At 42.5% G+C, this 242662-nt stretch overlaps 6 protein-coding genes, 1 long non-coding RNA gene, 2 other non-coding genes and 1 pseudogene across 38 annotated transcripts; 8 read left to right on the top strand and 2 right to left on the bottom strand.

Annotated features, from left to right (window-relative positions):
* The first annotated feature begins 11481 nt into the window (after window positions 1–11481).
* POU6F1 (POU class 6 homeobox 1) lies at window positions 11482–31722 on the top strand. 2 transcript variants are annotated; one of them, XM_069490808.1, is made up of 11 exons: window positions 11482–11523; window positions 16692–16786; window positions 18247–18445; window positions 22456–22577; window positions 23447–23672; window positions 24199–24452; window positions 25084–25212; window positions 25816–26019; window positions 29293–29434; window positions 30009–30177; window positions 31173–31722. In XM_069490808.1, exons 2-11 carry the CDS (start codon window positions 16739–16741, stop codon window positions 31516–31518), a joined length of 1839 nt encoding a protein of 612 aa, XP_069346909.1. In that variant the 5' UTR covers window positions 11482–11523; window positions 16692–16738; the 3' UTR covers window positions 31519–31722. The 2 variants fall into 2 exon arrangements, with proteins under 2 accessions (XP_069346909.1, XP_069346908.1); XM_069490807.1 differs by lacking the exon at window positions 11482–11523 and having other exon boundaries at window positions 16574–16786.
* Window positions 31723–41567: 9845 nt separating this feature from the next.
* On the top strand, window positions 41568–96390 carry TFCP2 (transcription factor CP2). 3 transcript variants are annotated; one of them, XM_069490019.1, is made up of 16 exons: window positions 41568–41715; window positions 42188–42369; window positions 76241–76392; window positions 76947–77023; window positions 77960–78065; window positions 81701–81807; window positions 83649–83801; window positions 84677–84787; window positions 85041–85129; window positions 87412–87460; window positions 87872–87965; window positions 89371–89461; window positions 90976–91088; window positions 91523–91665; window positions 94251–94302; window positions 95059–96390. In XM_069490019.1, the coding sequence occupies exons 1-16, from the start codon at window positions 41641–41643 to the stop codon at window positions 95094–95096; spliced, it is 1632 nt and encodes a 543-aa protein (XP_069346120.1). In that variant the 5' UTR covers window positions 41568–41640; the 3' UTR covers window positions 95097–96390. The 3 variants fall into 3 exon arrangements, with proteins under 3 accessions (XP_069346120.1, XP_069346119.1, XP_069346118.1); XM_069490018.1 differs by having other exon boundaries at window positions 90976–91100; window positions 95062–96390; XM_069490017.1 differs by having other exon boundaries at window positions 90976–91100.
* Window positions 49631–49732, bottom strand: LOC138397691 (U6 spliceosomal RNA). Its single transcript, XR_011235822.1, has one exon. It is a non-coding gene; the product is annotated as a U6 spliceosomal RNA (small nuclear RNA).
* On the top strand, window positions 53029–53135 carry LOC138397698 (U6 spliceosomal RNA). Its single transcript, XR_011235829.1, has one exon. It is a non-coding gene; the product is annotated as a U6 spliceosomal RNA (small nuclear RNA).
* A 7076-nt stretch (window positions 96391–103466) lies between the features above and the next one.
* Window positions 103467–119636, top strand: CSRNP2 (cysteine and serine rich nuclear protein 2). 2 transcript variants are annotated; one of them, XM_069491404.1, is made up of 5 exons: window positions 103467–103726; window positions 108842–109078; window positions 110561–110820; window positions 114305–114601; window positions 116151–119636. In XM_069491404.1, exons 2-5 carry the CDS (start codon window positions 108928–108930, stop codon window positions 117072–117074), a joined length of 1632 nt encoding a protein of 543 aa, XP_069347505.1. In that variant the 5' UTR covers window positions 103467–103726; window positions 108842–108927; the 3' UTR covers window positions 117075–119636. The 2 variants fall into 2 exon arrangements, with proteins under 2 accessions (XP_069347505.1, XP_069347506.1); XM_069491405.1 differs by having other exon boundaries at window positions 103467–103835.
* On the top strand, window positions 109997–110062 carry LOC138397755 (U7 small nuclear RNA; annotated as a pseudogene).
* Window positions 119637–119669: 33 nt separating the features above from the next.
* Window positions 119670–129379, bottom strand: LETMD1 (LETM1 domain containing 1). Of its 17 annotated transcripts, none has more exons than XM_069491423.1 (9): window positions 129336–129379; window positions 128565–128716; window positions 126309–126424; window positions 125274–125356; window positions 123775–123961; window positions 123544–123645; window positions 123285–123437; window positions 122407–122503; window positions 119670–121502 (listed from the first exon to the last, which is right to left on the bottom strand). In XM_069491423.1, the coding sequence occupies exons 2-9, from the start codon at window positions 128569–128571 to the stop codon at window positions 121432–121434; spliced, it is 816 nt and encodes a 271-aa protein (XP_069347524.1). In that variant the 5' UTR covers window positions 128572–128716; window positions 129336–129379; the 3' UTR covers window positions 119670–121431. The 17 variants fall into 17 exon arrangements, with proteins under 17 accessions (XP_069347524.1, XP_069347507.1, XP_069347512.1 ...); XM_069491406.1 differs by having other exon boundaries at window positions 128565–128737; window positions 129229–129375; XM_069491411.1 differs by having other exon boundaries at window positions 126309–126428; window positions 129229–129375.
* Window positions 129380–129890: 511 nt separating this feature from the next.
* LOC138397565 (uncharacterized) lies at window positions 129891–135374 on the top strand. Its single transcript, XR_011235775.1, has 3 exons — window positions 129891–129929; window positions 134011–134127; window positions 135279–135374. It is a non-coding gene; the product is annotated as an uncharacterized lncRNA (long non-coding RNA).
* A 22665-nt stretch (window positions 135375–158039) lies between these two features.
* Window positions 158040–191001, top strand: LOC138396956 (natural resistance-associated macrophage protein 2-like). Its single transcript, XM_069490770.1, has 17 exons — window positions 158040–158088; window positions 165644–165715; window positions 168466–168614; window positions 169156–169281; window positions 169657–169776; window positions 172222–172328; window positions 173192–173262; window positions 173366–173433; window positions 174511–174666; window positions 175334–175492; window positions 176844–176930; window positions 177676–177795; window positions 177935–178084; window positions 178636–178709; window positions 179272–179425; window positions 181023–181076; window positions 190845–191001. The coding sequence occupies exons 1-17, from the start codon at window positions 158040–158042 to the stop codon at window positions 190902–190904; spliced, it is 1776 nt and encodes a 591-aa protein (XP_069346871.1). The 3' UTR covers window positions 190905–191001.
* Window positions 191002–198564: 7563 nt separating this feature from the next.
* On the top strand, window positions 198565–241825 carry SLC11A2 (solute carrier family 11 member 2). Of its 10 annotated transcripts, none has more exons than XR_011235732.1 (18): window positions 209226–209272; window positions 219759–219830; window positions 221555–221703; window positions 222601–222726; window positions 223107–223226; window positions 224983–225089; window positions 225623–225693; window positions 225797–225864; window positions 226963–227118; window positions 228056–228214; window positions 229910–229996; window positions 230742–230861; window positions 231001–231150; window positions 231701–231774; window positions 232337–232490; window positions 234088–234141; window positions 239877–240046; window positions 241702–241825. XR_011235732.1 is itself a non-coding variant. In XM_069490774.1 (18 exons), exons 3-18 carry the CDS (start codon window positions 219797–219799, stop codon window positions 239952–239954), a joined length of 1707 nt encoding a protein of 568 aa, XP_069346875.1. In that variant the 5' UTR covers window positions 211184–211609; window positions 214384–214442; window positions 219759–219796; the 3' UTR covers window positions 239955–240216. The 10 variants fall into 10 exon arrangements, 8 of the variants coding, with proteins under 8 accessions (XP_069346879.1, XP_069346877.1, XP_069346872.1 ...); XR_011235731.1 differs by having other exon boundaries at window positions 209226–209278; XM_069490774.1 differs by lacking the exons at window positions 209226–209272; window positions 241702–241825 and adding exons at window positions 211184–211609; window positions 214384–214442 and having other exon boundaries at window positions 239877–240216.
* The last annotated feature ends 837 nt before the right edge of the window (window positions 241826–242662 follow it).

Raw genomic sequence — 242662 nt, 5'->3', positions numbered from 1 at the left:
TAACACTTACCAAAAAACCCCAAGAGTAAGTAGTATTCTCATTTTACAAATAGGGAAACTATGGCTAACTTGCCCAGCATTACACACAACTAAGTGACCATGCCCAGATCTGAACACAGATCTGTGGGTCTGACTTGATTTCCACTTTTTCCTGTAGAAATGGAGGTGGCAGTGGGGTTGGCAGTCATGGCAGTCCACTGCCTGTCCACATGGTTGGATGTTTGTTCCTCTCTATTTTACAGAACTTTGTATTTTTTTTTTTTTTTTTTTTTTGAGACAGAGTGTCGCTTTGTTGCCCAGGCTAGAGTGAGTGCCGTGGCGTCAGCCTAGCTCACAGCAACCTCAAACTCCTGGGCTTAAGCGATCCTACTGCCTCAGCCTCCCGAGTAGTTGGGACTACAGGCATGCGCCACCATGCCCGGCTAATTTTTTTTTTCTATATATATTTTAGTTGGCCAGATAATTTCTTTCTATTTTTAGTAGAGACGAGGTCTCGCTCATTGCTCAGGCTGGTCTCGAACTCCTGACCTTGAGCGATCCACCCGCCTCGGCCTCCCAGAGTGCTAGGATTACAGGCGTGAGCCACCGCCCCCGGCCAGAACTTTGTATTTTTTAATGCTTTCAAGCCTATATTGCTTTTGTATTCCACAGAAATAATAAAGATATTTAAGAAATGAAAACAAAACCAATGGTTCATGGAAAACATTGTGAAATACCTGTATCTTGGGAATGGTGGGTTTTTACCGTCTAGAGGACTCAGGAAGACAGAATATAAAGAACATGAGATGTGAAAGGAAATTTAGGTTCCAGTCCTGGTTCTGTTCCTCATGAGCTGTTTGGCCTTGGACAAGTCACTTACCTTGTGAGTCTCAGTTTTCTCATCTTGAAAATTATTCCTACCTCACAGACTTGATGTGAGGGTCAAAGAAAAATATCACAATAAATATTTCTTAAGCTGTAGAATGCAACCTGTACCTTAATTAACATAAGCAGTAACTCTACCAAATTTGCTGAAGCCGCCCTGTTACAGGGAAGGGGACTCCTTTGGCTACTTCCTGGACACAGTCTGTGTGGAAGCAGGAGTCGGGGGACTTTATCTAAGTTAAATGAATAGAGGCTGAGTCTGCCAATTTATTTCCTACTGCAAGCTTTCTTTCGCTCTATCTACATATCTACTTGTCAGGAATAAAATTTTTTTTTCTATAACATCATTTTTTGATGGAAACTTCGAGACTTATTCAGATGGGAGGCAGGAGGGGGACAAAAGCCCACATTTCTTCACCATTTCAATCAACAACCTCATTTTCTTCTAACAGTTGAAGTGAACTTCTTATGAATAATGGATGATAGCCTGATGAATATGCACACGGCCTATTATGCCTGTGAGGTTTGGTAAATAATTTATGAGCTAAAATGTTCCTTACCTTGTTACTGTACAAAAATTATGAAAAAAAAAAAAAGAACCATATTTACCCTTTGAGCTGATAGGGTAATCTGTCAGAGACAGTGACAGCAGCCAAGCAATACAGTTTTACATTATTGCTAAAATTAAAGTAAATAGAATAAAATATACGCATTTCAGGGCAAGAGGTGGAGGTCTCTAAAAAATGGAGCAGGCACAACCACACTCCCTGTCACACGTTAAGTTATCAAAAACTCTGGCTTCTCACCTTAAGGTATCCTTGTATTGTTAACTGCATTCGGGGAACTTCTCCATGGTCCAGTCTCCTCACAGGCCTTCAATGTGATCAGCCAAGACTGACAACTGCTTCCTCGTTTTAGGAAAACTGGCCTACAAGCCTTCAGAAAAGCATTGCTGCCTTTCTTGTCCTCACGGCTGAGCGGCTTGCTTGCTGACCAGCCTAAGTCCCCTGCTATATCATCCTTCAACTCACTCCCACCTGCCCTGGCTTCATTCCCTCAGCAACAGCAGACAGAGGGTCCTTTAATCTGGTGGTTAGACAGCGGGAGGAGCAAGACTGGCTATGGAGGTAAGGAAGGAGGAAGGTGTTTGGGGAAAATATGCATGGATCCTGGTAAAACCTGGTTGCTCCATCACAAGTTTTTGAAGACCTAGGGTCAGTTCCCAAGTCAGGGAAGATGGGCCCCCAGGGATTATCTGCTTAGATTCCAGAAGCTTTCTAGGTACAGTGGGAATGAAGACTCTTCTTTTCTTTTCTTTTTTTGAGACTGCTTTCTTGGAATTTACATAATAAACACATAGGGAAGACACTAACTGGCTAATTTTTTCTATTTTTTGTAGAGATGGGGTCTCACTCTTGCTCAGGCTGATCTCTAACTCCTGAGCTCAAGCGAGCAGTCTATTTTGTTTTCTTCTGGACATTTAGCACCCCGCCCAGTGTCTGGCACACAGTAGATAATAACTATTATATTTGTTGAATAAACTAAGGCTCAGAAGGCATGAGAAGTGGGAGTGAAAGAGCATAAGAAAATGCGCTGGTCTGAGAATCCTATTGAAGAGTTTTATTTGGCACAGGAAGCAGAAGGAATCTACTGGTGAGATCTCCTTACCCACCCATGGAAATGGAAATATTTATATTGTGGATTTTGGGCTTTTTTTTTTTTTTCCTAAGACAGAGTCTCACTCTGTTGCCTGGGCTAGAGGAGTCAGCGTAGCTCACAACAACCTCAAACTCCTGGGCTCAAGCAGTCCTACTGCCTCAGCTTCCTGAGTAGCTGGGATTACAGATGTACACCACCATGCCCAGCTAATTCTTTTATTATTTGTAGAGACGTGGTCTTGGTCTTGCTCAGGGTGGTCTCAAACTCCTGACCTCAACTGATCCTCCTACGTCAGCCTCCCAGAGTGCTAGGATTACAGGCATGAACCACCATGCCCAGCCTGTGGGTTTTCTTTAAATTACAAAAGTAATATGTATTTATTGCAAAAAGACTGCCAATACCAAGTATTGGTGAGGATATAGAATGACAGCTAGAACTCTCATACAACATTACTGATACCAGAGCTCTCATATGTTATTGGTAAGGATATAAGTTGGTTCAAACACTTTGGAAAACTACTTAACAGCATCTATAAAAGCTAAACGTATACCCCAAACCGAGCAATTCCACTCCTCAGTATTTATCCAGGAGAAATAAGTACATATGTTATGTTCACCAAAAGATTTGTACAAGAATGTTCATAGCAGCTTTAGTCATAAGAGTCAAAAACAGGAAACAATCCAAATGGCCATTAATAGCAGAATGGATAAATTGTGGTATAATTATGTAATAAAATACTATAGGGCAGTAAAAAACAATACTGCTGTACTCAACAACATGGATGAATCTCAAAAACATATGTTGAGTGACAGGAACCAAACACAAAAGAATATATACTGTCTGATTCCATTTACATGAAGCTCAAGAACCAGTAAAACTAACCTATGGATGTCTATGGCCATATCACCCTGAACACGCCTGATCTCAGAAGCTAAGCACGGTAGGGCCTGGTTAGTTCTTCAGTGGGAGACCACTCGGGCTGTAAAAACAAACAAACAAAAACTAATCTATGGTGACAGAAATCAGAATAATGGTTACTTTGAGAGTTTATGGACTGCCAAGGAGCACAAGGGAATCTCCTTGGGTGTCAGAAGGTCTCTATATCTTGTTTTAGGTCATGATTACATGGATATATATGTAAAATTTGTCAAGGTATGAACTTAAGATTTGTGTACTTTACTGTGTGCATGTTTTATCCCAATAAAAAATTAAAGAAACAAAAAGTAATATGTTCATCAAATATTTAAGCAACACAGAAGTATATACAACATAAGTTAAAGGTTTCCTAAAGAAAACTGTGGTTCACAATTTGATGTAAGTCTTCCTGAGCTCCTCTGATCACATCTATATTTCTTTCTTCAAAATATCCCTAATATCCATCATCCAAAGCCTTTGGTCTAGCTACGTGTAGCACCAAACTAAGTTGCATAGAAAGTTTCTGCCTTCATGTGACAAAGTTCAACAGCAATACTGAGCCCTTTCTCCTCATAAAGAGCAGTGGGAAATACAAAAATGAGCAAGTCACAACTGGTACTCTCAAAGAATTTACAGTCCAGGGGGAAGAAACCACAGGGATTACAGACCAAACAAAAACCCCATGAGCTATAATACCATGCCATGTGGTAGAGTTTCACAGGGCTATTAAAATGGCTTCAAACTATTGTACAGGTAATGACACCTTACAATGGTATAAAGCCTACCGTTTTCAAAGTTTTTTTTACATACAGGCTCACAGTTAAACTTAACAACCCTGTAAAGTAGTCATTATAAATATTACACTCATTTTATAAGTAATGAGGAAGTTAAGTGACTTGCCTGGACTGCTAGTGGAAGAGTTGGGACTAAAACCTAAGTATTCTTACTCCAAATCCATTGGTTACTCATAAAACTGCCACTAGCAGTAACTCTTCACTTGCAGATGGAATCAGCAAATTGATACAACCCCAGCTCTGCTGGCCAGGCCTCCGAAAAGCTTCTGTGAGCAGGGCCTCGGGAAGAGTGTGTAGTGAAGGTCTGGAGCCACGTGGTGCTGCTCCCGTCCTCCGCCCTCCCCTGCAGTGTCCTTCCACCAGGAGGGCTTAAGGAACAGTCTAGGGGAGGGCGAGGGCTCCACTTCCATTTTCCTCACATTGCTCTAACTCATCTACTTCTGGCCATCATAAGACCACAGAACGTGTGTTGGGAGGGGAACAGCCTAGGCTGACAGCAGGCTGCCTCAATGTTAGGATCCACATTCAATGGGTTTACAGAGCCTCCCTCTCCCTACTTCTTCTCTCATCATCCCCACTCATCGCTTTGGTCCCTCAATTCTCCCATTTGTCCACTACTACTCCAATCTGCTTTCCCTCAGCCCCCAAATCTGCCTTTTCTTATCCTTTTTCTACCTTCAAAATCTGCTAGGCAAACAAACCCTCCCCACTGCCACCAACACAGGACGTTGTTTTTTCTCTATTTCCACTGAACTTTGTCTTTCTTTTCATATTTCCTTGTGTACTTGGACAAGAAGACCGGGAAGCTGCCTTTAGACGACTCAGCCCACAACCGGTACAGGGGTGAGGGTAGGGGGTGGAGGGACCGGGGTCCCGGCGCTGGTTTGGGGCTAGGGCACAGCTGCTCCAGAGGCTCGACGCCGGCTGAGTGATGTCTGAGTTCCTTCTCCTTTCTGGGGCTGGAGAACAGACATGAACTTGACTTTCAACGTTGAGGGCAGTTGACTACCTAGAGAGGAAAGGAGGCGGCGAGGAGTCACCGCTGTCAGCTCCTCAACCCTTCGCTGAAGGGAATGTGGCACCGGGTCCCCAATCCGGACTCCCGAGCTCCCGCTCCCACTCTCGCACCTTCCAAAAATTAAACGACCTCGAGCGGCACCTTGGGGGGTGCTGAGTAACCAGCCTCACCGACCCTCCATCCTTGTCCCGGGAGAGCGCCTCTGGGGCCTCCCAGCTTGGCCAGGACCTGAGGGTCCCCTCCCCACCCCCATCCCTCGCTCCGGGCTCCCCGATCCCCTCCCTTCCCTGACCGCCCGCCCAGCCCGCCGCCCCCGGCGGCTGGCGCGGGCGGTGCAGCATGCGGCAAAGCTCTTTGCATAAATTATGCTCATGACGCAGCAGCTAAAAAAATCCAAGTAGCAGAAGGAGGGAAAAAAGGGGGGAGGGAAAAGGGGGGGTCGTAGAAGGGGGAAAAGAAAAATATATACCTGACCGCCCCCCCAAGCCTCCCCTTCCCGCTTTCCTGCCGTCCCCCTCCGCCCAGCGCAGCCCGCGGAGCCCCCTTCGGCTTTACTCAGCCCAGGCTGGGGGCCCGGGGGCGGCAGCGGGTCCCGACCGGCTCCCGGGCCGAGCCGAGCCCAGCCAAGCCGCACTGGCTTCTTTGTCTGCGGGCGGCGGCCGCCCTGGCCCCGGCCCCAGCCCCCTGGCCCGGGCTGTGAGATGAATCTCTAATCGGTGGCCGCCGGGCACCCGGGGCGAAGGCGGCTCGGGCTCGGGCTCCGGTAAGTAGCGGGGTCCGGGGCGGGGAGGGGTTTGCACGGAGGGGGAGGGGGCCGGGCAGGGGAGGTTTCGGGTTTGGTTAATATGCAATGCCCGTAATTAGCATAATTTATATATTTATGATAAAGAGAAAAAAAGCCGCGGGGCCGGGGCGGCGGGATGCCGGGCCGGGCCGGCGGGGAGCTCCGGGAGTGGGACACCGCGCGGGTGCCCGCCTGGGGCCGGAGACTCGGGGCCGCGCCCTCGCCCGCCAGCCCGCGGGCCGGCCTGGACCCGGAGGGGAGGGGGCGGCCGCCAGGTGGACCCGGTGGGGAACCTGGCCCTGGCCCCTCCCCGTTTCTGCCCCTGGAGCCTGTGTTGGGTACGGACCATAGAGGACGCTCGGTACACCGACCCGGTGGCGACCAGGAGCGGGTTCTTGCCCCGCAGGAGAGCCCGGACGCCTGGGTTCCCAGCGGTTAGGGCCAACTGAGGCGGCCAGGGCGACCAGTCACAATTCTCTGGAGCGAACATACTCCGGGAGGACCGGTGGGACTCGGGGTTAGGGTCCCGGGCGTTGCTGGAAGGGTGGGGCGGTGGTAGGAGGGTCACCGTCGAGCAGAGCAGGAGCACTTCATAAATATTTAATAACAATATTATTATTAATACATAGTCATAATAATGGGCCTGATATGTTTCCTAGGCATTCTCACCTGGCAAGGCCAAGGGAGCCCCAGGGTGCCTTCTAATCTCCACGTTAGCGTTAGAATCCCTCACTCAGCCTGATTGGAAGCCTAAAACCTTCACAGAATAGCCCCTGCTGCTGGGCAGGGGGAAATAAAAAAGGTTCGGGAAGCCTTCCTGGGCCAAAGAAAAGAGGCTCTTTCAGCCTCATCTGCTCCTCCTGATTCCTTGTTCCAAAAGTAGAGGGCCGGTCTTCAATTGTTCATATGCATACATCCCACCTCCCCTTGGTAAGCTAAGGCCGCCGACATGGACGGGCAGAAGCCTTCTGAGAAATAATTCCATATATTGCATTTTGATTGAAGTCATGGTGCTCGGGGTGATGCTTCTGTGACCTGATACTTTTTTGCTTATCTGCTCTAGGACTTCATTCATTCCTTCATTGGTTCAATGAAAATGCCCACTAACAGCCATGCTCTGAACAATTCAGATAAAGCTCCTGTCATGGAGTTTTTATTCTGGGGGTGGGCCAGCAGATGATAAACATGAAACAAACAAGATAATGCCGTAGAGTGATTTTTGTGTGTGTGCTCACCTGTGTATATGTTCATGTGTGTGCGTGAGAGAGAGAGAGAGAGAGAGAGATGAACTATTTCTTCTGTTTTGTTCCTGGAGGTACTACCTGGCAATTAAGAAAAATGAGTCAGGGCCGGGCGTGGTGGCTCACGCCTGTATCCCTAGCACTCTGGGAGGCCGAGGCGGGCGAATCATTTGAGCTCAGGAGTTCGAGACCAGCCTGAGCAAGAGTGAGACCCTGTCTCTACTAAAAATAGAAAGAAATTAGCTGGACAGCTAAAAATATATAGAAAAAATTAGCCGGGCATGGTGGCACATGCCTGTAGTCCCAGCTACTCGGGAGGCTGAAGCAGGAGGATCGCTTGAGCTCAGGAGTTTGAGGTTGCTGTGAGCTAGGCTGACGCCACAGCACTCTAGTCTGGGCAACAAAGTGAGACTCTGTCTCAGGAAAAAAAAAAAAGTGAGTCAGAAGAAATTTGCTCTGCTAAGGGTTCTCTGCATTATGAAGGAAACTGGGATAAGCTTATATTCCCCTTCCCAAGATCTACTCACTATGAAATTATGACAGTAATTTTTTACATTTCTATAATGCTTTATAATTTAAAACATATTTATATATATATATATATATATATTTTTTTTTTTGAGGCAGGATCTCACTCTTATCATCCAGGCTGGAGTGCAGTGGCACGATCATTGCTCACTGTAACCTCAAATTCCTGGCCTCAGTGATCCTCCTGCCTCAGCCTCCCAAGTAGCTAGGACTACAGGTGTGTGTCACCACACCCAGCTAATTTTTAAATTTTTTTGTAGAGGCAGTGTCTCACTATGTTGCCCAAGCTGGCCTTGAACTCTTGGCTTCAAGTGATCCTCCTACCTTGGCCTCCCAAAGTGCTGGGATTACAGGCATTAGCCACTGTGTCCAGCGTAAAACTTTTTTATATGCATGCTTTATTTGAGTTAAAAATAATACCAATAATAATAATATCAAACACTTATATAGCATTTGCTGCATGCTAGGCCATGTCCCAAGTGCCTTGTGCAAATGTTATCAATTTAATCCTCACAATAACCCATGAGATGGGTACTATAATTTAGTTCCATTTTGCAGATAAAGAAATTGAGGCTTAGAGGGATTACCTGTGGTAGAAGCAGTATTCAACCTGGGTCTTCTGCCTTTAAACCTCATGCTCTTTCTGTGTCAAAATGAGGGTCAGTGAGGCCAAAGAGGGAGTGGGACCCAAAAGAAACTGGCCAAGAGAGGAAGGCTGGGGAATGAGGAGCTGAGCCAGCACTCTGGGAAGGGGTAAGTGCGGTCTGGGTCCTCCAGAACTCAATACGGTGTCTTTGGAATCATTTTTAAGTAGCTCCAGTACTGGGAATGAGGGCAAAACATTTGAAATAGGATATGTGTTTTGAGGGAGAAAGTAAGAAATATGAGGAGGCAAAGTGCTGTGGCTGGGATATGACCTACTATCTTAATGGATGTTTTCAGCCCATATTCATTAACCCCCTGTGGTATACCAGGTAGTATGCTAGGTACTAGGGATGTGATGACAAGCAGATTAAGATCCCTGCCTTCTTGGAGCTTACAGTTTAGTGGAAACATCTATTTTTCACATGTCATGTGCTCCCTCTCTTCACCCTTACTGGCATGAATCAAGTTTGGGGCACAAGGGAATAGGGGACAGGAGAAGAAACTAACTCTAAATCTCTGTCCTTAGTAAACAAGTCTTTACTGTTCTACTATATATGTCTAAGATTATAAGTGGTAGGTTGGGAAAGGGGAAATAAATTGTTCCCTCCTCCCCTGTCTTTTTGCCACCTCATCACTCCTTTTCCTTTCTTCTGGAAAGGAAGTGTGCCTTGCTGGTCTTGTGACAGCTTGGCAAGCCATTTATCTCTGCCCGTGAGTTCGGGGTCTAGGGGTGGGGTTGGGTTTGGAACAGAACTGAGAGCCGCTATTTTCCAGTGTGTCCTGAGCCTTGGGGGCCAGAACAGTCCCCATCAGCCTTCCTCCCATTTCCTGAGAGGAGGCTCTGTGTGGTGTCAGGAGGACAGGGGTCTAGGGCAGGTGGACAGGGCCTTAAAGTTTGAATCTGCCACTAACTCTCCTGTGCCCTTGGTCAAGTCACCTGACCTCTTTCTACCTCTGTTTACCTATAGATAAAAGTGAAGAGGATTGTGATAAGGGCACAATGCTAAGCATTTCACTTACATTATCTCCTATCATCATTATAACAACCCCATAGGGCTTGCCAATTTAATCACCATTTTAAAGACAAGGAAATTAGGCTGGGTGAGGTGGCTCATGCCTGTAAACCCAGCACTCTGGGAGGCTGAGGCAAGAGGATCACTTGAGGCCAGGAGTTCAAGATCAGCCTAAGCAACAGCAAGACCCCAGTCTCTACAAAAAAATTTATAACTTAGCCGGGCATGGTGGCATGTGCCTGTAGTCCCAGCTATTCAGGAGGCTGAGGTGGGAGGATTACTTGAACCCAGGAGTTTGAGTTTGCAGTGAGCTATGATCATGCCACTGCACTCTACCGGGGGAATAGAGCAAGACTCTGGCTCCAAAAAAAAAAAGGAAATTAGGTTCAGAGAGGTTAAATCAATTGCTTAAGATTGTACAGCTGTACAGCTATTCTATGAGCAAGCTAATATTTTAATTTGGATTTTCCTTGGAAGCCTTTAAGCTTATCGCTCTTTGATACTCAACTTTCTCTCGTCTATAAAATGGGGATAATAATAGCTAAGTCATTGTTATTGGTGTTTTGTACAATAATTTCAAAGCACACTCTCTTATTATTAGGATTTATCCATGAGAAAACAGAGAAGTACTCAGCGTCTACTAGTACAGTGACCTGCAGACAGACACATAGTTGGTCAAGCTTTAGTATTTGTTTACCTAACCACTGAGCTCTATGGCCTCATGGGACTGGTGTCAGAACTGAATCATAATAGTTAACATGTACTGGACTCTTATGCAATTTACTACAATACTATCTCCATTTAAAATATGGTAACTGAGGCATACAGAAGGTAGGCCCTTCCTTGCCCAAGGTCTCACAGCTAAGAAATGGTGAGACTGAGAGATGAACCTAGGTTCTCACCTCTACACTAAATTGAAATACATACTGAGATAGTGTATATATATATAAAATTATACTATCTACCACTTTTGGAGCACTTACTATGTGCCAGGCATCAATCTAAACTTTTTTTTTTTTTTTTGAGACAGAGTCTCAATCTGTTGCCCAGGCTAGAGTGCCGTGGTGTCAGCCTTGCTCACAGCAACCTCAACTCCTGGGCTCAAGCAGTCCTTCTGCCTCAGCCTCCCGAGTAGCTGGGATTACAGGTGTGAGCCACCACACCTGGGCCCGATCTAAACTTTTTATATGTATTAATTCATTCAATCCTCACAATAGCCCTATGAAGTAGGTTCTATTATTTTTTCCTTTTTACAGATGAGGAAACTGAGGCACAGAAGTAAAATCATTTGTCCACAGTCCCGCAGCTAGTAAATATCAAAGCTGAGATTATGAACCCCACAGTTTGTCTCCGGAGTGTGCTCTGAACCTCAGCACTACGGTGTAAAAGGCCTGAGTCCCAGTAAACTGTCAATGATCATTATTCTTCAGCAGGTAGGATGGGAAACTTGTGTCATGGGGCCGGAAGTGGAAAGAGGTAGGAGGACATGCAGAAAATCCATCAGCGAATCACAACTTGGAAGAGGGATGGCCTGCTTGGAGCCTGGCCAGTTAAGAACAGGGCAGATAATACTTGCGTGCAGGAGGGGCGTGGTGCTTCTCCACACCACGTGCTGAAGCTGACTGCGGTGCTAGTGGCAACAGGGAGGAGATTCTGGGCATATTGGAAGGTAGAGCCACCGGGTTTGCTGAAGGAGCATATGTGGGGGAAAAGGGGAAAAGAAGACAAGGATGACAGCAAGACCTGAACATCTGTGGAAGGATGGGGAAGGCTGCCTACAGGTAGAACAGGTTTGGGGTTTGGGAACAGGAGTTCGGTTTTGAACATGTTGAGTATGAGATGAGATATGAGCACTTAGTAGGATGTTGGATATAAGTCTCTAAATTTCCCAGATGAAGTCCAAGTTGGAGATTTAAATTTGGTCGTTGTCAGACTAGGTGAGACCACCTAGGGAGGGAGTGAAGAACGGATTGGCTGCACCCTACAGCTCAGCCCCAGCGACCTATCTAGACCAATCTCCTGCCCTCTCCTTGTGGTCATTCTAAGTGGCAGCTCTGCGGAGGTAAGTGGGTGCACAATTTAAATGTAATAGCCGTGTAGAGCTGGAGATGCTGATGTCAACAAACGACCCAGCCAGAGAGAATTATAATGCTAAAAATTTGAAAGTTGATTTCCCATAACAAGTGTGACTTTCTTACAGTTGAATAGAAGTAAACTAAGTTCAGTTTAACCAGCCATTCCTTGGAGTCTGCTAACTTTACACAGAGAACCTTCCACCTTTAAAAACGACTGTCTAATAAGAAGGTATTTTACACCTTGAAAACCTCAACCATGTCGAGGGTTAAGGGAGTGATTAAAACCACAGAAATGAGGCTGAGTTAAAAGTTGGAATCCCATAAAACAAGTTCCATTTTCCTACACGGGACAAGATTCTTCTTACATCAAACTTCATGTCTGAAACACATGCCTCCCTGGGAACTAGGACCACATAAAACAGCATTAGGTGCCCTTCCTGCAGATCCTCTACCACCTTCTATTCATCCACCTTTTTTTTTTTTTTTTTTTTTTTGAGACAGAGTCTCACTCTGTTGCCCGGGCTAGAGTGCCGTGGCGTCAGCCTAGCTCACGGCAACCTCAAACTCCTGGGCTCAAGCGATCCTTCTGCCTCAGCCTCCCGAGTAGCTGGGACTACAGGCATGTGCCACCATGCCCAGCTAATTTTTTCCTTCTATATATATTTTTAGTTGTTTGGCTAATTTCTTTCTATTTTTAGTAGAGATGGGGTCTTGCTCTTGCTCAGGCTCGTCTCCAACTCCTGAGCTCAAACAATCCTCCCGCCTCGGCCTCCCAGAGTGCTAGGATTACAGGCGTGAACCACCGCGCCTGGCCTATTCATCCACCTTAAACATACTCTATCATAGTTACCTTTTTATTTCCTTGGTCCCCCAAATTGGATTGTAACCTTGACAAAGGTGGGACATGTGTTTTTTCTCCATTGAATTTCCAATGTCCAGTACACAGTAACCACTGATATATGTATTGAAAAACAGGCCAGGTGCGGTGGCTCATGCCTGTAATCCTAGCACTCTGGAAGGCTGCGGCGGGAGGAACCCTCGAGGTCAGTTCAAGACAAGCCTGAGCAAGAGCGAGACCTCATCTCTACTAAATATAGAAAGAAATTAGCTGGACAACTAAAAAATATATAGAAAAAATTAGCCGGGCATGGTGGCGCATTCCTGTAGTCCCAGCTACTCGGGAGGCTGAGGCAGGAGGATTGCTTGAGCCCAGGAGTTTGAGGTTGCTGTGAGTGAGGCTGATCCCATGGCACTCTAGCTCAGGCAACAGAGTGAGACTCTGTCTCAAAAAAAAAAAAAGAAAAAAGAAAAACAAGGGACAAGGCATTTCAAGATTTCTTCTAATAGGATTACAGGCTACTCTAGGGAGTTCTAATTTCTTTGGCATTTCCCAGTGCTCCTCCTGGGTGGCTTGAAATGTTGCCCTAAACCCAAAGCCATTCCAGAAAAGAATGACAGGTAGAATCAAGTCCTCTAGCTTGTTCTTCCCCACTGAAAGTCCTGGATGGCCCTGGACCTCTCTGGATTCTCAGGTTGTGGCAAGTGCCTCAGCACCCACAGTTCATTCACCCCAAGGATGCCTGGGTTTTTAGATGTCAGCACAGGAAAGCAAGGGATAAGTGAACCATCTGATAGCCAACCAGGGTGCCTTGCCAGGTCTGATTCAGGTGTTTTTCAAACTCAACTCACCGGAGAAAGAAGGCAAAGGAGGAGGCTCTGGGTGGCCTCTGGCTCCCACCCCAGCTTCAACCAGAGCGGCTCTGCTGTGATCTGTTTATGTATTGGGATTCTGCTGCTGGGGTGGGGACATGGGCCTCTTCTCTTGAAACAGACAGCTGATTGTCTCTCCTGCCTGGGCGTCAGGCTGTGGACACTGCATGGCGTCATGGGCTCAGAGGAGGCCATCCAGATGTGCTGTTTATCCCAGTCATTGGGGAGGTGGTCAAAAAGCAAACTGAAGATGGCTGTCTAGTCACTGAAACCAAGCCACAGCCTGATTGGAAAGGCTTGAAAAAATGTGGAACTTTCCTGGCAAGGGGAGGGGAGCAGGTCCAGGGGAAAGTGCACAGATACCAAGCAAGGGGAACTCACAGGGCACAGCTCAGAGTGAAAATGCTGAGCATCAACATGTTAGAGAGGTGCATATATCACATACATGTCCCTGATAAGAGTCATCTAAAGGTAAGACAGAAAGACAAGGGAGATCTGGGGTCTCGGACAAGGGAGTTGTTTGCTTCTGCTCTGTCTGGATTTTTGGTGGGCTGAAGTCTGGTTGGTGGGTTGGAGAGGGCCTATGTGTGGCCAGAGGCTCTGAGCCAGGACTGATCTTGCCCTTGAAACAAAGGACCAGACACTGAGGACCCAGGTCCTCATAGCTCATGGAATCTCAAGGGTGGAAAGGATACCAGAATCCCCCAAGCCTTGTCACTGTTTGAATCCCCTAAGAACACAGTCACAAAGTGGGCACCTGCCTCTGCTCAGCCACTCCCCGTGAGTGGCCATGGTGCGCAGCAAGAAACCAGAGGCCACAATAAGGCTATGAGCAGGCTTTAAGCCCCTCTTGAGCAGATGCCTCCTTGCCATACAATGACTGGCTACTGCTGTCTCTCACCTAATGGCCACCTTTGGAATTGGAATTCTTTTCGCCATGAAATGTATGTATTAAGCAATAATGGACCCAGATTGCACACCTTTCCTTTCAATTTTGTCTCTTCCTCGTATTTGAATTTGCAAATGACTTGCTAATTGGCTTATATATGTAACAACTTTCATGGCTCATCTTAATTCCAGAAGTGGCGGTAAATTGCCAAGTTCTCTGCAAAATTTATGGAAGACTCCCATGTACAAAATCAGGGAGGGGGAGGTAACACCCAGGAATGAGGCTAGAGCTCCAGTGGGGCAGGCAGTCGCTCACCAGTTCTTCCGGCAAATTCCTCTGCCACCCCCTATACTACCTGAAAAGAGAAGGCTCACTTATTTTTTTTTTTCAAATTGCTAGGTATATGGAATTGCTTGCCCTCTCCTTAAACCCCACTCTAGAGGGTTAGGGAAGGAACAGGAGGGAAGGGCCCACTTGTTTCTCCTTGTCTGGTTGATCAAGGAACACTCCCTCAAGGCGTGAAGATGCTAAAACCCCAGGGGGATCCAGCAATTCCACTCCTAGGTATATACCTAAAAGAATTGGAAGCAGATGTTCAAATAAATTATACACAATATTCATAGATGCACTATTCACAATAGCCAAAAGGTAGAGCAACCCAAATATCCATCAACTGAGTGGATGAGAACAAAATGTAGTATACCCATACAATAGAATATTATTCAGTCATAAAAGGATGGAATTCTGATACATGCTACAACGTGAATGAACCTTGAAAACATTATAAGTAAAAGAAGCCAGACACAGAAGGCCACATATTGTAGGATTCCATTTTTATGAAATATTCAGAATAGAGAAGTCCATAAAGAAAGCAGATTAGTGGTTGCCAGGGCTGGGAAGTCGTGGTGGAAGGTGAGTGACTACTAGTTGATATAGTGTTTCCCTTTGGGTTGACGAAAACATTCTGGAACTAAATAGCAGTGATGGTTGTGAATATACTAAATTCCACTGAATGAATGGTGCACTTTAAGATGGCTAAAATGGTGAATTTTACATTAGATGACTTTGTCTTAGTCTGCTTGGGCTGCTAGAACAAAACCATAAACTGGGTGGCTTATAAACAACAGAGATTTATTTCTCGAAGAACTGGAGGCTGGGAAGATCAAGGTGTTGGTGTCTTGTGAGGGCCCACTGCTTCATAGAGCCTTCTTACTGTGTCCTCATAGTGGAAGGGATGAGGGTATCTCTTAGGCCTCTTTCATAAGAGCACTAATCCCATTTCTAACCACCTCTTGGAGGCCCCCCTCTTAATACCATCACCTTGGGAGTTAGAATTTCAACATATGAATTTGGGAGGGGGCAGGGCTGGGAAACACAAGCATTCAGACCATAGCAGAATTTTACCTCAATAAAAAACAACAGTAATCCCAACACTATGAGTGGTTGAGGTAGGAGAATCACTTGAGGCCAGGAGTTGGAGGCTGCAGTGAGCTATGATCACACCACTGCACTCCAACCTGGGAGACAGAGCAAGACCCTGTCTCTAAAAAACAAACAAACAAAAACAACAGTAAACTCAGAGAGGGGAAAAGGAAGGGAAAGGTGGCTCCAGAACACCTCTTGGAGCTCCGTTTCCTCATCTGTAACATGGTGATACTAATGCCCTCCATTCTGCATCCCCCAGAGGTGGCAGGAGTAATACTTCAATTAGTGTTACATAAAATGCTTAGCACACAGCACGCAATAAATGCTAATTGCCTTCTTTCCTATAAAAGTGTCTAAACCTATTTGCCCCCTTTATTCCTTTTATTTCTTACAACTGTGATTTGTGGCTCCAGCCAGGCAACCTGTCTTCACGTGGGCTTTGCCCAGTCCTTCTCACTGCACGTGGCAGGCTGTCCCACCATCTGGGATGTCCTGTCCCCTGTGTTACAGATCACTATGACCCTTCGGTCACTGCCACAGAATCACCTGAGAGCTGATTCCCTGGGGTCTACACATTGAATCAGACTCTCTAAGGGTAGTTTGGGAAGGGGCCTGGGGACCTGCATTTTTAATAAATACTCCAGCCGATGATCATGCATATTAAAGTTTGAGACCACTGTTTTAATTTATGTCTTTACCATTTCTTCTAGGAAGTCTGCCCAGATTTCTCCCCCGAGAAGCACTCTGATACTCAGCGTGCTCCTTACCTGTGTCTAAGGTTCTGAGCGTCCAAGGGTCAGATTCACCTTGGTTTCTCCTGGGTGTGCACTCTCCCACTGGACTGGGGAACACCCAGGAACAGATGCCCAGCCCTCTCATTCATCTTGTCACCCTAAGCACAGATGGCCCTGGTTCCTCCTAGTGTTTGTAGTAGGTTCTACTGGGATGCTGTAGAAAGTGAGACACTTTAGTTTCAAAGTTCTTAGAATCCTGCTCTCTTTAATTCTGCAGATACTTCGGAGAACCTAGGTTCTCTGTCCTACCATTTCTATTTCTGACTTTCCTAGATGGTATGGAAATTGCATTACTGTGTCGCATCAGCCTTTGCTTTTCCAATCCCATCTTACCCAGGATGCACTAGGTGTGGGCGGGCCCCCAGCACACCCTGACAAGTGACCATGGATCCTGGAGCCGGGCCAGAGTCTTCTCTGACTGTCAATGAGCAGGTATCATCTGGGGCGGGAAGAGGTGGGTGGGTGGGGGTGAGGCACTGAGAGTGTGGGCAAGGGAGGAAGACTCCACAGAGCCCCTCAGTGTCTCTTACCAAGGTTCATGATCATGTCACTGACCCAGAGGTAGTTGCCAGCTAGGATTTCTTAGGGGCTGAGTTTGGAGATTTTAAGCTGTGACTTTAAAAAGTGGAATTAAAATGTACAAACACGTATAAGTTTACATGGGGAAAGGTTTGGACATCAGGTAATTTACTGTTTAGTTTTTCTTCTTGCATATATGTATATATATATATATATATATATATTCTAATTTTTCAACAGTGACTATTTATTACTTATGTCACTTTTAAAAGGAGAAAAGAGATTAACATCTCTTAAAATGTAATCGGAATGAAATCCCTCATAGGTCAAGTTTGAGTCAGTGAGGAAACTGCTTTTGGGGATTTATTTCACTTCGATTCTCCTGAAGGGTCACATTGTCACTTTTTCCAGCACAGTCTCTGGCTGGATCCAATTTTCAGGCCTAAGGAATGTGTTGTGAAAGTGGCGTTGGGCACAGGCCAAGTGCAGGGGAGGCCTGACACCAAGCTTCTTGATGAACAGAGTTTGTGTCTGATTCTTGAGCTGCCCAGTGGGCTGCATTTCCAGGCTGGGGGCACAGAGCGAAGTGCAGGGTGCATGGCCAGGGGAAGAAAACCACGTGTCCTGAGGCTTGGGGACCACCTGCATCACTTGTGCGTGGAGGATCCTCTGGAGGACTGGGCATGCCCACGGCAGATGGCACGACTGGAGCCGCAGGCCCAGACACACAGCTGCAGCCCAGGAGTGGGGCGGTGTGGAGAGGGAGAGGCCACATCTTCAGGGCTCTTCAGCCTTGTTTCAGGAAGTTAGCTTGCAGGGAAATCCTGAGCCTTTTCCCCGGAGTTTTGGAAATAAAATTACTCAGCATTGTGGAGCATTCATTTTCCACCCCTTTATCTTTGGGGAACTTCCAGATGGTTTCAAGGGAAGTGAAAAGGGATTTGCTTCATGGCCCAACTTAAGCTGTGGCTACTGTGTTAGGAGCCCTCGTAGTCGCACTCCAACATCCTAGCCACCAAGGGGACATGCTTGCAAGGTTGTGGTACGGGCCACCTACCACTCCCGGAACTGAGTCCACGAGAGGGAGCAAAGAGAATTGTCTCCCATGTGGTTTGGCTCTGTGGGACTTTTTCCAGCAGTGTCAAGCCCTTCTCCCTGTCACTAGGGGCTGCTTTCTTCTAGCAGCAGTTTCCCTGCAGTCAGGGAGCTGCAGCCTGCCCAGGTTCTGGGATCCTCACAGAGCACACAGCCCTCTGGACAGGAGGTCTGCATCCTGAGGTGCCCTCTCCTCTCTACCCCAGCATGCCCAGAGCTTCTGCCCCAGGGCTGTGCCGGCCCCTCCCCGCAGCAGCATCCCCGTGCTCCGCTTGCAGGTCATCGTGATGTCAGGCCATGAGACCATCCGAGTGCTGGAAGTTGGAGTGGATGCCCAGCTCCCCGCTGAGGAGGTGGGCAAAGGACTGGAGGGTGTGGCCGCCACCGAGGGCTCCCAGAGTGGAGGCCCTGCTGAAGCCAGCGAAGCCGCCGGTGAAGCTGGGCCAGACAACCCAGACTCCTCTGCAGAGGCAACTGGTACGAGGCCATTGCTCCCACCTGGTATTGCTCCACCAGAGTTCCTTCTGTGATCCCCCGGGGAGCCAGCATGTGTCCCTGGGGCCCAGGTGGCCTTAGGGTCTTGTCTTCCTGTCCCCTTGGACAGCTTCTGGCCATAGCCTGCGCTTCTAGTCAGCTGCCAGGGCTGCTCTGCACTCCTTATTCCTGGAACTTTAGTTCTAGTTTTAGTCACTTCCAGACCTAAACTGGGAAGGGTCAGGGGGAGGTGGACGGGGATTGGCAGGGCTCAGTTCAGGGGGTTGAATCAACCTCAGAAGGCTCCTAGATCTAAACCAGACCCTCAGGCCCAGTGCAGAGAGGACTGGACCCTCAGGGTCCTGCCAGCCTTTCTAACTCAGTCCTTTTTGTAGTATAGCTAGGAGGTCCCAGGGGCTGAGGATGGGAGGGCATTTTACCTACTTCAGATTAAGGATGCAGATTATTTAGGATTTTGCAGAATTTCTGCTTCCTCCCCCCCAGCCGATTTATAGGTGCTACCCTTCTCCAAAGATGACCATAGGGCATGAACTTGATTCTCCTGCTGGTAGCACTGAGATAGCCAGGGCTATTCTAGAGCCTGAGGTGTGGTACGACTCACTGCTGTCTGGCTACAGGGCACCCTTCCCTTGACCTTCCTGGGAAGCGCTGGGCCTCCTTTGCTGGTGCCCCAGAACACGGCAGTTCATCTCCTCTGGCCTTCTGCTGTACGTCACCCCTTCCCTAGGCTGGAGATCTGGGCTGGTGGGGGTGGGCCAGGAGGAGAAGCCAAGAAGAGAGCAAATGAGAATGGACAAACTTTCGAGAAACAGCAACTCCTTAACAAGAAAGCCGCATGACTTCACATACTTGCTGTACCTGCAAATCAGTATGCAGATTCTTTGGGACCCTAATAACCCGAGTTACTGTTTTCCCTTTTGAATAAGGGAATGACAAGAGACATGACCATTTTTCCCTAGCCTGGAAATGCTCTGCTTCCATGTTGAGGCCAGGATGGGTCATCACCTGTTCCCAAGGGGCAGCGCCCTGGAGGGCAGGCAGGGAAGACAAGGACTCTACTATGTCCCTGCCACCCTTTCCATTCAGCATAGCCATTACGGAATGGATGGAGGCCCGTTTCAGAACATTTGGAAGGTTTCTCAGGTTTATTTGCAGTGCCCCAACTTCCCTTTTCACCCTTTTATCCATCTTCCATATCATTTCCTCTGATGCCTCAATTCTGCTCCTTTTCAAACCTGCTCTCAGTAATGGATCCTGAATCAATTATTTACACCTTTGCATGAGTGTTGATGGTGGTGTGCATCTTCTTCCAGAGGTTTGTGTACTTAAGCCTTTCATGAAAGCCTTCCTCTCTGTAAAGGAATTTTAGTCATTGTCAAGCAGGTAAGGGAGGTATTTGATGGTGCTACCTAAGAAGCTGCCGGATTAGATTGATGGAACCTTTCTAGATGTGCAGGATTAAGAAGAGTTTCCTCTTATTAAAACAAAACAAGACTAAGTAACAGGAAACTTTCTCAGGATGAAAAAAGAATCTAGTGGTTTGTGTCACTCTAAATTACTATCCCGTCTTTGTCACAGACATATATTTTTATAGTTGTGGCCAAAGGGTAGACTATGTAGTATGATACCACCATATTATTTCATATGCCCATTTCCATTATTGACATAGATTCACACACCTGCTTCTGGTTTGGGCCATTGTAAAAACTGTCTGATTTTTCATTCTCATAAACAGTGCTGCTTTGAATGTCTTTGTATTGGTCCTTTAAAATATTTTTCATATTTTATTTATTTATTAATAGAGAGGGGATCTTGCTGTGTTGCCCAGTCTGGTCTTGAACTCCTGGGCTCAAACTGTCCTCCCACCTCAGCCCCTCAAGTAGCTGGGATTACAGGCTCACCCCACCACACCCAGTTTAGAAAACACTTTTTTGTGGTGTAGTGTACTAAAATTCCTTTTGAAGAGAAATTAATTATTAACATAGGAGGAAGTCATCACATGGAAAAATACAAAATCTTGCTATCAATGAGAAGAAAAGTAATTGACTTTAAGGTATCACGTGGCTGTTAAGCCAGAAAATAAATAAACAGTGACAAATTGGGTGTTGCTGTGGAGAAATAGGTACATTGTTGAAGGTTGGGTGAATTGGTTTCGCTTCTCTGTACACTCTAGCAGGAAGCAACAGAAGCTCTAAGTGTTTGTAAACCCTTGGACCCCATGGTCCTACTTTGGAAATATGCCCTAATAAAATGAATATTTTATTTCTTCAGATGCTAAGCTTTTATCATTTCTGTTTGGCACATTCCCATTTTCTCACTTTCCTTTTATGATTCATTACATTTTGTCCAAAAGGATATTTTTTAAATGTTCATATTTTCAGATTATCCTTAACCTGTGATTTTTTTTTCAGTAGTTAGAAAAGTATCTTTCCTCCACAGAGGAGATAAACCTTCCATTTCATTTCCCTTTGCTATTTTACAAGGCCTTTGTTGCTGCATGCTTGTCTCTTTAATCCTTCAACTACCTGGGTTTTATTATTATATGCTGTGAACAGTATAGTTCTGGGTTAGTTCGATGCCTTTCCAGATTAAAACACAGGCTAGTACTGCAGGGTTAGGTAGAACCCTGAAGGTTATTTGATTCATTGGTTCCCACTGTGTGCTGAATCATGACAGAGCTTTAAAGAAAAAAAGAGAGAGAGGAGAGGTATCTCACTGCCACTCCTGGACATTCTGGTTCAGCAGGCCTAGAATAGGGCCAAGAAACAAATGCCCAGCGGTATTAAGAAGCCACTGATCTGGTCCAATATCCATCACCCACTATCTAGACTCCTTTTAATGTCTCACCATATATTAAACAATAATCCTCCTCCTCACTGTCGTGTGGATGTGAAGAGGTTTCCTGGTGGGAGCACCCCAGTACCTGAGGCAAAAAGGTAGCAAGAAGAGGCAAAAAGCTCCAGTTCATGGGAAGTTTCTTTCTTTCTTTCTTTTTATTTATTTTATTTTATTTTGTTTTATTTTTTGAGACAGAGTCTCACTCTGTTGCCCAGGCTAGAGTGCCGTGGTGTCAGCCTAGCTCACAGCAACCTCAAACTCCTGGGTGCAAGCAATCCTCCTGCCTCAGCCTCCCGAATAGCTGGGACCACAGGCATGTGTCACCATGCCCGGCTAATTTTTTCCTCTATATACTTTTAGTTGTCCAGATAATTTCCTTTCTATTTTTAGTAGAGACAGGGTCTCGCTCTTGCTCAGGCTGGTCTCGAACTCCTGACCTCGAGCGATCCTCCCGCCTCGGCCTCCCAGAGTGCTAGGATTACAGGTGTGAGCCACCGCGCCCAGCCCATGGGAAGTTTCTTTAGAAACTCACAGAAGCTGCTCATCCTGACTTTAGCCCTCAGGGAATGGCAGAGCAAAGCTGGCTGGCCTGGAGAGCCCCGTGATCCTGCAATGTGGCAAAGACATGTCCAGGGACTACTGCTTCCAGGACTTTGCCCTTCAGGAACCCCTGCTCCTTCCCCAAGCCAACACCTACGTCCAAAAAGTAGCCTGAAGGTGGGGTGAACAATAATTCAGTTGCTGGATAAGCCAAGGACAGCTGCTGCCATCAATTCTAGCTCCTTCCCTCCCTGACAGGTGTGCTTTAGGCCCCTTGACTGATTATGTGACAGGTCCCATAGAGCCAGGAAATGAAGGGCTAATAGGCAACTGTGCAGCCTGCAGATTCTTCATCTAGATGTGGGAAGAGGGTGGCTTACCTTCCAGATCTGGCACAGGGCTCCCCAGCCTCCTATTCTCACTACCAGTAGCTCCTGGCAAGCTTCGAAGCTGCCTCATGGCCAGGGAAGGAAGTTGGTTTTGGGTTATGCAGAAGCACAATGTGGGGCTGAGAGTTACCAATTCAGGCTGCAGACATGGCGTTCTGCTCTGATCACCCCTCCACTCACATCTGGCTCATTCCTTGTCCTTCTTTCTCTCAATGCCACCTGAAGTGAAGTCACTCCCGGGGATCCCTCCAAGCCCTGCCCCGGCCATTGCCACCTTCAGCCAAGCCCCGAGCCAGCCTCAGGCATCGCAGACCCTGACACCACTGGCTGTGCAAGCTGCCCCCCAGGTAAGGGCCACCCTGGGAGCTGGACAGAGGGCAGTGGGTAGGAGCGAGTCATGGGACAGCCAGCATGGGGTGGCCATGGGATCTTGGAACTTCATGAGGCAGAACAGGGAAGGGGCTGTGGCTTGAGGGAAGGAATCTCCTACTAGGCACCCCCCAGCCTCACCCCTGCCCAGACCAGGCCCATCTGGAAGAGAAGATCTGTGTTTGCCAGGTCATCTCCTGGAGTCCAGCAAGGACTGTAGAAATTCCATTAACTCTTTCATGCTGCCAGAGTTTCTGTTTAATGACTGAATCCCCTTGTCAGTTCCTCCAGGGGAATGCCTGGAAGAGTTAATGAGTTATTCACAGAGCCCTCATTTAGAGCCAGGGAGCAGCCCCCCAGTGCCGTGAGGAGCTGCCTCCAGGATGCTGCAGGCATGCAGAGCTCCCTGTGACCTTTCCTGCACGCACTGACCTCTAAGTCGAGTCAAGGGTCTTACCAGAGCTTCTTGGAGGCCTCTGTGGGCCTTGACCACTTGGTTCCACCAGCCTCTTCTCCCTGTTCCCTGGCCACGAAGTGCTGGTCCTGTGGGCAAGGGCCCAGGGAAGGCCTGGGAGGCAGCAGACTGGTGGGAGAGGCCTGGTACCCTTTCCCACGCCGTGGGCAGGGCGACTCCTCTGAAAGCAGGATAGTTGGTTGGTCCAGGCACCCCCCTCAGGTTTGGGCCTCCTGCTAGGACTTGGCTCCTCCCCCCTCATGTGGCCTTTTCCCTATTGCCCTCAGAATGCTTTGTTTGTGCTCAACTGGGTCTGAGAGACCCAGTGTTTGCGCTGTCAATGTTGATTTTTTACTTTTTCTTTTCTTTTTGAAATCTTGTTTGCTTTTGCAGGTCTTGACTCAGGAAAACTTAGCCACAGTTCTGACAGGAGTTATGGTTCCAGCAGGGGCAGTTACTCAACCTCTTCTTATCCCCATCAGTATTGCAGGTCAAGTGGCTGGTCAGCAGGGGCTGGCCGTGTGGACAATTCCTACAGCAACCGTGGCTGCCCTCCCAGGACTGACCGCTGCTTCTCCTACGGGGGGAATTTTCAAGCCACCTTTAGCCGGTCTCCAAGGTAACGGCAACTCTTCCCAGGACTGCACCACCAGGCCCCCCACCACCCTACACTACCACCCCTGCACGTTGCCATGTTGGACTCAGAACCCGCGGCCCACCCAGGGTGACAGCCCTGGAGTCTGGATCTGGTGTCTTGGGCATCCAGCCACAGAGCCACTGCACCACCGTGGGACTCTAGGCCATGACACCATGCTGGCCCAGCAGGCCTTTCTTACTTCAGCCAACTGTCTGAGACTGCCCCTCTCCCCCAGCGCCAGAACTCACCCCATGACCAGCCTCCTGAGAAGGACTGCAAGAAGATTCAACATCTGGTTCTTGAACCTCCACATCTCCTGGCCCAAGGGAGGGGGGATGAGAGCTGTTGGCACGTGCCAGCCCTTCGAGGATCAAGGGAATCGTGGCTGCCTGCTCCCCTTGCCCACTGCCCCAACCCCTCTCAATCTTGTGCCAGATCCCTTGGGCTTGGAGCTGCTCTGGGCTGTGGCTAGGCATTTGAGCAGCTCTGTCTCTGCCTTGCTCCATAGCAGCTGCCGTGCTGAACACCGCTCTCCCGGCACCCGTACAAGCTGCCCCACCAGTACAGGCCTCCTCGCCGGCCCAATCCCGGCCCCCAGGCCAGCCCCAGACGCTGTTCCAGACCCAGCCGCTGCTGCAGACCACACCTGCCATCCTACCGCAGCCCACCGCTGCCACCGCTGCTGCTCCCACCCCCAAGCCAGTGGACACCCCCCCACAGATCACCGTCCAGCCTGCAGGCTTCGCGTTTAGCCCAGGAATCGTAAGCTGCCGCCCTCACCCAGGGCTGACCAGGGATGGACTGAGTTGGGCCAAGGGTGGAACTGACCTGTCCCAAAGTGGAGGACCAGCCCCCCGAATACAGCCCTTTTCCAACATATCAGCAGAGATGGACTCTCTGAGGCTTTCTCCTTGCAGCTGCCAGCCCGTCTATCCCAGATAAAAGCAGACAACCCCTGCCAAGAGGGCCGGGAAAATTCTCCAGAACCTGAACCGCTGGACCAGGCCTGGAGGGTGGGATGATGTCTGGGGATTGCAAGCTTGTGGTCACTAAGGTGCAGCCAGAGGCTTACAGCTCTACGCTGGTGTCCATCCAGTGTAGCTCCTGGCTTGGCAGTGGGAGCTGTTAGATGTGACTAGGATCACATCAGCCTCTCCATTCTGGCCCTTCTACCCTTCCAGGCCTGGCCTGAAAGATTAACCTGAATTATTGTCCATGACCGCGGCCCCACCCTTCCCTGCTGACCCCTGCATCCCTGGAAACTATTCAGCCGCTGGTCATGGGCCTGCAGCCCACATTCACATCTGCCCACCCCAGTGCCCTCAGCCCTCTTCCCTCCGCCTGGGGCTCCTCTTGCCCTGCCCTCTGAGCAAGGCTCTTCCTCCACCCACAGATCGGTGCTGCTTCCCTCGGGGGACAGACCCAGATCCTGGGCTCCCTCACCACAACTCCGGTCATTACCAACGCCATTCCCAGCATGCCGGGGCTCAGCAGCCAGATCCTCACCAATGCTCAGGGACAGGCAAGTGGTCATAGGCAGGGCTGAGGGGCGGGGACTGTGGAGAAGCTGGCAGGGGGTGGCCAGGACTTGGGCTAAGGGTCAGAGAAACTCAGTTCGTATCCCCTGGGCTGCTCTCTGCCGAGGCTGGGGCCAGGCAGGGGCATAGCCACCCCCTGCCCTAGGGGCACTCACTCTAGTTGGGGGGTTTCGTTTATAGAGCACCCACTTTGTGGCCAGGCTTTGTGCTCAGTGCTTTCTCATACATTATCTCACTTTGTTTTGAGTACAAATCTATTGGATGGAGATTTTATTCCCATTTTCTAGGACAGAAGGCTGAGGTTTAGAGAAATTAAGCCACACAGCTGAAATGTGGCAAGCAAGGATTTGCATCTGGGTCTCTCTGAATCCACATCCACACCTATTCGTGTTCCACCACAGCTCTGAGGATGGAATAAAGGAAGTAGCCCCTAGCCTGCGAATCCTTCACTTTATTGATGAGGAAACTGAGGCCAGAGGGGGTTAAGTGGTTTGTTAGTCTCTCCCCCTGACAGTGTGAGGATTTGGGTTCGGGGTGGAGCTGGATGCTACTCTCACACCTGGGGTCGCTGCCTTATTTCCTGCCAGGTTATTGGAACACTTCCGTGGGTAGTGAACTCAGCTAGCGTGGCGGCCCCAGCACCAGCCCAAAGCCTGCAGGTCCAGGCTGTGACCCCCCAACTGTTGTTGAACGCCCAGGGCCAGGTGATTGCGACCCTGGCCAGCAGCCCCCTGCCTCCGCCCGTGGCTGTCCGGAAGCCAAGCACGCCTGAGTCCCCCGCTAAGAGTGAGGTACCAGGGTTGGGAGAGGGAGTGGGGGGGACAGTCAACACTGTCTGGTATGGGTGGCTTCCCTCCAGACTGCTGGGCAGGACAACATCTTATGAAACTCCTAGGAGAGCAGGATACCTCTCCTCAGTAATGAGGTGAGGCCCCAGAGTAGAAGGCCCATGTGAGTCCACACATGTTCTGCCCAGGGAAACAGCACCCCTGCCAAGCCCCTACCCACACACACCAAAAACAGTATATGTGCCCTCAGAGGCCAGTGCCATTCTAAGATGGTGGCAGGAGGAGGTGGTCTAGACTAGGCCTGGATCAGCTCTAGGGTGAACAAACTGCCAGAAAAGCCCTGGAAGGTTAGTTTTGCACCCCTTCCCTCTTCACCCCTTCAGCCTTCTACTCCTCTACTCTGCACAGTGGCTTTGATTAGTCATTTATTTGTTTATTCTAGGAGTATTTTTTGAGTGCGTACTATATTCCAAGTGCTGAAGACACAAAGATGAATAAGACGCCCTTCCTAACCTTAGGCAGCTCAGTGTTGGAAATTAGAAGTCAGCAAGATAAAGACTATGATAGCTGGGCCGGGCACGGTGGCTCACACCTGTAATCCTAGCATTCTGGGAGGCGAGACAGGAGGATTGCTTGAGGTCAGGAGTTTGAGACCAGCCTGAGTGAGAGTGAGACCCCATCTCTACTAAAAGTAGAAAAAATTGGCTGGGTGTGGTGGTGCATGCCTGTGGTCCCAGCTACTCAGGAAGCTGAGGCAGGAGGATTGCTTGAGCCCAGAAGTTTGAGGTTGCTATGAGTTAAGCTGATACCATGGCACTTGCCCGGGTGACAGAGTGAGACTCTGTCTCAAAAAAACAAACAAACAAAAAAAAAACAACAACTATGATAGGGGCATGAATAAGGTGCTTTGGGACCCCAGAGAAGGCAACTCTTGATAAACTTGGGGGATTAGGCAAAGGTTCACAGATAAGGGACATTGAACTAACATAAAGGGATGAAGGTAGGCGTGGTGTCTAGTATGAAGCTATTCAAGAGGCTGAAGCAGGAGGCTCTTGTGAGTTGAGGATTTCGAGGCTGTAGTAATTGTGTCTGTGAAGAATCACTGCACTCCAGGCTTGTCTCTAGGGAAAAAAGGCAGCCAGCGGGGTTGGGGGAGGACGAATTGGATGTGAGCGTGTTCTAACTTTAGGGAACTGCCACCCAGTATCCAAGTATCACATACTTTTTGCAAGAGCAGTGGTTCTCAAACTCAGAATCGCCTGCAGGGCTTGTTGGAACAAAGATTCCTGGGTCTCACCTCAGAGTTTCTTATTCAGTAGGTTTGGAGTTGGGCCCAAGAATTTGCATTTCTAAGTTCCCAGGTGGTATAGAGGCTAGTGGTTCTCAAACGTAGTATGCTGCTTCCAAGCATTGAAAAGAACCTCTTGGCTTTATCTGTAAAATAGGAATTATAAGAGTACCAACTTCAGAAGGTTATGGATGCTAAAGGACATACTACACATAGGCAATTAACACTCTAACACAGGAAGTACTTGGAAAACGGTAGTTCTTATTATTACAATTGTTAGGTGGTAGGGAGCTGCTGCAGGGTTTTTTGCAAGAAAATGGCTGATCAGATGTGCATTTTTAAAAAATCCCCCTGTTATTCAGGTGGGACCAAGAACTGGGCTATGGTTTGAATCCTTGTCACCTGTTACGAGGCAGTTTAAACAGTTCTAGCAAGAGACAAGGAGCTCCGAACTAAGCCCTGGGGATGAAGAAGGAATGAACTTGAGGGCTACCAGAGGGTGAAATCCAGGGAACAGGACCATCTTGGAGAAACTTGCACTTCTTAGAAAGCTTTTTTTTTAAAAAAATCATACCAAAAATACTGATTTCATATAATATACCTTCCCTTGATTAAAAATGATTTTTTTTTTTTTTTTTTTTTTTTTTTTGAGACAGAGTCTCACTCTGTTGCCCAGGCTAGAGTGAGTGCCGTGGCGTCAGCCTAGCTCACAGCAACCTCAAACTCCTGAGCTCAAGCGATCCTCCTGTCAGCCTCCCGAGTAGCTGGGACTACAAGCATGCGCCACCATGCCCGGCTAATTTTTTCTATATATATTTTTAGCTGTCCATATAATTTCTTTCTATTTTTAGTAGAGATGGGGTCTCGCTCTTGCTCAGGCTGGACTCGAACTCCTGAGCTCAAACGATCCGCCCACCTCGGCCTCCCAGAGTGCTAGGATTACAGGCGTGAGCCACCGCGCCCGGCCTAAAAATGATTTTTATAAAAATTCCAACATTTTGTGTCATGTAAAAAGTAAAAATCCCTTCTAATTCCACCTCCAGAGATGACTTCTGTTGATAGCTTGCTTTATATGCCTTAAGATTTTTTTTTCTGGAAATTCATATGTATTAATATTTTTTAAAGGGATTATTCCACTAAAACTTGTTTCATCTAACTTTTCTCACTTAATGCAATGACTCAGACCTCAGAGAACCTAACAGATATACCTTATTCTTTTCTTTTTTGTTTTTGGAGACAGGATCTCACTCTGTTGCCTGGGCTAGAGTGTGGTGGCGTCAGCCTAGCTCACTGTAACCTCAAACTTCTGGGCTCAAGTGATCCTCCTGCCTCAGCCTCCCAAGTAGCTGGGACTACAGGCACACACCACCATGCCCAGCTAATTTTTTCTATTTTTTTGTACAGAAGGGGTCTTATTGTGTTACTCAGGCTGGTCTCAAACTCCTAGCCTCAAGCAATCCTCCTGCCTCGACCTCCCAAAGTGCTGGATTACAGGCGTGAGCCACCATGCCTGGCTACCTTTTTCTTCTTAGTGTCTGCACAACATCTCATTTTAGGGAGGTCCCAGAGGTCACCTAACATTTCTCTGTTAATGGACGTTTGGGGACTGGGAGCCTCTAGAATCAGGTTTAGGCTTCTTTGAGAGCAGAGATTTGAGAGCCGTTATCCCAAGGGTGGGCACTTGCTGGGGCTTTGACCAATCAGGCCAAACTTTTCTGAGCTTCTCACCTGCGTGAATCACAGGTGGCTGTGAGACTCCAGTTTGGTGGGGCATGTTGCTGTGCTTATTTAGAATGGTTTGGTCATTATTGTTGGGTAGGTGTTACTAAGCAGCTTCTAGATCTGCTTTTTGATAGAGGACAAGTGGGGGTGTCCTGGGAAGGTGAGGATTTCATGCCCATTTGTGCCCTGCCTCTGGTCCACCTAGGGATTCTGACCCCCTGAGCCTGGCAGGGGGCAGCAAAGGCTTGTTGTCTCTCTTCTCACAGATGCAGCCCATCCAGCCCACATCAGCTGTGCCCCAGCCTGCTGTGGTCATTGCCAGCCCAGCTCCAGCAGCCAAGCCATCTGCCTCTGCTCCCATCCCAATCACCTGCTCAGAGACCCCCACTGTCAGCCAGTTGGTGTCCAGTAAGTGGTTCCTGGAGGAGCATGGAGAAGAAGGGAAGGCATTTATTTGGGTACCCCAACCTTTTCAGATGCTGCTTTCCTAAATTAACTTCCTGGGGCCCAAAGGGGGAGGGCAGAGGCCCAATGCAAGAGGTTGGCTTTCTTATTCCCATTCCTGTTGAGCTGGATTCTGGGCATGATGATGGTGGAGGCTGCTTAGTTGGCTGTTTGGCTGCTTCTCTAAGAGGCCAAGCCATTGGCTGTCTCTGCTGTGGTCTCTCACCTAGTATTTGAGGAATGTGGATGGCCAACAGGTGTGTTTGGGGCCAGGCATAGGGAGGATGGGGGAGAGTCAGCAGTTAGAACTGGAAGAACTTGAAAATAGACCATCACTCCCGGAGAGCCTGGTTCAGGCCTCTTTCCCCCAAGCCTTGCTTGTCTTGGGGACAGAGGTGATGAGGGTCTTAAGGGTGCACAAGCCTTTTACCAGATGTCCCCACCCCCCCACTACTGCACCAGTCCAGACCAGTGAACCAGATAAGCAGTGATGACTCCTATCTTACACACTCATCCCTGGTCCCTCCCTCTGGCCTAGAGCCACATACTCCAAGTCTGGATGAGGATGGGATCAACTTAGAAGAGATCCGGGAGTTTGCCAAGAACTTTAAGATCCGGCGGCTCTCCCTGGGCCTTACACAGACCCAGGTGGGTCAGGCTCTGACTGCGACAGAAGGTCCAGCCTACAGCCAGTCAGCCATCTGCCGGTGAGTAAGGCTGCCCTGGACAGGATCAGGGCCTGCTTGGGTGTCTGGTGCCATTGGGCACTCATGGGGACCCACTTTCCGTGTTTCCCCTTGCTCTTCCTTCTTCCAAATAAGGAAGATTGTCTTAAGAGTAGACACGTATGGCTGGGGTAGCCAAAGACTGACCCAGTTTTTCTGGGGCCCTGTGAAGTTTATCCTCCAATGCTAAGCATTTATATGGTCTTCTTTGGAGAATCTGAGACCTTAATCCATTTAGGAATCCTATCAGGAAAGGAGTACAGCTTATAAAATTAAACAGAGTAGGAACTTCAGTTCTGTCTTGGCCCTCAACTATAACCTGCCCCACCCCATCAGGCTCCCATCGCCCCTTCTTATAAGACATGACTATAAAGTAATATAGCTGATTTTTCTGTGTGCAGCTGACAAACTGGTTTTGGTGCCGGTACCAAAGGAGAGGGTAGCAGAAAGTTTCAAACAAGGATAAGTGCATGGCTCAGGGATGGCTAAAAAGTTTCATCTGCCTGCCAACTCCATTGTTTAGACCCAGAGTGACTGTTAGAGCGCCTACAATGCTATGTTGAGAATTCTGTTGCTACATCCAGGCCCAGCCAGAAAGAGTAGCCCAACTTGTTAGTGGTCTGCTATGGGAGTGCAATTGCACTCATGACATCTGGATGTCATCTCACGATGACTACTCAAAGGCCTTCACTCATTTAGGTGAAAGTTCTGTATGGTTGTTCATAAGGTAGTTGCACTATTATCATTGCACTACTGATTGAGCTAAGGTCATAGAATGGTTTCCCTGTGAGGACCTGGGACAATGGAGAGTGAGGAGTCTGGCCAGCCTTGGTGGAGGTGGTGCAGGGGGTCCTGGGTCGGTGTCACCAGCCTCAAGGGGAGCAGCCTTTGAGGATAGTGCTTACACCCGAGTGCGGGGTATGCTGAAGAGACCGAGGCACTCTCATTGTCTCTTCCGGGACATTGGTTGCCTGCAGGTTTGAGAAGCTGGACATCACACCCAAGAGTGCCCAGAAGCTGAAGCCAGTGCTGGAGAAGTGGTTGAATGAGGCCGAACTCCGGAACCAGGAAGGCCAGCAGAACCTGATGGAGTTTGTGGGAGGTGAGCCCTCCAAGAAACGCAAACGCCGCACCTCCTTCACCCCACAGGCTATAGAGGCTCTCAATGCCTACTTTGAGAAGAACCCACTGCCCACGGGCCAGGAGATCACTGAGATTGCTAAGGAGCTCAACTATGACCGCGAGGTTGTGCGGGTCTGGTTCTGCAATCGGCGCCAGACACTTAAGAACACCAGCAAGCTGAATGTCTTTCAGATCCCTTAGGGCTCAGCCCCCAGCCCTGTGTTCCAGCACTTTGTACTTTTCCCTTGGCTCCCGGCTGCAGCCACTGCCATGACAACACGTGCAGCCGTGCTCGCCCTAGGTCATGAGACTCCGCTGTGTGCATGTGCGTCAATGCCTCCCTCTTCTCCCACACATATCTCACGTCATGGGGAGGCCTGAGGAGCCCACGTGAGAGCTCCAGGCTCTGGGCTGGCCATGCTGAAGAAGGATTTGTGATATCACTTAGAGAAGCACTTTGCTAACATGGTTTCTGAAGGGTGAATTCTGGCTGGGAACCAGAAAGTCCCCGGCTTTGGGGCAGGGCTGTAGCAGCTCCTAAGGCCATTAGCTCTTGCTTTTGATGGCATTCCCTTTCCGCCCCTCTTCTCCTTTGTTCCTCTGTGTTAGTGTGGCAGGTATGACACTTTATCCAGTGGAGCCACAGTCTCCTGCTGCCCCTCCCCCACACTTTGCCTGCAGGCACAGGGTCCCCCTGAAAGGACCCAGGAGATAAAATTCAGAAAAGTGCTGTGCTGCTTAGAAGGTCAGACTCAATGTCTGCCTTGACCTCAAGGTCAGAAGGGTCCCATAGCCCTGGGGCCAGACGTGTAGTCTTCTCTCCCACCTCTCCCTGGTTCCTTTGAGGGAACAGTTGCACTAAAACAGAACCTGTTCTTTTGTAATCCACGTTGGAAGGAAGCAACAGTGAACTCTACCTGTCCTGTACTTGTCCTGGGTGTGCTGCAGGTTGGGAATTTAAAAAATAAGGCCATTTTCCCTGATTTTAATCTAATCTGTGTCCATAGCCATCCCTCTCACAAAAAGAGTGTGGGTTAAGGGAATTTGCAGCCTGGAAAATCCCACTACAAGCAGGCAGCTCTGGAGAAAAATAAGGAATGCTGACTTGTCCCCAGAACCCCCCCCCAACCCAGTACTGGGGCCTTCTCAAAAGAAGCAAATTAAACAATAAACCAGACAGCAGGGCCCTGGGGGAAAGGACAACATCCTTGAGAGAGCTGATGAGACCGGGAAGGTCTCCTGTGGAAGCTGACTTAACTCTAATTTTCTTTGTAACTTTAAGCCTTGGATACTGGAGGAGAAATCTCATTTTTTCCAGAGTCTTAGGACTATGTATGTGTGTAAGCAATCCCCTCAGTGCTTCTCTGAGTCAACAATATCCCCAGATTAGGATGGGTTTTGCCTTTGGAAGGGGTCGTTCTAGTACATTGGGGGTTGGAATCTCATCCAAGCTGCTAAGTGAGTTTCCAGCCTCACTGTGGCTGGATAGCCCCTAAAATTCAGTATGTGACTCCAGGAGGTCAGGAGAAAACTCAAGAGATTTGTTTAGATGGTCCTGGACTTGCTGTGTAGACTATCCCTAAAGGGGTCAAGCACCCCTCTCTTCACTACTTTTACCTTTCCTGAGCCTGGTCTCTAGCAGTCGCCCTCCACTGCGCCTCAGGTGACTCACCCTGAGGGAATGACTGCCAGGCGAGGGCACGTCCCCACCTCTAGCCCAGCTTCCCCTGGTGGGCTGTGTTTCCTTTCCCACTTACTACTGGTCACTTCCAGGCCTCACAATGCCAGTGTGGCCACCCTCTTGGTAGCCCTGCCAGTGAGCAGAGGAGAGTTGAGTGCTGAACTGTCACACACACGCACACACACACACACACACACACGTGCACATACAGACGTGCACATACACATACACACATGCCCTGCCAGAGCGTGGTGGAGGGAGGGAGCAGGTGAGCAGCTTGCCTGACCCAGCCTCCCAGGAGAGCCTATGTTTCCAATGGGAAGGCTCTATGCTCTAGTTCGGGGTTATCAACTTGCCTGAATAAGATGACAAACTCACGTGGGAGGGGTGTTGTAAACAAGTTTTCAGTAAGAATAGTTGAAGTACTAGAGTTTGTAAAGGATTCAGTGACTTCCCTTCAATAAATTAGAGAGATGCAGATTTTCATGCTCAAACACTTGCTTTCACATATGCTTTCTTTTTTGGGAGAGACAAGTGGATCACAGCTGCTACCCGGGAATAGCATATAATCCAGGGTGTGTCCATGGTGGTGGAGATGCCGGAGGACACTGTCTATCCTGTGTCATGGCAGGAAAAAAAACCATGAACCACTGGCCTAAATTAGGCCTGGCCATGCTTTCTTGGCCCCTCCCTTATCTAAATCTGTCTTCCCAAGGCTGAGCTAGAATTAAACCATTTTCTCCTCTGCTGGAAAGATGGATTGGTCATTCAGAGGAACAACATCAGGGGCAGAATGTTTGCAGGCTGAATTCCCCAGCAGGGTGTCCCTGAAGCATACCCAAAGCAGAGCTCACCAGCCTATGACCTTTGCCCTTGCTCCCCCAAACCCCTGCGAAGCAGCTGGGGCCTGGGCCACTCACCTATGAGGTGGATTTCTTTTTTGGTTTTTGGTAGCATCAGGCTCTGAAGAGAGTTGATACAAATTTTGTTTTGAAAGCATCTTTCTGGACTTAAACCAAGAGCTCGGTGGGTCCTTTGCCATGGAAAGATAGAAGAATGGACAGAAATGGTTTAACTGTGTATAGTTTTGTTTTAAATGAAAGACCAAAACTTTCTGTGGCCTGGTGAATCCCCTGGGGCCTTTGACCCTGCACTAACCATGGCATTTTATCCAGGTGGAGTCCAGGGCATGAATGTGGCCAAATGGACTAAGGAACACACTTGAGTTTGTAATTTGAGACCCTGACATGTTTGTGTTCTTGGAAATCTCATCACCTTCCTGTACCTAGATTTCCTTCCTGCCTCGTAGGCCAGGCTCTAACTGAGGTTCTATCTCCACAGCAAAGCCTACTGAGGGCTGGAGGGAGAGATGGGGAGGGGAGAGGAGAATGGGGGAGAAGCACTTGATGTAGTCGTGTGGAATAAACAGTATTTTTTCTTTTGTACTGGTCTTCTTGTTTCTTGTTCACTTCTCAGGGTGGAGATATAAGGGAACCAGTGTCAGAGGCCAGGGAAGTGGCAGGGAGTGGCTTTTGCTGTCAGCTTGCAACCTGGAAAATTCCAAGGCAAGAGGGCAAGGGTTAGTGCCTTGGGTTCCCACTTCAAAAGACCCTGCTTGGGCCCTCCCACCATGACCTTCCCGGGGGACACAGGGTCTGCAGGGCCAAGGGGTATGTCCTTCCTCCTTGTAGACCACCCTTCTCAACTCCTAGGACCTCAGAATTCTCTGCTGTGCCTACTTCTTAGACCCATATTCTCTGAGTCCTAAGGACAGACAGACTGTGCTGTTGTTGCACACACTTGTAGGTCCAAGAGGTAGCTGCCTTAGTCTGTTCTGGTTGCTATAACAGAGTACCTTAGACTGGGCAGCTTCTAAACAACAGAAATTTATTGCTCACAGTTATAGAGACTGAGAAGTCCAAGATCAAGATGCCAGCAGATTTGGTGTCTGGTAAGGGCCCTCTTCCTCATATACGGGCATCTTTTCATTGTAATCTCACGTGACGGAAGGCAAAAAATCTCCCTTGGACGTTTTTTATAAAGGCACTAACCCCATTTGACTTAATCACTTCCCCAAAGGCCCCACCTCTTAATACAGCTGGCCCTCTGTAGCCACAGGTTCTGCATCTGTGGATTCAACCAACTGTAGGTTGAAAATACAGTTTTTAAAAAAATACAAAGATAATAAATAATATAAACAGAAAAGACCAATATGATACAACAACTACACAGTATTTACATTGTTTTAGGTAATGTAAGTAATCTAGAGATGATTTAAAGTCTACAGGAGAATGTGTAGATTATATGAAAATACTATGCCATTTTATATAAGGGACTTGAGCATCTATGGATTTTGGTATCCTGGGGGGTCCTGGAACCAATTCCCTGTAGATACCGAGGGATGACTGTACTGTCACATTGGGGATTAAATTTCAACAAATGAATTTTGGGGGCACAAAAACATTTGGACCAGCAGTGGCCAAGGGCAGCTGTTTGTTGGAGAGTTGGGTGACAGAGCTTGGGTATGTAGGCTGGAGCGTCCACATATGTACATGGGGCCCTTTGCAGTGAGAGATGGGGAGTGGGAAGAGAAGGCAGCCAATAGGCAGAGGGCTTGGGCTGGGGCACATTCTAGCATGGAACTTCAGGAGTCCTAGCAGTCTAACTTCAAACCTGGCCTTCCAGGTCATTATGAAAGTATACTTATCAAGATGGGAGGCTAGACCATTGTTAGTTTGAGTTATACCTTATAAAAATGTGGCTCTATGGTAAGTGGGTCTTCATTTGTATTCTTCCCCAGACCTGCCACCTGAGCTTAGAGCGGGGAGCACATCAGTCATGAGGCTTGTCTACCTCCTAGGAGTAGGGCTCATGCCATTTCCCTTATAGGTCTTCCTCCCCCGACACCTACCTGATATTGATGAGGTCTGGGCTACATAATCTAAACTGGTGAAAGTAAGGCATCACCTTTGATTCTACCCAGCCAGCATTCCTGAGCCGGGCACTGTGCTGGTGTCTGGACCATGCCCCATCACCCCACCCCCACTCAGGGGGATAATGAATGTCTAAGATTCTGATACAAAGCTTAGGAATCACAGGAACTTTACAGTATCCTGAAATAATGGAGCGAAAAATCAAATAGAAGCCAGCACATCCCCCTGCATAGATCTCACAACCCTAATATTACCTATAATCACCGGGCTGTGACTCCTCAGTCCACAGGCCAGGGGCTTGCAATAGGTACTTGATAAATGTCAGATGGATGATTGAACGCATTCCCTACCCTCTCCTTCAAGGAAATAATGACAGCTGAGTCACTGACTTTAGACTCCTGGGAGACAGTAAGGACGGGATTCTGCTTAGCTATGCAGGGTTGGTCTGTGGAATGTGGGAGTGATGGAATCTGGGCTGCAACTGGCCCTGACCAGGGAGAGAGAGCTCCCAGCAGCTCCCAGCAGCAAAGTCAGTGGGAGCTGATAGCTCTGGCTCTGACCAGTTGAGAGTGGTTCCTGGCAGTTGGCCCAGGAATGCTTTAGAGGATAGGTTTGTGGACAGATTGTATTTTTTATTCCCATGCCTGGGAAGTTCATTGCACTATGGACGGCTGTGAAGGGGGAACTGATCTTTCATGGACTGGAGAAGATGCAGGCTGATTTCTGGACTAGAGGCGAGAGAAGAGAAAAATCACAGGTTGCTTGCAACTATGTGGCTATGAAAACTGATTTACTTTCTTTCCAACTGCAGGGTCCTTCAGAGAGCCAAACTGGGCCTTGCAGCCTCCTTGGGTGGGCTGCAGGGATATGTGAAGAGGTCCAGTCCTCAAAAATGCCTGCCTGGATAATGGCTTATTCCTGTAAAAATGCTCAGTAATTGACCGAGGAACATTGACCAGCAACATTAACTGAGTTGAGTAATTGAGTGAAAAGGGAAGCTTAGGGGATGGATGGGTGCTGACCCAGGGAGCTTGAGTCCCCAAGCTTCTGAAAGAATTGCTATGTCTTATGTAAGATAGGTGGCAGGGTGCCCTTTTTGTCAATAATAACAATAGCTAACCTTTACTGATCTCTAGTCGGAGTGCTAGGCACTCTTCTAAGCACTTAACATGCACTATCTCAGGTAATTCCTACAGTAATTCTATAAAGTAAGAACTGTCGGCCGGGCACGGTGGCTCACGCCTGTAATCCTAGCACTCTGGGAGGCCGAGTTGGGCGGATCGTTTGAGCTCAGGAGTTCGAGACCAGCCTGAGCAAGAGCGAGACCCCACCTCTACTAAAAATAGAAAGAAATTATATGGACAGCTAAAAATATATATAGAAAAAATTAGCCGGGCATGGTGGCGCATGCCTGTAGTTCCAGCTACTCGGGAGGCTGAGACAGGAGGATCGCTTGAGCTCAGGAGTTTGAGGTTGCTGTGAGCTAGGCTGACGCCATGGCACTCACTCTAGCCTGGGCAACAGAGTGAGACTCTGTCTCAAAAAAAAAAAAAAAAAAGAACTGTCATTATAATCATTTTGCGGATAGGGAATTGAGGCACAGGAAAAATGAGGACTCTACTCAGGGTTGCTTTGTGAGCAGCAGAACCAAAATTAGAACCCAGGTGGGCTGTCTCTAAAGCTTTTGTGCTTAGCCTTACCCCATATAGGATCTCAGAGGTGGGTGGAATCTGGGGTTGCTATCTGTCCTGATCTTTCCAGTAGGGTTTCCACATGTTTTCACCTACCAGGGTAGACCCTGCTATGTCCCATCTAAACAGTGGTCCAGTTTCAGGACCTAATCTAGGGAAATGAACGCTTCACAATGAGCCTTAACTTTATCCAACAAGACAGAACACTGAATTTGGAGTTCTGTGCCACAGCTGCTTTGATTAATTGGTTTTATTTATTATGTCTAGTAGGAGCTATGATTTTTATTGTGGGATAAATTTACAGATGCAAAAATCTGGTCTATGATGAGTGGTGCTGGATTTCGTCTTTTCTTAGAGGCAGGGTCCCCAGGACTGCCCCTGGAATCCCTGTTTCCAATCCTGACACCGCAATTTCACTTTTAGTTACATTGGGGAAGGGAGAGGAAGGGAAAAGTCCACTCCTCCAGTCACAGAATTCCATGGGTAAATAGTCCGTAAAGTCTTTCCTGAGGGGAAACTGGGCTCAAGGGCATAATTCCCCAGGCTGACCTGCATTCCACTTCGGGGCACCAAGGCTTAGGAGTTGCCTCTCATTCATTGTTTATTTTAGAATTAATAAATGGTAAGGAAGACCTTTGTGAAATATTCATTTTGGTTTGGAATTTAAACTTAGGCTTAAGTATTTCCAAGAAGTACACGTCTGTCTTTTTCTAAGTATTTTGGCTCCATGATATTCCTGGATACGGCACAATTATCTCTTCCAAACATCTGACTACTTTTTAAAAAAAATCCATTCCCTTTGAACTATTCTTCGGTGGATGAGAAAACATGCTTTGTCCAATATGCCTTCATGGGCATAATTTTCTGAAAATTCAATATTCTCACTTCCACAAGTTTCAAAACTCATCTCTGAAAGGAAGTATAGGTAAGAAGCAGATTCCTCTTAGTTTGTAACCATCCACAGAGACAGTGTAGCATCATGCCCAGACTGCGGGGTCAGTCAGACATCACCATTCTCAAGCTGGGTGGCCTTGGACAAGCCATTTCTTTTTTCTAAGCCTCAGTTTCCTTACTTATGAAATGAACCTAGTAACCTTCTTTACAGGGGTGAATGAAGGTGAAATGAGATAATAAACCTAAAGCACTTAGTCTTTAGGGGTTGGCACTTAGGAAGGGCTCAGTAAATATGAGCCTATCCTTATTAATAGCTATTATTTGCTCTGGATGTGTACAGTTCCTAGGACTGTACCAACAGCAGGGAGGCATCACTGTAGGCAAAGCCCAGCAACCACAATCAGGGAGCTGGACTGTGGTTCCTGCTTCAGCTGCTAATTTAGGTAACATTTGTTATATATTCAAGAATAAAATTTTTGGTAAGTTATAAAGTATAATGATGGAGCAATCACTCAAGTATGTACTACTCAACTTATGTAAACTATCATAACTATTGAAGTTACTTTCGAGTTTCTCCCCTAGCCCTTCCCCCTGCCTTTCCTTAGATGAGACCACTACTTAGAATTGTGTTTATTATTTCATACTTTTTTAAAGGCGTATATGTACAGTTGACCCTTGAACAACGTGGCGATTGAGGTGCTGCTGACCCTCTGTGTGGTTGAAAATCCATAAATAACTTTTTTTTGGAGACAGTCTTGCTCTGTTGCCCAGGCTAGAGTGCCATGGCATCAGCCTAGCTCACAGCAACCTCAAACTCCTGGGCTCAAGGGATCCTCCTGCCTCAGCTTCCCAAGTAGCTAGGACTACAGGCGCAAGCCACCACACCCAGCTAATTTTTCTTTTCTTCTATTTTTAGTAGAGACAGGGTCTCGCTCTTGCTCAGGCTGGTCTCAAACTCCTGACCTTGAGCGATCCACCCACCTCGGCCTCCCAGAGTGCTAGGATTACAGGCGTGAGCCACCACGCCCAGCCAGTTTTCTTCTTTTTTGCTACTACATATGGTGCAAGTCTCCAGGTATGTGCAAGAGTTTCTATAGAACATATAAGTAGAAAGGAGTTGCAGAAGCACAGGATAATTTTCAGGATAATTTCTAAAAAGGTCTGCTTGATCTTGACCATTCTATCCTTCCTGAGTCTCAGATTCCTCATATTAAGAAACAAAACAAAGCTGGGTGCAGTGGGACATGCCTGTAATCCCAGCTACTCAGGAGGCTGAGGCAGGAGGATCACTTGAGCACAGGAGTTTGAGATCGGCCTGGGCAACATAGTGAAACCTCATTTCAAAAGAAAACAATCAAACAAAACAAAAATTTTTTTGAACATTAAATGAGACAATATATATGTAAGTGCTACTATGACATACCATACAATGTAAATTAACATTATTAAAATAGGATGATAATATTGACCCAATCTTAACTGAGAAGCAGAAGTGCACTAGTTAGTGGGAGACTGGAGTTAACATTTATTGAATCACTACTATTTTTGTTTGCATTTTGGCACCTCATTTAATCTTCACAATTTTAGGAGGAGGTATTGTTTTCACAAGTTTATGGATTAAAATACTAAGGCTCAGAGATGTAAAGTTACTTGCCCAAGCTTCTACAGCTAGTGATGGGTCTGTTGTTCAAACAAAGCATGGTTCTACCTAATAGGTGCTTTAAAATACCCTGGATATAATGCTGTACAAAGAATCTCCAAATGATATCTCTTTTTTAGTCTCTGAGCTCAGGACACATTCCTTCACTTATAGACACACATTTTGAGATAAAACTGGCTCTTACCAAGGTAAGAAAACAGGTTTAAGCCAAGAGCTCTCAGAGAGACACCTATAGCTGAAACTGGGGCAGGCTATCAACTTCAGGTCAACTTCTTTCCTTTCTCTTTCTTCATTCTCTTATTCCTCTTTCTTTCCTTTTTACATTCAATAAAGTATCTTTTTAAAAGTTCTACTGATTGCAGAACTATATCAGGAGATATATAGAACAGAAGCTTGAAAAAGACCTATTTCCTATTCTTTAGATCAGTCTAGTGAGCGAAGTAGACACATACAAAAGCATAATTCAAGGCACATTTAAAAAAATTCAGTAATGGATTACAACAGTGAACCAATACTTTTACATATAGGCAATGTCCTGCAGTGAAAAATGCCAGGCTTTGGAATCAGCTCTGAAGTTGGCATGCCAAGTTAGCTCTGGCCAATTTAAGCCCTTAGCTTTGTCTCCTTAGTGGCAAAATGAGGGTCATTATACTTACCTCTAGAATTATAATTCTAATTACAAGATTGTTTTGACGACTACTGATAATACAATAAAGCTCCTAGCAGTAGTTGATACTTAACACGATGGCCATTATTACTTAATCCTTAGAGGAAGGTAGAGGAGGTATGATTAAGCAATAATTCTTAAGTCACCAAACTAGTAAAGAAGTGAAAATGCCAGGTCAAATTGATTTTCAGATCTTTTAAATTCCAACACCTTCCTCCCCCAACAACCTTTTAAAAACCACACTTTTACCTACTTCATGCTTTCCTGTTGAAACGCACTAGGGAGAATGCGGAAGATAAGATGAATATCGAGGGAAGTGGGACTTAAGCAGGGTCTTGACCCCTCTGCAGAGGTGAGTTTAAGGAGACAGGAAGATGAGCAGGAGCAAACGTGCACACGTAGGGAGCGTTCGGAAAACCGCCCAAGAGTCCACCCGGGTGGGGAGAGTTCGGTAAGGCTACAAGGAGAGCTCCTTCTACGCCCTATAGCGCTGACTAGGTACACACCAGGTGCCAAACCTCAGATAGCCACACTGAGACATTTAAACCGTGACGCACGCCAGGTTCTGTCTGCGATCGCCCTGCCTATCTCCGGGGGCGGGGAGCCGTGGCTGACCTAGCCTATCATCGCTGCCGAGGCCGACGAAGTCTCTTCCTCATTGGCGACCGCCAAGGTGACGTCATGTTTGTCGGGCCGGCGAAGGAAGAGGGCGCCATGATTGGTTGGCGCTGGGGCGGCGGGCGGTGGAAGAGCCTGGCGAGTCTGGGTTTCAAGCCTATGCTGGACTTTCTCTTTCCATGTTTCCAGGCCTTGAGGGGCTACAGAGGGCGGGGAGTCGGCTCAGCGGAAACTTGGATTTGATTCTGAGAGTGGTGGGGTTGAAAAGGGGTGACCGGAAGTGATTTAGGGACTGACCGGAAGCGAGGCCTGGAGGGGAAAGACAGAGCGGGTCCCGGGAGGGAGGGGGCTTCCAGCAGAAGGGGGCGGGGGAAAAGGTGCTAAAGCAGCGTGGTAGCGCCCGGCCGGCGTCCTGCCGCTGCCGCTGGTTGTCTGGAAAGCAGCGAACAATCACCACTAGCTAAAGGGATAGCCCAAGGAAGGAGTGGGAGTGCGGGAGTCCAGAGCTGCCTCTGGAAAGTCTGGAATAGTTGAGCAAAAGGGGCCTCACGTTCTTGAGAGCAGGATAGGAGGGATTTTTGGAAGCCGGGACAGCCAACAGCGAGGAACCAAGTGTACGGGAGATTAGTTGTGCGGGCAGTGCTGATCGGGCTTGGGGGTGGCTAGTGGGCACTGCGTGAGAGATCTTGGTTTGGAGTTTTCTACTGTCTTGCCCCTGTTGGGTAGAATCACGCTCCGCGCCTTTGTACAAGAAACGGCGTCTCCTGGGGCAAGGAAGGAGCCAGGATGGCCTGGGCTCTGAAGCTGCCTCTGGCAGATGAAGTGATTGAATCCGGGCTGGTGCAGGACTTTGATGCTAGCCTGTCCGGGATCGGCCAGGAACTGGGTGCTGGTGCCTATAGCATGAGGTGAGTGAGATTTTCCCCAGACCCTACACCTTCTTAGTAACAAAGGCAGAATAGAGAGTAAGAAAAGGGTGGGGGAGAGAAGGTGCATAGAGTTTGGAAAGCTGTCTGCGGTTGGGAAAAGGGACTTGTTCTTTTGTTGCTTTGAGTACTGAATGTTGTGGAAGAAACGGAAAAAGAGATTATAGGCAATGTGAAGTCTGTGCAGGACCGGTGGAAGAAGGAAGAGTGGACCTTGATTAGCAACCAGATGAATATTGAGAGGCTTTGTGCCAAGGTGCACTGCTGTATCTTCACTGGCCTGCCTTAAGGCTTTACTTAATTCTAGGGTTTCTGACTTTTAAAACATAAGCCTTGAAAGTGGCAAAGAGAACTTTTAGATACTTCCAGATCTTCAGGTATTAAGCTAATTGGGTTTTTTGTTTGTTTTTTTGAGGCAAAGTCTTACTCTGTTGCTTTAAGTAGAGTGCTGTGGTGTCAGCAAGCTCACAGCAACCTCAAACTCCTGGGCTCAAGCGATTCTCCTGCCTCAGCCTCCAGAGTAGCTGGGACTACCAGCGCGCCACCATGCCCCGGCTAATTTTTCTATTTTTAATAGAGATGGGGTCTCGCTTGCTCAGGCTGGTCTCAAACTCCTGAGCTCAAGTGATCCTCCTGCCTCAGCCTCCCACAGTGCTGGGATTACAGGCGTGAACCACCATGCCCAGCCTCAAGCTAATTGTTGATAACAGAGTAAAAATTTCCTTTGAATGCTGCATTACTGCCTACATAACTTATTTGTATGCATTGGCTACCCATTCCCCAAGTATAGTTTGTTTCATTTATAGATATGCAAGAATCATGTGTGGAAACATCTGCATTTTAGAATTAGATGGGACTATAATTGGGTTTCCTAATGCATTATAAGGCTTACTCTAAGTGAGTCAAGAGACTAGAATTTAACACTTTCATTAGGTTTATGAATTTATAGGGGAAAGATCCTGTTTATGGGGAAAGTGGACAAAGTTTTCAACCTGCTAGTGAGATCCTTTAAAAGTTACGTAAAGTTCCTTTCTTACTGCAGGAAAATGATGAGTTAGAACTTAATACTTCAGCATCTTCAGGAGTCTTTGCTTACAGTTAGAATAATAAAGGCTATCCTTATGTAAATATTTTAGTGATTTTCAGGGAAATTTGAATTCTACCATGGAATGTTCTTAGTCATGAGAAATTGAAATTTAACTGTAGTTTTGCCTGCCCTTGTTTACTTAAGTTTGACCATAAATATAGAAATTAATTTGGTCTGAGAGTAACTGCCCTGACCCTGAGCTTTCACATTAGTATCTGACATATTTGATAATTTTTTTTCTTTTTTTTTTTTTGAGACAGGGTCTTGCTCTGTATCCCAGGCTAGAGTGCAGTGGCCTCATCATAGCTCATTGCAACCTCAAACTCCTGGGCTCAAGTGATCCTCCTGCCTCAGCCTCCTAAGTAGCTGGGACTACTGGCATGGGCTACCATGCTTGGCTGATTTTTTCTATTTTTTTGTAGAGATGAGGTCTTGCTCTTGCTCATGCTAGTCTTGAATTCCTGGCCTGGAGCATGCTGCCACTTCAGCTTCCCAAAGTGTTAGGATTACAGGCGTGAGCCACCTCATCTGGCCAATATTTGATAATTTTTATGCTGTTGTTTGTGTAAAGATTACCACAGCAAAAAGTTTGATTCTGTTTAGGTTACCAGAGTTTAGGATGGAAATAATTAAATGTAACTGTACTTGTTATAAAAATAGTTAATATCATCAGCAAATATTTGTTCATCTACTATGTGTACTACTATATGGTCTTTATACCATATGACCTTACATTTAAATGCTTTCCAAATCATACCCTGTGTGGTCTTCACAGATATTAGAATGGCTTGTATACTTACACATTTAGAATTTTTTTTCCAACATCAAATCCACAACAGTTTTCAAACATCACTTTGTTTTCTTGAGAGCACAGGGTGCCAAAATTTTAAATACTTCTTCCTTTGCTTTTTTTTAACCTTCCTCTTTTTCATGTATTATGTACTTTTCACTATTCTTTTGACTCTTAGACACATTTAATCTTTTGCTTTAATTTGTGTCAATTAGATATTGGTTCTCAAACTTTAGTATTCATAAGAGTCATCTGGAGTGCTTATTAAAAATACAGTTTACAAGGTCCCATCTCCAGTGATTATCTGGGGCACAGACCAGAAATGAGATTTTTAAAACAAGTTCCCCTACATGATTTTGATGCAGGTAATCCAGGGACTACATTTGGAGAAACACTACATAGAGGAGTTTGTATACATAAAGACAATGATTCTTTGCTCTTCCTGTTTCTCCTTTTAATAAGAGCTTGTGATCTTTTCATACCACTCTCCACCAATAATCTTTGCCAACTGTTTCTAAGAGTCTATGGTGGCTGGGTGAGGTTGGGTCATGTCTGTAATCCTAGCACTTTGGGAGGCCAAGATGCGAGGATTGCTTGAGGCCAGGAGTTCCGAGACCAGCCTGAATAAGAGCAAGACCCTCCCTCTACAAAAAATAGAAAAATTAGCCAGACATGGTGGTGTGGGCCTGTAGTCCCAGCTACTCAGGAGGCTGAGGCAGGAGGATTGCTTGAGCCCAGGAGTTGGAGGTTGCAGTGAGCTATTATGACCCCACTGCACTAGAGAGTCCAGGTGACAGAGCAAGGCCCTGCCTCAAAAAAAAAAATAAATAAATAAAATCGATGGATCAGTCTCTCTTCTTACACCTTTATTAGGGAAAATGTTCTCTTTGACAAGCAATTTGTTTTGTAGAATATTTTCCCTAACCTATTTGTTTTACCCTAGTTCACTTGTTTTCTGCTGCATCTTATAATGGTTTCATCTCCAGATCTGTTGCTTTATATTTTAAAAGATTCATCTTCATTGGACTTGTTTAATGTTCTTTTCATAAGTGGACCTCTAATATTATCCTTACTTTTTTCTTGTATTTTTATACATGGCACAAACTTTATAGTAAAAGTAAAGGATCTGAAGCCAAGATGACTGTTATTTTATTTATTTATTTTTTTGAGCATCAGGGTGCAGATGGGTGGAGGCTGAAAAAGGCGTCCACCCAAGATGACCTTTAAAAAAAAAAAAAGAAAAGTAAATTCCTTGAGAACATTAGGATGAGTGAAAGAAGCCAGTCACAAAAGACGACCAAACATACGATTCCACTTCTATGACATGTCCACTATAGGCAAACCTATAGAAAAAGAAAATAGATGAGCGGTTGTTGACTAGAGCTGTGGGGGAGAAAGGAATGGGAAGTGACTGCTAATGGGTATGGGGTTTCTTTTTTTTGGAGACAGAGTCTCACTCTGTTGCCCGGGCTAGAGTGCAGTGGTGTCAGCCTAGCTCACAGCAACCTCAAACTCCTGGGCTCAGTGGGACTACAGGCATGTGCCACCACACCCAGCTAATTTTTTCTATTTTTAGTAGAGATGGGATCTCTCTCTTGCTCAGGCTGGTCTCGAACTCCTGAGCTCAAACAATCCTCCTGCCTCGGCCTCCCAGGGTGCTAGGATTACAGGCATGAGCTACCGCACCTGGCCTGGGGTTTCTTTTTGGAGTGATGAAAATGTTTGTGGCAAAGGTTGCACAATTCTTACTATAGTAAAGACAATTAAATTGTACAGTTTGTTTATTTATTTATTTATTTTTTGAGACAGAGTCTTGCTCTGTTGCCCTGGCTAGAGTGCTGTGGTGTCAGCCTAGCTCACAGCAACCTCAAACAATCCTCCTACCTCAGCCTTCTGAGTAGCTAGCTGGGACTACCGGTACGCCGGCCACCATGCCAGGCTTTTTTTTTTTTTTTTTTTAATTTCTAGTTGCTTGGCTAATTTCTTTCTATTCTTAGGAGAGACAGGGTCTTATTTTTGCTGAGGCTGGTGTGGAACTCCTGACCTCAAGTGATCCTCTAGCCTCAGCCTCCAAGGGTGCTAGGATTACAGGCATGAGCTACCATGCCCAGCCCTGAATTGTACAGTTTAAATGGGTGAATTGTATGGTATGGGAATTGTATCTTAATAGAGTTATAGAAAAAAACGAGTAAAAGAAATTAAATTTTGTGTTTAAAAGGCTTTTCTCCCTTTCTCTTATTTCATTTTTTTAAAAGTTGAGGTTGAATTCACATAACATAAACTTAACCATTTTAAAGTGAACAATTCACTGGCATTTAGTATGATGTCAGTGTTGTGACACCCCTATCTAGTTTCAAAATGTTTTCATCACTCCAAAAGAAAACCCTATTAAGCAGTTGCTTCCCATTCCGTCTTTCCCTAGTAAACAACAGTCTTCATTCTGTCTCTGTGGATTTACCTTATAAAAATGGAATCATATAGTATGTGATCTTTCATGTCTGGCTTCTTTCACTTAACATGTTTTCCGGGTTCAGTCACATTGTAGCATATTTCACTGCTTCAGTATTTCATTCTTTTTTATGGCTGACTAATACAGCTTTTTGTATGTATATACCACAATTTGTTTATTCACCCATTGATGGACTTTTGGGTTGTTTCCACCTTTTGGCTATTATGAATAATGCTTGTATAACATTATGTTTATAAAGTAAATGACCACAAAATATTTGTAAACATTCATGGACAAGTTTCTATGTAGGCATATATTTTCATTTCTCTTGGGTATGTACTTAGGATTGGCATTGCTGGGCCATGTGTTAATTCTGTGTTTATAGCCAGGTGCAGTGGCTCACATCTGTAATCCTAGCCCTTTGGGAGGCCAAGTCAGGAGGATTGCTTGAGGCCAGGAGTTGGGGAACAGCCTGGGCAACATAGTGAGACTCCTGTCTCTACAAAAAATAAGAAAAATTAGCTGGGCATGTTGGTCAATGCCTATAGTCACAACTACCTGGGAGGCTGAGGCAGGAGGTCTGACTGCTTGAGCTCAGGAGTTTGAGATTGCAGTGAGCTATGATACTGCCACTGCACCCCAGCCTGGGCAACAGAGCAAGACCTTGTCTCCAAAATAAATAAATTAAAAAGAATCAATCAATCAATCTATTTGTGTTTACCTTTTTGAAGAACCACCAAACTGTTTTATGTGGCAACTGAACCATTTTTACCCACAGCATTGTACAGGGTTACTATTTCTCCACATTTTCACCAATGCTTGTTATTCTCCATTTAAAAAAAATTTTTGTACAGACATCCTAGTGCTATGAATTAGTATTTCATTGTGGTTTTGATTTGCATTTCCTTAATGACCAATGATATTGAACATCTTTTAATGTGCTTGTTAGCCATTGGTATACATTCTTTGCAGAAATATCTATTCAAGTCCTTTGCCGAGTTTTTAATTGGGTTGTTGTCATTTTGCTGTTGAGTTTTAAGAGTTCTTTATATATTCTGGATAATAAACCTTTACCAGATACAGGTACACCTCATTTTATTGCACTTCACTTTATTGCACCTCACAGATACTGTGTTTTTATAAATTGAAAGTTTTTGGCAACCTTGTGTCCAGCAAGTGTATGGGTGCCATTTCTCCAACAGCATGTGTTCACTTCCTCTCTCTGTGTCCCATTTTGGTAATTCTCACAATATTTCAAAGCTTTTTTGTTATTATGAAAATCTGTTATGGTGATCTGTGGTCAGTGATCTTTGATGTTACTATTTTAATTTTGGCACCAAGAACTGTACCTATATGACAGCAAACTTAATTGATAAATGTTGTGTGTCTTCTAACTGCTCCACTAACCTGGCCATTCCCTCATCTCTTTCCTTCTCCTTGGGCCTCCTGATTCCCTAAGACACAGCAATATTGAAATTAGGCAATTAGTAACCCTATAACAGCCTCAGAGTGTTAAAATGAAAAGAAGAGGCACATGTTTCTCACTTTAAATAAAAAAATAGACATGATTAAGCTCAGTGAGGAAGGCACGTTGACAGCCCAGACAGGCCAAGAGTTAGGTCTGTTATGCCAGTTAACCTAGCTGTGAATGCAAAGGAAAAGTTCTTGAAGGAAATTAACAGTGCTACTCCAGTGAACATATGAATGATAAGAAAGTGAAATATCCTTATTACTGATATTGAAAAATCTTAGTGGTCTGGATAGAAGATCAAACCAGCCACAAGATTCCCTTAAGCCAAAGCCTAATCCAAAGCAAGACTCTAACTCTCTTCAATTCTGTAAAGGCCAGGAGAGGTAAGGAAGATGCAGAAGAAAAGGTTGAAGCTAGCAGAGGTTGGTTTAGGAGGCTTAAGGAAAAAAGCCGTCTTCATAACGTCAAAGTGCAAGGTGAAGCAGCAGGTGCTGATGTATTATTAGAAGCTGCAGCAGGTTATCCAGAAGGTCTAGCTAAGATCATTGATGAAGGTGGCTGCACTAAACAACAGATATTCAATGTAGATGAAACAGTGAAATAGTCTTCTATTAGAAGAAGATGGCATTTAGGACTTTCAGAGGTAGAGAGGAGAAGTCAATGCCTGGTTTCAAAGCTTCAAAGGACAGGCTGACTGTTGTTAGGGGCCAATGAAGCTGGTGACTTTAAGTTGAAGCCACTGCTGATTTACCATTCAGAAAATCCTAGGGCCTCTAAGCATTATGCTATATCTACTCTGCATGTGCTCTTATCAATGGCTTTGTTAAAAACATCTGTTTTTAGCATGGTTTACTGAATATTTTAAGCACACTATTGAGACCTACTGTTCAGAAAAAAAGATACCTTTCAAAATATTACTTTACTGCTCATTGACAATGCACTTGCTTACCCAAGAGCTTAGATGGAGATGTTCAAGGAGATTAATATTGTTTTCATGCCTAACACAACATCCATTCTGCAGCCCATGAATCAACGAGTAATTTTGACTTAAGTCTTATTATTAAAGAAATACATTGTTTAAGACTATAGCTGCCATAGATAGTGATTCCTCTGGTGGATCTGGGCAACATAAACTGAAAACCTTCTGGAAAGGATTCACCATTAACATTAGTGATTCACGGGAGGAGGTTACATTATCAACATTAACAAGCGTTTGGAAGAAGTGGATTCCAACCTTCATGGATGACTTTGTGGAGTTCAAGACTCTGTGGAAGAAGTAACTGCAGACATGGTGGAAATAACAAGAAATAACAAGAAAACCAGAATTAGAAGTGAAGCCTGAAAATGTGACTGAATTGCTGCAATCTTGTGATAAAACTTGAATGATGAGGAGTTGCTTCTTATAGATGAGCAAAGAAAGTGGTTTATTTTTTTAAATATATTTAAAAAAATGTGGAATGCTTCATGAATTTTGGTGTCATCCTTGGCAGGGGCCATGCTAATCTTCTCTGAATCATTCCAATTTTAGTATATGTGCTGCCAAAGCAAGCCCAGAAAGTGGTTTCTTGAGGTGGAATCTCCTGGTGAAGGTGCTGTGAACATTGCTGAAATGATGACAATGGATTTGGAATATTACACAAACTTAGTTGCTAAAGCAGCAGCAGGGTTTAAGAGGATTGACTCCTGTTTTTAAAGACGTTCTGCTATGTGTAAAATGCAGCATCACATGCTACAAAGAAACCTTTCTTAGGAGGAAAAGTTGATCAATGTAGTAAACTTCATTGTTGTCTTATTTTAAGAAATTGCCACACCCAACCCAGCCTTCAGCAACCACCACCCTGATCAGTCAGCAGCCATCAACATTGAGGTGAAACCCTCCACCAGCAAAGAGATGATGACTTGCTGAAGGCTCAGATGATTGTCAGCAAGTTTTAGTAATAAAATATTTTTTAATTAAGGTATGTACTTTTTTTAAAAGACAGAATGCTACTGTATACTTAATAGGCTACAGTGTAGTATAACATAACTTTTATATACATTGGGAAACTAAGAAATTTGCCTTATTAGAATATTCACTTTATTGAGGTAGTTTAGAGCTGAACCTGTGAGGTATGCCTGTATGTGGTTTATAAATATTTTTTTCCCAGCCAGGCACGGTAGCTCATGCCTGTAATCCAGTACTTTGGGAGGCCACATTAGGATTGCTTGAGGTCGGGAGTTTGAGACTATCCTGAGCAAGAATGGGACCCTACTGAAACAGTCTCTACTAATAATAGAAAAATTAGCTGGTGTAGTGCTATGCCTGTAGTATAAGCTACTCAGGAGGCTGAGGCAGGAGGATCACTTGAGCCTGGAAGTTTGAAGTTGCAGTGAGCTATGATGAGGCCACTGCACTCTAGCCAGGGCAAAAGAGTGAGACTCTGTCTAAAAAAAAAAAAAATTCTCCCTTGCTATAGGTTGTCTTTTCACATTTTTGATAATGTCCTTTGATGCACAAAGTGTTTAATTTTGATGAGGTCTATTTTATTTGTTCTTTTCTTTTGTTGCTCATGCTTTTAGTTTCAACTTCATGAATCTATTGCTGAGCCAGGTGAAGTTGCATGGGCTGTTGTCCCAGCTACTTGGGAGACTCAGGTCTCAGGTAGGAGGATCACTTGAGCCCAGGAGTTCCAGGCTGTAGTTTGCTATGATCCTGCACTGGGCTACATAGCGAAACTCTGTCTCTATTTAAAAAAAAAAAAAAGAAAGACTCTATTGCCAACCTGGGGTTCATGAAAATTTACCCTTGTGGTTTCTAATTTTAAGAATTTTATAGCTTTAGCTATTTAAGTTATTAATCCATTTTGAGTCAAGTTTTATATTTGGAATGAGGTAGGGGTCCAGCTTCATTTTTTTGCATGTGGGTATCCAGTTGTTCCAGATACCATTTGCTGAAGAGACTATTTCCTCATTGAATGTTCTTGTCATTCAGTCAATTGGTCATAGATGTAAAGATTTATGGTTTATTTCCAGACTCTCAGTTCTGTTTTTTTTTTTTTTTTTTTGAGACAGGGTTTTGCCCTGTCATCTGGTCTAGAGTGCAGTGTCGTCATCATAGTTCACTGCAACCTCAATCTCTTAGCCTCAACCAATCCTCCTGCCTCAGCCTCCCGTGTAGCTGGGACTATACGTGTGTGCCACCATGCCTAGCTAATTTTTCTATTTTTTGTGAGGGGGTTCTTACTCTTGTTCAGGCTGGTCTCTAACTCCTAACCCCAAGCGATCCTTCCACCTTGGCCTCCCGGAGTGTTAGGATTACAGGCGTGAGCCACCTCACTCAGCCCTATTCTGTTTGTTGATATGTCTATCCTTATGCCAATCTCATGCTGGTTTGATTACTGTAGCTTTATGATAAAGTTTTTTTTTTTTTTTTTTTTGTTGAGACAGAGTCTCACTTTGTTGCCCAGGCTAGAGTGAGTGCCGTGGCGTCAGCTTAGCTCACAGCAACCTCAGACTCCTGGGCTTAAGCGATCCTACTGCCTCAGCCTCCCAAGTAGCTGGGACTACAGGCATGCGCCACTATGCCCGGCTAATTTTTTCTATATAGATTTTTAGTTGTCCATATAATGTCTTTCTATTTTTAGTAGAGACGGGGTCTCGCTCAGGCTGGTCTCGAACTCCTGACCTTGAGCAATCCACCCGCCTCGGCCTCCCAGAGTGCTAGGATTACAGGCGTGAGCCACCGCGCCCGGCCTATGATAAAGTTTTGAAGTTGGGAAGTGTGAGTCCTCTCACTTTTTTTTTTTTGTTTTCAGTATTGTTTTGGCTATCTGGGGCCCCTATAGTTCCATATGAATTTGCGGGTTAGCTCTTCTATTTCTGTAAAAAAAGGCCATTGAAATTTTGATAGGGATTGTATTGAATCTATAAATAACTTCAGGGAGATTACCACCTTAACAATATTGCTTGTCAATCCATGAACAAGGATGTCTTTCCATTTATTTAGGTCATCTTTAATTTTCAGTAATATTTTGTAGTTTTCAGTGTACAAGTCTTGCATAGTATTCTTTTATAATCCTTTCATTTCTGTAAAATCAGTAGTAATATCCCCAGTTTCATTTGTGATTTTATTTATTTGTGTCTTCTCTCTTTTTTTCCTAGTCTTCCTCGCTAAGAGTTTCTCAATTTTGTTGATCTTTTTAAAAAATAGACTTTTGGTTTTGTTGATTCTCTCTACTTTTTAAAAATTCATTATTTCGTTTATCTCTGCTCTAATCATTATTATTCCTCCCTTCTGCCAGCGTTGGGTCTGATTTGTGTTTGTTTTTCTAGTTCCTTAAAGTGTGAAGTTAGATTATTGGTTAGAGGCCAATTGTGGTGGCTCACACCTATAATTCCAGCACTTTGGGAGACCAAGGCAGGAGGATTGCTTGAGGCTACGAGTTTGAGACCATCCTGCGCAACATAGCGAGACCCTGTCTCTACAAAAAATTATTAATAAAATATTATCCTGGCATGGTGGTATGTTCCTGTGGTCCAGCTACTCTAGTGGCTGAGGCAGGAGAATCGCTTGACCCCAGTAGTTCAAGGCTGTGGTGAGCTATGACTATGCCACTGCAGTCCAGCCTGGGTGATAGAGTTAGACCCTGTCTCTTATTTAAAAAAAAAAAAAAAAAAGGATTATTGATTTGAGATCTTTTTTATGTAGGCATTTACCGGCCTAAATTTCCCTTGACTATTGCTTTCACTGCATCCCATAAGTTTTGGTATGTGTGTTTTCATTTTAATTTGTCTCAAAAGTACTTTCTAATCTCCTTAGTGATTTCATCTTTTCACCCATTCGGTGTTTAAGAGTGTGTTGTTTAGTGCTCACTGCAGCAGCATATATATTAAAATCGGAACAATACAGAGAAGATTAGCATGGCCCTTGAGCAAGGATGGCATCCAAATTCGTCAAGTGTTCTATATTTTTACAATTTCAGTTAGGAGGAATAAGTTCAAGAGATCTATTGTACATCATGGTGACTATAGTTAATAAAAATATACTGTTTACTTGAAAATTGCTAAGAGAGTAGAGTAGCTTTTATGTGTTTTCACCACAAAAAAAGTGGTAAATATATGAGGTAATACATATGTTAATCAGCTTGATGTAGTCATTGGTACACCTGATGGTATCCCAATAGTCTCCTGAGCTCTGTTCTTTTTCTTTTCTTCTTCTCCTTTTTTTTTTTTCTGAAGGCAGGATCTAGCTCTGTCTCCCAGGCTGGAATGCAGTGGTATTATCATAGCTGTTACCAGAGCCTCGAACTCGTGGGCTCAAGCCATTCTGCCACCTCAGCCTCCCAAGTAGCTGGCACTATAGATGCACAGCACCGTGCCTGGCTAATTTTTTTTTCTTTATTTGTAGAGATGGAGTCTCATTGCCTTGCCCAGGCTGGTCTTGAACTCCTGGCATCAAGTGATCCTCCCACCTCAACCTCCCAAAGTGCGGGATTACAGGCATGAGCCACTGTTTTTGGCATTTTTCTTCATTCATTTTTCTTTCTGCTCGTCAGCTTAAGTAATTTCAGTTGTCCTATTGTTGTGTTTAGTGATTCTTCTGCCTGCTCAAGTTTGCTGTTGAACCCTATAGTGAAATTTTTATATTTCACTACTTTTTTGTCCAGAATTTCTTTTTTGTTCCTTTATGTAGTTTTATCTTTTTATTGATATTCTTTACTTGTTTATACATTGTTCTCTTGATTTCCTTTAGTTTTTGTTCATGGTTTCTTTCAGCTCTTTGAACATATTTAAGACAGTTAATTTAAAATCTTTGGTAAGTTCATTTTTGGGGCTTACTCTGGGTTGGTTTTGGTCAATTTCTTTCTTTTTTTTTTTTTTCCTATGAATGGGCCATACTTTCCTGTTTCTTTGGTTGCTCTGCAAATTTTTACTGAGAAACAGACATTTTGTGTATTGTAATGTGGTAACTCTGGAAATCAGATTCCACTCCCTCCACAGGGATTGCTGTTGTTACTTGATGAAAGTCACAGTAGTCTATTTGTTCAGTGACTTTTCCAAACTGTTTTTGCAAAGAGTATTGTCCTGGTTGTGTGTGATCACTGTGATCTCTGTTCTTTTATCTGTGTGGTCTTTCAATGAATTGACAGATTTCTTAAGATGCTTATATTCAATAGGAAAAGAAATTTTAAAAAAAGTATTCTATCTCTTTAAATCTACTTGTCCAATGCTGCTGGGGAAATTATTTCCGCTGTGTGGGTTGAAACAATGCCAGCCTCTGTGGCAGCTCCTCGGCAATCAAAAGTAGTGATCAAAACATATAACCTTGGCCAGGTGCGGTAGCTCAAGCCTGTAATCCTAGCACTTTGGGAATACAAGGCAGGAGGACTACTTGAGGCCAGGAGTTCAAGACCAACTTGAGCAACATGGTAAGACCCCCATCTCTACAAAAAAATAGAAAAATTAGCCAAGCATGGTGGTGTGTACCTGTAGTCCTAGCTACTTTGGAGACTGAGGCAGGAGGATCGCTTGAACCCAGGAGTTTGAGGTTGCCAGTGAGCTATGACAATGCCACTGGACTCTAGGCTGGGCAAGAGAGTGAGACCCTATTTCAGAAAACTAAACAAACAAAAACCCCGACATAACTTCAGTTTTTGGAGGACAAGGCCCCTATTGCCTACCTGACCACCATAAAGCTACAACAGGAACTCAGGTCACCATCCCCACAGCTGCCTCTCACAGGGTTGTGCTGTGCCGAATGCTAAAATTCACCAACCTTTTTCTTCATCAAGCACTCCTTTGGATGTTGCAAGTGTTTGATTAGACCCCAGCATTCTAAATAATTGTTTCAGAGCAGTTCTTGCCATCTCAATAGTTGTTTTGGTGAAGGGACCAATTCCTGGAGCTTCCTACTCCATCATCTTCCTGTAACTTCTGTCCCTAATTTTCAACAGCCTTTTAATTGACCCAACTCTGCTTCTCACTCAGCACAAGTATGCGTGTGCACACACATACCACCCATCCAGTCTGTTCTCTACATAGAAAGCTTTGTAAGTGTGTGTTTTGTTCATTTAAAAAATAATTCCAGAGAGGATTCTGGGAAGTTGGTGAAGTAGGAAGCACCAAAAATCTATCTTCCCACCTAGACAGAATTGTACTGGCAGAATCTGTCTGATGCAGCTATTTTGGAACTCTGGAGTTTATTGAAATCTTATAACTGCCAGGGGAATTATTTCCAGGATAGGATGGTAAATTTTGGTTAATTTCATTCAATTTCAGCTGTTAGCACAATAACAGCTGTCCATCTCGCACCCCTCAGCCCCATGGCAGGCAGTTGTGCATATGTTCCTGGAGCAACTTGCACATAGTTTATGGGACCCAGGGTGGGCAAAAAAGGTCCTGTCTTCCAAATATTGGAAATCTGCTCTGATCACATGGCTGCTTTTTATCACAAAGTTGCAAGGAGGCAATGGCCATTGTTGTTGCACCTCTCCCCTTTGTTGCAAGCCCCGCCCCACTACCACTGATGGGACATCTAGGATATTTAAAGGGTTAGGACCTTACTTCCCTCCTCTCCTTCATTTCCCACCTCCCCCCCATTTGAGAGCCAGATATTGATGACTAGGACAATCGAAAGCAACCAAATATATGATGGAAATTAAGAAGTCATTGTGCATGCCCAGGGAAGTAGGAAGGCTCAGAAAAGACCTGAGAAGATGTTAAGTTTATACTTCAGGCTGATCCTTGACACAGAGACACCTACAGCAGTCAAACCTCAAAAACAAAAACAGCAAACCCTTGGTTTTCAGGAGAATCTAATTTCCAGATTTACCACATTATAGGATTCAAATATCTAGTTTTCAACAAAATAATCACCAGGCATACAAAGAAACAGGAAAGTATAGCCCATTCAGAGGAAAAAAATAAACCTACAGAAGCTATCCCTGAAAATGACCTGATGATGGATCTACTAGACCTGCGGTCCCCAACCCCCAGGCTGTGGACTGGTACTGGTCAGTGTTAGGGACCAGGCCACAAAGCTCTGCTCCCCTGCCACCGTATTTGTGGAAAAATTGTCTTCCATGAAACTTAGGAACCTGGGGGCCGCACAGCAGGAAGTGAGCTGAGGGTGAGTGTCTGTATTTATAGCCACTCCCCATTGTTTGCATCACTGCCTGAGCTCTAGCCCCCCAACGCCCTTCCATGGAAAAATTGTCTTCCATAAAACCAGTCCCTGATGCCAAAAAGGTTGGGGACTGCTGCACTAGACAATGGTTTTAGAATAACTGTCTTAGTATGCCCTGAGAATTAAAGGAAGACATGGAGAAAGTCAGAAAAAGTATGTATAATAAAATGGAAATATGAATTAAGAGATAGAAAACCTAAAGAGAAACCAAAAAGAAATTGTGGAGCTGAAAAGGACAATAACTGATGAAAAATTTAGTATAGTGATTCAGAGGCAGGTTTGAGCAGGCAGAAGAAAGAATCAGCAAACTTGAAGATAGGACAATGTTAATTATTGAGTCTGAGGAATATGAAGAAAAAAATATTGAATGAAAGTGAACGGAGTTAAAGGGACCCGTGGAACACCATCTAGTGAGTACATTGTGGGAGTCCTAGGAAAAGAGAAAGAGAAGTGGGCAGAGAGAATATTTGGAGAAATAATGGCCAAAAACTTTGCAAATTTGATGAAAGACATGAATATAAATATCCAAGAAGTGAACTAACTATAAGAAGGATGAACTCAAAGAGATCTACACTGAGACACATCATAATTAAACTGTTAAAAGACAGAGACACAGAGAATTTTGGAAGCAGAAAGAGAAAGTCAACTCATCAGATATAAGGAATCCTCGAAAAGGTTTTCAGCAGATTTCTTAATCAGAAACTGGAGAGCAGAAGGCAGTGTGTTGACATATTCAAGGTGCTAAAAGGAAAAAACAAACAGACAAACAAAAACCCCCTGCCAGCCAAGAATCCTATATCTGGCAAAAATGTCTTTCAAAAGTGAGGGAGATGTACAGCAAGGTGACTATAGTTAATGACAATATATTGTATTCCTGAAAAATGTAACTAGAGCAGATGTTAAAAATGATAACTGTGTGATGTAATCCACTTGTTAATTGGCTAGATTTAACTATTCCACAATGTATATATACTTCAGTACAGTATGTTGTATATGGCTAAAGCATATAATGTTATCTGTCAATCTAAAAGTACATATATACGATTAAAAATTGAAAGAGAAATTAAGACAAAAACTGAGGGAGTTTGTTACCCCTAGACTTGGCCTGCAAGAAATGCTAAAGGGAATCTTGTAGCTAGACAGTATCTTAAAGCTATATGAAGAAATAACGATCTCAGTAAATGTTACTATATGGGTAATTATGAAAGCTAGTATTATTGGTGTTTGATTCAACTTTTTGTTTTGTTTTGTTTTGTTTTAGAGAATGTTGCTCTATCACCAGGCTGGAGTGTAGTGGCACCATCATAGCTCACTACAGCCTTGAGCTACTGAGCATTCTTCCTGCCTTAGTCTCCCCAGTGGCTGGGACTATAGGCATCCACTACTATGCCCAGCTAATTTTTCTTATTTCTTGTAGAGATGGGGTCTTACTATGTTGCCCAGGCTGTTCTCGAACTCCTAGCCTCAAGCAGTCCTCCTGTATTGGCCTTCATGTTGGGATTATAGGTGTGAGCTACCACACCTGGCCTGCTTTTTGTTTTCTACATGATTTGAGACTAGCATATTTAAATAAAACACAATTATTAGTCTAAAAGCTAGTATGATTGTAACTTTGGTTTGTAATCCACACTTTGCCATATGATTTAAAAGACTAATGCATGAAAATTAATAGTTTATGTTTTTGGATACACATTATATAAAGATATAATTTTATGACATCAGCAACTGAAAGGGGTGGCATGAAGCTGTTAAAGGAGCAGAGTTTCGGTATGTTATTGAAGTGAAGCTGGTATGAATTCAAATTAGTGTTAAAAATTTAGGATGTTAATTTTAATTCCCCATGGTAATCACAAAGAAAATAGCCAAAAAATATATACAAAAGGAAATGAATACAAAATTTCAGTACAAAATCAATGAAGTACAAAAGAAAACAGGCATGCAGGAAATGAGGGACAAAAAGCTATAAGGCATGTATTAATAGAAAACAAATAGCAAAGTAACAGAAATCCTTCCTTGTCAGTAATCACTTTAAATGTAAAATGAGTTAAACTCTCCAATCAAAAGACAGAAAGGATTTTTTTTTTAAATGTCCAACTGTATACTTTACACAAGAGACTCATTTCAACCCAAAGACATAAATAGGTTGAAAGTGAAAGGATGGAAAAGGATATTCCATGCAAATAGTAACTAGAAGAAATCAGAAGTATCTATACTAATATCAGACAAAATAGACTTTAAATCAAAAAACTTTACAAGCAACAAAAAAGGAACTTATATATAGTCAGGCACCACATAATGACATTTTGGTCAATAATGGACTGCATATACAACAGTGGTTATATAAGATTATAATTGAGCTGGAAAATTTCTTTTACCTAGTGATGTCTTGATGGTCCTGACTCTGTGTAGGCCTAGGCTAACGTGTTTTAGTTTTTAACAAAAGCCTTTAAAAAGTTAAAAAAATTGGCCAGGCGCGGTGGCTCATGCCTGTAATCCTAGCACTCTGGGAGGCCGAGGTGGGCGGATCGTTTGAGCTCAGGAGTTCGAGACCAGCCTGAGCAAGAGCAAGACCCCATCTCTACTAAAAATAGAAAGAAATGATATGGACAGCTAAAAATATAGAAAAAATTAGCCGGGCATGGTGGTGCATGCCTGTAGTCCCAGCTACTCGGGAGGCTGAGACAGGAGGATCGCTTGAGCTCAGGAGTTTGAGGTTGCTGTGAGCTAGGCTGATGCCACGGCACTCACTCTAGCCTGGGCAACAAAGTGAGACTCTGTCTCAAAAAAAAAAAGTTAAAAAAATTAAAAATAGAAAACTTATAGAATAAGGATATAAAGAAAAAATATTTTTGTACAGCTGTACAATGTGTTTGTGTTTTAAGCTGTTATTATAAGAGTCAAAAAGTTAAGGCCGGGCGCGGTGGCTCACGCCTGTAATCCTAGCACTCTGGGAGGCCGAGGCGGGTGGATCGCTCGAGGTCAGGAGTTCGAGACCAGCCTGAGCAAGAGTGAGACCCCCGTATCTACTAAAATTAGAAAGAAATTATATGGACAACTAAAATATATATATACAAAAAATTAGCCGGGCATGGTGGCGCATGCCTGTAGTCCCAGCTACTCGGGAGGCTGAGGCAGTAGGATCGCTTAAGCCCAGGAGTTTGAGGTTGCTGTGAGCTAGACTGACGCCACGGCACTCACTCTAGCCTGGGCAACAGAGTGAGACTCTGTCTCAAAAAAAAAAAAAAAAAAGAAAGAAAAAAAAAAAGAGTCAAAAAGTTAAAAAAATTTAAGTTAATAAAATAAAAAAGTGACAATAAGCTCAGGATAATTTATTATTAAAGAAAGAGAATGATGTTAAAATTCAGTGTTGTCTAAATTAGCAACGTTTATAAAGTCTAAAGTAGTATATAGCAATGCCTAGGCCTTTACATTCATTCTTCACTCAACTGGGTCACCCAGAGCTTTTGTACCATATTTTTAGTGTACCTTTTCTATGTTTAGCTATGTTTAGATACACATGCTTACCACTGTGTTACAGTTGCCTACGGTATTTAGCATAGTAACATGCTGTACAGGTCTGTAGCATGACAACAATATGCTATACCCTTTTCTTTTCTTTTCTTTTTTTTTTTTTTTTTTGAGACAGAGTTTCACTTTGTTGCCTGGGTAGAGTGAGTGCCGTGGCATCAGCCTAGCTCACAGCAACCTCAGACTCCTGGACTCAAGCGATTCTACTGCCTCAGCCTCCCAAGTAGCTGGGATTATAGGCACACCCCACCACATTTTGCTAATTTTCCTTTTTTTCTTTTTTTTTTTTTTTGAGACAGAGTCTCACTCTGTTGCCCGGGCTAGAGTGAGTGCCGTGGCGTCAGTCTAGCTCACAGCAACCTCAGACTCCTGGGCTTAAGCGATCCTCTTGCCTCAGCCTCCCGAGTAGCTGGGACTACAGGCATGCACCACCATGCCCGGCTAATTTTTTATATATATATATTTTAGTTGTCCATATAATTTCTTTCTATTTTTAGTAGAGACGGGGTCTCACTCTTGCTCAGGCTGGTCTCGAACTCCTGACCTCGAGCGATCCACCCGCCTCGGCCTCCCAGAGTGCTAGGATTACAGGCGTGAGCCACCGCGCCCGGCCTAAATTTTTCTATTTTTAGTAGAGACAGGCTCTGGCTCTTGCTCAGGCTGGTCTCAAACTCCTGATGTCAAACAATCCCCCACCACCACCCCGCCCCAGCCTCCCAGAGTGCTAGGATTACAGGTGTGAGCCACTGCACCTGGCCTAAAATATATTTTAAATACTCATATTATGTCAGTTTTATATGTAGCCAATATCTTCTACCAGTTTGTGGCTTATCATTTCACTTTCTTTATAAGATTATTTATTAGATTTTATTAAAATTAGCTTTACGATTAATACACTAATGCAAAGGTAAAATTTAGTTTTCTCTTTTGAACAAGATTTGCATATGCTATTAATAGAAATAACAAAAGATTTTTGTTCACCTTTCAAATAAACTGCAAAAGAAAAAAGGGAAAAGGGAGGGAGGAGAGAGAGATTGAGTTTGCCTCTTTATTAGCTTGTCTTTCAGTTTGTCTATATTAGTTCTTATGATTGGGAAACTGAATCTCCTCTCTTTTAAAGAGTAAGGTTTTTGCTTTTTAAAATCTTTGAATTATCAATTTGGCTAAATGAATGACCATAATTTTATAGTAACCTGTGATCCTGTTTTATGACAAGTATTTTATGACAGCAAGTATTTTAAGCTTTTGATATTTGACAAACTTTCCAAAATCAAAATTCTAAATCTCATCTTTTTGACCTCAAACTAGCTTTTTAAATATTAGGGCCACTGAAAGTCTAAGAAAAACATATTGGATTATGTGGTATGTTAAAAGCATACTGGAAGCATTATGAAATATGAAATATTTAACTTCTTTGGGCTATATTTATATAAACATGTTATTAATATATGTTCCAATATAGTATGAAATTCCTAAAATTCTGATATGTCTTAGTGTATGTTATCAGTAAATAATTATGGTTATTATGTTAAATTGTATGCTACAAAAATAACCAACTTTCTTTGTCAATTGTCTCTTTACCCATGGCTATTCTAAGACTTTTGTCATCCATAGACAATTATTTTACTTTGATTCTTTTCACAAAGTGGTTTTTTAACTGGCTACAGCCCAAAGTTTGATTCTTCAAGGAAAGTCATGGAAAGGACTGATGGGTTCTCTTAAATACAGGTTTCTGATAACTTTGGAGATTATATACCACTGGACTAAAACGAAACAAACTTCTAGGACTTTAATTAAAAAGCCAGAGCCAGGTGTGGTGGCTCATGCCTATAATCCTAACACTCTGGGAGGCTGAGGCGGGAGGATCACTTGAGGTTAGGAGTTGGAGACCAGCCTGAGCAAGAGTGAGACCCCATCTCTATTTACAAAAAAAAAAAATTAAAAATTAAAATATATTATAAATTTTTTAAAAAGCTGATGCATCCATGAGTATTGCTAATTTAACCTCAAACAGAACAGAAATTAATTACATGGGACTAACTAATTTTGTATGACTTTTTTTTGAAACATTGCTGATTCTTTTTGTGTTTTGTTCCCTTGAAATCAAGAAAACTTTTTTACTTCTTTTGAGCTATTTATAGCTTACAACAAAGTATATATTTGTAAGCAAAATTGGAAGCATTTATTTTTCTCTCTCCTTGATTTCTCCAGAATTTGAAAACTATTTGTGAGTAATTAATTTGTGGCAATATAGTTATTTGCCTAAGTTCAGTAGGAATCTGTTTTCTTCTATAACAGGACACAGTGAAAAACACTGGTTATTTTACCAAGGCTTTGACTGGAATAGCTTATTTTCAGAGGTGCTCAGACTGCGTTAAGGAATTAAAGTTGACTTTATAAGGCCTATAAAAAGCCCTTTGGAAAAATTGGCCAGGTACCCCATCAGTAACATTTACTGATCTGTGGTAGTAAAGAATGTCACTTTCTGACAGGTCCTGGAACCCCAAGTTACTTTGGGACCTCGAGAAAAGAGGAATTTACCCAATTCATATAGGTATCTAAAGGCACAGATAAATCCTTGGCTTCAGTTGAGAGGCTTTCAAATCTCACTTGAGATTCCTATGAAACAGTTCCAACAAACCCAGTTTTAAAAAAGAAAGCCTATATGGCCAACAATTATTCTTACTGTACTTCATTGCAAATAATCAAGCCAAATATAATGAGACCAAACTTCATATTTGCAAGTAAATTGGTCTTACTATGATTTGCCTTTAATAAAAATGGGAAACTGGACAGAGAAAAAATGGTTCAGAAAAAAGAAACTATAGTCCACTTGTTGTTACATTTTAGCCTTGTCCACTATTTGAGTTTTTGTTATTTGCCTACAATTTGGATTGAATCCTGAATTCTTTCCTGGCTACAAGTCTCCAGATAATGTTTTCAAATTTTTCTGACGTGGACTCCATGAAATTGCCACTATCTAGACCCTCCTAACATACCTTGGGACATACAAACTCCAGGCCAAAAAAAAAAAAAATTCTGTCAGATTGCCACTGCCTATAACTGAAGATGCTTTGAGTTTAACTTCTAGAAGCTTCAGCTGGATGCTCTCTAAACTAAGGAAACTACTCTATGAATTGTTCCAAATATTAACTCTTGTTTTTCTTCTTCAAAAACTCATCTGCAATGCCAGCAGCTCCTGGAATGAGACACAGCTGTTTAACTATACTGATCTAGTCACAGGACTAAGAGACTGACCAAAAAGATAGAGGATGATATATTTCAATTTGCTCCAGTTTGTTTTTTTCCCATTGCTTAGTCCATAGATAACAGCTTGGCTTTTAATATGTAAAACCTTTTAATTTCAAAGTGAGCACTGAAAGAAATTAGAAGTATTTTACCCCGAAATATATTTCTTTGACATATTTTGGAATGGCTGCCACAGAAGTAACACTGCAAAGCTGTCTTTTGTGTGTGTGGTTGGGGGCAAATTTACATCTGTAGAGAGTCTCCATTAATGCAGTCAGGTCTGTCCATACCTGAGCTAGAAAAGATTAACTGAGAGTCTCTACTCCCTCCTGCATAGCCTTAAGGGAGGGTTGCCTGGAAGATACCAGGACATCTGGTAGCAAAGTTTGTTGTGAATACTAGTCTCTAACTACAGAGTAGTACCAACAGAGACATGTAAAAATCTGTCTGCAACTCTAGGACTGATCACAGAAGAAACTGCAAAGAACCGTAAGGCTCAACAAAGATTCTTCAACTCTATAGCCTAGGTTGTCCTATATAATCGGGTAGTGCTAGATTTCCTGTTGGCTAAACAAGGGGGAGTCTGTGCAGTGTTAAGCACTACGTGCTATATCTATATAAATACCTCAGGAAAATGGAAACCCAAGTAGAAAAAGTTTCCCAAGTTTTGTGGCTACAACAGGGCTCTACTAGTGACCCCATGCCTGATTATTCACTTGGATTCCCCAGGGCTTTAGATCAGTTCTGCAGGAACTCCTGAAGCTAGGATTCTCACTCCTTATCCTAAGGCTCATTATCTATTTAGCACACTTAAGTACTGTACTAAGACTATAAATGAAAGTACTAATATTGTCATGCAAACCTTGGGTCTGCAACCATGTACCCATGAATACTTGAAGACCAACTACAAAACAGTTTCATTCCTCTTATCTTGGGCTCAACCCCAACCATGCCTCTTGTCAGCAGGAAGAAGTCAGATCAGTAGTCTACTCTTTTTCATCTCAATAGCCCACGCCTAGGAATGAGGTGGGATGAAGCCCAGGCGGGGAATGAAACTGCCCTTTGTAAAATTAAGGGCCACAAGATAGGAACTGTGGTAGGGGAAATAGATATATAACCAGCCATTATTCCCGAGCTTGGTTTCCTATAATTGCTTACTACTCAGGAATCATATAGCTGATGGTCATAAAGATTCTTAGCTTTCTTCACTGCTCCCATAGATAGCATCACCCTTGTGAAACCTAAGGCTCGTTTTTTGAGATATCTTCTAGGCCCTGCATTCTGATGGAACAACTGACCCACCCAGACCAGTGGGCTATACCAAGGAACTGACTCAACTGGTCTTGTGACCCCTACCCAGGAACTTAGCACAAAAAGACAATTTTTACACCCCTATGATTCCACCTGAACCCAGCCAATCAGCAGACCCAATTGTCTAGCCCTTTGCCTGCCAAACTATCTTTAAAAACCATTTCTCCCAAATTCTCAGGGAAATGGATTTGAGAACTTCCTCCCGTCTACTAACGTGGCACTTGTGACGTTAAACTCTCTCTGCAGTAACCCCTGCTGTCTCAGTGTATTGGCTTCTTACTGAGCAGTGGGGCCGTGAACGTGGTGAAGCTGTAACAGTGTCTGTGCCTGTCTTTCAGTACAGGGAGGAAGGGGGACTAGAGAGATTGTCCTGCTTTGAAGCCAGGCATGGTAAGGGGGACAGGATGAGCAAGACAGAAGCATCCCAAAAAGATAGGTAGTAAGTGATGCTTGCCAGCGAAGAAGGAAGCATAACTGCAAGGGGAAAAAAGCACTAGATGGTAGACATTTTGAATCTGAAAAGAAGCTTTGAGGCTCAGCACTATAAAGGGCCAGGTGGATTCCCTTAGTCACAAGAAAACAAAACCAAAAAACTCCATTGGTGTTTTCTCAGTTATGTCATACTGTGATGGCAGACATTAGATCTTTGAATACTGACTGAAATGGGAGTTCTACTTTTTATATCAAAATTGTCAGATTCCCTTGAAGATATAACCCAGGAATATTGTTGCAAATTGGCATTTTTCACCTAAATGGGAAGAGTCAGTGATTCCAGAAATTTAATAGAAGAGCCTAGTATTAATGATGCCACAGGTGATGTTTTCAATTAGCAGCATTTTAATGAGATTTGTAGGGTGGTTAAGAGCTAATCCTGTAATATATGGAAAAAAACTCAGAAAGCAGGCCTATATCTGGCAAATCTCCTGAGGTTTGGCTTTGCTGATTCAGATTTCTTTGACTAAACTTTTAATATCCTACAAGCACTCTGGAAGTAAATTTGTTTCTGACTTTCTTCAGATACTTTTCAGTTTCCAAAATAAGTGAGGCTAGCAAGTAGATTTGAAATTAGAAGTTTTAAGTGACTTTCTAAGCTAAAGGAAAATAAAAGCACATTGCTTATAGATATAAGTGTTAACTGACAAGTAATTTAGCAGAGTAGAAATGTAGGACTCAAAGACTTAGGAGAAAAAAGAGAAATCAGCTTAATTTTGGGGTAAACTTTGAGATGTACATAATAAATGTATATCTGGTATGTCATAACTGATCTAAACTGATCTCATAATTGTGCTGCAGAAATAGAATGATTTATACTCAAGAAGCACTTCCTAAAGTGCTTAAAGAACATTAAGCCAGTTTTGAGATTTGGGAAAAAGTTCCAGAAACAGTATTCCCAAAGAAAGACTGTCAGATGACCAGTGTCTCTATCAGGGACGGCATAAAATCCAGATAATGATGTAGTTTTATCTACTGCTCACTTGTGTTTTGTGTCATACACAACTGTCCGTGTTCCTGGGTTGAAGTTGGAGGGGAGTAGTTAAGCTATTCAGGACAGTTGTATAAAACACCTTCTAGAAACAGCAGGCCCTGTTGAGTTGCATCATTTTTACTATATGTTTTTAAATAAGTCACTTATGTGTCCTTTGGTATTAATACTGTAAAGACAATGAACTAGAGAAGAGGAAGAAAACGATAGGTGTTTGCAGAATAATTTAGTATGATTTATTACTGTGACAATGATGTTATGCTCTGTAAAGGGACCTTACCTTTAATTTGTTTATTGCTATATCCCTGCCATCTAAAATAGGGCCAAGAACATAGTAGGAGCTCAAAGACTATTTAGTGAATTAAATGAAAAGATTTTGAAGGGATTTACTGATTCAATGTCAAGCTGATTGTTTTTACCCCAGTAGTGTGATGGATATGCATAGACCTCAACAAAATCCCTCACCCTTTGTGATAATGTTTCAAGATGGCCTGTTGACGATCTCTGTAAAATCAGGCCTTGGTATAAAAAGGTGGTCATCCTAGATGACATAGAGATCAAACCCATTACCTTGACTTACTAATACACAGCACTAAGTAATTAAGCTCACCAGCCTCTCCCCTCCCCCAATTTGGATTTAATTGACATGGGAGATGGCCTGGAAAGGTTTCTAAAAACTCTCCAGGTGATTCCAATGCACAGCTAAGATTGAGGGCCGCTGGTATTTAGATGCCTATCATACACACCTGACTTTGAATTCGGTAATGAATATTCAACTACAGTGGAAGATGATTGGAAAACTTTTATTTCCAAATACTTTGAGACTTAAAAAGCAAGATCTAGGCTGTAGTTTTTAAGACGATCTTCAGTACAAATATGTTGTATAATAGATTTAACAGTAGTCTTTCTTGCTTTGCAATGGTGAATTATGTGATATATAGGAGAGGGCCAAAAGGGACGCAATAAGTTGGAAGAGTCACTTTTCCAGAGTACTATGTGTGTGAGTGTCTGTATTTGTTTAATTATCTATTTAAGTGGATAATATCCCTGTTCTTAAGTAGCTGAATTACAGTATGATCTGAAAGACTTTCTTTTATTATGTTAGTTTTTTGAATACTGTTAAAGGGACTATAAATAAACTTTATTTACGTTAGTACAAAGTTTTAAAGGATGTGACAGACCAGAGCAGTGGTTTTCAAACTGCAAGTTATAGTCACCATTTAAAAACTGAAGTCAAGTAGAAGATACCAAAATTAGTAAGCATTGTTTTGTGAAACTTGTTTCAGTTCTATAGATACAAACACATGTATGTATATATTGGGTATTAATACAAAACGGCTTACTTAAATGTGAATGGTATTCAAAGAGATTTGAAAGTCACAAGACTAAAGCATGTGAGAAGACAGAAGAAAAGAGGTTTTTGTCTTATCATTCCCTTAATGGAGCCAGATGGTTAAGCACATTCATTTTCTCCCCTTTTCTCTGTCTTTTATGCATTTTTTGTTTGTGTGTTTTTTACCCAGTTGCTTATTTTGGGGATCTGGTCATATTGTTCAAATTCTTTGATATTATTTCTTTATCTAAAGAGTGAAAATAAGTATACTTTGTTGGTAATGTAGTTCAAGATTTTATAGCATTAACTTGTTTTATTCTTTATTTCTTTAGAGATGGGTTCTCACTCTGTCACCCTGACTGAAGTGCAGTGGTGCCATCATAGCTCACTGCAGCCTCAAACTCCAGGTCTTAAGCCATCCTCCTACTTCAGCCTCCCAGGTAGCTAGGACTACAGTCACCTGGCTAGTTTTTAAATTTTTTTGTAGAGGTGGGGTCTTGCTATATTGCCCAGGCTGGTCTCAAACTCCTGGGCTCAAGCAATCCTCCCACCTTGGCCTCCTTAAAGTTCTGAGTTTACAGGTGTGAGCCACCTGGCCAGGCTGACTTGTTTGAAAAGATGATATATTTTTTTATTTTTTTTATTGAGACAGAGTCTCACTTTGTTGCCCGGGCTACAGTGCCATGACTGCCATGCTGTGTGCCTAGCTCACAGCAACCTCAAACTCCCGGGCTCAAGCAATCCTTCTGCCTCAGCCTCCCGAGTAGCTGGGACTACAGGCATGTGCCACCATGCCCGGCTAATTTTTTTATATATGTATGTTTTCAGTTGTCCAGATCATTTCTTTCTATTTTTAGTAGAGACAAGGGTCTCGCTCTTGCTCAGGCTGGTCTCAAACTCCTGACCTTGAGCGATCCTCCCGCCTCGGCCTTCCAGAGTGCTAGGATTACAGGTGTGAGCCACCGTGCCCGGCCTCATACTGTATTCTTTAATGGTTTTGTGCTTTGTTGTTGTTTTTTTTTTCTTTAAATGTCACCCAATGACTTTTGGAATTTACCTTTTTGTTTTTTCTCTGTGTGTGTGTGTGTTTGTGTTTTTAAGTAGAGTTGTTCTAAGTAAGATTGACTTATCTTCCTTTGCATATTCACCACTATTAAGTTTTTTAGACCGAACTTCTAATACTTGAATAGGCTCAAAACATTTAGTCCTTTTATTATTTGGAAGGCATTTTAAGGAGGTCAGTTCATCCAATCCTGAGTCAACTCATCTTTGTAAAGAAATAATTGAATCTTTTTACAGAGTAGACCTAACAAGACTTCTTTGCTTTGAACAAATATCCTCTTACCCTTTAGTTACTCCTCATAGAGCATGACTTTAGGTTACTTCACTTATTCTTGTCTCTCTCCTTAGATTTTTAAAGTCTTCTCAAATTTCCATAGTCAGAACTAAGTACAGTATTCAAATATAATCTGCTTTGCATAGAAAAGAATGACATTTCCTTCATTTAGACTTTGTTTTTAATGAAAACTGATATCAGTGATTTTGGCAGCCATATCACAATGTCTCATTGAAATAGATTTTTTTGAAAGCCTTAGTCATTTCTCACTATACTGAGCCATTTTATTGTTAATTTTTAGTTCCAAGATGTGACTTTATATTTATCCTTATTAAATCTTATCTTTAGGTTTAGCCTCCTGTTCCAGCCACACAGAATTACTTAAAAAAAGTTGATTCTACTGTACAGGGTATTTGCATTCCCAGCCCAGGTTCCTGTCATTTGCACATTTGATCATCTTCCTTTTCCTCCTTTTCCATGTCCTCATCCAAGTTATTTATAAAAAATGTTTCAGAAGGCAGGTTGCTTTAGGGCCCTGTGGCATACCACTAAACCTTCTTTTGGATTTTTCTACACTCTTTAGGTAGAGTTGTATAGTTATCTGTGAAGCCACTTAACTTACAAAATTCATATGTTTCACCTTGCAAAAGGATGTCAAGAGACTTTATTTTATGCATTGTTAAAATCCAGGCACCATATGCGAATAGCATTTGCTGGCCAAACCATATTATAAAAAAGGAAAATGGAGTTTGTTTATGGCTTCTAGTGATCTCTGATGCTGGTTTATATTCATGAACGATGTTTTTAGTAACCTGTTCTACAGTCTTGCTTGGACTTCATGTCACATCACTCTGGTGTAAGGTATGAAGAATATACTCTCCCCTCATTTGGAAAATTCCTACTATAGATATAAAAAGCTAACGTGATATTTGACATTATTGGAATCATGAAGTTTGTCTGAGTTTACAAAGTATCACTTAGGTCTCATCTGCAGATTTTTAAAATGTTAATATTATTCATTTTTATTTATTTATTTTAGAGACAGAGACACGATCACAGCTCACTGCAACCTCGAAGTCCTGGGCTCAAGTGATGCTCCCACCTCAGCTTCCCAAGTAGCTGGGACTACCAGCACACGCCACCATGCCCACCTAATTTTTGAATTTTTTGTAGAGACAGGGTCTCACTTTGCTGCCCAGGCTGGTCTTGAACTCCTGGCTTCAAGTGATCTTCTTGCCTTGGCCTTCCAGAGTGCTGGAATTACAGGCATGAGCCACTGCACCTGGCCTTATCTGCAGATTCTTTACTTCTCCTGGTATATAGTTCATCTAGGAGATTTTCATTCATTTAGGCATTTAGACTCCTTATTTATTTTGGTCATTAATCTACTTTTCCTAATATTTGTTCTCTATAGATGATTTTTCTTTACAGAAAAGATAGAAGAAAAACAGGAATTGAGATGTTCTGTCTCTGCTTTGTGTTAAGTAATATGCCATTTACATCAAAGAGTGGGCCTGTGCCTTCCTTACCATTTTTGTAAGTCTCAGCACATTCTGGGCTTCAGCTCAAGCTTCCTTCTTGGTGGCACATGAGTGCCATTTTTTTAAAATAGTTTCCTCCTTTTTATATATATTGTGCATGTCTGTCTGATTCTGAGTTGATGAGTGAACTTTCTAGCTAGTCTCTTTAGATATTACCCCCCTCTCTCAGATAATGTGAGATTGCCAGAATTTCATTTTTGAGAACCTCAATAGTATCATATTCCCTTTTAGCACCTCAGAGCATGGGCTTGGGTCCCATCTCCCTTACTGTTTGAATCCTGTTCTCTAAGAGTCTAGGAGCCACATCTAGCTGTGCTCCATGTTCTTCTTCCTGCTTATTTGGCTTGGTTGCTTTCTTTTAAGGCTCCTACCACTTCTCCTTTTCTGATCAATTTCTTCTTGTTCAGATTAGGCTCCAAACTATAATTCTATTCATTTCTTCTACGTTCTGGGTGATAGAATAATTAGCAAGGCAAATTTTAAAAATCATATATGCTGCTTTGTAATTGAATGAGATTTTTCAGTAGTAGAAATCTTCAATCACATGTGACAGAAGATAAGGTAATTTTTGCCTTTACTTGGTAGTCAGGACATCTTACGGACCTCATGTTAAAACTTGTAGGGCCATCTCTCCTTGCCAGGTCTCCTCCCTGATCTGACCTTACATCATCCTTCCCACAAATCCCAGAAAATCAGTCTACTTTCTTCTCAGCCTTAAACCTAACCTTACCTTCTCTCCTCCCCTCCCCTCCCCTCCCCTCCCCTCCCCTCTCATCTCCTCTTCTCTCCTCTCCCTCTTCTCTTCTTTTTTCAGACAGAGTTTCACTGTGTTGCCCTGGGTAGAGTATAGTGGTAATCATCATAGCTCATAGCTCACTGCAACCTCCAACTCCTGGGCTCAAGCGATCCTCTTGCCTCAGCCTCCCAAGTAGCTGAGACCACAGGCGTGTGCCACTGTGCCTGGCCTTAAAGTTTTTACAGCCAATTATTTACTGGTTATTTTTTCTTTTGAAGCTGATCTCAGAGTAGGGCATAGTCTCTTCAATTCTTGCCCTTTCAAGCTGTAGCTAACATAAGGATATGAGCATGCTTTGTTTCAAATGTTTTATTTTCATCATTTAGTGGAGACTAAATGAGGGTTACAAATAGGGAAGTTGAAATTCACTACATCTTATTGTCCAAGTAAGATGGCCATCTACTGCCGGTCTTACTCAAGGCAAAATGTACCAAACCTCACCCTCTCCCTTTTCTAGGCTCTTTCTAGAAGACAGCATCTCAAACAGCTGGTAGGCCTGAAGGAAGAAGTTAAGCCATAGTCATGAATTAGTAGAGACCATTCAGGGGCTGCCTTATCTCGAGAGCAATTTATACTTCAGGGGACTGTGAAGCAGCTCTTCCTGGAAACATAGTTACATATAGGAAAGATTGTTCCTGATACTGCTTCTGTTCCTCCCTTACTTCCACTCAGATGCTTTCTGCTATTCCTCTACTCTCATTGTGGATTTTCACTTAGGGCTGCACATTTTTAACATATACTCAACTTATCCTTTTAACAGGTATGATTTCTACACCTTTATATTTGATCAGAGATATGGTAAGATGTCAAGAGTTCCAAAATGATCACAATGTACATAGCACTGAATATTCTGGGGAATGCAAACAAACTGTCAAAGAACAAAATTACAAGAAATGGAGTTTAAAGGTCCTAGTTGGCTTGATTTGTGATTCTAGAATCTGGCAACACTTCATTCCATAAAATAGAATTAAATGTTCTAAAGAGCTGAGCAGAAGAATTTGGCTTTATAGACAGAGCTGCAGAAAGTAGAAACAAAGAACAAAGAGTGTATTACTTTTCAAAGTTACTTTTTCATGTAAAGTGGGGACAGGGAGACAGAACAATAAAAAAATAACAGGGTTAACATCAGGTTACTTCAGGTTACTTTTTGTGGTAAGGAATAAAGTACAGGAAACTTCGTTATAGTGCTGATAGAAAATTTAAACTGGCGTGTTTGGAAAGTTGTCTATTACCTCTCTCCTGATTTCTTGGAAAGTCAGATAACTTGGTTTGGTGATGTGGAATTTTAACATGGGTGACTCCATTTTGATTTTTAGTCTGGTTTGTTGGAGCCTAGCACAGGAGCTTAGTTCAAAACACTGAACTTACATAATTTTTATTTAACAAAAGTATAAATCATATCAATACATATTTACTAAGCACGTAAAAGAGAAGTCTTCCCTTCAAATAGCTTATGTTTCATTGAAATGAATTAAATACATGAAGCACTCAGAGAATATAGTCAAATGCTAAATTATACGTTGGCAGCAACTATAATACTTAAGAGTCTACCCAGAATGGGTTTGGGTTTTTCTAATCTATACTCAGCTCACCTCTGAGAAAAGAGCAGACTTTTGTATTTTCAAAATTGTTTCTTGCTGAATATGTTTGTTTTTGGTTGGTTATAAGCAGGAGCCTAGAATGGTATTTACCAGTAATCTTACCCTTTATGTCTACGAATGTGGGACTTATTAGTACTCTTTTGCTCCCGCAGCAGGGTAAAAGAAATGCAATGTAGCAAGAACATGAATAATTCAAATATATTTAGGATTTATATATCTTAAAATCTCTGATGAGGAAATACAATCTTGTGTATTTGGTTTGGCTGTACTGTTTCAAGTTAATTTTAGGGATAACTTTTAGAATCAGTTTTAGAACTCCAGCCCCAAATGACAGTCCTTTGCTTAGTCATGGGGGGTTAGGTGTAATGCCACATGATGCTGAGAAGACTAGGAACTGTTACTACTTATTAACCTTGCTTGGCAATGACATTTGAGAAGAAAAAAAAAAAACAAAACACCCTGCATTCATAAATGTTGACCTGTTGCTATGTTGCAAAATCCTATTTGCCTTGTTTCCTGGTAATCTTCACTAATCTTTCAAGGAATCATCAGATGTGATGTATTTGAGAATGATGTGGCAGTAAAGTCTCCCAAAGGCTAGCAGTATGTTTCTTAAGTTTTGTGATGTTTTGCATCATTTTCTGTACTATTTGTTGTGGGAGCAGTGTTAGCTTCTGATTTTAAGAAATGGAAGAACTGAGACTAAGTAGTTTTTTTGAAAACTCCATACAGTTTTAAATAGTCTCCAGGGAACAATAGTATGTTTCACTTGACAAACTAATATGGACAGGAAGACAGATTACCTACCATTTCCACTCTTCACCCATATGAGCAAAGCACACACATCTCTAACCCTAAGGAAGAGGAAAGTGCCCTCTGTGTTCTGGCCTTTGAAATATTTTTTTTTTTAGCAACTAGAAACCTGTTTCATAAAAACTCTTTAGGCTAATGGATTCAACTAATAACATATATTCTTGCTATTTAGACATTAGCAAAAAAAATTTGTATTACATCTCCATGCATCAGGTCAATAATCAAAATATTTGCTGTTTGTTTTGTTTTCCAAGAAGAATTTATAATGCTGTCTGTAAGATTCACATAAGTGTAGTCCAGTGTAAAGTGTAGTCAACTTTTGTTTTTTTGTTTTTTTTTAGAGACAGCTCTCCTTATATTCCCTAGGTTAGGTGTTTTTTGTTTTGTTTTGTTTTGTTTTTATAATCTGGCAACAAATTGTAAATGATCTAAGGTTGGTTTTGGACTCCTGGCCTCGAGGGATCCTCCCACCTTGGCCTCCCAGAACACTGGGATTACAGGTGTGAGCCCCTATGCCCAGCCACTATTTTTTTGTTTGTTTTTGAGACAGCATCTCACTCTGCTGCCCAGGCTGGAAGTACAGTGGCACAATCATAGCTCACTGCAGCCTCCAACTCCCGGGCTCAGGTGATCCTCCTGCCTCAGCCTCCTAAGTAGCTAGGATTATAGCCAAGTGCCCACAACACTCAGCTCATTTTTTAAAATTTTTTTGTAGAGATGGAGTCTCACTATGTTGCCCAGGTGTGAGCCACCACACCTGGCTGAATTTTATCAATTATGTTCTTGTCTGACTGTAATGACCCTATAATCTAATGTATTGGAGAAAATGTGTGTATACTGCTGAGGGATATAGGTGCATATAAGGGATTGCTTTTTTATCTGTCAATAGTAAAAAATTGATTTTGGTCTCTTTATTTTACAAGTATAATATTTAAATTATAGGTAAAAGTTTGAGTGTATTCCATTTTAAATGTGGGGAATGTTGACAAAAATCACTAGATCCCTAACGTTTAACCTTTTGGAGGAATCATAATTGTTTATTTTATTTCATGTACCCTGTTCCCTTTCTTTTGTACCCAGAAGTACTCTGTGCCTATACATATTTTTTCCTTTTTTTTAAAAAAAGGTTTCATTATAGATAATTTGAAATAAATGGTATAGTATGATGAACCCCCTTCTACCCATCACACTGTTTGAAAAGTCATCAATATGCTACTACTTTTTTAGCATTTATACCTCCATCTATTATTCCCCATCCTCTACTCAATAGTTTTGTTTTTTTTTTTGTAAAATTAATATACATTGAGATGCACAAACTTAAGCTGTATAGTTACAACCATGTTAACACTCACCTATCATAGTATAGAACAGTTTTATCTCCCCAGAAATTTCCCTTCCCGGCCAGGCAACCACTGTTCTCTTTAGCTTTGCCTGTTTTAGAATCTCATATAAATGGAATCATACATTATGCATTCTTTGTGTCTAGCTTCCCCCCCCCCCCAGGATTATATCTGTGAGATTCATCCATGTTGTTGTATTCCTTTGTTTTGCTGAGTAGTAGTCCATTGTATGAATATACCACATGATATACCATCCATTTTCTTAACCATGAATATTTGGGTTCTCTCCAGTTTTTGCTTTTATGCTATGAACATTCATATACAAGTCTCTGGGTAGATTTATGTTTTCATTTCTCTTGGATAAATACCTGTAAGTGGAATTTCTGAGTCAAAGGACAGATGCATGTTTAATTTTCTAAGAAACTGCCAAACCTTTTTCAAAAATGGTTATAGTATTTTACAGGCCTGCTGTTAAAGTATGAGTGTGGTTGCTGCACATCCTTGCCAACTTTTGGGTTGTCAGTTCTTTTTAATTTTAGCTGTTCTAGTGAGTACCTATACATATTCTGTAAAGGAAATTAAAATAAATTTTATTTTGATAATTTTATGGCAAGTCTTGAGATAATTGGAAATACTCTGTAATTTGGTACATGTCTTAAGATCCTTTCAAGATTTGAGTGCTGATCAGGATAGTATCTTTAAGGCCCAGGATATCCTCACCTACTAATCTATAGCCAGAGTTTATGAGGGAAAATTAATACTAATCCTTTATATCCATTTTAGCACCTTATGGTCTCCAAAGTATTTCCCCGTGCATTTGTTCTTGACAGCAGATGTGTTTCCCATTTTATAGATGAACGAATGAAGACTCAAGGGAGCTTGCATAAGATTTCCTAAGGTTTCAGGGACTGAAATTTACGACTTCTGACCTAGTTTGTCCTGTATTCTTCCATTAGCACTTCAGAGTGACTTATGTAGAATTCATTGGATGTGTGTGTTTGGCTTGCAAGTTTAGATAAGTTGATTAATATAAGAAGCTTTTTCTTGGAGGAAGTAGCTGTAGGAACATCTCAATATTAGTTGTATTCCACAGAATGTAAGACAATCTTGAAATATATACTGGTCATTGATTTGTTCTTTTCATATGACTTCTGAAGGAATTCTAGAAGTTGTTTTAGGCCTTATGGTAGATCAGCTGATGTGGTTATAAAGTTACTGTAGTTGGTACCTTAAATGTATTACTGAGTGTCCTAGAATTAATTTTGGAACTTTGTTTATAATTTTCCGAGTTCTTTTAGAAACCCCTGTCTATTATTCTTGGAAACATTCTCTTTGTACACTTAGATGGCTTTAGCTGTAAATATCTGTCATCACCCTCACTGTTGTGGTCAGGGGGATATCATAGCAGGTAATCTGAACCGAATGATTGGGATGAAACTCCACTAAAGTGAGTAATATTTATGGTTTTCCAAAGCAAATTTTAGTTAAATTTTTCAACAATAAATCTGCTTTTGCACCATTGTCAGATATTAATGTAAGTAATTTGTGTATTTTATTTTAGTGATGTCCTCGCATTGCCCATTTTTAAGCAAGAAGAGTCAAGTTTGCCTCCTGATAATGAGAATAAAATCCTACCTTTCCAATATGTGCTTTGTGCTGCCACCTCTCCAGCAGTGAAACTCCATGATGAAACTCTAACATATCTCAATCAAGGTTAGATGCTACCTCATTCATTAGTATTATTACAGACCTGCTGGATTCATATTTATACTTACATGTAAAAAGTTAGATCTTTCTAGTGTGACCTGTCAAACTAAAAGTCTTACTTCAGAGATTTGAGATCTGGTATCATATATATATTACTGGCTTCTTTTGCTCACCTGCCCATTTTTAGTTCCCAAGTCCTTCTTTCTAATCCATGTTCCCTGGATTATCCCCATTGGTTATTGTCTGAGAACTATTACCCTACCCAGCTCTATTATTTACCAGTTGTGTGGCCTTTGACAAGGGGCTTAAACTCTTTTAAGTTTCAATTTTCTTATCTGTAAAAATGGGATTGATAATACCTTAGAAAATTGTATCAGTTAAATGAGATAATATATGAAAGTACTTAGCACAGTGCCTAGTTCTAGTAAAGGCTTACAGTTGTTACTAATACTAATAATGTTATTATACTCTTGTGTATTCAACCAAGTGAATTTTACTCTTTCTGAATCTAGCAAAGTTAATTTGTGATAAATATAATATGCAGTTACTTTTTCTTCTAGGACAGTCTTATGAAATTCGAATGCTAGACAATAGGAAACTTGGAGAACTTCCAGAAATTAATGGGAAATTGGTGAAGGTAAAAGAAAATGAGTAAATCATTCTTCTACACAATATTTTTTTACTGATTTTTTTTTTTTTTAACTAATATTCTTTTGCTTCCACAAAGGGCTAATGCTTGATGGTATCTTTTATGTGCCACAATTTGTTGACAGAGTGGTAAATAGATGTGTTATTTCTCTGGAGTCAGAGTAAGCCCCCCATTCATGTGAATTTTTCAGAACTGCAGAAACAAAAGGCTTACCACTCCCTGTCCAGGGTAATCCCTTGGCTCAGTGCAGTTCTTTTGGATGGAGTAAAGTAACCTCCTTGAGATTGTCAGAGATCCTTCAGTGTCTCTTTGGTTGCTTGGTCTTGTAGCAAGGAGAACAGAAGCTACTGTTGATGAATAGCAGTTCTCTTAGTCTAGATTGACAGTAAGGATTTTGAGGATTAACAGCATGATTGGGACAGAGCACTTTTGTCAACAACTATAAAAGGTGGTCGAGGGATTAACAGGCAACTCTACAAAGTAAGAGTAACAAAAAGAAAGTTGATGGAAATGGACTCTACCTTCAGTGTTTACAAGTTGTATGGTGAGTTAGCAAGCAGGGGACTTGGCGAGTTTTTCACATACATCTGAAGAACCGAGCCTGATATTACATAATATAACAGTAGAGGCATGTAGAAATGCTTCAGATAGGAGTCCTTTCTGTCTAGTTACCATTAGGACTGATGTTTAAGCCAAATTTTAAATATGGTACCAGTTAACGATAATGATTATATCTGAGAAATTATAAAATTTATCCTGAAATAGTGCTTGTTATGGTATGGATTTTAGGGCGAAACAGGTCTTAAGAAAAACAATTTTAGATTGTGTCTAGAAACTAACTGGCAGTGACTCCTGCTAGTTTTCCTTTGTCAGCACTGATTTTCAAGAAACCTGTTATCATCTGATTTTGTTATATCCTTTTAGAGTATATTTCGTGTAGTGTTCCATGACAGAAGGCTACAATACACTGAACATCAACAGCTGGAGGGCTGGAGGTGGAACCGACCTGGAGATAGAATTCTTGACATAGGTGAGTTAAGAGAATCTATGGCCTTGGAAATGGCTTTGTGGACTAAGAGTCGGTTTTCTTTACTTGACATTTATCTTGATTCAAATGTTTCAGAGGCTCGAGTAGTATGAACCTTGGACTAAGCATAAATGATTAGTTGTATAATGATATCAAAATTGAAGTTGGAAGTGTAAGCACTTCAGTTCCATAGCAGTTGCTTCCATTACTTATGGGTGATTTTGTTTTGTTTTGTTTTTTAACTTGTAAATATCCATAATATAAAAGGTATCATTTTAACCATTTTTAAGTATGCAGTTCAGTAGCATTAAGTACTTTCACACTGTTTTGTAACCATCACCACCATCCATCTCTAGAACTTTTTCCATCTTGTAAAACTGAAACTCTGTACCTATTAAATAACTCCCCATTACCCCTTCTTCCCAGCTCCTGATAACCACTATTTTCCTTTCTGTCTCTATGAATTGGACTACTCTGGGTACTTCACATAAATGAAATCAGACAGTATGTGGCCTTTTGTGACTGGCTTTTTTCACTTAGCATAATGTTTTCAAGGTTCATCCACGTTGTAGCATACATCAGAATTTCCTTCCTGTTTAGGGCTGAATAATACTCCATTGTATATATATGTACCGCATTTTGCTTTTTTTATTTTTATTTTTTTTGAGACAGAATCTCGCTCTGTTGCCTGGGCTAGAGTGCCGTGGTGTCAGCCTAGCTCACGGCAACCTCAAACTCCTGGGCTTAAGCAATCCTTCTGCCTCAGCCTCCCAAGTAGCTGGGACTACAGACATGTGCCACCATGCCCGGCTAATTTTTTTTCTATATATATTTTTAGCTGTCCAAATCATTTCTTTCTATTTTTAGTAGAGATGGGGTCTTGTTCTTGCTCAGGCGGGTCTCGTTCTTGCTCAGGCTGGTCTCGAAGTCCTGACCTCAAGTGATCCTCCCGCCTCGGCCTCCCAGAGTGCTAGGATTACAGGCATGAGCCACCACACCCGGGCCTATATCTACCACATTTTGTTTATCCATCCATCTCTTGATAGACATTTGGGTTGACTTCACCTTTTGACTATTGTGAATAATGCTGCTATGAACAGGGATGTACAAATATTTGTTTGAGTCTCTGCTTTCAGTTCTTTTGAATATATACCCCAAAATGGAACTGATGGATCATATGATAATTCTATTTTTAATTTTTTTGAGGAAACACTATATTGTTTTCCACAGTGACTACACATTTTACATTTCTACCAGCAGTGCTCCAAGGTTCCAGTTTCTCTATATCCTTACCAACATTTGTTGCTTTCTGGTTTTTTTTTGATAATAGCCATCCTAATGGGTGTGAAGTGGTATCTCATTGTGCTTTTGATTTTTATTTCCCTGGTGATTAGTGATGTTGAGCATATTTTCATATGCTTATTGGCTATTTGTATATTTTCTTTGGAGAAATGTCTATTCAAATCTTTTGCCCATTTTTAAATTGGGTTGTTTGGTTTTTAGTTGTTAAGTTGTAGGAATTCTTTATATATTCTGGAATATTAACCCCACATTAGATATATCTATGCAAATATTTTCTTCTATTCTGTGGGTTGCCTTTTCATTATGTTGATAATGTCCTGTGGTGCACAAAAGTTTTAAATTTTGAGGTAGTCCAATTTACCTATATTTTAATTGCCTGTATTTTGGGGGCCATATCCAAGAAATCATTGCCAAATCCAATGTCATGAAGCTTTTTCCATATGTTTTCTTCTAACAGTTTTATAGTTTTAGGTCTTACATTCAGGTCATGGATCCATTTTGAGTTAATTTTTGTATATGGTGCAAAGTAAGGATCCAACTTCATTCATTTGCATGAGAATATCCAGTTTTCCCAGCACCATTTGTTGAAAAGATTGTTCTTTCCTCCATTGAATGGTCTTGGCACCCTTGTCAAAATTCATGCGACCATATATTTGAAGACTTATTTATGGGCTCTCTATTCTATTCCATTTGTTTATGTGGCTATCCTTATGCTTGTTTTGATAAGTGTAGCTTTGTAGTAAGTTTTGAAATCAGGAAGCATGAGGTCTCCAACTTTGTTTTTGTTTTTTTTTTTTCCAAGATTGTTTTGGCTATTAGGGATCTGATACTTTGTTTGAGTAGTATGTAAAAGGGGCCAGGTTTTTTTCCCCAATATGCTGAAAGTTCCTGTATCTTATTAGTGCTTGAAAACAAGATTAGTGGTATGTTCTACCTAAAGTGGGAGTTCTGGAATTGGAATCTATGTCTCTTGTTTTGCAGTTTAGTTTTTTCCTACTGCTTTGCTACGCAGAGTAGCATTTGTCTTTCCTAAATCATAGTGTATAAGGGAAGGATCTTCACAAACACACAGTCACTTTTCCTGAACATACTTTTAATCCTGGCATCTGTACCTTTGATCTCTAATTGGTTAATATCTTCTATTGGTAAACATAGTTATTAAACAAATTTAAGTACTACTGTTACAATTTTACCTTAAAAACACTGGTTCTCATGCAGTTTTCCTGGTATCTGTATAATAAATTGACCTTAGGATGAATTCAACACAACTAATACTGTGTAGTGGGACCCACTTGATGCTTTCTTGTTTGAATCATTGATACCAAAATAATAGTATAGTTATATAGCACAGTTATAATAATAAATAATATGACCTCGCTTTGTCTCCCCAGTTTGAGTATTAATAGAAGTCAGGGAGTAGTATTTGAGTGTCTACCGTGTGGAATGAAAAGCAAATTTCTCCTAAAACCCATTAATTTTTGCTTCCCTCTTAAGTAAAGATTTGTCACTCTGTTATAGGATTATTTGATGTAGGATTATTGATGTAAGTCGGCATTAATCTTTGTGTTAAATTTTTCCCACTTCTATCCATGATATAATGCTTTCTACCTTTATACAGACACTCTGCTTCACCCTTCTATAGCAGTCCTCTTTTTATTTTTATTTTTATTTTTTTGAGACAGGGTCTCACTTTGTTGCCTGGGCTGGAGTGCAGTGTCATCATCACTCACTGCAACCTCCAACTCCTGGGCTTAAGCGATCCTCCTGCCTCAGCCTCCTGAGTAGCTGGGATTATAGGCACAGGCTACCATGCCTAGCTAATTTTTCTAGTTTTTGTAGAGACTGAGTCTTGCTATTGCCCATGGTGGTCTTGAACTCTTGGCTTCAGGCAGTCCTCCTGCCTCAGCCTCCCAAAGTGCTCAGATTACAGGCATGAGCCACCACACTCAGCATATAGCAATCCTCTTAATGTGCTTCTAGTGGTAATACTAATCTTAAGACTGTAGGTGAAATAGATTATAAATTACAATTTTCATGACAGTAGAGCTAGTATGTAGACTTAATCCATCTTAAGTAGAATTTTGGGAAATTAAAAGGAAACTGCTTTTAAATTGCCTTATTTATAAAACTTTAAAGAGGAAAAAAGGTATTCAGAATGAAAGTTTTTAAGTCAATTTCAACTGTAAGCAAACCTTTTTCATTGGTAAAAAAGAAATTTAGGGTGTGATACACAAAAATCTTTGTAACTAGGGACAAGTAATATAAGAATTAGTGCTTTCTTATCTAAAACCAAGTAGCTCTCAGAATTGTTCAATGATTACCATTTTATTTCTCAGATATCCCAATGTCTGTGGGTATAATTGATCCTAGGGCTAATCCAACCCAACTAAATACAGTGGAGTTCCTGTGGGACCCTGCAAAGAGAACATCTGTGTTTATTCAGGTAAGGTATTGCAGATGGGGTTCCAGTTATGAAGAAGCATGTCTTACTGCCAGTTTGTTTCTTAAAGGATAAAACATATTAAATTTGAAATCCCAGCCTGACTGTCCAGTCCAGATCCCTCAACACGTGCCTTAGAGCTACAGTCCCCAACCTCCAGAACCCAGACCCATGCCGGTCAGTGGCCTGTTGGGGGCCAGGCCCTGGGGTGGGAGGTGGGCGATGGGCAGGCGAGTGAGTGAGGCTTCAACTGTGTTTGCAGCTGCTCCCCATGGCTTGAATCACTGCGTGGGCTCCACCTCCTGTCAGATTAGTGTGGCACTGGGTTTTCATAGGAGTGCAAATGCTACCGTGGACTGCACATGGCAGGGGATCTAGGTTTGTGGACTCCTTGTGAGAGTCTGGTGCCTGGTGCTATTGGGTAGACCTGGGTCAGTGGTGCTGATGCTGGGGAGTGGCTGGCTGCAAGTACAGATTGTCATTGGTAGAGAGGTTTGACTACACAATGAATATGGTGTGCCTGGGTCATCTTGGCACTATAAGCCCTCAATCCCCCAACCCCCTTCCTTGGAAGGACTGTCTTCCACGAAGCCAGTCCCTGGTGCCAAAAAGGTTGGGGAGCACTGCCTTAGAGCATTGAGGAGTTTCTGTATTGCTCTTCTAATTACCTCAATTCATTTTATGTCTCCCCAAAATGCTTGCTAATGGCTGCATAATATACCATCCTTTCGGTGTACCATAACTTACCTAACAATTATTTGCATTTACATTGTCCTAATTTTTTACTATTATCCATAATGTTATTTTGATCATCTTTATACCTTTTCTTTTTTGGAGACAGGGTCTCACTCTTTTGCCCTGGGTAGAGTGCAGTAGCGTCATCATAGCTCACCGCAACCTCCAATTCCTGGGCTCAAGCAATCCTCCTGCCTCAGCCTCCCAAGTAGCTGGGACTACAGGTGCACACCACCATGCACCTGGCTAACTTTTCTACATTTTGTAGAGTTGAGATCTCACTCTTGCTCAGACTGTTCTCAAACTCCTGAGCTCAAGCAATCCTCCTGCCCCAGCCTCCTAAAGTGCTAGGATTATAGGCGTGAGGCACCAAGCCCCACCTTTACTTAAAATTTGACTTGCATATCTGATTATATTCTTTCAGTAGATTCTTTGAAAGTCCCTGTTTGTATTAATGATAGCTAATAGGTTATTGAGTAGTTAACATGAGATAGTCACTGTGTTAAATAAACACTTTGTATACATGATTTTAAGACTTTCTGCAATAATCTTTGGAGTAGGAATAGTCTTTGAGGCTTAGAGAGGTTAAGTAACTTACCCAAGCTAGTAAATGGTTAGTCAGACAAGGTTCCACTATTAAGATTCACCAGTCTGGCATTACGCAGTAGCCAAGAAACCATTTTCTCCCCTATTGCTGTGAGCTTTCATATTTACTATTTTCCCCGTGTGGATGGTGCCTCCTCTTTCCGAAGTATTCCTTAAATTCGAGCAAACTTTTACTAACAAAAATCATTTCTCTTTTATGTTAACTCTGTATTCTCTGAAGCAGTTAATGAATTTAATTACAGTAGCTTTTGATAGCATTTTGTTAGATCTATACATTTACTTTATATTTGTAAATCATTTAAGTTTTTCTCATTTCATCCATTAGACTGTAAATTCTTCAGGATCAAAAAGAGGGAAAGTGGTTTTGTAGGTGTTCATAATGCCTGTTAAATGTTTTGTTGTTAGTAGTTCCTCAGAAAATACTGCTGACTGGTTTGGCATGTGTCTTTGTGAAGATCCTTCCCTTCAGCAGCGGTGAAGCCTTGATGTTGTATTCTTTTCAGGTGCACTGTATTAGCACAGAGTTCACCATGAGGAAACATGGTGGAGAAAAGGGGGTGCCATTCCGAGTACAGATTGATACCTTCAAGGAGAACGAGAACGGGGAATATACCGAACATTTGCACTCGGCCAGCTGCCAGATCAAAGTTTTCAAGGTATTCTTGGCAATGTGCTGGCTCTTGGATTCTTTTTCTTTCTCTTCTTTTTTGAATTTATTTATTTATTTTTTATTTATTTTTATTGTTTTTTTTTATGAAGGGTGGGGAGGGAGGATGGGGTTGAATTTCCTTTTTTTTTTTTTTTTTTTGAGACAGAGTCTCACTCAGTCAGCCTACGTGGAGTGCAGTGGTGTCATCGTAGCTCACTGCAACCTCAAACTCCTGGGCTCAAGCAATCCTCCTGCCTTTTTGAAAGAATCTTTTTGAAATCTCTTAATACCTGTTAAAGTTAAAAGCTCTTGTAAAGCTCACGAAAATTATGGAAAGTTGACTATTTTGGTAACAATCATAACTAATGTTTCCTTATTTTGGTCTTTATTTTTATCACATGGGTAAATATTATTATGTTCTCTTTGCAAGGGGTTCAGTAATACAAAAGTAAAATCCTTGTTACCAATCTTACCCTGACTCCCCAACCTCTCCCCTGATGGAACCACTGTTGTGATTTGGTATATGTCCTAGTCCTCTTCTATGCTTTTATACCACATGTATATAGGTATACACATATTTCTTTTCCTTAAAACATAAATGGGGTTATACTGTATTAATTGTTTTGAAGCTTGATTTTTTCAGGTAACTATGTGCTTTAGAGATCTTTCCATGTCAGTAGCTATAGATCTGTTTTATTCTTTTTCAACTCCATCAAACATTTAAATTTCCTATTTTCAAATTTAGGCAGAGTGATGCATCTTGCCTTTATATCATGGCACATACATCTTTGTTTCATATGTGGCTATTTAAGTTTTTAGAAGCAATATTGTCGGGTCAAAGGATGAATACCTGATTTTAAAACAAAATATTTCTCATTTCAGCCCAAAGGTGCAGACAGAAAGCAAAAAACAGATAGGGAAAAAATGGAAAAACGAACACCTCATGAAAAGGAGAAATATCAACCTTCCTATGAGACAACCATACTCACAGAGGTAAAGGATTTCTTTTGGTGACAATTTCATTTTCTAACTTTTACTCTTAAAAGAAAAATCTATCACCTCCTGGATTTGATCCAGCATGATCAAAATTCACTTTTCCTGAGCATACTCTCTATTGCTTACTGGGTCCTCTGAAGAATGAAGATTTACTAATTAAGATGTGCTATTCAAGTATAATAACACTATGTTATTGGAACACTTGGGTCAAGTGTGCTTTTTCATTATCTAAGCTATCCTTTGATTTTAGTGTTCTCCATGGCCCGAGATCACATACGTCAATAATTCCCCATCACCTGGCTTCAACAGTTCCCATAGCAGTTTTTCCCTTGGGGAAGGGTAAGTCTGAGAAATAAAATTGTCATGTATTTGTCCCAGATGTGTATTTTTTCATTAACCTTTCCATAAACAATGTCTTTTTAAATCGGTAAGTACTTCTATTTGGTCAGTTTTTGATGGATTTATATATGAACTGAGGTTTGGATTATCTTCAAAAAAGACTGAAAGAGTTTTATATGGCCTTTTCTCCTTCCCTGCCCCTCTCCTCCTCCTCCATGTCTCTCTCCTCTTCTTCTTTTTCCCCCCATTAGAAAATAGCATTTATGGTCACTTTTTAGTGATTCAGGGACTGATCATCTGGGCTTTTTGCTTCTCCCTGTTACTGCTCATCTTGTGGTTATTTCACTTCCTAATCATACTTACATCAGAGTGGTCATTGGGAATTGGAAACACAGTTGTCCAAACACTAAAATCTGTTTTGTTATTTGTTGTTTGTTATTTGTCCCTAACACCTAATTATTATGAATCTTTGATAATTAGGGAAAGAAGGTTGAAGATAATTTTCTACATTATCTATGGGATGCATTTAATCTTGTCTTATTGTTTTTTTTTTTACAATCAGAGTTAATTGAAAGTTGGTATAGATGCCTACTCCAGTTTAAAAAAGTAACTGTATTATAGTTCTGACTTTTAACATGTATTCCACATAACCATATTAAAACTTGAAATAGGCTACCAAATGTGCAAGCATATTGTTTGGATGCAGTATTTGTTTTTGGATTTATTTTGGCTCTGTGTTCAACCTACTTCTTACAGGATTTAATTAAGGTAGCTTAAATATTCAAAACATAACAATTAAGAATAAAAATAGGTATCAGTTGTAGAAGGACTACATATAACTAGGGTCATGAGATAAGTTAATTACTAAGTTTGAATATCAAATTTGAATTTTGCAGCTGAGGTTAAAAAAAGAAAAAACTTTTTTGAAAGAAAAAATCTAACATCCACGTGGATGATGCATTCTACTTGTAGGTAATTTTTAATATTATATAGGGCTTAAAGGTTGTGTTTTAAAACTTTTTCTTTTCTCTTTGTCATGTACTTCATATTAGACTCAACTTTTTCTCCCATAAAAAAAGTAAACATTAGACTGGGTGCAGTGCCTCATGCCTATAATCCCAGCACTTTGGAAGGGTGAGGCAGAAGGATCACTTGAGGCCAGGAGTTCGTGACTAGTCTGGGCAATATAGCAAGATCCTGTCTCTACACAAAAAATTAAAAAATTAGCCAGGTGTGGTGATCTGCACTTGTAGTCCCAGCTACTCAAGGGGCTGAGGGAGGAGAATTGCTTGAGGCCAGGAGTTCAAGCCTACAGGGAGCTATGATCACAGCATTGCACTCCAACCTGGGTGACAGAGTGAGACCCTGTTTCTGAATAAATAAATAGATAGATAGAAGTAAGCATTAGGGAAGAGGGTCAATCCATAAATAAAGTGTAAAGAAAAACTAAGGGTTTGGAGATAGCCCTTGGATCACAAATTAGATAGCAATAATTTTTGAAACTGCTGTAAAAATAATTAAGTGGTTTTGATTAGGTGTGTGATCATATTGCCTTGCATAAATTTTTTTCCAATATTTTTCCTGTGTATGTATGTGTGCATATTTATGTATTTAATGTAGTAATATATTGATATGCTTTTATATCCTGATTATTTCATATTAATAAATTTCTTATTAAATATTCTTTATGCCATAATTTATCTCATCAGTCCCAATTTATTGAAATTTTTATTTCTTTTCAGTTTCCTCAATAATAAAAAATGTTGCAAATGACATAGTTTCTCCCACTCCCCCATAAAGTCTTTAGGTGAAATTAACAGATAATTGAAGTATGGGATCAAAGAATAGAAATGTTTTATGAGACAGCACAGATTTATTTATTTATTTATGGAGACAGGGTCTTGCTCTGTCACCTGGGCTAGAGTGTAGTAGCGTCATCATAGCTCACTGCAACCACCAATTCCTGGGCACAGGCAGTCCTGCTGGCTCAGCCTCCTGAGTAGCTGGGACTACAGGGGTGCCACCATGCCTTGCTAATTTTTGTATTTTTTGTAGAGATGGGATCTCAATATGTTGCTCAGGCTGGTCTCAAACTTCCAGCCTCAAGTGATCCTCCTGCCTTGACCTTCCAATGTGCTGGGATTAGAGGCATGAAGCCGCTGCACCTGGCACACAGATCCTTTTAAACCTCTAGGTTAAAACTTATTATGAAGGTGAAGAATGAGATAATGAACCCTAATATGTGTCATGGATTCATCCTTTCATTTTAAATGTTTCTTTAGAAATGGTTCACCAAACCACCAGCCAGAGCCACCCCCTCCAGTCACAGATGTAAGTCTGAAGTTGAATGTTAATTATTTGCAATGTCTTGTAATGCTTTGATGACTATGCAATTCAATAGAAATGCCCAACTTTTAGGGAGTATTATTCATTCATTCATTAAATAAATATTTATTAAATTTTCACTATGACCTAGATACATACTATGCTAGAAACTAGAGATGTGAAACAAGTAATGCAGGACCCTTACATTTGAGGAGATTACAGTCTAGCAGGGAAGTTAAGAATGGAACTCCATGAGCTTCTTGCATGGTTATAGGAGGAGAAGATTGATATAGTATAAACAACTTATAAACAAACTAGACCTGAGTATGGGGATGTGGATGTGTTTGGCTGTGTGTTACCTAATGGGGTAACAGATGAATCTGTTTAGTTACCAAGAAACTGCTCTCTCCCTTTCAGAACCTCTTGCCAACAACCACACCTCAGGAAGCTCAGCAGTGGTTGCATCGAAACCGTTTTTCTACATTCACAAGGCTTTTCACAAACTTCTCAGGTTAAATTTGCTTTTCTTTTTGTTCTCCCCAGCATGGGATATTCCTTTATATTCAAGACCCTCCTGGTATCCATATGAGATATGTGTTTGTGTGAGTGAGAGAGAGAAGGGAGAGAGAGAGAGATCTTACTGCATTTTTCTGATGAAATAAATTTCATAGAACCCTTTATTTTAGACTTTCTCACCAGCTGCAACCATGCTGTGAAATACTTAAAAAGAAATTCCTCTTAGTTTAAGCTCACTTTAATTTTTTTTTTTACTAACTATGCAAGCTTGGAATCACTTTAATTTTAAAATGCTTACTCCATACAATACTTTTGAAAATGTATATTCCATACTATTTTATCAAGGGACATATTCAGGCAGTCTGAAAATTCCCCCTAATATTGCTGTATTGTATTTTACTTACACAATCCACATTTATTTAGCATCTTCTGTATACCAGCTATGGTAGGAATACACAAATGGATGAGGCATACTTACTAATCAAAGAGCATATTCATCATCTAATGTTCAAAACAAGAAAACAACAGCCAATGAAATCAAAATAAAACCCTGAAAAACATAGTGCTCTGACAGTGAGACATTCAGGAGAGGGTCTGGTGTTAGAGAATATATGTGATACATGAGGTGAATCTTGAGGGATAAGGAGGAATCTGTTGGTCAGAGAGTAAAAGATTTGTGTTTTTGTTTTTTTTTTTCAATTGAGATGGAGAGCTGGGCTCGATGGCTCATGCCTGTAATCCTAGCACTCTGGGAGGCCAAGGAGGGAGGATTGCTTGAGGTCAAGAGTTCGAGACCAGCCTGAGCAAGAGTGAGACCCTCTCTCTACAAAAACTAGAAAAAATTAGCTGGCTGTGGTGGCACATACCTATAGTCCCAGCTACTTGGGAGGCTGAAGCAGGAGGATGGCTTGAGCCCAGGAGTTTGAGGTTGCAGTGAGCTGTGATTAAGCCACTGTACTCTAGCTGGGGTGACAGAATGAGACCCTGTCTCAAGGAAAAAAAAGAAAAATTGAGATGGAGTCTCTCTATATTGCCCAGCCTGGCCTCAGACTCCTGGTCTCTCAAGGTATCGTCCTGCCTCAGCCTCCCAAGTTCTGGGACTATAGGCGTGGACCACTGCACCTGGCTAGTGAAAGGATATTTAAGACAGGAAGACCAACTTGCTAATTAGGCATCATCAATATGATGAAAACATAGGATTAAGTGGAGAAGTTAATTGAGAGGGAACTGAGATCCGAGAGGAGGCAGAGGCCAGGTCATGAAGGGCCTTATATACAATGCAAAAGATTACAGATTATAACACACTGGTAATGAGGTGTCCTTGTAATAGAGCCCATTTTAGTAGTCATTAACAAAGAGAATCTTTGCCTTTATCATCCATTTTCTTATATTTATTCCAGGGGCAGATTTATTGAAATTAACTAGAGATGATGTGATCCAAATCTGTGGCCCTGCAGATGGAATCAGACTTTTTAATGCATTAAAAGGCCGGTATGTAATTAGTGTTAAAATACCAATAAGGTTGGATTCCAAATGGATTTGGATTCAGGGATTCTTCATAGTACTATGCACAGCTAAATACCTTCCTGTCAAAACATTTTTTAAAAATGTACCAAATAAAGATGAAAAATATCCTTTCTTACATTTGATCCAAGGAATTCCTTATGATATCCCATTTTTCATTTCCAGGTAATAATTTTTATCCAGTATTTATTCATTGTCCTTATCATGAGCCAGGCATTATTACAGGCTCTGAAGCTATCTATATTGGTGAGCAAATATAAGGTACCCATTGTTAGGGAGTTCACTTTCTAATAGGGAGACAGATAGAGATATAAACAGTAGTATTTTGGTGATAAGTGCTTTGAAGGAAAACAAAACAACTAAGCAAAAAACAAGGTTGTGGGGTGTAGAGTGCCCAGAACATGATCAGGAAAGACCCCTTTGAGGAGGAGATATTAAAGATGAGTTATGAGAAGGATGAAGCTGTGGAATCATATGAGGGAAGATTATTCTAGGCAGAAGGAACAATAGGTGTAAAGGCCCGAGCTGGTTTTAACTGGGGAAGAGGTCATCATTCAGTTTGGGTAGGAATTACTTAAGTGTCTGCTTGCAAATGTTACAATACAGAGTAATAAGTAGTCCCATTTTGGGACTTATAATTTTAAATAGTAGTAGTATTGATGGAAAAAACATGCAGGTCATTGGCAACAAAACTAAATCAGTGACTAAAAAATAAAACAGATTGTGAAGTATTTGTGTTTGTGTATATCACAAAGGATAATGAATCAGATTGGCTGCGATCTTGGAAAATTTGAAGGAAAGAAATGACTTGAGAAAAAAGAATGGATCTTTCATTTTTAAGTGTATTATCTAAAGAGTGCTTAGAAATAGGAAGGAATGAGATGATCAGATCAAGAGGTAATTCAATACCTTTGTCTAAGAAGTAAGAACAGAAAGAGGGCTTAGGCTACTTAGGAGAAGGTAAATGAGGGAAATAAGATTCTCCAGTTTACTATATTGCCATTTTTAAGTAAAAAGTGTATCTTGAAACTGACCATAAAACAGTGGCTCATACATTTTGAATATTTCTGACCTTTACACCAAAGGTCCCAAACTCAAATGACTACAGAGGCCACATAGGTAATGTAAATGAGTGACAGTCAAGTCTGGGGTATAGTGAAGAATGCATGTACCCTGTAAGGAGAATAGCTCATTGTTTTCACTTGAAAATGAGGGCCTCAGATTGCTTGATCTGATTTTCAAGAAAAGCCAAAAGTTCAGAGTTTATGTGATGCCTCCTGTTGGAACTAGTTCAGCCTAAGGGTAAAAAGAAAAAAAAAAAACCCAACCACCACTGAGAAACTAATAAAACATAGCAATTGGCCCACAAGCTGCCAGTTTTCAACCCGTGCTCTATACTATTACTGTAGAAACACATGTTCTCCCTTAAAATGTGCTTCCCATAGAAAATGTAAGACTAACAGTTGTTTTCTCCCCCTTAGGATGGTGCGTCCAAGGTTAACCATTTATGTTTGTCAGGAATCGTTGCAGTTGAGGGAGCAGCAGCAACAGCAGCAGCAACAGCAACAGAAGCATGAGGATGGAGACTCAAATGGTACTTTCTTTGGTAGGTCATTCTGGACAGACCAGGACGGATATGAAGAAAGGTGAAGAGATAACTTACAGGCATGTGTGATGGGAATTTCTCAAACAGCAGATTCAGCATTTGCTAGAAGCAATGATAATTACTAACATTTATTGACCTCCTAATATATGCCAAGTGCTATTCTCAACGCTTTTTACATGCTATAATTTTTACAGCTAATATCTCCAGTTTGCAGAAGATTTTATTATCTCCAATATTCACATGAGGAAATGAGGCCTAGGGATATTGAATAACTTGCCCTAGATCTAGCAAGTGGCTAAGCCAGGATTTGAACACAGGCAGTCTGATTTCTGAGTCCTTCAGAAAAGTGTGCATTCCTAGTGATCAGATTACCTGTAAGAACAAACTTTGTACTGACTGCTGTTGCTCTCTCCCTTTTGCAGTGTACCATGCCATCTATCTAGAAGAACTGACAGCCATTGAATTGACAGAAAAAATTGCTCAGCTTTTCAGCATTTCCCCTTGCCAAATCAGCCAGATTTACAAGCAGGGGCCAACAGGAATCCATGTGCTCATCAGTGATGAGGTAGATTTTTTTTCAGTACAGTTGAATTATCACATGACAGTTTGTCAGGACATGTATTAATAACAGGAGCAAGAGCAGTTCTACTGGGACAGAGTGCTCTGTTTTCTAGATCAGAGGGTTTCACACTTTTTTGCTTGCTTACCTCCTAAAATAATTCTTAAAAATTTTGTATCCCCTTGCACATTTTTAGGTTGGCTTAAAATTTTTTGTTATAAGTTTAAACAGTTGTAAAAGATGTCATTTGTGGGCTACATATGACATTTTAAAATGAAATGGTTACATCACTATTCTAATTGCATTCTATGTAACCTAAATACAAGAGTGATTTAATATCACCATCATCCCATTTAAAAAAATACATGACTGTGCTTTTCTTTAACAGAATGTTTAGGTAGGACTCAGTGGCTTGTGCCTGTAAACCTAGCACTTTGGGAATGTGAGGCAGGAGGATCACTTGAGGCCAGGATTTTAAGACCAGCATGAGCAATATAGCAAGACCTTGTCTCTACAACAAAAAAATATATATTAGCTAGTCGTGGTTGCGTGTACCTGTAGTCCCAGCTTCTTGGGAGCTTGAGGCCGGAGGATTGCTTGAGCCCTTGAGTTTGAGGTTGCTGTGAGCTATGATGATGCCACTGCACTCTAGCCTAAGCAACAGAGCAAGACACTGTCTCAAAAAAAAAAAAAGAAGTGCATCTGCTAATGAGGTTCCATTTCCCACCCTTATACTTCCACATTATTTCATCTGTAGATGATTACTACCTATTTATTGCTAGAATGACGTAGAGTTCAGGATCAATTCCCCCTTAGAATCTGGGGAGGGGGAAATGCTGTGGAATCTAATGCATATAAATGTATAGATAGGAATGGATGAAATTTTGTTGTAACAACATCACTAAATTATTATTTTTTTATTTATTTATTTTTTTGAGACAGAGTCTCACTCTGTTGCCCAGGCTAAAGTGCCACGGCATCAGCCTAGCTCACAGCAACCTCAAACTCCTGGGCTCAAGCAATCCTCCTGCCTCAGCCTCCCGAGTAGCTGAGACTACAGGCATGCACCACCATGCCCAGCTAATTTTTTTCTATATATATTTTTGTTGTCCATATAATTTCTTTTTTTTTTTTATTTTTTTTTTATTTTTTTTTTGAGACAGAGTCTCACTTTGTTGCCCAGGCTAGAGTGAGTGCCGTGGCGTCAGCCTAGCTCACAGCAACCTCAAACTCCTGGGCTCAAGCGATCCTCCTGCCTCAGCCTCCCGAGTAGCTGGGACTACAGGCATGTGCCACTATGCCCGGCTAATTTTTCTATATATATATTTTTAGTTGTCCATATAATTTCTTTCTATTTTTAGTAGAGACGGGGTCTCGCTCTTGCTCAGGCTGGTCTCGAACTCCTGACCTTGAGCGATCCACCCGCCTCGGCCTCCCAGAGTGCTAGGATTACAGGCGTGAGCCACCGCGCCCGGCCCACTAAATTATTTTGAACTTCTGAATTATGTACCAAAAATTACATAATGATATTATCAAAAATTATTTGGGGCGGGGCACAGTGAGTGGCTCACGCCTGTAATGCTAGCACTCTGGGAGGCCGAGGCAGAAGAATCAGAAGGATGGCTTGAGGTCAGGAGTTTGAGACCAGCCTGAACAAGAGGGAGACCCCATCTGTACTAAAAAAATAGAAAAAATTAGATGGGTGTGGTGACGAGCACCTATAGTCCCAGCTACTGGGGAGGCTGAGGCAGGCGAATCGCTTGAACCCAGGAGTTTGAGGTTGCTGTGAGCTAGGCTGACACCACGGTACTCTAGCCCGAGCAACAGATTGAGACTCTATTTAAAAAAAAAAAAATTATTTTGAATCATCTATCATTTGACAGTGATTAGGTCACTCTATAATTCTGATGAAAGGAAGAATTAGAAATCAATTAGAAATCATGTGATTCATAATAGGGTTTGTTACTCAGTCATTTGAATTCACTTTTGCAGTTCCACTTTGGTACCCTGAGGCTTTTCTTTAATAGCCCGTAGCAGGGCACCTTAGTAGGATTCTGGGAGAGTGAAAGTCATGCCTTTATTTTGTAAAATGGGGGAGTGGGGGTTTGAGGAGGGAAGTGGTGTGGAAGAACTCAAGAGGTTTTAGGAAAGAATTCATATGGAAGTTGAAGGCCTGGAAGTCAGTTCTCTCATGTGAGCCTATCAGTATCTGTGTAGGCCTTGGAACGTCTTGCCCCGGGGAAATGCATGCTCCACTTTTAAGGCAATTGTTCTAGACTGCTTGGTTTTTTTAAGATTTAAAAACCAAACTGGGGAGAAAAAAGAAGAAAAAAACAAACAGGCTTGTGAAGCAGGCTTTTGAAAGTTAGGAGGAAAAAACTCATATGATTCTATAAATATTCGTGAAATACTCTATTTGGACCTGTAAAGTCTCACATCGAAACCCCTTTGGGTGTGGGGTAGTCGTAGAAACACAGAAATAGAAAGGGATTATTTTAACTTAAATATAATGTAATAAAAAGCCACATAGTCAAAATGAATGCAGCAAACCAAAGTTTTTAATAATCTACAAATTTTCTTGTTTTTTTCAGATGATACAGAACTTTCAGGAAGAAGCCTGTTTTATTCTGGACACAATGAAAGGTAATAAGATAGTAAGACAAACACCTTTCTCTAAGCAGTTTAAAAGCTTTACTTTACTACTATTAAGTAAAGTACATGCTTTACTTCTTTGAGGAGAGATAAGGAAAGTATCAGCCATATTTGAAATAGAGAAAGTAACATCAGAGATTGTTCCTTTGTATGAGTTGGTTTCTTGCTTTTTCTTTTTTTTTTTTGGAGACAGAGTCTCGCTCTGTTGCCAGGTCTAGAGTGCCGTGATGTCAAGCTCACAGCAACCTCAAATTCCTGGGCTTAAGCAATCCCTCTGCCTTAGCCTCCCGAGTGGCTGGGACTATAGGCGTGCACCACCATGCCTGGCTAATTTTTTTCTATATATATAATTTTAGCTGTCCAAATCATTTCTTTCTATTTTTAGTAGAGTCGGGGTCTCGCTCTTGCTCAGGCTGGTCTCGAACACCTGACCTCAAGCGATCCTCCCGCCTCGGCCTCCCAGAGTGCTAGGATTACAGGCGTGAGCTACCATGCCCGGCCTCTTGCCATTCTTAGAGTAGACAGAGTATACCTGATTACTCTCCACCATTCTCTTCCATCTTTCATTGACAGATGAGGAGATCAAGGCATATTGTTTTTTATAGTGCCTATTTATTACAAATATTCTGTGCTAATTAATAAGTACGCTCCTCTTTTTCCTTGTCACAAGAACCTTATCATACTTCTTTTCTCCTACTGTGTTTTAGAGGTGACTAAAGATTTCTCTCTCTCTCTTTTTTTTAACAGCAGAAACCAATGATAGCTATCATATCATACTGAAGTAGGAGTGGGGCATTCCATGCTCAGTGGCTGCTACTTCCTTCACCTCTTGAAAATGGCCCTCTTGAAGGGGTTTGTGAACGGAAATTGGAAGGTCTGCAAGGAACCTGACCCATCTGACTGTGTGTTGGGGGGGAGTCCAGGCCATGGAGGCAGAATCCCAGCCTTCCGTGTTAGCCCTTGCTCTTGTGGCACACACAGATTACTGCCCAACGTGCAGTTCTGCAGCTATTTCTTAGTTAAAATTTCTGAACCCTGTTGTTGAATATCAATAGAAACTCCACATCATTTAGGGTGTATGTAGGGCATAATAATGATGGGAATTGTGTGATATTTAACAGAAAGATGTTAAATTTTGTGATATGGAGCCATGTAAATTTTTTTCTAATATAAAAATGAGCATCTATATTCATAAGACTAGGTTCTCAATCTCTTTGTACTGGTCTCAATGTACTGGCATCTCTGATTTTTGCCATAATTGGTCTCTGAAACTTTATCAATGAGGAGAAATACAGAGATAGAATTTGTCTTTTGGTTCCCCTGTGATACTACAACTAATGGTAATTTTAGCTAACATTTATTGAGCCAGGCAGTGTGATAAACTCTTTAAATGATTATTTTGTTTAATTCTCTTATTAACCCTGTATGCAGTAGGTGCTATAGTGATCCCTCACTGAAGATGAGGAAATGGAGACACACGGTGGCTGGCTGGGTAACAGGCAGCCAGCAGATAGTCAAGCTGAAATCCAAACCCAGGCAATCTGGCCCTTATTAGTCAGTATCCAGTACACCCAATGCCACCCTTGATAGCCTGTGCTCACCATTGTTTATTACTGAGGCCCTCTGGGTGAACAGGACATAACACTGAGTGTGAACTGCGGAATTAACCACTGAAAGAGACAAACCACACTTAAATAATGATGGACAAATCAAGACCTACAAAAAATGAAAACATAGATGTTCTTTAAGTGTCATCAGTTATTGGAATCACAGAATTTGAGGTGGTAAAAAATTTGGGATTACCTGTAACTCCCAAAATTCACTGTTCTTGAATGACATTGTCAAACTATTTATTAATGAGTTAGTCCGGTCCCTGCTTTCTGTTTCCCTGCTCTGCATCTTCTCTTGGTAAAGGAAGTTCTTTTACTCATGCAGTGTTTTTTTTATATAAGCTTTATAAGAAATGCATTCCTGTCCCATTCACACTCCTACCATATGTTTTTATTCTTACTTAAGAGTGATTGTGTGTGTGTGTGTGTCTGTGTGTGTGTGTGTGTGTGTGTATGTAAGTGTGTAGCATCATGGGTCTTCTTTTTTCACCTGTACAGTTTTACCCAGAAACACCTTTTCAGATTATATTGAGGTGAACCAAGATTATGTTCAAAGATTCTGTACTGGACTTGAATTTGTGTTTGTGTAGTGTGTGTGTGGGTATGTGTGTGTGTATGTTTAAAGCGTTTGATAAAGTTTAAATGTTTTTTATACAGAGATTTTTGTTCATTAAAATTAGCCTGCATCATGGTCTTATTTCTCTTGGTTTGAAACAAATTGAAAACAGAAAATTAAGTCAATGACTTGTTTAAAACTGATGTGGGTAACCTGACATATTAGGCCAAAATGCTTTTTTATTGAATGATTACCAGATGTCCCCATTTGGAGGAGACATTTGTAGTTGTATTATATTCCTAGGACTGGTTGTCAGCTTTAGTGAAGTCACTTCTCAGCAGGCTGCTATTGGTTTTGTTTTTTTTTTGTTTTTTTTTTTGAGACAGAGTCTCACTCTGTTGCCCAGGCTAGAGTGAGTGCCGTGGCGTCAGCCTAGCTCACAGCAACCTCAAACTCCTGAGCTCAAGGGATCCTGCTGTCTCAGCCTCCCGAGTAGTTGGGACTACAGGCATGCACCACCATGCCCAGCTAATTTTTTCTATATATATTTTTAGCTGTCCATATAATTTCTTTCTATTTTTTAGTAGAGATGGGGTCTCGCTCTTGCTCAGGCTGGTCTCGAACTCCTGAGCTCAAACGATCCGCCCACCTCGGCCTCCCAGAGTGCTAGGATTACAGGCGTGAGCCACCGCGCCCGGCCTGCTATTGGTTTTTATTTTTTTTTTTCTCTAGTGTGTTTGGATGTTGGGATGGGACGGTTGTAGTAGGTGACTTTTAAGATTTCTTCCAAATCTGTGAATTTATGACTCTTGCTTACTGTAAATTATGCATAGAATATTATTAATATAGTCACTATAAATTATATTACTAATTTTTACTTGAAGTCACGTTGTTTTTTTAGAGTAGCCTTCAAATTTAAGGAAATGAATTTATATAACCCTGTAATTATAGGTCCTTAAATTTACTAGAAAATCTTTTAGGCTTTCTTTAGCTCCAAAAAGAAAAAAAATTATTGTACCAGTGCTATATAATTGGTAAGAATTGGTATAGTGTCTGGGCACTATGGCTCACGCCTGTAATCCTAGCACTCTGGGAGGCCAAGGTGGGAGGATCGCTTGAGGTCAGGAGTTCGAGACCAGCCTGAGCAAGAGCGAGACCCCATCTCTACTGAAAATAGAAAAAATTAGCCAGGCATAGTGGCACATGCCTATAATCCCAGCTGCTTGGGAGGCTGAAGCAGGAGGATTGCTTAAGCCCAGGAGTTTAAGGTTGCTGTGAGCTATGATGACACCACTGTACTCTAGCCAGAGCAACAGAATGAGACTCTTGTCTCAAAAAAAAGAAAAAAAAAAGAATTGGTATAGTGATAAGGCATTGTAATTGTTCAATTTGCTTTAAAAAATTACATGCTTACTATTGATCCTTTCAATTAATAGCTTTTTCAGTATGAAAGTAATATACAAAATGATAAATTCAAATAATAAAGAAGGGTACTATATAACCTTTGCCCCTTACCTCTTAGTCCTACTCTATAGAGGTAATCATTGCAAAAAATTCTTCTACCCATCACATATACACACACACACATTCTCACACACAAATACTCAGATGGGCTCATGTTATACTAATGATCCACAATTTGATGTTTGTATTTAACATATCTTAAACATCTTTCTCTAGTAGTAGAATTTGTAGTTCTATATCATTCTTCTTAAAAATTGGCCGTTCTCTATTGATGCCATTTAGGTTAAATACATTTGAACATGCATCTTGATGAGTTTTTTGTACATATCTCTAAGATATATTCCTAAAAGAAAAAGTTTTATGTTTTTAACAATATGACAGTTTATCTTAAAATTAAAATAGATGGTTTAATATTTCCATATGAGAAGCAGAATGGTTAGATTTTAGGCCCTTTCAAGAAGTAGAATAGCATCCTATCTGACTTACCATTGAGTACTGTTCCCTTGAAGTATGTAAGTTCAATGTACAAAAATCTGTTATAAAGACTTGGTAGTTAAGAGGAGTTATTGAGAAATAAAAGGAGGAGGGTCATTGCAGAATTCTAAGGATTACTAGTCACTACATGAACTGTGGCTATTAAGTAATAAGATTGTTTGTCCAATATTATGGCCCAGTAAGAATGTTTGCTCATGTAAATGATTATTTAAGAAGTCATTGGCTGGAAAATGATTACAATACAACAAATAGAAAATAACCTAAGATCTGAGAAAGCGAGGTCCACATTAAGGGGCAGACATTCTGATTTCTGGAAGTCAGGCACTGTCAGGCACTGGGTGTGTTATGAGGGCAGAGCATGATGTCACCACTGAGCTGGAGGTACATGGGGCAGCTTGGCAAGTGAAGAAGACCTGGGATAATGGAACTAACCATTTCTAATTTATGCACAGTAGAGGAGTGTTCTCAAAACCCTTTGTATCCCCAAGTATTCTGAGAAAGTCTTTTGTGTAGGGTTGCTGCAGAGATTTGGACCGCCTTGCAAACCACCATGGAGGATTGAACAGAACTTCAGCATTTAGTCTTAAAAGTAACACAAATTTAGAGTACAAATATTTGAAGCGGGACTGAGTTTCTCCCTCTTCGTTGTAGCTTTTCTCTCTGACCAGACTTAATAATTCCAGACAGTTTGAGACTGGAGAGCCATAGTTGAAGAACCATTTTATCATGTTACTGAATCATTGGTCTGCTTCCTTGGCCACATATGATTCCTCTACAGGAATTTGATCTTTTATGGTCCCTACTGGTCTGTTATGAGGACTCCAATCTCAACAGGAATGGCACAAATGTCTCACCTAGCTGCATCATTTATATACTATTTCATTGAGAGCAAGCCTACATCATTCTTTTGCTTCTCCTATAAATGCTCTGTTTTCTTAGTTGTGGATTAAGGCTTTCTCTACTAGAATGTTTACTTTTAGTTTGTGATTAAATTTTTGTTTCATTATACCAACTCCAAAATAGAATGAGCTGGGAAAGATGCCATATGCGACATGGGAGTAATGCCACCAGCACCTGTTTTATTCTGCATACTTTATTTCTCCTTGCTTCTTTTAATGACCTTATATTTCACCTTCAACCTTGAACTTTCATCTATTTCCACTTCCTTTTTCTTTCTACATCTTTCCTCTTCATTTCCATATTCCTCTGTGTTGTTCCTTATGAACTTAGGTCTAAGATAAAATCTACAGTGTTATCTTGGAAATTTCAAGTAAGCCTACCATTTGCATTTTCAAAGTCAGAGATTAAAAAGTTGCATATGAATTAAAGTTTTCAATTGGATTAATGTCAATTATAAGGGAGCTTGCTATTTAAAAATAATATTATTTATTGTCTTATACTATTTTGTACTGTATGTGACCTTTTGGGACCTGAGTTATAAGTGGTTTACCTATTATGTGAATCTATGTTTTCATATATTAGATTTGCTTAAGATGATGTACACATTCCTCATTTTAATCACTGCAGATTTCTTCTTTTCTTCTTGCGTTTTCATTTAAGGATTTAGTTAATATCCTCCTCTAGACATCTTTATAACCTTGCTTCAGACTTTCATTCACCTACTTGAGCTTAAGCTTGCCCTCTCTAAATTCACAACCCTGCACTCTACTCTCAAAACTTGCTGTTACTTTGCTTTTATAAATGGGGTGTGTGTATGTGTGTATTATGCACATATTTAAGTAACTTTGTGTATATCCTTTTTGAAACTTTCCTTGATGCCATTTATACAGCTTTTTTGCTGTTTGTGCTTTCAAATTGCTGTGGTATTCTCTTTTTCCCAGATATACACATATTGATATCTTTCTCTTAGTATGGAATTATTTACAAAGAGGTGCCTGTCTCTCTAGATCTGGAATATAATGTAAATTAGTGAAGTAATATACAACTTTGGGCTAAATCTATGGGTTCCTTTCCAGAAAAACAAATACAATGCCTTAGATTTTTATCTTAACTCTTTCTCTAAGAAGTTCATCACATAATATCCTCTGCCCTATTATTTTCATCTCTCTGGGGAGTATATTCTTATTTATCTTTTGGTGGTAAAGGGTAGTTGATACAATGTATATATTTTGGTGCCTGGTAGGCCTGTTTTCAAATCCCACATCTTGCTCTTCTGGATGTGACCCTGGACAAAATCTCACAAGCCTTAATTTTATCATCTTAAAAAGGAGATAACACTTAATTGATAAGGTTGTTGGAGAGATTAAAAGGGATTATGAGCATAATACACAGTTTTATTTTGTATTGAATACTGTACACCTATTCAGTTATTCAGTAAACTAAAGACACTACTGATTATAAGATCCCTTCCACAAGCAGACCTAACTGTAATACTGACATAGAAACACTGCCTAGGACTGACCTATGGTTTTCATCTGTGGCTGCCATTTGCAGTGCCCGCTCTAGGTCTTATGTCTTTTCTTCCTATTCTTCTTTGACTTTTTTGCCCCTAAAACAGACCACCTGTCTGTGATTTTTGCATTCTGAGCTGGTCCATGCATATGTTGCAGCATGGTCTGGAACAAAGCAGTGACATTTAGAATTGGACATCCAATGTTATTATTAACATAATAATATGTAGTTTTATAGTCTTTGTAGTTTTTGTTATATTGCACTTCAGCTTCCTGAACAGCTGCCAACTGACCTCTGCCTTCCATAGGCCCTGCTTAGGCTAGAAGCAGAATTACAGTTGTTATGGGTAAACTGGCACCATTATAGTATTTTACCTAGTGATTGTATATCATAACAATGAAATATGGTGAATAAGTGACTTTATGATGAGTCGTTGTGATGTTTGTTAAAGGTCTAGATGATCTTTTAACTGATCAAGAGCTTATATTGCCAAATTGAATTTTGCTATCTTCTTAAAGGATGTGCCAACCTTGGTTTGGCTATCTTCTAACATGGTGGCATGAACCAACAAAGCTCTGGCATTGGGGCTGATGGCACCCTGACAAATTTCCATGATTTCTGAAACTCTGGACTTGTAGACATAAGGGACATTTTTTCAGCTTGCTCAACATGGCCATTAGGCTGGTTTTTTGTTACTCAGCCTACTGATTCTATAGAGTGGTCTAAGACAGCCTTCTCTTCCTTTTTGTCTTCTCTATGTCCAGGAAGAACAGAATGATGAACAGACCTTTTGCACAACTGAATAGAAAATTTGTGATTAAAAATTGCTAACATTTACTTGGCACTGACTATATTGTAAACATTTTACAACATATTAGCTATTTAATCTTCACAAAACCCTGAGATACATATTGTTATCCCCATTTTGCAGATGAGGAAGCTAAGGCAGAAGTTACAGCTGAATAGAAAATTTATGATTAAAAATTGCTAACATTTACTTGGTACTGACTATATTGTAAACATTTTACAACATATTAGCTATTTAATCTTCACAAAACCCTGAGATACATATTGTTATCCCCATTTTGCAGATGAGGAAGCTCAGGCAGAAAAGTTATGTACCTTGCCAGGGTCACACCACTAATGAGTGGAGAAATTGGGGTTTATGTTCAGGCAGTCTGGCTCCAGGATCCATGCTCTTGGTCATGTTGTTATATTGCCTCTAAATTTCAGCAGATAGGGAAGCGATCACTGCATGGTACCCTGAGGATTGCTTTTTGTGATCTGCTGCTTTTTCATTTCGCAGTGTTGTTTCCTAGCCTTTTGGAGTCTCTAATATCACCTAGGGGAGAGAACTGGAATTTTTGGCATTTTTTCCAAGCCATCCAACCTCTCTTAATTCTAAAGCTGAGATGGTTTGGTAGCCAGTAGATCTGGCTTCATGGTTTCTTGGGGGCAGTGAAAAATGCACCAGGATTTGGAACCAGCCTAACCTGAGTTTAAATCTAGCTATCCATCCAGTTATCCAATAAATACCTACCGTGCTCCTAAATGTCAAAGTCTGGTGACTTTGTATTGTGTGCTGAGGATACAGTAATCAAAACAATTCCTTGCTCTCACAGAATTTAGTCAAGTTAGAGAAGACAGGAAAACAAATATGTCAAATGGTGTTGCTAAGAAGAAATATACAGCAAGGGGGCTGGACACAATGGCTCACGCCTATAATCCTAGTACTCTGGGAGGCTGAGGCAGGAGAATCACTTGAGCCCAGGAGTTCAAGATTAGCCTGAGCAAGAGCGAGACCCCGTCTCTACTAAAAAAAGAAAAAAATATATATATATATATATACATATATATAAAGAAATTATATGGACAACTAAAATATATATAGAAAAAATTAGCCGGGCATGGTGTCGCATGCCTGTAGTCCCAGCTACTTGGGAGACTGGGGCAGGAGGATCGCTTGAGCCCAGGAGTTTGAGGTTGCTGTGAGCTAGGCTGACACCACGGCACTCACTCTAGCCTGGGCAACAAAGTGAGACTCTGTCTCAACAAAAAAAAAAAAAAAAAAAAAAAGAATGGGTTGCAAAGTTTCAAAGATCAAGATCATGGTAAAAAAAAAAAATTTTTTTGAAAGAAACCACCCAATCAGTCCATCGTATAAGTAGATCACTCAAGATATTTCTTGTATTTTCTTCTTTATAACTTGGACAGGCTGCAACAAGTCATATATATAGCTGAAGACTTAAGACCCCATGAGCAAGGAGAAGGGGGACCATATTCCTTACACGTGGGAGTGTGGTCCTGGCGAAAGGAAAAGGGGGGCTTTAGAAGAGAATTCGTTCAGTCATTGAAGATCATAGCTGAGGGTCTCCTTTCTTCCTTTTCAAAAGACTGCAGCGGCACCAAACTCGCTTTCCCAGGGTCCGCTAGAGCAGAGCCACCGCCTCCAAAGCCTGTTTGCCTGCGGGCTTCGGCTTTGCGGCAATCACCGCCTCCAACTCCCGGCATGCCGTTGGGCGTGGGGCCGGCACGTAGACTCCATTTCCCAGCTTGCCCCAGGGCTCGGCCAGGACGTGCCGGCGCCTATAAGAGCCGGAGCGCTGCGGCCGGAGCCTATTGTTAGCCGGAGCCGGGGCGGTTCTGGGCGTCTGCTGCCGGGGCCGCCCGAGTTGCCAGAGCCGCCCGCCCCACGCCGCCTGCCGGCCGTCCTGCCCACCCACCCTGCCTCCCCGCCCTGCCGCCCTGGGAGCTCCCCGACCGTCGCCGCGGGGCCCGGGACTCGCTCAATCCTCCCTCCTTCCTACCCGGGCTAGGGCGGCGGCGGCAGCGGGGGCGGCAGAGACCATCACGGGAGGAGGCAGCTGCGGCGGGGCCGGTAATGTGCCTGGGGGTGCGGGGCGGAGGGTGCCGCCTCATCCTTTCTCGGGTCGGCCCTCGGGCTGCTGTGGAGGAGTGGTCAAGCCCAGAACCGTGCAGACGGAGGGGTCAGAAATGAGGGAGGCTCGGACGCCAGCGGTCGGGGGGCGGGGAGCTAGAGTGCCGCTGGGAAGGGACGGAGTCGGGAAGAGGCGTGGGAGCGAGGGGCGCCGAGGACACGGGCCTGGACTGCTGGGGCAGCTCGGGGGACACTGATGGGCGGCTTGGAAGCCAGCAGGATTGCGGATGAGGGTTGAGTTCGGAATGGAGTGGATAATGATGTAGGATGGAGGAAAGTGAAGGAAGGGGAGGGGGAACAGAGGAAAATGTGGGAGGAGTGGTTGGGAATTTGTGAGTAGCGGGCAGGAAGGGATGAGGAAGGCTGGGTAGGGGCTGCAGATGATTAGAATGAGCGGGAAGGTTAGCAGGAATCTGAGAGAAATGGGCCGAAAGCCGAAGGATTCAGCAGGGGTGTTCGTTAAAGGGAACTGGTGACTTGACATGTCCCTTAAGCGCCGGTTCCAGATGTCTCCCATTTTTCTGGCGTTGTGTGGGAAAATGAAAGCATCACTTGCCCTGGTTGCTAGCTTGATCTTTTCACAGGCCTAAACACGCAGCCGACTACCACCCGTCCCTTTTAGTGCTGTTTTCTTGCTTCATCCTTTTAAAAGGGTTTTAGAGTGGCAATATGATACACAAACCGTTCTTCAATATGAAATGTTAGAAGTTATTCCCAAAAGACAGCACTGTCCCCTTGTCCTGCAGTTTTCAAGGTAAATCCATAGTTGATTCAGATTTTTCCTTTTCTTTACCGGCTTTTTATCTTGCAAATTTCCAAAGCCAGGATGTTGCTGTGTGCCAGAGTTATAAATGACTGGATATCCTTGAGAGTTAATGCAGCATCATGTTCCAGTTCTCCCACAAAGATCTTGTGTCCTCCATCCGATGGTAGTTTAGCCTTAAAAAACCAAATTCTAACCTTGTGTTAGTGAATGGGTAAAAACTGGGGAGTAGGGGTGAGTGGAGGGTTTTCTTTAAATACCTCCCTTAAACTGGAGGGTGTTCTTTTACATGCTTGATAAGTTCATGATCCTAGTGATCACAAGGACATATGCATCTATGAAATTCATAGTATTTGAGAATCAACCACAGTATCTTGTAAAAGGGGAAACAGGGCAGGTCATCTTATTCAGGTTTATCATAACACTCAGCAGCAAGCCTTTCTTCCTCTAACCCAGCTACAGATGGGAGCCCTGCCGATCTTACTAGAGGTTTTGGCCCCTTGACCTTTAAGCAGAAGGTTAGGTTCCTAGGTTCCCGTTGAGTGGAGAAGCTTTCTCCTGTGAGATGTACCTTGTCTTATTATTTTGGACTCATTTTAACAAGAGGCTTACATTACCTAAACTTTGCAAATACATTCTTCCACAAAATTATTCCTGGGCAGGCCCTCTTGCTAGTCTCACATAGGCTGGCTTTTTAAAATGTGTTTGTTTTGGTGGTTAGGGGAATCCTTACAGGCCTTAAAAAACTTAAATCTAGTACTAAAATACACACATGCTGGTAGATCTGTTTTATTTGGTGCTAGCCTCATGTCTTTTATATGCTCTGGATCTGAACTATTTCATATACCTTTGGGAAATGTTCAGCTAGAACCACTTGAGAAAAGAACATAAGGCATGTAGCCAGAAAGTCTCAGTTGAACTTTCATTTCACTGGCATTTAAAAGCTTTTATAGAGGGTTGCATTATTTTCTCCAAAACCATTTGTTGTTTGAGTTGGTCATTTTGACAGTTAACTGTCAGTTTTGACCTATGTTTCCAGGCTTACCTTGATTACTTACTTCTGTATGGGTAAGTGCTTGGAGTATAACATATAAGTGTATCTCCTGAACAGAGGCACTGATCGTCTACAATGAATAGTTGAGAGAGGTAGGAATGACTGATTTCTGGTTGTGGTTTGGAAGGAGATTAATTTGATAAATTGAAAACTATGGAACCTATTCTAGTTACTATTGCAAAGAAAGATTTCTTCAGGACACTATGGAAGTGGATGGGAGGTTTGTTCTTGATGCCTAGTGAACATCTTTATCTAAAAGTCAAGTTCACAGCAGAGAGTCGGACAGGGAGAGCTGGGTTGAAATTTAAACTTATATTCATTATCAGGACATAACAAATGGATTTAAAAAAAAAAAACAATGGAGTTGATGTCAAAGAAAGTGTTGCTAACAGATGCTGGATAGGGTGAAGAGAGCTAGAGCAGTGGAGTCTCCTTGAGGATTTTCCTGAGTGCCATCCCAGTTAATGGAATACTTAGATCATAGGTCAACATGCATGTTAGTTACACCTATAGTCATAGATTCTGATTACTCTCAGACAGCTTAAGGAAAATAGTTTTCCCCTAAGTGTCACATCTTTTTTCTTTTTTCTCCTTACCTACCTCCTGTCATTGCCCAGAAACCACTATTCTAGAAGTCAAAGTGGGGCAGACGCAGAATAAAAGAAGAAGGGAACCAGCAACCAGCAATCCCTACTGCACCCAAGTGCACAAAAAGTAACCTAAAGAGAAGCCCTACTCCTGAGGGCAACTGGGTTAAGACGATGGAGAGTTTTAGTAACAAAGATGATTTTGGACCATACCCAAGCTTATTGGGGCTTAAAGAGAAATATTCAAAGGAAACCCACACTAACCCAAACTAACCCAAACCCAGAAGGAAAGGGACACTTGAGGAAAGCACGGGAGTGCACGTTTAATTCCAGTCATAAATCTCTGACGCTTCCAGACCAAGGAAAAAGCCACTCATCTAGTAACAGCACTAACTGGAGGTCCGTTCAAACTCAAGTGGGATTTAAGCCCTTTCTGAGAAAGCAGATTTTCAGCTCAATCTGATTTTTCTTGTGGTTGATAAGGTGTTTAATGAGGAGGAAAAATTAAATTCAGTGGTCAACATTAATCTGTGTCTTTTTTTTCATCCTACACATATAAGTTCTCAATTACGAGGGGTTCCCCCCACCCACAGTAGAATGGAATGGGAAATTTATTGATAGGTACCTTTAACACATTGCCAGCCTAGAAAAAAAAATTTTTTTTCCTTGGAGCCATGGTGTTTTATTGAAAAAATAGAATAAAAACTTCAAAAGCAAAATGATTCTAATTGAATGAAAAATTTGTTATTTTTTTATGTTTTCTGTGCATGAGTTATATGCAACTGAAAGATAGTTCAAGCAGCTCCCAAGGCAAAGAGATGTTACATATGAGTATGTTACATATGTTACAAAGAGATGAGTTACATATGCTTTACAAGGCCCTGGGCTCAAAACTAGCATGAGTTAAATACAACTCACATGGCAGTTAATATGTTAAACCTAGCTAAAATCTTAACCCATAAAAAGCCCATGGCTCTGTTCATTCTTACACTGTCCTAAGAATATGCCCTCTGATGGTAAGATCATTAGCCTAAAGAACAGAACTGATACTTTGGGCTTATTTTTAAATTTAATTACAATTCTTACCAAGTACTTGATTATTTTTTTTCCTCCCTGGCCAAATTTATTTTAGGAATGTGCTTGTCTGCGACCTGTGATGGTTGAGGTTTCTTAGGTACATCTTGTGACTTGAATGCAGAATTTGATGAGGTCTGGATAGATTAAGAAATATAAAGTTCTTATTCAGTCTGGTTGACTTTGTAGAGCTGATCTAAGAGCAGGCAAATCGCTTCCAGGAGACACAGTCCAGAAAAACAGCTCTGTAGCAGGCATCTCTTGACACCACAGTATATTCTGGGTAGCTGCTCTGCAGTAATGCAGCCCTGTCGTTCTGGGCAGTGTTGTTATTCCTGCTGCATAATTAGCAACTAGTGAGATCATAGTCTGGGGAGATTCTGGCATTACTGAGGCAGAGCAAGGGAGACTTCTCTCCTCATCACACATGGCTCTGGCTCTGACAGCATTTCTGCTGAGCAGATTCATGCCCTTCTGGAACTTAAGTCCCAAGACAGAGAAGGAAAAAGATTTATACCTGGGAAGTGGACTGTCCCATACGCCTCGGTTTTGTGAAGGCGTGTTGAAAACACTGTTTGCTGTATTGATGTAACCAGAGTAGATTGTCACTTCTTTTGCTATTTTCCCCTTGCTGATTTCTTTACAGAGAGCAAAAGATTGTAAAGATAGGTTTTCCTTGAATGGGATGATGATAAACCGGATGAGCTGTATTTCATGGAGTGTATGAAATTGGGAAGGATTCTGGGTTTTGAAGCCAATGCAGATTCTTTAGTACCAAATTTGACCTTTTTAGGAGTCTGGTGAAATACTTTATTCTTGTGAAGATGTAGATAAAGGGTTTTCCTGACTGTGATGTCCTTCAAAATTGAGAGCCTGGAGCTGTATTTCCCAAAGTGTGTTCCAAGAATTATTTGCCCCCTAAGATACTTTGGAACAAACAGTGGGTTCCATAATCAGGTTTGTAGAAACACTACGTTCTATGTTTTCTCCCAGCCTTCACCATCCTCATCAGTATTATATATTAAGAGCCTCTAGTAGGTTTTGCCATAAGCAGTTTTCTAAACTCTTTTGACATAGCAGTCCTATGTCCATGTGAAAGCTATAAATGTCCTTGGAATTAATGTATTTAAGATACACACTTTGGGAAATGTCAGGCTATATTAACACTAGGAAAAATAACTGGGTCTAGTCTTGGTTTAGGCATAGCCTAATTCTGCTTTGGATCCCCAGTCCCTCCCACTAGTCCCTTTGAGAGCTCTCCCATGTGATCATAACAGCTACTGTTATCTCTGGGTTAATGAAGCTTAGAGCCCAGCTGGATTGGAACCAAAGGCCTTCCCTCCACTGGGAAAGGTGCTGTTGCTACCCATCTCATTATTCTAAGAGTGACAGACTGGAGGGGCTGAAGGGAAACAAAAGTAGGAGAATGTTAGCTCAGTAGACAAATGACTTAATGAGAAACCAGACATCAGTGCTAGGTCAGGTGCTTGCTTTCTTCAGTTAGGGAGCTGTGTGTATAGACTTGGGAGGGGTCTGGCTTCAGACAGGAATGCTGATTCCTCTTTTCCCCTGGGCAGAATCCTAATGCACCTGGCTAGCCGGCGGTGAGCAGGGGCTTTGGGGCCAACGTGGTGGGCTCCCCAAGGAAACCCCTTTGAAACCAATGGATGCTTTCACGGGCTCGGGTCTCAAGAGGAAGTTTGATGATGTGGATGTGGGCTCTTCAGTTTCCAACTCAGATGATGAGATCTCCAGCAGTGACAGTGCTGACAGCTGCGACAGCCTCAATCCTCCTACAACTGCCAGCTTCACACGTGAGTGAGCTGCTCCCTCCCTGCCTGCACCCACATTCCCCAACCATGAGAGCCCATGACAGCTCTTGAGAGAGCTTCTATCTAGCTTGGGGATTTGCCCTTAATCATAATCTTTCTTTGCTCTTTGGAGGACCTTGTTGCTCTATCATGAACTGAAGTCTGATTTATTCTAGCTGATTTTACTTGTGTTGTGGTTTTTGGGTCCCCAGAATGGGGCTGAATTAGACTGAAGAAGGAGAAGTCCAGGACTCTACCCTTCCGTCACCAGAGTCCCACACAGTTCCAGGAAATTGTAGCAAGAGCAGGACATAAATGCTTACTGCCTAGACAACTGGGCAACTCCAGACTTACTTTTTTAATTTTTTTATTTTTTTGAGACAGTCTTGCTCTTTTGCCCAGGCTTCATCCTAGTTCACTGTAGCCTCAAACTCCTGGGCTCAAGTGATCCTCCTGCCTCAGCCTCCAAGAGTAGCTGGGACTACAGGTGTGTGCCACCATGCCTAGCTAAATTTTCTACTTTTTTGTAGAGATGGGGTCTCACTCTTGGTCAGGCTGGTCTCAAACTCCTGGCCTCAGATAGTCCTCCTGCCATGGTCTCCCAAAGTGCTAGGATTACAGGTGTGAGCCACTGTGCCCAGCCCAGATTTTTAAATTAAGGCTCAATTTAGTTCTTGGAAAGAACATCTGATACTATAGATCAGGGGTTGCCCATGGGCCAAATCTGGCCCACTGCCTGTTTTTACAAATAAAGTTTTATTGGAACATGGTGATACACCCATTGTCTATGATTACTTTCATGCTACAGTGGCAGAGTTGAGTTGTTACAACAAAGACCTCATAGCCCTTAAAGACTAAAGTATTTACTGAATGGCTCTTTACAGAAAAAGTTTGCCATCCCCTGCTATAGATCAAAATGTTCAGTGTTATAGCTCTTTTAGTATTTGTCTAGCAGGTTTTCCAGTTTTCACCAGAGAAAACACCCTCTCCCCCACAAAAGGAAAAAAAAAGTGTTCTATATCTGCATTGTCCGATGGTAGCCATTAGCTATATGTGGCTATTGAGCACTTGAAATGTGGCCAGTGTTACTGAAGAGCTGAATTTTTAATTTTATTTAGTTTTAACTAACTAGTTTTATTTAGTTTTAAATTGCCACATGTGGCTAGTAGCTACTGTATTAGACAGTAAAACTATAGATTGTTATATCCTGAAAAGATTACCTAGAGGTCTTCTTCACAGCTGGTGTCTCAAAATAGATTTTGTGGTCATCAGTTTAGGTGAAGTCAGTCTGGAGGCAGTGGTATGAACCAGCTGAGGTTCAAGGTCCCTTCCAACTGTGCATTTATGATTTGAAAATATAGAAAGTTCTCCAGGTACGGGGAGCACATTTTGGAGAAGAATTGAAAGCTTAGTGGATGAGAAAGAGCCAAGTCCCCAAACAGGCTGCCTCTGGGTTAATAACACCTGTCTGTGCTCCCTTCTCAGCCACATCCATCCTGAAGCGGCAGAAGCAGCTGCGGAGGAAGAATGTACGCTTTGATCAGGTGACTGTATATTACTTTGCCCGGCGCCAAGGTTTCACCAGTGTGCCCAGCCAGGGTGGTAGCTCTCTGGGCATGGCCCAGCGCCATAACTCCGTACGCAGCTACACACTCTGTGAGTTTGCTCAAGAGCAGGAGGTGAACCATCGAGAGATTCTTCGGGAGCACCTGAAGGAAGAGAAACTCCATGCCAAGAAAATGAAGGTGCCTAACGGTTCTGGGTTTGGAGCTTTCATATGCTAAGATAAAGTAGGAAACCATCTAGATTCATTGACCTTTGATTTGGCTGTTGTTCTGGGCATGGAGAGATTCCAAATCTTTCTAATGAAAAGTCTCAGATTTGGAATCAAATCTGCCTGAGATTCCTTTCTTTTCATCTGGCAGGGGAGTCTAGCAGGTACAGCAAAATGGCTTTCCTAGAATCCCCCCGTCCATGCCCTACCCCAACCCAATTTTGTTTTTTAAAGTTTAAAATGTGAATATCTGAAGGCATTCAGGTCTGCCACCCCTGGAACTCAAGGAAGCACAGTTAATTTTCTGTTCCTTGTCAAATGATTGTCCCTTGCCCTGATACATAGAATGAGTTTGGGATCTTTCATATTCTCTGAAAGGATCCTGCTGTTTGTATAACCTTAATCACCCTTAGGTGATACTCTTCTAGGTGCAAACTACAGCATTATCAATAGTTATTTAGACTTGTATAACACGGTGCCTGTCATCTCATACAGCACCAGCTCTTCAAGTTTAGGAGAAAGGGGCTGGGAGAGGACCTGACTCAGATGGCTCTTTATAGCCACCCAGTTGCTATCAGCACTTTTTTTTTTTTTTTTTGAGACAGAGTCTCGCTCTGTTCCCCGGGCTAGAGTGAGTGCCGTGGTGTCAGCCTAGTTCACAGCAACCTCAAACTCCTGGGCTCAAGCGATCCTCCTGCCTCAGCCTCCCGAGTAGCTGGGACTATAGGCATGTGCCACCATGCCCGGCTAATTTTTTCTATGTATATTTTTAGTTGGCCAGATAATTTCTTGTTATTTTTAGTAGAGACAGGGTCTCACTCTTGTTCAGGCTGGTCTCGAACTCCTGACCTTGAGCGATCCTCCCACCTCGGCCTCCCAGAGTGCTAGGATTACAGGCGTGAGCCACCACGCCCTGCCTATCAGCACTTTTTGACACTCCAAAGTCCTCAAAAATTTTCCCCAGAATTCCTAGATCCAAATTTGCTTTAACACTGCTTCAAGCCTGGCCAGGTTTCTTCTGGGCCCAAAACATGCTGACCCATATTAAAACAGGTGGCTGCATTATTTCCAGGGCTGTGGGTGACCCACACCAGAATGTGGTAGAGTTGAAGAACTGGCGGCAGAGGGTGTAGGCTGACCAGATCTCATTCCTTTCTCTCCTTGAGAGCTCTATGTCTACTTCCCTCAGCCTGCTCCTAAAGCCCTACACCTGTTTCCTCACTCGACTGACATTCAGGCATCCTTTCTTCTGTCTTGAGGAATTCCATCACTGACCATATCATCTTCCAGCTGCTATCGCAACAGCTGGACAAATAAACACTTCTCATCAATTGCAATGAAGGCATTCTTCCCTTTCCCTAGAAGAAAACGCCTCTCTCCTAAATCTGGTAGAGGAATATTGTCCTGTTCTATGCCCTTCCCTTGTAGGAATTCTAGGGACAAAGCCAGGCAAACCCAAGACTGAGATATTTATTATTTCTATTATTAGCAAGGATTCCTATTTCTTAGCAAGATATTTAGTGAGCACCAGCAGTGGTGGCATCTAATACATCTTTGTACATCAAGAGGAAACCCTTGCTTTACCTTCCCTAGTTTACTCTTTTCTCAGAAATTTTTCCTATCTTTAGCATTCCATAACCGGGTGTGGTGGCGCATGCCTGTAGTTCCAGCTACTAAGGACTGAGGCAGGAGGATCGCTTGAGCCCAGGAGTTTGAGGTTGCAGTGAGCTATGACGCCACTGCACTCTAGCTGGGCGACAGAGCAAGACCCTGTCTCAAAATATATATATGTGTGTGTGTGTGTGTGCGCGCGTGTGTGTGTATATTTTTTTCCCATATCTTTCATATGTCATCTACTGTTTGTTTTCCTTTTAGATTGTTGTTCTAGTAGCTATTTGGTGCTTTGCAGCTTTAGTTACCTATAATTTAAGAAATACTTTTATTATTATTATTTGTATTTTGGCCTTTTATCCATTTGGAATTCAGTATCATTGGGAATCTTTTTTTTCCCCAAAGAATATCCAGTTGTCCCAGTACCATTTAATGACTAGAAGACTCTTTCCTTACTGATTTGAAATGCCATTTCTATTATGATGTATTAAATTCTCATACCTGCATGAGTTTCTTTCTATTGCATTTCTAACCTCTTTCCTTTTAGAGGACAGCAGGAGGGAGGGTGCTTAGGAGGAGGCCAACCCCGGTGACATAGACAGGAGTAATCTTAAGGTCTACAGAAAGGCCCCTTGTGGTCGGCCTGCCTGGTACACAAATAATAGACTAGGGAACCCCCAACAAGTCCCACTTCTCTCTTCCCTGCTCTGCTACCGCCCCCCAAAACAAATCAACAAACTGAAAAACCAGGTGTGCAGTTTATTACCCAGGTCTGTTGCATCACATCTCTCCCAGGAGTTGTTCCTTTCCCAGCACTACTGAGGCCGTCTGATGAAATAAACCAAAGGCTCCAGTCACTTGGCTTTCCTCCTGCTAGCAGCTTCCAGAGCCCCAGGGATTATGAGGCCTCATTTTCTTTACCTGAATTCTCTAGTGAGTTTTCAGAACTCATTCAGCCATAGATTGTCTTCAGTCTGTCCTTCCAGTGAGATTCTCTTCTTCCCATCTCAGCCCAGAGAACCCAGATTTCTGCCTGTAGATAGTACACTCAGTATTATTTATACCACCCTACCTCTCATACAGCTTTTCTTTGAAGTCAAATAAAAAAGGATTAGAAAGGAGAAAGAATACATTTCTTCTAAGCCCTGGCCCAAAGCGAGGGCATTCTTTGATAGCTGTTCATAATTTGCTTTTTTCTCCTCCCAATAAAATGAAGCTCTTTGGTGCATGCACAGGTAATTGTTCACACTATGGGGATTCAGGTTCACTGGTGAAGACTTGGTAGCCTTGTACTATACTTTAATGTACCCTTTTTCCCTAAGGTAGTTTGAGGTTCTATGAGGCACAAGTTGAAGGGCGTTTTTCAAGGTTATCTATATATTGAAGGAACAACCAGCCATTCATATACCTTTTCCCCCCTGTGCTAGAAGGCAAGTGAGCCTAACTTAAAGGAGACATGTATGGGAATGGAGGGTATGTTTGTGGGAATAGATTATCATCTAGGAGGGAGGATGAGATGGATTTTTGAGACACTTGGACCCAGAAAGGTGATGTCCTTTGTGTTGACAGGGTGATGCTACATAAAATCTATCTTCCCACTTGATTTATTGCCTTGACCTGTGCTATCCATGTGGTAACCGCTAGTTACATGTAGCTATTTAAACTTAATTAAAATTAAATAAAATTTAAAATTCAGTTTTTCAGTTGCCACATTTCTGGTGCTCAGTAGCCACATGTTCGTCCCATCTTTGCAGAAAGGCCAATGGACAGTGCTGCTCTAGGTGATCACTGGGAGGTTGGTGTTGTTAGTGCTCAAGAGACTAACCTTTCCTGTCACTTGGCAGCTGACCAAGAATGGGACGGTGGAGTCTGTGGAGGCTGATGGCCTGACACTGGATGACGTTTCAGATGAAGATATTGATGTGGAAAACGTGGAAGTGGATGATTACTTCTTCCTGCAGCCGCTGCCCACCAAACGGCGACGGGCCCTGCTCAGGGCTTCTGGGGTCCACCGCATCGACGCTGAGGAGAAGCAAGAACTTCGAGCCATCCGCCTGTCGCGGGAAGAGTGTGGTTGTGACTGTCGACTGTATTGTGACCCAGAAGCGTGTGCCTGTAGCCAGGCTGGGATTAAATGCCAGGTCGGTCCAAGTTGGCTGGAGATGGTATGTCTACACCAGGGCTGGGGGTGTGTTGTGGGTGCCAGTGAATGTGGAGGCTGCTGGATCCCCCATGGCTGTGAACACTTCCCAGTTCCACAACCCTCCTCCACCAACAAAGAAAACCAGCATGACAGGATTCTTAGGCTGTGGAGACACCTATTATCTTTTTTGTTTCGCACCTCAGAGGTGACAAGCAGCAGCTGCCAGCAAAGGGAAGAGCAGGAGTTAGTGTGTTTAACATTTAATAACTGTTCCTTAAATACTGACTTACTCCTTGACACAAAAGGAAGCAGGGAAATGAGGTGGCCCTATGGATTCTATCTGCAGACACTATTCACAGTACCTCGACTCTAATTTTGTAAGAATCAAAATAGTTTTCAGAGCCTATAATTCAGGATCAGACTTGGCCTGGCAGAGCTTAAATCCAATTTCCTGAAAAACAGAAAGTATTATCCCCTCCTTGGCCTTCTGACAAGGGACAGTTTAGAAGACATGTTTCAATTGAAAACAGCAATACCATCGCAAAGAATGACATTTTTCTGGAACCTATATACTGAGCACGTGGATGCTGAGTCCTGGTGGTTGGATTTTTCCTAACCAACCTTTTCTTACTTTTATCTAGGTAGCAAATAGCTATAGCAGATCTGGCCAAGTATTGCTCTACAGACTGAAGTCCCATAAGGAATCATTCTGTTACACATAGACTGAGAACATTCCTAAGAATTGGTAGACCTGGAGTGGAGATTTCTATAAGTTGATATCATAAAAAGACACTGTGTATTTGTACATGTTTATTTTTAATTTTTATTTTTTGGTATGTGTGTGTGTTTTTTTCTGTTTGGAATACGAAAGAGAGAGAAAGAGGTAGAAAGCATCTCCTTTCCAGATATCCCTGGTCTGTAAGTTAATTATCTTGGTAACTGCTTCAGAACTAAACCGCTCAACCCTCAGGGAAAAGCAAGAGGCAGTGAAAAGCTGCCCATTACTTGTTTGCATCTGCATTCTAGGCACCTGTGCTTAGTTTCCCCAGAATGTATTGCTTTGGACTAGCAAGACCTTCCACTCACGCTCCCATGCCTGTCATTGCAGAAGGCCATAGGCTTGGGGCCCCGCCTTTTGTTGTCTCAGTAAACCAGGTAAGTTCCGGAAAAGTCTCTGAGGCACATAAATTTCTTCTGTGAGAACTGTCAGCATTCAGAGAGGTATTTCCTGGACCTTTTAACCAGGACCGTTTGGTGTGATTTTTGTCTAATTTTTATTTAGAAGAGGAAACAAAGCCCTAGAGAGAAATGACTCTCTTGAGGTCACACCACTAATTAATGGCTGAGCTGGAACTGAAATGCAAGTGGTCTGATAACTACCATCGGGTGCTCTGTGAGCTCACACCGCATGCTGTTTTTAATTGGTTGCTTTTCTTCTTGTAAGACCTCAAATCCCACTGCCTGTGTTTGCCAGCTAATGTCTTCTAATTCCATTGTTAGATCTGTTGGTCTCATCTTGCCTCAACCTCCTTGTCCCCCTCCTTCAGGTGGATCGCATGTCCTTTCCCTGTGGCTGCTCCCGGGATGGCTGCGGGAACATGGCTGGGCGCATCGAGTTTAATCCGATCCGGGTCCGGACTCATTACCTCCACACCATCATGAAGCTGGAGCTGGAGAGCAAGCGGCAGGTGAGCCGCCCGGCAGCCCCAGACGAGGAACCCTCACCCATGGCCAGCTGCAGCCTGACAGGAGCGCAGGGCTCCGAGACGCAGGACTTCCAGGAGTTCATTGCTGAGAACGAGACCGCAGTGATGCACCTGCAGAGTGCAGAGGAACTGGAGCGGCTCAAGGCAGAGGAAGACTCCAGTGGCTCTAGCGCCAGCCTAGACTCAAGCATCGAGAGCCTGGGTGTGTGTATCCTGGAGGAGCCCCTTGCTGTTCCCGAAGAGCTGTGCCCAGGCCTTACAGCCCCCATTCTCATCCAGGCTCAGCTGCCCCCAGGCTCCTCCGTCCTGTGTTTTGCCGAGAACTCAGACCACCCAGCTGCCTCCACGGTGAACAACCCATCCTACTTGAACAGTGGGCCCGTGGTCTATTACCAGGTGGAGCAGAGGCCAGTCTTGGGAGTGAAAGGAGAGCCTGGGACGGAAGAAGGCCCAGCCTCTTTCCCCAAGGAGAAGGATCTGAGCGTCTTCTCTCTCCCTGTTACCTCACTGATGGCTTGTAGCCCCACAGACCCAGCTGCCCTCTGTAAATCAGAGATGGGGAAAACGTCCACTCTGGAAGCGCTATTGCCTGAAGATTGTAACCCCGAGGAGCCCGAGAATGAAGACTTCCACCCCTCTTGGTCCCCCTCAAACCTCCCATTCCGCATGGACAGTGGAGAGGGCTGTGGGGTGGAGGAGACCTCACAGCAGAGTGAGGATCGGCCCCCTGAAGATCCTTCCCTAGAACTCCCGCTGGCGGTGTGATGTGGGGGTGGAGATTCCACCTCTTCCCGTTCTCTATTTATTCCCTTATTTTATCTAACGTCATTTGGAAACAAAACTGTAGAAGCAGCTGCTGCTCCCATGTTATTTTATTGAGGTCTTTGGGGAATGGGTGGGAAAGGAGTGTTTGTACAAGTATTTTTTAAAAGGGAAACAGTACCAAGGAGACCAGCCCCGGCTTGATGCGGGGATAGAGTCTTGGGGCAGAGGAGGCTGCATGCGTAGTCCTGAATACTGAGCTTTCTGGGCCATTGGAACAAAGACCTAGGATCTCACAGGAGAAGCTGGGTAATTCAAGCAGCTATTCTTCATGTAGGGACCAGAACGTGAGAATTTAAACAGCATGGCAAAGCCCCTTCTCCTTTCCTGAGCTCCAGGTGGGGTACACACTCACCTTTCTCGGTGGTTACTCTAATATCCCATTTTGGTGTATCATAATACTACAATTGGAAATGTCACCTGGTCGAATCTAGAGGAAGGGGTGGAAGGGTCTCTGCTTCTGTACAAGACCTCCAGGATTTATAAAAATTTAACCTGCCTTTTTCTGACCCCCCTGTTTGGTAAATAAGTTACTATTTGACATGTTAGGTGTTCTCTGACCTGTTCCCCACACTGGGGATTCCTGGTCTGTAACTTGAATTGTTTCTTTCACATATTCTTAGGTACTAGAGTTAAACTTGTCTATTTGTCTTTTTTCCCCTCCATTCTTTTTCCTTTGGAGAAAAAGAGCTAGATTGTCTGGGGATATGGTATAAAGAGCCTGAGTCTTCCGTACGTGTCTGACGCTAGCTCTGTCAGGCAGCTCTAGGCTGGGGCTCACCCATCCCGTGGGAGGGCTATGTGGAACATTAACTGTGTCCAAAGGAGGCAGCAGGAACAGGCTGCTGTCTGCAAAGATGACTTTATTTGTGCCATGCTTGCTTTTTCACCCAGGTGTTTCTCCCTCTTTGGGAGATCTGAGCTTTAATGGAATGTAGGATATGGCAAGCTAAGGTCACCAACTAGTTTCTGTACTTTTTTTCTGTATCTACCCTTGTCCTTCCTGGATATTCAGGGCTAGAGAGTTTTTACAAGTCAGTGTAAGTTCAACCCCAAGAATTGCAAATGTCTGTTGGGCCCCTCCATCTTGATGATATAAAAGAACTGGACATTAAATTCTTAAGTTTCCAAAGGATTCAAGTTCTGATTATAACCTCTAATGTCTATAGAATGGAACTCAAGCTGAGTTAAATTCAGTTCTTACCTCTGTCAGGGGAGATACGGTTCCTGGTCCTTATATGTCCAGCTTATTTTCCAAGATCTGCTCCATTCAACACCACTGATTTTTTTTTTAACTAGCAAAGTTATCTCTGCCTCTGTTAAAATGGAGGCAGCGAGGAACAAAACACTATTCTCCAGCACCCTTTATGCCACGCTTCACTTCTGGTATGGCTTATTAACCAGAAAAGAAACAAGTGAAAAACTCTTTTGTATGTGGGAAGATGACTGTTTGTACTTATCTTGCTCATAAAGCCTTTTCTTATGGGCTATGAAGGCCCTGGTGTCTTAAAGCAACCTTCACGTATGTCACAGCATTTTACCTATAAAATCGCTAAACTTAAACTCTGAGCCTGAAAGGCCTTGTGCTTAATACAGATACATTTTTTTTAGTCCATTCTGCCTTTCCTATTCATTCCTATTTTTGCTTGTTTTTTTGTTTGGAGGAAAGTTCTTAAGTACATAGGTCCTTATCTCTCCCTATCCCCTAGCCTGATAAAACAGTTGAGAGTCTTAAGTACCTGAGATGTAGACATTATCCAGAACTCAGCTACACTCCCCTACCTTAGACTGGTACCCTCAAATACCAGACTGAAGCTTAATTGGGAATTTGGCTTTGTGGAGAAAAGAATGTTTGAAAGTTTGTGTCAGAAGGGGAGGATGAGCTCGATATATTCCCTCCAAAGGAAGGCTCTAGCTTAATCTAAGAAGTAGATTCCAGCTGCTCAGTAAGGGACACACTAGCCTTTGGGATCAAACCAGGAATATCAATCTGTAATTATTAAACTCATTGCCATGAGATATTTGATATTCTCAAAAACTGTAATTTCTTAATCTAAGTCCATCCCTTCATTAACTCTACAATTCTGACTCACCAATCCTAAATTGTTGAATGCTAAATATTAACATTTAGCATTAACTGCCTTGTCAAGCAAAGGGCCTCTCTACAACCTAGTCCATCTCATTTCTGGTGCTACCTGAGTTGGACAGAATTCTAGCTCATGGTTGCTAGGAAAGCTAGGCCTCTGATCATAAAAGCAGATAACTTCAGTTCCACTCAGTCTAGGCCTAGATAAAAGGAATGACTCTTATTACTGCAATTCTTATTTTCCAACACTCTTTCTCACATACTGTACACAAGTAGTATTTTCAATGTGAATCCAAAGCTTGTCTGGTTCTCTGAAAACAATTTTTTTTTTTTTTTTGCCCTTTAGGTTCTTTACATTGTGATAATGCTGTATTTAAAGAGAATATTTAAATGTAATATTAAAGAAATATTCAAAAGAATGGTGTTTTATTCTTTATCTTGGCAGGCTACAATTCAGTTACTTACTAGAAAAGGGATGCTTGTCCAGCTTTGTATATAAAACTTAATTAGGTCAGTTAGGAATTAATGTTAACAATAGGAACATTTTGTGATGGAAAAGTAGAATATTCTCTTTGGAGCACCAAGAGCTAGACTTGCTTCATCTGCCCTTATGTTCCTCTTCAGCTGAAGCAGGCCTTGCTCCTATCCTGTTGGAGCTTTGCCCACTCTGTAGCCTCTACTTTTGGGTCCCATTTTCTCATTCCTTTAACTTTTATTTAATTTTTTTTTTTTTGAGACCGGTTCTCACTCTGTCTCTTGGGCTGAAGTGCAGTGGCATCATCATAGCTCACTGCAACCTCAAATTCCTGGGCTCAAGCAATCCTCCTCTTCCTGCCTCAGCCTCCTGAGTAGCTGGGGGCTACAGGCGTGCACCACCATGCCCAGCTAGTTTTTCTATTTTTAGTGGAGACAGGGTCTCGCTCTTGCCCAGGCTGGTCTTGAACTCCTGACCTCAAGCGATCCTCTCACCTTGGCCTCCCAAAGTGCTGGGATTATAGGCATAAGTCCCATGTCCAGCCTCTATTAATTTTATATATGAGACATTTTCCCTACAGTTACCACCATAAAATGTCCAGTAAGAAGATCAAATTAGTTCCTTCAAAACTTCCATCCCATCAGAAGGTTCTATTCCAAATAATTAAATCCCCATTAGTTAGGTTATATCAGTCTTGTAAAAGGAGATTTAGTAAAATGATTAGATTATGCATAAGTAATTTCTGTCAATTGGTTTCAGGCAGTCTTTACTTGGGTTTAAAAACAGTGCTTCATGCATTTACAATAAATTATTACAGAACTACAGGTCACTGATGCACACACAAAAGCTAAACCCAACTTACTAACGTGATGCAGACCTCTCCTGGTCTCCCCAGGCTGGGCAGTAATTAGTACCTCATGGGTTTGATCCATTGCCCAAAGAAGGCAGCCACTGTCAGTTACACAGTTGGATCACTGCAACACAGTGGAGGTAGCAAAGAGTTTTAAGATCCACAGAGGCCGTACTACAGCCCAGAAATTAAGACAATGGAGGGTGAAGGCCATAAACACTGGAGAAGGGATCAACAAGCACTTGTACTTCCTTTTATCTTTTCCATTAAAATGTCCCCATGAGTTACGCATTAAAAAAAAAAAAAGTCAAAGTGTTCAATGGATTTGAAAAGGAAAGGGAGAGGTTAGCCCATGTCAGTGAGAACAACAGTAAAAAATATCTGTATTTTTGGTCATACCAGAAGGGACCGAGGGGAGCACTGAAGTACATGCACGGATGCAAGTGCTCCAGTCTAAGTGCTGTTCTCACCGGCCACAACTTCTTTAACAAAACAACACAGATACAAAGAGTATGGCAAGGATGAGTCCTAGGCCAAATGAGGATTCCCATCTGGGGCAAAAGCTGACTTCCTAGGACCTGAACTTAACACATCACAATGGAAGCTCAGTACAGAGGCTGCTGCCAGCTCCGGCTCCAGCTAACTGTGAGGGAGACGAGATGACACCGCCCCTGCGCCATCCCTGGAAAGACAGGTGGTTTCAGTTCTAGCGGTGAGGGGGAATGTCTGTAGATCCCACGTGGGTACCATTCTGTGACGCCCATGGCACCTGCTCCTCTGCCTCCCACACACTTAACAGTGCACACAGACTCTTTGTGACAAGTGCAGTCTGGTCCCACACTGCTATATTATGTGACTGCAGGACAACGCCATCCACTTCATGGTTCACTCAGCGCCTTGTCCCAAGGTAGTTGGTGGAAAGCAGGACCACGTTGTGCAGCAAGAGGGACAGCTCAGCTTCTGAAAACACCATCAGTGTTAGTGGTTTAGCTAGGGAACAAATCACCTTCTAACTGCCTTGGTGTATAGGGCTTGAAACTGGAGGCAGGAAGCCAAGTGCAGGGAGGGTGGCATTGAGACCCTATTGTTCTCAAAGTTCCCCTGCTTCATTTCAGCCCAAGCATGCATGCTTTCCTCTCCTTCTACTATATATTCACATCAACTTGTCCTCTAGTCCTTGATTCTCATGTGAAAGCAGTAGAAAATTTAGTCATTGTCAGCTTGGGATTCTCCTGGTAGAAGCTGGTGCTCTAGGATGATTAGTAGGTCTACCCTCATATCCGAAGGCCTACAAAACATCAAGACCTAGCCAAAGGTTCTAAACAGGAGGCCCAAGGGCCCAACACCCACCTGCAGACACTTTCTGTTTAGCCAGTGGAGTGTTTTTGTTTAGAATTTGAATGCCTTTAGACCAGTGCTTCTCAGCTGGGACAATTCTGCCCCTCTCCTCTCACCCCCTCAATCCTCGGACATTTGGCAATATCTGGAGACATTTTTGGTTTTCACAACTGGGAGTGAAGGGGTGCTACTGATATCTAGTGGGTAGAGGCCAGGGATATTGCTAAATATCCTATAAAGCCCAGGATAGGACTCCACAAGAAAGTGCCATGGTTTAGAAAATCTGCTTCTGTCTAGCATGCACTCACTCTTGTGTTCCCACAATCCCCACTACTCCCTCTTATCTTACATCTACTTCCTTACCTGCCGATGTGTGCAGCAGGCATGTGAGTTTGTGCCCTTTCAATTAGACATACATGCTAGATAAGGGTCTCACAGTATTCAACAATTAACTCCAAAATAATCTCAGAATAAAATATAGAAGTAACTTGGATTTTAGTGGCATAACCACAGAAATTCGTCTTACCTTTCAAGGTGCAGGAAATCTGTAGCCATTCTCCCAGCCAAGTTCGACACCTGTCTTCAGCAATATGGGTAGAATTCAGGCCACGAAGATAACAAGCCTATACCACTCAGAAGAGAAATGGTCCTTAATAACTATAGAGTATGCCAAGGAAGTGGAAATCCACAAATAATCCTAAATCTTGTTTAAATAAGTTACAACTTCATCCCCACCTGAAACCTCTCCCCATGGCAATGTGAACTGGTGGTGGACAAGATGACAAGCCAAGAGGCCTATATAACCTAAAACAGGAAGTCTAAAGAGCAGTGTCCTTGGTTTGGTTTTTTTTTTTTTGAGACAGAGTCTCACTCTGTTGCCCGGGCTAGAGTGCCGTGGCGTCAGCCTAGCTCACAGCAACCTCAAACTCCTGGGCTCAAGCAATCCTCCTGCCTCAGCCTCCCAAGTACCTGGGACTACAGGCATGCACCACCATGCCCGGCTAATTTTTTCTATATATATTTTTAGCTGTCCATATAATTTCTTTCTATTTTTAGTAGAGATGGGGTCTCGCTCTTGCTCAGGCTGGTCTCGAACTCCTGAGCTCAAACGATCCACCTGCCTCGGCTTCCCAGAGTGCTAGGATTACAGGTGTGAGCCACCGCGCCCGGCCTGTCCTTGGTTTTTGAAGCACCACAAGAAAAGAAATGTAAACCAAAATTACTGTGGGCAATTCCCCCTAGTTAAGTTCACTAAGAAAAAAAGACATAGAAACAAGGTGAGAGAATAAAGAGCTTGGGTTCTGATATAATGAGTAAAGCAAGGAGCCCCTGTAAGTTTCCAGCCCATTGTGGGCTCAAAAGCCCACCAAGAGTTGAGGGTTGATGCTGTAATCAAGCTCTTACCGATTTTACTTCTTGAGCAGTTAGCTGAGCAACCCCCAGCTTTGCCAAAGCCCTGTCCAGTTGGTAAATCACAGTGGTACGAGCTTTCAAACGATGTCTCAACAAGGGAGGAGGCAGATAGGGTGTAAGAAGCATGGCCCGGCTCAAGGCTTTCTGTGATGCAACCACATAGGGGGAGAAAGGCAAACAGTATTACCTCATGCAAAGATCTGAAACTCAAGGGGAGGCTGTGGAAAAGAGAAGGCCTCAGTGTGCTCACCATGTGCAAAGCCTGGAGTTGGTTCATGCCCAGAGGATGGTTACAGAAACACTTCCTTAGAGCCAAGATATCATGTATTGCTGGGTGGATACCGCGCTGTATCTTGGCAGAGGTAAGAGATTGGTAGATGTTAGGAAAGGTCCTTTCTAGCCCTTTTACCTAGTTTTAGTGTGCACTGGCTCTAACAAGATTCCTAGTTTGTATAATAGAAAGGACTAATAGGAGAAATACCTTGGTGCACATTTCTGACAGATGCCACTGGAGTCCTGCATCAGATATGAGAGGGATGACCCTTTCTAAATAACTAATGATTTCTGAATGGGACTGCTTTCGGAGGGCATGGTAGATATCTAAGAAATCAATTTGTTGTTTTGGGGTCCAGAAATGCTGGATCAATAGTTGCCTGGGAAACAGGTACCTGAAAGGAGAAAGAATTGTAAGGTCACTTGCTGAAACTGGCACCTTTCAAAGTGAGCTAAGAAAGAACTTAGCAGACGTGAATACTAGAAAGAAGGGATGGAGACTGCTTTTCTACCTCAATGTTCTTTTTCTTAAGTGAGTCTCAAACCAAGGTGTAAAGGTACACTGAAGCACAATTTCAAGTAACATTACTGAAATGTGACGTGAAAGGAAGAAGTAGAATAGCCTGGTAAGCAGCAATAAATAATAAAATGACTCCTTTTGAACTAAAGCATGTGAAAGAACCTGTTTTGGACAGTTGCGGACAGAACTGGACACTATATGTGATGCTGACAATCTAACAGCAGTACAGTCCTTACGTGAACACAGTATGTAAAAGAGTCGATTTGTTTTTTAATTCATTTATCCACATGTGTGGTGGTTTTAAAACATGGCCACAAATTTTCTGGCACTCCTCTTATGGAGAGGTGAGGTCTATATCCTCCCTTTTTTTTCAATCTGGGTAATTGATTCAACTATAGAACAGAACAGAAGTGAGTCTTTGTGACCTCCAACACAAGGTTGTAAAAGGTCATATTCTTATTCACTGGAACACTCACTCTTGAGCCCTGAGCTCCCATTACCCCGAGGCCACCATGCTGAACAGGCCACACCTAGGCACTCTGGTTAACAGCAGTTCCAGTCTTTCAGCCTTCCCTGCCAAGGCACCAGACATAAGAGTAACCATGGACCCTCTCAGCAGATAAGTATCACTGAGGGACTTCTGATAACACTATATGGAAGAGAAAAACCAATAACCCACCTGAGCCCTGCCCAAATTCTTAACTCACAAAATCATGAAAATGGTGGTGATTGTTTTATGCTATTAAGCTTCAAGGTTGTTTGTTATACAGCAATAGATAACTGGAATGACACGCAAAGTCAGTTTAGAAATGTCATCTTTGGATATGAAATAATAAAGACATGTTATCAGAATATGAAATGCATTTTGGGAGGAAGAAAAAAATTTGTCCCAAATTGCTATGACTCTCAGGGAGTTGCTACCTCTAGGAATGATGGAGAAGGTCCTTATCTTCACCCAGGGCAACTAAGAGACATGGAGAGTCTAGGCCACCTACACCTACAGCTGTGATGTGTCCCAGTAACCGAAGTTTTATTGAGTGGCTTTTATCAACCTTGGGATAATGAGACCGGAGCAGGAGTTTGATAACCTCTGCCTAGCTTCTCAAATGAAATGTTCTGCTTAATTTTTAATTAAAAAAAAATCTATATATCTTCAAAATGTTGGAGAAATGGAAGTCTGTACTCACATTAGCAAGAAGACCAGGTAGTTGGCAAAGGGTGGAATGGAAATGATACCTAGGAAAAGACACTTGGTGACGTCTTGGCGGAACTAAGCAGAAATAAACACAGATGCAGTTTTAAGTCAAGTAAGTTCTTAATACAATTGGACAATCCCTCCACCCCACTGTGCAATTAACTTTTGTTACAGCCCAGAAAAAGGACCAAGTTTACTTTTATCTACTTCAAGATGGTAAGTTTGTTGAGGACAGAACCTCTGATTTGGTGGTGGGGGTTGGGGGGTATTCATTTATTGATTGATTGACTGAGATGGGGTCTTGCTCTATTGCCCAGGCTGGAGGGCAGTGGTACAATCATAGCTTATTTCAGCTTCAAACTCCTGGACTCAAGCAATATTCCTGCCTCAGACTCCCAAGTAGCTGGGATTATGGGTGCATGCCGCCATGCCCAGCTAATTTTTCTATTTTTTTGTAGAGATGGGGGTCTCACTATGTTGCCCAGGCTGGTCTCAAACTCCTGGCCTCAAGCAATCCTCCCATTTCCCAAAGCACTGGAATTACAGACATGAGCCACCAAAAGGAGCTGATTTGTTCACTTTTGTATCCCAAATAATGTCTAGTATAGGGCCTGACATTATACCAAATGCTTCAGCGAATTCTTCCTGATCTGTACAATGGGTCCTAGATACTTACTCTCAACTTCAAAAGTAAAGTCACCACAACTACTACTTTCCTGCTGCTCTTTGGATCTTTATAGGTTTCTACATGTTCAAAAACTAATTGGATTTTGGTGTTTATAACTTTTTTTCCAGAAAGTGCCAGAAACTCTATGGAGCTCTGCTCTGGAGGGCTACCACTCTGAATGAACCCAATTCTTACAAATAATCTGATGCCCTCATTCAGGTCACTACTTTGCTCTCACAGCAAAGGGCAAAAGCTTCATCAGTGGCAAACAAGAAAGGGAAAGAAAAAACCTTGAGATCTTGGTTAAAAGTAATTACCTCACTATGAACTTCTGGATATCTGCCTCCCCCCAGCCCATACCTGTCTCAAATGCTCCATCTCCCGGTATGAAAGTTGATGAAACTTTATATTGTGCTTCCACATATTTGTCTTTATTCTTCTAGCCTTTTTGGCATCAGCCCAAAACATCTGCAATCCTGCCTCATTAAAGTAGAGGACAGAGTGTGATGTTATCCCAATTTGAATCTTACCACAGCTTGCTACTCCATGTTCACATGCACACACTCTTGCCCCTCCCGAACACCACTTGATATGAAAGCTCTAAACTAGGTCATTTGAAACTCTTATGAGGCCACACCAAATCTTTTTTCTTTTTTTTTTTCCCATGAACTATTTGTAGCTAGACAATTCTCTTTTCTCATCTCTCCCCTCCTCCCACCCACCTGACTCAACACATCACTTCTGTTACAGCCTAAGTTAGGCTTCTGTGATCTGCTGTGGAATAGTCTCCCTTTTCTATTTCATTATTCATCTTTTTTTTTTTTTTTTTTTTTGAGACAGTCTCGCTCTATTGCCTGGGCTAGAGTGCTGTGGCGTCAAGCTCACAGCAACCTCAAACTCCTGGGCTTAAGCAATCCTCCTGCATCAGCCTCCCGAGTAGCTGGGACTATAGGCATGCACTACCATGCCCAGCTAATTTTCTTCTATATGTATTTTTAGCTGTCCAGATCATTTCTTTCTATTTTTAGTAGAGACGGGGTCTTGCTCTTGCTCAGGCTGGTCTCGAACTACTGACCTCAAGTGATCCTCCCGCCTCGGCCTCCCAGAGTGCTACGATTATAGGCGCGAGCCACCACGCCTGGCCTGCCTTTTTTTTTTTTTTTTTTAAGACACAGAATCTTTCTATGCTGTCCAGGCTGGTCTCACACTCCTGGCCTCAAGGGATCCTCCTGCCTCAGCCTCTGGAGTAGCTGGGATCACAGGTATGAGCCACCACGCCCAGCTACTCCTTTTTAAAAATCAAGCTCCCTAACCTCACAAAGTCTTGCTCAATTAACCCTATGTATTCCCCAGCCAGACGTTAATTTCTTTCTTTTCTGGAACACTTTTTAAGTGTAAGTGAACATATTTCTATTATTGCATTTGTAATATTCATTCTATAAAAAATTATTAGATTTATCTAAGATTATAGTTTTTAAAAATGCTTTCATATTTATGAATGAAAAGGTATGATATCTAGATTGGCTTCAAAATAATATAGGCGAAGGCAAGTATATTAATGAAATTAGATTGGTAGCCATTAGTTGGTAATTGTTGAAATGAGGTCGAGTACATGGAAGCTTATTATACTATTCTATTTTTATATATAAAAATTTCCATAATAAAAGGTTTAAAAATAAACAAACCAAAATGCCTTCTGAACCTTTTCTCATTTTATCCTAGTTATAAAACTGGGGGCAAACAAAGAAACCATTCTTGTCTCCACATTATGGATGAGGGTAATTAATTTTTTCAAGTCCATGAAGCTAGTAATAATTATGATAATATTCAGAGTTGACAAAGTGGTAGTGTTACTATATTGTTATGATAAAAGCGTAGAATATAATAATATTAATAGCTAATACTTATTGGGCACTTACTAAGGATCAGGCCCTATTGTAAGTACTTTACATGTATTGATTTATTTAATCTTCACAACCATATGGTCAACAGGTAGGTTCTAATATTCACATTTTACAGATGAGAAAAACCAAGGAACAGAAGTTAAGTAACTAGTCCAATTACACAGTCAGCAAGTGAGAAACTGGGATTTGAATCAGGCAATCCAGCTCCAGAGTGGACACTTGACATAATACTTATTATCTCCTATAAACTAACAGACCTCCGATTTGAACCAAAACATTCAGAAACCAAGTATACATAATGCTATTTCTGGTACAACATACTACCTAAGATAGATTTGTGACAAGCATTAGACCATATTTTCTTAAGGAACAAGTCGACTGATAAATCACAGGGCAGGTCTGTACAGCCATAGATACCTGCCCTTGTGCAGGAAAAAATTTTCTATGATAGCCAGGTTAAGAAAAGTGCGAGAATATACATATATTTTCTTCCCTCTCCCATGCTGTCAAAGTTGTTTCTCATAACATCTTTCTAGAAACACCCTCAAGAAGTGCTAATTTAAGAATTAGTTTAATGTTCAAACATTTATGAAACTGAAGATATCCCTGCTCGAATCCCCATAGCAAAACCCACAAATGATCTTACTTATTCTAACCCTCTGACCTTGCCCAAGAGCTGACTCGGGGATTTCTATTTTAGTTTTGTTTTTACCTTTCATGAAGATTGTGTACAGGACATAGAAGCGGGGAAAATGACGGCCCAAGAAACGATGGTATTTCCCATTAATCACTTTTGTCGTGGTCACCACATAAGAGATCAAGCTCTTCACATCTGCTTTTGGAGAAAGGTGAAGCTTTGAAGACCTATAAAGAAGATCAAAGAGACTATCTGGGAACCAGTCCTGGAATGTGTGCTAAAACTTGAAACTTCCAAATACCAAGGAAGATCTTGGAGTCAAGGAGAGATAAGCAATCAGACTAAGGAAGACAGATCAGGCAGAGGCCAGGCAGAAGGGAAGTCGGAGAGGTGTACAAGTCTGGAGAGAGTGCAAGGCCTATGGGACAATTTGAAGTGCAGGCTAAGGCCAGAGAGAGGTGAGATCAAGATAGTAGCGGTAAAACCAGAACCAAAATAGGGAGACTGAAAGATGAGCTCAAGACACGTGAGGAGATCAGACAACATAGGGCACTGGGAGTCGAGAGAGTCAGGAAGCTAGGTCACTAGCTGGGACTGGAGTGGGAATCCTGAGCAGAAAAATAAAAATCCCGGGTCTAAGGCGTGGAACCCTGAGCATTAAGAGACAGCATGCAGGCAAGGTTGTGCCACTAGAAGGGCCTGGACGTCAGAAATGCTTTTCTCTCTCCAGGTCCCTCACCGAGGGGCCCCCCAAGCCAGCACAGAGCGACCCAGTTGCAGCCTCCGAGTGACAAAAGATCCAGGGGTGACTGCCGAACCCCACAGAGCAGCCCGAGCCCAGCACACCCTGGAGAGCGCCATCTTCCCAGCAGGAGGGGTGGCGGGAAGGAGGGGCGGGAGAAGAGGTCGTCTTCAGGTCAAAGTGCACTGTACGCCGCGTTCGCTCGAGGACGCATGCGCCTTCCCTGAGCGCTGATTGGTAGCAATAGCCCGCCTGGCTCGCGCACAAACCAGGCGGGGGAAGTACTCAAAGGCTAAGTGCAGAAAGAGGACCAGGATTGGACACAGCAGTACTTCCTGTTTTAAGGCGCCGGAAACGAGCTCTAACTGAGGGAGCGAGGGTTTGTGCGGGTGATAGGGGTTTGTGATCCTGAGGACGCCCTCTCCTTGAAGAGCCTAGTGACCCTTCACGATTCCCTAGGGGCTCAGGGGTTCCCAGCGCCGCATTTGCCCTCAGCCTTTACCCGGCGCGTCGGGACTTTGACCAGTAGGTGCCCTGTGTCAATCTGACGTGCCTCAGGCCATGGCGCCTCCTGGGGACCCGGAGGACCGCGGCGCTCTCTAAGGGTGGCGGCCCGAGTAGGCCAGGAACTGTCCACTTTCCAGTCACAGGCTGGCGGTGAAGGTTGGAGGCCTGGGAACGGCCCCTGTGCGGACTAAGTACGCTTTTTCGTTTTATTATTTTTTATTATTTTGGCGTTTCCCGAACTAGATTTGTGGGAAAGTGCCTTCTGTTATGCGCCTACTAAAGACCAAGCTTGGTCCAAACTTAAATGTTACTTTTTTGAGGGGCTTTCTCTGACCGCCCTGTCTATAAAATGGTACTGACAAAAAGGTCACAGTTTCCCAGAGTATCTCTTGTTTTTTTTATAGCACGTATCACTTGTTTATATATTGTTTATATATTTTCTTCCTTGTTTAGGCTGGCTCCCTGACCTAAACTGAGGGCAAGCATTTGCTTTGTTCACTGCTGTACCCATAACACTAGGTGCCATACCTAGCACATAGTAGGTGCTCAGTAAACTTTTCTAAATAAATTAATGCTTGAGACCGGGAAGGATTCCCAGAAGTGGCACTTAACTGCCTCCAAGAGTTAACAGTCCTCTTGGGTACATACTCATATTTAACATCGATGGAGGGTGATAGAGCATCCCATTTGGGAATAATGGATCTAGGTTCAAATCTTAAAACTGCCATTTCTTTTAGTGTATGTGACCTTGGATATGTCACTTTAGCTCCGAATTTATTTCCTCTATAGTAGTACCTATCTTAGAATTCTGTGAGGATCCAAGGAGAAAATAGTTGTGAAAACTCCCATACCTGTGTAATGTGTTATGGGGTACAGAACTTTATATTAGCATAGGCTGTTTGTGATTGTACCACTCGTGTAGTCAGAAGAAATGTTCTAAAAGTATCATCCTGGAGTGTTTGGATTTCCACAAGTGTTGAGCAGATAGTGTGGGCAGGATAGAAAGTTGACTAAGACATGTTTTTCATCTTCAGGTAGTTTCTAAGACATCTCAACTAGTATGTCTCTCAAGAATATCCAGCTCTAAAATTCTACCAACCTGGGCAAACGAACAAGACCCTGACTCTACAAAAAAATTTTTAAAACTTAGCCAGGTGGCCGGGCGCGGTGGCTCACGCCTGTAATCCTTGCACTCTGGGAGGCCGAGGCGGGAGGATTGCTTGAGGTCAGGAGTTCAAGACCAGCCTGAGCAAGAGCGAGACCCCGTCTCTACTAAAAATAAAAAGAAATTATCTGGCCAACTAAAAATATTATAGAAAAAATTAGCTGGGCATGGTGGTGCATGCCTGTAGTCCCAGCTACTCGAGAGGCTGAGGCAGTAGGATCACTTAGGCACAGGAGTCTGAGGTTGCTGTGAGCTAGGCTTAACGCCACGGCACTCTAGCCTGGGCAACAGAGCGAGACTCTGTCTAAAAAAAAAAAAACAACTTTAGCCAGGTGCATTGGCACATGCCTATAGTCTCAGCTATTAAGGAGGCTGAGGCAGGAGGATCTGAGCCAGGAGTTAAAGGCTGCAGTAAGCTATGATGGCACCACTGCACTCCAGCCTCAATAACAGGGTGAGACCCTGTCTCTCAGTAAATAGATAAAATAAAATAAAATTCTAGAATATTCCTGGAAAGGAGGGGACAGAATCAGAGACAGTTTTGCGGAGAAAATGGGAAGGAACTATGCCTGGGAGGATGGAGTGGAGGGAAGGCATTTTGTATAGTAAAGGAATTTGGCAGGAACACAGGAATTCATTCATTCCTAAGTATTTGTTTAGTGCCTCTCCTTCCATGCCCTCTCCCTGTAACACACACACACACACACACACACACAGACACGAAGTCTTGTTGGTTCTACCTTCTAAGTATTTCTTCAATCAGTCAGCTTCTTTCTATCTTCTCTACCACTATCCTGGCCTAAACTACAAGCATTCTTTTCTCCCTCTCTTATTTTTTTTTTTTTTTGAGACAGAATCTCACTGTTGCCCAGGCTAGAGTGCCGTGGCATCAGCCTAGCTCACAGCAACCTCAAACTTCTGCGCTCAAGCAATCCTCCTGCCTCAGCCTCACGAGTAGCTGGCACTACAGGCATGCGCCACCATGCCCAGCTAATTTTTTTATATATATATATTTTTAGATGTCCATATAATTTCTTTCTATTTTTAGTAGAGACGGGGGGGGGGTGGGGAGAGTCTCACTCTTGCTCAGGCTGGTCTCGATCTCCTGAACTCAAACGATCCACCCGCCTCGGCCTCCCAGAGTGCTAGGATTACAGGCGTGAGCCACTGCGCCCCGCCTCTCCCTCTCTTTATTTTTATTTTTTTGTTGTTTTGGTTTTTTGAGACAGGGTCTTGGTTTGTCACCCTCGGTAGAGTGCTGTGGCATCGTCATAGCTCACTGCAACCTCAAGCTCCTGGGCTTAAGAGATCCTCCTATCTTAGCCTCCTGAGTAGCTGAGACTACAGGCACACACCACCATGCCCAACTATTTTTTTAATTTTTTCTATCGATGGGGTCTTGATATTGCTCAGGCTGGACTCAAACTTCTGACCTCAAGCAATCCTCCCACCTCAGCTTCCCAAAGTGCTAGGATTATAGGCGTGAGCCGCCTCGCCCAGCCTCCCTCCCTTTAAACATCCCCTTTATAGCAGTCCACTTTTAACTCTGTGAGAGAGTGTGTGTGTGTGTGTGTGTGTGTGTGTAAACATAGAAATAGTATACAGGTATTTTTTTTTTTAAGATGCAGGGTCTGGATATATTGCCCACGTTGGCCTCAAACTCCTTGTCTCAAGCAATCCTCAACTTCCCAAGTAGCTGGGACTACAGGGTTATGTCATTACACCTGCCTAGTATATGGTATTTTTAAAATTTTATTAATTTATTTTATTATTTTTATAGATTTATACGGTATATGTGCAGATTTATTACATGGATATATTGCATAGTGGTAAAGTTTGGGCTTTTTGTGTAACCCTCACCAAATTAGTATACATAGTACCCATTAGGTAATTTCTCATCCCACACCTCTCTCCTACTGTCCCATCCTGCCTTCCGAGTCTCCAATGTCTATTATTCCACTCCCTGTTCCATGTGTACTCATTATTTAGCTCCCACTTGAAAGTGATAACATACAATATTTGACTTTCTGTTTCTGAGTTATTAATATTTTACATAAGATAATGGCCTCTAGTTCCATCCATGTTGCTACAAAAGACATGATTTTATTCTTTTTTTTTTTTTTTTTTTTGAAGACAGGATCTCTCTCTCTCTCTCTCCCTCTGTTGCCCAGGCTGGAGCGCAATGGTGCAGTCACACTTACCAAGCCTCAAACTCCTTAGCTCAAGTGAGCCTCCCGAGTAGGTAGAACTACAGGCACTCACCACCACACCTGGCTAATTTTTTTATTTTTTATAGAGATGGGGTCTCATTTTGTTGCTCAGGCTGGCTTTGAACTATCCTCAAGAGATCCTCCCACCTCAGCCTCCCAAAGTGCTGGGATTACAAGCATGAACCACTGTACCCAGCCAATTTCATTGCTTTTTGTGGCTGAGTAGTAGTCCACGGTATCAATACCACATTTTCTCTATTCAGTCATCAGTTAATGGACACTTAGGTTGATTCCATATCCTTGCTATTGTGAATAGTGCTGTGATAAACATGTGAATGCAGGTATCGTTTTGATAGAATGATTTCTGTCCTTTGGGTAGATACCCAGTAGTGGGATTGCTGGATTGAACTAGTTCTTTGAGAAATCTCCATGCTTTCTCCTTTCTCCTCTGAGAAATCTCCATGCCGGGCTCAGTGGCTCACGCCTGTAATCCTAGCACTCTGGGAGGCTGACATGGGATGATCGCTTGAGGTCAGGAGTTTGAGACCAGCCTGAGCAAGAGTGAGACCCCATCTCAACTAAAAATAAAAAAATTAGCCAGGCATGGTGGTGCACGCCTGTAGTCCCAGCTACTCTGGAGGCTGAGGCAGGAAGATCACTTGAGCCCAGGAGTCTGAGGTTGCTGTGAGCTAGGCTGATGCCACTGCACTCTAGCCCAGGTGACAGAGTGAGACTCAGTCTCAAAAAACAAAAACTATTAAAAATTAATTGAGGTAGAGTCAGATTGGTCTCTTATGCATTTAGGTATTAAAAAGATTTAATTTCAGCATATTACAGATGAGTTGTTAGTGTATTTTGTTCATTCTTATTAATTTCTCCTCAAATCTTTTAATTCAGACAATGCTTCTGGAGACCATGGGGACTGTAACTCCTCTCTTCCACAGTCCACTGAGCACTCAGAGGAGCACTTTTGTCGCCTACTTTAATGAGCAGATCGCCATTCCTGAGGAGGAGGTGAGTAACGGATCCTTAGACTTGTTTACTCCTTTACTCAAAAATTCCGTTTGAGTAAACATTTACCATTCACTCTACCTCCTGGCATCTAGCAGTGCCCAGCCCATGGGGGAGGGGGATACTCTTTCTAAGAATTTTTACTCATACCTCTATGTCAATTCATCAGTTTACATTATATATGTAGCTCTTCTTTTTTGTTTGACTTTGCCATCACTTTGAAAAAGGTGGGAGTTTGGGAGAAAAAGACAAAACAAAAAGGTGGGGAACACTATTGTTTGGGAAAAGCCTATGAATGAAAGATCTGCTGGATGACTATAACCCAGTAACTTGAGGTCTAATTTTGGCAGACAATCTCTTGTAGTCAAAATGAATAGAAACTGTTAAGGAAAATGAAGGCCTTGAAAATAGTTGCCAGGTGGCACTAGAGAGCATTTTTTGATCAGGAAAATATGAATTCTGTGTTTCCTTTTTTTAATGGTGTCTCTTGTCCTGTTTGGGTAGTGGTTGGGCACAGAGCTACTGATATTGTTACTCTGGTTTTAGAATGAGAGGCTGATGACAGCTGGGCCCGGTGGCTCACGCCTGTAATCCTAGCTTTCTGGAAGGCTAAGGTGGGAGGATTGCTGCAGCTCAGGGATTCGACACCAGCCTGAGCACAATGAGACCCCATCTCTAGAGATAAGAAACAGCAACAAAAAAAAGACAAAAAAATATATACAAAACCTCAAAATGCAGTCAGGCATTATGGCACACGCCTATAGTCCCAGCTACCCGGGAGCCTGAGGCAAAGAATCACTCACAGCCCAGGACCTGGACCTTGGGGTGACTACAGTCACTGCACTCTACCCAGGGACCCCGAGTGGCCCTCTGTCTCAACAACAGCAACAACAACAAAAAAAAAAAACAGGAAGAATGAGAGGCTGATGGAAAGAGCAGGTAAGGGACTGGCTCTGACTTGGACAGAGAAGTGGCCAGCTTATTGACAAAAAGTACATTGGATTGAAGTGAAACTTGGGCACACACGACATCCAGTATCTTAAATCCTTTGTTCTTGTAAAACTGATATTGTTGCTTCATATGTGAGAACAGATAAATTAGATCATCAGTTTGGAAGTGACATTTAGTTTAATCTCTTTTCCTTTTTTGTTCAGTACTCCTGTTTTAGCTTTCATAAACTCTGGGCTTTCACGGGACCGGGCTTTCTTATGAGCATCGCTTTCCTGGATCCGGGTAACATTGAAGCCGATTTGCAGTCTGGAGCAGTGGCTGGATTTCAGGTGAACAATTAGTCCTACCCCTGTCCTTATAAACACACAATATACCCTCACATCCGTGTTGGATAGCAGCCTCAGGGGCTACATGCAGATGCTTCATTGGCTGTGACACTTAGGTGTAAAGTACTCCCCATCCGGTCTTTTATTTTATCCACATAGTTTCCTTGATCAAAAAAGAAATTGCAAATGGGAGAAACAGGCTCCAAAAAGTAGAAAGTGACCTAGCAGATCATGTGCAAAACCTGATATAGAACTCAGAGCATTTGATTCCTGACCTCGGCTTCTCCCTCAATTTTAGTGTTTCCTATTCACGTGGCCAAACAAACAAAAAATCCCAGGTGTCTAATGAGTGTAATGGGTAGATTTTGTTCTTCTTAGTTGCTCTGGGTCCTGCTGTTGGCCACCATCGTGGGGCTGCTGTTCCAGGGGCTCGCAATTAGACTGGGAGTGGTCACTGGGCTGCATCTTGCTCAAGTGTGTCACCGTCAGTATCCCAAGGTGAGTAATGTACTGTCCTGTCTGTCTCTCACCCATATCATAGCAATCTGTGTCTGGCATATGTGCTGGCCCCACTATATACTGAGACAGTGGAGGGCTGGGGGCTTGTCACCCTGAAGAATGGGAGACCCAAGGGAAATTCTGTAATCCCTCTTGCTGCCAAGCCATGCTTTTTCCCTTCTTTAAAATCAAACTTGAGGCTGGGCGAGGTGGCTCACGCCTGTAATCCTAGCACTCTGGGAGGCCGAAACGGGAGAATTTCTCCAGGTCAGAAGTTCGAGACCAGCCTGAGCAAGAGCGAGACCCCATCTCTACTAAAAATAGAAAGAAATGATCTGGACAGCTAAAAATATATAGAGAAAAATATTAGCCGGGCATGATGGTGCATGCCTGTAGTCCCAGCTACTCGGGAGGCTGAGGCAGGAGGATTGCTTGAGCCCAGGAGTTGGAGGTTGCTGTGAGCTAGTCTGATGCCACGGCACTCTAGCCCGGGCAACAGAGCGAGACTCCGTTTCAAAAAAAAAAAAAATCAAACTTGAGATTCACTTTTTCCCCAGAACATTTCCTAAGAATAATTCTGTTTGAGTAAACATTTACCATTCACTCTACCTCCTGGCATCTAGCAGTGCCCAGCCCGTGGGGGAGGGGCGTACTCAGTCCAAGCACTTTATTCATACCTCTATGTTGCTTCATCAGTTTACATTATATATGTATCTCTTTTTTATTTGGCTTTGCCATCACTTTGGAAAAGGTAAATTTTTTCCTTTTCTCACAAAGTATATGTGGCAGGATCTTTGGATTTGCTAATAATTATTTTTCAGTTTATCCTCACAGTGGGGATTACACTATCCTCTGTAACTTGCTTCTGGACATTATGGGACTTTTTTACTGTCGCCTAAGACAGGAATGAGCCCTACATCTGGAAGACATTTTTAACTGAGCTTCATCTTTAGATACGATACTGATCTGCCTCTTGCTTGTCTTCAATATTTAATCTCCTTTCCTGGCTGTGAGCAGAAATTACCTTTATATGCTTTTCAAAAAACCTTGGTAATTTATTATTTCCTTTAGGTTCTCTTTCTTCATGCATGTTAATAGTTGTTTTGTTGTGACAAAATATTTTTTGGACAGTAGGTATCTGGGGTTGTTTTTTCTGGCTTCAGTGAGCCAGCATAACTAAATCTGTCTTTCAGCTGGATGGTTTGGCCTGATTAGTTTCCTGCTTTGTTATATGTCACCCATTTCCAAGCATTTCACCCTGAGTCCTGTTGCATATCTGTTCTTTCTCACTTGCTTGCGTACTATGATTACATTAAAAATGAGCCCAACCTTTTCATGTTTGTTTTGTCTCCTCAGAAGGAGGAGGAGACATCTATGGTCATCTATGGTCAGGATAGATGTTTTCTCCTGCAATCAGTTCCTAGTCTTTCTTGATCCCTATTTTAGCATCCTTATTCTCCCCCCAAACTTTGAGGATTGTTTTTATGTAGGACATTAAGTAGAAATTAATGAATGGAAGTCTCATTCATTTCTTGAGTGAAAAGGCAAGATCAGTTGCCACCCAGACCTTGGTTCATAGATTCTGCCATGTGGAAGCCACTTTCCTTCTCCAGCTGGCAGCCACAGTGCAGTGATGGGCTGAGTAGAGCTAAGTTCTGCTACTTCATCTCTAGTCTGGAGACTTATAAAGGACTATTTATGGGTAAATGCTGAAATATGAATTCCAGAATATGGGGGAGGTTCCTAGAAATGATAATCAGAACCATGTCTTGCTGGGTACAGTGACTCACACCTGTAATCCCAGTGCTTTGGAAGCCCGAGTGGGAGGATTGCTTGAGGCCAGGATTTTGAGACCAGCCAGAAGTTGGTTTTTTTGTTTTTTTTTTTTTTTGACAGAGTCTCACTCTGTTGCCCGGGCTAGAGTGCCATGGTGTCAGCCTAGCTCACAGCAACCTCAAACTCCTGGGCTCAAGCAATTCTTCTGCCTCAGCCTCCCAAGTAGCTGGGACTACAGGCATGCGCCACCATGCCTGGCTAATTTTTATATATATATGTTTGTGTGTGTATTTAGTTGTATAGCTAATTTCTTTCTATTTTTTTCAGTAGAGACGGGGTCTTGATCTTGCTCCCGCTGGTCTCAAACTCCTGAGCTCAAATGATCCTCCCGCCTTGGCCTCCCAGAGTGCTAGGATTACAGGCATGAGCCACCGCACCCAGCTGGCAGTCCTGATTTTAATAAACTTCGTGTTAGTATAGAGCTCTGCTGATAATATTTACTCTTGAGCACATATGTTGTAAAACCTTGACTTTCCTCCTCCAGGAGGGCGATGATAGAAAAAGATGGCAGCATTTATGAACTGACATTCTCATGAGATTTTGGGGGTGGGGAGAAAAGACTCAAAGGAGGAAGAAGAGCCATCTGTTTTATTCCTAAAAGCCACGTCTCACAGGAATTCATCATGTTGTTCTGATGCACCACTCTGCCTCCTGCCCAGGATGACTTGTCAGGCAGTCTCAGGAGCTGTGGAGCTAATCATTGCAAAGCCTGCGCTCGCTCTCTCTCAGCAAGTCAGTAGGTGTCACTGTGGTTGCAGTGTTCTGTGTGTCAGCAAGGTTGAACTGGGCTACCTCTCTACAGCTGTTTCCTCAGAGGGAAAAACTTTGAGACCAGATGGTGGAGCTCTGGAGTCAGAGGACATGGGTGTCTTCAGCCTGAAACTGGTGTCCTTTAGCCACTTGGGACATTTTTACATGTGAAGCCTGAGACTGTGTGGTTATCTGAAATCAATCACATTTGTCTGCTGGAGATAAATAATCAAAAGTCTTCTGTAGCCATTGACGTGGTGAGAACAGTAATGGGAATAGCATTGAAGGACTTCTCATTTTCGGAGCTTTCCTTCTGGAGTCCTGGCTGATTGATGTTCTCTGTTCATCTGAGCCCCCAAAGGCATTATTACTGATATTTTGCACCTAGTGAAAAGTGCAGACTGGATGGACTGTCTTTTACAAAGCATTAAGGGTACACTAGTGTGTTTTATTTACTGACTAGACATTTTTCCTAGCCTCTCACATAATAGAGTACAGAATCATGAATGACAATTCCCCTAACTGTTCCTCCTCATATCTGCCCCCTCCCCCACCACCATCATTCTCCAAACTGGTTGTAAAGGTATTGTGTGAAGATAATCAGGGACTGACATCTTAAGGCATCCCTGATTGTCATGGAGGAATGGACCTTTGACCTTTGAATTTTGGCATTTGCATCTGGACAGGTGAGGGTATTTTTAGGTACTGCACAGCACAGAGGAGTAACCCCTGTTCCATCTGAGGAGATTCTCTGGAATTCCCTTTTGGGATGGGAGCCTCCCTGGAGGCCTCGACCATTTGGGAGATAGGACCTTCAGGCTCCTCTGTCCATTTAGGGAATTTCAGGAGAAATCCCATTTAGGTTGGAAGCCTTAACCATTCATTTGGGAGAACAGGACCTCCGACTGTTTGTCTTTGGCACTCCCTAGGCTTATTTGTTGGAACTACAGTGCATTTGGTGTGTGAGTGTGTTTGTGTGTGTGACTATGGAAATAAGAATTAAAGCCCTAAATGTAAAAGTTGTACACTGGGAATTCTCTGTCTCTGCCGTTTGGGCTTTTACTCCGTTTGGACCTAGGACAGATCGATGGCAGTAATGGTTGGTTAGAGATGAGATTCTTGAAAACTTCTCTCCAGTCTCCTGTAGAAATTAGTTAGGAAGTATTGTATTTGTTTTGAGTTTCATTTTGTCTATTGTGGTGTTCCCGGGCTTGTATTTGAAACCTTTTAAATTTCTCTTTGTATTGAGTGTTTATCCATATTAGTATGTTACATATAAAGGTACTGTCTATGAGAAAGTTTAAAGAGATGCCAGGTTTTCTAGGACTCCAGTTGGTCTCCACATATTATGTTCTGTTCTCATGCACATGTTTAAACTGATGGGCAAATTACATCAAGAAAATTTCAGAGCTCAAATGGTCAATCTGCCACTTTAGAGTTTAGAGTTAAAATGCGAAGTTTGTTAACCTGTTTTTTGTCCGCTGAAGCTGCAGTTGCTAAGTTACAGGTGTTGATATGAAGCTGACTGAACCAAGTTATCACTAATTCAAGGCCAATCAGGAACAGCCAGTTACTCGTTTCAAACTGAAGGAAAAAAGAGGTTAAAAATGCCGTTTTAATAAAAAAACCCAAATTGTCAGGAAAGCTGCTTTACCCAAAATTTTAGTCCATAGTTTTCATTACATTACCTTTCAAGGCAACTAAAGTTTGTGTGAACAAGTCCCAACATTGTCAAAAACAATTTGATTCAACCATGTTTTAGAAACTGGTCTGAATGTAGCTATGAGCCTATAAAGAAAAAACGGCATATTTGGATAATACTGCCTGGCCCCAGCACTCTCTCGGGTCTGGGGAGATGTGGCCCCTTAATGGCTCCCTGAGCTACAGTACTACTCTCCAATTAAATTCGTTTTGTCAACACGTTGGGAAATTGGATAAAATCCCTATGTACAGTCAGTCTTTTATGCTTCTGTATCAAAACAAGGCAGAACAAATTAAATATAAGATTCTAATACTGAGGACAAAAGCTTTCAAAAAGGTCAGGAAACAAAATGCCAGATCTAAAATCCCCATCTTGGCCGGACATGGTAGCTCACACCTGTAATCCTAGCACTGTGAGAGGACGAGGCAGGAGGATTGCTTGAGGTCAGAAGTTCGAGACCAGCCTGAGCAAGAGCGAGAACCGCCCCCCCTCCCCGTCTCTATAAAAATAGAAAGAAATGATCTGGACAGCTAAAAATATATATAGAAAAAAATTAGCCAGGTGTAGTGGCACATGCCTGTAGTCCCACCTACCCGGGAGGCTGAGGCAGAAGGATTGCTTAAGCTCAGGAGTTTGAGGTTGCTGTGAGCTTGACGCCATGGCACTCTAGCTCGGGCAACAGAGCGAGACTCTGTCTCAAGAATAAATAAATAATACCAGCAGAAGAAAATGCCCACGATGAAGAAGACCTTTGGTCAGCTGTAGCAGCAGCTCCAGCTATGCCTGTGCCGGCTCAGGCTCAAGCTGTGGCTGAAGCGCCGGCAGCAGTGTTGGCTCCGGCTGCAACTTCAATTGCTTTCCGAGATCCCTCTCCTAACCCTGCTGCCCCCCCTCCCCCCATGGCTGTGGACCCCTTTCTTCACCCCTGCTGGCTCCTCCAGCCATCTATCCTTCACTTTCTTCCTTCTCTGAGAATAGTCAGGGGAAGCCTGGGGACATGGTCTCTCCTTCACATACCCAGCAGGGTACACAATTGTTCGGGGTCCTCCCTCCTCCTCAGCAGGACAATTTCCTTTAAGACAGATCCGTATAGGAGGAGTAAATGAAGATAAACAACCAGCTGGATTAATATGGGTTTATAGCCCATTTACCACCTCTGCTCTGTGTAATTAGAAACAGAATAACTCTGTGCACAGGGACGATCCAATGCTTATAACTAATCTGTTTGAATCTATTTTCACCACACATCACCCCACATGGACAGATGTCCCGAGACTGCTTACCATACTGTTGACATCTGAGGAGTGTTGCATTATCCTGGAAAAGGCTCTGGAAGAAGCTGCCCAAGTACATACAGAAGACCCAGATAACCAGGTGAGAGTGTGAGCTAATCTGGCCATCCGTAGGCATGACCCCAACTGGGACTCAAACAACAGAAATGAAAGTAAGATTCAACAATTTCAAGACTGCATCCTGGTTGGGCTTGGAAAAGGAGTCTCCAAAATTAAAAGCCTTAACAAGGTTCAGGAAATAACACAGGAAACATGAAAATCCATTAGCCTTCCTATAAAGGATTGTGAAAGCATATCGAAAATATACTAATATAGATCCAGAAAGTTCTAATGAATCAATGTTAATGAACCATGACCTTTGTTGGCCAGAGCATGCCTGATATCCAACAGAAGTTACGGAAGTTAGAGTGGGTTCTTTCTTTGCCCATATCTCATTTCGTTGAGTGGCTTATAAAGTCTTTGTAAACTGTGAGCAGAAAAAAGAAAGATACATGAAATGAAACAACAAACTAAACCTTTGGCAACAATTCTGACAGAAAACACTAGCGGGTCCCCTCAACTGGAACCACTACCCCACAGAGGAAAAGGATTAAAAGGAAAAATTCCCTTAAAAAAGGACCAGTGTGCCTACTGCAAGGAGATGGGTCATTCATTGGAGGAAGGATTGGTCCTCCTAAGTTACCACAAACGAGTAATGGGGAACCTACTGTACAATCAATGGTGCTGAATGTAGAAGATATGAAATGATGGATCCCTAGGGCTCCCCAGAAGTCTCGGGAATTATAGCCAGTGATGAGTATCTCCTACCAGGAGCCCAGGGTAACCTTAAAAGTGAGAGAAAAACTTACTGAGTTCCTAATTGATACCGGTGCAACCTACTCAGTTTTAAACTTTAAATTAAGCTTACTAAAGACTCAATGCTGGTAACTGAGTTATCTGGAAAACCCTCCCAAAAATATTTTTTCCAAACACTGGATTATTATGGGGAATTCTTTCCTCACACGCAGCTTTCTGTACATGCCTGAGTACCCTTTCCCATTGCTGGGTAGGAACCTTCTCTCCAAATTGCTGGCTCAAATAATGTTTGAGAATAAACAAGTGCATATTGCAGTTCCCCCAGAACATGCCTGTGCCTTGCAGCAGCTCTCCTCGCTCCCTTGGCTGTCCCTCAAGCGCTGCCCCCTAAAGTTTTCAATCAAGTAAACCCTGAAGTATGGGTTACCGGACAACCTGGAAGGGCACACGTGGACCCTGTTGACATTAAGATTAAACCAGGGTTTAACTCCTTAGCTCCAGTGAGCCTCCCGAGTAGGTAGAACTACAGGCACTCACCCACCACACCTGGTTAATTTTTTTTATTTTTTATAGAAACGGGGTCTCATTATGTTGCTCAGGCTGGCTTTGAACTGTCCTCAAGAGATCCTCCCTCCTCAGCCTCCCAAAGTGCTGGGATTACAAGCATGAACCACTACACCCAGCCAATTTCATTGCTTTTTGTGGCTGAGTAGTAGTCCACGGTATAAATACCACATTTTCTCTATTCAGTCATCAGTTAATGGACACTTAGGTTGATTCCATATCCTTGCCATGTGAATAGTGCTGTGATAAACCTGTGAATGCAGGTATCGTTTTGATAGAATGATTTCTGTCCTTTGGGTAGATACCCAGTAGTGGGATTGCTGGATTGAACTAATTCTTTGAGAAATCTCCATGCTCTTTCCATAGAGGTTATAAATAATTTATATTCCCACCTGCAGTGTATAACCATTTCCTTTTATCTGCATCCTCACCCATATTCATTTTTTGACTTTGTAGTAATGGCCATTCTGACTGTTGTAAGATGGTATCTCATTGTGGTTTTCTTTGCATTTGTGATGATCAGTGATGTTCAGCATTTAAAAATTCATTGAATTGGGCCGGGCGCGATGGGCTCATGCCTGTAATCCTAGCACTCTGGGAGGCCGAGGCAGGTGGATTGTTTGAGCTCAGGAGTTCGAGACCAGCCTGAGCAAGAGCGAGACTGTCTCTACTAAAAAAAATAGAAAGAAATTATATGGACAGCTAAAAATATATATAGAAAAATTATCCAGGCATGGTGGCGCATGCCTGTAGACCCAGCTACTCGGGAGGCTGATGCAGGAGGATTGCTTGAGCCCAGGAGTTTGAGGTTGCTGTGAGCTAGGCTGACACCACGACACTCTAGCCCAGGCAACAGAGTGAGACTCTGTCTCAAAAAAAAAAAAAAAAAAATTTATTGAATTGGTTTCATGTGGCACTTATTTTTCTGCATCTTGTTTTGTTTCCCTTAACTTTACTTTCAAAATTCATTCATACAGATCATGTCCATTAATTACAGCTGCTGTGTGGTGTTCCATCACATGAATACACTCAGATTGGTTTATTCATATGTCACCGATAGACATTTACCTTGTTTTCAATGTGTCATTATTACAAACACAGTATGTAGACAAAATCCTGGAACATGTCTCCTTGTGGTAACATATGAGAGTTTCTCTTAAAGAATGCTCAGTGTTTTCAGAGGTTTTTGTTTTGTTTTTTATTTTTTGAAACAGGATCTCACTCTGTTGCCTGGGCTGCTAGAATGCAGTGGTGTTACCAAAACTCACTGCAACCTTAAACTGCTGGGCTCAAGCACTGTTCCTGCCTCAGCCTCCAAAGTTGTTGGGACTACAGGCGCATGTCACCATGCCTGGCTAATTAAAAAAAATTTTTTTTGTAGAGACAGGGGTCTTCCTATGTTGCTGAGGCTCAGAGCTTTTTTTTTAAACCACTATGGATACATATTTTGTATTAAGATCCAGTTCATTTATGAAATAAAAGTTTAACAAAATAATACCTGCCCTAGCTATATGCACTCTATTTCTTACTCCATTGTATTCTATTCTATTTCATTTTTGTAAAATGCTGGACATGACCCACTAAATTGATTTCATGACCCAAACAATACTGACCCCGGGCATAATGGCTCATGCCTGTGATCCTAGCACTCCAGGAGGCCAAGGTGGGAGGATTGTTTGAGCTCAGGAGATCGAGACCAGCCTGAGCAAGACTGAGACCCCCACCTCTACTAAAAACAGAAAAAAAACTAGCCAGGCAACTAAAAATAGAAAAAAATCAATGAGGCATTGTGGCACATGCCTGTAGTCCCAGCAACTTGGAAAGCTGAGACAGAAGGATTGCTTGAGCCCAGGAGTTTGAGGTTGCCGTGAGCTAGGTTGACTCCACGGCACTCTAGCCTGGGTGAAAGAGCAACACTGTCTCCAAAAAAAAAAAAAAATGCTCTAAGGCTGCAGTCTCCAACCCCCAGGGCCGCCAACTGGTATTGGTCCCTGACTTGTTAGGAACCAGGCCGCACAGTAGGAGGTGAGTTCCAGGTGAGTGGGCAAAGCTTCATCTGTATTTACAGTAGCCCCCATCACTTGCAATCCTCCGCCACTGCACCGGGGTCTGTGGAAATATTATTTTCCATGAAACTAGTCTCTGTTGACAAAAAGGTTTGGGACTGCTACTCTAAGGTATATATCTAGAAGTATACTTTGCAGATCAAAGGGTAGGCACATTTTAAACTTAAGTAGATATTGTCAAGTTGCTCTCCAAAGTGGTTGTGCCAATTTTGCAGAGTACGAGTTCTAGTTTCTGAACTTCATCACCAAAACTTAAAATGGTGAGACTTTCAGTATTCGTGGCATTTTTAGAGATAGTGTTTTGCTCTGTGACCCAGGCTAGAGTGCAGGGGTGCCATCATAGCTCACTGCAGGCTCGGACTCCTGGGCTGAAGAGATCCTCTCACCTCAATAGGACTACAATGCATGTACTACTACATCCAACTAATTTTTTTAGTTTTATTTTTGTAGAGTCGGGGTCTTGCTATGTTGCCCAGGCTGGTCTTGAACTCTTGACCTCAAGTGATCCTCCTGCCTCGGCCTCCCAAAGTGCTGGGATTACAGGTGTGAGCCACCATACCTGGCCAGACTTTTAGATTATTGATAGTCTAATCATACGAAATAAATCTCATTGTCAGTTTAATTTGCATTTTCCTGATTACTAGAGAGGTAGAGTGGGTTTTATTATTTAGATATTTAATATTTAGATATTATCATTGGTCATTTGGATTTCTTTTGGGAACTATTTATACCTTTTGTCCATTTTTCTGTTGGCTTGTTTATCTTCTTTATTATTATCAGTTTGTAGCAGTCCTTCACAAATACTAGATACCAATCTTTTCCAGATATACATGTGGCAGATACCTTCTCCCTAGCTCCCTGTCACTTGTATTTTAACCTTGTTAAAGATGTGTTTTACATCTCTAATCATCAGGGAAATGCAAATCAAAACCACAATGAGATATCACTTAACTCCAGTGAGAATGGCCTTTATCAAAAAGTCCCAAAACAATATATGTTGGCGTGGATGCGGAGAGACAGGAACACTCATACACTGCTGGTGGGACTGCAAACTAGTGCAACCCCTGTGGAAAGCAATATTGAGATACCTTAAACAGATTCAAGTATACCTACCATTCAATCCAGCAATCCCATTATTGGGCAACTACCCAAAAGAACAAAAGTCATTCTATAAAAAAGACACCTGCACCCGAATGTTTATAGCAGCACAATTCACATTGCAAAGATGTGGAAACAACCCAAATGCCCATCAATTCATGGGTGGATTACAAAAATGTGGTATATGTATACCATGGAGTACTACTCAGCTATAAGAAATAACGGTGATATGGAGTCCCTTTTGTTCTCCTGGAGAGAGTTGGAACCCATTCTATTAAGTGAAGTATCCCAAGAATGGAAAAATAAGCACCACATGTACTCACCAGCAAATTGGTTTCCCTGATCATCACCTAAGTGCACATTTGGGAATAACACCAATTGGGTATCGGACAGAGGTGGAGGGTGGGGGGAGGGGATGGGTGCATACCTACATGATGAGTGCGATGCGCACTGTCTGGGGAATGGACACGCTTGAAGCCCTGACTCAGGGGGATGGAGGAGGCATGGACAATATATATAACCTGAACTTTTGTACCCCCATAATAAGCTGAAATAAAAAAAAGAAAAAGATGTGTTTTAGACAGGAGTTTTTAATATTGATTAGAGTCAACTTTATCAACATTGTGCATTATGACTTCTCCTTTTTCATAATTTGGTTTTTAAAATTCTATCTTAAGGTCATAAAGATACTATATTTTTTTAAAGCTAATTTTGAAGTTGGTTGTTTTGTTTTCTTTTTACAACTCAAGGTCTTTAATTCACCTATTTATTTTTGCCCACTCCTTTTCTGTCTTCGGAGATTTCTGGGGCTATGTGATTCTTCACCATCTTTGGCACTCTAAGCATCTTACCTCCTCCCTCAGAGTCTTTCTCCTGGAAGAAGACAAGGGGAATATGAATGAGGCCTCAGGCTTAGTAGATTACCTCCTTGAAGGCCTGTAAGGAAGAAGCAAGTGGCAAAGGGCATCATCAGGAGGAATCTCTGCAAAAGATGATGCCCTAGGGTGGTTCTTCATCCTCATACCGGGGATCCTGGAGGAAGAGTTGTTTGTGGGGAGAAAAAAAAGAATGTCTCAGAAGGTTGGCTCTGAAAGGAACAAGGTACAGACTTCTGATAGAACTTTTATGTCCTGTGTTTAAAGCCCTTCCACTCTACTTTCTCATTTTACCTATCTTCCCTACCTGAAAACCCTGGGCACTTTTTCTGTGTTGCACCAGAAGATTGTGAAACTGAAACATAGGATTACACAAAAGTTGTCATGAATCTAAGATTAGAACCCAGGTCTCCTGACCATTAAACTGAAAAGTTTCAGGACAGTCTGCCTGAAACCAGTTTTTTTGGATTTTTTTTTTTGAGACAGAGTCTCGTTCTGTTGCCCTGGCTAGAGCACCGTGGTGTCAGCCTAGCTCACAGCAACCTCAAACTCCTGGGCTCAAGCAATCCTTCTGCCTCAGCCTCCTGACTAACTGGGACTACAGGCATGTGCCACCATGCCCAGCTAATTTTTTCTATATATTTTTAGTTGTCTGGCTAAATTCTTTCTATTTTTAGTAGAGATGGGATCTTGCTCTTGCTCAGGCTGGTCTCGAACTCCTGACCTTGAGCAATCCTCCCACCTCATCCTCCAAGAGTGCTAGGATTACAGGCATGAGCCACTGTGCCCGTCCCTGAAACCAGTTTTTGGGAGACAAATTTAAAAGGAGGTTAGCACCTCCAGAGGAGATATATTCCAAAGTTATAAGAAGTAGCCTTTGATTCTCGTAATTACAGTCATGAAAAAGAATTTATCAGTACCTGTTTGTAATGGGCAATTAAGGTAGACAGTGAATTAATTCTGAATGTATTGTTCATGAACATGGTTTCAGAATTTATAGTGTATAAAAATTAATAAAACAGATAAGCAAAGGACTTATCATGTGACAATAAAAAGGTAGACCAATCCAGACAGTAGACAGTAATTACTGTAAACAGTAAAGAATTCACATCAAACAGAAGTCAGGGTAATTCCGGGATAAGGGCATCATTAGGTGAAGAGCAGTGCCTAGGAGGGATTGATTATAGGGGGTTCCAAGGTCAGGGAAAGTTGGGGATCAGTCAGGGAGGGCGGGCCTCTTGCCTTCTGACTTCTCCCACCCTCTTCCACCCTCCACACATGTGCCCCACCCCAGGTTTTTCCTCTTGCCATCAACATAACCCTTGCTAAGGCCTGAGATCAGAGGAATTTTTACTTTGTGCTAGTCAGCAGGAACCACCCTCAGGAGCCACTTTGTGCTGCCTGGCACGTCCACAGCAATTAGAGCAAAAGGACAGAGTAAGGAAACTCTTTGAGGAAAGTTCTCCTCACCCAGCTTTGCAGGGTCACCTGGGAGCACTACCATCAGTGTTGATGTTCACTGGGGAGGTGGGGGGGCACCGTTCCACTAGCACCACTGCCTGAGCTTCCCCTGCATTCAGTTCCTATTGGAGACAGGAAGCCCTTGCGTTGAAGTACTGTCAATTTAGGTACATTTGCGCCTTCAGCAGGACTCCTAAGCGTCTTACCAAGCTCAATCAATGTTAGGAAGCTCCCAGTGATTTTATAGTTTGATATCATTCTCAGAAAAATTGTTTTAATGTACCTAAAAATAAAGGGTTCACATGCTTACGTACAAATGCTGATATTTATGCTAATGAATGTACATGTATTGTTTCAGGGAAGTTATTGGCCCTGTCTCAGAGTCTTGGTACTTGCCGTTCCCTCTGCCTGAGTTCTTCCCCAGATATTCATATAACTTGCTCTTTACTTCAGTCAGATTTATGCTTCAAAGTCCCAAACCGAGGTCTTCCCTAACCATCCCTTCTGAAATAGTCCTTATCTCCCACCTCTGGCTCTTGTTGCTCCATTTCCTGCTTTTTATTAAATAAATTTATTTTTTAATGGAAGTTATCACTCCCTGATGTATACTTACTGACCAGTTATTATCTATGTCCCTCACAGAATGTAAGTTTTTACAGAGTAGGAACTTTGTTACGTCTTGATCATTGCTATATCCCAGTGCCTAGAGTAGTGGCTGGCACATAGTAGAGCCTCTATAGTGGATTTGTTAAATGAATGAAAGTAAATGGAACAAACGGATGTGTTCGTGTGTCCTTATGCCAGTGGTGTATAATGACATTAAACAGAAGAGACTAACAGCAAGATGAGTAGTGTCCTAGACTACAGCAGTCTTTCTGTACTACCCCTTTCCAGTATTAGAAACTCAGTCATTCTGAATTTCTGACCCTACCCGTTGAGAAGACCCCCCACCAAGCTGTTTTTCAGTCGAGGTGACTCATATAGGCCTGACCCCACACCCTACCTCCAAGGATCAGCTTGTGTCCCAGGCACCCATAGCCACTGTTTTTGGTTTGGGACTTGGCTTATGACCCTAGGTAGTAAATAGCCCTCCCTGGGACTTTTGCTGAAGGATAGGAAAAGAGATAATCTTCCCGTGCTATCTGCATGGATCAAGTCAGCCCAGCGCAGATGGTGGCCATTGTATCATGCAGGGAGACCTGCCTGAATAAAACCCCACCGGTTCTAAAGCAGAGACCAAAGAGGAAGACAGAGTTAGAAAGAGACAGTGGCCTGGTGGTAGTATCTGGGTCCCCAGATTCAGCCCTGCCCAAGGCTAGCTGTATGATTGGTTTTCCCAGTTATATGAGTGACCCAGTTCTTTTTGAGCACAACCAGTCTGAATCAGGTTTCTATCCCTGGCAATCAAAAAAACAAAATAAGACAAAAATCGTGCCTAGTACAATTTAGCTGTATAATTTATACTACATCAATTTTCATTTGTTTACTTAATAACATGCAGACTTAGACCTAAAACTTACAAACATTTTTATAGGTTATATACATATTACTTAATTTTAACACAATTATGTGCGGTGAGGTATATATTATTCTTTTAGTTGATTAAACTGAAGCTCAGAGAAATCAAGCAATTTATCCAACATCCCATAGCTAATAAATGGCAAAGCAAGAACTCTAATGTAGGTCTTTTGGCTCTGAATTCCAAGCCTATTCTGCAGCTCCCCAGCTGCTTTCTCAAGTATTTGTTCAGTTTCTTCATGAGTGTATTTTCTATTTCTCTTAATAGACGAGAAGGTCACTTAAACAGAGGTCATCGGTGTTTGCCTTGAGTCTCTCTTTTAGTTTCTAAGGCAGCTTCCTGGAATGAGTGGAGCTCAAAGGAGGGAGTTGGCTTTCACTGGTGATAAGGTTATAGAGTTTGTGAGACCTGCTTTCTCTTGTTAAGGAGCTCGTCATCAGCTGACTGAAATAATGCAGGTGTATTACTGTGCTGTTTTTCCACTTTTTTTTTGACTGTGACTTACAATAAGAAATATATTTTACAGCAGCTCAGTATACATACACACACACACAAAATTTTTTTTCTTTTTAGGTGTGGGGCAGACAGGATCTTGCTCTGTCACCTGTGTTAGAGTGCAGTGGCATCATCATAGCTAACTGCAACCTCAAACTCCTGGGCTCAAGCAATTCTCCTGACCTGGCCTCCTGGCATGCTAGGATAACAGGCATGAACCACCATGCCTGCCCCACCCCCACGTTATTAAAACAATGCTTCACAAAACAATACCTACATTTGTGTCTGTGGCATTCTCTGGTATTTTCTATTCTATTTTTTAAAAATTCTGGTTGTGACCCTCACAATAGATTTCATATGTGTTGGGACCCAGTTTGAAAAGCACTGTTGCCTAGCACTCTGGGAGGCTGAGGCGGGAGGATGGCTCAAGGTCAGGAGTTCGAGACCAGCCTGAGCAAGAACGAGACCCTGTCTCTACTAAAAAATAGAAAGAAATTATCTGGACAACTAAAAATATATAGAAAAAATCAGCCGGGCATGGTGGCACATGCCTGTAGTCCCAGCTACTCGGGAGGCTGAGGCAGAAGGATTGCTTAAGCCCAGGAGTTTGAGGTTGCTGTGAGCTAGGCTGACGCCAGAGCACTGTAGCCTGGGCAAAAGAGCAAGACTCTGTCTCAAAAAAAAAAAGAAAGAAAAGCACTGTTACAGGTCACGTATGTGTAGAGTCTAAGCTAAAGTTTAATCACACAAATATTAATATTTAAGCACTTACGATGTGCTAAGTATAATGCCAGGTACAGTGAATGATATAAAAATAACGTATAGCTGTCTTCATGAAGCATAAAATTGAGTGGCAGAAATTAGAGAATAAGCTCAAGTAATTAATAAAAGGAAAATTGTGAAACAAAAAAGCACAAAGGTACAAGAGCATAAGAGGTTACTGCTGTGAGAATGAGGAAAGGCTCTGAGGAGCAAATTGCATTTGAATTAGTTCTTGAAAAATGAAGATTTGAGTACTCGAAGTGTGGGTAGGGTTACCAGCAGGAGCCAAGGCATAGGGTCCAGAAAGCCGAGTGTGTTGAGGAAACAATATGGAATTCAGCAGGAAGGAGGGGTTTGCATAGTAGAGAGGTGGAAGGTGTGGTGCAAAGAAGGCTGGAACCATGGTGTGGGGAACCTTGAATGTCAGATGAAAACTTTATTCTGTATTTACATATGCTAAGGTGTGTAAAACAGCTTCTACATTCGCATAAGGAAGGTACTCAATGAAGAGAAGCCTACTTCCCCTTCCTTCTCCTTTACTGTGGAAGCAATAGGGAGCCACTGAAAGTTTCTAAGTAGGGAAGAGGAGTGATCAGATTGATCAGAAGGAAGCTGCAGTTGTTAAGAGTGATGGAGGAAGCAGGAAGGTGGCTGCGGAAACAGAAGGGAACAATTTGTGTAGCATTATTTGATGTGGAGGAGGATGAAAAGTCCATGGTGATTTACAGGTTTGAAGGCCCAAGACTGGGAACATGGGGAAATTATAAGAACCTGCTGGTTTGGGAAGAGAGGAGGGTTGTCTGGACTACACCAATGTTGACTTTCCAGCTGGACGTCCAGGGAGAAAGTCCAACAGGAGCTGTAACTGGGGAGAAAGGCTACAGAGAGTGGCATTTGGGAGTCTTCATCAAAAAGGTGAAATGGTGCCGTGGCTGTGAAGGGAGGTTGCCATCCATGGGGTCCTCCCTGAGGATACAATCGTGAACAGCAGAAAGTGCTGGCCCTCAAGGAGGGATATAGACCAATAACCAGCAAGAGCAATTCAGTGGGATGGTGCTATGGGAAGGGAAGAGCACAGCACAGCGTGTTACAGGACTACATAGAAGATGTTCCTCACCCAGACATTGGGGTCATGGAAGGATTTTTGGAGGAAAGAACATCTAAAGTGAGACCACAGTGGTGAGCAGGCATTAGCCAGGTGAAGGATGGGCAGAGCAAGAATGTTCCAGCATAGCCACAACATATAAAATGACAGGGAGGCAAGAGAGACACTGGTGCATTTGGGGAGTTAAAAACATATCACTGTGAGGCTGGTATTATAACCATTTCAGAGGAAAAAATGAAACACAAGGATTTAATAACTTATCTGTTATGGTTTCCCGGATGGCCAGAGCTGGAATTCAGGTCTATTTTCCCCTTAGAGATTGTTCTCTTCATTACTCCATCCTGTCCCATGAACGTCTGTAGTGCTCAATGAGTTCCTGTATTATTACATTGAAATTGCAGAGAGATTGTGTAATATTATAAGAGGACTAAGTCTTGAACCTAAGGAATACCTGCATTTACAGAGTAGGAGGAAGAAAAGTAGCAGATGAAGGATGCAGAAAAAGGGCAGTTCAAAGAGAAGTACCCAGAGAGCATAGTATGATGGAAGCCAAAGAAAGAACTATAAGAGGATCAGCATAACAGGGCAAATATGGAGAAAGTGGAAGAGTTGTTTGGACTGTAGATGGCTAACAATGATCTCTTTTAGCCAATAAGAAAGTAAGTTCCAGAGTAGATTACAAAGGATAGAGAAATAAATGAGTGGTTGAAAGGGTGAATGACCCAAAGGACATATTTCACACACAGGCTATGTGGCAGCAACATGGCTGGTTTATTCACCCGGGTGTGAGTGGACTGAGTCCAAAAAGAGAGTCAGCACAGAAGGGGGTTTTGTGAGGGTTTTGTAAATGGGGATAGCCAACCACCTCCCACCTGCCCTGTTCAGTTCTTTGTTTCTGGGCCAAACTCTGGATCAGTATCATTGTTGTGGTCAGGCAGGTGAAGAATTGCTTCCTGCTATGTGCAGTTCACATATGGCACAGGACAGTGGGCAGAACAACTGTTTGTAGTAAATTCTTCAAACAACAAAACTCCTACAACCCCTTTGCCCCAGTCACATCCAGCCTTCTGCTGTGGCGTCCTTATCAGGAGAGCTAGGGAGGGATAGCCTTGTCTCTATCAGGGAGGAAGGGGTAAGGAATGCTGGCTGCAGCTGTCTGTTAGATCTACTAGGCAGAGATAAGTGTCTGCCTCTATTAGGGAGGGAGGGGGAAGGAATGCTGGCTGCAGCTGTCTGTTAGATCTACTAGGCAGAGATAAACATCTGCCTCTATTAGGGAGGGAGGGGGAAGGAATGCTGGTTGCAGGTGTCTGTGAGATCTACAAAGTCTGGGGACTCCCCAGACTCCTAGGGCTATTGTTTTACAAGCCTAAATTTTGCATTAACCACTTTCTGTCGTATACATATTTTTTGGGTTCCCACCTGGAGCAAGCCTAGTGAGGTAGGTAGAGTGAGTGCAGATCACATTTTTAGAAACTGTCATTTTGGGTTACTAGAACAAGTAAGAAGCCAAGCCAATGCTGAGACAGAGGCAGGAAGTTTACTGGGTAGTGATCTTGGGATCAACACTGAGGGAAGAGAAGGAGGCAAGGCTGGGCAGAAGTTGAGCTGCGATGCAGAAGGAAGGCCCAGCCAACCTTCAGAGATGTCCCGGGTTGGGCTAGGAGGGATGAGTTTTTACACCCCCACATAGATCGGTCAATGGATGAGGGCTGCCTGGGGAGGGGACATCACCTGACAGCTGAGGGCTGTCTGGCAGCAGCACTCTCAATCCCAATGGCTGGGGTAATAAGCCTTTCATTCTGAAAGGGGTCCTGGGATGAGCGTTCCAGCATTCCCCACAGGACAGTTTACAGGACTGGCAGAGTCAAGAGAGGAATATTTTAAGGATAGACAAGACTCAACTTTCAAAACAGGTACATAAATATAAACAGAAATATCCTAATTATTATTTGTTGCCCAACAGCCATAACATATAACAAAAGGAATAATACATTTATGAGACATCTCCTATATGTCTGGCCTTTGCTATTAGCACCAAGCGTACAAAGATAAGAATTGCCCTACTGAGAAGGTCAAAATTTAGTGGGAGAAGAAAGCACAAAAACAACAATCACTGCAAGGGACTGTGCTTATGTTATCTGTGTTTGCATCTGTAGCACCCAGCCCATGCTAGGTACATAGTGGGTTCTCAATACAGTCATGCTTCTCAGTCAATGGACTGAATATATGCCGCTGGTGGCTTCCTATTTAAATAAAAGGCACACATGTATATTAACGTCTACACAGAAATGGGCTGGCTGTTGCGACAATGTGGAATTTTAGTGGGTCTCCATTGATAAGATTTTATGAAATAGATAGAGCTAGATTGGAGTGGAAGTGAATTGTTTTAGGTGTCCAAGATGGAGGCAGTATGGTGTAGGAGTTGAGTGCTGGCTCCTGGGTCTAGCACATTTGTGTTCAAAGCTTGACTTTGCCCCTAACTAGCTATTTGTCCTTAGGCAAATTACTGACCCTCTTAAACCTCAAATTCTAATTTGCAAAATGAAGATAATAATCATTCCTGCCTCGTGAGTTTATTGTGAGGATTAATCCATGTTTGTGGAATGTGAAATGCTGTGTTTGGTACATAAGAAGAATTCAGTTAACATCAGTTCCTCTGAGAAGTGGGCACTCAGAAGACAAAAGTGGCGGGTGTGTGTGTTGGGGGAAACAGGTGACTAAAGGAAACAGTGGGGCTATGGTAGAGTCTAATTGTAAAATCCATTCTTATTTTTAGATTTCCTAAGCTCAAATAGGCCTTTCCCTGCAAGACCTCAGTCAGGGGTGATTTTACAGGTGCTTCTATTTTTCCCTGAAGGGGGACCAGCTGCCCCTGCCCCCTACAATGTGCAGAGATAGCTTTGCCTTAGGCAACTCATCTGATGTAGAACAAGGACAGGAGAGAGGTCAGGTTGTAGTGATAAGATTTTCCTGCTTGAGAGAAGCCTGAAGCAAAGAGATCTTCATCGTGAGTCCTGGGCAGAAGATCCCTAGTTCCTTTATCTGACTCAATAATTGTTCTGTATAGGACCCAGCGGTGTTTGCTGGAAGCCTACCTTGCCTAATTTGAATTGACTACTGCTCTTCTTTCTATTCTAAGGTGTTATGTTTTTATGGTACTAAGCAGATTTTCCTTAAAACTACTAGAAAACTGCCTGCCACCTGAAAGCCACAACTGCTTTCTACTCTCCTGTATCTCACCCCACTCCAGTGCCTTGTCTTTTCAGGTTTGCCTTCTAAATCATTTCCCTGAGGCAAATTTTCCCCATTCTTTCAGTTCCCGTCCTCCTAGAATGAGAAATTCTGGGCTTGCCCTGGATTTCTTTCTTGCAGTCTCAGGAAAATACATGTGCACTGTCAGTTGTAGCATTAATTGGTTTCACCTCCTGTCTCAGTGGAGCAGAGTCCTAGTGCACTTGTACCCCTGGTACAAGTGCTTGAACCAGCTTCACTCCATGGGGAGCTGTGAAGGGAAGTCTTACTCTGCCCCTTTTATCCATTGGCACTCACAGGCCCACTTCCTGCTCCTGCTCCTGCCAAATGGGACAGAAACTAAGTCTTATAATAAAAGTTTTTGAACTCAATAAATTGTTAATTAATATCTAGGAATGTCACGGTTCATTGCAGAGCTGAACTTTGAAGGGTTGCCCCAGTTTTCAGTCTTCCTGGCTTGGAGGAATCGCAAGCCTTGGCCTGAACGGAGAGTAATGACAGATACTCAGCAAGTATGCGTGAAGAATTGATCATAAGGGAAGTTTAAGGGTGCAAAGCGAAAGTACATTTCCTAAGGTGAACTGAGTCTGTCTCCGCAAGTGGAGAAGACCCTAATTAACTCTAGAATTCCTCCTTTTATGTTAGTAGTTGATGCTAAAGGTTAACTATAATTACTTAAGACTGTATGCCATGGGCTTTGTGGACTGAATTTTTCCAGATGTCGACACAAGATTATGTTCCAGTCATTCCTTTCTCACATATGTGTGATGGGGAAAATCTCTGTTTAAGGTGTTTTTCTATTTTCTGATTGGGGGTCAGTGTTCCATCGTCTAATCACCCTACACTTTAAGACTGAAATAACTGTTTCCCCTGGTTATTTTTCTGTAACTATTTCCTGCTTATTGGTTTCTTATAGCTGTTTCTTCCCTCTTATTTTTCTGCCCCTATCATTCCATTACCTCTGACCTGTTTCTCTGTCCCTCATGTTAGTGTGGAAAGGCTAGTAGGTGCTCACGGTGAGGGTGTCAGTGAGAGAATTCATAGGATTGATCTTTAATTGTTACTGGGGAAATGGTGGGATTAGGTATTTTTCCGTTATTTTTGCAAGGCCGCCCCTTTCACCTAACAGGAGTGGCAGATATATATGCTTCCCTTTTCATGGGAGGTCAAAGATGAAATTTGATTATGCTTTGGAAGGTGTGGTTTGCCTCTCAAAATTCTTTTTTTTATATATGAAGTAGTAGGGTATCGGGGGTTTGCGACATCCCCAATAAAGATAGGGTCCCCTGGCAGAATGTGTTGCAAGAGATGAAAGAAACAGAGACACAGACATAGAAATAGTATTTAAAAGAGCGGGGAAATCAGGGGACCATCAGCACTCTGGTGCCAAGGTGGCCGTGACTGAAACCCAGCACTTGGTTTTTTTCTCTTTACCATGCTGCAAAATACAATGATTTCATGTGAAAAAATCATGGGATACAATGATCAAAGGTCTCAGGGATTCCCCCCAAAATCACAAAGTGTCCTAGCTAATTTCCTTCTCCTTTCTAGAAGGGAAAATCACATAATTCTTCAGTAGGGACAACCCTTTTGATCAAGGTAAACTAATTTTATCCCAAGCTCAAGCTATGTACATGGATATCAATCTTCTAACTTCAGTAGCTGTGACCCATTTGATCAAGGAACAAAGAAACTACATGCTTTCTACTGGGAGACTGATTTTACATTAACTGAGGCATTGTGGAGAGAAAGGAAGAGAAGGAACTTTGCCCAGTGTTCTAACAATGGAAGCCTTAAGGCCCTCCTCCCAGGCTGACATATGGCAATCTACCTCTACAGCCATGAGAAGTTTTCATGTGAGGCTGCTCCACGGCTTTTCATGCATGAGACCCCTTAGACTCTGAGTTTGGGGCATGCTTTTCTGTACTCCCAGATCGCTGATATATGCCCCCCAACTAGGCAGTTAAGATATGCCCTTCGTTCAGGCTTCTTCTCAGGCAATTCCTTCACCTCCTTTCCTCTCACAGCCTCAGACATAGCATCCCTAAATCCCAGTGGTCTTAATCCCATCAGTAGGGGATTGTTAGAAGGGCTGGTCTATTTCCTTTTTTTTTGTTGTTGTTGCTGTTGTTGAGAGAGTTTCACTCTGTCTCCCTGGGTATAGTGCAGTGGCTTCACTGTAGCTAACCGCAACCTCCAACTGTTGGGCTCAAGAGATCCTCCTGCCTCAGCCTCCTGAGTAGCTAGGACTATAGACGCATGCCGCAGCGTCCCCCTGTGTTTTTTTTCCTGTCTCTTTTTAGTAGAGATGGGGTTCTCCCTCTTGCTCAGGGTAGTGTTGAACTCCTGAGCTCAAGCAATTCTCCTGCCTTGGCCTCCCAGAGTGCTAGGATTATAGGCCTGAGCCACTGCCTCGGGCCGCCTCTTTAAATTCCTTGCTAGTCTTTACTAGCACTGTGCTGCTTAGGGCAGCCAAAGTGCCTGCCCTTATTTAAGAGATGCAGGTGCACCTGTCTTCATTTATAAAGGAGCTGGCACTGGGAAAAATCAAACCAGTTCTGCACCATGGGGAAGAAGCATCTTAAGACGGAGGCAGCTCCACAGTGTGAGCTAAGTAAGTAGCCAGCAGGTATGCAACAGCCCAGGGAAGCTGCCCAGCTGAGCACACCTGGAAGGGTCCCAAGAACTGCTCCAGCCATTTTATTTTTTAATTTTAGCAGAAGTTTCCAAAGGAAAGATTCTGGTCTGGAGGGACTTTGTCAAGCCTTTCTTTCTTTTTCTTTTCTTTTTTTTTTTTTTTTTTGAGATAGAGTCTCACTTTGTTGCCCCTGCTAGGGTGCCATGGCATCAGCCTGGCTCACAGCAACCTCAAACTCCTGGGCTCAAGCAATCATTCTAGCTCAGCCTCCTGAGTAGCTGGGACTACAGGCATGTGCCACCATGCCCGGCTAATTTTTTCTAGATATTTTTAGCTGTCCAGATAATTTCTTTCTATTTTTAGTAGAGACGGGGGTCTGGCTCTTGCTCAGGCTGGTCTCCAACTCCTGACCTCGAGCGATCCTCCCTCCTCGGCCTCCCAGAGTGCTAGGATTACAGGCGTGAGCCACCGTGCCCGGCCTATCAAGCCTTCTGAGGCTACACAGATGCGTTGTAGAGAGAACTAATTTGTGCATTTTCTTTTCTCTCCAGGAGAAATTCTGTATGGAAACTAACCTGCTCCAGGAAGCAGATGATGCTTGGCCCAGTTTTGTTTTTGTATTTGGTTTGATTCTGGTCTCCGAGCTTTTTACTTTGTACTTTATTTGTACACTTCTCTTTGTAGTTCACCCTCCTTTCCTCATGTCTTGGACTCTCTTACTAATTAGTAAAATTTTCTCCTAGCAGTGTTTTACTTGAAGAAAGAAACTTGGTTATCATTAATGCTGTAAACGGTGGTGGTGGTGTCTAAGAATTTTTTGGTAGCTTTAAATGACATTGTAGAAAATGAGGGTGACTTGTCAGACCATTTATTCTCCCCACTTCATCAGTTTGACAGTCATCTTCAAAGCAAAAGTCTCGGGCTGGTTGAGAGGTTGAGGCTGGGGATGGGAGTGGGATTGCTTTTAGCTAGATAGGGATCAAGTCTCAGGAGAAGCGAGGCTGCTAAGTGGAATGGAGGAAAACAATTTACAACTAGGGGCCGGGCGCGGTGGCTCACGCCTGTAATCCTAGCACTCTGGGAGGCCGAGGCGGGTGGATCGCTCGAGATCAGGAGTTCGAGACCAGCCTGAGCAAGAGTGAGACCCTGTCTCTACTAAAAATAGAAAGAAATTATATGGACAACTAAAATATATATATACAAAAAAATTAGCCGGGCATGGTGGCTCATGCCTGTAGTCCCAGCTACTCGGGAGGCTGAGGCAGTAGGATCGCTTAAGCCCAGGAGTTTGAGGTTGCTGTGAGCTAGGCTGACGCCACGGCACTCACTCTACCCGGGCAACAGAGTGAGACTCTGTCTCAAAAAAAAAAAAAAACAACTAGGGCTGTCGTCCAGCTGTAGGACAGTTAAGGCGGTCGAACTGGCTACACTAGCTAATGTTTCGCGGTTCCTCCCAGGTGTGGGGTGCTCTTGGTGGGGCAGCAGATTATGATGTGGCTCTGGGGGCGACAGGAAATAGTCCTGCCAGGTGGCTATACTTTACAGGGAGGAGCTGTACCTTGTAGAGTCCAGTCTCCAGAAGAAAAGGGCTTGTGAGTACCTGACCTGAGGACTCCACGAACTATGGCAGGATTTTTATCTGTCCCCACGCTACCCGCGGGTGGGAGCTGCAAAAATCCCTGTTCTGTGTGGGTGGGACCAGTGCAAGCAGTAGCCCTCGGGGATGCAGCCTAGGCACAGACACCTGCCCCCGCTTGACCTTTGTGTGGGCGGAGCCTCGTGTCGGTCGGCTGGCCAATCGCATAGCGGCGGCGGGGAATCCAGCCAATAGGACTGTGCGGCTGCTGACCTGTCGGCCAATCGCAGGGAGGGCAGAGGGTTGGCCAGTTTGGCCCTGGCTCCTGAGATTTGTAGCTGCCGGCCCGGGGCCATAGGGCGCCAGGAGGGTGGGGGCTCCATGGCTACCTTGGGGCAGGCTCCTGGCCTGGCGTGGGGCTTAAAGGCGAGGTGTGGTCAGCGAGAGCCTAAGGCACGCGGCGCACGGGGCGCTGGGTCCAGGGGACGGATGAAGCCAGATTATTTGAAGGAAGCCTGAGAGGAGGGCGCCGGAGTGCCGGGTGTGAGGAGAGAACTTCGGTGGTCACTGGGGCCTCACCCCTTCCCCGCTGCGGCCTAGGACAAATGGCCCAACTGGCGCGCTGGACATGATGGCGCGTCGGGACCCACGATCCAGGGTGGGCTGACTTGCTTCAACAGCACTGAAGAGGCCGACGGGCACAGGGCAAGGTCTCTAGCTGCCGCCTTATCACTGGAGCCCTGGGGCCCCGGCTGCTCCCTGGGGCCTCTCGCCCCGACTTAAACCAAAACACTCCTTTAGTCCTGCGGACGCGCATGGATCGGAGCGCCTTCCTTGTGAAGGGCCTCTACAGGCGGCTAGGTAGTGTGTGTAGATTGGTTTTAGGGCTGTTTGTGCAGCTCTCAGGGCCCCTCTGGATTCCAGGGTTCAGGAGAAGGGTATTTCTGGAGGGGCATATTACACATAAGTGGCCTGGATGCCTCTCCAGCTGTTAGGAGTGATATGTCCTTTTTAAAGCCTTTGCTTTTGATATTATGCCTTTGTATTCTTTTTTCCTTTTAGCTTCCTCCAAATTCCCGACCTTATATATCAGACTGTTTCAAAGAGCTTCATTAGGGGAGAAGTTGAGGAACTTGGTCTTGAGTTTCCTGTGTGTAAAATGACGATATTCTCATGTTGTCCATGCTTTCAAAGGGGTCTTATGAAGTTAAAGGCATGTGACATCTCTCTGAAGTGGAAAGCGAAAGCAAAAATTATATGGAAGGAGAGCTCCCAGGCGAGATAGGCTTCTGGAAACTTTTGCTGGCACAATTTTAGTGAATGTTGGTGAAGATAGGAGAAAGCTGTGTTTCCCTTGACTTCTGTGGAGTCTGAAGCATGACCACTTTGCATCACTTCTTGGCTGTGTCAACCTTTGAGCGAGTTACTTACAAGTTACCCTTTGTTCTTTCGTTCCACATACTTAAAATGGGGATTGATAATATCAATCTTATAGGATTGTTGGTCAGTATTAGTTAAGACACATAAAGTTTTTAGAACAGTTCCTGGTATGTAGGAGTTTTTGTTATTACATGTGCCTTCTTTCCCCTTAAAGTTTCTAACCTAAAGAATTCTGACCTTATTATTTATTCTTTGCTCAGAATCCCATGACCTGTTGCCAGTGAACTCTTTGGCCTGTGCTTGCTTTCTTTTCTTTCTTTTTTTTTTTTTTGAGACAGAGTCTCACTCTGTTACCCTGGCTAAAGTGCCGTGGTGTCAGCCTAGCTCACAGCGACCTCAAACTCCTGGGCTCAAGCAATCCTCCTGCCTCAACCTCCCGAGTAGCTGGGACTACAGGCATATGCCACCATGCCCGGCTAATTTTTTCTATATATATATTTTAGTTGTCCATATAATTTCTTTCTATTTTCAGTAGAGACGGGATCTCGCTCTTGCTCAGGCTGGTCTCGAACTATTGAGCTGAAACAATCCACTCATCTAGGCCTCCCAGAGTGCTAGGATTATAGGCATGAGCCACTGCACCCGGCCAGGCTTGTGCTTTCCATCCACATCATTACCTTTGATCTGAGGGTATGGTGTAATTTACATGTGACTAGAGGCTTTTTCTGTTGGGTGTTTGTTTTATTAAATAAGGTTGGAAATTATCATTTTACTAAGTCATTTACTGTGATAACCGTGTTGGCTAAATGAAACCTGAGAACTTTGGCTCTTTATTTTTTTCACTGGACTATATTTCATTCACAGTCTTGCTTGTCTTGGGCAGTTTCTTTTGGACCCAATCCCAAAAGGCCATGATTGCAGCATACTTGGTTTCTCATGTTTCCAGAAAGGCTGTGGGACTCAGGAGGGGAATTTCTGGGTAGCCTGGCAGCATTTCTTGTTAAGGAATGGGGAAGGTTCATATAAAGCTAATCTTACTTTACTGTTAGGAAATCAGCAGTGGTCCTTGGATTCCTCTACAGCACTACTAAGCAGCTTTGGTTCAGTTTTGACTCACTCAAGTTTAGAGAATGGAATCTACAAAGTAAGATCTTTTCTGTTTGACTTTCAGTGCTAAGAGTTTGGGTGGGTGCTGTTGAATCAAAGACATCTTTTTTCTCTGCCTCCTCACCATGCAGGTAAATACAAATGTCTGCTGACAGATTTATGCCGTTTCTATGGGCTTAAAACCCCCTTTCATATTCTCTTGGTGCTATCTGGGAGACCCCAGTGGAAGACTGTTTTGTCTTCTAATTCTCCCCTTCAAGGAAACTGCTATGTGTACACTTAGCATTATTAAGAACTAATCACAAATGAGAAACATTGAGTTTATGAAAAAGAACACTGCTTACTGCAGCAGCTTGCTGGCCAGATTTGGCTGAAGTGCAGATGGTGTAAGTTTAGTTATTTAGCTTTGGAATAAGACAGTTTAATGCTGCTTTAGGGTTAAAGTTTACTGTTGGCTTGGTAAGAATGATGAATAGTGTTTTGAAATCTTTCTATTTGTGTTTGAATAAGGAGACAAGGGAATGACACTCAAAGGGTTGAATGTGTTTGGGGCAAAAAGGGAAGGCTGCTGCCCTAATATTGTCATCATTATGTCTGGGTCTCTGTGATTTGAATAAAATATTTTGGAAAAGAAGCCAGGGGCATTTGAATGAGCAGAGTATAAGGAGTTAGAAGACGTAGACCATGGCCAGGCAGAGTGGCTCTCACTTGTAGTCCCAGCTACTTGTGTGGGAGGATCACTAGAGGTCAGGAGTTTCCCCTGTCTTCAAAACAAAAAATATTAATTGGCCTCCGGAAACACAAAGAAGAGCTCTCCAGGTATCACAGGGAATATTCTGGATAAAGTGAATCAACATATATGTATTATAAAGTATATTTTAATGAAATCAGAATGGAATATAAAACAATTGGCCAGGAATGATAAAAATATATTTATTATGTAACTTCTCTTTCACTTTCAATTTAAGGTCAGAGAAAGTTATATTTTCTAGTGTAAGGACCAAAGTTTCCGCTAAAGACATAGGTAGGGAAATTAGTGTTCTCAGTCTTGTTCTTGTACTGTTGCTGGCAGGTCATTTTGTGTGGGGTTTTTGTTTGTTTGTGTTTCATCTCTAATAATCTGGTGTCTGTTAAAACTAGGTAACAAAAGGAGAAGGCTACAAGTGAATTATTAAAAGTTTAGTAGGTTCTAAAGACCAGGAAGAGGCTTGTACGAGGATGGAGAATCATAGTATCTTGTAGTATGTGTTATTTGTCTCCATATAATCTTTCTTTGCTTTGAAAAAAGAAACTGAGGAAAATATGTATTTAAAATTAAAGTCAGTCTACATTTGGGGGCCAATATCTGTCATTAGAATAAATGGGTTTCATATAATCTAATAATAATCATTCTTCATGTTGCCAGAAAAAAGCTTCTTTGGGGGGCAGGGGGCAGAGTGTCTCTCTATTGCCTGGCTGAAGTGTCATGGCATCAGCATGGCTCACAGCAGTCTCGAACTCCTGACCTAAAGTGATCCTCTTACCTCGGCTTCCCAGAGTGCTAGGATTACAGGCATGAGCCACCACGCCTGCCCTTAATGAAAGGTTTAATGCATAGCCAAAATAATCTGATTAGCTGAGATGATCTTTTTCTTTGTAGAAAGGTATATTTAACATTCCACACTGAAATGTATTTGTCATGGGGTCTCACTTCTGAGTTAGGTACAGGACAATAAAGGAGCCAGTTAATCTCTAGCGAAGATCAGTGATTAGAAGAGGGGAAGTTCTGGTCTCTGGTCTCACCTAGTCATTTACAGAAAAAGAACAATGAGGAAGAGAGTTAACGTATAAGCAAAATTGCAAACATGCTATGTAACTCAGTTTCCCAGGCTTAACTTACCCCTTTGCATCATAAATTTAGAGGGTCCTGAAATTTTATTTTCTCTTAGGGTCCCAGATCTGATTTATGGTTTCTAATTTATTGTAGGTTAAGATAACCTGGCATATTAGAATTATATGTAAGACAAAAGTAAGAAGGCCTTGGGGAGTGCAAAGGGGCTGTGCTATGATTGCAATCCAAGGGAGTGCTAGTACTCTGAGTGGTCAGACATACACATCCCATTGAGTGAGGTGCTATCAGCGCTGGCTGAAAGAGGGGTTGGGTTTAGCCAGTGTTATTGGGGTCTGGTGTTTGGCCATCTGGTGGCTTAAAACGTGACAGGAGAGGCTTGGCTGGTTGTCCATTGTAATATAATATTTGACATTAGTGACTCTAGAGAGGAAAGATAGTGTTTTCCAAATTAGGAGGTGGTGGTATATTATATACGTTACAAGACAGGTGTAAACCTAAAAACCCCTTTCAGATCTGAATTCTGTAATTCTATAAGGTAGGTATAAAATATGTTGGTATAGAGAGATTTACCGAAAAAAGAAAGTAGAGGGTTGATCAGATAGGAGCAACATAAGGGACAAGAGTGGAAAAAAGACTAGATTTAAGCAGGGAAAGGTGGTTAAGAGAGGCTTCATCACTTTTTCAGTAAGATAGTTATTGGGATTTAATAGGGGGAGAAAATCAATAAATACTACCTGGTCCTTCCCCTTCTAAATTTGGAATGAACTGGTAAGTAGTTTCCATAATAAGTAGATAGAAATGTTAAAAATTGGCCTTATTGGTGAGGCTGACTGGAGAATATGCCATAAATCTGTGGCCAAATGGGCTTGCTAATATGTCCCCCTCCCCCCAATTAAATTTAGCAGACGCTGGACATCTGAGAACCCCACCCTCACCCTGACGCCCTGCAAGTTACTTGTTGTAGGACCTAGAGAAGTGCTGGCATCCCACAGACCTAATCCTGCTGGTGCTTTGGCTCCCCTTGAGATCCCAGGAGGGGCTGGGTCATGGGTGATTAGTTTCTTTTCCTGCTTGTCAGAGGGTTGGAGAATGAGGACTGGAACATTGTAAATGAAGTCTTTCCTTAGGAAAATTTGAGGCTGCGAAGTAGTGGCCCTCCATTACCAGTATGCTGGTATGGTGCTTTTCCCCACCCTTTCCAAAAGGTTGGTCCATGGGCTTAAATTCTTAGAGCAAAGATAGTTATAGATCTCTGTCCTTAAAATCTTATAAAATTTGGGGAAAACAGTCTGGTTTCAGACATTTGGGGTAATCTGGAGGCAAAGGCAGAGATTGGGTAATTGCCTAGCAGCCTCTCTGTGGACGCTTACCAAAAAGTATTTGCCTGTCCCACTATAATACCTTGCTTCAATTTGGGTTTGAAGTCTTGCCAGCAAAAATGTGACTAAGACTTTTCTGTTTTTGTTAAATATCTCTTAATAATGTTCTGAAAACTAATTATTTTCAAGGTTATCTAATTCAGTAGAAGAATTATTCTTTTCACATAGTAAGGGTTCAGTCATACAGAGTAACAAAATGCTGGTTCTGAACTTGTTAGTGTGTTCTTGCTAATTCTCCCTCCCTTTTCTCCTTTCCAGAATCCTATTCGAAGAACTCGGACACTCAGGTATCCAACATGGTGTTGGGTCCTGAACAGAAGATGTCAGATGGTAATTTACAGCTTTGTGTTGTTTAATTTTTATTTGGAATTAGGCTTATGTCAGAACCAGAAATGTACAGTATTTTGCCTCTCGTCATCTATTCCAATAACTGTATTCAGCAGTCACCGTCTTGTGACTTAGAGTATAAATGAGAATGGATTTGTAACCACAGAGACCTGCCTTCATACCTTATTTCCAATTGTGAGTTGAGCTAAGATTAGCTACAAGTTTGGTTTCTATAGAAGTAATCTTGCAAAGGCAGTAGTATTCCCAGACCTGGCATGATAACCTCTGGAGTGCTTTGGCTGCTGGTGGCACTTCCTGGTGTTTCAGGTGTGTGTGGAACAGTAGAATACCAGAAGGGTGCCTTATACTGCATTTGACTGGAGCTTCTTGAGGGTTTTGACTATGTCTTCCTAAATCTGAGCTTCCCCTTAGGAATTTCTGTTCCTATTCTGTAAATTTCCTCATCAATTCAGGGCCACTTAATTAAGGTGATGTGGGTCTGTTCCCTATAGAAAGAAAGCCCTTGCTTTTCTAATGGGAGGTTATAAGAATTTATTAGAAATACAGAGATTAGGCCGGGCGTGGTGGCTCACGCCTGTAATCCTAGCACTCTGGGAGGCTGAGGCAGGAGGATTGCTCGAGGTCAGGAGTCTGAGATCAACCTAAGGAAGAGCAAGGCCCCGTCTCTACTAAAAATAGAAAAAAATTATCTCGACAACTATAAATATATATAGAAAAAATTAGCCAAGCACGGTGGCTCATGCCTGTAGTCTGAGCTACTTGGAAGGCTGAGGCAGAAGGATTGCTTGAGCCCAGGAGTTTGAGGTTGCTGTGAGCTATGCTGACGCCACAACACTCTAGTCCGAGCAACAGATCGAAACTCTGTCTCAAAAAAAACAATACAGAGATTAGAACATTGTGATGCAAAATAGCCATTTGATGGCTGCAGGAAACTGGGCTTTATATATTTCTGGTGGATTATCCCTTTTCTCCCAGACCTTCCCCCTCCCTGCATTTAAGATTAGCTACAAATGCAGAACTTGGGGAAACAATGATGTCAGTCTGAGATGAGCCCCGGTATCACAAGGGTGCTGGCAGCCCGTGACCAGCAGCCACTTCACTGCAAGGCGCAGTCAGGGTGCAAAGGGTTCCTGCTTGGTGGTTTCCCTGCAGCTTTAAATTAGCCTGAACTGTGGCAGGATTTTGCAACTTGCACATTTTTTGAGAAGCCTGACGGAGGTATAGTGTCCAAGGATGATTCTTTGAGTACATCCCACCAAATAATGGGGGTGGGGTGTGCATTCCACCGGACAGACCTAGTTCTTTTCTTTTAAAAGTTAGGATTTTGGGTTACCAGTGGGGCTGGTGTGGGAATGTCATATTTTGAGCCCTAGATATCAGTGTTTTTAGAGGAAAATGGAATGGTTCTAAAAATTACCAAGTAAGAATACAAGTGAGGAAGTAGAAAAACCAATGTGAAATTAGTTTTAAAACTGATCTAGGCCGGGCGCGGTGGCTCACGCCTGTAATCCTAGCACTCTGGGAGGCCGAGGTGGGCGGATCGTTTGAGCTCAGGAGTTCGAGACCAGCCTGAGCAAGAGCGAGACCCCATCTCTACTAAAAATAGAAAGAAATTATATGGACAGCTAAAAAATATATATATAGAAAAAATTAGCCGGGCATGGTGGCGCATGCCTGTAGTCCCAGCTACTCGGGAGGCTGAGACAGGAGGATCGCTTGAGCCCAGGAGTTTGAGGTTGCTGTGAGCTAGGCTGACGCCACAGCACTCACTCTAGCCTGGGCAACAGAGTGAGACTCTGTCTCAAAAAAAAAAAAAAAAAAAAAAAACCTGATCTAGAGCTGAGTGACTGGAGGAGAGGGGTGAGAGGGAACTTTATTCGTGTAGGCTTTTTGTAATTCTTGACACGTGAATGCATTACCAAAAAGTATATTTAAAAATATAGATAAGACTGGGTACAGTGGCTCATGACTGTAATGCTAGGAGGCAAGGTGGGAGGATCGCATGAGGTCAGAAGTTTGAGACCAGCCTGAGCAACATAGCGAGACCCTGTCTCTACAAAAACAATTTTTTTAAATGAGCTGGACATAGCAGCGAGCATCTGTAGTCCTGGCTACTTTGGATGCTGAGGCAGGAGGATCACTTGAGTCCAGGAGTCTTAGGTTGCAGTGAGCTACAATGATGCCACTGCACTCTAGCCTGGGTAACAGAGCGAGACCCTGTCTCAATAAAGAAAAAGGGCCGGGCGTGTTGGCTCACGCCTGTAATCCTAGCACTCTGGGAGGCTGAGAGAGGTGGATCTTTAGAGCTCAGGAGTTCGAGACCAGCCTGAGCAAGAGCAAGACCCCCGTCTCTACTAAAAATAGAAAAATTATATGGACAACTAAAAATATATATATATAAAGTTAGCTGGGCATGGTGGCGCATGCCTGTAGTCCCAGCTAGTCGGGAGGCTGAGGCAGAAGGATCGCTTGAGCCCAGGATTTTGAGGTTGCTGTGAGCTAGGCTGATGCCACGGCACTCTAGCCTGGGCAACAGAGTGAGACTCTGTGTCAAAAAAACAAAAAAGAAAAAGAAAAATGATAAAAATAAACTATTAAAAATAAATTGAGTTAAAGTCAGATTGATCTCTTATGCATTTAGGTATTAAAAATTTAATTCCAGTATTTTGAGGATGAGTTGTTAGTGTATTTTGTTCATTCTTATTAATTTCTTCTCAAATATTTTAATTCAGGCAATGCTTCTGGAGACCATAGGGACACTGCCAGTCTTGGTGCCTTCAACCCTGCCTACAGTAACTCCTCTCTTCCACAGTCTACCGAGCACTCAGAGGAGCCCTTTGACACCTACTTTAATGAGAAGATCGCCATTCCTGAGGAGGAGGTTGGTAAAGAGTCCTTAGCAGTGAATGCTATTATTTGGGAAAGCCTATGAATGAAAGATCTGCCGGATGACTGAAACTCCATAACCTCAGGTCTAATTTTGGTAGACATTGTCCTGTAATCAAAATAAATCGAAACTGTTAAGGAAAATGAAGGCCTTGAAAATAGTTGCCAGGTGGCACTAATGAGCATTTTTTGATCAGGAAAATATGAATTTTGTGTTTCTTTTTTATGATGGTGGGTCTGTCCTGTTTGGGAAGTGGTTGGTTACAGAGCTACTGATATTGTTACTCTGGTTTTAGAATGAGAGGCTGATGGAAAGAGCAGGTAAGGGACTGGCTCTGACTTGGACAGAGAAGTGGCCAGCTTATTGACAAAAAGTACATTGGATTGAAGTGAAACTTGGGCACACATGTCATCCAGTATCTTAAATCCTTTGTTCTTGTAAAACTGATATTGTTGCTTCATATGTGAGAACAGATAAATTAGATCATTAGTTTCAAAGTGATATTTAGTTTAATCTCTTTTCCTTTTTTGTTCAGTACTCCTGTTTTAGCTTTCATAAACTCTGGGCTTTCACGGGACCGGGCTTTCTTATGAGCATCGCTTTCCTGGATCCGGGTAACATTGAAGCCGATTTGCAGTCTGGAGCAGTGGCTGGATTTCAGGTGAACAATTAGTCCTACCCCTGTCCTTATAAACACACAATATACCCTCACATCCGTGTTGGATAGCAGCCTCAGGGGCTACATGCAGATGCTTCATTGGCTGTGACACTTAGGTGTAAAGTACTCCCCATCCGGTCTTTTATTTTATCCACATAGTTTCCTTGATCAAAGGAGAAACTGCAAATGGGAGAAACAGGCTCAGAAAAGCAGAAGGTGACCTAGCAGATCATGTGCAAAACCTGATGTAGAACTCAGAGCATTTGATTCCTGACGTGGGCTTTTCCCTCATTTATAGTGTTTCCTATTCATGTGGTCAAACAGACAAAGAAACCCAGGTGTCTAATGAGTGTAATGGGGGGATTTTGTTCTTCTTAGTTGCTCTGGGTCCTGCTGTTGGCCACCATCGTGGGGCTGCTGCTCCAGGGGCTCGCAATTAGACTGGGAGTGGTCACTGGGCTGCATCTTGCTCAAGTGTGTCACCGTCAGTATCCCAAGGTGAGCAATGTACTATTCTGTCTGTCTCTCACCCATATCATAGGAATCTGTGTCTGGCATATGTGCTGGCCCCACTATATACTGAGACAGTGGAGGGCTGGGGGCTTGTCACCCTGAAGAATGAGAGATCCAAGGGAAATTCTATAATTTTTCTTACTACCAAGCCATGTTTTTTCCCTTGTTTAAAATCAAACTTGAGGCTGGGCGCGGTGGCTCACGCCTGTAATCCTAGCACTCTGGGAGGCCGAGGTGGGCGGATCGTTTGAGCTCAGGAGTTCGAGACCAGCCTGAGCAAGAGGGAGACCCCATCTCTACTAACAATAGAAAGAAATTATATGGACAGCTAAAAATATATATAGAAAAAATTAGCCGGGCATAGTGGCGCATGCCTGTAGTCCCAGCTACTCGGGAGGCTGAGACAGGAGGATCGCTTGAGCCCAGGAGTTTGAGGTTGCTGTGAGCTAGGCTGACGCCACGGCACTCACTCTAGCCTGGGCAACAGAGTGAGACTCTGTCTCAGAAAAAAAAAAAAAATAAAAAATAAAATCAAACTTGAGATTCACTTTTTCCCCAGAACGTTTCCTTAGAAAAATTCTGTTTGAGTAAACGTTTCCATTCACTCTACCTCCTGGCATCTAGCAGTGCCCAGCCCGTGGGGGACTGGGGTACTCTGTCCAACCACTTTATTCATACCTCTATGTCGCTTCATCAGTTTACATTATATATGTATCTCTTCTTTTTTGTTTGACTTTGCCATCACTTTGAAAAAGGTAAATTTTTTTCCTTTTCTTACAAAGTATATACAAAGTATAAGGATCTTTGGATTTGCTAATAATTATTTTTCAATTTATCCTCACAGTGGGGATTATACTATCCTCTGTAACTTGCTTCTGGACATTATGGGACTTTTTTACTGTCGCCTAAGACAGGAATGAGCCCTACATCTGGAAGACATTTTTAACTGACCTTCGTCTTTAGATAAGATACTGATCTGCCTCTTTTTTTATTTTTTATTTTTCTTTTTGAGACAGAGTCTCACTTTGTTGCCCAGGCTAGAGTGAGTACTGTGGCGGCAGCCTAGCTCACAGCAATCTCAAACTCCTGAGCTCAAGTGATCCTCCTGCCTCAGCCTCCTGAGTAGCTGGTACTACAGGCATGTACCACCATGCCTGGCTAATATTTTCTATATATTTTTAGTTGTCCAGCTAATTTCTTTCTATTTTTAGTAGAGACATGGTCTTGCTCTTGCTCAGGCTGGTCTCAAACTGCTGACCTCAAGCCATCTTCCCGCCTTGGCCTCCCAGAGTGCTAGGATTATAGGCATGAGCCACCGCGCCTGGCCTGATCTTCCTCTTGTTTGTCCTCAATATTTAATCTCCTTTCCTGGCTGTGAGTGAAAGGTATCTTTATCTGCTTTTCAAAAAAAAAAAAACCTTGATAATTTATAATTTCCTTTAGTTTCTCTTTCTGCATGCATGCTAATAGTTGTTTTGTTGTGACAAGATATTTTTTGGACAGTAGGTATCTGGGGGTGTTTTTTCTGGCTTCAGTGAGCCAGCATAACTAAATCTGTCTTTCAGCTTGATGGTTTGGCCTGATTAGTTACCTACTTTGTTATATGTCACCCATTTCCAACAATTTCATCCTGAGTCCTTTTGCATATCTGTTCTTTCTCACTTGCTTGCGTACTGTTATTACATTAAAAATGAGCCCAACCTTTTCATGTTTGATTTGTGTCCTCAGCTATGCTCAGTGTAGATTTTTTCTCTTGCAGTCAGTTCCTAGTCTCTCTTGATCCCTATTTTAGCATCCTTATTCTCTCCCAAAACTTTGAGGATTGTTTTTAGGCAGGAAACTAAGTAGAAATTAATGAATGGAAGTCCCATTCATTTCTTGAGTGGAAAGGAAAGAGAAAAAGGTAAGATCAGATCAAGATCTATGACCTGATGCATAGATTCTGCCACATGGAAGCCCACTTTCCATCTCCAGTTGGGAACCACAGTGCAGTGATGGGCTGAGTAGAGCCAAGGTCTGGTACCTCATCTCTAGTCTGGAGACTTACAATGGACTGCTTATGGGTCAATGTTAAAATATGAATTCCAGAATATGGGGGAGTTTCTGAGAAAGGATTAGCACAGTGACTCAACCTGTAAGCCCCGAGCTTTGGGAGGCCGAGGGGGAGGATTGCTTTGGGCCAGGAGTTTTAGACCAGGCTGGGCAACATAGGAAGACCCCATCTCTACAAAAAAATTTAAAAATTAGCAGGTTGTGGTGGTGCTTGCCTGTAGTCCTAGCTATTTCAGAGGCTGCAGTAGGAGGATGGCTTGAACCCAGGAGTTTGAGGCTGCAGTGAGCACAGTCTGTGTGCCATTGTACTCCACCCTGGGCAACAGACTGAGACCTTGTGTCTAAAAGAACCATGTCTTTCTACTGTTTGGTGTTTAGGTCCCACGAATCATCCTATGGCTGATGGTGGAGTTGGCTATTATTGGCTCAGATATGCAAGAAGTCATTGGCTCAGCCATTGCCATCAATCTTCTGTCTTTAGGAAGGTAAGAGGATTTTCCTCTAGAAAGTAATCCATGTTTCAAAGCAAAGGTGAAAACAAAAACCCAATTTGTTTTTTTTTTTTTTTGAGACAGAGTCTCGCTTTGTTGCCCGGGCTGGAGTGAGTGCCATGGCGTCAGCCTAGCTCACAGCAACCTCAAACTCCTGGGCTTAAGTGATCCTACTGCCTCAGCCTCCCAGGTAGCTGGGACTACAGGCATGGGCCACCATGCCCGGCTAATTTTTTCTCTATATATTTTAATTGGCCAGATAATTTCTTTCTATTTATAGTAGAGACGGGGGTCTCCCTCTTGCTCAGGCTGGTCTTAAACTCCTGACCTTGAGCGATCCACCCACCTTGGCCTTCCAGAGCGCTAGGATTACAGGCGTGAGCCACCACGCCCGGCCTCCAATTTGTTTTTAATTTTCAAAATTCAACTCAATTATTATTTCTTCTGTGGAAGCTTTCTGGAGCTACCTTCGTCTCCCTCAGAACACGTAGGCTCTACATCTTTCATTCCCCTGGTGTGTTATACATAACTCTCTTATAGAGTGTGCAGTATTTTGTATAATAATTGTTTGTTTGTTATTGTTTCCTGTTAGTTAGTGAGCTCCTTGAGGGTAACACCCATACTTTTCAGCTTTGTATCCTAAATATCTGACATAGTAGACTCTCAAAGTTTGAATGAATGTAATCAAGTTGGTGCTGTTATCTTAAACTACCCAAGGTCTGGCTTTCTACCACTGTCCCTTCTCCCCTAAGTCCTGGCTTTTCAAAGTCTTCTGTATCTAGAGAGCTGGTGGGAAGAAAGTGCTTTTCAGTGTTTCCTTTCTTTTCATTGCTGTCCATTTCTTGTCTCTGACCTAGGGTTCCTCTGTGGGGTGGAGTCCTCATCACCATTGCAGATACCTTTAGCTTTCTCTGTTTGGACAAATATGGTAAGGAGAGTGGGAATGGCGGGGTCAAAGGAGCTGCTTTATCTCATGTGGCTGATGGGGCAGTCTGCCTTCTGTGAGCTGACTGCTGCATTGTCTCCTTTAGGCTTGCGGAAGCTAGAAGCATTTTTTGGCTTTCTCATCACTGTTATGGCCCTCACATTTGGATATGAGGCAAGTGTTACAGGTTATTCATTAGTTTTATAACATGTGGGTTTTTAATTTTTTTTAGTCTTTTATTACAAAAGACAATACTAGTGCTAGGATGATTTAATTGTATGACATATATCAATAAAAAGTCAGTTCCGTCCTGGGCCAATTTTGAAGGAACATGATTTATAACAAAGGTTAGTGTGCAGAAAGGCCTGTAGGTATTACTAAGTTAAAAATGACTAGACTTCCTAGGGCTTTCCAGACTAGACTTCCTAGTCCCACGTTCGCCATCCTGACAATAGAACAGCTTGGAGAGGTTTAGGGAAGGAGTTGTAGGATGTTTCTTGGCTGTTACTTAGAGGAGTTCTGTTTTTGCTCATTCTGGTTTATATTAATTGCAGCTTGAACTTTCCCTGTATTAAAAGAGTTGAACTATAGGGGATATACTGGATATTTCATGGTTTGTATCCCAACCCAGGAACCCCTAAGAATCAGTACCATTATTTGCAGTATTAGCACTTTCTATGTCCAGTTGTTATAACTGATTTCTGCTTATTGGCCTGGATGAGCTTTTAAAAAAATCTAATCTATGAGTAGATTATGCATCTCGTCCAAAGGCTTCCAAGAGAAATGCTAAGCCAGGGAAAAGTATGTATGAGAAGTATTTATGATTGAGACTGAGTACACACTAGTGGAAACATCAAGTGATTTTTTTAGATGAACATAGGTGAACAGAAGCAGGATAAGTAGAGATAAGCGAGAATTGTTTCTGTGTCTTGGGTCTGTCTCACAGGAATTGCTGTGAAGCTAATAACAGTAATCTCCTTAGCCATTTCATTTCTTTTGAATATCAATTACATTCTATACACATCTGTTTTGTGTATCTAAAATATGATGTAAAATATCTCAATACTCCAGTCCTAGATTCTTTGACACCCAGTAGGAAGTCCCTTATGTTGCTTGGTTCTTTGATGATTCTGTATTCCTCATTATCGTAGGTAGTTGCAGAAGAAGACGTTGCTGCGTGTTACCTAGTACTATGTTACTCCCCCAGTTTCATGTCCAGGGAAGGCTAATGGTTATTCTGTTGGCACGTAGTATGTTACAGTGAAACCCAGCCAGAGCCAGGTACTGAAGGGCATGTTCGTGCCATCCTGTTCAGGCTGTCACACCCCACAGATCGGGCAGGCTGTGGGCATCGTGGGAGCTGTCATCATGCCACACAACGTGTACCTGCATTCTGCCTTAGTCAAGGTGAGCAAGGCCCTTATGTCAGTGTCCCCCTATATAGTTAATAGAATGTTTTTGTTTAACTTCAAGGGACACAAAGTTAGTTTATAACTATTAGAGCTCTGAAGAAGCAAGTTATTTTCCAAACCTGGACATTTATAACCTCTACATGCTTGGACTTGGACTCAGTTTTTATCCCCAAATTGACCAGACATTATTGGCCCCACAGAGAAGGTGGGACTAAAGTTCTTAAAAGGTCTGAAGGCGCACCGAGCCTCTTGTGTTTAAATTTCAAAAGCACGAGTGGCCTTGTGGAGGTCAGGAGTATAAGAGTCCAACCAGTCTTACGTAATAATTTGCTGGGAGATTTCAGAAGCCTTTAAAATTAGGATCATACACCCGTAGGACTAAAATAAGGTGTTTGTAGGTCAGTGGTCCTTCCAGCCACAATAACTGAGAACTCTGTAGTCACTTAGTCACTGTTCTCTATTTGGGGGTGTGCAATGCCATCAAAGAGCATGAAGTTCTTAATTACTCCGTGAACTAGGATGTAGGTGAGTGTTGGATCTCTCACATTTCATCTGGTGAATTATTTACCCTCCGAATCTCTCAGTTGACTCCAACTCCTGAAATGCTACAAGGAAATTTGCTCCAACAGGTCAAAAAATAACTACTGCTGTTATCTCTCTAGTCTAGACAGGTAAACCGGAATGATAAACAGGAAGTTCGAGAAGCCAATAAGTACTTTTTCATTGAATCCTGCATTGCTGTCTTTATTTCCTTCATCATCAATGTCTTTGTTATGTCAGTCTTTGCTGAAGCATTTTTTGAGAAAACCAACGAGCAGGTGGTGAGTAACCAGGGTCATGGGTGGTAGTGAATGTGAGGGTAAAGTGGAGACTGGAACATGGTAGGAAAATGCAATGACACGGAGCCGGGGGGAAATAGATCTCTAGCCTCCCTGCTGTCCTCTAAAGTCACTGTGTACCAGTCAGACTGTTCAATCTTGGAGCTGATCAAATCTAGGCCCATCTTTCTCAGCTTTTGATAGGGAGGAGTCAACAAATAGAAAACAGAAACTGGGAGTAAGACAGATTTTGGTGTTTTTTTTGTTTGTTTGTTTTTTTTTAATAGAGGCAGAGCTTGCTCTGTCGTCTAGGATGGAGTGCAGTGGCATCATCATAGCTCACTGTAACCTCAAACTTCTGGGCTGAAGCGATCCTCCTTCCTTAGCCACCCAAGTAGTTGGGACCATAGACATGTGCCACCCTACCCAGCTAATTTTTTTAAGTTATTTTTTGTAGAGAAAGGGTCTTGCTCTGTTGCCTGGGCTGGTCTGAAACTCCTGGCCTCAAGCAGTCCTCCTCCCTTACCCTCCCAAAGTGCTGGGATTGCAGGCAAGAGCCATTACACCTGGGCTATTTTGTCGTTTTGATTTCTGTATCCTCTTTTTTTTTTAAGAGGGGGGAAGTGAGGTTCAGTTTCCTTTTTTTTTTTTTTTTTTTTTTGAGACTGAGTCTCACTCTGTCACCCTGGGTAGAGTGCAGTGGCATCATCGTAGTCACTGCAACTTCAAACTCCTGGGATCAAGTGATCCTCTTGCCTCAGTCTCCAGAGTAGCTGGGACTACAGGTGCATGCCATGACACCCAGGTAATTTTTCTATTTTCAATAGAGACAGGGTCTTACTCTTGGCTAGGGCTGTTTTCAAACTCCTGAACTCAAGCAGACCCTCCTGCTTCATCCTCCCAGAGTGCTAGAATTGCATGCATGAGCCACTATCCTCTGTATCATCTTGATTTCTAATTGCCTATGTAGTTTTGATCACCATTTGTCTCTCATCCAAAGGACCTCTGACTCCTGTCTGCTTTGACTAAGGGCTCTCTACCTGGGTGTTCTCTCATGTTTGAAGCCTTCTTAGGAGCCTTTCCTCATGTCCTCATTTACAATGCCCCAGCATTTATGTATTACCATGCAGATTCTTAACTCAGAAAAGATTTTTGATGACCTAGGGATGTAGAAAGATTATGGAGGAAGACTCCAAGTTATATTGCTGACAGTCTCTGTCCCCATCACAGCCTGTATCCAGCATTTTCCCTGCAGCCTACCTCTCATGGGTGACTGGGTATGATCTGTAGGAGAGCTCTTATCTGGTCCTGGCTTCTAAAACTAAAGTTGCTCTTGAACTGCTTTGGGTTCTAGGTTGAAGTCTGTCAAAATAGCAGCAGTCCCCATGCTGGCGTCTTTCCTAACGATAACTCAACACTGGCTGTAAACATCTACAAAGGGGTAAACATGTTCAGATTTGTGATCTTTGCTTCTGAATCAATATTCCTCTCCTATTATCTGTTTTTATCTGTGAGTTTGCTTCAGATCTGAGAATATCTCCCCTGGGGTGTCATTTATTTCTGAAGTCAAGATGCCGGACAAGCATTTTGGATTACATGGGAGGGAATAGAGGATCAGTTGAAAAGATGAATGGTACACCAGCATTTCTGAAACTCATGCTGATAGCATAGTGTTCCACAGGATGTTAATTGGGGTGCCTAAAGAAGTGTTCTTAGTAAAGTGTTCGTTACTGGGCTCTCTCATTCCCTTTATGCTGCTTATATTGTGATCCTCCAAGAGTAGAATATGTAGTACACCGGATTTCCTAGATTTCTTTGAACTTTCCCTGCCCTCCTATTACCATTTTCCAGCATAATGTGTTAAGGAATATAATTTGGGAAGCGTGGTGTGGTGTAGACCACTTTTTTTTGTAATACTTAAAACAGAGGAAATGAAGGCTTCAGAAGCTTGGGAAAGAGAAAGGGACTAGGCTGAGGAATAAGGCGCATCTAGTAAAGTTTAGATTGAAAGCCTTTAGAATGAGGTCAGCACTTGAGCCGAGCTTCTGGGACAGGGCCAGGCACAGCCCTTGGTGTAGGTGGTGCATAGCAAAGAAGAGGGAGAAATGCCACAGAGAAATGCTGTTTTGAGACTTGTCTAAATAGATTATTGACATAAACATATCTTTCTTCCTTGTCTCTCCCAGGGTATCGTGCTGGGATGTTACTTTGGGCCTGCTGCACTGTACATCTGGGCAGTGGGCATCCTAGCTGCAGGACAGAGCTCCACCATGACAGGAACCTACTCTGGCCAGTTTGTCATGGAGGTACGTGTGGTATGGACTAGAGAGACACAGCCCTTTCTGTCACTTCTTAATCCCATGATTCTGAGGTCTATCCTGAACCTCCCTAACCTTTCTCTGTTCTTTGTTACAGACATTAATCCTGCTCTGTATTTTCTTCCAGGGATTCCTGAACCTAAAATGGTCACGCTTTGCCCGAGTGATTCTGACCCGCTCTATTGCCATCATTCCCACCCTGCTTGTTGCTGTCTTCCAAGATGTAGAGCATCTAACAGGGATGAATGATTTCCTGAACGTTCTGCAGAGCTTACAGGTGAGGAGGGAGCTGGGGCAACTCACATCCCATTTAGTCAGGCAGCATTATTTACTGCCCTTGGGTACTAAGCCTAGTGCTGGGTGCTGGGGGGAAATTGAGAGGAAGAAAGAGGCATGGTCTGCAGTAAATGTATGTGAAATTCCTGGCATCCAAAAAGCTTTTAGAAATGGATTGTTTTTTTTTTTTTTTAGGCCTGTTGAGTGGGAATTATGAGCTTTACTGACGTGTAGAACACAAAATTACAGTTCCTTAATCCAAGCTACCATTAAATGAACATATAGGACACTGTACTAGGTCTCGTAGAGGTTAAGAAGACAAGTCACATACAAATAGTGTAAAGACACAAAGACACTTGGGATCTTAATTGATGCTAGGTGTATGACAGCTGTCCAGATTCAACAAAATGCTTCAGCATGTCGGAATGATTATCATTCCTCATGGAGAAGATGAGGCAGGGTTCATGTTTCCCTTTCATTAGCCACGCGGTTCTCTAGGGTGATATGAGGACCCCTAGTAGCCCCATCTGATCTTATTTCTTTGTTTTCCAGCTTCCCTTTGCTCTTATACCCATCCTCACGTTTACAAGCTTGCGGCCAGTAATGAGTGACTTTGCCAATGGAATGTGAGTATTCTCCTCTTAGTTCCCCAGAGGGGATAGTGATATGTGGGAAAAGGTGTCTTCATCCAAGAGGCCAGTGAGAAATGATTCATATAGGGGAGCTATATGCTTTGAGAGGCGATTGCTGGCTGCTTACTCTTTGGCTTAGACAATGGAGACTGTGAATGTAGCAAGGAGAAAGCACATTTTTCATCTCAGGGCATGAAAGCTTCAACTGCAGCCACTGAAGTTTGAGGTACCTTAATTCTTTGTTAAATTATTTTAATGAGAAAGGCATAAGCTAGTACCTTTTATATATATTCCTTTAAAGGATATATGAGTATTGTTGCATTTCTAGGGACATAAATGTTAGGGTTTATTTGGTGGTATTTTTTCTCCTCTTTCTCCCTATCATGGTCTAACTTTGGCCCGTTTGACCTAATCTGGAACATAATAAAAACCACTTTTCACTTCATTTTTAAATGCCTGTACCTCCTTTCCTGTTTACCCCACAAGATGCAGTTTCCTTTTCTGTGTATGGCTGGGTTGGACTAATCCATCAGTGACTGTGCTCATTCCTTTACAGAGGTTGGAGGATTGCAGGTGGGATCCTGGTCCTTATCATCTGTTCCATCAACATGTATTTTGTAGTGATTTATGTCCAGGACCTAGGTCATGTGGCATTATACGTGGTGGCTGCTGTGGTCAGTGTGGCTTATCTGAGCTTTGTGTTCTACTTGGTAAGTCCAGGCTGGAGGTGGTAGGGGCACAGGTACCAGGGATGGTAGAGGTGAGACTGACTGACATTGAGAAGTGAACAGATCCAAAAGAGCACATAGCAATCTGCCTGCAGGTCATTGAGTCAATTTATATCGAATGGTCAAATGAGCTCTTTATGAAACAATATTTCTAACCATAAAACTCACTTTGGTTCCTAAGATCTGTCAATTTTTGATTTCTGTTACTTCTATATGGTTTCCATTCTTAATAATTCCTAACAGCAGAGTGTAGTATGTTTGAGGAAGTACAAGGAGGGTAGCAGTACAGAGGGTGGAGAGTGGTACAAGATGGAGTTGGAGAATGGGCTGTGCAGTGTGATTTTAGCTTTGGGGTGGGACACATGTGGGCGCACAGCCCAGCTGCACTCTACCACTTACTAGCTGACCAAGGAGAGAGAGTCTCTCGTTGGATATTCTAGAGTCCTTTTTACAAACCATGGTTATAAAACCATAGCTATACGGAAAAGGTATGTAAAATTTATACACACATTATCAAAAAAATTTACGTCTAAATTATGTCAAAATAGTAATAGTAATTGTCTTAGGAAGGTGAGATTGTGGATATATTCTCTGTTTTCCAAATCTTCTTTAACTTTGCTTACTTTAACGAAAAACAGCCAAAGCAACAACAACAGCAAGTCCTCCTCTCTGCCCTATACAGGTTTCTGTGAAAACTAGAGCGGTTAGGGATAAGGAACAGCAGAGTTTATGCCGTTTCTACTACAGAGAATGGCTACAGATGGAGGGTGGAAAGCTGCTGTGATATGTAGAAGACTTGCCTGGGCCCCATGCCAATATGCCACACGCTAGGGACTTGACTGAGAAAAATCACTTTAGTAAATATTGAAAAATACTTTGGATTGATGTGTCCCTTCTCTTCCTCTTCCCAGTAAACCTTGTGCACACAAAGATTGTACTGACTCTATGATCTAGGGACTGACTTCAAGGAAAAACAAGGAACTGATTGGGTCCTTGACAGGATTGTTTTCTAAAATTCACTGCAGAAGTCAGGGGAATCCTTTCATAACGCAAATTGGATATGAAAGTGCCAAGTTGACCTTAGTCATCCTGAGACTAGTGAGATTGTTGAAGACCCAATTTTAGACGTGAGGGCTGATTGTAGACCAGTTTGCTGCTGTTTAGCTCCAAAACAGGAACTTCACAAACTTCACAGAGCAGCTCAGGAGACTATGCCAGTTGGATTAATCTGTCATTCATTCTCCCCATTATAAGGAAGGGTAGGACTGGAGAAAAGTGGTCTTCAGGGAACGCCCAGCTGAATAAAAGAAACCACAAGCACAAAGCAGTAGGACAGAGAGAACACAGTATTGATAATAGTGTGGAGAAACTATGTGGAGGAAGACAGATTTCAGCATTGTTTGAAGGAGGAGTGGGGTTGGGACAATGACTTGTGCAACCTGTGGTGGTAGAAGAAGGGCAAAGCTGGATATTCAAGGAAGAGAACAGGTTTGCATTTGAGCAGCTGTATGAGCAGTCATGGTGGGTAAGAGGGCTCTTCAAAGAGCCTGGTGAATGATGACCATATTTTATCTTTCAGGGTTGGCAATGCTTGATTGCACTGGGCATGTCCTTCCTGGACTGTGGGCACACGGTAAGCATCTCTAAAGTCCTGCTGACCGAAGAAGCCACCGGTGGCTATGCTAAGTAAACACTGGATTAGTCTGTCTGTCTTCTGCAGGTAGCCATCAGAGCCAGTGTGTTTCTATGGTTTACTGTGTGAACATAGCTAAAAGTATGTGCTGATGCACAGACTGTATTTAGGACTCAAGTGTTGGTCGGGGGAGACCTACTTTCATATGTGTATGAAAGATGCAATTGTTTTTCTTTTCTTGACCTCCTCACCTGGGAACTGGATTAGGTAGGATTCTTGAAAAGCTGACGTTTGCTACTATCATTCTAACACTAAACTCTTAAGTAGCTGCCTAAGGGCTATCTAGCTTGTTTTATCCTTTTGAGAGATAATCATCTGTGCGTGATTCTTGACCAGGCCATATATTTGAAAAATTTTCAGAAAGTGCAAAACATTTTTCGTAATACAAACAAGAGAATGAGTATACAAGTTTTGTTTACCAAAATAGAGTGCATTTTCAAAGGCAGATTAATTCTTGTTATGCACACCCTTTCAGTTATTGTAATTATACAACAATCTCAACTAGGGTCATCCAGATGAAACACAGAATTAAGAGACAGGCTTAGGATTCTTTTCACTTATTTCCACTATAAGTTTCTCAATGGAAGTTAAAACAGGTGAGAAAACAAAGAAGGTGAAACATGGACAACTAGCAAAACTCCCCTGTTAGGTGGTAGTTACTAATCACCTTTTGAAGATCTTCCTCAGAGATTGAAAGCTTATCAGCGTTTTCTTGGGAGTCCTGATTTTAATAAACTTCGTGTTAGTATAGAGCTCTGCTGATGATATTTAGCCTTGAGCACACATAGTTGTAAAACCTTGACTTTCCTCCTCCAGGAGGGCGATGATAGAAAAAGATGGCAGCATTTATGAACTGACATTCTCATGAGATTTTGGGGGTGGGGAGAAAAGACTCAAAGGAGGAAGAAGAGCCATCTGTTTTATTCCTAAAAGCCACGTCTCACAGGAATTCATCATGTTGTTCTGATGCACCACTCTGCCTCCTGCCCAAGATGACTTGTCAGGCAGTCTCAGGAGCTGTGGAGCTAATCATTGCAAAGCCTGCGCTCGCTCTCTCTCAGCAAGTCAGTAGGTGTCACTGTGGTTGCAGTGTTCTGTGTGTCAGCAAGGTTGAACTGGGCTACCTCTCTACAGCTGTTTCCTCAGAGGGAAAAACTTTGAGACCAGATGGTGGAGCTCTGGAGTCAGAGGACATGGGTGTCTTCAGCCTGAAACTGGTGTCCTTTAGCCACTTGGGACATTTTTACATGTGAAGCCTGAGACTGTGTGGTTATCTGAAATCAATCACATTTGTCTGCTGGAGATAAATAATCAAAAGTCTTCTGTAGCCATTGACGTGGTGAGAACAGTAATGGGAATAGCATTGAAGGACTTCTCATTTTCGGAGCTTTCCTTCTGGAGTCCTGGCTGATTGATGTTCTCTGTTCATCTGAGCCCCCAAAGGCATTATTACTGATATTTTGCACCTAGTGAAAAGTGCAGACTGGATGGACTGTCTTTTACAAAGCATTAAGGGTACACTAGTGTGTTTTATTTACTGACTAGACATTTTTCCTAGCCTCTCACATAATAGAGTACAGAATCATGAATGACAATTCCCCTAACTGTTCCTCCTCATATCTGCCCCTCTCCTCCTACCACCATCATTCTCCAAACTGGTTGTAAAGGTGTTGTGTGAAGATAATCAGGGACTGACATCTTAAGGCATCCCTGATTGTCATGGAGGAATGGACCTTTGACCTTTGAATTTTGGCATTTGCATCTGGACAGGTGAGGGTATTTTTAGGTACTGCACAGCACAGAGGAGTAACCCCTGTTCCATCTGAGGAGATTCTCTGGAATTCCCTTTTGGGTTGGGAGCCTCCCTGGAGGCCTTGACCATTTGGGAGATAGGACCTTCAGGCTCCTCTGTCCATTTGGGTTGGAAGCCTTAACCATTCATTTGGGAGAACAGGACCTCTGACTGTTTGTCTTTGGCACTCCCTAGTCTTATTTGTTGGAACTACAGTGCATTTGGTGTTTGAGTGTGTTTGTGTGTGTGACTATGGAAATAAGAATTAAAGCCCTAAATGTAAAAGTTGTACACTGGGAATTCTCTGTCTCTGCTGTTTGGGCTTTTACGCCGTTTGGACCTAGGACAGATGGTTGGCAGTAATGGTTGGTTAGAGATGAGATTCTTGAAAACTTCTCTCCAGTCTGCCTCTGTAGATATTATTTTGAAAGTATTCTATTTGTTTTCAGTTTTATTTTGTCTAGTGTGGTGTTCCCGGGCTTGTATTTGAAACCTTTTAAATTTCTCTTTGTATTGAGTGTTTATCTATATTAGTATGTTACATATAAAGGTACTGTCTATGAGAAAGTTTAAAGAGATGCCAGGTTTTCTAGGACTCTAGGTGCTCTCCACATACTATGTTCTGTTCTCATGCACATTTTTAAACTGATGGGCACCTGAGCAAGAGTGATACCCTGTCTGTACTAAAAATAGAAAGAAATTAGGCAAACAACTAAAATATATGCAAAAAAAATTAGCCAGACATTGTGGCTGGTACACATGCCTGTAGTCCCAACTATTCGGGAGGCTGAGGCAGAAGGATCACTTGAGCCCAGGAGTTTGAGGTTGTTGTGAGCTAGGCTGATGCCACGGCACTCTAGCCCAGGCAACGGAGTGAGACTCTGTCTCAAAAAAAAAAAAACAAAACTGATGGGCAGATTACATCAGGAAAATTACAGAGCTCAGATGGTCAATCTGCCACGTTAGCATTAAAATGCAAAGTTTGTCTTTTGCCTGCTGAAGCTGCAGTTGCTAAGTTACAGGGGTTGATATGAAGCTGACTGAACTAAGTTATCACTAATTCAAGGCCAACTAGGAACACCAGTTACTCATTTGAAACTGAAGGGGAAAAAAAGGTTAAAGATGCTTTTTTAAAAAAGAAAACCCAAATTGTCAGGAAAGCTGCTTTACCCAAAATTTTACTCCATAGTTTTTATTACATTACCTATCAAGGGAACTAAAGTTTGACCATGTGAACAAGTCTCAATTTTGTCAAAAACAATTTGATTCAACCAGGTTTTACAAACTGATCTGAATATGGCTATGAGCCTATAAAGAAAAAACGGCATATTTGGATAATACTGCCTGGCCCCAGCACTCTCTCAGGTCTGGGGAGATGTGGCCCCTTAATGGCTCCCTGAGCTACAGTACTACTCTCCAATTAAATTCGTTTTGTCAACATGTTGGGAAATTGGATAAAATCCCTAAGTACAGTCAGTCTTTTATGCTTCTGTATCAAAACAAGTGAGATCAAATTAAACATAAGATTCTAATACCGAGGACAAAAACTTTCAAGATCAGGAAACAAAATGCCAGATCTAAAATCCCCATCTTGGGCGAACGCGGTGGCTCACATCTGTAATCCTAGCACTGTGAGAGGCCAAGGCAGGAGGATTGCTTGAGGTCAGAAGTTCGAGACCAGCCTGAGCAAGAGTGAGACCCGGCCCCCCCACCCCATCTCTACTAAAAATAGAAAGAGATGATCTGGGCAGCTAAAAATATCTATATAGAAAAAATTAGCCGGGCATGATGGCACATGCCTGTAGTCCCAGCTACTCGGGAGGCTGAGGCAGAAGGATTGCTTGAGCCCAGGAGTTTGAGGTTGCTGTGAGCTTGATGCCATGGCACTCTAGCCCGGGCAACAGAGCGAGACTCTGTCTCAAGAATAAATAAATAATACCAGCAGAAGAAAATGCCCACGATGAAGAAGACCTTTGGTCAGCTGTAGCAGCAGCTCCAGCTATGCCTGTGCCGGCTCAGGCTCAAGCTGTGGCTGAAGCGCCGGCAGCAGTGTTGGCTCCGGCTGCAACTTCAATTGCTTTCCGAGATCTCTCTCCTAACCCTGCTGCCCCCCCTCCCCCCATGGCTGTGGACCCCTTTCTTCACCCCTGCTGGCTCCTCCAGCCATCTATCCTTCACTTTCTTACTTCTCTGAGAATAGTCAGGGGAAGCCTGGGGACATGGTCTCTCCTTCATATACCCAGCAGGGTACACAATTGTTCGGGGTCCTCCCTCCTCCTCAGCAGGACAATTTCCTTTAAGACAGGTCCGTATAGGAGGAGTAAATGAAGATAAACAACCAGCTGGATTAATATGGGTTTATAGCCCATTTACCACCTCTGCTCTGTGTAATTAGAAACAGAATAACTCTGTGCACAGGGACGATCCAATGCTTATAACTAATCTGTTTGAATCTATTTTCACCACACATCACCCCACATGGACAGATGTCCAGAGACTGCTTAACAGACTGTTAACTTCTGAGGAGTGTCGCATTATCCTGGAAAAGGCCCTAGAAGAAGCTGCCCAAGTACATACAGAAGACCCAGATAACCAGGTGAGAGCTTGAGCTAATCTGGCCATTCCTATGCGTGACCCCACTGGGACTCAAACAGCAGAAATCAAGGTAAGATTCAACATTTTTGAGACTGCATCCTTGTTGGGCTTAGAAAAGGAGTGTCCAAAATTAAAAGCCTGAACAGGCTGGGTGTGGTGGCTCACGCCTGTAATCCTAGCAGTCTGGGAGGCCAAGGTGGGTGGATTGTTTGAGTTCAGGAGTTCGAGACCAGCCTGAGCAAGAGTGAGACCCCCATCTCTACTAAAAGTAGAAAAAAATTATCTGGACAACTAAAAATATATATAGAAATAATTAGCCAAGCATGGTGGTGCGTGACTGCAGTCCCAGCTACTCGGGAGGCTGAGGCAGTAGGATCACTTGAGCCCAGGGGTTTGAGGTTGCTGTGAGCTAGGCTGATGCCACGGCACTCTAGCCTGGGTAACAGAGTAAGACTCTGTCTCCAAAAAAAAAAAAAAAAAAAGACCCAATGCTGGTGACTGGGTTATCTGGAAAACCCTCCCAAAAATATTTTCTCCAAACACTGGATTATTTTTGGGAATTCTTTCCTCACACACAGCTTTCTGTACGTGCCTGAGTACCCTCTCCCATTGCTGGGTAGAAACCTTCTCTCCAAATTGCTGGCTCAAATAATGTTTGAGAATAAACAAGTGCATATTGCAGTTCCCCCAGAAAATGCCTATGCCTTGCAGCAGCTCTCCTCGCTCCCTTGGCTGTCCCTCAAGCGCTGCCCGCTGAAGTCTTCAATCAAGTAAACCCTGAAGTATGGGTTACCGGACAACCTGGAAGGGCACACGTGGACCCTGTTCACATCAAGATTAAACCAGGAATCTCTCCCCATCAACTCAAATAGTATCCATTAAAGCTTCAAGCTAGGAAGGCCCTTCAACCTCTTGTTATGGCCTTTTTAAAATACAGACTTCTTCAGCCTTGTAGCTCTCCGTATAACACTCCCACTTTGCCAGTTCAAAAACCTGAACTCAGAAATATCATTTTGTTCAGGATCTCAGAACAATAAATCAAATAGTGAAAGACATTTATACTATGGTATCTAATCCTTATACCCTTCTCAACACTCATCTGGCAATTTCGCTTGACTTTCAATGATAGACTTAAAGGATGCTTTCTTTTATATTCCCCTTGGTCCTGAATCACAAAAAGTCTTTGCTTTCGAAAGGGAGGACTAGGCCGGGCGTGGTGGCTCACGCCTGTAATCCTAGCACTCTGGGAGGCCGAGGCGGGTGGATCGCTCGAGGTCAGGAGTTCGAGACTAGCCTGAGCAAGAGCGAGACCCCGTCTCTACTAAAAATAGAAAGAAATTATATGGACAACTAAAAATATATATAGAAAAAATGAGCCGGGCATGGTGGCGCATGCCTGTAGTCCCAGCTACTCGGGAGGCTGAGGCAGAAGGATTGCTTGAGCCCAGGAGTTTGAGGTTGCTGTGAGCTAGGCTGACGCCATGGCACTCACTCTAGCCCGGGCAACAGAGCAAGACTCTGTCTCAAAAAAAAAAAAAAAAAAAAAAAAAGAAAGGGAGGACTTGAGGACAAAAACCAAATGTCAGTACTGTTGGATTATCTTCCCCCAGGGATTTAAAAATTCTCCAACTATCTGTGGAGAAATTCTAGGTAGACATTTAAGAGAAATAATTTTAGAAAAGGGAGTAATTTTGCAGTATATAGGTGATATTCGGCTTCACTCTCACTTTTAATTAAAATCAAGACAGCATACTGGAACTGTATTGAATTTCTTACCTGACAAAGGATATAAAACATCCCAGAAAAAGGCCCAAATCTCACTGCCCATTGTCAAGTACTTGGGATTTAAGTTGTCTCAAGGGTCTCAAAATCTCCCAGACTGGAGGGAGGCTGTAAAAGGAGTAGCAGTCGCCACTCACAAGCAACTGGGAGGATTCCCTGCAATGGCAGGATTTTGTTGGCTTTGGATTCCTAGCTTTGGTTTAATAACCAAACCTCTCTATAAAACCTTAAAAAGAGAGGGAAAGGAGCCCCTTACTTGAACAGGAAAGTGTCAAAAGTTTTTTTAACTATTAAAGAAAAACTGATGACTGCCCCTGTTCTGGGCCTCCCGAATTTGTGCAAGCCTTTTGATTAGTTCATCCAAGAAAGACAGGGAATTAGACTGGGGGTATTAATCCAAACTTTGGGAACTCACAAGTGTCCCATGGGTTGTTTGTCTAAACAATTAAATATACTAGCAAAAGGATAGCCCACTTGCCTGAGAACAGTTGCTGCTACTTACAATATTTTACAAGAAGCTGAGAAATTTACGCTTGGACAGCCGGTAATGGTTCATACTGCATGTTATGTGTTACCCCTACTAGAACAAAAGGGGAGGCTATAGGTTAACAGCTGGCCAATTAGGCAACTATCAAGCTACTCTGTTAGATAATCCTAATGTAACTTTAAAGACAGTGTCCACCTGAATCCCACCACCTTGCTGCCTACAGACTCTCACTTCCCAGTTCATGATTGCATTCAAATCATTGACCAAGTATATTCTAGCCTCCCGGATTTGACTGATCAGCCTTTGTCGTCAGACCCAAATGAAGAATTCTTCACAGATAGGAGAGCTTCATGGAAAATGGATAACGCAAAGCCAAGTATGCTGTAGTTACCAACCAACAGGATGTATTAAAGCTTACCCCAACAAGACTGAACGGGCATCAGAAAGGAAAGGAAATTATTCCTAGGTTTGAACTTCCATCAACTCTCCAAAATGATAATGGAACAGCTTTTATTGCCAAAATCACTCAAAAACTATCAAATATCAAAAATTTTATAAATTGATTGGAAATTACATTCATCATGGAGACCCGAGTCTTCTGGGAAAGCTGATGGAAAAAGACTCTCCAAGATTTGTGAAGAGACCAATTTAACTTGGAACAAAGTGTTATCTCTTGCCCTGTTAAGACTTCAGGTGGCCCCCAGAAGTAAATTTGCAGTTAGGCCCTTTAAATTTTTATATGGGAAACCATTCCTAAGAGCTTCCAGCCACGGCTCAACCGATGATTCAAGGAGATGGAGGCTCGTTCATATGTAAAACAACTTTGTAATATGGTAACTACTATTTCTGAATTTCCTTCCAACAGGCTCCAGTTTCCAACAAAAGTGCCCCTTCATTCCATAAAACCAGGAGACAAAGTATTACTAAAAACCTGAAGAAACCAATATCCTGAGGATTGACTACAGCCACAGTGAATCAGCCTATCTGAGGTGTTCCTGACAACTCACTTATCAGTCAAACACTCAGGAGTTAAGCCGTGGATTCATTACACTCAAATAAAAGAGGCACTCCTATCAGAGACCCCATGCCTCCAGTGTTCACCACCTTCTGAGGGACTGGAAAAACAGTGGGCTTGTAAACCCTTAGAGGACCTAAAGTCACTCTTCCACAAAAAAATAAGTAACATGAAATTATATACTCTATACATCTTATTTGTTCCTTGGAAATTTTTGCTTGCCTGGTAAAACACTTCTTTAGTAAAAATTTCCCAAGCTATTGCCTCCTCCGCTAACCTATCTAACTGTTGGGTTTATCATCCAAAACCTCATTCAGTGCAAGACCATGTTAAGCCTATTCTTGTCCCTGTATACAGTTTCACTAATGTACTCTCCTGTACATTGAACTTACAGAAGCCTGCCTCCTGGATTGCTTACAGAGTACAGCTAATAACTCCTTACTCAGAGGTTCCATGTTTCTTTCTTACCCAGCCCCTTATCAGATGTTAAGGAAACCCATACTCAAATAAGTGTACTTTCTACTGAGTACTGGGTCTCTCTAAATTGACCACCGATTGTAAAAAGTTGACTACTACAGTCTTTTCTACACCACCCTCTTTAGATTATCTCATTAAGAAATGTTCCAATCCCTCAGACAAGGACCATGAGACCCTTGTTTTTACCATAGTACATCAGCAAAAGCTATATTCTCAAAACTGTAGAAAACTAGCAACGTGTCAGCTCCTAGAGGGACAAAATCAACTCCCTTACACAGACCCTTGGTTTAAAAATTTACCCTAATTCTGCCTAACAATAGTTCTGTAAGCCTTCAAACAGGAGCAGGTACTATTTGTGCACCACTTGGATGTATTTTTGTCTATGGAAACAAGAAAGAAACTCCTTGGACTGATGATTGCTTAAACAGCTAGTCAATAGAGGACACTTGTTTATTAAGAGTCCTCACAACACCCTTTTCAGTCCATAACAGATCTGAAATTGCTCATTGGACCAGCCCCCTAAAATTGTTTTCACGAGTAACCAGGGGAATCTTAAATGGAGATTCCATTTGGGAGGCCCCAAGACAATACTCCCAGGAGGAATCACAGATGGAGATAATTACTTCCTGGGGTCTACCCTACTGCCCTGGTGGGCAGTAGCAGCTCACCAACTTGTGCTTCACAACCTATTTATAACCTTAAAAAATGATTGTTAAGGAAACTGCATTAGCAATAGCTACTCAACAAAACCTTTAAACTCTTCAGCTCCAGTGGTTCTTGATAATGGCAATGCTCTTGACTATATTTTAACAGAACAAGGAGGTATTTGTGTTATAGCTAATTCTTCATGTTGGGCTTATATTAATACTCCACAGAAGTAAAAACACATGTTAATAAAATTAGACAACAAACTTCGTGATTACAACAGGTTAATAAACATGATGTAGGAATAGGAGATTGGTTCTCAGAACTGTTCTCTAAGATTACTCAGAATACTCCCTCCATTCTTTCAAAGATCTTAAAATTTAGCCTTTCCCTCCTACTACTAACTTTCTTAATTTATCTCATTAGAAGTATATTCATTAAATATGGATTAAAATGTTGTTATAAAACCACAAACAAAAATAATCAAGTGATGGTACTAGAAACTTTCACTCATGAGCACTTTCAGCAACAGGCTCAAAATTTTCATTCCTCATAGCCTAACAACACCCTACTTCAGCAAGGAGCAGCTAAATAAATCAATGCCCCGATTCCCTAAGATTGAGGAAGAAGCCAAGAAAAGGGAGGAAGTTTTAACCGGTTCTGTAAGCAAGAAAATGTTTTCTCAATAATGTTTTTAGTTCCCTCTATTTCAAATGAGTTTTCAGTGTTCACATTATGGCTGCAGCTGGCGGCTCTAAGTGGCCTTGACAGCAAGATTTATCTCAGCCCTGGTAACTTAGCAGCTACAGTCTCAAATTAGATGGAAAATAGAGAACTCTTCAGTAAAATTTGCAGACCAGAAATTTGTTAACTTTCTGTTGCAATGATGCATTCTCTTTTGAGTTTCTTTCCCAGGAACGGGGGAACCTCCTACAAAGCTTCAGACCACCTGTGTGTCAGGGAAAGACAAGATAAGCGATACCACACACCACAGACTGTGCCCAAAGACCCACTGAGCCTGTGCACAAGGCTGAAACAATGATCAATATTAACCCCTAGCTCATTATAATACTAACATCTCTGCCCTGGGAAGGACATATCTGGCATGTTTTGATCATGTGATGTATGTACTAACATGATTTCCCACTGCGCTTGTGTGCCCTGTGTTCCACCCCATACACACAATGATACTCACACTCCTCGTGGGTTATTCATTTTGCCTGCAGAAAAACCCGTTGACCCTGCTGGTCAGGAAGGCAGATTTGAGGCGATTCTTAACCTCCCCCTCTCTGTTGATATGTCCACGGAAAATAAATCCTTTTCTCAACAATCCTCGCTGTCTCAGTAATTGGCTTTCTGTGTGGCAGGCAACAGCGAACCCCCCTTGTGGGTTCCTAAACAGGTGTCCAAGATGGAGGCAGTATGGTGTGGGAGTTGAGTGCTGGCTCCTGGGTCTAACACATTTGTGTTCAAAGCCTGGCTTTGCCCCTAACTAGCTATGTGTCCTTAGGCAAATTACTGACCCTCTTAAACCTCAAATTCTAATTTGCAAAATGAAGATAATAATCATTCCTGCCTCATGAGTTTATTGTGAGGATTAATCCATGTTTGTGGAATGTGAAATGCTGTGTTTGGTACATAAGAAGAATTCAGTTAACATCAGTTCCTCTGAGAAGTGGGCACTCAGAAGACAAAAGTGGAGTGTGTGTGTTGGGGGAAACAGGTGACTAAAGGAAACAGTGGGGCTATGGTAGAGTCTAATTGTAAAATCCATTCTTATTTTTAGATTTCCTAAGCTCAAATAGGCCTTTCCCTGCAAGACCTCAGTCAGGGGTGATTTTACAGGTGCTTCTATTTTTCCCTGAAGGGGGACCAACTGCCCCCGCCCCCTACAATGTGCAGAGACAGCTTTGCCTTAGGCAACTCATCTGATGTAGAACAAGGACAGGAGAGAGGTCAGGTTGTAGTGATAGGATTTTCCTGCTTGAGAGAAGCCTGAAGCAAAGAGATCTTCATCGTGAGTCCTGGGCAGAAGATCCCTAGTTCCTTCCTCTGACTCAGTGATTGTTCTGTATAGGACCAGAGCCGCTTGCTGAAAGCCTACCTTGCCTAATTTGAATTCTTTCTATTCTAAGGTGTTATGTTTTTATGGTACTAAGCAGATTTTCCTTAAAACCACTAGAAAACTGCCTGCTACCTTGAAAGCCACAACTGCTTTCTACTCTCCTGTATCTCACCCCACTCCAGTGCCTTGTCTTTTCAGGTTTGCCTTCTAAATCATTTCCCTGAGGCAAATTTTCCCTATTCTTTCAATTCCCCTCCTCCCAGAATGAGAAATTCTGGACTTGCCCTGGTTTTCTTTCTTGCTGTCTCAGGGTTTTTTCCTATCTTTTTCTTTTTCATCAGGCACCGAGACCTGAGTTTGCCTGGCTCTGTTGTCTGCCTGTGGTCCACTCATTGACCAGGCTGATGCCAGCAGTTCCTTCAGATCCCAAGGGATAGACAGGGCGGCATTTTCACTCACACTCTGAGACTCCTCATAATTGCATCAGTGCTGCACGTACCTATGTGGAAAATACATGTGGACTGTCAGGTGTGGCGTTAATTGGTTTCACCTCCTGTCTCAGAGGAGCAGAGTCCTAGTGCACTTGTACCCCTGGTACCAGACCCTGAACCAGCTTCACTCCATGGGGAGCTGTGAAGGGAAGTCTTACTCTGCCCCTTTCATCCACTGGCACTCCCAGGCCCACCACCAGCTCCTGTTCCTGCCAAATGGGACAGAAATGAAATCTTGCAATAAAAGTTTTTGAACTCAACAAATTGTTAATTAATATCTAGGAGTGTCGCGGTTCAGTCCAGGGCTGGACTTTGAAGTGTTGCCCCAGTTCTTGGTCTCCTGGCTTGGAAGAATACAAGCCTTGGCCTGAACGAAGGAGAGAGATGACAGACACTCATCAAGTATGCGTGAAGAATTGATCATAAGGGAAGTTTAAGGGTGCAAAAGGAAAATACCTTTCCTACGGGGAAATGGGTCTGTCTCCGCAAGTGGAGAAGACCCTAATTAACTCTAGAATTCCTCCTTTTATGTTAGTAGTTTATGCTGAAGGTTAGTTATAATTACTTATGACTGACTATATGTCACGGGCTTTGGGGACTGAATTTTTCCAGGTGTGGACATAACTTAAGGTTATGTTCCAGTCATTCTTTTCTCATATACGATGTGATGATGTGATACGATGTGATGGGGAAAGTCTCTGTTTAAGGTGTTTTTGTCTTTTCTGATTGGTGGTCAGTGTTCCATTGTCTAATCACCCTACTCTTTAAGACTGAAATAACTGTTTCCCTTGGTTATTTTTCTGTAACTTTTTCCTGCTTATTGTTTTCCTATAGCTGTTTCTTCCCTCTAATTTTTCTGCCCCTATCATTCCATTACCTCTGACCTGTTTCTCTGTCCCTCATGTTAGTGTGGAAAGGCCAGTGCTCACAGTGAGGGTGTCAGTGAGAGAACTCATAGGATTGATCTTTAATTGTTACTGGGGAAATGGTGGGATTAGGTATTTTCCTGTTATTTTTGCAAGGCCGCCCCTTTCACCTAACAGGAGTGGCAGATATATATGCTTCCCTTTTCATGGGAGGTCAAAGATGAAATTTGATTATGCTTTGGAGGGTGTGGTTTGCCTCTCAAAATTCTTTTTTTTGTTTTTATATGAAGGGGTAGGAGGTTGTGAGAAGGAGGGTCAGTTTCCTTGTTTTTTGTGTGTGTGTGTGTATCGTTGAGAGTCTCACTCTGTTACCCTGGGTAGAGTGCAGTGATGTTACTGTACCTCATGGCAACCTCCAACTCCTGGGCTCAAGAGATCCTTCTGCCTCACCCTCCTGAGTAGAGAGTAGCTGGGACTACACGTGGCGCCGCAACACCCAGCTGGGTTTTTTAAAAATTTCTTTTGGTAGGCCAGGCACAGTGGCTCACGCCTGTAATCCTAGCACTTGGGAGGCCGAGGCGGCTAGACCGTTTGAGCTCAGGAGTTTGAGACAAGCCTGAGCAAGAGCGAGACCCCCATCTCTACTAAAAAAAAAAAATAGAAAGAAATTAGCTGGACAACTAAAAATATATAGAAAAAATTAGCCGGGCATGGTAGCACATGCCTGTAGTCCCAGCTACTTGGGAAGCTGAGGCAGGAGGATTGCTTGAGCCCAGGAGTTTGAGGTTGCTGTGAGCTAGGCTGATGCCACGGCACTCTAGCCAGGGGGACAGAGCAGTACTCTGCCTCAGAAAAAAAAAAAAAATTTCTTTCTGGTAGAGACAGGGTCTCACGCTTGCTCAGGTTAGCCTCAAACTCTTGAGCTTAAGTGATCCTCCCGCCTTGGACTCCTAGAGTGCTAGGATTACAGGCGTGAGCCACCGTGCCCAGCCATGAAAAAGTTTTAATAACCAATGGTTAATACAGTTTTCTGACACTCTGTCAGATCTCTGAGCAAGATTAAATCTTATTCCAAAAAGACTTAATTCCATTTGTTTTTTCTTATGTGCTAAAAATGTTGTAAAAGGAAAGTAAGAATATTATAATATTCGTGTATGTATCTACCACCCAAAATTAATATATACTATCATAAGTATTTTTTCCTTCCAAGTAGCATTCTCTTTCTTTTCTCCCTCCCTTTATTTTCAGTATTAGTTTTTGTTATTGTTTTGTTTTTTTGAGACAGCGTCTTGCTCTCTTTTCCAGACTAGAGTGCTGCGGCATCATCATAGCTCACCTTGACCCCAAGCCCCTGGACTCAAGAGATCCTCCTGGCTTAGCCTCCCCAGTAGCTGGGATTACAGACATGTACCACCATGCCCAGTTAAATTTTTAATTTTTTGTAGATGGGGGCTTCCATTGCCCAAAGTGGTCTCAAACTCCTGACCTTAAGCAATCTTCCCCCCTGGGCCTCACAAAGTGCTAGGATTACAGGCATGAGCCACCTTGTCCAGCCTCTCTCCCTTTAAACAGCCCCTGTATAGAAGTCCACTTTTAACTCTATGAGAGTGTGTATGTGTGTCTATGTGTGTATACATACAAATAATATATGGTTTGTTTGTTTTTTTTAAGATACAGGGTCTGAATATGTTGCCCAGGCTGGCGTCAAACTCTTGGGCTCAAGCAATTATCCCACCTCAACTTCCCAAGTAGCTACAAGTTCATGCCATTACACCTGGTAATGATATTTTTTAATGCTTTAAATTTTATTTATTTATTTTATTTTTATAGATTTATACGGTACATGTGCAGATTTGTTACATGGATATATTTCATTGTGGTAAAGTCTGGGCTTTTTGTGTAACCCTCACCAAATTAGTGTACATAGTACCCATTACGTAATCCCACACCTCTCTCCTACCGTCCCATCCTCCCTTCCGAGTCTCCAATGTCCATTATTCCACTCCCTGTTCCATGTGTACTCATTATTTAGCTCCCCCTCATAAGTGATAACATGCGGTATTTGACTTTCTGTTTTTGAGTTATTAATATTTTACATAAGATAATGGCCTCCAGTTCCATCCATGTTGCTGCAAAAGACATGATTTTATTCTTTTTTTTTTTTTTTTTTTTTTTTTGAAGACAGGATCTCTCTCTCTCTCTCTCCCTCTGTTGCCCAGGCTGGAGCGCAATGGTGCAGTCACACTTACCAAGCCTCGAACTCCTTAGCTCAAGTGAGCCTCCCGAGTAGGTAGAACTACAGGCACTCACCACCACACCTGGCTAATTTTTTTATTTTTTATAGAGATGGGGTCTCATTATGTTGCTCAGGCTGGCTTTGAACTGTCCTCAAGAGATCCTCCCCCCTCAGCCTCCCCAAAGTGCTGGGATTACAAGCATGAACCACTGTACCCAGCCAATTTCATTGCTTTTTGTGGCTGAGTAGCAGTCCACGGTATCAATACCACATTTTCTCTATTCAGTCATCAGTTAATGGACACTTAGGTTGATTCCATATCCTTGCTATTATGAATAGTGCTGTGATAAACCTGGGAATGCAGGTATCGTTTTGACAGAATGATTTCTGTCCTTTGGGTAGATACCCAGTAGTGGGATTGCTGGATTGAACTAGTTCTTTGAGAAATCTCCATGCTCTTTCTGTAGAGGTTATAAATAATTTACATTCCCACCAGCAGTGTATAACCATTTCCTTTTCTCTGCATCCTCACCAACATCTATTGTTTTTTGGCTTTTTGGTAATGACCATTCTGAGTGGTGTAAGGTGGTATCTGATTATGGTTTTCATTTGCATTTCTGTGATGATTAGTGATGTTAAGCATTTAAAAATTTATTTAATTGGTTTCGTGTGGCACTTATTTTTCTGCATTTTGTTTTCTTTCCCTTAACTTTATTTTCAAAATTCATTCATACAGATCATGTTCATTAATTACAGCCACTGTGTGGTATTCCATCACATGAATACACCCCTATTTGTTTATTCATGTGCCACTGATAGGCATCTACATCGTTTTCGATGTTTCATTATTGCAAACACACTATTGTGGAGAAAATCCTGGAACATGTCTCCTTGTGGTAACATATGAGAGTTTCTCTTAAACAATGTTCAGGGTTTTCAGAGATTTTTGTTTTGTTTTGTTTTTTATTTTTTGAAACAGGATCTCTGTTGCCTGGATTACTAGAGTGCACTGGTGTTATCAAAACTCACTGCAACTTTAAACTGCTGGGTTCAAGCACTGTTCCTGCCTCAGCCTCCCAAGTAGTTGAGACTATAGGCATGCCACCATGCCTGGCTAATTAAAAAAAAAATTTTTTTTTGTAGAGACGGGGTTTTGCTATGTTGCTGAGGCTCAGAGCTTTTTTTTCAAACCACTGTGGATACATATTTTATATTAAGACCCAGTTCATGTATGAAATAAAAGTTTATTTTAATACCTGCCCTTGCTATAGACACTCTATTTCCTGCCCTATTGCATTCTATTCTATTTCATTTTTGTAAAATGCTGGGCATGACCCACTAAATTGATTTCATGACCCACAAATGGATTGAAAAACAATACTCTAAGAGTGCAGTCCCCAACCCTGGAGCTGCCAATTGGTACTGGTCTGTGGCCTGTTAGGAACTGGGCTGTACAGCAAGAGGTGAGCAGCAGGTGAGTGAGCAAACGTTCATCTGTATTTACAGCAGCTCCCCATCACTCACCATCCCCCCTCCACTGCCCCAGGGTCTGTGGAAATATTGTCTTCCACAAAACCGGTCTCTGTTGTCAAAAAAGTTGGAGACTGCTGCTCTAAAGTATATATCCGGAAGTAGACTTTCCAGGCCAAAGGGTAGGTGCATTTTTTTTTTTTTTTTTTAAAAAGAGTCTCACTCTGTTGCCCGGGCTAGAGTGCCGTGGCATCAGCCTAACTCACAGCAACCTCAAACTCCTGGGCTCAAGCGATCCTACTGCCTCAGCCTCCTGGGTAGCTGGGACTACAGGCATGTGCCACCATGCCCAGCTAATTTTTTCTATATATTTTTCGTTGTCCAGCTAATTTCTTTCTATTGTTTTAGGAGAGATGGGGTCTTGCTCTTGCTCAGGCTGGTCTTGAACTCCTGAGCTCAAATGATCCGCCCCCCTCAGGGTAGGTGCATTTTTAACTTGAGAGATATTCTCAAGTTCCTTTCCAAAGTGGTTGTGCCAGTTTTGCAAGGTATGAGTCCTAGTTTCTATACTTCGTCACCAAGACTTAAAATGGTGAAACTTTTAGTATTTCTGGTGTTTTTCGAGACAAGAGTCTTGCTCTGTCACCAAGGCTTGAGTGCAGTGATACCATCATAATAGGTCAGTGCAGCCTCAAACTGCTGGGCTCATGGGATCCTCTTACCTCAACAGGACTATAATGCATGCACCACCACATCCAGCTAAATTTTTTATTTTTATTTTTGTAGAGTCGGGAGCCACCATACCTGGCCAGACTTTTAGATTATTGATAGTCTAATACATGGGAAATAAATCTCATTGTCAGTTTAATTTGCATTTTCCTGATTACTAGAGAGGTGGAGTGGATTTTATTATTTAGATTTTTAATATACAGATATTATCATTGGTCATTTGGATTTCTTTTGGGAACTATTTATACCTTTTGTCCATTTTTCTGTTGGCTTGTTTATCTTCTTTATTACTATCCGTTTGTAGCAGTCCTTCACAAATACAGATACCAATCTTTTCCAGATACACATGTGGCAGATACCTTCTCCCTAGCTCCCTGTCACTTGTATTTTAACCTTGTTAAAGATGTGTTTTAGACAGGAGTTTTTAATATTGATTAGAGTCAACTTTATCAAAATTGTACATTATGACTTCTACTTTTTCATAATTTCATTTTTAAAATTCTATCTTAAGATCATAAAGGTACCATATTGTTTTAAAGCTAATTTTGAAGCTGGTTGTTTTGTTTTCTTTTTACAACTCAAGGTCTTTAATTCACCTATTTATTTTTGCCCACTCCTTTTCTGTCTTCAGAGATTTTCTGGGGCTCACTATGTGATTCTTCATCATCTCTGGCACTCTAAGCATCTTACCTCCTCCCTCAGAGTCTTTCTCCTGGAAGAAGACAAGGGGAATATGAATGAGGCCTCAGGCTTAGTAGATTACCTCCTTGAAGGCCTGTAAGGAAGAAGCAAGTGGCAAAGGTGAGGTAAAGGGCATCATCAGGAGGAATCTCTGCAAAAGATGATGCCCTAGGGTGGTTCTTCATCCTCATACCCGGGATCCTGGAGGAAGAGTTGTTTGTGGAGAGAAAAAAAAGAATGTCTCAGAAGGTTGGCTCTGAAAGGAACAAGGTACAGACTCCTTGTGCTATGTTTAAAGCCCTTCCACTCCACTTTCTCATTTTACCTATCTTCCCTACCTGAAAACCCTGGGCACTTTTTCTGTGTTGCACCAGAAGATTGTGAAACTGAAGCATAGGGTTACACAGAAGTTGTCATATATCTAGGATTAGAACCCAGGTCTCCTGAAACCGGTTTTTGTGAGACAAATTTTAAAAGGAGGTTAGCACCTCCAGAGGAGATATATTCCAAAGTTACACAAGAAGTAGCCTTTGATTCTAATAATTGCAGTCATGAAAAAGCATTTATCAGTACCTGTTTGTAATGGGCAATTAAGGTAGACAGTGAATTAATTCTGAATGTATTGTTCATGAACATGGTTTCAGAATTTATAGTGTATAAAAATTAATAAAACAGATAAGCAAAGGACTTATCATGTGACAATAAAAAGGTAGACCAATCCAGACAGTAGACAGTAATTACTGTAAACAGTAAAGAATTCACATCAAACAGAAATCAGGGTAATTCCGGGATAAGGGCATCATTAGGTGAAGAGCAGTGCCTAGGAGGGATTGATTATAGGGGGTTCCAAGGTCAGGGAAAGTTGGGGATCAGTCAGGGAGGGCGGGCCTCTTGCCTTCTGACTTCTCCCACCCACTTCCACCCTCCACACATGTGCCCCACCCCAGGTTTTTCCTCTTGCCATCAACATAACCCTTGCTAAGGCCTGAGATCAGAGGAATTTTTACTTTGTGCTAGTCAGCAGGAACCACCCTCAGGAGCCACTTTGTGCTGCCTGGCACGTCCACAGCAATTAGAGCAAAAGGACAGAGTAAGGAAACTCTTTGAGGAAAGTTCTCCTCACCCAGCTTTGCAGGGTCACCTGGGAGCACTACCATCAGTGTTGATGTTCACTGGGGAGGTGGGGGGGCACCGTTCCACTAGCACCACTGCCTGAGCTTCCCCTGCATTCAGTTCCTATTGGAGACAGGAAGCCCTTGCGTTGAAGTACTGTCAATTTAGGTACATTTGCGCCTTCAGCAGGACTCCTAAGCGTCTTACCAAGCTCAATCAATGTTAGGAAGCTCCCAGTGATTTTATAGTTTGATATCATTCTCAGAAAAATTGTTTTAATGTACCCAAAAATAAAGGGTTCACATGCTTACGTACAAATGCTGATATTTATGCTAATGAATGTACATGTATTGTTTCAGGGAAGTTATTGGCCCTGTCTCAGAGTCTTGGTACTTGCCATTCCCTCTGCCTGAGTTCTTCCCCAGATATTCATATAACTTGCTCTTTACTTCAGTCAGATTTATGCTTCAAAGTCCCAAACCAAGGTCTTCCCTAACCATCCCTTCTGAAATAGTCCTTATCTCCCACCTCTGGCTCTTGTTGCTCCATTTCCTGCTTTTTATTAAATAAATTTATTTTTTAATGGAAGTTATCACTCCCTGATGTATACTTACTGACCAGTTATTATCTATGTCCCTCACAGAATGTAAGTTTTTACAGAGTAGGAACTTTGTTACGTCTTGATCATTGCTATATCCCAGTGCCTAGAATAGTGGCTGGCACATAGTAGAGCCTCTATAGTGGATTTGTTAAATGAATGAAAGTAAATGGAACAAACGTATGTGTTCGTGTGTCCTTATGCCAGTGGTGTATAATGACATTAAACAGAAGAGACTAACAGCAAGATGAGTAGTGTCCTAGACTACAGCAGTCTTTCTGTACTACCCCTTTCCAGTATTAGAAACTCAGTCATTCTGAATTTCTGACCCTACCCGTTGAGAAGACCCCCCACCAAGCTGTTTTTCAGTCGAGGTGACTCATATAGGCCTGACCCCACACCCTACCTCCAAGGATCAGCTTGTGTCCCAGGCACCCATAGCCACTGTTTTTGGTTTGGGACTTGGCTTATGACCCTAGGTAGTAAATAGCCCTCCCTGGGACTTTTGCTGAAGGATAGGAAAAGAGATAATCTTCCCGTGCTATCTGCATGGATCAAGTCAGCCCAGCGCAGATGGTGGCTTTTGTGGTATCGTGCAGGGAGACCTGCCTGAATAAAACCCCACTGGTTCTAAAGCAGAGACCAAAGAGGAAGACAGAATTAGAAAGAGACAGTGGCCTAGTGGTAGTATCTGGGTCCCCAGATTCAGCCCTGCCCAAGGCTAGCTGTATGATTAGTTTTCCCAGTTATGTGAGTGATCCAGTTCTTTTTGAACACAACCAGTTTGAATCAGTTTTCTATCCCTGGCAATCAAAAAAACGAGACAAAAATTATGCCTAGTACACATTTAGCTGTACTACATCAATTTTCATTTGTACTACATCAATTTTCATCTGTTTACTTAATAACATGTAGACTTTGACCTAACTTACAAACATTTTTATAGTTCACAAAATAATCTTGTTATATACATATTACTTAATTTTAACACAATTATGTGAGGTGAGGTATATATTATTCTTTTAGTTGGTTAAACTGAAGCTCAGAGAAATCAAGCAATTTATCCAACATCCCACAGCTAATAAATGGCAAAGCAAGAACTCTAATGTAGGTCTTTTGGCTCTGAATTCCAAGCCTATTCTGCAGCTCCCCAGCTGCTTTCTCAAGTATTTGTTCAGTTTCTTCATGAGTGTGTTTTCTGTTTCTCTTAATAGAAGAGAAGGTCACTTAAACAGAGGTCATCGGTGTTTGCCTTGAGTCTCTCTTTTAGTTTCTAAGGCAGCTTCCTGGAATGAGTGGAGCTCAAAGGAGGGAGTTGGCTTTCACTGGTGATAAGGTTATAGAGTTTGCGAGACCTGCTTTCTCTTGTTAAGGAGCTGTCATCAGCTGACTGAAATAATGCAGGTGTATTACTGTGCTGTTTTTCCACTTTTTTTGACTGTGACTCACAGTAAGAAATATGTTTTACAGCAACCCAGTATACATACACACATACAATTTTTTTTTCTTTTTTTTGGGTTCATACAGGATCTTGCTCTGTCACCTGAGTTAGAGTGCAGTGGCATCATCATAGCTCACTGCAACGTCAGACTCCTCAGCTCAGGCAATCCTTTTGCCTTGGCCTCCCAGCGTGCTAGGATCACAGGCATGAGCCACCATGCCTTCCCCCCGCCCCACCCCATTATGTCTGTGGCATTCTCTGGTATTTTCTATTGTATTTTTTAAAAATTCTGGTTGTGACCCTCACAATTAATTTTATATGGGTTGAAACCCAGTTTGAAAAACACTGTTACAGGTCATATATATGTAGAGTCAAATCTAAGCTAAAGTTTAATCACACAAGTATTAATATTTGAGCGCTTATGATGTGCCAAGTATATTGCGAAGTATATTGTCTTCTAGCATCACCCTTCATATCTCCTCTACATATCAGGTCTTCAGCTGTGTTCTAGGAACACCACATCATATACTATCAAGTTGTAAGTCTGTGCTAAGGATATAAGACAATGACCGACAGGGAAAAAATTTTTTTAATTATGAACTCAATCTATTTGGTGTATTTCAAAGGTGCAATACTTCGTTTATCAGTGAAAGAAGTTAGAAATTAACTCCCCAAAAAATCAGCAAATGGCTAACAAATTTCCTTGAAAGTCACAGTCACATATATAGTGCATCCTAGAAAAGAGGAGGGGCAAGACAGGTTCCACCCACTCTCATGAGTTTCATCAAATACTGGATCTACTCATGTGTGGAGAGACAAGGCAACTTTCAAAAAGGAGTATGTTATTAAATGGGGCATATACTATACTACTTCCTAAGAGCACCAGATGAGGAACCTGTTTTCTAAACTAGATCTAGGAAGTGGAATGTGGAATCAATCCATCCTCCTCCCCTTAAGGGCTATCCACTGGTTAATGAATTTAAAAAACAAGACTAAAAAACAAACCCCACACACACTCTCCCCAAAAACAGAGGAAAAAAACCAAAACACTAAGATGTCCCAGATTACTCTCCAGAGTGGAACCAGGGGAGCAGCTTCAACAATTCGAATTAGTCTGTTACAGAGTCATCACAAGCATATCTTGCTTTAAAAAACAAAAAACAAACATCAAAACAAAAACTACTAATCACTTTTCTGACAATACACAGTTACTCAAAATTAACTAGTATTGGGGGGGGGAAAGGGGGAGCCATGCCTATGGGCCTCATCTCACGTGAGTGCATGTGGGTAAGTGCAGGGCATTGTCATTATTGCAAAAATGAATTTTAATTTTTAATCTTTAGTTTGATTTAAACATTGCTTTTAGTATGATGCCGACACCAGCTGTGCAGAAAGGGCTCTGGAGAGATGTTCATAGCAGCACACACCTGCGGCTCTTCCTCGGTTCTGGAGGCTCCAAGGCAGCCAATATTGCTTCGTCAAATACATTCTTTAGGACTTTCTGGGCCGGGCGCGGTGGCTCACGCCTGTAATCCTAGCACTCTGGGAGGCTGAGGCGGGTGGATCATTTGAGCTCAGGAGTTCGAGACCAGCCTGAGCAAGAGCAAGACCCTGTCTCTACTCAAAATAGAAAGAAATTATATGGACAACCAAAAACATACAGAAAAAATTCGCTGGGCATGGTAGCGCATGCCTGTAGTCCCAGCTACTTGGGAGGCTGAGGCAGGAAGATCTCTTGAGCCCAGAAGTTTGAGGTTGCTGTGAGCTAGGCTGATGCCACGGCACTCTAGCCTGGGCAACAGAGTGAGACCCTGTCTCAAAAAAAAAAAAAATTTGGGGTCCCGAAAAGCAAGGAAGGAGTAGTCTTTGGACAGTGGTGAGTTATTTCAGGCACCCATTTTTCTTTCACATTTTCAAATGAGGATGGAGATACCATTGAAAAACAGACTAGAAGTACATCACTAGAAATACAGTGAATGATATAAAAAAAATATATAGCTATCTTCATGAAGCACAAAATTGAGTGGCAGAAATTAGAGAATAAGCTCAAGTAATTAATAAAAGGAAAATTGTAAAACAAAAAAGCACAAAGGTACAAGAGCATAAGAGGTTACTGCTGTGAGAATGAGGAAAGGCTCTGAGGAGCAAATTGCATTTGAATTAGTTCTTGAAAAATGAAGATTTGAGTACTCGAAGTGTGGGTAGGGTTACCAGCAGGAGCCAAGGCATAGGGTCCAGAAAGCCGAGTGTGTTGAGGAAACAGAATATGGAATTCAACAGGAAGGAGGGGTTTGCATAGTAGAGAGGTGGAAGGTGTGGTGCAAAGAAGGCTGGAACCATGGTGTGGGGAACCTTGAATGTCAGATGAAAACTTTATTCTGTATTTACATATGCTAAGGTGTGTAAAACAGCTTCTACATTCGCATAAGGTAGGTACTCAATGAAGAGAAGCCTACTTCCCCTTCCTTCTCCTTTACTGTGGAAGCAATAGGGAGCCACTGAAAGTTTCTAAGTAGGGAAGAGGAGTGATCAGATTGATCAGAAGGAAGCTGCAGTTGTTAAGAGTGGTGGAGGAAGCAGGAAGGTGGCTGCGGAAACAGAAGGGAACAATTTGTGTAGCATTATTTGATGTGGAGGAGGATGAAAAGTCCATGGTGATTTACAGGTTTGAAGGCCCAAGACTGGGAACATGGGGAAATTATAAGAACCTGCTGGTTTGGGAAGAGAGGAGGGTTGTCTGGACTACACCAATGTTGACTTTCCAGCTGGACGTCCAGGGAGAAAGTCCAACAGGAGCTGTAACTGGGGAGAAAGGCTACAGAGAGTGGCATTTGGGAGTCTTCATCAAAAAGGTGAAATGGTGCCGTGGCTGTGAAGGGAGGTTGCCATCCATGGGGTCCTCCCTGAGGATACAATCGTGAACAGCAGAAAGTGCTGGCCCTCAAGGAGGGATATAGACCAATAACCAGCAAGAGCAATTCAGTGGGATGGTGCTATGGGAAGGGAAGAGCACAGCACAGCGTGTTACAGGACTACATAGAAGATGTTCCTCACCCAGACATTGGGGTCATGGAAGGATTTTTGGAGGAAAGAACATCTAAAGTGAGACCACAGTGGTGAGCAGGCATTAGCCAGGTGAAGGATGGGCAGGGCAAGAATGTTCCAGCATAGCCACAACATGTAAAATGACAGGGAGGCAAGAGAGACACTGGTGCATTTGGGGAGTTAAAAACATATCACTGTGAGGCTGGTATTATAACCATTTCAGAGGAAAAAGTGAAACACAAGGATTTAATAACTTATCTGTTATGGTTTCCCGGATGGCTAGAGCTGGAATTCAGGTCTATTTTCCCCTTAGAGATTGTTCTCTTCATTACTCCATCCTGTCCCATGAATGTCTCTAATGCTCAGTGGGTACACGTGTTATTACATTGAAATTGCAGAGAGATTGTGTAATATTATAAGAGGACTAAGGCTTGAACCTAAGGAATACCTGCATTTACAGAGTAGGAGGAAGAAAAGTAGCAGATGAAGGATGCAGAAAAAGAGCGGTTCAAAGAGAAGTACCCAGAGAGCATAGTATGATGGAAGCCAAAGAAAGAACTGTAAGAGGATCAGCATAACAGGGCAAATATGGAGAAAGTGGCAGAGTTGTTTGGACTGTAGATGGCTAACAATGATCTCTTTTAGCCAATAAGAAAGTAATTTTCAGAGTAGATCAGAAAGGACAGAGAAATAATGAATGGTAAGGAGGTAGAGTGAGTGCAGATCACGTTTTTAGAAACTGTCATTTTGGGTTACTAGAACAAGTAAGAAGCCAAGCCAATGCTGAGACAGAGGCAGGAAGTTTACTGGGTAGTGATCTTGGGATCAACACTGAGGGAAGAGAAGGAGGCAAGGCTGGGCAGAAGTTGAGCTGCGATGCAGAAGGAAGGCCCAGCCAACCTTCAGAGATGTCCCGGGTTGGGCTAGGAGGGATGAGTTTTTACACCCCCACATAGATCGGTCAATGGATGAGGGCTGCCTGGGGAGGGGACATCACCTGACAGCTGAGGGCTGTCTGGCAGCAGCACTCTCAATCCCAATGGCTGGGGTAATAAGCCTTTCATTCTGAAAGGGGTCCTGGGATGAGCGTTCCAGCATTCCCCACAGGACAGTTTACCGGACTGGCAGAGTCAAGAGAGGAATATTTTAAGGATAGACAAGACTCAACTTTCAAAACAGGTACATAAATATAAACAGAAATATCCTAATTATTATTTATTGCCCAACAGCCATAACATATAACAAAAGGAATAATACATTTATGAGATCTCTCCTATATGTCTGGCCTTTGCTATTAGCACCAAGCGTACAAAGATAAGAATTGCCCTACTGAGAAGGTCAAAATTTAGTGGGAGAAGAAAGCACAAAACAACAATCACTGCAAGGGACTGTGCTTATGTTATCTGTGTTTGTATCTGTAGCACCCAGCCCATGCTAGGTACATAGTAGGTTCTCAATACAGTCATGCTTCTCAGTCAGTGGACTGAATATATGCCGCTGGTGGCTTCCTATTTAAATAAAAGGCGCACATGTATATTAATGTCTATACAGAAATGGGCTGGCTGTTGCGACAATGTGGAATTTTAGTGGGTCTCCATTGATAAGATTTTATGAAAGAGATAGAGCTAGATTGGAGTGGAAGTGAATTGTTTTAGGTGTCCAAGATGGAGGCAGTATGGTGTGGGAGTTGAGTGCTGGCTCCTGGGTCTAGCACATTTGTGTTCAAAGCCTGGCTTTGCCCCTAAGTAGCTGTTTGTCCTTAGGCAAATTACTGACCCTCTTAAACCTCAAATTCTAATTTGCAAAATGAAGATAATAATCATTCCTGCCTCGTGAGTTTATTGTGAGGATTAATCCATGTTTGTGGAATGTGAAATGCTGTGTTTGGTACATAAGAAGAATTCAGTTAACATCAGTTCCTCTGAGAAGTGGGCACTCAGAAGACAAAAGTGGCGGGTGTGTGTGTTGGGGGAAACAGGTGACTAAAGGAAACAGTGGGGCTATGGTAGAGTCTAATTGTAAAATCCATTCTTATTTTTAGATTTCCTAAGCTCAAATTAGGCCTTTTCCCTGCAAGACCCCAGTCAGGGGTGATTTTACAGGCGCCTCTATTTTTCCCTGAAGGGGGACCATGTGCCTCCCCCAACCCCAATCTGCAGAGACAGCTTTGCCTTAGGCAGTTTATCTGATGTAGAAGAAGGACAGGAGAGAGGTCAGGTTGTAGAGATAAGATTTTCCTACTGGAGAGAAGCCTGAAGCAAAGAGATCTTCATCGTGAGTCCTGGGCAGAAGATCCCTAGTTCCTTCCTCTGACTCAGTGATTGTTCTGTATAGGACCAGAGCCGCTTGCTGAAAGCCTACCTTGCCTAATTTGAATTCTTTCTATTCTAAGGTGTTATGTTTTTATGGTACTAAGCAGATTTTCCTTAAAACCACTAGAAAACTGCCTGCTACCTTGAAAGCCACAACTGCTTTCTACTCTCCTGTATCTCACCCCACTCCAGTGCCTTGTCTTTTCAGGTTTGCCTTCTAAATCATTTCCCTGAGGCAAATTTTCCCTATTCTTTCAATTCCCCTCCTCCCAGAATGAGAAATTCTGGACTTGCCCTGGTTTTCTTTCTTGCTGTCTCAGGGTTTTTTCCTATCTTTTTCTTTTTCATCAGGCACCGAGACCTGAGTTTGCCTGGCTCTGTTGTCTGCCTGTGGTCCACTCATTGACCAGGCTGATGCCAGCAGTTCCTTCAGATCCCAAGGGATAAACAGGGCGGCATTTTCACTCACATTCTGAGACTCCTCATAATTGCATCAGTGCTGCACGTACCTATGTGGAAAATACATGTGGACTGTCAGGTGTGGCGCTAATTGGTTTCACCTCCTGTCTCAGAGGAGCAGAGTCCTAGTGCACTTGTACCCCTGGTACCAGACCCTGAACCAGCTTCACTCCATGGGGAGCTGTGAAGGGAAGTCTTACTCTGCCCCTTTCATCCACTGGCACTCCCAGGCCCACCACCAGCTCCTGTTCCTGCCAAATGGGACAGAAATGAAATCTTGCAATAAAAGTTTTTGAACGCAACAAATTGTTAATCAATATCTAGGAGTGGCAGATACAGATGCTTCCCTTTTCATGGCAGGTCAAAGATGAAATTTGATTATGCTTTGGTGGGTGTGGTTTGCCTCTTGAAATTCAATTGCCACTCTTTACCAATGCTGTGAAGCTTAGTGCAGCCTAAAGTCCCTGCCCTTATTTATGCGAGGGAGGTGCACCTGTCTTCATTTATAAAGGAGCTGGCATCCGGAAAAATCAAACCAGTTCTGCACCATGGGGAAGAAGCATCTTAAGACGGAGGCAGCTCCACAGTGTGAGCTAAGTAAGTAGCCAGCAGGTATGCAACAGCCCAGGGAAGCTGCCCAGCTGAGCACACCTGGAAGGGTCACAAGAACTCCAGCCATTTTATTTTTAGCAGAAACTTTGTCAAGCCTTTCTGAAACTCCACAGATGCGTTGTAGAGAGATTCTCAGAACTAATTTGTGCATTTTCTTTTCTCTCCAGGAGAAATTCTGTATGGAAACTAACCTGCTCCAGGAAGTAGATGATGCTGGGCCCAGTTTTGTTTTTGTATTTGGTTTGATTCTGGTCTCCGAGCTTGTTTTTACTTTGCACTTTATTGGTATATTTCTCTTTATAGTTCACCTTCCTTTCCTCATATCTTGGACTCTCTTACTAATTAATAAAATATTCTAGCAGTTTTTTACTGAAGAAAGAAGCTCGGTTATCTTTAATGCTGTAAACGGTGGTGGTAGTATGTCTAAGAATTTTTTGGTAGCTTTAAATGGCATTGTAGAAAATGAGGGTGACTTGTCAGACCATTTATTCTCCCCACTTCACCAGTTTGACAGTCAACTTCAAAACGAAAGTCTCGGGCTGGTTGTGAGGTTGAGGCTGGGGATGGGGTGGGATTGCTTTTAGCTAGATAGGGATCAAGTCTCAGGAGAAGGGAGGCTAAGTGGGAATGGAGGAAAACAATGTACAACCGGGGCTTGGGAGTAGCACAGCTGAGGCGGTCGAACTGGCTACACTAGCTAGCCAGTTCCTCCCAGGTGTGGGGTGCTTTTGGTGGGGCAGCAGATACTATGATGTGGCTCTGGGGGCGAGAGGAAATAGTCCTGCCAGGTGGCTATACTTCATAGGGTGGAGCTGTACCTGGTAGAGTTCGGCCTCCAGAAGAAAAGAGCTTGATTGTCAGTACCTGACGTGAGGCCGCGGCGAACTACGGCCGAGTCTTCTCTGCCCTCAGGCCGCCGCCTGGTGGGAGCTTCCAAATCCTTGCGCCCTGTGGGTGGGACTAGGGCAAGGAGCGGCCCTGTGGGATGCAGCTCCGGCCCAGACGCTAGGGACCCGCCCCCACCCCGACCTTTATGTGGGCGGAACCTCGTGTTCGGTCGGTTGGCCAATCGTACGGCGGCGGCAGGGAATCTAGCCAGTAGGAATGTGCGGCTGCCGTCCTGTCGGCCAATCGCAGGGAGGGCAGGGGGTTGGCCAGCTTGGCTCAGGCTTTGCTGTTATGGAGCCGCGGGCGCAGGGGCAGCGTGTCAGGTGGTTGCGGACTTGTTAAGGTGAGGGGCAGGCAAGGTCACGGGTCACGGCACTCACTGTTTCCCGGCAGGCGGGGAGGGGCGCAGGGTGGCTTGATGGCTGGCCTGGGAGGAGCTGCGGGGCTGGTGTGGGGCACCGGCGTTCGGTGCGGGGCTTCAAGGCGAGGTGTGGGCAGCGAGGGCCTGAGGCACGGGGCGCTGGGTCCAGGGGACGGATGAAGCCAGATTATTTGAAGGAAGCCTGAGAGGAGGGCGCCGGAGTGCCGGGTGTGAGGAGCGAACTTCGGTGGTCACTGGGGCCTCACCCCTTCCCCGCTGCGGCCTAGGACAAATGGCCCAACTGGCGCGCTGGACATGATGGCGCGTCGGGACCCACGATCCAGGGTGGGCTGACTTGCTTCAACAGCACTGAAGAGGCCGACGGGCACAGGGCAAGGTCTCTAGCTGCCGCCTTATCACTGGAGCCCTGGGGCCCCGGCTGCTCCCTGAGGCCTCTCGCCCCGACTTAAACCAAAACACTCCTTTAGTCCTGCGGACGCGCATGGATCGGAGCGCCTTCCTTGTGAAGGGCCTCTACAGGCGGCTAGGTAGTGTGTGTAGATTGGTTTTAGGGCTGTTTGTGCAGCTCTCAGGGCCCCTCTGGATTCCAGGGTTCAGGAGAAGGGTATTTCTGGAGGGGCATATTACACATAAGTAGCCTGGATGCCTCTCCAGCTGTTAGGAGTGATATGTCCTTTTTAAAGCCTTTGCTTTTGATATTATGCCTTTGTATTCTTTTTTCCTTTTAGCTTCCTCCAAATTCCCGACCTTATATATCAGACTGTTTCAAAGAGCTTCATTAGGGGAGAAGTTGAGGAACTTGGTCTTGAGTTTCCTGTGTGTAAAATGACGATATTCTCATGTTGTCCATGCTTTCAAAGGGGTCTTATGAAGTTAAAGGCATGTGACATCTCTCTGAAGTGGAAAGCGAAAGCAAAAATTATATGGAAGGAGAGCTCCTAGGGGAGATAGGCTTCTGGAAACTTTTGCTGGCACAATTTTAGTGAATGTTGGTGAAGATAGGAGAAAGCTGTGTTTCCTTTGACTTCTGTGGAGTCTGAAGCATGACCACTTTGCATCACTTCTTGGCTGTGTCAACCTTTGAGCGAGTTACTTCCAAGTTACCCTTTGTTCTTTCGTTCCACGTACTTAAAATGGGGATTGATAATATCAATCTTATAGGATTGTTGGTCAGTATTAGTTAAGACACATAAAGTTTTTAGAACAGTTCCTGGTATGTAGGAGTTTTTGTTATTACATGTGCCTTCTTTCCCCTTAAAGTTTCTAACCTAAAGAATTCTGACCTTATTATTTATTCTTTGCTCAGAATCCCATGACCTGTTGCCAGTGAACTCTTAGGCCTGTGCTTGCTTTCTTTCCTTTCTTTTTTTTTTTTTTTTTTTTTTTTTTGAGAGTCTCACTCTGTTGCCCTGGCTAGAGTGCCGTGGTGTCGGCCTAGCTCACAGCGACCTCAAACTCCTGGGCTCAAGCAATCCTTCTGCCTCAACCTCCCGAGTAGCTGGGACTACAGGCATATGCCACCATGCCCGGCTAATTTTTTCTATATATATATTTTAGTTGTCCATATAATTTCTTTCTATTTTTAGTAGAGACGGTGTCTTGCTCTTGCTCAGGCTGGTCTCGAACTATTGAGCTGAAACAATCCACTCACCTCGGCCTCCCAGAGTGCTAGGATTATAGGCGTGAGCCACTGCACCTGGCCAGGCTTGTGCTTTCCATCCACATCATTACCTTTGATCTGAGGGTATGGTGTAATTTACATGTGACTAGAGGCTTTTTCTGCTTGGTGTTTGTTTTATTAAATAAGGTTGGAAATTATCATTTTACTAAGTCATTTACTGTGATAACCCTGTTGGCTAAATGAAACCTGAGAACTTTGGCTCTTTATTTTTTTCACTGGACTATATTTCATTCACAGTCTTGCTTGTCCTGGGCAGTTTCTTTTGGACCCAATCCCAAAAGGCCATGATTGCAGCATACTTGGTTTCTCATGTTTCCAGAAAGGCTGTGGGACTCAGGAGGGGAATTTCTGGGTAGCCTGGCAGCATTTCTTGTTAAGGAATGGGGAAGGTTCGTATAAAGCTAATCTTACTTTACTGTTAGGAAATCAGCAGTGGTCCTTGGATTCCTCTACAGCGCTACTAAGCAGCTTTGGTTCAGTTTTGACTCACTCAAGTTTAGAGAATGGAATCTACAAAGTAAGATCTTTTCTGTTTGACTTTCAGTGCTAAGAGTTTGGGTGGGTGCTGTTGAATCAAAGACATCTTTTTTCTCTGCCTCCTCACCATGCAGGTAAATACAAATGTCTGCTGACAGATTTATGCCGTTTCTATGGGCTTAAAACCCCCTTTCATATTCTCTTGGTGCTATCTGGGAGACCCCAGTGGAAGACTGTTTTGTCTTCTAATTCTCCCCTTCAAGGAAACTGCTATGTGTACACTTAGCATTATTAAGAACTAATCACAATGAGAAACATTGAGTTAATGAAAAAGAACACTGCTTACTGCAGCAGCTTGCTGGCCAGATTTGGCTGAAGTGCAGATGGTATAAGTTTAGTTATTTAGTTTTAGAATAAGACAGTTTAATCCCTCTTTAGGGTTAAAAGTTGGATGTTGGCTTGGTGAGAATGAAGGACAGTGGTTTGAAATCTATTTGTGCTTGAGTAGGGAATGACACCTTTAAAGGGTTGAGTGTGTTCGCAGCAGAAAGAGAAGGCTGCTGCCCTAATATTGTCATCATTATCATCTCTCTGAGTCTCTGTGATTTGAATAAGATATTTTGGAAAAGAAGGCAGGGGCATTTGAGCAGAGTATAAGGAGTTAGAAGACGTAGAGCACGGCCAGGCAGAGTGGCTCTCACTTGTAGTCCCAGCTACTTGTGTGGGAGGATCATTTGAGGTAAGGAATTTCCCCCATCTTCAAAACAAAAAATATTAATTGGCCTCTGGAAACACAAAGAAGAGCTCTCCCGGGTATCATAGGGAATATTCTGGATAAAGTCATTCAACATATATGTATTAGCACTCTGGGAGGCCGAGGTGGGCGGATCGTTTGAGCTCAGGAGTTCGAGACCAGCCTGAGCAAGAGCGAGACCCCATCTCTACTAAAAATAGAAAGAAATTATATGGACAGCTAAAAATATATATAGAAAAAATTAGCCGGGCATGGTGGTGTATGCCTGTAGTCCCAGCTACTCGGGAGGCTGAGACAGGAGGATCGCTTGAGCTCAGGAGTTTGAGGTTGCTGTGAGCTAGGCTGACGCCACGGCACTCACTCTAGCCTGGGCAACAAAGTGAGACTCTGTCTCAAAAAAAAAAAAAAACATATATGTATTGTAAAGTATATTTTAATGAAATCAGAATGGAATATAAAACAATTGGCCAGGAATGACAAAAATATATTTATTGCATAACTCCTCTTCGTTTTCAATTTAAGGTCAGAGTAATTTATATTTTCTAGTGTAAGGACCAAAGTTTCCACTAAAGACATAGGTAGGGAAATTAGTGTTCTCAGTCTTGTTCTTGTACTGTTGCTGGCAGGTCATTTTGTGTGGGGTTTTTGTTTGTTCTGGTCTCAATCTCTAATAATCTGGTGTCTGTTAAAACTAGGTAACAAGGACCGGGCGCGGTGGCTCACGCCTATAATCCTAGCACTCTGGGAGGCCGAGGTGGGTGGATCGCTTAAGGTCAGGAGTTCGAGACCAGCCTGAGCCAGAGCAAGACCCCGTCTCTACTAAAAAAATAGAAAGAAATTATCTGGCCAACTAAAACATATATAGAAAAAATTAGCCAGGCATGGTGGCACATGGCCTGTAGTCCCAGCTACTCGGGAGACTGAGGCGGTAGGATCCCTTAAGCCCAGGAGTTTGAGGTTGCTGTGAGCTAGGCTGACGCCACGGCACTCACCCTAGCCTGGGCAACAAAGCGAGACTCTGTCTCAAAAAACAAAACAAAACAAAAAAAAAACAAAAAACAACTAGGTAACAAAAGGAGAAGGCTACAAGTTAATTCAAATTTTAACAGGTTCTAAAGAGCAGAAGGAGGCTTGTACGAGGGTGGAGAATCTCGTAGTATGTGTTATCTGTCTATGTATAATCTTTCTTTGCTTTAAGAAAAGAAACTGAGGAAAATAGGTACTTAAAGTACTCTACATGTGGGGGCCAATGTCATTAGAATAAATGAGTGAATATAATTGAATGATAATCATGCTTCATATTTGCCAGAGGAAAGCTTTTTATTAAGCAAGTATGTGGGCAAAACATATTTTCTGAGTCCAGAAGTACCTATAGACTGGACTAATTGGGGATTTTCTTTTTCTTTCTTTTTTTTTGGTGGGGGGACAGGGTCAGTCTCTGTTGCCTAGGCTGGAGGGCAGTGGCTTCATTATAGCTCAAGGTATCCTTGAACTCCCAGGCTCAAGTGATCTTCCTGCCTCAGCTTCCTGAGTAGCTGGGAATACAGGTGCATGCCACCTTGCCCAGCCACTTTTTCTATTTTTTGTAGAGACGGGGTCTTGCTCTTTCTTAAGCCGGCATGGATTTTCTCATTCTAGGATAGAGTGGTCTTTGAAATTGTTGACAGAGTTTGGGATTGTGTTCCAGGATAGCAGTGTCAGGCCAAAAAGCCAGGTTGGACCCCCATAGGGAAGTGCACTGCTGTAAGCTTCTGGTTAGGAGGAATTTCAGAGGACGCTCACTCCATGAGAGCTGGGGGGTACAAAGACCCAAGCTATAGTCATTAGAAGGAAGACGTTAGTGACCCTGACATGTGAGTAGTCAGGAAGGTTTGAAAGCTGATTAAGCCTTGAGAGCCCTGAGCAGACAAAGTCAAGAGTTCTGTTTAATGGATACCAGACCCTTCTAATTCAAAAGTCTACGGTTGATGAATGATATTGTTGTTTAAAAGATCAGTACTTCTTTACAGCCCGGGTCATATTTCTCCCAACTGTTATCATTTTTTGACACCCTGGCAGCTGGTTTCATTATCAGCTGTAAGCTGTACTGTTCCTCCGGACAGCTCTCTCCTCTTCTTGCTCCTTAATATTTTTTTCTTTTTTGTTTATCTTTAGATGGTCTCAATGCTAAGTTTTTCTTTCAACTACAAAACAGACTCAAAAGTCCAGCTCAGGTGAGAAACAGCAAATTTGGTGTTGAGTTGAAATTGTGGTTCTCTGGTAGGCTAAGTAGGATGTATCCAATTTTGGGACCATTACTATGGCTTGCAAAGTTGGTAAAACAAGGAAGAGGCTAAGCTAGTATGGTTGTCCCTTGGTATCTGTGGGAGTTTGGTTCCAGGACCATCCCCCCCATGGATACCAAAATCCTGGGATGCTCAAGTCCCTTATATAAAATGGCATAGTATTAGTATATAGCCTATGCACATCCTCCTGTATACTTCAAATCATCTCTAGATTACTTACAATACTTAGTGTAATGTAAATGCTATGTAAATGATTGTTGTTCTGTATTGTTTAGGGAATAACAGGAAAAAAGGATCTGTGCGTGTTCAGTACAGAGACAACAATCTGTTTTCTTCCCAAATATTTTCAGTACGTGGTTGTTTGAATTCACAGATGCAGAACCCACAGATGTGGAGGGCTGACTGTATGTCAATGGCCATTGTGCTCGGGTCAGAGGGCAGGGGTGGGTAAAAGGGGATGGGAGGTGGGTGAAGGGGAGTGGGGGACTCCCCTGATTCATGTTAAGCCCATTGTATAATGACAGCACTGTTTGTACTTTGTGAACTGGGAGTGTTTGTGTGGTTTCGGTTGAAGACATTCTAATATTACCCACTTGCGTAGAGAAGATTAGAGTTTCGAGGCCGTTTTCATAAGCTGACACTTAATACAGGCACTTTTCATTTTATTTTTTCTATCATGAAGAAAGATAATCAGAGTCTTCAACCTGATTTTTTTCCTATTTATTTTATATCAAATTCATTTTAACAAGAGAAAAATAGGATAAACTTATCCTAATTTAAAAAGTAATTTCAAAATTCACATCCTCAAGAATAACTTGGAAATTCACATGGCTTTTCTAAGCTGTTTCTTTCACCTTACCCCCAATGGGAGCAGATTGAGTTTTGGGACTAATTGGATGGATATCCTTGATAGAAAGACTCAGAAAATGATGGTTCTTCCTGATCTAGAATGGAAACAGAGAGAAAATAGTAATGTCTGATTTAAAAAAAAAGTGGTAACTTTCTTTATTAAAATACATAGGGTTCAGAAAATAATTCGCTGTGTATGAACCACTTGAGTATTTCAGAAAGTTTTCTTGACTCCTAGTCATCCAGATGACAGGAGCTCACCGTCATGAAGAAGGTCTGGTACAACACAAGTGTTAGATTAATAGGACAATAATGGTTTGGTAGGACTATCAAGTACTTTAGCCTTGAAGTAGACCTTTAGGGAAAAGAGAATTTTAGAAGGATCTGGAAATCTTTACATTTTTTTCAGGACAAATGGAATTTAAAAGAAAATTCACATTTCCTTGTTATTCTCTAATAAACACTTGGGTATCACTTTTTAAAGCCTTGATCTGTGTACCTGGCAGTTTCTACTTGGTCACCAGTTTGTCTCTGGCACTGAACAATGTCTGAGGAAAGCATCAAGAGAAAGAGGTGGCTTTGCCGTTTAGCTTTAACCATTCCTGCTGATATTTATTTAATCTGTTACTTCCATGCAAACACTTTTCCGGTTGCCTCTATGAACATTCTTTTCCTATTTAATGCTGTCATTTATTTTATCAAGATAGGGGAGGTGAGGAACAAAATGGGGAAAGAGAGGACTGTTCAAAAACATTTCTTTCTAAAGCCTACAATTAATTTTAGGAAGAGCTTTTTATCTGTGAAACCAATGAAATGATTTTGAGTACCTTTGCTCTCTATAGGGGAATTTTATAAGAAAACAGATTATTTCAAACTCAAACTTTTTCTTTAACCATAGGGAGAAAAAAAATTAAAGTTGTATATGTTTTAATATCCACTATTTCAAACTTTCTTTGGGGCAATTTTTAAAATAGCTTTGGATTATCTAAATTGTCCTACCAGAGTTCTTGTAAATGCTAAGAGAACACTGAATTATTGTTAATCTGTATAGGTATAGATGTTAGGATTTATTGTAGCTACTATGTATTTTGGGGGTAATTTAATTACCATGTAATTTCAAACTTGCAGAAAAGTTGCAAGAATAGTACCAGGGAATAGATGATTTCAAGACAATGTGGTAAGAATAATGACAGTGGTAAGTAGTGGGTGCCTTAGGGGAACATGGAAACGTGGAGGAGGGCCACTTAACCCAAATTACGGAGTCAGGAAATGCTCCCCTGAGAAGGGGCTTCTAATTCTTTGCTTTCAGGTGAAATTGCCAAATCATAATTTTTGGCTATTTGGGCACTAAGACAAACTAGTAGTAAGTTAAGCTTAAGGCAATAAATGCCTGCTAACTAGACAGCTGCAGATCTCTGATTATCCATTGCGGAAGCATTATCAGAGTTCAGCTGACCATCCCTAAAGTTTTCCTGGAGAAGCTGAGTGAATCCATGTGACCTTTCAATTTTTTAAAAAGCAAACAATACATGTACATGGTAAAACTTTTATAAGTGCAAAAGGGATATAGTGTATATTCGGTGAGAGGTTTTCCTTTCACATGACCTTGTTTGTGCTCCCCCACTCCTTCCTTTTCTTAGGGACAGCCATTATTACCAGTTTTTGGTGTGTCCTTTGGAGACAGTCTGTACTTGTCTATGTTCAATCTCTCTCTCTGGGAGAGTTTCTTATCAATACATATAGATCTGCATGGCTGTATGGTATTCTGTCCAATGAACATGTACAGTTTATTCAACCAGTCCCCTACCAGAGGTTATTTCTAGTCTTTTGATACTACAAACAATGCTGTGAGAAATATCCTAATACACATTTTCTTGTGTGAGAGTTTTTTTTTTTTTTAAGGATACATTCTTAGAATTGCTGCATCAAAAGATATTAGACTTTTCAAATTTTAGACAGAAAATAACATTAGCATTTTTATCTTGTAAAACAGTCTTACAGTTTTTGATAATGAATGGGATAAAATAGTTGTATTACATTTAATCATGAATGCCATTTTTTTGTTGTTGATTACCGTTTGATAGGAGGAAACTTACGGGGTTTAAGAGAAGGTGACACTTTATGGTTGGGGGTGAGCTAGAATATCAAAGCAGTATCATAATTATCAAAATGTTGCTGGGTTGTTTCTGGTTATTTGTGTCCTAACTCTGGATCTTTTGCTTACTGTAATTAAATGACTGAAACAACGTGGTGGTACAGTCCTAGAGAGCAAAACTGTCTTAATATTAACTTACTGCTTCCATATGGGTCATAAATTTTCATGGCAACTTGATACTGTGCACCACATCAAGCATAACTGACTCTTTCTATTCCCTGCCCTAGTTACATTCTGTAGGCACTACAAACAATGGAGCTTATAGTGTGTTGATCAAAAAATTTGATGAGAAGGTTGGAATCTCGAATTCACTTTCTTTCTTGGAATAATTCATTTTTGAGATTTCAGAAAGAAGACCGAAGTTTACATTGTATTTGATTGGCTCTGTGTGTACTTGATATAGGAATGATCACTTAGGGTACCACAAATATTTAAAATTTTATCATGCAATAGTTTTGTCTAAAATGATTTGCACCCTACAGGCTCGGGGAAAAGTACACTACTACCTTAATTGTTAGCTTTTAAAATACAACTTCAAAAAAGCCTATTTTGAACCGAAATCTTCCTCAATTGTATTACATACTTCTGTGCCTTCTTAAATAGGATATCCCACCATCATTACCAAAGCAATCCAATTCAATTAGTTCATGATGATCAGGGCCACAAATGAGAATTGAGTTATTGTGAAAATAATGTTCTCAGAACTGATTGAAGTAAGGAAGGGCTCTTTGCCTCACACCAAATAGCCCAAGACTATTTAATTAATTAGCTTCTTGAGTTCTTCTGATTCCTCACTGTGCCAAGTTTCTCTTCCTGTAAGAGCTATGGTGCCGTCAACCTAAAATAATCAAAGGGTCAGAATGTAGTTAGAGTATATTCAAGTGCAGAGTTTGAGGATGGGCTGTTCTGGAAGCACAGATCCAAAAGAATGGAAATCAGTGTTCCAAAGTATAGAATTTTGGGATCACTTACATAGACAAAGATAGGGAAGTTTATTATAATACTTGACATTAGTGACTCCAGAGAGGAAAGATTGTGTTTTCCAAATTAGGAGGTGGTGGTATATTATATACGTCACAATACAGATATAAACCTAAAAACCCCTTTCAGATCTGAATTGTGTAATTCAAAAGATAGGTATATAATATATTGGTAGATAAAGAGATTTACCCAAAAAAGGAAGTAGGGGGTTGATCAGATAGGAGCAACATAAGGGACAAGAGTGGAAAAAAGACTAGATTTAAGCAGGGAAAGGTGGTTAAGAGAGGCTTCATCACTTTTTCAGGAGGATAGTTATTCGGATTTAATGGGAGGGGGGATGAATAAATACTACCTTGTCCTTCCCCTTCTAAATTTGGAAAGAACTGGTAAGTAGTTTCCATAAGAAGTAGATAGAAATGTTAAAAATTGGCCTTATTGGTAAGGCTGACTGGAGAATATGCCATGAATCTGTGGCCAAATGGGCTTGCTAATATGTCCCCCTCCCCCCAATTAAATTTAGCAGACGTTGGACATCTGAGAACCCCACCCTCACCCTGACCCCCTGCAAGTTACTTGTTGTAGGACCTAGAGAAGTGCTGGCATCCCACAGACCTAATCCTCGTGGTGCTTTGGCTCCCCTTGAGATCCCAGGAGGGGCTGGGTCATGCATGGGTGATTAGTTTCTTTTCCTGCTTGTCAGAGGGTTGGAGAATGAGGACTGGAACATTGTAAATGAAGTCTTTCCTTAGGAAAATTTGAGGCTGCGAAGTAGTGGCACTCCATTACCAGTATGCTGGTATGGTGCTTTTCCCCACCCTTTCCAAAAGGTTGGTCCATGGGCTTAAATTCTTAGAGCAAAGACAGTTATAGATCTCTGTCCTTAAAATCTTGTAAAATTTGAGGAAAACAGTCTGGTTTCAGACATTTGGGGTAATCTGAAGGCAAAGGCAGAGATTGGGTAGTTGCCTAGCAGCCTCTCTGTGGACGCTTACCAAAAAGTATTTGCCTGTCCCACTATAATACCTTGCTTCAATTTGGGTTTGAAGTCTTGCCAATAAAAATGTGACTAAGACTTTTCTGTTTTTGTTAAATATCTCTTAATCATATTCTGAAAACTAATTATTTTCAAGGTTATCTAATTCAGTAGAAGAATTATTCTTTTCACATAGTAAGGGTTCAGTCATACAGAGTAACAAAATGCTGGTTCTGAACTTGTTAGTATGTTCTTGCTAATTCTCCCTCCCTTTTCTCCTTTCCAGAATCCTATTCGAAGAACTCGGACACTCAGGTATCCAACATGGTGTTGGGTCCTGAACAGAAGATGTCAGATGGTAATTTGCAGCTTTGTGTTGTCTAATTTTTATTTGGAATTAGGCTTATGTCAGAACCAGAAATGTACAGTATTTTGCCTCTCGTCATCTATTCCAATAACTGTATTCAGCAGTCACCGTCTTGTGACTTAGAGTATAAACGAGAATGGATATGTAACCACAGAGACCTGCCTTCATACCTTCTTTCCAATTGTGAGTTGAGCTAAGATTAGCTACAAGTTTGGTTTCTATAGAAGTAATCTTGCAAAGGCAGTAGTATTCCCAGACCTGGCATGATAACCTCTGGAGTGCTTTGGCTGCTGGTGGCACTTCCTGGTGGTTCAGGTGTGTGTGGAGCAGTAAAATATCAGGCGGATGCCTTATACCTGCATTTGACTGGAGCTTCTTGAGGGTTTTGACTATGTCTTCCTAAATCTGAGCTTCCCCTTAGGAATTTCTGTTCCTATTCTGTAAATTTCCTCATCAATTCAGGGCCACTTAATTAAGGTGATGTGGGTCTGTTCCCTATAGAAAGAAAGCCCTTGCTTTTCTAACGGGAGGCTATAAGGATTTATTAGAAATACAGAGATTAGGACATTGTGATGCAAAATAGCCATTTGATGGCTGCAGGAAACTGGGCTTTATATATTTCTGGTGGATTATCCCTTTTCTCCCAGACCTTCCCCCTCCCTGCATTTAAGATTAGCTACAAATGCAGAACTTGGGGAAACACTGATGTCAGTCTGAGATGAGCCCCGGTATCACAAGGGTGCTGGCAGCCCGTGACCAGCAGCCACTTCACTGCAAGGCGCAGTCAGGGTGCAAAGGGTTCCTGCTTGGTGGTTTCCCTGCAGCTTCAGATTAGCCTGAACTGTGGCAGGATTTTGCAACTTCCACATTTTTTGAGAAGCCTGACGGGGGTATAATGTCCAAGGATGATTCTTTGAGTACATCCCACCAAATAATGGGGGTGGGGTGTGCATTCCACTGGATGGACCTAGTTCTTTTCTTTTAAAAGTTAGGATTTTGGGTTACCAGTGGGGCTGGTGTGGGAATGTTATATTTTGAGCCCTAGATATCATTGTTTTTAGAGGAAAATGGAATGGTTCTAAAAATTACCAAGTAAGAATACAAATGAGGAAGTAGGAAAACCAATGTGAAATTAGTGTTAAAACTGATCTAGAGCTGAGTGAATGGAGGAGAGGGGTGAGAGGGAACTTTATTCGTGTAGGCTTTTTTGTAATTCTTGACATGTGAATGCATTACCAAAAAATATATTTAAAAATATAGATAAGACTGGGTCCAGTGGCTCATGACTGTAATGCTAGGAGGCCAGGTGGGAGGATCGCTTGAGGCCAGAAGTTTGAGACCAGCCTGAGCAACATAGCGAGACTCTGTCTCTACAAAAAAAATTTATTTTTAATTAGCTGGTCATGGTGGTGCATGCCTATAGTCTCAGCCACTTGGAAGGCTGGGGCAGGAGGATTACTTGAACCCAGGAGTTTGAGGTTGCAGTGAGCTATCATGATGCCACTACACTCTAGCCTGGGAGACAAAGCGAGACCCTGTCTCAAAAAAGAGAAACAAAACAACAAAAGATAAAAATAAACTATTAAAAATAAATTGAGTTAGAGTCAGATTGGTCTCTTATGCATTTAGGTATTAAAAAGATTTAATTTCAGTATATTAAGGATGAGTTGTTAGTATGTCATTCTTATTAATTTCTTCTCAAATGTTTTATTCAGAGAATGCTTCTGGAGACCATGGGGACACTGCCAGTCTTGGAGCCTTCAACCCTGCCTACAGTAACTCCTCTCTTCCACAGTCTACCGAGCACTCAGAGGAGCCCTTTGACACCTACTTTAATGAGAAGATTGCCATTCCTGAGGAGGAGGTTAGTAAAGAGTCCTTAGCAGTGAATGCTATTGTTTGGGAAAGCCTATAAGTGAAAGATCTGCTGGATGACTGAAACTCCATAACCTCAGGTCTAATTTTGGCAGACATTGTCCTGTAATCAAATTAAATCGAAACTGTTAAGGAAAATGAAGGCCTTGAAAATAGTTGCCAGGTGGCAGTAGTGAGCATTTTTTGATCAGGAAAATATGAATTTTGTGTTTCTTTTTTTTTGTGTGTGTGTAGATATATATATATTTATTTATTTCAGGAAATTATGGGGGCGCAAACATTTGGTTACACGTTATGACTCTGCCACATCCCAACCATGATTTGAGATGTGCCCTTTCCCCCCGCTACAATGCCCACCGCATCCATTAGTTGTGAGTTTACCCACCTCCAACCCTCCTACCCCCAAAGAATATTACTACTGTGTGAGCACCTTAGTGTTAATCAGTCAGTGCCAGTTTGATGGCGAGTACATGTGGTGCCTATTCTTCCATTCGTGTGATACCTCACTTCGGAGGATGGGCTCAAGCTCTATCCAGGAAAATATAAGAGGTGCTGTGTTTTAGTTTCTTTTTTTTTTAATGGTGCCTCTTGTCCCGTTTGGGTAGTGGTTGGGCACAGAGCTACTGATATTGTTACTCTGGTTTTAGAATGAGAGGCTGATGGAAAGAGCAGGTAAGGGACTGGCTCTGACTTGGACAGAAAAGTGGCCAGCTTATTGATAAAAGGTACATAGGACTGAAGTGAACTTGGGCACACACAGCATCCAATATGCTAAATCCTTTGTTCTTGTGAAGCTGATATTGTTGCTTCATATGTGATAACATATAAGTTAGATCGTCAGTTTCGAAGTGATATTTAGTTTAATCTCTTTTCCTTTTTTGTTCAGTACTCTTGTTTTAGCTTTCGTAAACTCTGGGCTTTCACGGGACCAGGCTTTCTTATGAGCATCGCTTACCTGGATCCAGGAAACATTGAATCCGATTTGCAGTCTGGAGCAGTGGCTGGATTTAAGGTAAACATCTAGTCCTACCGCTGTCCTTATAAACATACAATATACCCTCACATCCGTGTTGGATAGCAGCCTCAGGGGCTACATGCAGATGCTTCATTGGCTGTGACACTGAGGTGTAAAGTACTCCCCATATGGTCTTTTATTTTATTTTATCCACATAGTTTCCTTGAACAAAGGAGAAACTGCAAGTGGGAGAAACTGAGGCTCAGAAAGGTACAAGGTGACCTAGGAGGTCATGTGCAAAACCTGATATAGAACTCAGACCATTTGATTCCTGACCTGGGCTTTTCCGTCAATATAATGTTTCCTATTCACGTGGCCAAACAAACCAAAACCCCAGGTGTCTAATAAGTGTAATGGGGGGATTTTGTTCTTCTTAGTTGCTCTGGGTCCTGCTGTTGGCCACCATTGTGGGGCTGCTGCTCCAGCGACTTGCGGCTAGACTGGGAGTGGTCACTGGGCTGCATCTTGCTGAAGTGTGTCACCGTCAGTATCCCAAGGTGAGCAACGTACTGTCCTGTCTGTCTCTCACCCATATCATAGGAATCTGTGTCTGGCCTATGTGCTGGCCCCACTATATACTGAGACAGTGGAGGACTGGGGGCTTGTCGCCCTGAAGAATGGGAGACCCAAGGGAAATTCTATAATTCTTACTACCGAGCAATGTGTTTTCCCTTGTTTAAAATCAAACTTGAGATTCACTTTTTCCCCAGAACGTTTACGTAGAAAAATTGTGTTCGAGTAAATGTTTCCATTCACTCTACCTCCTGGGCATCTAGCAGTGCCCAGCCCGTGGGGGAGGGGGGTACTCTGTCCAAGCACTTTATTCATACCTCTATGTTGCTTCATCAGTTTACATTATGTATGTATCTCTTCTTTTTTGTTTGACTTTGCCATCACTTTGAAAAAGGTAAATTTTTTTCCTTTTCTCACAAAGTATATGTGGCAGGATGTTTGGATTTGGTAATAATTATTTTTCGATTTATCCTCACCGTGGGGATTACACTATCCTCTGTAACTTGCTTCTGGACATTATGGGACTTTTTTACTGTCACCTAAGACAGGAATGAGCCCTACATCTGGAAGACATTTTTAACTGACCTTCGTCTTTAGATAAGATACTGATCTGCCTCTTGTTTGTCCTCAATATTTAATCTCCTTTTCTGGCTATGAGCAAAAGATATCTTTATCTGCTTTTCAAAAAAACTTTGGTAATTTGTAATTTCCACTAGCTTCTCTTTCTTCATGCATGTTAATAATTGTTTTGTTGTGACAAGATATTTTTTGGACAGTAGGTATCTGGGGGTGTTTTTTCTGGCTTCAGTGAGCCAGCATAATCTGTCTTTCATCTGGATTGTTTGGCCTTATTAGTTTCCTACTTTGTTATATGCCACCCATTTCCAACCATTTCACCCTGAGTCCTTTTGCATATCTGTTCTTTCTCACTTGCTTGTGTATTATTATTACATTAAAAATGACCCCAGCCTTTTCATGTTTGTTTTGTCTTCTCAGCTATGGTCAGCATAGATGTTTTGTCCTGCAGTCAGTTCCTAGTCTTTCTTGATCCCTATTTTAGCCTCCTTCTTCTCCCCCAAATCTTTGAGGATTGTTTTTAGGCAGGAAACTAAGTAGAAATTGATGAATGGAAGTCCCATTCATTTCTTGAGTGGAAAGGAAAGAGGAAAAGGTAAGATCAGTTGGCACCCTGACCTTGGTTCACAGACTCTGCCGTGTGGAAGCCACTTTCCTTCTCCAGCTGGGAGCCACAGTGCAGTGATGGGCTGAGTAGAGGCAAGTTCTGATACTTCATCTCTAGTCTAGAGACTTATAAAGGACAATTTATGGGTCAATGCTAAAATATCAATTCCATCATAACAGGGTATGTTCCTGGAAATGATTGATCAGAGCCATGTCTTGCCGGGCTCAGTGACTCACACCTGTAATGCCAGTGCTATGGGAGGCCCAGAAGGATGATTGCTGGAGGCCCCGAGTTTGAGACCAGCTTGGCCAACATAGCAAGACCCTGTCTCTACATGAAAAATTTTAAAAATTAGCAGGTTGTGGTGGTGCTTGCCTGTACTCCTAGCTATTTGGGAGGCTGAGGTAATAGGATGGCTTGAGCCCAGAGTTTGCGGATGCAGTGAGCTATAATTATTCCACTGTACTCCAGCCTAGGCAATAGACTGATACAGACTGAGACCTTGTGTCTGAAAAAAAATAAAAAAAAACCATGTCTTTCTACTGTTTGGTGTTTAGGTCCCACGAATCATCCTGTGGCTGATGGTGGAGTTGGCTATTATTGGCTCAGATATGCAAGAAGTCATTGGCTCAGCCATTGCCATCAATCTTCTGTCTTTAGGAAGGTAAGGGGGTTTTCCTCTAGAAAGTAATCCGTGTTTCAGTGGGTTTCAAAGCAAAGCTGAAAACAAAAACCCAACTCATTTTTAATTTTCAAGATTCAACTCAATTGTTATTTCTTCTGTGGAAGCTTTCTGGAGCTACCTTCATCTCTCTCAGAACATGTAGGCTCTACATCTTTCATTCCCCTGGTGTGTTATACATACCTCTCTTATAGAGTGTGCGGTACTTTATATTATAATTATTTATTTGTTTCTTAGTGTATCCCATTAGATAGTGAACTCCTTGAGGGTAACACCTATACTTTTCAGCTTTGTATCCTAAATATCTGACATAGTAGACAATCAAAGTTTGAATGAATGTAATCAAGTTGGTGCTGTTATCTTAAACTACCCAAGGTCTGGCTTTCTACCACTGTCCCTTCTCCCCTAAGTCCTGGCTTTTCAAAGTCTTCTGTATCTAGAGAGCTGGTAGGAAGAAAGTGTTTTTCAGTGTTTCCTTTCTTTTCATTGCTGTCCATTTCTTGTCTCTGACCTAGGGTTCCTCTGTGGGGTGGAGTCCTCATCACCATTGCAGATACCTTTGTGTTTCTCTTTTTGGACAAATATGGTAAGGAGAGTGGGAATGGTGGGGTCAAAGGAGCTGCTTTATCTCATGTGGCTGATGGGGAAGTCTGCCTTCTGTGAGCTGACTGCTGCATTGTCTCCTTTAGGCTTGCGGAAGCTAGAAGCATTTTTTGGCTTTCTCATCACTGTTATGGCCCTCACATTTGGATATGAGGCAAGTGTTATAGGCTATATTCATTAGCTTTATAAGATGTGATGGGTATTTTTTTTTTTTAGCCATTCATTATAAAAGACAGTAATTATGCCAGGATGGTTTAATTGTATCACATTTATCAACAAAAAGCCAATTCAATCCTGGGCCAATTTTGTGGAAATATGATTTATACCAAAGATTAGTGTGCAGAAAGGCCTGTAGGTATTACTAAGTTAAAAATGACTAGACTTCCTAGGGCTTTCCAGACTAGACTTCCTAGTCCCACGTTGGCCATCTTAACAATAGAACAACTTGGAGAGGTTTAGGGAAGGAGTTGCAGGGTGCTTCTTGGCTATTACCTAGAGGAATTCTGTTTTTGCTCATCCTGATTTATATTAATTGGAGCTTGAACTTTCCCTGTGTAAAAAGAGTTAATGAACTATAGGGGATATACTGGATATCTCATGGTTTGTATCCCAACCCAGGAACCCCTAAGAATCAGTACCATTATTTGCAGTATTAGCACTTTCTATGTCCAGTTGTTATAACTGATTTCTGCTTATCGGCCTGGATGAACTTTTAAAAACATCTAATCTATGAGTAGATTATGCATCTCGTCCAAAGGCTTCCAAGAGAAATGCTAAGCCAGGGAAAAGTATGTATGAGAAGTATTTATGATTGAGACTGAGTACACACTAGTGGAAACATCAAGTGATTTTTAGATGAACATAGGTGAACAGAAGCAGGATAAGTAGAGATAAGCGAGAATTGTTTCTGTGTCTTGGGTCTGTCTCACAGGAATTGCTGTGAAGCTAATAGCAGTAATCTCCTTAGCCATTTCATTTCTTTTGAATATCAATTACATTCTATACGCATCTATTTTGTGTATCTAAAATATGATATAAAATATCTCAATACTCCAGTCCTAGATTCTTTGATACCCGGTAGGAAGTCCCTTATGTTGTTTGGTTCTTTGATGATTCTGTATTCCTCATTATCGTAGGTAGTTGCAGAAGAAGAGGAGGTAAGGCATAAAGGATGCTGAGTGTTCTCTAGTACTATGTTACTCCCCTAGTCTCATGTCCAGGGAAGGCTAATGGTTATTCTGTTGGCACGTAGTATGTTACAGTGAAACCCAGCCAGAGCCAGGTACTGAAGGGCATGTTCGTGCCATCCTGTTCAGGCTGTCAGACCCCACAGATCCAGCAGGCTGTGGGCATCGTGGGAGCTGTCATCATGCCACACAACATGTACCTGCATTCTGCCTTAGTCAAGGTGAGCAAGGCCCTTATCTCAGTGGCCTATATAGTTGATGGGATCTTTTTCTTTTTCTTTTTTTTTTTTCTCCCTCCCATACTTTATAACATTGCTTTATTTACTTCATTTATCTATAAGCTATAATCACCAATTACATTGTTACTATTTTTATTTGTAACACATTATTATCTGTTAAATCAGTTAAAATAAGGAAAATGAAAGATTTTACTTTACCTTCATTTATTCCTTCTCTAGTCATATTCCTTTCATTTTGTAGACCTGAGTTTCTGATTTATATCATTTTTCTTCAGGGGATCTTTTTCTTTAACTGCAAGTGACACAGCGTTAGTTTATAACTATCAGAGCCCTGAAGGAACAAGTTATTTTCCAAACCTGGACATTTATAATCTCTACCTGCTTGAACTTGGACTCTTGTTTTTATGGCCAAATTGACCAGAGATTACTGGCCCCACAGAGAAGGTGGGACTAAAGTTCTTCATAAAAGGTCTGAAGGCACACCGAGCCTCTTGTGTTTAAATTTCAAAAGCACGAGTGGCCTTGTGGAAGTCAGGAGTACAGGAGTCCAACTAGGATTTTACTAGTAAGTCTTACATAATAATTTGCTGGGAGATTTCAGAAGCCTTTAAAATTAGGATCATACACCCGTAGGACTGAAATAAGGTGTTTGTAGGTCAGTGGTCCTTCCAGCCACAATAACTGAGAACTCTGCAGTCACTTAGTCACTGTTCTCTATTTGGGGGTGTGCAATGCCATCAAAGAGCATGAAGTTCTTAATTACTCCGTGAACTAGGATGTAGGTGAGTGTTGGATCTCTCACATTTCATCTGGTGAATTATTTACCCTCCGAATCTCTCAGTTGACTCCAACTCCTGAAATGCTACAAGGAAATTTGCTCCAACAGGTCAAAAAGTAACTACTGCTGTTATCTCTCTAGTCTAGACAGGTAAACCGGAATAATAAACAGGAAGTTCGAGAAGCCAATAAGTACTTTTTCATTGAATCCTGCATTGCTCTCTTTGTTTCCTTCATCATCAACGTCTTTGTTGTCTCAGTCTTTGCTGAAGCATTTTTTGAGAAAACCAACGAGCAGGTGGTGAGTAACCAGGGTCATGGGTGGTAATGAATGTGAGGGTAAAGTGGAGACTGGAACATGGTAGGAAAATGCAATGACACGGAGCCGGGGGGAAATAGATCTCTAGCCTCCCTGCTGTCCTCTAAAGTCACTGTGTACCAGTCAGACTGTTCAATCTTGGAGCTGATCAAATCTAGGCCCATCTTTCTCAGCTTTTGATAGGGAGGAGTCAACAAATAGAAAACAGAAACTGGGACTAAGACAGAATTTGTTTTGTTTTTTATAGAGGCAGAGTCTTGTTCTGTCATCCAGGAATGGAGTGCAGTGGCATCATCATAGCTCACTGTAACCTCAAACTCCTGGGCTCAGGTGATCCTCTTGCCTCAGCCTCCCAAGTAGCTGGGACCATAGACATGTGCCACCCATACCGAGCTAATTATTTTAAGTTAATTTTTCTAGAGAAAGGGTCTTGCTCTGTTGCCCACGCTGGTCTGAAACTCCTGGCCTCAAGTAGTCCTCCTGCCTTACCCTCCCAAAGTGCTGGGATTACAGGCAAGAGCCATCACACCTGGGCTGTTTTGTCATTTTGATTTCTGTATCCTCTGTTTTTTGTTTTTTTTTTTTTAGAGGGGGTAAGTGAGGTTCAATTTCCCTTTTTTTTTTTATTGAGACAGAGTCTCCCTCTTTCGCCCTGGGTAGAGTGCAGTGGTGTCATCCTTGCTCACTACAACCTCAAACTCCTGGGCTCAAGGGATCCTTCTGCCTCGATCTCCTGAGTAACTGGGATTATAAGTACACACCATGATAACTGGCTAATTTTTCTATTTTTAGTAGAGACAAAGTCTCAACTCTTGCTCAGACTGGTTTCAAACTCCTGAGCTCAAACAGTCCTCTGGCCTTGGCCTCCCAGAATGCTAGGATTATAGGCTTGAGCCACTGCACCTGCCCTCTGTATTGCCTTGATTTTGATTTCTAACTGCCTATGTGGTTTTAAAAGTATTTTTTTTGGAGACAGAGTCTCACTCTGTTGCCCGGGCTAGAGTGCCATGGCGTCAGCCTAGCTTACAGCAACCTCAAACTCCTGGGCTCAAGGGATCCTCCTGCCTCAGCCTCCCAAGTAGCTGGGACTACAGGCATGTGCCACCATGCCTGGCTAATTTTTTCTATATATTTTTAGTTTTCCAGCTGATTTCTTTCTATTTTTAGTAGAGACGGGGTCTCACTCTTGCTGAGGCTGGTCTTGAACCCTGAGCACAAACGATCCTCCTGCCTTGGCCTCCCAGAGTGCTAGGATTACAGGTGTGAGCCACCGTGCCTGGCCTGCCTATGTGGTTTTGATCACCATTTGTCTCCCATCCAAAGGACCTCTGACTCCCGTCTGCTTTGACTAAGGGCTCTCTACCTGGGTGTTCTCTCATGTTTGAGGCCTTCTTAAGAGTCTTTCCTTATGTCCTCATTTACAATGCCCCAGCATTTATGTATTACCATGCAGATTCTTAACTCAGGAAAGATTTTTGATGACCTAGGGATGTAGAAAGATTATGGAGGAAGACTCCAAGTTATATTGCTGACAGTCTCTGTCCCCATCACAACCTGTATCCAGCATTTTCCCTGCAGCCTACCTCTCATGGGTGACTGGGTATGATCTGTAGGAGAGCTCTTATCTGGTCCTGGCTTCTAAAACTAAAGTTGCTCTTGAACTGCTTTGGGTTCTAGGTTGAAGTCTGTCAAAATAGCAGCAGTCCCCATGCTGGCGTCTTTCCTAACGATAACTCAACACTGGCTGTGGACATCTACAAAGGGGTAAACATATTCAGATTTGTGATCTTTGCTTCTGAGTCAATATTCTTCTCCTATTATCTGTTTTTTTCTGTGAGTTTGCTTCAGATCTGAGCATATCTCCCCTGGGGTGTCATTTATTTCAGAAGTCAAGATGCCAGACAAGCATTTTGGATTACATGGGAGGGAATAGAGGATCAGTTGAAAAGATGAATAGTACACCAGCATTTCTGAAACTCATGTTGATAGCATAGTGTTCCACAGGATGTTAATTGGGGTACCTAAAGAAGTGTTCTTAGTAAAGTGTTCGTTACTGGGTTCTCTCAGTCTCTTTATGCTGCTTGTATTGTGATCCTCCAAGAGTAGAATATGTAGTACACCGGATTTCCTAGATTTCTTTGAACTTTCCCTGCCCTCCTATTACCATTTTCCAGCATAATGTGTTAAGGAATATAATTTGGGAAGCGTGGTGTGGTGTAGACCACTTTTTTTTGTAATACTTAAAACAGAGGAAATGAAGGCTTCAGAAGCTTGGGAAAGAGAAAGGGACTAGGTTGAGGAATAAGGCGCATCTAGTAAAGTTTAGATTGAAAGCCTTTAGAATGAGGTCAGCACTTGAGCCGAGCTTCTGGGACAGGGCCAGGCACAGCCCTTGGTGTAGGTGGTGCATAGCAAAGAAGAGGGAGAAATGCCACAGAGAAATGCTGTTTTGAGACTTGTCTAAATAGATTATTGACATAAACATATCTTTCTTCCTTGTCTCTCCCAGGGTATCGTGCTGGGATGTTACTTTGGGCCTGCTGCACTGTACATCTGGGCAGTGGGCATCCTAGCTGCAGGACAGAGCTCCACCATGACAGGAACCTACTCTGGCCAGTTTGTCATGGAGGTACGTGTGGTATGGACTAGAGAGACACAGCCCTTTCTGTCACTTCTTAATCCCATGATTCTGAGGTCTATCCTGAACCTCCCTAACCTTTCTCTGTTCTTTGTTACAGACATTAATCCTGCTCTGTATTTTCTTCCAGGGATTCCTGAACCTAAAATGGTCACGCTTTGCCCGAGTGATTCTGACCCGCTCTATTGCCATCATTCCCACCCTGCTTGTTGCTGTCTTCCAAGATGTAGAGCATCTAACAGGGATGAATGATTTCCTGAACGTTCTGCAGAGCTTACAGGTGAGGAGGGAGCTGGGGCAACTCACATCCCATTTAGTCAGGCAGCATTATTTACTGCCCTTGGGTACTAAGCCTAGTGCTGGGTGCTGGGGGGAAATTGAGAGGAAGAAAGAGGCATGGTCTGCAGTAAATGTATGTGAAATTCCTGGCATCCAAAAAGCTTTTAGAAATGGATTGTTTTTTTTTTTTTTAGGCCTGTTGAGTGGGAATTATGAGCTTTACTGACGTGTAGAACACAAAATTACAGTTCCTTAATCCAAGCTACCATTAAATGAACATATAGGACACTGTACTAGGTCTCGTAGAGGTTAAGAAGACAAGTCACATACAAATAGTGTAAAGACACAAAGACACTTGGGATCTTAATTGATGCTAGGTGTATGACAGCTGTCCAGATTCAACAAAATGCTTCAGCATGTCGGAATGATTATCATTCCTCATGGAGAAGATGAGGCAGGGTTCATGTTTCCCTTTCATTAGCCACGCGGTTCTCTAGGGTGATATGAGGACCCCTAGTAGCCCCATCTGATCTTATTTCTTTGTTTTCCAGCTTCCCTTTGCTCTTATACCCATCCTCACGTTTACAAGCTTGCGGCCAGTAATGAGTGACTTTGCCAATGGAATGTGAGTATTCTCCTCTTAGTTCCCCAGAGGGGATAGTGATATGTGGGAAAAGGTGTCTTCATCCAAGAGGCCAGTGAGAAATGATTCATATAGGGGAGCTATATGCTTTGAGAGGCGATTGCTGGCTGCTTACTCTTTGGCTTAGACAATGGAGACTGTGAATGTAGCAAGGAGAAAGCACATTTTTCATCTCAGGGCATGAAAGCTTCAACTGCAGCCACTGAAGTTTGAGGTACCTTAATTCTTTGTTAAATTATTTTAATGAGAAAGGCATAAGCTAGTACCTTTTATATATATTCCTTTAAAGGATATATGAGTATTGTTGCATTTCTAGGGACATAAATGTTAGGGTTTATTTGGTGGTATTTTTTCTCCTCTTTCTCCCTATCATGGTCTAACTTTGGCCCGTTTGACCTAATCTGGAACATAATAAAAACCACTTTTCACTTCATTTTTAAATGCCTGTACCTCCTTTCCTGTTTACCCCACAAGATGCAGTTTCCTTTTCTGTGTATGGCTGGGTTGGACTAATCCATCAGTGACTGTGCTCATTCCTTTACAGAGGTTGGAGGATTGCAGGTGGGATCCTGGTCCTTATCATCTGTTCCATCAACATGTATTTTGTAGTGATTTATGTCCAGGACCTAGGTCATGTGGCATTATACGTGGTGGCTGCTGTGGTCAGTGTGGCTTATCTGAGCTTTGTGTTCTACTTGGTAAGTCCAGGCTGGAGGTGGTAGGGGCACAGGTACCAGGGATGGTAGAGGTGAGACTGACTGACATTGAGAAGTGAACAGATCCAAAAGAGCACATAGCAATCTGCCTGCAGGTCATTGAGTCAATTTATATCGAATGGTCAAATGAGCTCTTTATGAAACAATATTTCTAACCATAAAACTCACTTTGGTTCCTAAGATCTGTCAATTTTTGATTTCTGTTACTTCTATATGGTTTCCATTCTTAATAATTCCTAACAGCAGAGTGTAGTATGTTTGAGGAAGTACAAGGAGGGTAGCAGTACAGAGGGTGGAGAGTGGTACAAGATGGAGTTGGAGAATGGGCTGTGCAGTGTGATTTTAGCTTTGGGGTGGGACACATGTGGGCGCACAGCCCAGCTGCACTCTACCACTTACTAGCTGACCAAGGAGAGAGAGTCTCTCGTTGGATATTCTAGAGTCCTTTTTACAAACCATGGTTATAAAACCATAGCTATACGGAAAAGGTATGTAAAATTTATACACACATTATCAAAAAAATTTACGTCTAAATTATGTCAAAATAGTAATAGTAATTGTCTTAGGAAGGTGAGATTATGGATATATTCTCTGTTTTCCAAATTTTCTTTAACTTTGCTTACTTTAACGAAAAACAGCCAAAGCAACAACAACAGCAAGTCCTCCTCTCTGCCCTATACAGGTTTCTGTGAAAACTAGAGCGGTTAGGGATAAGGAACAGCAGAGTTTATGCCGTTTCTACTACAGAGAATGGCTACAGATGGAGGGTGGAAAGCTGCTGTGATATGTAGAAGACTTGCCTGGGCCCCATGCCAATATGCCACACGCTAGGGACTTGACTGAGAAAAATCACTTTAGTAAATATTGAAAAATACTTTGGATTGATGTATCCCTTCTCTTCCTCTTCCCAGTAAACCTTGTGCACACAAAGATTGTACTGACTCTATGATCTAGGGACTGACTTCAAGGAAAAACAAGGAACTGATTGGGTCCTTGACAGGATTGTTTTCTAAAATTCACTGCAGACGTTAGGGGAATCCTTTCATAACGCAAATTGGATATGAAAGTGCCAAGTTGACCTTAGTCATCCTGAGACTAGTGAGATTGTTGAAGACCCAATTTTAGACGTGAGGGCTGATTGTAGACCAGTTTGCTGCTGTTTAGCTCCAAAACAGGAACTTCACAAACTTCACAGAGCAGCTCAGGAGACTATGCCAGTTGGATTAATCTGTCATTCATTCTCCCCATTATAAGGAAGGGTAGGACTGGAGAAAAGTGGTCTTCAGGAAACACCCAGCTGGATAAAAGAAACCACAAGCACAAAGCAGTAGGACAGAGAGAACTGAGTATTGATAATAGTGTGGAGAAACTATGTGGAGGAAGACAGATTTCAGCATTGTTTGAAGGAGGAGTGGGGTTGGGACAATGACTTGTGCAACCTGTGGTGGTAGAAGAAGGGCAAAGCTGGATATTCAAGGAAGAGAACAGGTTTGCATTTGAGCAGCTGTATGAGCAGTCATGGTGGGTAAGAGGGCTCTTCAAAGAGCCTGGTGAATGATGACCATATTTTATCTTTCAGGGTTGGCAATGCTTGATTGCACTGGGCATGTCCTTCCTGGACTGTGGGCACACGGTAAGCATCTCTAAAGTCCTGCTGACCGAAGAAGCCACCGGTGGCTATGCTAAGTAAACACTGGATTAGTCTGTCTGTCTTCTGCAGGTAGCCATCAGAGCCAGTGTGTTTCTATGGTTTACTGTGTGAACATAGCTAAAAGTATGTGCTGATGCACAGACTGTATTTAGGACTCAAGTGTTGGTTGGGGGAGACCTGCTTTCATATGTGTATGAAAGATGCAGTTGTTTTTCTTTTCTTGACCTCCTCACCTGGGAACTGGATTAGGTAGGATTCTTGAAAAGCTGACGTTTGCTACTATCATTCTAACACTAAACTCTTAAGTAGCTGCCTAAGGGCTATCTAGCTTGTTTTATCCTTTTGAGAGATAATCATCTGTGCATGATTCTTGACCAGGCCATATATTTGAAAAAGTTTCAGAAAGTGCAAAACATTTTTCATAATACAAACAAGAGAATGAGTATACAAGTTTTGTTTGCCAAAATAGAGTGCATTTTCAAAGGCAGATTAATTCTTGTTATGCACACCCTTTCAGTTATTGTAATTATACAACAATCTCAACTAGGGTCATCCAGATGAAACATAGAATTAAGAGACAGGCTTAGGATTCTTTTCACTTATTTCCACTATAAGTTTCTCAATGAAAGTTAAAACAGGTGAGAAAACAAAGAAGGTGAAACATGGACAACTAGCAAAACTCCCCTGTTAGGTGGTAGTTACTAATCACCTTTTGAAGATCTTCCTCAGAGATTGAAAGCTTATCAGCGTTTTCTTGGGAGTCCTGATTTTAATAAACTTCGTGTTAGTATACAGCTCTGCTGATGATATTTACTCTTGAGCACACATAGTTGTAAAACCTTGACTTTCCTCCTCCAGAAGGGCAGTGATAGAAAAAGATGGCAGCATTTATGAACTGACATTCTCATGAGATTTTGGGGGTGGGGAGAAAAGACTCAAAGGAGGAAGAAGAGCCATCTGTTTTATTCCTAAAAGCCACGTCTCACAGGAATTCATCATGTTGTTCTGATGCACCACTCTGCCTCCTGCCCAAGATGACTTGTCAGGCAGTCTCAGGAGCTGTGGAGCTAATCATTGCAAAGCCTGCGCTCGCTCGCTCTCAGCAAGTCAGTAGGTGTCACTGTGGTTGCAGTGTTCTGTGTGTCAGCAAGGTTGAACTGGGCTACCTCTCTACAGCTGTTTCCTCAGAGGGAAAAACTTTGAGACCAGATGGTGGAGCTCTGGAGTCAGAGGACATGGGTGTCTTCAGCCTGAAACTGGTGTCCTTTAGCCACTTGGGACATTTTTACATGTGAAGCCTGAGACTGTGTGGTTATCTGAAATCAATCACATTTGTCTGCTGGAGATAAATAATCAAAAGTCTTCTGTAGCCATTGACGTGGTGAGAACAGTAATGGGAATAGCATTGAAGGACTTCTCATTTTCGGAGCTTTCCTTCTGGAGTCCTGGCTGATTGATGTTCTCTGTTCATCTGAGCCCCCAAAGGCATTATTACTGATATTTTGCACCTAGTGAAAAGTGCAGACTGGATGGACTGTCTTTTACAAAGCATTAAGGGTACACTAGTGTGTTTTATTTACTGACTAGACATTTTTCCTAGCCTCTCACATAATAGAGTACAGAATCATGAATGACAATTCCCCTAACTGTTCCTCCTCATATCTGCCCCTCTCCCCCACCACCATCACTCTCCAAACTGGTTGTAAAGGTATTCTGTGAAGATAATCAGGGACTGACATCTTAAGCTCTTGTCTGGCTGAAGTAGGTGAAGGCCGAATTGGCAGAAAAAATTTCTTCATAAAAGTATACGATAACATTTACCTTTGCCCAGGTCTAGGTGGATTCAATCAGTCTGAGATTCACAAACATTTAGGACCAAACCTAAAAGCTGCTAGTATTCTTTTTTTTTTTTTTTTTTGTGAGACAGAGTCTTGCTTTGTTGCCCTGAGTGCCGTGGTACCAGCCTAGCTCACAGCAACCTTAAACTCCTGATCTCAAGTGATCCTCCTGCCTCAGTCTCCTGAGTTGCTGGGACTACAAGTGCATACCACCATGCCTGGCCAATTTTTTCTATTTTTAGTTGTCCAGGTAATTTTTTCTATTTTTAGTACAGATGGGGTCTTGCTCTTGCTCAGGCTGGTCTTGTACTACTGAGCTCAAGCGAGCCTCCCGACTCAGCCTCCCAGAATGATAGGATTACAGGCATGAGCCACCACGCCTGGCCTGCTAGTATTCTTTTAAAGGTTATATATATGACTTGCAATGGCAGAAAATTTCTTCCCAGTTAAATGACACTTTATAATACTAAGTGTGTGGTATTTTACATTGTTCACAACACTACCATAGCTTATTCCATTTGATCCTCACAGAGAGAAAGTATATTTCAACCAGTATGCTGGGTGCAATAAACACCACATAGAAATTTAAGTCCTCCATTGCCCAGCATGTGTGGTGCTTTTTCGCAGTGCGTTTGTGTGGAATGTTTAAAGATATACAATTGTACTTTATATAAATTGGTCCTTGTTCTCTTTATATGTCACATGAAATAATTGTGCTGCTACAGTATACTAGAAATGAACAGGGGGAAGGGGAAGAGCTTCAGTTTGGCTCCTGTGAGGACCTGTTAGTGGTGTTAGGAGTGGTTACAAGTGAGCTTTTAGGAACCATTTAACAATATGTAAACTTGGTTTGTAATTAAAAAAAATTTTTCCAATTTGGTTTCCTGGGTATTTTTTTTAACCTTGAAAATACTTCATTATTGGGGTTTTAACAACTTGATAATACCGAAACATCAGTTACCACCTGGAATGACACACTAAGCCCACACTCTTTGATTCCATCCTTAGAAGAGATAGAGAAATAAATAGGTTTAGTCCTCAGAAGGTATGGATTAATTGCAGACACTAAGGCACTTATTTCTTAGTGAAATCATTTTACTAAAGGTCACACCATTAACCATGTTTAAACTTGAAAAAATTTTGTTCTGCCTTTCTGTATTATAAGCTATTTTTCTATCTGTATAGTCTTGTTTCACTATTGAAGTAGGCATTTACATTCTATATATGGTACCAATAAAAATTTGTATTTGAAGAGAAACCAAAATTATTTAGCTTAAAAACCAATGAGAATTTTGGCAGACCTGTTATAAATGGAAATATTGGCATCACTTATTTAAAAAAAGGCAAAGCTCAGGCATAGTGAACTACTAGCCCTGTCACTAGACACATGACAAGAAAATATAAGCACTTGATTTGTCCCAAGAGTGTCACTAGAACTTCATTTTCCCTTTCTTTGTTGCAAGCTTTCCTTGCCTGTCTTATGGGAGCTGAATAACACCATGGGAATAATCTGGGAAGAATTTTGTTTTCCATGTTGTCCTTCCTCATTTAGCTCTCCTTTGGGTTTAATTTCAGAACTAAATTAGGATGCAAAACAATTTGAAGATCCTGATTTGAGATATTTTCTTTAGCTCTGCCGTCTGGAATGTCTTCTGTTCCTTCATTGGTAGGACCAATGAATTTAAATGTGTCAGCTTCTCTCAGCACTCATTATTAGCACTCATTATGTGCTAGTTCCGACCTAAGCACTTGTATTATCTCATTTAATCCTATAACAAGAGGATCAGCTTCCATATAGATGAGTCAACTGAAAAGCCAAAACTGAGGGAGGGGCAGGGGGAAAAAAAAGCCAAAACTACCTTGCCCACATCATATTGCTAATAAGTGGGCAGTTGGCATTTGAACAGCTTAACTCCAGAACCCATGTTTTCATTCCCAAACTATGCTGTATAATATATAGGCCTTTCATGTTGGGTCAGAATACCATGCTTTGTGTAGCAGCACCAGGAACATCAACACATCAAAGCATTTGCTTCATACTCTGATTAGTGCTGGAGTATGTTTTAGCTCAGAAGTTGCCAACTGGTAGATTTTGTTTGGCCTATGCACAATTTTAAAAAGTTTGAATGCTTCTGGTAGGTGTAGAGAATGAGCAGGGCCCTCAGTGGTCCTACCCCAGCAATAGCCAAGAATTATTAAAGTTTACTCATTTGCATTGCTAGTCTGCCCCTGGAAGCATTTTAGCCTATTCCTGTACTATTTAGCCTCATTTCTCAAGGTCTCAGAACAACGTGACAAACTTGTGCAATGAAGGGGTCTACCTACTAAGTCATCTAAGTGATACACTCTCTGAGCATCACAGGCCTAATAATACAACCCTTGCTTACTACATAATGAGGAAGTCCACCACATTTGCTCACTTCAGAAAAGGCTTCAATGAATTGTCAGTGAATCTGACAATTGCTGTTAGTTAATAAGCCTGAGATTAAAACTCTACAGTGAATAAGCAAGCTGAAGTCTGAAGAGCTGTGTCCACGCCCTAAAGCCAGTGTGACACAGTATTTTCCTAGCCCATTAGTTGGGAATAGTTTTATCCTGGGCATCATTTGGTCTATGTTACCTTCACATAGTCAACACAACAAGCTTATGAGGTTGTACAAGGCAATTTATAATGTGTTAAAAATACATTTGTTGAAGATTAACATGAAATCGTATATTATTATACTTTGTATTTTCATATGTAGCATTATTCCCATTTTACAAATACATAGAATAAAGCTCTAGAAGTGTATGTGACATGCTGAAGGTCATAGTAAGTGTTGGAGTTAAGGGATTGACCCTAACTCCAGTGCCTTTTCCATTACAGTGGTCCCCAACCTTTTTGGTACCAGGGACCAGTTTCATGGAAGACAATTTTTCTGTGGACCAAAGCAGGGGTGGAGAAGGGGGCAGGTGATGTGGAGCTCAGGTGGTGATACGTGGCTTGTTTCCTAACAGGCCATGGACGGGTACTGGGCTGTGGTGATTATAATGGGGATATTTCTTTCCCATAGATTTTTAGTTTACATTCTGCATTAACTTACAGACTCAGTGCCAAGGGACAATAAGGTTCCTAAAGCCCTAAGTAATAACAGTAGGGCTAAAATAAGACTCAATGTTATCCCAAGGTTTGTTGTGGAGAAGGGAAAAAGTAAAAAGTAACTTCACAGATCCCAACACAAACCATCTGGATTCAGTTCTACAGGAGTGGGTACTGGAACGCTTGAAGTTCTGACTCGGGGGGATGGGCGGGACATGGGCAATATATATAACCTGAACTTTTGTACCCCCATAATAAGCTGAAATAAAAAAAAAAAAAAAGCAGTCTAAGTGATTCTGATTCAGCCTGGCAAACATGTGGAAGTCATCCTCCTCTCTTTTAGCACATGCCATTTTATGTTTTTGTTTTTAACGAAAGGCTTTTCTCTGCTCAGGTGCCAAAGGATAATGGGGCCAGGATTATAGGGCTCAGATTTACCATTTGAAATTTGATTCCTAATACAGTATTAAAATACAAGTGCATTCGGTGCATGTTTACTCTTCTTATCCTGATCTAAAAGCACCCATCCTGAGGCAGTGTGTCACAAGAATAGAGTGCTAATTTTGCTGAGGATATTTGGCACTATCTCTACCTTTAACTATTTCAGCTTCTATTATTTTACACATCAGAAGCCATTCATGTGTGTATCTGTAAGCCATTTCTTTTTGGAAATAACAATCAATATAGCAGTACTAAAAAGAGGCCTAAATTGATATGCTGATTTTAGGTACTTAAGTGCCAATTTCAGTACGTAAATACTTGAAAATCATTCTAAACCTCTTCTGTATTTTTGTCCTTAGTACCACCTGGGATTGACAGCGCAGCCTGAACTTTACCTTCTGAACGCTGTGGACGCTGACTCACTTGTGTCTAGATGACTGACAGCCTGAGCGACGATACAAGAACCACTTTTTCTAAGCCCTTTTGTGCCAGGGGTCCCGTTAACATATCTCTGTTAGTTCAGAGGTGAGTTTCGTTCAAATGTTTTGAACAAAAAACAAAGATTTCCTCATGGGAAGGGTGTTAAAAGCTTGACAGCTGTAAGTGTAGGTTAGAGACCCACCCGCCTCACAACAGTCCCACAATAGCCAGAGTTAAGGCCTGTGATGGGCACACACCCCTATGGGCTTGTGTCTTAACTTCTGGGATTTAAAAAACATATGTATATATATTTATGTAAACCTGAACATACAGTTTGGGTAGAGTTTTAAGGTTATATAAAACTGATAGATCTTTTGTATTTTTTAAAAAAAATATTGTTCAGATAAATCAGATATTTGTTTTGTCTGGATCGTGAGAAAGGACAGGGAATAATGTTCTTTTTCACAATGAACTGGTCAGGTTGACTGTCTTGTAAAGTGATATTTTACTATGCCAGTTAAGTTTCACTTCAATCCTATTCGACCAAAGTATATCCTTGATATATACTGATATTAACACATCATTTCTAAAGAAAACATTTCTTCTATTAGGCAATCATTATTGAACCCTGGTTGTCAGCCTGCTTTGTAATTATAATTGCCTTTGTTATTGTCACTTTTCTTGAATTTTTTTGTAGTCATTAAACAAAGATGTGATAGCATTTGCCAAAGAGTAAACTTAATACCTGGTAACAAGATCCAGAAACCATACTTTGACCAATGATCAGTTTTCCATGCTGCATTGTAACTCAGCCCATTCCAGCTTTCAAGTTTTAGGTAGAAAAAGAAGAAACTTTTAACACTGAACTTTGTAAGTCCTGAAGCAAGATAATGAAGGTGTTAATCTTTCTAATGTCTGTACAGTTCTACAACGTCTTTTCTTCCCACTTTTACCATTGATACTCCAAAAACCATTTCTAAGTCTGAAGTTTATTTCTAGGGGCGGCAAATATTTATATTGTTGAATCTCCTAGGGACTGTTAAACATTTCACTTTAAAATGCATATTTATACCAAGTAGTATGAGATTAGTATTAGAGGACTTGGAAGATTAGTCCACATGTCATAAACCACCTGCTACATGTAGATTTTTTTTTTTTTTGGCCCTCCTTCCTAACCAGGAATTTTTTTTTCATTAAAATTTTTGTAATAAAAAATTCCACATTAAAAAGTGGAAAGTGTTGTCATAATTTTCTGATTGAAGAATCAGAAGATTCACAGTACCGAGCCCTCCTGCATGGAAGTGCAGTTGGCTGGAACTGCGGGCAACGATCCGCTTTCAACGGCATATACTCCAGGGTGATATAGCCCCCACCACATCACTCCTCGTCTGCAAACCCTGCAGCCTTTGTGTTACTTTGAGCGTCACTTTCCTCTTTCAGCTTTAGAGTTAAATGTATGACCTCTCTGCCTTATTTTAAAACTTACTATGTTTCAATAAGACTTTTTTTTTTTTTAAATCAGGATATTGCCCATCTTCATTTATAATAAATAGTTTGGCCCTCAAAGTGGCAGGGGTTTTTCTAAAATGACACTTTAAATTCCTTCATTTCTACTTTAGGGGTCTTGAAACTTCAGATAGTAAGAGCAGCAACCCTGCAACCCAGGTTAGAGTCCTTCTGATTTTAAAATTGAGACTGACTTTTAGCTTTTACTTAAAAAAGAGACTCAAAAAAAGTTTCAGTGTTTTAGTTTCTTTATACAAGACAACTCTAGATGAACTGATTTGTTGCATTTCCCCCCCCTCCCTGGGCAGTTTCATTTTTCAGTAGTTTCATTACCAGAGAATGTTAGGGAAAGGAAGGTAAAAAATAAAAATATCCTGTTTTGTACTTTGTCAAAGGGTGAGGTGGTTGGTTAAACTGAGATTAAGTACTTAAGGGATTTCTATAGCTCTTCTCCATTCTTTATAGGTTACTAGGAACAGAGTAAAGTTTACAAATATACCCCTCAGGTCTTACAATCAGAAAATTTTATAATAAAGCAAACTGAATCATACTAAAACCAATAGAGGGAGGTTGATATTTAAGGAATGAGTCTTGGGTAAGCATTTTGCTAAGCTAAGAACATTTTAATCATTCTTTAATTTATGATTTACAAATCTAGATTTTTATGTTAAGTGTGATTATACAGATATTAATATATTCAATGATAAGAGTAACCTAGGTACAGTCACTCAGTTTCTGGGGTTCAGCATTATGGAGTCAATTTGTAAAAGGATGCTCTGACAATATATACCAGAATGTCAGAAAAAGTGCGATTAAGTAATCGTTACTGAGCAGCTGTTGCTACCTGTGTGTTGGCCTAATATAAAAAGCAGACCGAGTACTATATATCCAGACATATGAAATAGTTTAACCAGCAAGTAAGGCATCAGGGGTTGTAACAGGCAATGAAAATAGCCTTCTCAATTTTAGACATTACAACATCGGTCTGCTAAAGGTTTGCCCAGGAAGTATTTTGCAAATTAAACTATGGTATATTATCTGTTTATAGGGTCTTCCTGCAGTGACCCTCCCACTTTACCTAAGCTAATGCGGGTAAATAGGCATCCTGAAGACTTCCTAACTTTTCTCCAAATGTGACTTTACCTCTTAGTTTAAACAGTTTGTGGGTCCTCATGCATAGCTACTTTTTTTTTCTTTTCTTAGAGACAGGGTTTTGCTT

The sequence above is a fragment of the Eulemur rufifrons genome, chromosome 16 (assembly GCF_041146395.1).
Source record: "Eulemur rufifrons isolate Redbay chromosome 16, OSU_ERuf_1, whole genome shotgun sequence".
NCBI lineage: Eukaryota > Metazoa > Chordata > Mammalia > Primates > Lemuridae > Eulemur > Eulemur rufifrons.
Note: the sequence above shows the minus strand (reverse complement) of the source record. Positions and strands in the feature narration are given on the sequence as shown.

What these genes read in the sequence shown, in the direction of transcription:
- POU6F1 (XM_069490808.1), top strand. Translation starts at nt 16,739, where the DNA reads ATGGATCCTGGAGCCGGGCCAGAGTCTTCTCTGACTGTCAATGAGCAG. An exon ending in CTCTGACTGTCAATGAGCAG is followed by an intron (nt 16,787 to 18,246) that starts GTATCATCTGGG and finishes CTCCGCTTGCAG; the next exon opens with GTCATCGTGATGTCAGGCCA. An exon ending in AGTCCCCCGCTAAGAGTGAG is followed by an intron (nt 26,020 to 29,292) that starts GTACCAGGGTTG and finishes CTCTTCTCACAG; the next exon opens with ATGCAGCCCATCCAGCCCAC.
- TFCP2 (XM_069490017.1), top strand. Translation starts at nt 41,641, where the DNA reads ATGTTTCCAGGCCTTGAGGGGCTACAGAGGGCGGGGAGTCGGCTCAGC. An exon ending in TTAATGGGAAATTGGTGAAG is followed by an intron (nt 77,024 to 77,959) that starts GTAAAAGAAAAT and finishes ATATCCTTTTAG; the next exon opens with AGTATATTTCGTGTAGTGTT. An exon ending in TATTCTGGACACAATGAAAG is followed by an intron (nt 94,303 to 95,058) that starts GTAATAAGATAG and finishes TTTTTTTAACAG; the next exon opens with CAGAAACCAATGATAGCTAT.
- LOC138396956 (XM_069490770.1), top strand. Translation starts at nt 158,040, where the DNA reads ATGGGGAAGAAGCATCTTAAGACGGAGGCAGCTCCACAGTGTGAGCTA. An exon ending in GTCACCGTCAGTATCCCAAG is followed by an intron (nt 169,777 to 172,221) that starts GTGAGCAATGTA and finishes TTTGGTGTTTAG; the next exon opens with GTCCCACGAATCATCCTATG. An exon ending in TCCTGGACTGTGGGCACACG is followed by an intron (nt 181,077 to 190,844) that starts GTAAGCATCTCT and finishes TTTCTTTCCCAG; the next exon opens with GAACGGGGGAACCTCCTACA.
- CSRNP2 (XM_069491404.1), top strand. Translation starts at nt 108,928, where the DNA reads ATGGATGCTTTCACGGGCTCGGGTCTCAAGAGGAAGTTTGATGATGTG. An exon ending in TACAACTGCCAGCTTCACAC is followed by an intron (nt 109,079 to 110,560) that starts GTGAGTGAGCTG and finishes CTCCCTTCTCAG; the next exon opens with CCACATCCATCCTGAAGCGG. An exon ending in AGGCTGGGATTAAATGCCAG is followed by an intron (nt 114,602 to 116,150) that starts GTCGGTCCAAGT and finishes CCCCTCCTTCAG; the next exon opens with GTGGATCGCATGTCCTTTCC.
- SLC11A2 (XM_069490778.1), top strand. Translation starts at nt 219,797, where the DNA reads ATGGTGTTGGGTCCTGAACAGAAGATGTCAGATG. An exon ending in TTGCCATTCCTGAGGAGGAG is followed by an intron (nt 221,704 to 222,600) that starts GTTAGTAAAGAG and finishes TTTTTTGTTCAG; the next exon opens with TACTCTTGTTTTAGCTTTCG. An exon ending in TCCTGGACTGTGGGCACACG is followed by an intron (nt 234,142 to 239,876) that starts GTAAGCATCTCT and finishes TTTTGTCCTTAG; the next exon opens with TACCACCTGGGATTGACAGC.
- LETMD1 (XM_069491406.1), bottom strand. Translation starts at nt 129,350, where the DNA reads ATGGCGCTCTCCAGGGTGTGCTGGGCTCGGGCTGCTCTGTGGGGTTCG. An exon ending in TACCTGGTCTTCTTGCTAAT is followed by an intron (nt 123,962 to 125,273) that starts GTGAGTACAGAC and finishes TTCTCCTTTCAG; the next exon opens with GTACCTGTTTCCCAGGCAAC. An exon ending in AACTCCAGGCTTTGCACATG is followed by an intron (nt 123,438 to 123,543) that starts GTGAGCACACTG and finishes GTTGCATCACAG; the next exon opens with AAAGCCTTGAGCCGGGCCAT.